We start from the raw sequence: 288358 nt of genomic DNA, 5'->3' as shown, positions 1-288358 counted from the left end.
TCGCTCTCTACAACTACCTGAAAGGAGGTTGTAGCAAGGTGGGTGTTGGTCTTTTCTCCGAAGTAACAAGCGATAGGACGAGAGGAAATGGCCTCAAGTTGCGGCAGGGGAGGTTTAGATTGGATGTAAGGAAAAATTTCTTTACTGAAAGAGTGGTGAAACATTGGAAGAGGCTGCCCAGGGAAGTGGTGGAGTCCCCATCCCTGGAGGTATTTAAAAGACGTGTAGATGAGGCGCTTAGGGACATGGTTTAGTGGGCCTGGTGGTGTTGGGTTGACGGTTGGACTCGATGATCTTAGAGGTCTTTTCCAACGTCAATGATTCTATGATTCTATGATTCTATGACTACAAAATAGATAATGCCCTTTAAATCTACACATTCATGCCTTTCCTGATGTGAACCTCTCTCATCCTCCTTTACAGCAGATTCCTGTTAAGCCCAAGAACTCAGTAACTTGAAAGAATGGAGAGCTTATGAAGAAAACAAGAAGTATTCTTTTTCTCCTCTTTCCTCTCTCTTCCTTCCTTGACAGAACTCACTGAATAGGAAAGTGAATTTAATTTTCTCTCCTTCCTTCCATAACATTACATGGTGCTGTACCATTATGGTATGTACAGCTATGTTTCCATTAACAGGAAACATTTCCAAGGCATAAAAATCTTGAACTACTTTTATTTTAGGGTATCCCTAAGCTCATCTACTCTAAGCATGTTATATAAGCATGCTATTGAAGTGCTTCAGATTCTATAATACATTTATTTCCTTAGCACCCTGTGTTTTAGGGTTACTATTTTCTCCCTTTTACACAGAGGGACTGTTGTAAATTCAAGTTCATGTAGCATAAGGAAATCTGGGGCAGAACAGATTTCTGTTCTCAAACCTTCTTTACAAGGTTATAGCAGACTCCAGTTGTAACAGAATTAGTAACTAACAAGCATTTATCATAAAGGTTGTATTAGAAAATCATAGCTTCAGGCTTCTAACTTCATTATGTAGTTTACATATTACTGACTGTTATTATCTAACACTTATTAAACACGTCTTCTAAACAGGACACCTGACAACCCATAAAAATCCCACTAATTTTATTCTCCTTATGCCCCCAGGAGAAAATATGAGTAATATAACAAATGCCACTCTTTAAAAAAACAGACAAACGAACAAACAAACCCCTATTCACCTAACCTACGCTACAAATGGTTCAGAAGAGAAGGACACATCCTTTGTTTTAACATGGACCTCCTGGTGATAAATGGGGTTCCAAAATACATCTAAGTGCAAGCTTCAGAATAGGAGTGTTTTTCATATCTCTGTAATTTGCTTTCTAGGTATTACTTGAGCACCTGAGTCCTCTTCTTTCTATACAGGATCTCCTAAGAAACCTGCCTATGAGTCTGTTGATTCCATCAATTAATCTAGGAGTCTTGTTTGAGGAAATCACACCAAGGCATTGACCATTTGTGTTATCCACTCTCTAAAACCATGTCCATCTTCTCATACGCATGCTTAATCCCTAGTATAACACTTTATATCCCCCCTACATGCTGCACTGCAGATGGGGCTTTTTTCTTTTTACTATAACACAAATTTATGGTCAGAGTGATGAATGTGACTAGTTTCACTGTGCTGCTATGTCAGATTGTACATCCCCAAATTCTCCACATTCATTTATAAAGGACTAAGATCCTGTTACTATAGTAACTGCGGTTTTACATGCCCTGACTGTTCTGTCTTTAAAAGCTTTGCTACAATGCTGCTGCAAGATTTTTTTTCTCTTTCTTTAATGCTATAAATCATGAGTTCCTCACCAAGCAGTCACATATAAACATCTTCAAACTTTTCTCTCATAAAAAACCCTACTCTTTAATCCTGTCTCTCCTGAAAGAGCTAAAACAGTAGGGAAGTGATTTGAATCAGTGATTTTAAATTGCTTGATTTAAAATTATGTTAGGTCTAAGCTTTATAAAAATAATTTGAAAAAAATTGCTACTGCAACTTTAGATTTTAATTTATAATGCACCAAATTATAATTTCTAACATAGCATAATTGATATCTTATTTAAATTTTATAAAACTGCCATAAGCAAGACCCATTGTATTAAAAAACAGGATCCAAATCCTTCACAACCTTAAGCTAGAATGAAACTACGCACGTCTGAAGATAAGAATTTCCATAAATCTTGCAGAGTACTAGGAACAAACTTCTTTTTATTAGTAACTTTTTGAAGTCTAAAATGGGTGCCACTTCAATTCCCACTTCAAAGAAATTCCTTTGGTATTAACATTTTTAAAATTGTTAACTTTGTTACATTTAAATATAAGTATGTTATACTATAGGTGAGTAGCAGGACTCTGCTGTATGGCAGGAGCTCACTAGTCATCAACATCAGACTCACAAGATATGAGCACAAATGACATTTGCCTGGGAATTCTCCAGGAATCCACTGGCTTCCTGATACCGCCATGCGGTATCGACACGTACTGTGCCATGGCCCTGCCTTTGTCTCTGATGATGCTGCTGCTCAGATGCTTCTTCCGTAGCGTAGGATTTTAACAAAAAATAAAGACTGCCTGTCTTGCAACAGCATGTATTTTAACATGAATAAACACAGGCGGTGCTTCTCAAATACAAAAAGATAAAATTACTAAAATCAAAAGAACCACCTCAGAAAAGAACTCCAAGTTCTCAGTCATTTGATTTTCATCTCCTTGCTCCTCCTCAACAGTTTCTTTCCCCACTAATCTGTCATTCAGTTTACTGACTAGTCAATCTGTATATCTGACAGTGGATAAACATTTCAAGCTCTGGATCCCTTCCTGTTATTTTTGCCTTTTCCATCAGTTGCTAGATTCTCTATGCTGATAAGACTTCCTTCCCATTTACTTTGTCAGCATACCGGAGAAACCGTGCAGTAGCGCAGTGTCTCATTGTCTGAACATGGAAACTCAGGAATGTGGCAACCTAAAATGAAAAACGAGCCCCCCATTTCTACATCACACTTCTGATTTGTGAGAAACAATCTAGCATGACTTAAAAGTTCCTGACATTAAGGGGAGAGCTGCTGAGGAAAGACAGTTTTTTTCCATTATCAACCACTGTACACAAATTCCTCTGATTAATGCCTGTACTCAGGTGCTTGTATCTGATGTGTAAATACAGGCCTGGTTTCATTCCAGGATGCCCTGCTCCCAGCTGTAGGGCATGTATCTATTTCATGATTTCTGCTGAGGTTACTGCCTGGCCTGCTTTAAAGAAATCCTCATTTCTCACAAATCTCAGATCACAGAATCATAGAATAGTTTGGGTTGGAAGGGACCTCTAAAGGTCATCTAGTCCAACACCCCTGCCGTGGGCAGGGACATCTTCAACTAGATCAGGTTGCTCAGAGCCCCCCCGTCCAACCTGACCTTGAAGGTTCCCAGGGATGGGGCATCCACCACCTCTCTGGGCAACCTGTGCCAGTGTTTCACCACCCTCAGCATAAAAAATGTCTTCCTTATATCTAGTCTCAATCTACCCCCCTTTAGTTCAAAGCCATTCCCCCTTGTCCTGTCACAACAGGCCCTGCTAAAAAGTTTGTCCCCATCTTTTTTATAAGCCCCCTTTAAGTACTGATAGGCTGCAATAAGGTCTCCCCAGAGCCTTCTCTTCTCTAGGCTGAACAGCCCCAACTCTCTCAGCCTTTCTTCATAGGAGAGGGGTTCCATCCCCCTGATCATTTTTGTGGCCCTCCTCTGGACCCGCTCCAACAAGTCTGTGTCTTTCTTATGCTGAGGGCTCCAGAGCTGGATGCAGTCCTCCAGGTGGAGTCTCACCAGAGCAGAGTAGAGGGGCAGAATCACCTCCCTCGACCTGCTGGCCACGCTTCTTGTGATGCAGCCCAGGATACGATTGGCCTTCTGGGCTGCGAGCGCACATTGCCGGCTCATGTCCAGCTTTTCATCCACCAGTACCCCCAAGTCCTACTCAGCAGGGCAGCTCTCAGTCCCTTCATCCCCCAGCCTGTATTGATACCGGGGGTTGCCCCAACCCAGGTGCAGGACCTTGCACTTGGCCTTGTTAAACCTCATGAGGTTCACACAGGCCTACTTCTCGAGGTTGTCTAGGTCCCTCTGGATGGCATCCCGTCCCTCTGGCGTGTCAACCGCACCACTCAGCTTGGTGTCATCTGCAAACTTGCTGAGGGTGCACTCGATCCCACTGTCTATGTCATTGATGAAGATATTAAACAGTACCGGTCCCAATACAGACCCCTGCGGGACGCCACTCGTCACCCATCTCCATCTGGACATTGAGCCATTGACCGCTACCCTCTGGATGTGACCATCTAACCAATTCCTCACCCACCGGACAGTCCACCCATCAAATCCATACCTCTCCAGTTTAGAGAGGAGGACGTTGTGGGGGACTGTGTCAAAGGCCTTACAGAGGTCCAGATAGATGACATCTGTAGCCCTTCCCATGTCCACTGATGTAGTCACTCCATCATAGAAGGCCACTAGGTTAGTCAGGCAGGACTTGCCCTTGGTGAAGCCATGCTGGCTGTCTCGAATCACCTCCCTGTCCTCCATGTGCCTTAGCATAGCTTCCAGGAGGATCTGTGCCATGATCTTCCCAGGCACAGAGGTGAGACTGATTGCCCTGTAGTTCCCCGGCTCTTCCTTTTTTCCCTTTTTAAAACTGGGGGTTATGTTTCCCCTTTTCCAGTCAGTGGGGACTTCAGCGGCCTGCCACAACTTCTCAAATATGATGGATAGTGGCTTAGCAACTTCATCTGCCAGTTCCTTCAGGACCCGTGGATGGATCTCATCGGGTCCCATGGACTTGTGCACCTTCAGGTGCCTTAGATGGTCTCAAACCTGATCTTCTCCCACAATGGGTGGCTTTTCATTCTCCCAGTCCCTGCCTTTGCCTTCTGTGGCTTGGGTGGTGAGGCTCGAGCACTTGCCAGTGAAGATCGAGGCAAAAAAGTCATTGAGTACCTTTGCCTTCTCCATGTCCCGGGTAACCAGGTCTCCTGTTTCGTTCTGGAGAGGACCCACTTTTTCCCCCATCTTCCTTTCATCCCCGACGTACCTATAGAATCTTTTCTTGTTGCCCTTGATGTCCCTGGCCGGATTTAATTCTATCAGGGCTTTAGCTTTCCCAACCTGATCCCTGGCTGCTCGGACAATTTCTCTGTATTCCTCCCAGGCTACCTGTCCTTGCTTCTGCCCTCTGTAGGCTTCCTTTTTGTGTTGGAGTTTGTCCAGGAGCTCCTTGTTCATCCATGCAGGCCTCCTGGCGTTTCTGCCTGACTTCCTCTTTGTTGGGATGCATCGCTCCTGAGCTTGGAGGAGGTGATCCTTGAATATCACCTAGCTTTCTTGGGCCCCTCTTTCCTCCAGGGCTTTGTCCCATGGCACTCTGCCAAGCAGATCCCTGAAGAGGCCAAAGTCTGCTCTCCTGAAGGCCAGGGTAGTGAGTTTGCTGTGCACCCTCCTCGGTGCCCTAAGGATCTTGAACTCCACCATTTTGTGGTCACTGCAGCCAAGGCTGCCCTTGAGCTTCACATTCCCCACCAGCCCCTCCAAGTTGGTGAGAACAAGGTCCAGCATAGCACCTCTCCTCGTTGGCTCCTCTACTGCTTGGAGAAGGAAGTTATCATCGACGCATTCCAGGAACCTCCCAGATTGCTTATGCCCTGCTGTGTTGTCCCTCCGACAGATATCAGGGTGGTTGAAGTCCCCCATGAGGATCCAAGGCTTGTGAGCGTGAGGCTGCTCCTATCTGTCTATAGGGGGCCTCATCCGCTCGGTCTTCCTGGTCAGGTGGCCTGTAGCAGATCCCCACCATAATGTCACCTGTCCCTGCCTTCCCTTTAATTCTGACCCATAAGCTCTTGGTCGGCTCCTCATCCATCCCCAGGCAGAGCTCCATGCCCTCCAGCTGGTCATCGACATAGAGGGCGACACCCCCTCCTCGTCTCCCCTGCCTGTCCTTCCTAAAGAGCCTGTATCCCTCCATCCCAACACTCCAATCATAGGAGCCATCCCACCACGTCTCCGTGATGCCAATAAGGTCGTAGCCCTGCAGATGTGCACACGTCTCTAACTCCTCTTGTTTACTCCCCATGCTACATGTGTTTGCGTAGAGGCATTTAAGTTGGGCCCCCGATGAAGCTGTCTTACTGGCTGGAGTTGCTTTGCGCTGCTCTTCAGGCGCTCTCCTGCTGACCTGTGTTCCTTCTCCAGGCTCTGGGCATCTATTGCTGGCCCTGGCATCAAACTGGTAGGAGTGGGATGGACTGAGGTTCCCCTCCCCCAGCATCTCTAGTTTAAAGCCCTCTTCACCGGCTTGGCAAGCCTATGACTGAAGATGCTCTTCCCCTCCTCTGACAGATGGACCCCGTCAGCCCCCAGTAGACCAGGTTTCTCAAAGCGAGTCCCATGGTCTAAGTAGCCGAACCCCTGGCTGTGGCACCAGTCCCGTAACCATTTGTTGGCTCGCCAGATTCGACTGGCGCTTTCAAACCCCTTCCCTTTGACCGGCAGGATTGATGAAAAAACTGCCTGCGCTCCTGAGTCCCTTACTGCTGCTCCCAGCTCTGCAGTCCTTCTTGGTAGTCCTCAGACTGCTCCTGGCTGTGTCACTGGTGTCCACGTGAAACAACAGCAGGGGATAATAGTCAGTGGACTGTACGAGGCTTGGTAGCCTCTCGGTGACATCCATGATGCGAGCCCCCGGTAAACAGCACACCTCTCTAGAGAGTGCGTCTAGTTGGCAAATGGGTGCCTCCGTACCTCTCAGAAGAGAGTCGCCTACTGCTATCACCCGTCACCTTTTCTTAGTTGCGCTGGTTGTTATACGGGGGGCAGATCAGGCTGCATTACTTAGCTCCAGCGCTTCTCCTGGTGTGATGGAACTTTCCTCTTCGGCCCACAGAGCAGTGAAGTGGTTCTGCAAGGGCACCTCAGGCTTCGGGGGAAGTCTCTTCCTCCTGCTGGTCCTTGCCTTTGCAACCATCCATCCAGATTGTGCTACTTGTTGAAGTATGAATTAATTTAGGGCCCCCCTCACCACATGCTGTTAAGCAGGGGTTTTGTCTGTTTGCCTGGAACATAGAATTGAGTGCCTGGAATGGCTACTCAAATATCCAGAAGTGACTAGTTGGTAGATTCTGCTTTCTCTCTGGAAGATGGAAGTTGGACATGTCTTCCATTAACGTGTGATTTTCCTCTCATCACAATGCAAAGGCCTCAAAAAATGCAGTGTGGTCAGTTGGATTTACTCAGCAGAGGCTTCTTCAAGATGCATCTTGTTATCTTTGGATGAAGCTGCACAGCCACCGTGCCCTCAGAATAGCTCAACTTGTCCCATTCCAAAGAGCACGGCCAGGCGCAACTTCTCCTTTCAGCACAGCTGCATTCGGTATCTCTCAGGGCTTCCCTGGAAAAATGCCGACTTTGTATCAGTGCGGTTTATAGGCTGCCTCCTAAGGCATTGCTCTACTATCAGTTAAAAACTCGATAAGTTTGAAATATTTTGTGACTGATAACTTGTATACTATTTCTTCACTCCTTTAATATTAATCCTTGGGTCTGTATCTTTGAATACTATCTCCAGGGTTCCTCAGTTGTGCATGCAGAATCCAGAAGAATAGTTGACCGGCAGTTTAAATTTCTGACCTTCTTTCATAACTGTAGTTTAGAATAATTATTATTTTTCAGGATCTCGGCATATAGCTGAAGTCCCTCAAAAAGCGTCAAATAAAGGTTACCCGTTCAATATTCCAGGAGCTGTTCCTACCACCATGAACTAATCACTGACCAACTGCGACATCTTTTTGATACTGCTGGGTGTTTTTGGATCAGAGATGACTTTTGTGCTGCCTGAAAATTCTTTTCCCACCACAAGGCAATTGATCCAGCTTGCAGGTGTTACAGAAGGTAAAATGAGGCCATTTATTTCCAGAAATATTCTGTCTTTATTTGTTCTGGTACGTAGTTTAATCATGTTTTTAGGATACTTTAGGACCCATGTCTCATTTTATTATGTCCTATAGAAATCCATCTCCTTTTCAAACATCCTCACACCTTGTTAAAATTTTAGAAAAGCCCAATAGGGATTCCTCTTCTTTCCTCTTGCTGAGATTATTCTGGAGTCATAGTGTGATCAAGTGCATTGTTTTACACTATCCTATTGCACAGAAATAGTTGATTCTTGTGTCTCTGTCAACTACTGTAAATTCTTGATGCAAATGCCTTGTGGTTTTTGGGTCTGTCTCTCCTCAGTTTCACAAAATAAACTGATTTACTCTCAAAGAGATCTAGGCCAGATGGCACTTTCTGCATGGCACTGGATTTGCAAACACAGGGTCTAATTTTGAAGTTATGCTTTAAAGCTTAACAGATGCTACAGCTGATGGGAGTTTTGCTAGCTTGCTTACACTGCTTAGCAATGACAGTGGATAAACACACAATAGCCTATAAATTCTATTCACGGCATCATCATTGCTGTGGCAACTTTTCTTGGCTGGAAGGCTATAACATCTTATTTCTGAGCCAGCTATCACTGTCTCCCAGTCAGGCAGCATAGCCACCTCCAAATATGCCCTCAGGATATCTGTGGACGAGAGAGACATTTTGTGTTTCTGGTCTGTCAGGGAAATTTCTGGGGACACAAGAGGAAGACATTTGAGTAGATGAAAGCCCTGGGTTTTTTTTTTATTTTTGCCTAATAATTTAAATAAATGAAAGATGTGAGAAAATACAAGCACTCCTGAAGGCTGAAACTCCCTCTGTTCACTATCCAAGTTGTGAGGGATAGTGCACTCTAATTTTGTTAATTCTACCTTCACTTTTCACATGAATTTTTTACAGAACTAATACAGAAGAGTTGTTTAGAGGTTAGGAGGACTACTTTGGTATTATGCTATCTGCTGTTTTTAATTATTTCAAATGTAAAAGAGACCTTCAGTCTAAAAAAAAGCTAAGTTGCAGATGGTGGCATAGGTAGATGTTAACAGCAGCACAATTAGCCCAACATACAGTCTTCATTTACTGTATCCATGTGCAGAATCCAGTAGTACATGGGTGTACATAATTTTCAGGTATCATAAACCTCATATAAAGCTCATATACCAGTGTTTACTGAAAATAAAACATTCACAAGTTGCAAGTGAAGAAAGAATTTTCTTTTGCCATATTTAGAAACACAAGCATGAAACTTGAGTGAAGGAAGGACAAGGTGAATGAGTTATGAACACCTCCCTTTCTTTCTCCTGTTCCCCCAGAAAATCTTAAATGTTGGAGCTCATTTTAAGAATAAAATTCATATTTTTCTTCTCATAATCCTTCCCACATGTCAGTTAAGTGCAGCTGAATACACACAGCTCTATCAGCTCAGTAACCTTTTATTTCAATGTAGGACAAAACTAACCAATGAAAAAAAAAAATGTTTGTTTGAATTAATGATTATTTATAAGATCTTTTTCATCCAAATTTCCACTCAGAGTGTCCAGTTGAGTGTCCAATTAACCAGGGATGAGAAAACCACATAACATAAAAGAAGAAGCTGCAGCAATCTTCACTAATTCTTCACAATGAATCCAGACCAAATCTCTTAAGAAGGTCAAAAATCTAGTTCCTTTTTTTTGATATCCATGCTGTACTTCTACTTTTTGTTTTCAGACATAATCATTTGCAAAAGCTAATTCTTCCAGCAGTAATCACAGAAAACAAGTATGAATAACAGTATATGTACAAGTTGTCCAGATAGGGCATTTGAACGATGACATAGACCTCTATGTGATTCATGTGTACAAAAATGTGAATGTCAAATTTCTACATATAAATTTCTTATCATTTTATATATAAATATATAATTAAATACAAACAAAGTACCATTTGTTTTGTGACTGGCTCTACAAAGAAGCTAGCATTTATATTTGGAAAGGCAAATAAAACCCTGGAATTGAAGGCAAAGCAGGTAGGTTTGACTTGACGATAGGAAAGTTTGAGGGAGGAAAAGATATTTTTATGTTTTCTTTAATGATGAGCTGTCTTGCAATTAGCATGTGCAAAATAAGGTGCATAAAAATTTATCTGATGCACACACATACTTCCAAAAATGTGATACTAGTAATTCACAAGGTTTTGGTTGATGGAAATTTTTAAGTTTTGAAGATTTACCTAATCAGTGCTTCTCTCTGGCTGTCTATGAAATTAGACTAGTGATTCGACAACATGAACTTTTCCTATAGCAGTTTAGGGTTTTCAGTATGTGTATTCTAGGACTCGCAATATAATTTTAACATCAGTTTGTCCGCTTTGTAGACTATTCTTCCAATACTTCATAAAAGGGCAGAAAGATCACTCTCCAGTACACACGTTTTTTGTACCCACTTTAATCATTCTGTGAAAGCTCCTGAGACTTGCTCTTGAATCTAGCTAAATGGAAAACCTCCACTTCAACAGCTCATTCAGAGAGATGAAATTCTGCCTACTACATGATTGAACACATTCCTGATCAAAAAGTAGCAATCACTGAATACATCAATGAACAACGACATTGGGGAGGGCATTGTTCTTCATTCTGTCCAATAGACCATGGCAAAACAACTCTTTCATATCAGAGATTGCTACTGAGTGAGTCAGTGTTAGAAAAGCATCTGGTCTTGTACTCTTTTTTTCCTACTTTTAAAAAATGATTGAAAAAAACAAGCTTTGGCAAGGTTCTGCCTTAGAAGTAGCAAATTAATTTTAAATCCCATTTCATTTTACATGGTGTGACGGCGTGCTCCCCCGCCCAATCTGACCTTTATCTCCTGTAACCCTGCTCAAGCAATAACTGCCAGGGGTGGTTGTAATGGATGCTGGTCGTGATAGCTGCATCCGGCTCAAAGTGGATTCGAGAGCCAGATAACAACACAAGAGCCAAGGGCCATTGTGAGCAATGTGCCCACCTAACCACAGTGATTGGTATGCAAATATGACTATGAGTCAATCATCTTACCCCTATAAATAGTGAGCAGCCCAAGAGCCCTTTGAGCTCTCCTGCACGAGCAGCAGGCTGCACGACAGGATCTCCCCTTGAGTAGGGACGCCTCTCAAGGTTATTCCTTGAGGCTGAGAGATTTCTTGCGGCAACAGATCCTCGGTAAGTGACTAATAGCATGCTAAACTTTGAAATCTTAGCTAAGTGATATAAAGGATTGATTGCGCATACATAATCCTTTAGACATAAACCATTGACCAAGTCTGGGACTAGGTTTGGATCCAGCTGCACCTCGGCTTTCTGAGAAGGAGATTAGAAAGCAAGGGGGTCCTTTCTGAACCTCATGGCTCAACAGGAGGGTCTCCCTGACAGTTTTGTCTGACCCTGTCCTCTATGCAGTAAATAATCAAGTGCACCTTGCCATCGAATCTTGTTAAACCATTGTCACATTTACCATTGAGCTTCATTAACTCACTGGTTTATATCAATGAAGTGTATTGTTGCTTCTCTCTTATGAGTGAAGTGCAGTCTCACTCCATCCGCGACACATGGCATTAATGTTCTTTAAATGTTGGGACTGATCATCCTGTAGCCATACCATTATGCCTCTCTTCAGGTGTGTCCACAGGAGAAGTTTGGCATGACATCTTAAATACTTTTACCAGGGAGAGGTCTTCTCTCACATGTATTTAGACTCATAGAATGAATAAACAAACAAACAAACAAATAATAAATAAATGTTTGGGTAGAGCTTTTAGAGACATTCTTAGGACTGTTCTTTGCTAAAAAAATTGCCATAGTTACATGTTTCAGGATCCAGGGGTTTGAAAAAGCCAAATTGTAACAGTTGGTAATTGCAGATGAAGGGGAATTAGCATCAAGCAACACACGATCCTTACCTTGATATGGTCCTAGCTTTGAGATATGGCAAATGCCAAGATGCTCAGGAGCTGGAATATGGGACATATGATGAGAGGCTGAGAGAATTGCGTTTGTTCAGTCTTAAAGAGAGAAGGCTTCAAGGGAACCCTATTGCTCTCTACAACTACTTAATGGCAGGGCACAGAGAAGATGGAGCCAGACTCTTCTCAGACATGCACAGAGATGCTTCTCAGAGTGGAAAGACAAGAGAAAATGATCACAAGATGGTACATGTGGGAAATTCTAACTCAATACAAGAACTTTTTTTTTTCTTAATATATGGGTTTTCAAAACTGGAACGGGTCACCCAGAGAGGTTAGTGAATCTCTACCCTTGGAGATACTCAAAATTTGACTAGACAAGGCACTGAGCAACCCTGCTCTAATTAGCCCTGCTTTGAGTGGGAGGTTGGATGAGGTGACCTCTGGATGTCTCTTCCTAGCTGGTGATTCTGTGTCTGGCTTTCAAATTTACTACATTTCACTCAAATTTGATGTCCCCTCAGTTTTACTGTTGAGCACTGTTCATGTCAGAAATAAAGACTGATGGTATTAAGGTTACGGACAGAGAATAATTTATACAAAAAGAATGAACACTCTGCATTTGTTAGTTCTGGATCTGCCTCATTTCAGGTAATTGATAGGCACTGCATCTTGCTCTGGAATCTTGGCATGGGTATGGGCGCACATTTGAAATTAGAAACTTATCTGACTAGCTCTATTCAGTAGCTTTCTGCTATAGTATTTCCCACTATGCAAGAGACTGGAATAATAATGTCTCTTTTCCATTTCTCAGATAGCATTTCCTGACACTAAGGGATCCTTAACAGAGTTACACCACTGTGTGTCTCTTGGCATTCTAGACAGAGAAGACAATAAGCCCTAAATTGCAAAAAGTTATCTGGAATACCTAAGCTTTCTGTAACCACAAGTTAGTACCTCAAAAGCATAGGGAAACATGATGTATAAGCATTACAATATTAGCAGCTTTCATATTTAGCATTGACTCAAAACATAATGAAAAGATTAAATCTGGCTACTGAAATCTACTACTTTTATTGTCATTTTCTAGTCTTCTAAATTGGAATTGGAGGCAGTTTAGCTCCAATGCAATAATATCAACTTATAAAAAAACATTAAAAAAAAATGTTTTCACTTTTCCTTCTGCAGCCTACTTTTTTTCTTGGCTGAATAACTTGCTACACATGAATTATGCAGCTCTCATTGGCATATGGAAGGAGGCAATAGCTACCAAAGGATTTAATACTTCTGGTGCTATGGGTAAAGTACAATTTTAAGTTTTTTTCCTTTCTTAAAGACTGAAAGAAGAAGAATGAGCAAGAGAAAAAAATAGCCACCATCTCAGTTTAGTTTAAAGCATGATCATTTAATTTTCTTAGATATAGTTCAAAAAAAATGGAAACTTAAAAAAAAAAAAACCACAAAAACTTTCTTTCCTCCAAGTAGCAGAGGGGAAGTAAAAAAAAAAATCATAAAAACATGAGAGGAAAAAATAATGAAGATGAGAAATGAAAATTGCATGAAAACAAAAATGCTTTGCAGCAGATTCTGGACCACATCTTCACCTACACAAATTACTGCCACTGCAGTGAAGTCAATGAAGCTACTCCAGTTGACTTTACCAAAGGATCCAGCTCTCTCTTTTCACTAGATTCTTTCCCCTCAGCTCACCTTAGGTCAAAGAATTGACAAGTGACATGGTCTACAGAAACCTCAGCTATATCAAAAAGTCAGGGTCTGACCCACCAGTGAATTAGCTTGTGTTTATTGCTTTTTCTGACATAACACTTTGAATAATAACTGAGAGTTACTTTTAATGAAAACGTTAACTGACTTATTAAATTAATATACGCACTGCTGATGCATATTTCCCAGGTTGTATATGACATCTATTAAATATATATGTGTAGATATTACCCCTACATTTTCTTATGAGACGATGTAATTGATCAAGTAGGAATATACTTAGTCATTTTCATGGCTTTTCTGGACATCTAATCCTCATAGGTGTAAATTAGAGTGGCAGATATACTGGAGGTTTTCCAAGTTTGTCTTCTAAATTATGAGCTGCTCAGCAAAAGCTATGCTGCTGACTGCTTTTGCACAGAATATATAGTGGGGGGAAAGACCCAAAAAGAACAGAAGCTTGAAACTAAGCATATGATATGTGAGTCCACCTTCCCTGCTACTGTCCTCTCTCTCTCTCTCACTCACTCACATACACACATACCTTTTTGTCTAAGTGACAGTCTAAGTTTCAGTGCCTTTATTTTCTTTTGTCTTACTTTCCACTAACCAAACCTCCAAAAATTATCTTAGGTGCACAGTGAAAATAACTTGGCACACCATCCTTCCTCTGCTGCTTCTCCTCATTCCTTCTTTTCCCTCTTCCCACATTCACATCTCTTTGTTAAGTCTCCCTCTTTCTCATGAGCAGAGTTATATATGTTTTATACAAGGATGCAATACTGCCCTGGAAAGTATGCATGCAACACTGAATATTTTTAAAGAAAGCTGTCAGAGTGAACCTTTTTGTTTAGCAGAATCCTATGTTCAGGTTGCATATCTCAACATGGAATAAAAATAAGAAACATAAAATTATTAGCCTATAAATATATGTATATAGTTTCAAAGTTTCCCACTGAAGTGTCCAATATTAAACTATTGTGATAACACTGCATTACAGCTATGACAATTTACTGCATATCTTTTACTGACATATTTGAACAGTTGCTTTCACTCCAGTGACCCTACTTTTATCACTAACTGCTTACTAGTGTGAACAAAGGATTCACAACTGAGTCATCAACGGTTTGGGCAGCCCATGCAGCTTCTTGTAAGCAAGAGCATGGAACCTCACACATATGCAGAGTGGCTTACTATGCTAGCAATGGAGTAATTTCCTTTACATTATGGAGAAAGACCCCACTGTCACTTAAATGAAACTTCTCTTTAATGCTAGTTAATTTTTTTTCCCCTCCCCATCAGTTTTCCTGCTGTGAGAATTAAGATGATTCATGGTGTAAAAGGAATGTAAATAATCACTGATCACCATTTGAACCTTTGGTATGAAGAAAAGAGTGAGAGAGACAGAAAAAGAAAAAAGACAATAAAAGCCAGAGCAAGTAAAACTTGTAAGGTTAGGATAAAAAGAGGCAAAATGGAAACAGCAGTAATCATAAAAATGGACTTATGAAAACCTGAGAACTAGTTTGTTATTCTGTCTCATTGCAGAAGAGTAAATAAAGCCTCCCACGAAAATTTAACAAAAAAGCAAGGGGACTTGACTTAGAGAAGGTCTACTGTAAGTGAAGGCCCTACTTCCACTGAGCTTTCAAACTTCATGTTAAATCTGTAAGTGCAACATTAGACTTAAAGGGAGAAGAGGCATAGAGGAAACAAAAGAGCAGATAAATTTGGTAATGCCTCCATCACTACCTCATAGTCCCTTTGTGAAAAGAGAAAGCTCCAGTTGCAGTAATGAAAGCCCTAAGTACAGAAAAAGAACCATTGCTTTTTAAAACTCTGAGCTGATGGGTTAAGCTGCCCCCTGACTCACACATCTATTTATATGCTATTTAAATATGTGTCCAGTAATTTTTCCTGATGCAGTATTGTTGCTTGCATTTGAGGCAGTCAATCAAAAATACAATAAAAAGTTTGATGAAAGGGCAACAAATAACCTTTCATGACAACATCTTGGTCATACATGATTTGTTTCCTGAAACTGAGGACCTAAATGGCAATTCTGTTCTTGACCTTGTATTCATTCCAGGTTGTATGTCTGTTGTTGTAATGAGCTACCTTGCTGTTTCTTATATTCTATGGCATGTCATTATCTTTTTCTGGATTTTTTTCTGTACTCACTTCATGATGCAGTAGGAGTCATTCCTTTAAATCAGACTGAAGTTGTCTGTTGCCAGTGACTTTGTAACTTATGAAAATGTATTCAAAATCCAGTACTTCCTGGCAATAACAGGAATGGGAATTGAGGGATTTTGAGAAATAGAAGTGGGATTTCTTCTGGAAACATACAGAATAGACAGGTCACCCGAAAATAGCACAGAAATGCAAGACACAAAAGCATTTCCCATATTTTGTACCTGAAAAGGGCTCTAATGAAAGCGTTCAAGAAAAATAAGCATATCCCAGGCTAATGATATGGTATGAAAACTTGCACAGCTCATTTCTTGAATTTCATTTAGACGCAAATATGCTATGTACATCTAGCTTTTGCACAGGGCACTAGAAGGCAGAAAGGTAGTACTCAGAAATAATTATGAGGCAATCAATTTACAAATCTGTACCCAGATACAGAAAATTTAGAGTTTTAACATTAGTCACTTATGTATGCTTGTGCTGAAGTGTAACCTCCCAGAGAGGTTACAAAACTTGTACAAAGGCATAGGATACAAAATAACATTTTTTAAAGGGTATCAAACAGAAATACCACTACTCAGAGATACAACTGCAAAATATGCCCCTGCAGTGAACAGAAAGTATGGATATAGGATATTTTAGTGGGGAAATAGCATCGTTATGTTGTTATGTACCAACATTATGACAAAAACTAAAGAAGATCATAAACTACCCTAATGTAGCCATGCAAAGAAGTAAACCGGAGTTAAATAAACATATACACACACTTCCATTTTCCCATTCACTCTACTTGAGCTTTCGGTTCAACTGCAGTACAAGGTCTGAACACTTAGCATTTCTGAAAACTTGCTAATATTTAAACAGGAAAAAGATAAAGAGGGGACAGGGTGTGAGCAAATGCTTGTCTCTGCCTTCCAGACATGCTAGTCAATGGTAATGAGCAAATGTAGGAGATTATTTGATTTTCTGGAGAGCAGGAAGATGACCTCTCCCTAGGAGCTAAAGTGGAATGGAGTTGCCACTCCTCTCCTGGACTGTCTCTTTAGTTGTGTGTGACTCAGGCAGGAGCATGCTCAGCTTAGAGAAGTAGATGGACAAAGACATAGTCCTTCCTTAGCAACAAAAGAATGATGTGAAAAAGAGCTTTAAAAATGCCAGCACATCTTGCCAATCACACGGATGGGAAATTGTTGATGAAACAATTTGCAAAATACCTTCTTTATGGTTGCAACTGGCTTTAACTGTCAGATTTTAAAATTGATGTTTAGGGAAGATCTGCTTGGAAAAGCTGAACCACAGAATTCAGTAGAAACCACACAGCCAAAGAGAAGCCCAGCTGGTTAGTATTCATGTATGCGGCTAAATTTCAACTTCTTCTCAGGTTCAGGAAGAGCTGCCAGACATATTGAGGGAATCTTGGCAATCGAACTGTTTAAGATATTATGTTTCTTTTTCTTTATGCCCATTCTTAAAATTACAGAAAAGCTTTTCCAATGTACACACTCCATGCTCCATACACCTATCGCGTACTCACAAGGCAGCATGAACACTACTGGTATTTATTTTTTTCTATTCTGGTTTAAGTTCCCAAGAATTACACATACCTAATGAAAAGCTTCAATAATGCTGTAATGTAGCACAACTGAGGCACGTTTGTATATATAAATCTCATACTATTCAATTCTATACTCTGTTTCATAGAACTAAATTAGTCATAGAGTACAGATGAAGTGCAAAATAACGTCATTCCACGCAGATGGGCATGTTCTACCCAAAGGCCTGTGCACTACATATAAGCAATATTGAACACACCAATACCTCTTCATGTTTGCAGGCCAAATTCAAGTTTGAAGTAATCAGAGTAAAATCAAGGCTGAAGTCAGGCTAATTTGCTTTTTTAAAAATCATTCTTTTTCGCAACTTTTCCAACATTTTGGTAAATATCACAGATGTAATAAGTATGCTTTGTTAGTTAGGTTTGATTGCTAAAGACCCTTGCATAAGTGAGCAAAAAAATTCTTCAAAATAAAGACTTGTGAGTTTGGGTGCTGAACACGTAACTACATCTCCTCTGGGCCATAGTCCGTACCAAAGAAATTACACGTAACTGCCTTGGGGACCCAAAACTGCTGACAACAGCTGCCCATGTTGCTGCCATAACTGGAGCTGATCCCTAGGAGGGATTGCAGCTAAAATTTACTGCCTGTGGCATGCTAGTAACTGCAGGAAGAATTCACTTAGTCAGTATTTGTTTAGGTGCAATTGCTGTACCTAAATTTCTTAATTAAGTTGGTGGTAGAGAAACATAGGACATTTATTTGCAAAAGGAAAATGCTGCAAAGGCCTCAGAAATAACAGTAAGCATGTCTACATTTTAATCATATGTGCTAGAATTTTTTTCTGGTGAAAACTAGCTTAAGTTTAATTAATTTATATCATCAGGAGATGTGGAACACAATTGCTGATTTTGCAGCTCCTGCATGTAACCCAATTTTGAAGAAATATCTAAAGCGGGGATTTCACCTGAATTACTGAGAGCAATTTGGCTTAGTTACTACTAAAATGTTACCATCACAGCTAGACTAGGTTGCTGGGTTTCCTTTTTATAGTGAAGCTTTTCAAATCATCATCTTAAATAGAGATTATAATGTCTCCAACTGTGTTAATTTAATGGTAAATTTAATCCTAAATATGCAGAGCAGTGCAGTTCTACAGGAAAAAAAAATCCCTAGCGACTTACCTCAGGTGTCTCTATTAAAACATTATTATTTATCACGTTAAAATTGCTAGAAAGTTCATCTAAATGGACACACAGCTAAACAAATAAAGGCATGAATGCATGCCTGTATTAATATACTACCCCAAACCCATACACATATTGTATGTTTTGGTGAATGCAAATAGATTCATGTATTGAGCAGTGTCAGTTTTTACCATATTACATATTTCAGGAACTAGCTTTTTGACATACTGTTATTTTATATGCTGTTCCTATTGTTGTAAGAAAAACATTCTGAATACAAATAAAGATAAAAACATGCAACCTCATTAGCCATCTGACCCATGAAATTGTAATGATCATTAGTCTTGTAAAGCTAAGTGAGTAAAATTTTTAATAATTTTGCATCCGTTTTTGTGAACTGACATACTGATACCTTATTAAACAAAACAAGCACATGAGCACAGGACCAAGATGTAAAATACCAGTATCTGTTTCTTCTTCATCATGTACACCTAGAAGCCAATCATCAGCTACTATTCTACAGAAAACAGTTTCCTGTTACTGGAATTAGGTTATAGCTGATAAACTTTAGAGAACATTTATGCACTGTTTATGTTTCTGGTAATAAAGTCTCATATTTTAATGGCTTACTAAAGCAGTAAAGTACGCTAAAAGAAAGTTAAGCATCATCAGAGCTTCCAATATATTGGAAAGTTTGACCCTTCCTCTAACAGAATCTACTTTCCTCTGTGAAAATAGTAACCTCTTTACATCCCCAAAGACCATATTTTATTCAGAAAATTGTTTTACTGGCTAAAAGTGAGCTGTGGTATTTCTCTAAAAAAATAAATTAATCATGTATATATTGTGTACACAGAATGACATTTGACAACAAACAGCAAGAAAGGACTATGAAAGCAAATAAAGGGAAGGGAAGGGAAGGGAAGGGAAGGGAAGGGGAGGGGAGGGGAGGGGAGGGGAGGGGAGGGGAGGGGAGGGGGGGAGGGGAGGGGAGGGGAGGGGAGGAGGAGGGGAGGGAGGGGAGGAGAGGGGAGGAGAGGGGAGGAGAGGGGAGGAGAGGAGAGGGGAGGAGAGGAGAGGAGAGGAGAGGAGAGGAGAGGAGAGGAGAGGAGAGGAGAGGAGAGGAGAGGAGAGGAGAGGAGAGGAGAGGAGAGGAGAGGAGAGGAATAATGGATACCTATTTCAGGAAGAAGTGCAAAACATAACAGTGGTTACAACTATTTTAAAATAAGGCCACATTGTCCTGTACTAGAGCGTCAATGGACAATCCTGGGCTGACATGACAAATGCAACCCTCCAGACAAATTAACCAGATCCTGGTCCATGTTTTCTCTAATGAATTTCCCCCAAAGGAAGCTGGAAATAACATTTCCTATAAACTCCAAAGATATGAATTGCAATCCTGGAGGCAATGCATATACTCACTCAGCAGAAAGAAGCACACTGAAGTAGGAAGAGCTATTGATCTTCTTATCAAGATTATGTGAAGAAAAATGCTCTAGATGCAGTGAGGACCTGAGATGAGGACAATAGGATATCGGCATCTGAGTGAGTGGAGGTTTTATTTGAGAGCAGACTCCAGTGTAAGGGGTAAGAGAATCATCTGAATGAGTCTGAATTCAAGATAGAAAGGCTGGGACGGAGGTTAGAATTGAAGAAGACGTGAGGTTAAAAATGAGATCCAAGGAATAGTAGGGACTGAGTCCAGGAAAAGTTTTGTGGAATCAGGAGAAAGCTGAAAGTATTGGAGTAGAAATGGAAGAGCTTTCACACATATATTTAGTACTGCTAACTTTGAGAACATACAAAAACCTAAAACTGTACAGACCATAAAATATTTAGATATATGTTGAGGTTTTTTTATTTACCTTTCTTGCCAGGGAGTTATTTCAGGTAGTACAAGCTCAGGGGTTCTCCACTTCAGTGTAGATTGAGTTGTAGATAATCCAACTGTATGTTTCTTTAGAACACGCTGCATTCAAATCCCACAGCAACAAATGCTTCTGAAAGACAGAAAGTTTTTTTTCTTGAAAATTCTGTACTTAGCATTTCTTCCTCAGAAAAATGCTAAATAATAATAATAGTAATAATTGAAAAATCATTTGTTAATAGGAAAAATACTTAAAATGCTTAAGTGCAAAACAAATACAAAATTCAAAATCACAACATTTCATAGCCCTAGCAGTTCCTTCCAAATTGAACATGGGGCTTAGAAACTGAGTCAGTCCCAAAACTACGTATGCACTACTGGTATTAGAGGTATATACTATATAGCATGGATTTCTAAAAAAGCAAACATTGCCATGAAAATTACATCATGCATTCCCAAAATCATTCTATAAGTTAGTGGATGAAAGAGTAGTTTAGAATGATATACAGTACAGCAGACTTTAGTAAATCAAAGTATGTGTCAAATAATCTCCCTTAAAAGAAATCATTCAGATTGATTTGTTCTTGAGCACAGACTGAAAACTAAGGGACTATAAACAAAGAGAGAATGATAAATGACAGAGTATCAGTATTTAGGTACCCAGACATTATTGGACTGGTTTTATTGCTGGACTTCTTTTACCACCTTTAGCCGAGATAGAAAACAGGATGAAAAAAATTATTAGGTATAAAGGAGTCAGTTTTTGTATTCTGCTTACCTGGAGAGCCCTGTAACACAAAAAATAACAAACAGCGCTTTTACAAAACATATAAAGAAATTAAAACTATTTGTGAATAGAGTTAAAAAATCAAAGGTAGTGTTTCTACAATGACATAATCTCCTTTGAAGAACTGAAGGTGTAAACAGAACTCATTCTGATTTTACTACAGCTTTCCCACAGTGAATTAGTAGAGTGGAGTAGTGGCTATGTAAGCTGTCGTTGCTTCACATAGACAAATTGAGCACATACAACTTCGGAGACCATAAAAGCTGTTTCACAGGGTGCTAGAGAGTAATGCTGTTATTTAGTCTGTCTTGAACCTGTTGTGTGTCCTTGGGCATTTATTTTCACTATGGCTTCGTTTCACTATGGAAAAATGGATAGAAGTATAACGTTTCTAAATGAATGAGTATCCAGGACTTTTATGTCTAACTGTCTCTAGCTGGGAGTGGATAATATGAATAAGGGACCCCCTCAGCAGTGCATTTTAATTAGGGGTGCTAGGGTAAACATAATTCAGGCAAAATGAAACACAGTTATGGCCACTAAAATGAAACTTGAAAAGTGCTGTACCTAGATTCATGTTCAGTTGTTGGCATGCTGGGAAAGAACCGTTAATCATACAGAAAGTACCTTGCTTAGCTATAAACTACACAAAGAGAAATACATGGGCCTATGGAATGCGTGATGCACTTTGATCCTGAGACAAACTCTGCTAAGTACCAATGAGATTTTCTTCATGCGGTGCTCCCCTACCACCGTTGTGGCAAAATCTCAAGGCTGTCATGGAAGGACGTATGTCCTAGAGTGTGACAACCTATTCTGCCTTTGTACTGGTTTATCTCTACAGGATAGTCTGACAGGAGCCCCCGATTGATTAGGAGGGGCTAAAGGCTGAGCTAAATCTGTCAATTAGGTGTGGCTAAAGGCTAACCTAAATCTGTCAAATGCAATCCCCTAAAGTGTTGTGGTGGTTTGGACTTCAAAGTAAAAAGCAAATGTGAACTATCAAGTCATCCTATGCTACAACATAGGCCTCATTTGTAAGATGTGCATTAATAACTGCAGTAATATAGTCCAGAACCTTATTTTTAATGAGAAGGCCAACTGTATGTATTCTGAGAGCTAACTGGAAATACATAACTTGGAATTTTTCCAATATCATTACCTTGAAAATTTCAATAAAATCTTCCAAATTTTTCCAGTGTGTATACTTCCTGTATTTGCATAGGCACCTGTGCTTGCAATGTGGAGACACTTACTTTTAGGATCTTGGGAATAGTAAGATACTGGAATCCTCACCAGTAACGCCAACGTAAGTGAAAGTATACCGCTTTTCACCAACTCGACATACGATTCTCTATGTTATCAAGTTGTGTAATAACAAAACTTTTTAGAAATAGTTTATCTGAGGATTTTTTTCTAATGAGCTATTGATAATTTTGATTTCTTTGTGTCCATCCATCCATAATTTTCAAATATTAATGTATTCAGTACTAAAATGTTGCATTTTAAGTGTGAAGTCAAACATCACAGACCATTTTTGTTGTATTTTAGATAAATCTTTTCATTCCAATTTGCAATTAACAAAGCCAGCAGCAGTTTAAAAATGCAAAATAAACATCACAATGGTTCATAGACTATGGTATACAAACAAAATTAATTATATTTCCAGTTGAAATAAATGAAGTGCTGTTAAACTGTTTTTTTCTTGAAAACTTTCATTTTTAAAATGCATCAGAAAGAATATCTTTTTTCCCCAGTCCCTGCAATGTTGCATTAAACATCTTGAAATACAAGCAACTTTTAAAAAGCCACCATTTTGCCTCAGCTGGGTATAATCAGTGAAATGCAAATTGATGTGTAAAAATTGCCTACAGTGCTTGATGTAAATTAAAATTACTCGTATAAATTCAATGTTCAAATTATCTGACAACTGTCGTTATATTAATTTTGCTGCTGAATATATTAAACAACTGCAAATTCATTTTCTCACTAACATCACAATTATTTAGATGCTGGTCAGGAAGAGCTACTAAATATACCAATAATCATTTAATATTTAAAGCCTGTTTAAAAGTAGGAGATTTATCTAAAGTGAATGACCTTCCTAGCATTGGTATTTCTCCCACAAATTTAAAAAAACCTTAAAGACAAAACCTTCTGTAAAGTAAATAAGTTGTATTTCTTTCCTAGAAAGCACCAACATTGGCCAAAAAAAGTCTTTGCTGTTCCTTACAGAAGAGCCAGAATATTTCCAAACTGCAAGTTAGGGTAGCCTCACAAAGACATACATGTACACACAGGTGCATGGGCAAGGCCATGTGGGCGAGGACTAGATACATAAAATGAGCCGCAGATCAGAGAGGAGGACAGTAACAGAATTAAAATTCAAGCCTCTGAACTCCTATACTAGTGCCAGGGCTTCTAGACTAACCATTTTTTCAAGATAGTTGCGAGGACTCTTGCAAATGAAATTAAAATCACTTCACCCTTTTTCTCCCTTTTTACTCCGAAACTTTCAAGAGGTACCAGAAGTGGGTAGAATGTGTCTCATGCTTTTGGTTTTGAGTGTTTACCCTGATTTAGCACTAGTTCAGCTATGCTGCTCAAAATAGACATCTGTGAAACATTTATTGTATTTGAAGGCTGTATTTTTTTAAAATACAGCTAAAAGGGCTAGCTATATTCCTAAGGTAATTTTGTCCCTACCTAGTACTAATTCCATGGATTTTCGTTTCTCTTAGTAGCCTGTGTGTCAGGGTGCAGGACAGGCAGGTGCTGCCCTGCACGGCAAGGAGAGCCAGGAGCCAAGGGTGACAGCAAGGCAGGCAGGGCTGTGCCCCCACCAAAGGGGACATGGAGACGCAGCCCCACAGCTCTTGAACAAGGTGAGCAGAGCAGGCCCAGGGACAGAATCAGGTTCAGCCATGCTCCAGTGGTGGCCAGGTAAGTCCATAGTGACGAGCTACAGAGCTGGAGAGGTGGTAAGTGGAGGAAGAGGCACTCTGACCAAGCAAGGGGACCCATCTTATTGCTACATGATATCGCCATCCCACCTTCTGTCCTGGCTGTTAAATTAGGCTTAATGTCAGGTTTCTAGCAAATATATCATGCTCCCAGACACTCAGATAAAAGCTAGAGGCAAGATACATTCTCCTTCATTTTCTTCTAGCCACAGTGCATTTGAGAAAGAACTGTCAGTAGAAACATGTTAATTTTTCACCAAAACTGTGTAAAAAAAAAAAATTTCAGTCAATTATAGAAAAATATTTCACAGATTTTTTCATGTAAATTTAATTTTCCTATTTTTCCTTATTTTAATTTTTTCCTAATTTTCTTGGAAACACAAGGACAAAATATTTTCAGAAGATTTTTCACTAGCCCTAACAGTGTTTACATGCATACAAATAAGTATAAGAAGGATCTTCATTACTTTGCAATTTTCAACCTTTAGTCTGGTTTAGGTTTTATTTAAACCAACTGTATAACTGCATTCCCTCTTTCTTTCTGTATCATTCTCTACTTTTCTCACATGCATATAGGGTCAGAGACAGAGAAAGGCTTTAGGTGCAGAAACAGCTTTGCAACCGAGATTACATATAATGTTGAATCATTTCACAGAAACATTCAGTTTGCCAGTTTCAATTATTATGTTCAACAAGTACCAAATTGCAAATGACTTTTTACGTTTAATATGTCAGTGCAACTTTAGGGTATAGTTCAAGCATTCACTGTACTGATTTCTCCAAACATTAACACCTTCCCTTATGTGTCTATTTCCAGCTAAATAAGAGAGAAAGCAATTGCTGGAGGTATTTCACATGTACAGTCTTGCATCTCCTTCACAGCCTGGCTGAGAAAAATCTTGCCTTTAATTAAAGAATTCATTCAGCTCACAAAAGATTTTAACACAAATTTTTCAGTCTTGACTGGTTTCAGAAGTTTTACTGAAGCTGCAGAAAATTACAAAGTCAAGTCACATACCTAATACACCACATTTTCCACCTTACTTCATTTTCATGCCACAACTTATTTACAACAAGACAACCCTGTTTAAAGTGGGAAAAAATATTTCTATATTCACTGTAGGAAGTGATAAGCAGAAAAATAGGTATTAAATTCTCTTTTTCTCAGGTTATATCACTGAATATCACCAAAGTACTTACCTTTCCAAACTGCAAGTCCTTTCCTTTGGACTTTTGTAAATGTTTCTAGGGGGATGTGATTATATTTGTCTCTACTCTCTTACCAATCTCTTCTGCCAGCTGAGTTCTTAAATGACAGGGGAAACAAAAAAATCTGTTTCTGTCCTTCCACCAGCAAATCACTTTCATCCCTTGTTATCTCAGAGTAACCAACTTCGAGGCATATTTGTTGTAACTTCCAGTATTGACTTTCTCCTCCCTCCGTTGTCACTCTTATCACACACACACAACAAATAATTTTAAAAGGTTGTAAGTACCAAGGACAATCTGTTTCCTAATTGTTGGGAGGGAAAAACAACTTTGTTATTCAAGCTTGTTCCCATAAACCTTGGCAGATTGGTTCTCAGTCTTTCAACTACCACTAAGGTTTTCAAGACCTCTGTAGCCTGTGGCTGCAAACTTCTGAATTCCCACAGGCCAAGCTCTCTGCTGGCACAATTCCCTTCATTTCTCTGGATTTAGCTTAGCAGTGAATTTGCCCTCTCTATGTCTACTACTGAAACTATTTGAAAAGGCTAGAGCATATGGATAAACCTGCCAGGATTTCATAACTGGACATAATCTGGGGAGACATGATGTTATATGATGAAAGATTCTGCACCTGAAACAGCAGAAGCATTGCTGGCCTGGTGAAAGTTGGTAGTGTCAAGTATTCAGAGTTTAATGGTTAAAGTTTGTTTCCTTACTTGGTATGATGGAAATGGCAGAGTGAAAGTTTGAACAAATATTTAGTTAATTTCCATTTTCCACAAAGAAGAGTTTACATTCCTGTCACATTTAAACTTAAGTAGGAATGTCTCTAATTTCAGTTTTTTGTCTGAAGCTTCTTTAAAAACACTGTGCTACTCTTTTCTATTTCTAGTCTTTAAAAATTTTTTCAGCCTAATTTAACAATGCAAGTGAAACAAAACAAGCAATTTGCTAGTCATTAGTTACTGTAAATCAACATGGACTTTCTGAAGACAGTGAAATGGTACCATTTAGGTAACACTGCTGACTTCCCCTTTACTTTTTTTTTTTTTTAACTTGAGATTTTTAGGAAATTCTATTATGATGTTGGAAAATGAATTTATATATATTTAATTTTCCCTTCTTTGACACCAGCCTTCCATTCTAATAGTGAAAATTGGAAAAAGATAATATACCTTCTAGTGTTTTGTTTGGTTTTTTGCCAATAGCACACAAGCTGTATTTATCTTCTAAATGTCAAGGTAGATTTCAAATGTGTTGTAATATATACTTACTTTTTTAGGAAGGAATGAATTGGTAATTATCTTTCCTAATTAAATGTGCCATAATTTCAGTTAGATTTTAAATGGGGCAGGATTCATATTTAAAAGGACCATTGCATAAATGCCTATTAGTTGCAGTTTAGTGAGTTAATGACCAACTCATATTTTTTCTGTCTCTTTCCAAATGATTCTCACAAACTTATTCAGTACAAGGGAGCAACTCGCTCTCTTCAGATTAGGATGAACCACTATAAAATGGAATTATTGAGCATTGTAAACAACAGTGCGTTTCTTGCTAGCCCCTGCCTGTAACTGAACAGTAAATAAAAAGCCTTAGAACACAAAAGCGGCAGAATCACATAGAACTTACCAGTTGCTACCCAAAAATAATTACACTGTTATCATGGTAGTGGTAAAGTGCTAGCCTTCATTGCTAATAATTCTCACGGGGCCCCTATCTTTACAGGGACCATTGCCTTTAAGTCATTAATGTATAATAGATTTGCAGTGGTGAGTAAACAGGATCAATCCTGTTCTGCCTCTTACCTTACCCTTTCCACTAAAGAGGCAAAACTGCCTGTGTTTAATCGCTTTCCTCTTCTAGTGGCAGAGAAAGCACTTTGCATCTGTTACTCACTGTGTGCCTTGGTTTACTTAATTTGCAAAGCATGATGTCTCACTGAAGAAAAGGAGAATTTGAATACATATCCAAAGTACTTTGCTAAACTGAATTGGACTTCAGCATATGTGTATTTACTTGCATTATATCTATAGTACTACATCCCTGTAAGGCATTCACTTCACAATATAACTTCACAAAGTCCACGTGCCAATTTTCACCCCTATGAATCACAAACACGTCTTATCTCACACAGATTGCACAGGAGGGATGTCACCCTTGTTCATATATGTAGATATGGACAGTGGCTTATCACTGAACTTGGAGTTGTCTCCAATAAAAAAATTATCTGCTAGCTGAGAAAGCTGGTAAGAAAGTGGGAGATAAAGCGTATCCCTAGTGTGGATAAGGTATTTCCATTATAGCAGTGTTTCTGAGAGGTGATAGACATTCTTTCTATACTTCTAATTTATTGCTATTATTATTTCTTATTCTTCACTGAATTTTAAAACTGTAACAAAAGGAAATTGAAAAGTTCATGACAGCAAAATCAAGCCCTAAGTGTATTCATCACACAAACAACTTTATCCCTTAGTATTTTATGCTCCAATTCAAACAACACATCTGTTCATAACTGCATGCATGACTCAGTAAGATTACTACAGGCTATAAATCTATGTCTATGAGTACTGGAAATATTGTAGGAAAAAAGGATAAAGCATTTGAAATGGGAAGACCTTTTAAATAGTATATATAAAATATGATTTCAGACTTTAAAATATATCTTAACATGTTTTTTTCTAATTCAAAGCCAAGGTATTTCCGTACCTAAGTCTGGTTGTATTGATGGTCTATCACACAATTACTATAGAGAAAAGAAACACTTTTTCAAAAACTTGGAATTTCAATCTCCAAGTAATCAGTATTTAGATAATCACCATAAATCCCAGCTTCTATGACGATATACGTCCAACCTCCCCTGGAGTAATTCTGGTCCTTTATTGTTCCCTACTAAAAAAATCACCTTTAACATATTCATCTCAGGTCTAGCATTTCAAAGTTTATTCTATCTCACCTTAAAGCTAATTTTTTTTTATTCCATAATACTGAAAAATTGATGAATTTATAGCTCTTCCATCAGTGCTTTATAAAATCCTCCCTCCCCATAAAACTACATACTCCTCCCAACATCCAGTGGCATCAATATGTGAATGGAAGCTGTCCCAACTTGTACACTTTCAGAAAAGATTGAGTAGACCAGAATACAACCAGTGGACAGCAGCTTGTACGCTGAGCAGCATGAATATCCTGAAGAAAGAGTGAGATGGGAACTCTCTCCCAGCAATTGAGCTTGAAGATTATGCCTATCACTGGAAAGGAAAAATACCAATGATTTTCAGCAAGGGCTCTGTCTTGATACAAGAACTCAATATTGTGAGGCTTCATTCATTTATCATTCTCTTCTTTATTGAAGATCTACTAAGTTTATATTAATGCACAAGGAGGAATTCACAGAGCTCATACACTCCTAAAAATTATGTCTATAAATGAAACATAACTATTTTATGTTAGGGCAGTGTTGTTAGTTAATATAGCATTGAGCACATCTGCCAGTGTCTCATAAAAAAAAAAAAAAGCCGTACTGTAAAAACATGATGTGAAATTTTTTTCACTTTTATAAACACGTTGGAGTGTATATTCTTCCACATTATACCTCTAATATCTCTTCCATCATAAAGAACTTCCTGGCTGAACTTGCTACCCATGAAGTTGCACAATATAAAGTTATTTGAGCAGAATGAAGAATGAGACGTTCTGCCCTTTGTTTTATATCTGTATGTTGCTTTCCAGCCATTTACAAGAGTGTTTAGATTGAGTAAGATCCCTTTCTCCTTATGCAACTCTCATGCTCACAGCTTCACTTACTGCAATGACATTCTTGTGTGTAATAGACTGTAAAGAACTCAAAACGTGTATCCACTACCATTTCCTGATGATGATTCCAGATCTAATCAATTTTAACTTGACATTACAATGAACCTGGGGGTATCCAAACACCTTTTTCCAATTTTACAGAACCAATTGAATTTGCTGAACCAAGCAGAGATACCTACCATCATCTAGCATTAGGCTGACTTACATTGCACATGCACATGAAGTAACAAATAAGAGGTCCCGACATTCCTGGGAGCAGGACTATTTCCTTGTTTACTTTTCCCAGTAGGTAGATAGGAAGTCAAGCCAATTGAAAATGGTCCCACTAAATCTAAACTAAAAAAGAAAAATTATTTTGGAAAAAAAAGTGGGAAAAGTTTTGGAAAAAAGAAAGGTCTTATAATTAAATTTCCAGAGCACATGTTAATGAATAAAAATAAAGACATTTGTAAAAGGATTTTTCATGGAGAACTGTTTTCTGAACAATTCTGTCAGGCCCTCTAGGGCAGCTCAAGGCTGACTTTCTCAAAGAGGAATTAGAACCCCATTACTTTTATTTTTTCTATACCTTATTCTGTTTCCTTGTGTGCTGGTTTTGGCTGGGATAGAGTTAATTTTCTTCTTAGTAGCTAGCGTGGGGCCATGCTTTGGATTTGTGCTGGAAACAGTGTTGATAATACAGGGATGTTTTAGTTACTGCTGAGCAGTGCTTACACAGAGTCAAGGCCTTTTCTGCCTCTCACACCACCCCACCAGCAAGTAGGCTGGGGGTGCACAAGAAGCTGGGAGGGGACACAGCTGGGACAGCTGACCCCAACTGACCAAAGGGATATTCCACATCATATGACGTCATGCTCAGCATATAAAGCTGGGGGAAGAAGTAAGGAAGGGGACGACATTCGGAGTGATGGCGTTTGTCTTCCCAAGTAACCGTTATGCGTGATGGAGCCCTGCTTTCTTGGCGACAGCTGAACACCTGCCTGCCAATGGGAAGTAGTGAATGAATTCCTTGTTTTGCTTTGCTTGCACACACGGCTTTTGCTTTACCTATTAAACTGTCTTTATCTCAACCCACGAGTTTTCTCTTTTACTCTTCCGATTCTCTCCCCCATCCCACTGTGGGGGAGTGAGCGAGCGGCTGTGTGGTGCTTAGTTGCTGGCTGGGGTTAAACCATGATACCTGGGAAGAGAATAGAATCACAGAAAATGAAAGCTAAAAATTAGCTTAAGAATCCTACAGAGATCAGAGATTTTTTTTTTAAGGAAGGTTAAGTCTAAAATTGAAAAATCTGCAGAAAACTTGAGAAGTTTAGCAGCCTAATAAAACACTTCCATTCAGGACTGAAGTTTTTATGTCCTTGAAAATGCTTTTGTAATGAGATAGATAGTTTTTCCATTTGAGTAACAGTATCTGCCCTTTCACTTATCTTTTTCAAGGATTTTTTTATTCCCAATCACTGTACTAATCAATAATTTTTCAATAATATACATGATTACTGCAGTACGTACAAGTGTTTTCTGCCTTCTAGTGTAGTAGAGAGCAAATGTAAGGAGATATTTGTTAACTCCTTTTGGATACTATTCCATGAAGAGTTTTGTTAACCCTTTTGAAATATTTTGTATGTTTTAATTTATAAAGCTCAAATATCTAAACATGCAAATGACATTTTTCTAATTTCTTACAGTATCAACAGAGGTACATCACTGAATTGCTGCATATATCAAGCAGTCATTAATGAATTACAAAAAAAATCAAATTACCTCTGTGCAACTTATTTATCATAATAAATCATTGCTTTTAAATAGATAAAAGGCATTTCAGAATTATATGAGAGAATAATTTCCATAATTAAGTTAATAATAATGTTTCTCAGGAGTTCAACTGCCTGATTCTATAATTTGAAGATCCCAGAACTCTTCATAAAAACACGCCTTAGCTTTATAACTCTCTGAGATCAGTAATGTTAGTCCTTTTATAGCAAAATGCTTAAACATTTGCATTCACAGGCTTAAGGTCAACTGTTTGCTTGATCTGATTTGGATCCAATACCTTCATTTTACCAACTGCAAGCAGGAACACAGGAAAGCTAAATAGTGTTTATAAAGTCAATCTGTGTCAAAGAAAGAAGCTGAATTCAACTCCTAATTCAAATCCTAACTCCAGGATTCCTTCTGGAAGTCCTTCACTTCCAGTTATTAAAAATGAAATAAAATTATTTAAGCTTTTTCCTCCTCTTAGACACTTTATGCATTGTTTTCCCCAGGTGCAGAACCTATAAAAGAATGCAATACAAGGTATTCCAAATATTTTCTCTAAAATGAGTGCTAAATCAATGCTAAAGTTGCCATATAATCTTGCACACCTTCAGTCTAAAAGTTTAGGCTGCAATAATGTCTCTAAGATGCCTGGAAATACAAATGGATGCTATCTAGAAGTCAATGAAGCTGCTGAACTGAAAGGGCAACCTTCAAGATTGGATCAATGTATCATGCAGTGTTATAAACATGATTGTTGTTGCCTTTCTGTCTGAGATAGATAGGCCTGTATTAATCAGAAACAGGAAAACAAACAAGCAAGTATTTAGTAGCACAGAATCTTTTTTGAGAAAAAAAAATATCCACTTTTGTTTAAACGCCTGTTTTTATGCAGCAGTAATAGAAGTGGAGACCAGGCTTACAAAAAGTGACTGATTCTACACATGCTTCCACACTCCCACAAACGTTTCAAAGGGGTTAACTGTCTTTTAAGAAATTAATATTATAGGAAACCCAAAGAAGGAGAGGCCGAGTTAGGAAAATAAAGCAATGTTTGGAGAATACATTCTGCTCTTAATGTGAACATTTTACATCTCTAGGGTGTTGTGCATCCTAGGCCACATACCATGAAACTAAATTAATACCTGTCAGAGTCAATGAGACCATTTCTTCCGACATCGATGAACTTTGGTTTAGGCTATGTTTTCAGTGCAGAATGTGACAATGGATAAAAATACAAGAGAGACTATTCAGACATCTAGTGTCTGTTCCCACTTTTATCAGCACTCTATTGTATGGCCTCAGGCAACTCCTACCCTCATTATGCTTTAGTTTCCTCAACATGTAAACATGTCTTCGACTGGGGAATGTAAGGCACAACAAAACCACAAATAAGTGTAGAGGCCGTGTGGTAACTTCCCTTTGAACTGGATTATTTGCAGATAACACTACCATATATAGTGACCAAAGGATGAGTATCTCAAATTTTCAATGCTGAAAAAGAACCAGCTTGCACATAAAATCCTTGTTATCCATTAGGCATCTCTTACAGACATGGTCAAGTTATTTGGTTGCTGAGTCTAACTTCCACTCCAATATCTCCCTCTCAGACTCTCAAAATACATTTGACTCTTGGCCATGCCATAAATAATCCACAAAACCACCTTTATAATATTGGTAATGCTGTTAATTAAATATTACTTTCTAAATCAACTAAACCAGTAGTAAAGATGCAACTAATGAAGCAGGACTCTTCATGATAGTATAAAACTGCTGTCCCTAAGTTCATATACATATGTAAACATTTTTCAACTTGTTACATAGAATATAAGCAAGTAAGAAAGCAAGATTTTACACATTCACATTTTAATGGTATTCTTAGTAAAACTTACAAAAACTCAACAACAAAAAGCCTGTTTTCATGATTATATATACTGTGAAAAATATCCAACCTTTGTTAATGGATATAGACAAATTTATCCTACGCAAGGAAGCTGTAATAGAGAGACAATAAAAAAACAACTGTGCAAATATTCCTGTCAGAAGCTGGGTAGACATTTGTGCAAACACATAATATACATCCCTTCTAGTTAGGCAGAAATGGTCCTCAAGTATTTGGAGATCATGAAAATTAAACGTAAACACCTGACAAAAAAAAACCCCAAACCTACACATTAGAGTTTACTGACTGAACAAGCAACATATTTTCTTGATCTTCTGCTTCTTAAGGTCTTGACCATTTGAGGAAAAAAGATTCCTTTGTTAAAATGACTGTTGTTTTGCTCAACATCTTGATACTTGGATCATTTTCAGTAGGCGAATCATGGATAAGCTGAAGGCTGATGATTCCTAGTTTGTGTTGAAATCGCCTGATACAAGATACAAAATTTGAACACAGCCTTTGAATTTAAAAAATATTTCCAAAGAAACCACGGAAAAAGGGACAGTTTAAAAAGAATGCATGCATATAAAACAGGTTTTAAAAGAATATAAATTTCAGAAACATTTTACTAAACCTAGCAGATGTTTTTCCTTCAGAAAATTGTATTTTAAATCTGGAAGCCATAAGCTGAATGCCAGTCTTTGTTTTTAAGACATAGGAAAAGGAAAATTTGATGCTCACAAATCCTATGCTAAATATAGTAACTGTGACCCATAGTAACACCAACTATTTTCTAGCTACAAGAAAGATATTGCTAAATCTCTGTGAAGATAGTCACATTCTGCTTCCCATAACATTTTCCATTATTTCAGTCTAATCCTGTTAGATAGGTATAACTGAGAGCAGAATTTTAACCATTAGTTTCAATTTAGTCAGATTTACCATAGGTAAAGAACTTTTTCCCTATTTATTGCCAAACCCATACACCAAGTAAGATTGTCTACTCTAGAGACAAAGCACTAATCACATAAAGATGTAATTAATCTTGTTTCTGGTGATTACCAATTTCCTTTATATATGCTTATACCTATATTTAAGATCCTTTCAATGTATCACTGAAGCACGTGAAATATTTTACTCATTCTCCTCTCCAGTGACAATTAACTGTACATAATTAATGCATAAAGCCCATTTTACTATCTTTTGTTCTTTGTAAAAATCTGATAAAGGCTGATAATCACATGTACTAGTTTCTGTATGAGCCCTCCAGCATCCCTTTTCCCTTCTGGGTTTTTTTTCTGTGTAGTACAATGTTTTAAAGATACACCAGTGCATGGGCAGCCTCAAAGAGGCACACACTTTTATTCAGATGTGCAACACAGGGAAAAGAACTCCTCAGACGCCTTCAGGGAGAATTACAGAAGTCCTGATTTTCAAAAGTGCTGGGCACTGGCCATTCCAGCTAGAGTCAGCTGAACTATGTATGCACTAGAAAACCATGCAAACACCTCATGCTTCCTGCTGTCACTACCTCCCATTATTATCATCTTTGCAAAAGGCACAGAAATGCAAAAAAATTTAGTCAATTACCAGAGTGAAAGTTTAAATGGATGCATTGACGTGTGCAAATGGACAACTTTTAAATTGTGATTGATCTCTCCTATATGTCTATGTGCCCTCACAGGACCAGCACTAATGCACTGTTAACAAGTGTTCCATCATCTGATTTTAAGCTCATTGAGAAACTGGATTAAAGATTCAGGTATGAGTCGTGACTCTGTACATCTTTCTGTGTAAATGTAACAAAATTGTTCAGGACTCAAACATTATAGGTGGCTAATTTCCTTCAATTATTTGTCTCATTATAAACATATAAGTTTTTATTGTTGTTCCAAGCTGATTTTCTGATACTTTTTCTTTACGAGTCTTTAAAAGTAGAAAGAACTCTTCATTTTAGGAAAGGGTCTGCTTGCATCCACAAAATGAATCAATGAGAATGAATCAATGAGAACTTTTGTATTATTATTATTATTATTATTATTATTATGCTATAAATAACAGCTAAAACCTTTGTGAATCACAATAGTTGAAAATAGCAGTAAGGTTTGAAACAAAATAACAGATGCTCTGTAAGAGCTCTGTTCTATTCAGCTGTTTTTCACATGTGTATATAGGCAGCACCATCCATATGTTTTGGCATTGAGTGGATAGACAGACAAACACACACAACAGGTTCTAGTAGAAAGTTTACTGTCAAAGAAATATTTCACAAACAATATTAAGATCTATACTAAAGATGTTCAAATTTATAATTACCAATATCAAAAAACACAACCAAACAAAAAACCTCACAACAACCAGCCACTTAATCAGTGACAGAAATCAGCTTTGTCACTTCAAGTATCAATTAAATCAAAAATATCTGTTAGCACTGAAAAAGGTCTTCTGCTGCAGAAACATACTTAGTGTTATCAGATTTAAGTGCGGAGATACATACTGAGCAAGGCAGATACAGAACACAAGCTCAAAACCTAGGGGTCATATTTTGACAGAGTAAGCTGAATAATTGCAAAAGATTTAGCTTTGCAGGCACTAAAAGGAACCTGTTCTCAGACCATTTCTTGGGGTTAGGACACACAGTCCTTCTTAATAAGAAGCTTTTGGTGGATTTGGTTTAGAAGAACGTCTCTTCTGTTTTTTTAATCTCTCCCTGTACATGTAAGCCCAGTTATACATAGCCCTTTGTGAGCAAGCCTCTTTTGCTGCAAGAAAAGCTCCGTTGTGGCTGCCAATTTACTCTTACCTTACCTACCCATTCAGCACAGCACAAGATGGCAGCTTCAAGCAGCCAGATCTCTCTCTCTTCTTCTGTCACCAAGAGAAAGCAGAACATCTCCTGCAGAAATGCACTGGCCTACAGCATTGCTCGGAGCCATCTAAGCAAATCATTCAGCCAGAGAAACAAAGCTCTTAAACATAGCAACAAACAACATTTCACAGAGAGAGGACACTGGCTGAGAACTACAATGTGAGCATTTGAGATAGTGCCAGCTTATGCAGCAGAGAAGAAAGACAAAAAATCATCCAACTACCCTAGGAAAATATGTGAGAATAAAGGATAGAGTGCAGAGAAGGTGCCCTAAATGGGATGAAACTGAGAGGCATAACTTGAATGAGAGAAAGCAACATGGTATAGTGGTTGGTTATTCATGCTAATATAAAGAGCACACAAAACATAAAGCAAACTGAGGCAAGAGGGTTTTCCTCAAAATACTACTTACTGTACTAGTGTTACCTATAAACTGACAACTAGCCTTGTATTAATGTTTCATTCTGATTAGATCAACTGTTTTCCTAAATAGAAGTATTGGCCTCTATAAGGCTCTGCTCATAGATACTCTTTTTTTTCAAACTTCTTTTGGTATGTATGTTTTCTGCTGAGCAATTCAATCTACATGCAAGATCCTGAATTTCTGTATTGTTCTAGCATCAGAAATACTATTTCAGAATGAATCCTTATATTATAAGGTCACAGTAGAGATAAGAATACACATCTGCTAATTTTGCACAGCCAATACCACAGGCAAAAAAATCTACTCAGACAGCAGATTAAAGCACCTACTTTGTTTTCATTGTCTCATAATATATTCCTTCTGTGCAGAAAGGAGCTCAGAAATTCTTCTTGATTCTGATCTGACATTTGAATCATATGTTTTTGCACGAATTAAATCTGCCTATGTATCAATGACTTCATCACATAGCCACATTACCCTTGTGTGATGATGACACATTTCTTATTCATGCTTTTTTTTTAATCTCAATCTGCTTTAATCATGGCCTCTCTGAACATATCATTAACATAAAATTAACAGACAGTGTTGATGCTACTTTCAAGAATATTTGAACTGGCCAAAGAAGCGTTATTTTGGTTCTTTGTTACTCATTACAATTATTACTCCATAACGACGTTCATTTAATTCACTTTCCCCTTTTATACTGCTTGTGTTAAAGACCTGTTCTAGTTGAGCAATACTTACAAACTACAATGCACAAGATTAGTTTAGCTGATGCTATTCTTTAGTATTCTACAGTCAAGCTGCTCACTTTCATCAAGCGTAGATTTCACTGTTGATATCAAAAAAAGTGATAACGGGTGGAGGGTGTGCTCGTTTTGGCTGGGATAGAGTTAATTTTCTTCTTAGTAGCTAGCATGGGGCCATGCTTTGGATTTGTGCTGGAAACAGTGTTGATAATACAGGGATGTTTTTGTTATTGCTGAGCAGCGCTTACACAGAGTCAAGGCCTTTTCTGCCTCTCACACCACCCCACCAACGAGTAGGCTGGGGGTACACAAGAAGTTGGGAGGGGACACAGCTGGGACAGCTGACCCCAACTGACCAAAGGGATATCCCATATCATAAGATGTCATGCTCAGCATATAGAGCTGAGGGAAGAAGGAAGGGGGGGGACAATTGGAGTGATGGCGTTTGTCTTCCCAAGTAACCGTTACGCGTGATGGAGCCCTGCTTTCCTGGCGACAGCTGAACACCTGCGGGCCGATGGGAAGTAGTGAATGAATTCCTTGTTTTGCTTTGCTTGTGTGTGCAGCTTTTGCTTTACTTATTAAACTGTCTTTGTCTCAACCCACAAGTCTTCTCACTTCTACTCTTCCATTCTCTCCCCCATCCCAGTGGCGGGGAGTGAGCAAGCAGCTGGGTGGTGCTTAGTTGCCGGCTGGAGTTAAACCATGACAGTCCTTTTTGGCACGCAGCATGGGGCTCGAAGGGTTCGAGATAAATACAGGTTTGATTGGAATGTGCTAGATTGAATTTATAGCTGTTATTGCTGTCTAGCTATTAACTGGCAGGCTCCTGTGCTCGTCATGGGGCTTGCTTTCCTTACTGTATATTAGAGTCTAGTGCTCATTAGTGGCTGCTTTCTGCTTTCACTGTTTGCTCTACTGCTTATCATCTTACTCTGCTGTGCCTGGGAACACTTTGATAACAGCAATGGCCATGCGCTTGGGCTGGCAGATGGCCAGGGCATCGCTACTGTTTCTGTGCTGCTGTACTGGACAGGCTGGAACTCCAGTGTGAACTCGAGTCGAAGGGACTGTGACCTGTAGATGAGTCCACGTGGGAGCAGGACACCCTGTAGCATCTGTGGCCATGAATAAGTCCACACCACAGCAAGTACATCTCGAAGCGTCTGTGGCCGTGGTTATGTCTGTGCCGCGGCAGGTATACCTCTGAAGGGATTGTAGCCCAAGATTAAGTCCACGCTGGAGAAGGTACACCTCAAAGCATCTGTGGCTGTGGATAAGTCCATGCTGCAGCAGGTACACCTTGAGGCATCAGTGGCTGTGCAAGAGGTCGTGCTGGAGTATCTTAAAGTGTGTGGCCATGGATAAGCCCACGACAGAGCAGGTACACTCCTGGAGGGACTGCAGCCATGGGTAAGGCCATGTTGGAGCAGGTTTACTTCTGAAGGGATTGTGGCTGTGGGTATGGCCACACTGGAACAGGTGCACCTCAAAGTGACTGTGGCTGTGGATAAGTCTATGCTGCAGCAGGTATACCCCTGGAGAGGCTGTGGCTCATAGATAAGGCTCCACTTGGAGCAGGTACATCCTTAAGGGACTGCAGTCTGTGGATAAGTCCAAGCCGGAGCAGGGGCAAGGGGAGGAGTTCATTGCAACATTAAACCTGATGGTCCAGTCCGAAGGGACCAGGGGTGGAGATTGTAATGGAAATACCTTTAAATTGTTGTAACTTGGGATTTGAGTCACATGTTATGGGAATTGCTATAGTAAGAACCCCTTGTTGCTAGCCAGGCTAGGAGCAAGGGGAGGAATTCATTGCAAAGTTAAACACTATCACCTGGTGCAAAAGGGACCAAGGGTGAAGATTGTAATGGAAATACCTTTAAATTGTTGTAACCCATGATTTGAGTTGCATGGTATAGGAATTACTATAGCAGGAACCACCTGAACCAATGGAGGACAAGCCTTACAAGAAGCAGTGCAAGTGCAGCAATGACCCAACCTGAGCTGGCTTTTGTGCCCAGTAACTCCACCCAACACACAACCTCTCCTGTCCTGAGTGACCACCATAACAGATAGAGCCCAAAGTCATGGACTAAATGAACTCAATGGAAATTCTGTGGACATTCTAAAGACATTTTACAGGTGTGGTCCATAGGCTAAGGGAATGATATCTGTGTATTATATCATATTGAAGGATGGGAAGGGGGATGGTGGTTAATGAGGTTGTATTGGATAGTGTGGTACCTGATCATGACATAAATGATATGGAATAAGGGGTGGAGAATGTGCTGGTTTTGACTGGGATAGAGTTAATTTTCTTCTTAGTAGCTAGTATGAGGCTAGGTTTTGGATTTGTGCTGGAAACAGTGTTGATAATACAGGGATGTTTTCATTATTGCTGAGCAGTGCTTACACAGAGTCAAGGCCTTTTCTGCTTCTCACACCACCCCACCAGCAAGTAGGCTGGGGGTGCACAAGAAGCTGGGAGGGGACACAGCCAGGACAGCTGACCCCAACTGACCAAAGGGATATTCCACATCATATGACGTCATGCTCAGCATATAAAGCTGGGGGAAGAAGTAAGGAAGGGGACGACATTCGGAGTGATGGCGTTTGTCTTCCCAAGTAACCGTTATGCGTGATGGAGCCCTGCTTTCCTAGCAACAGCTGAACACCTGCCTGCCCATGGGAAGTAGTGAATGAATTCCTTCTTTTGCTTTGCTTGCACACCCGGCTTTTGCTTTACTTATTAAACTGTCTTTATCTCAACCCGTGAGTTTTCTCACTTCTACTCTTCCGATTCTCTCCCCCATCCCACCAGGGGGAGGAGTGAGTGAGCAGCTGGGTGGTGCTTAGTTGCCAGCTGGGGTTAAACCACAACAGAGGGTTTGGAGACAATTAGAACCACCTCACTGAAAAGCTCTTTACTGGTCTGATAATGCTAGCGTTATGATATGTTGTTCTTGCAGCCTTTAAATAAAAAACCCCAAAAGAATATTAAAACCTTCCATCAAAATTGGATGGCTTCAGGCACACCTTAAAAATCAAAACTGATGGTGTTCTGATAAGGAATAACTTATATTTCACGTACGCATCCACTCTTGATAGCCAAAACAGAGAATCATGATTCTAATCTTATTTACATGCAAAAGAGCATTATCCATTCAAGAAAGGCTTTTGGTAAAATGAATCCAAACTACTGTATAGTTTCAAAGTATGTTGGTTTGGTTTATTGCCACCTATTCTGAATGTTCTATGCAACCTGAATAACTAACGTAGTTTGTGTGTGTGTATAAATATACACATATCAATACAAAATTAATAATGGAGTGCCTACATTTCAGTGACATGGTCTTGCTTTTCCTTCGTTATATGTTTCTTATACATACACACATGAAAGTAATTTCACACAAAAAATTTAATTACAAGACCATTTTTAAAAGCAGAATTTTATATCTTTCCTATGCTTACCTTTATCCCCCATTAGCAACATTTTGGATAGCATTACTCTTGCATTCATATCATCATGTGTCAGATCTCACCATGATCACATGGATGCACAGTTGTCTTGTCCCCTCATCTAGGTCATAGATTTATTTGTTCCATGCAGTGGTAGCCAGGTAGTTATGGTCGAGAAGTTCTGTTTCAAGGTATTTTCTGTTTGGGAAAAGAGACATATATTTCTTTCAATAGTGTAAAAAACACTCTAGCAGCACAGTCATTCATATCTCTGTCTCTCTCTCTTGTTTAGGAATTTCTACCCACTGGTGGTTTACAGATCCAAACCAGAAATATTTCTAAATCCAACACAACAAATAAACATTTCTGCAATGTCCAAGAGCTTATTTATTATACAGAGGAAATAAAATCTATGTTGCTTATAGAAAGGCTAACCTACAGAAATATAAGTTGTACTCTTAATGCTTCTAGTAAACATAAGCTGTTCTCTGAACCATCTTTTTTCATTGCATAAATAAATATTTCTCTGCCTTTCATTGTGAAGCAAGAGTAACTTAATTAAAATATGTGCAATGATGTCTTTTTATTATTACTAGAAGCAAATGAGAAAACTAGAAAAAGTTTATTTAAGTTTGCATAGTCTCCCTTTCCATCAGGCTTATTTTCTTCTCCCTGTGTCTAATACAGGCCAGCGAGGTTGCTGGCAAACTCTGAACATATACAAACATAACACAGTTATACACCTCTTCCAAATTTCTTGAGCCAGCAGCATTATAGAGAAAGTTGCAGGACTTTCTTACATCTCCCCAGCCCTCTGTATAACAATACAGAGAGAAGAAATATGAAAATGTATGCTTAAAAGGTACTACAAAGGATGAGCTTAACAAAACAAAGGAGAGTCTCTCAGGCAGCATAGGAAACCTGATGAGCTGAAGTTCTAACATTCCCAAGGACATCCACACCTGCTGCTCTTAGACACAAATTAACATGGACACTGAAATCAAAGCTAAATGGATTAAAAGAAAAAAAAATCCCAAATTTGCACAGCCAATGTTAAAGTGAAGGATTAAAGAGAAAAACTTAACTGCAATCTCAGTCTGTGCCTAGGAAAATCATTATTAATTATAAACCATGTCTCGTGACATCCCTAACCAACATAGCCTTGTTGGAACAAATCTGTATCCTAGATGAATTTCTAAGGTGAACAGAAACACTTTGGGCTGTATGTATCTTCTTCCCCTCCTTTAACAAAATACCCCAACTCACACTAGGTAATATCTTATTCAGCGCATAAAATTACCATCCTCAATGGATCTGCTTCACACTACATGAGACATACTAACAAGGCAGGAAGATACACACAAAAGCCCTTAAAACTCACAGGAGAAATTTCCAACTGATGTAAAATGTCACAGCTCCATTGACTTCAAATAGAGCTATGCCACTGTATCCTAGCTGAGAATGTGGCCTGCAAGCCTTTAGCTATCCAGCAGGCTAACTCATCATTCAGACAAAGCATTAATGTCATCCGTTAGGTTTGCTCTGAAGAGTATATGGAAATTTCAGCCTGTGAGCCAGTGGGAAATACATGTTTTTACAAGCATGAATTCATAGCAGAACTGCTGAAATGAAGTGCTGAGTTCGGAACAGGTCCCTCCATCAGAAATGATACCACTTGGAACATGCCACAAAAACAGCTCCTCCAGGGCTCCTCTCAGAAGAGGGACAGACCGAAGAAGTAAGAGGCAGTGTGAGAAATACACAGCAAAAAAATGAGCATTTTCAGAGAGACCTTTTTTCTCAAGAAGTATCAGACATAAAAAGGAAAATGGATTAACTGTCAAAACAGCACTGTAAACATAAAAGGGTAAGAGATACAGCCCTATGGAAAGGTAAGATGTTAGGAAAGTATGTGCTGGGGCTACGTAAACAGCACTTTTAAAAAATAGTTGTCAATAAAAAAAAAAATCACATTCAACGATAAAATGTTTCCGTCTAATATTGTTCTTAATAATGCCTGAAATTATCTAAGAGCAATTTCATGGAAGAACAAAAATCCATTTTCTCAGTTTATTTTATGCACTTTGCGGTACAACTTGCTCAGCTGTTCTCCATGTGTAGTCGGTTTGGCACCAGTCCCATGAAAATTAGGTTATTTAGCTAAAAGGACGCTAAGACATGATGAAGTCTACAAATGTATCAAGGCGTAGGTACCTTTAGAGAGAATATACGATAACTAAGAGGCAATGCTGGGCCATGAAATAAATTACTGTACACTGGCCATTACATTTAGAGTCAGAATTAGTGGTAGGTTTTTAATCATGAGAGGAGAAACATCATGGAACTGTCTTCCATTTGGAGTACCAGAAGGAAAGCCTTGCCTGCTTTAAAGATGGAATTATTTACATTTCTGAAAAGGAGAATATAATAAGGGGCCTACAACAGTATAAGATTTGATACTGTTTGATAGTTTTGTGTTTCAAGGGAAGGAATTTGATGATCCAAAACTGATTCCTACTGTATAGGAATCAGAAAAAAGGCTAGGAGCTAAAAGTCAAATAAAATAAGTCCTATAGACTCAATTTCATAGGTTCAAGAAGTCGAGGCTGTTACTTTGTCCATTTCATTCACCCCACTACTTGCATTTGCATGGTCAGATCCATGTCTTTACAAAGACCATGATGTTAGGAACTCTGAACATCCCACGGGAGCTGGAGCTGATCAAAACCTCAAATTTCCCTTTTTGTGGCTAAACACGACTTTACTAGAAGATTTGTTGTGCCCTGGAATGAAAGGGAAGGAACTTTAAAATACACACCTGCATAAAATGCGTAACTGTGTCAATTCTCTGTTTCCTAAATGAAACAAAACATGCAGTCCTTGATGACTGGGCATTCATCAGGCTGCCCAGAGCCCGCTGCTGTAGTTTCAAGAGCTGATGCTATCTGAGAACCAAAGTTCCCATCGGGATTCTTCCAAACACTTCCACGGTTTATGCGGAGGAGCTGGGAATAAAGTCAGAGTTCCCAGGGCTTTCAGGTTTCTAGCATTTCTGCATGATGAGGCTGCACAAATGCACAGTACCTGGCCCTTGCAGCCCAAATTGTAAAGCTGCTTCAGTATTGCAGCTCCAGGAAACCTAGCAGTTTGCCAGGTGAGTTTGTTAGAAAGCAGACAGGTTTCCAATAGATGCTTGCCTGGCAAATGCAATTCAGTTGGGAATATAGAAAACAGACAAAATGTTCCAATTTCAGCTATTCAGCATTTTTTGAAGAAACACTGCTCATTCCTGAATTCTTGACCATCTGTAGCATATTTCAGCTGAACAGTAAATTCCTTTAAGAATATTTGTAAATTCCAGGGTAAATACAAAACAAATATTAAACACAAAAAGACAACTAGAAGATTACATACCCGTGTCTGGAATATAGCCTAATACATGTAGCCTCATCTCTAACACCACCCACCATTTCTACAGTCATAGAATCCCTGGTTAGACATTTGTCTGCCTTGTAACTTATACAGGTTTGCTTAGCACTCTGCACTCTTAAGTAAAACTATTACTAATTAAGATAATTGAGTGATTTGAATTTAATGTGGAATTTGGTACTTCTCTGTAAGTATATTTGGTTTTGCTTGGCAATAAATTAGTCAAATATTTAAAATTAATAAATTCAGAATAATGTATATATCCCTAATTTCAAGTAAATTGCTTACAAATACAATTATTGCTTCAATTAAAGTACAGGAATTGAGTCTAATAAAAGATTTATGAATACTGATCTTTAACCTGTCCTGATCCTTTTGTCCAAAACTGTGATAACGTGCTTTTATCCTCAACCATAGGTCGGTTTGGTTTTTATCAATGACCAATATAACATGCCTCTAATGTAATATGGCAAAATCAAAAACTTCTGCAAAGTAAGATGCAGGGACTTACAACATCTCCAGCATCCTACTACAGTTTAAGGCCCAAATTCTGCAAGAATGCTTAAAGGGAATTCTCCAGGTGATTTGGTACATGAGATCAGAGAAGGTACTCATAACATCATTTCTGGGATTAAAATCTTGTGGCAGACACGTATGCCCACACAGATACACTTCCTGGCACCTGGCTGGCATCTGGTCTATTCAAGACCAAACGGTTCTTCCTAACAGCGCTAGCTTTTGCCTTCCAGTCATCCCAGATTTTTAACTGATGTTGCTTAAATCCATATAGATGCTTATTTTCAGAAAGATATTACCAAATCATTTATCTCAATCCTGTGTGTAATGGAATACATGATAGCATATTAATATATGCAATTCTATGCTAAAATTAATTATTTACACAATTAATTACTCAGGTAGCATAGTTTCTTCATTTTCTTCATTCAATTTATTTTCTAAATTAAGTTACTTTACTTAAATGAACAAGTTAGACATAAATAAAGCATATTTGATTTATACTTTCCATAGGAGCTGTCTTCATTTCTATTTTTAAAAATGGCAGAGAAGACTAAGTGAATCAAGTTAGGCACATCTCTGTCATAATTTTTCTAAGGCTCAAACTGGTGGGCAAATTAGCTACCTGTTTGAAACCTCAGGAGAGTATGACCACAAAATAAGGGACACAGGATGAAAGGAGTAAGGAGTCATGAAGGAAACCCTGAGACACGCAGAATGAGATGGAGATGCTGGTGAAGCCCACTGACTACTGCTCAGGACTCTGCTAGCGAAGTGCCACTTGACTAGCAACAAGTGTGTATTGGAATGCATTCAAGTAAAAAGCAACACACTGGCTTGTCATGGGCCCGTGAAGGCGTCTCTCCAAGCATCCACACTTGTGAGCTTGAGCGTCACTCCAGACTTTAACCAAAGTTTGCCTCCAGACAATCACAGCAGCAGAACATTAAACAAGGAAAAGACAGAAAGGCAGAAAGTCTCAACCAAAATCTAAATGAAAATGCCAGAAAGGGACAAAAGAGAATTCTGGGCAAAACATCCACCGAAAGTCAGTGCATATAGTACAGAGAAAATTGGCAGCCTTGGTTGTTGGAGTCCTCCATAGATTAATCTGTTCCCAGTCTCCATATTTGCCCCCACCAGATAGCTTTTAAATAATTGAATAAAACTAAAATTTACCCTGGAAGAAAATTCAATGTTCAACTTTTACAGCAGAGGCCTTTCCACAATCACACTACTGAGATATTTTAATTGTAGAGGAGCCAGATCAATAATATCAACATCAATCTCAACAGTTTCATTCACTACAAAGCAACAGGATAAGGCCAAGGGGAAGAGGTAGTATTTGTGTTACAAAATAAGCTAAGCAGGGACGTCCTCTGCAAACATTTAACCTAAGGAAGAGCAAAAATCTGGATTTGGGCTTTTCATTTTTCTTTTTCTCCCACTTGAAAACAGTAGAAGCATCACTTTTTGTGTCTGAAAAGTCTTAGCAATATTTGTCAATAGCAATTCTAAAGCTTGTATGTCTGGAAAGCTTTTTGGTAACACATTGTTTTTAACACCTAGATCAGTAATGATGAATTTCAATTCTAGTCAGAGACAGCGCAGCCTACAAGCAGATACTGAGTGGGAAACAGCCTCATTCATAAAACTCTATGAAAAGTCACCAGGTAAATAACCACCACCTTAGCCACAATTTTTAAGGGAGGTTAGGATTACCATGTCCAAGGCAAATGTGCTGGGCAGAATGAGAGCCAAACTGTTGATTTAACTGATTCCTTTCAGCCCAAATGATTAATGTCGCCTGTTTATTCTCACAGAAAGTATTAACTGTCTTTTTCAATGTGTTAGCTCTCAGCTCTCAGGAAATCTTTTGGCATTCTGTACTATAACTATTCTACATACCTTAGAAATAACAAGTTCAGTATTTTCACTCATGGTAATTTAAAAGCAATGCCTAGAAGAATACTGTTATTTCTTGTGCTTGCATGTCAAACAATAAAGGTATACGAACACTGAAATTCATCCTGGTCTTAAGAGTTTTTTACTGCAGTGCTATGGTGTAGGCTCCTCATTACAAAGTAAAAGACCATTTGCAAGCAAGCTTCAAGTCCAGAACAAGGCTTGGATTTCAAATGACAGCATATTTTGGTAGTGTTTTCATCAGAGAATGTCTTAAACTTTATATACAAACTTAAACATATGCCAAAAAGAACATATCACAAATATCTAATTTGTACAGTATTTTAGTTTTGGAGATTTGACAAATATTAATCACCCTTTTTTTCTCTCATTCTTTAGCCAAAGCAAGAGAACAGTCAAATGATATACGAATACAAATGTATAGACTTCTTTTCAATCCAAAGCAAGAACGGGAGACTGAATGGGTCATAAATAATTTTACCTATTCCATATTCCATGAAGTTAAATCTGAGTAGCTCAGAATGAGGTGGCTGCAGCTGCCTTTTATAAAACTGCAATATATTTGGTAATTTAGGTCAAAAAATCTTCAGGCACAGATTAAATCCAAACACAGGGACATATATCATTTAAGTTTGTCTTTAATCTTTCAGATTGCTTCCATGCTTCCCTATTATTGCAGTGAAAGAATTTGGAGCCTGTCTGTGTAATACCTGTGAAAGACCTTGAGAAAGCCACAATAATGGGAAATTTTATGGCTCAATATTAACTATAAATCAATGCACAGAAGAGAGAGACATTTACCAGTATTAAGAAGTGGGCACAAAAGCATGACTTAAGCAGGAACCAAATGAAGAGAATGAAAGTTATAATGGTGCTCCATAATCAACACAGCTGTGCAATAATTTGATTTTCATTATAATGATGCTACTTAGACATGCCCTGCATATTGAAGATTGAGCATAGCACATAATTATTGATTAGTTATAAACCATTTGTGTTTTATGTTTATTTCATCTGACAATAATTATCATACATTTGCACTAATTAATTCATCCTCTTTTATTACTGGACCTGAAAGGTAACTACCACGAAACAGCAGAAAGGGCATTGAGAAGAAAAGTAGGAGGCCCTGTAAAGCAATAGCATTATTTGCAATATAATACTACAATGATGCTCTTTGCATTTTTTATTTTTATAACATAAATAGGGTCAAATGATTTTCTAGCTAAAATTTACTTGAAATTGCTAGTAAATTGCCCTCTAAAGCATGCTGAAGTGAAATTCAGCAAATATGCTGATGAGATGGATATTGACCTATCATTCAGTGTTAATTTTTTTCATGAAGGTCTGCGAAATTATTGGTTATTTTGGAATACATTTTAGAAATTGTGCAGAAGATTGTCTGGCTTTGGGAGTAGAAGTTCTTACACTACACACCTCATGCAACAATGTATTGAAAACTTTATAAAATGAAGCTGTATAAGGTTTTGTGAACTGAAGTTTGTTCCCTAAATAGAAATAAGAAAGCTTGCATTTTTACTGATGGACGGCTTCATCAGCTTGTAATACAATTACTGTGCAGTATTGGTATAAAAACACTGCAACACCGCATGGTGCAGACAGCCCTAAGTCAGAGCCAAATGAGATAGAGCTAGGGAGGTAGACACACATCAGCATGGCATGGCTACTGAGCCTTATCAAGAGAGGCAATACACTAAATAGCAATACTAATATGGTTCTATTTGCAAAATCTGAGCTCATAACTAAGTGGCGCTGCTATATTGTGTAGAAGTACAAACTGGTCTATAGCTATACTGAAGATACTCATGATGCTGCATTGTACCTTGTGAATACACCTAAAAGGGATCAAATAAGGCAGTGATAAAAAGAATTAGAAGGTATATAGAAGTATTTGAACTTTTCCTCTTTGAATACATATATAATATGACGGAAAGACATATGCAAAGAGCAGCCTGCTCTTCCAGAAGCCCAGCTGCCCATTCCTTAGGAGGCATCCATAGATGATAGTGAAATTAGACATTGCTCTCTCTGTTGAAATCCACGTGGCGTAAACAAGCCAAGGGCAGGCAATGACCTGAAAGTTTCTGACTAAGTGTCATGCTGGAGGCTTGGTGAGTGTGATAAACAGCGTGCAGGGTGCAACCCAGAGCTCCTGCATGGGACAGCAATGGAGATGTGGCTAGCAGAGCCATGCACTTGCCGTTATTAATTACATGCACCATGCGTATTTAGTCTACATCTTGCTTCTCTGGTAGGGTTCAGATTGTTTTTGAAATGTGAAAGACTCTGTAAAAGTGTACAGTGCAGTTCCCGTACGTTACATTCATGTTACTGGCTGATGGTTGAAACAAACTCCAAAATTATGTTTATTTTGCCAAATACACACTTTGTATATTTTACTAATGAATTTAATGCCTTTTGAGAGACTATAGTAAAATTGTACCTATCTTGTTATGTGAGAGAGATGCATACTGAACTGGAAGACCCTGCTTTACTAAAGTGAGGGAAAGGCAATTTCAGACCACTGAGCCTGATGGCTTATGGGGGATCAGTAAGAACTTGTGGTGGTGAGAAAAAGTGGACAAATAAGTTTCACTTTATCAAACTCGTATGGTCCTAGCAAATATTTTCCTATTTTTATATCAACTTTATTCTCAGCAGATGTGTCAGGCAGATTGTGGTGTTCTTAAGCATAGGAAAGCAAACAAATTACAAGAATTTTGTATAAAACCTTAACACTCCAGAAACAGCAAGCAATTCTTTTCATGCTTAAATTTGATCTTTAGGGAGCAATAGGATAAATTCTCACAGAACAGCCTGATAACAACAAACAAAACCCTTGAATAAATGGAATTTTGAAGATAAGACTCACAGAAAATCCAGAAATCATACAGCAAAATGCTACTGAATAAATATCAAAACACTTCCTATAAACTCAGAGCAACATACTTCACAACAATTTGCACTTTTTTTGGCTTTGTTTTGTTTTTTGGCAGCTTCACCTATTTAAACATGTTCCAAAAATTGTTTTAAGTCCCAGAGTTTGGTTCAATAATTTTGTATTTAGGATATTCAAAGGTATATTTATGGTACCTCATTTATTGTGACTGATGATACACTAGTATTTTCTTAAGCACACACAAGGCAGTGATGAATAGATTGCTTAGGTAAAACAAGAAATGTGAGTTAATCATTTGTTTCAGCCCTCAAGTTGTGAATGATGCTGCACATCTTTTACATACATTCACCTCCCTTTCTGCCATTTTTCTCCTTGTCAAATTATCCCTGACAAAAAGCACCATCTAATACCTGAGACCTGTTCATGTTCCACTGATTTCTCATTCTCCTCCCCAGGCAGCTCCCTCTTCTCTTTCTTCTTACTTTCAGCTCCCCTGCTAATGATTCCTCCTGCAAATCTGCTGACATTCCTGTTTTATATCTAGGCACCAGGACACTGATCACCTCTTGAGAAACAGACAAAGCAGCTGTCCTGCACAAATTTCCCAGGTAAACAGGATACTAAGTCCAGGAAGCATTACATGCCTTTTATACAGGGTGATTTAGGAGTTCACTGGTATCAAAGACAGTAGCTGGCTTATCACCTGGACCTGATTTGGTACAGTCTTTATCTTCATGTGCAGTACAAGGTTTAGATAATGTATTAATGGCCCTGTAACTGAGAAGTCGTCCCAAAATGGAAGAGAGCTTCTTTCAATAGAGTTAGAAGCTCTGGTTTAGGAGAAAAAAAGAATCATTTGCTTTTGAAGTCTGCTTAACATATTGAAGAAATAAAGGTGCTGTTGTTTCCAGTGACTGTTTCTTTTCCATGGTACAAAAAGAGAAAATGGCTACATTCATTCTTTCATTCATTCATTGTTGATTTTCACACTGGGAACTACCGAAGCAACCCATGAAATGTCCTTCACTAAAAGAGGTATCCAGAGGTTGTACTTTCTAAGCTTTTTGTTTAAGTATGTAGATTTCCTTCTTGTTTGGTTTTATATCCTGTGGAACAGGCTTGTTTCACCCCATCATAAGAACATAAACAGACCATATAAGGCAGAATAACTGTGTTATCATCATAATATTTCCTATATTTGCAGATAGTCTAGTTTTGTAGCCAGACTAGATATCTGGTGTAATATTAAATCTTTTCTTTTATATATATATATATTTGTGCCAGAAAATACCAACATAATTCAGCAAAATGTCTGATAAAAGGGTTTTGCAAATTCTTCAGAATTTTCATCAGTCCCCCCGGAGCTGATATTTTCTGCCTGTCTTTTCACCACGCTGGAAAGAGCCAGCAGGTCACATCCCCTGCTACACAAATACAATCACCCTGCTGTAGAGGGTTAATGGCAATCAAAACATATTTTAGCATGACTGATAAATGCATTCGTCCTTCACGTGATTATAATCAGGAAGTTGATTATCAATAGCAGAAAGACCACTGGAGAATGCTTACCTGATATTAGCTGGGCAAAGTTAAAATATAGACTACCATTATTGATTATTTTTCATCAGACACCCTGACAATAGCTAAAAGATAATTAGATTTAAAGGTAATTCTTTTTTGCTTCAAAACTCTGCCCACATGAAATAGAACCGTGTTGTGCTAAATGCACATGTAAACATGCACTAGAAAACAACTACAGGTGTACAACATGACGAAGCAGCACAGTAATGGGAGACATCATATTATTGCCTTCATTTTTACATCTGAACACAGAAGTAGAAAAGAGATTAATTGATTCATGCATAATTAAACAAGAAGTTTCTGGCAATCCTTCCCTAAAAGGGAATCTAACTGAGCTGTAATTACAAGCCATTTCAGACACAACTGAAAGCTAACATGCATCACCCTCTAAATCAACTCTCGTAGTGCTGTCCTGCTCTGTAAAAAAACCAAACCGGACCTGGCTGCCTGGAGTGGCTGAATTACATCTTCTGTTGACCCTCCAGCAACCTTGATTTCTCTCGCTAGATTCCCTGACACAACAGTTTCACTGAAAGTGCTGTATATACAAATTTAATAAGTGAAATTTTTAAACTTGGTAATTTGTTTGTTTTATTTTTAACTTAAGGAAAATCAAATGGGAAGCTGTTGACATATTGCAAATTGGGTCACAATTTCTAAGCCATTATTAAATAATCAATAATAGTTAATGACTTGTTTGATAGTTAAATGTCAAGAGGAAAAGGCCAATGATTTTAGTGCTATAACAGATTGGTGTTAGCTATATTAGCAAATATTTTCGCTGTTGAAAACTATAATTACGAAGTAAACAATAACCTGGTTTTGAAAGAAAAATACCACAGCTGACCTATCTGAGGCAGGATGAGAGCAAGGGAAAGTGTCCAGTCTTACAAATTAAATTAAAATAACTGTGATATAATTCAGGTAAATTTTGCTGCTCTGCAGTAGAGAATTTCTCTCTATACCTACCAAATAAATGGAAAGCATAGTTACCCTAGTTTAAAAAAAAAAAACAAAAAAACCAAAAAACACAACTTTAAATTATCTTTTCATCTTCCTTCTCTTGTTTGATAATATACAACATATCACTGTTCTTAAATGGTGCAACTAACCTGGTACAAACTAACCCCTTCTGTAGAAAATCCTCTAGTAGAGGTTCAGTCACAAGGAATCTGCATTAAAAGTTTTTATGGAGGACATTTACCACCAGTATAATTTGGGACAGTATTTAGATACGCCAGAACCCTATGAACCCTGGGCTTTGCCACTATGTTCTGCGTGTCTCCACACCAAACAAAATATGTGCATATTAATGTGCACCGCAGAGATAACTAAGGCACTCTTAGCTTAACAATGTTTCCTCTCCTGTGTGCAAAGAAGGGCAAAATCAGTAATAAAAAATGTGTAAAGTTGTTCAGAATGCTTGTATAACAAAAGCTAACGTTATTCAACTTACAGAAACAAATGAACAGATCACACAAAGTATTGACAATGATTTATCAAACCTTACTAGGTTTCTGAGTTAGAGACTGATTCCGGTTCCAACCTCTTTTCACATATGCAGTTGATGGGAAATGTGATAATGCAGCACACACAGTGTCAGGATGAGGCCAGACATAACGCTGCCTTTCAACAGCTTCCTCACAACAGTCAACTTCTTTTGCTCCCCTTTTCCCCAGGTAACTACGTGCAGGATTCTTTATGCGTGTATCCTTAGAACTTGCCTGTAAATTGAAGTAATTCTGTAGGATACTGGGGAAAATGATGTCTTCCCCATCTCCTCACCCAGGGTCATCCAGTGGTTACTTTCCCTGGGGATTAAAAGTAGAAATGCTTTAGAGCAAACTAGTCACACCTTTGTCCTGAGACACAGGGAACTGCTGTCCAGCAACAACCCAGTCTGCCCTTTTGCCTTCAATAAGGTGAGTATGGATTTATTTTAATGCAACTGCAACCAGTCAGGCCCTTAGGTCCATTAGCAATTAAAAAACAATCATGCAGTGTGCACCCAGCATAAAATTATTTAAAAAGAGGGAACAAGAATGTTGGTATTTTACTACAGTTGCAAAGTCAAGCCTACTATAAATACCTCTGTCAAATAAATTGTTATTGGAAAAATACTATATTCAAAGAGGAATTGAATACCCGTTATCCTGCTTGTAAGCCTGAATTTTTAAAATGTAATTTCATGAAACCTCAAAACATTTTACAAAGTGAGGCTTTATGAAATTCAATTTGACTTATACCTGACTTTGATCAGTCAGCACACTTATGGTGATTGCCTCCATTGTCATGCTACCTTCCCATCTGACAGTCTTCTGGACTAAATGTAGTCTAAAACATCCAATCTCCAAAGCTAGCTTGCTATTACAGAATTAAATAGAATATTCATGTTTAATTGCACATAAATTTGATCATTTTACACTCCATAAGGGATTATGAAATAATCGCCTCTCTTTTCCTTGGCCTCAGGGGGGAAAAAAGAAAACCCACAAAGTTTGCAAATTCCATTTGCCACATGCAAAGAATATTCTAACAGATGTGGAGCACTCTTAGGCTTACAGTAACTGCAGGATGTATACAGTGGACTGCAGTATCTGGTTTCATAGACAAAAGAGAATTATCAGCAGCTTTGCCGCTGCCCTTTCTGGTGCAGTTCTGTGGTGAAAGGTCCACGGGTATATTGTAGGGGAAAATATAGCTACACACTAACATGCATATGTATTGTACACAACAAATAAGGAAGACCAGAACCTGGGCTTACTTGGTTAAAATTACGAAAAGTAGTTCTCCAGCTTTCTAACTGCAGGACAATGTTCTGGAAAATATTAAAGAAATGTCCAGTTTAGCACCTGGGAATTAGAAACAGGAGGCTTCAACTTCCTTTAAGACATCTGGTTTTAGCCATTTTAAATATAGGGTTCCAAAAAAGATGGAATTTTTTTAGTCTTATAAAACAGTTCTTTTCTTCTTTGTCAAGGTGGTTTTATGAAAATACAAGTGGTATTGTAATATCATTAGATGAAATATTTCAGCTTCATAGTTTAGAGAATTTGCTTTATCTAGACATAAATAAAAAGTGAGTCTTAAATATTTGTTTTGTGGCAGGATGAAAGGAGTTTGTTATCCTTTTAGAAAAGTATTATTCCAAAAGCAATTAGGTATTCCTTTAAGTAAATATTTAACCAAATTGAAGTTAAAAACAACCTTTTTATTTAATACTTCTTCTGTAGCATCTAAATGACCATTTAGCCGGTCATTTAAGATTAATGGACAAAAGCTTGATTTACCAACTTTTATTAACTGAAAAACACTTCTAATTCACATAATACATTACGTACTATGTGAAAGTGCAGTTATTGACTGTGCCATTGAAAGTTATATTATCCTGTTAAAAGTTAATGTTGTAATTGCAACTGGTTTTTTAAAACTAATATAGGCCAATGGTGTAATTAACTGTGTGCAATTCAAAGAAGCCCAAGAGAATTCTTAGAGCTCCAGGATTATGGGCATATGTTTGTCAACAAACTGGACTTGGAAGTATAGAATTAAGTAATCTGATATATCTGGGAGCAAAAATATTTATATGCAATAAGGTAGAGAAAGAGGACAGCTTTTTCTCATAGGTAGCTTGTAGGTAAGGTTGTCGTGGTTTAACCTCAGCCGGCAACTGAGCACCACACAGCCGCTTGCTCACTTTCCCCACCACGCCGGTGGGATGGGGGAGAGAATCGGAAGAGTAAAAGTAAGAAAACTCATGGGTTGAGATAAAGACAGTTTAATAATTGAAATAAAACAAAATAGCAATAATAATAACAATAGTAATAAAAGAATATACAAAGCAAGTGATGCACAATGCAATTGCTCACCACCTGCCGACCAATGCCCAGCCAGACCCCGAGCAGCGGCTCCCCTGGCCAGCTTTCCCCAGTTTATGTACTGAGCATGACATCATATGGCTGTGCCCCCTCCCAGCTTCTTGTGCACCTCCTCACTGGCAGAGTATGGGAAGCTGAAAAAATCCTTGGCTTAGTATAAACACTGCTTAGCAACAACTAAAACATCAGTGTGTTATCAACACTATTCTCATCCTAAATCCAAAACACAGCACTACACCAGCTATTAAGAAGAAAATTAACTCTATCCCAGCCAAAACCAGGATGAAGGTAAAGTAAAATCAGGAGTCTATACAGTACATCTTGAGGGAAAGATTATTTTGAAGATGCTACCACGAAAAAAGGAAAATGTTAAAAACTAATAAAACTCCATTTTACCATCAGTCTCCAGCTGCTTTGCCACAGCCTCATTTGGACCCAATATTTTCAGAGCTGACACTAGAGGCAGAAATGTTCTCTTTCTGCCTGGCAGTAGCAGAACCTCACCCAGCTTGTCAGAATAGAAAAAAAGGCAACGTTACTCTGGGTGGTCCCAAAGATGGTTGAGAAAGGGTAGTGTTCCCAAGCATGTCTTCACATAGATATTTCACCCAGTAGTTTCATTTCTGTTGCAAGACTACTCAAAATTAAATAGCAAAAATATTTCCAGCAAAAATTTATCTAGTCAGATATAATACACAAATACATCGTGAAAAGTCAGCATCAGCAGCAAGGATTTTGTCTCCTTTTGTAATTCTCCATTTACTCAAGCAACTGTGTAATGTATTCAGCCTAACTTCTGGTCACACGTGCAGTATCGTAATACTAAAATTGTCTAAATGAGGAAAAAAACTGTGCAATTTTAACTGAAGCTAGTTTGCTGGTGGTAAAATACGAAGGCAGGCAGACAAATGTCTTTTCCAGCACAAATTCAGCTACAGTCAAATGTCCTTTGCAGCTCAGATGGCTAACGTGAAAAATATGAACTATCAGGAGTTTACTTTATTCCAATTAATTTAGGTTACCATCTTTTTTGCCCCACAGCTCAGACCCAGCAGGACATTTTATTCCACAGACAAGCAGTGTAGACTTCCTTCCCTCTGCCCCTAGTTACTCAAGTGACCAGACTTTCAAGCGTCTGGGAAGGTGAATACTTTCTATCAGCCACAATTTAGATAACCTCCAGAATCTCATTTCATGATGGAGTACATATTTAAGACAACGGGATTACTGAAATGAATAAATACTCAGCAGTCTGAATAAGGTATCCAGAATCTGGACTGAATTTTATAACAGACTCACATTAAAAAAGGTTACCTTCAAAATTTACACCTGTGTGATGTTTATTTTTGCCTTTGTGTAAATATTTTTTAAAGCATGTGCTTCTGTGAGTGTTTTTACAATGCAAGAATTTCATATTTAATTTTATTTTACTTTACCTCCTTAGGGCCAGGCATGAATTTACCAGGGGTATAGAACAGCTAAGTGAGAATGCATTAAGCTGTTGTACAATTCTAAAACAGTAGCACAGCTCCCTTTTCCACATCCCTGGCACCAAGAATTACATTAGTTTTAACATCACTGACAATGGTTAAGTCTCTATTGCAGGAGGAACTCTTTAAATAACACTACACAAAAGAGATTTTAATTCAGAATCATTGAACTACTCCACTTATAGGGAGACAGTTGGCACCAATGAATTAAATGAGTATGTACAGAGTTGTAATAAGTGCAAGTGTAGCATAACATACCAGCACACTGCAGGACATCCTTGTGACTTGTCCTTGTCCTTGCACTGTAACAGCATATTCCTGAGTGGATTGCTTCTTGGAGACTCTGACAAGGAGGTCAACCAATCCCGCTTACTATTCTAAAACATGTCCTTACAAATACGTTTACACTGGCAGATTCAGCCTCACTGAATCCCATGCTTGAATCAAATGAAATCATTTCAAACGCAAGAAGCCATTATGAGGAGTATGCCTGCTTTCTGCTCAGTCTAGCCCCACATTACAGCAGACAGGCATTCAGTGAGTGTTTAATCAAGGAATGCTTATTAAACCGCAGGTTTGTGCTGTTTCTAGGGAAAACATAAAAATAGAAACATACTCCAGCTGTCAGTCAAGACAATTACTTTAATGCTGCAACTCTTAGTTTAAAAAAGTTAGCAGCAGCTGAGTTTAAATACGTATACTCTGTGCATATTCACTATACTTCCCTACCTTATTAACCTCTTGCATTACACCAAGTTCAGTCTAAACTTCTATACTCTGCAATTTAGCTACATTTTTCATTGTCATACACCTACAGTGTCTTCAGTAATACTGAAGTATCAGTCTTCTTGTCCATATAATACTTCACCCTACTGATTATTCTTGTTAACAGAGAAAGGTTGGGGTGGTTTGCTTGTTTTTTCTTTTTTTCTGAGCATTTCTTAACAGTAAGTGAACTCAGAGTTGGAGTGTCACCGGTCTTATGCAGCAGTATCAGGGAACAGGAATAGCTGAGCTCTACACTTCATTTTTTGACTTTGAAGGGAGGAGAGAGAATATTTGTCACTAGAATTAACAAGCACGAGGTAAAAGATTGGACTGAGGGAAAACTGGCATAGAAGCCAGGAGACAATAGGAGACAAGCCAATTGATGGCAATTAGCTTGCTTCCTTTTTTCTCCTTCCACCATAAACAGGATCAAGAAAATAGTCATGACTGAGCCATAACTTGTTCTGTGGTTTGCACCTGAGTAACTGTAATTATCTGCTGTCACACCTCCCCACCAGGCAGATTGCAAGACTGCAGATTAAGCCCCAGGGTGAGATGATCTGCACTTCAGTGGATACAGACTCACTGTACCTGAATATTCCATATGGCCAGCAGTGTGGAAGAACAACCACCAAATCACAGAAGTTTGACAAGCAAAGGAAAACAAAAGAAAAAAAAAATCCAATTTTTGAGTTAATTAGGCAGGGGGGAGTTTACACTATATGCTTAACACTAAATGACAGTTACCATATGCCAAAATTAATCTCCGAAGACAACAGTGATGGTCAACTGTTTTCCAATAAAATAACTTTTATTAGAAGAATTAATTTAATAGAAGAAATTTTGATGACATTTTTACTGAAAATTGTTCCTTTGATCCAGAATAGAATGTCTGGTCAAACAAGGAGAAATACTAAATGCAAAACAGGAGGATCAGTTGTAAAGGGAATCTTAATAGATGGAGAAGGCCTAGTGTCAGGACCATATTCAGTCCTGTTTAACCTCAGGACTAGAACTCCAGTTTCTTATAGCAGGTCAGTGGAGCCAACTGGAGAGAGAGATCCTCTGTGGCACAATGTTCAGCCAACTATGAAATGGCTCTGGCAGGATCAATGCTACCTACCTCACAGAATGAGTAACGTCCTGGTCCCAAGCATTCCCATCTTTATGTTTATGGAAAATTTGGAACGAAGTCAGGTTTACCCCCGTACAGATCAGGAAAAGTTTTTAAATCCCAGAAATGTTCACAGAACAGGAAAATCATTCAGCTCTATCCTTAGTAAGAAACATTTTTTATTTTATCACAAATGCTTATATAAAGCAAATGCAAAGATATATTCCAGTTCTAACATAGGTAAAAACTGTAGCTGGGGCCTAAAGTCTGACTTACAGTTCTTTTTGCATTGGATGAAAATATTTTAAATTATAATCTGGAATACTGATCAATGGTCAAACAAATATTCTGATAAAAAAAACTTGGATTGATCAAAACTAGCTTAAATAAATTGTAAGATATTCTAAGAGAACATGAAGTTAAACTCCACTGAAGAAAAAAAGCAAAATATAATTCACGTTGGGTAAATTTCTTGTTCACTCTCAGATTGGCATATCTAAAAATCACTCAAGACACCGCTTTGAAAACATCCATATATTCATCAAATAGCAGTGCCAAACAGAAAACAGAAGTATTGTAGGAGCACTATTATAGACATCTCTTCGAATACTTTGCTTACTTTATCTGAGCCTCAATACATCAAACACAAATGGGAAAATATCCTAATAAAGGACAAACGGGAGAAGCCACAATGCCAGCTGGCATAAAGAGGGTGCAAACTTCAGTTTCATTCCAGGCAACTGAGAAGAAATAACAGGGGGATACAACTTCTTAATATTTACATACATGCTCATAAATCCATATACTTTTACTCAAATCCACAAGTGCTGACTTATTGCACAATTCAGCATAAAGAATAAAGACATTTGAAATTATTCTTTGCTATATTGAAGATAACAAAATTGTCTTTCATTCAACATTTCACCCTATATTGAAAAACAAAACGCTATTTAGCCTTTTCACCTGTGCATCTGTACAAGAGCTAAAACCATGAAAGGACAAGAAGTACTAATTCATAAAACCCACCCTCTTTTTAAAATGAGATTTGCTGGTGACAGAAGAACTGAGATTAGAGGCAAGTCCTAAAATAAATATTCTTCTTTCTTCATCAGTTAAAGTATATTAGAGTGCAGATTAAAGTGATTTGCACTTCTGCACAAAATCAGATGTTCACCAGTTACTTTCTCTTCTGTTGCTGGAAAATCTGTTCCTCTGGTCTTGCCGTTCTGCTCTTTGCATGTAGAGACATCACTACATCCATATATTCTCATATCCATTAATTTCTTATCAAGTGTTCAGCATGTCCAGGTAGGTGCTGAAAATTAAACTGTCAGTTCACTATGTTTGAGCCAACTGACTAAAATTAAGGCTCAAACACATAAAAAGAATCAAAATTTCTTCAGCAGCAGAATTTCTGAATCCTGATTTTTCATGGTTTTCCTCTTTGCAGATTCTCTACTATCTAACCATATGCTTGAGCTCTTGCTTCTACCTTTCCTTCCTGAGGAAACTAGGGTAAAACCCCAAAGCTCATTGACAGAAATGCAGATTTGCAAAGGACCTTGAGATCATCCAGTAGGATATCTGCAGCTGGTACACATCTCTCATGTGAACATGGGAGCCATATACTTTCCCTGGACCTTGCACCGAAGGAAATTTCCCAGACATAGACAGTATCTCCATCTAGAGCACAACCGTTTTACTTTAGACATCATACTGTAATCCCTTCTTCAGAGAAAAGGTCTAAATTCTGTTCCAGCTTGCTACTGTCCCTCAGCACTGATGTGGAGTGCCCCCACCACGACTACAGAGATACAGCTTGGAAGAAAATGAGCAAAGCATATGTGAGGAGGAGGAGGAGGTATTAAGGAGCTAAGGAGGAAATAGGAATAAATGGAGAGAAAAAAAAAAAAAGAACCCTCAATACCAAGGGATCCGAACCAGAATAATTCCAAAATATCATAGAATCATAGAATAGTTTGTGTTGGAAGGGACCTCTAAAGGTCATCTAGTCCAACACCCCTGCCGTGGGCAGGGACATCTTCAACTAGATCAGGTTGCTCAGAGCCCCCCCGTCCAACCTGACCTTGAAGGTTCCCAGGGATGGGGCATCCACCACCTCTCTGGGCAACCTGTGCCAGTGTTTCACTACCCTCAGCATAAAAAATTTCTTCCTTATATCTAGTCTCAATCTACCCCCCTTTAGTTTAAAGCCATTCCCCCTTGTCCTGTCACAACAGGCCCTGCTAAAAAGTTTGTCCCCATCTTTTTTATAAGCCCCCTTTAAGTACTGATAGGCTGCAATAAGGTCTCCCTGAAGCCTTCTCTTCTCTAGGCTGAACAACCCCAACTCTCTCAGCCTTTCTTCATAGGAGAGGGGTTCCATCCCCCGATCATTTTTGTGGCCCTTCTCTGGACCTGCTCCAACAGGTCCGCGTCTTTCTTATGCTGAGGGCTCCAGAGCTGGACGCAGCACTCCAGGTGGGGTCTCACCAGAGCAGAGTAGAGGGGCAGAATCACCTCCCTCGACCTGCTGGCCACACTGCTTTTGATCCAGCCCAGGGTACGACTGGCCTTCTGGGCTGCGAGCGCACATTGCCGGCTCATGTCCAGCTTTTCACCCACCAGTACCCCCAGGTCCTTCTTGGCAGGGCTGCTCTCAATATGCAAAGGAATGAAACAATTTGCCCTCTCCTTTACGAAGGATTTCTCTCCCATGTTCCTATTTCTAAATTACAGTAATTCCAGGTCTGTATTTAAAAGCCAACTGCTATATAGAAGATAGATTTTTTTTTTTTCTCAGAATGGTAAATTGTTGCTTAATTGGACACCTAAAAAGCTTTTTTTTTCCTTTTCATTAAAAAGTAGTTGTGTTTACCAGAAACCTTAAAACAAAGGATGTCTAGCAGACTACTAGGATCAATATATTTCTTAAACATTGTTTTCTCATAAAAGCATTTTCATTTGCTCTTCTTTCTTTTCAGTACAGATAAGCTGCTTCTAAGCCATAGCAAGTGAATTGGGATTTACACATTTCACTCTATAATTTTAACTATCCAGGCTTGACTACTTGCTGCTCCGAGTCAACATACACTAAATAGGATTTTTTTTTTTTTAAATAAAATATACAGGATAATTGCTAGAGTTTACACAAGGCATTCATTTCTTTATTGAAACTGTAAGCAGGGTAAATAGCGCTGTACTTTCCAATGCTAAGATTTCAATTCATTTCCATTTAACCACTACAAGAAGAATATACTCTAAAGACTTTTGACTAGCCTAGAAATGTATCACTGTTACATTAAATCCATTGTGTCCATCACAGTGGTTCAATAACTAAGCCACTAGCTGTGGAACTTGATTCTAGGCCAAGCCAGTTTTTATCTAAAAGTAATGCAAAGTTTCTTACTGTTATGGTTGTGGGAGGAAAACCTGAATCTCGCTCAGATGACAACCCAATATAAGAGCAGATTAACGGATAACAGTTTGGGTTCCTTTTATTTCATGATGCTTGAGTGCTTGGATTGACCATGATGCACCCAGGAGGTTTAAGGTTCAAGAATGATGAAAGACCAATGCTGAAATAACAGAAGCTAGATTCAAAATATGGCTGGATCAACAAGATGAGATTCATTGGTAAGGAACATGTGTGCAAAATAGACAGAAAAAATAAACCTCCAAAAACATGAGAGGCAATTTTAGACTGTAAAGGAAGAGCACAGAATGAGAAACATAAAAGTACTGTTTTTCTCTACATTTTTCTAGTGTGAACGAATGCAATCTGAACTTAATTATATTCTGTGTATCTCATTAGCGCAAAGCAATTGGTAACCCAGAGAAGGCAGAGAACAGCAAAATTTATAGATATGCAACTTAGACTTAATTATAAAGGATAATTAAAAGAAGCAATATACACATACATATAGTATGGCAACATACTTACAAGGAGAACAGGGAAGTGAGAGAGGAAGAGGGTTGTTTACAAATATTTTAAAGCACCAGGAAAGAAGAGTAATTAGGAGCTATAAGGAATAAAGGAGAACACAGTTGTGATGGATATCATGAAACATGTTTGAACATCTCTCCAGCTTTTGAAAAGTTCCCCAATAGACTTAATTAATCCCTTCTAATCAAAAATACCCTGGATAAATGCTATGAAAATGTATACTGGTAAACAACCTGTGCTATCAAGAGTGACTGTACAGGACTGCTTCAGCTCTAACTCCTATAAGGACTGGAGCTCCTATTGGGTAGAAGTCACCTGAAAGGTACTGAATAAACCTATGTGTATGACTAGGCCAGTAGCAAGAGAGCCATATATACACTGGAAAAAAAAAATTGAAAAAAAAGCAATCACCCTTCATATGACAGGAACATATATTATGGGAAACAGATTATCTATTCCAAACAAATTCCACTATGTTCATATAAATCATTTCCACTAAATGAAAAATGGTCCTGAAGAAGCAAAGAGCAGTATCCCAACTTCTGTGTCAACCTACACTAAAGGGGACTTTCTGTCTTAATTTCAGATTGGACACATTTTTCCTCTTATGATCAATAGCAGCAGCAATTAGGTACCTTATATCAAAATATTACAGGGTTACAATTACAAAATATTAATGATCAGCTTCTAAAGAAAAAAAAAACCAAACGAAACCTCTGTTGATCTCAGTGAAGCCACCAGAATCCACACCAACTGAGAATCAGAATCCTGGTTGGTTTGTTTTGTGGTTGGTTTTTTTGGTTTTTTTTTTTTTTTTACTTTCTTCTTACTGTTACTGTGAGGTGAATTTTGCCACAATTTCTAGGGAAGAAGGAAAAATTATAGATTCTGGAAAGGGAAAAAAAAGCACCTTAGCTAACACTGCAAGTGAGCTAATTAGTGGATGTACTTTATTTCAGAATAAATCTGCCAACAATATTAACTTACAACACAAACATACTTCAAGCAGGCTTAAGAGTTAAAAGTAAGCAGCCACCTCTCTCATCTCTGAAGAATCACTCAAGTTCAAAAGATGCTAACATTTTTCTTTTTAATTAGTTGCCATTTTGATGTCAGCCTCTACATAGCATGAAAGAGAATAGGGCATTCATGGGTGGATATGACAAAATCCAAGACATCACCTTTCCTTCCAGATTTCCTAATCATCTTTGTTACTTTCAGAACAGTGGGTGAGATTCAAGAAAGTTACAAGCGCAAAAAATCCCCAGCCTCCCTCAGTACAAGACTTTTTTTCCTTTTTACAGCTGCAGTGAGGTTGTTCACTAAATAGCGATTCAGGCTCTAGGGAATAAGCACCACACTAAGTCTCATTTGGAAGGGAACACAAACTCCCTAAGGTATGCCCCATAGGCTCAGAGAAGAAACACAAGACTGCAAGCTGCCAGTGTTAATATTTGAGATTCTGTTGGGTTTTTTTCGCAGGAAATGAGGTAAGGCAAGGAGAAATAACACCTGTCTAAGGCAAGAACACACACACACACACTTAAGTGCTTTTTGAGAGGGAGGGAGGGAGAAAGAGAGAAAGAAAGGGGTTCTTTCCTTTTGACTTATTTAAGCTCTCCATGGGTTTGTATACTGTTCAGGCTTTTAAAAGAGAGACTAAGAAAAATAGCAATCAATAGTGTCAGCTAAAGGTGACAAACAGAGCACAAGGTGGCTACTGGAGGGATACACTGTAAGGACAGTGGCTGGGCAGTGATCAATTGCATTTGGAGATGAAGACAGACAGAGGAAGCAAAAAAAGGAATCGATCCAGTCTACTACATCTGCAGATATAGGCACCTGGAGCAGGTAGCATGTGACAGACAAGGGTTTAGTCTGTCAATAATTCATACTGCTTCACTGCATAACTTTTAGTAAGTCTGTCTTGAAAGCAACAGTATTGACATATGTTGTATGGTAGACTTCTACTAAAACCTGGCATTGCCAGTCAAGAACAATTCAAAGCACACTAGCCAGGATCCAGTCACCTTAATTATTTCTGCCGAATGAGTTTTAGGCCAAACTAAAAAGGCATTTGAAAAACTGGTTTTGACAGAAAAAATAATAGAGAAGCACTTCCAAAACTAGACAGAAAGAGGAAATCAAAAACAATCCTTCTCTTAAACGGATCATTCAATCCAGCTCTGCACTGTTGAAAATGCGATTGTTATATTTGGCCTGCATGCCTGATGTGATATACTAATGAATTCAGCTGATTATAAAGGCCTGGAATCTGAGTGGGAAGAATGATCTAAGACATCTGAAAGCAGAGGCTGCAACTGTGAGATGCTTCCTGGGCCAAGGGAAAAGAAGGATGCTATTCACATCCTGGATTGTACGCAGCAGCTAAGAGAAACACCCTGTATTACTGAAATGTCACTAGTGGGCTGGTAGTTAAAAGCAAATAGGGCTCAGCTCAATCCAGTTTTTCCAAACCCTAGACATTCAGCTATACCAAGTGTGAAAGTGAATATGAAAAATAAAATTTTAATACTTATTCTCAGCAGAACACAGTAATGTCACCCCTCCAAAAGTCTCCCATAGGTGAGTAAAAAGCATCACAAGAAAAAGTTTATTTTATTTATAAAGAGGCAATTCAGCTAATTCTTTTAATAAATGCTTTACTGTATTTACTCAAGTTCCTGGATTTATTTACTAACTTCAGTATAGGCATTCTTGGGAGAAGAGATTGGTCCCTCAAGCAAAAATGATGTGACAATCGTCAATTAATATTCCATTAATTTATTTCAAATCTTCTAAGTAACATCTAATTTAATTGGTACTTTAGGTATTCTGATAGTCAATGTTATGCAAGGTCAAGCCTTTGATTAATTGCATCTTCACCACTGAAGGTGGAGATAAAAACTGGTGGTGGCTACTGTGACAAAATCCATATAGGTAACTGCGGTGTCTTTAATGAATTATAGAACAAATAAAAGTAGTATTTACCAAAACTCAGGCACTTATTAAATCACTCACAAAGGTTCCAAATTATCCTTCCACACAAACACTCACATATTTAAAGACAACAGGTTGGTTCAAGGAGGCACACACATTTTAGCCCTGGTGACATCCTTTCCTGACTGTGTATTTTAAATAACGTCAGTCATTTCTGCAAGAAGCTGTCATTGCAGTGTGAATTGTCTTTCAAACCATATGACTGTTTTGTTCCTGGCTGCTGACAAAGGTTCTGGTAAATTTTGTGACCCTCAACTGAGAACACTACATGAGGTGCATCTAAACTTGGCTTCTCTAAGAAACTATTTCAAACTGTTGTATTGAAGAGTTTCTAAATCATCTATCCACTGCTACCGCTGCTTCTTCTCCTCCCTCTCTTCTTCTAAGTCTGAAACTGATGCATGGTTATTAATTTAGGACATGGGTATTAATTTAGAACATGCTTTGGTTCCCTGCATTTGCTTAGTCCGTATTACACAGCTTCTCCCAGATGAGCATGCTGTACACAATTCATTAATTTGGTACAGAAAAGTTCATACTATGCTGAGCCACAAGTCCCTCCTATTATAAAACAGGCCACTTCGCTGCTCTAGTGAAGTCTCTAGCAATCATTCACAGAGAAAGTAGAAATGATTCAGCATTCAGCAGAGCCTTAAATGTTTCAGAAATCTGTTTTCCAAAGCAATTGCTGGTACCCTGACAGCTATACTTAGGCTTTATACAATGCCTACAGATAAGTACATTTCCAACCTCATTAAAGTGCTATCAACAGAAGCCAAGCATTTAAAATGTTTTATGCATTGGCTGAACCATATTTTAGTTTAGAAAGAGCAGGTAAGATTTGTTTCATCACAAATGGGCTAGACATTAAAGTAAACAAATCAACAACATTATTCTACGCTGTAAGATCAAAGCAAATATCAATTGCTACATTCCACTGCTGCTTACCAATAATTAGTGAAATTAATTGAAACAGGTTGGTTTTCTCACTTTCCTTTTTAGTGATTATCCACCATTTCATTAGTTCCAAATGTAAAAACTTGTTTAAGCTGTGATGCCTGTCAAAACAAGAAATGGTAATAACAAGCCCTTGCCCTTAGATGAGCATGGTAGGTTTTCAGCTCCTCAAAAATAAAGGCAGCTGAAATAAAGTCTACTTGTGGTTGTTCATGAAGTATGGTACATAAATCTTAAAATGTCCCATGTCATAGCCAATCCATAATGAATTATACCTGCTTCATTAAGTTTCAGATGCACAGTTACTCTGATCATTTTTGGGTGTTCATCTGCAGTTTTCCTAAGGCCAACATCATTTGCTAATTATCTCCCTTCTCCAAATCATACCCATCTAAATCGTTAGTTCTTACCATTCATAAATTGAGTCTCTTGTCCAAAATCACTAGTCATTTAAAGGGGAAAAAAAAAAGGGGGGGGGAGGGGGGAGCGGGGGGAAGGAGAGACAATCAGTACTGAGTTATTTCACAGGACCAAAATGAGTGGGAGCTCCATGACTTAAAGTCTATGTAAGAACTGAACTGCATAAATTTCTAATGTGCTCATAAATGAAGACTAGGTAATTATTAAATTCTTATCAGCTGTAGTATTGTCTCCACTAATACGTTTCTGAACACATATTTTTAAAATATCTCTCTTACAAATACCTTCTCTGAACAGAACCAGGTTGTTCCTAAAGTAATTTAGTGTCTGCGTGTGCAAAAAGGAAAAAAATGGACAGTATTCTTACAAGTTTAAATAATTACCTCTGAATGCAAAAATTAGCCTGTCATGTACAGAATGAAATTGTTTAAAATGCATTTTTGCAAGTTGCACTCTGATATGGGAGACAGGCTTTTAAAGGATGGAATTTGTTCTAATGATCCACCTGTAAAGTATTTTTTAATTCAAAATTAGAGCTTTTATAGACAAGTAATGGAGTATTTCTTTTTGATAAGCCACTTCACAGAACAGGGATCAGAATGCAAATTACAGTTATTTGCTCGAAATGGTTTTCCATTAGAATGGCATTAATATGAAACATTTTCTTTTTCCATTTCATCAAGACATTTCACAGTATTTCTGCTACCTTTAAGACATGGTGTATTAATTAAACAAAATTATATATAATCTTGGGTGTATTATGTATGCTTCATTTACTTTTTGCAGTGTTCATTATCTTATTTTTCATGTTTGAACCTGTCAATTGATAACACAGCCACATCTCCTTTCAGAAGATCAGGTTTCAGATCAGGGAAACGAAGTCTAATTACAATAGTCATTTGTGAAAAATTGAGGGTTTTATTAAATAAAAGGATGACACAAGCCCTTGTGTTTAATAGTCAAAAATCTTGTAGGTAAAAGCTTTCTTTTTCTCTCTCCCTTCTTTTATGTAGTTTAGCCAGTAACACAAGTAACTGATAAATGTTTGGGGTTTTTTTGCTCTAGTGTGAACGAAGGGTGCTGGCACAAAAGTGCTGTAGTATAAATTATCTGAAGCACCAAGAACACAGGTAGAAATTATTGAATATGTATAAATAAGAAATAAACTTTTATCTGTGGCTTTTTCCCAATGACTATTCAAAGCTACTCACACATACTGGTTGTGGACAGCGGGACACCACTCCACCAAATGTAATCCAAAGAGCATGTACAATCATCAGAGCACATACTGCATCACCCTTTCTTAAGGCTTGAAAATTGCAATTTTACCAGCTTTTGTTTTAGCTGCAGCACCTGTGAAAATTACTTCAATCCCCATCCCACAAAATACATTCTTTCTTACTTCTTACTTGAACAACAATTTCTGCGGTTGTGCAATGAAAATAGATACGTAAAAGATCGGGGATAACCTTTTTCTCTGGCTTGTTTTCTATTAACCTCAAATCTTTCCCATATCTGTTTTCAAATACAGCTGCACAAACAATGGTACTAGCACAGCTCAGAAGGTCAAAACATGCATGCAGATATAAATTTTGCTTAAGCTGACACTCCTATAGAAAGATATACTCATTAAATGACACAGCCATGAGAAATTATTCACATTAAGGACCCGTTTATAGTCTTGATATTCCAGGCTACTAGAAAGGTCATTAGGTAACCTGTGTCAGAGAGGCTTTGAGCCTCTTCACTTTCTTCACACCAGGGCGTCAAGAAAGCATAAGAAGTGTTTTCCTTCCTTCTCTAATCTCTAACAGTTTCCAAGGATGTGAACCATCAGCAATCTATAAAAAAGAAAATCTCAAGAAACACCAAAGCACCCTCCAAGACCCACTTGGTGCCACCACAAAGGTTATACAAGTTTTTGTCTTCCACTATCAGCATACACATGGTTTACTACATAGGCATAAAAAGCTAGGGGAAAGTCAGAAACAGAAAATACAGAATCAATAATTGGTTTTGTTATTTATGAAAATATGAGAAGGGGGGAATTTTTTTGTCTTACTCCACCCTGTCAAGTGCAATCACTTCCGCAGTAATGTGCAGCGGTCTGTACTTGTAAACGCAGCACTTAACATAATAAAATGAAAAGATTCTTTTTACTAATTTAATCTAGAAATGTTAAAATTTTTATTCCCTTGTCTCAACCCTCTGGCTTTACAGAGAAGGCTAAGAACAGCCCAGTGGAAATTTCCAGCACACAGGCTGTGAATCACAGTCCTGGATGTCTATTATAGGACCCAGTGAAGTCTATAAATAAAGATTTTATAATACAGAACTCTTTAAAAAACACAATGCTGGAAAAGGAGAAGAGATATCCAGTGACATATACGTGGTAATTGCCTGCCAGAAAAAGTTGTGACAACTAACAATGAATACAAAGAAAAGGCAGCAGTAGCAATTGTTCCACTGGAAGAGGTGGACAAGCAATAACACTATAGTATGGAGATAATGTCAAATGAAGCAAGAGACTAGTGAAAACTTGTGCTCTCTATCAAAAATGCAGAAAAATGAAAGCAGCAAGTGTAATGAAGGAAAAGCAGAAAAGAAAAAATATTCAGGATGACAAGCAAAGAGCATGTTATTAATAATTAAAGTGGAAATTCCTGCATTAGTGGCCACTATGGACAATTAACTACTGGTTTATTATTTATTTTAATTACCTGACCAGAAGGCAGTCCACATTAAAAAAAAAAAAAATCATTATATGTAGTAACATTAGGTTTCAAGGGGATTAGCTCTTTTATAACGTGTGTTAACTAGCTTACAACAGCCATAATGTGCTTTTAAGTATGTTGGTTCTATGGTTGATGAGAAATTGGTCTCTCTTCATTAGCTGACTATTGATTTCCTATCAATCCAAACACTATACTGTTTCACCATTTCTCTTACATGTTTTCCATTATGTTTTAAGATAACTTCACACATACAGTATGCAAAAATGGCATTTTTTGTTGTTGTTGGTTTTTTTTTTCTTCAAATGTAGTGATTACTGTCTAAAAGGAAGTAGCCCAAGACCTTGTTCCAATAAATCTCCCCAAGTCAAATCCTCCAACTGGCTTATGTTTCTCAGGTCACTCATACCACTTTGACCTGCACATAAAAACATCACCAAATCAGAAAATGAAACAGTGCAAAGTAAAAGAATCCTGTCTGAGATTGCAAGTTCTGAGCTGAAACACTTTAGATCACTCTTGTCCCAAAACATTTTCTATATCTGTATTCGTTTCAGTGAAAGAAGTGGTCATGTGCTTCAGAGCAGAATGTGGCTCATAAATATTTAAACAAAAACAAATTAGTAAAATACAATCTTTACAGTATCTAATTCATCTCAGACAGCGGAGCAGGGATCAGTACAAATCCCTATAGGGGGCAACAAGTGAAAAAGCCCATCCCTCCACAATGAAGAGTTAGACTTGATCTCACTCAACATCTATTGCTGTCAGCTAGCCTCAGCAGCTCATCTAGGCTTAAATATCTTGATAGACTATCATCTACAGTATTGGGCTGGGGGTATGATTCATTCACACTATCACCACCTAAATAGGCTGACTGACAGAGGTCTCCAGTAGATGCAGTTAGACTCAGGAGAGTCATTTTATTTCAACAGCTTATTCCTCCTCAAATAACTTAGTTTAAAGCCCTCTGCTGTTCTAGTCCTTCAGTGGTGTGGTTCTGCTTGTGTGGTCACCCCACCAAAATTCCCCTGTGACAGCACTGAAAAGGATGGTCTAAAGGAAAGGAAAAATCCCATTACTTATGCTGCATTTAGGAAGAATCAGAAAAAGCAATGTCAGTCAGCAGTCTCACATAAACAAGTGCCATTCTAGATTTATAAATGAATCTCAAAATATTTTGGAACAAACAAGACAGAAGCACAGATGCAAAAACATACCCGGAAAGGATATACTGAAAAGCAGAAAGGTGATAGAAAACAACATAGTTTTGCATTAAGACAGAAAAACATGAAACTTCAGACAGGTACAGAGTTGCGAATTTTGAGAGAAGGAATGAGACAAATCAGTGCCATTTTATGTACCAGTCTTATGGTATTTCACAGAGATTCAGAACCTATTTATAGGCCAAAATCATTCAACTAGCTCAGAAAATGGTATTTTCCTGCACTAGACCAGCCCCATCACTGGGAGGATTAAGGAATAATACATCTGAAATACACGCAAGTGTTTCTTTCATTGGAACAGAACTGACATCATTAAAAAATGTCATAAAAACAAAGTCTATCAATGTCTGGTTAATGTCAAAACCAAACCTTTTTTAGAGTTTAGCCAAATAATTGTTTATTTATATAAAATAGGGCCATGCTAATAGGAGATACTGCATGAAAGAGCAGATCAGCAGATTTTCTTATGATATCTCACTTTTAGTCCAAAGATTTCCTGCTGCCAAAGAGGAAATCCACCTTCCCAATCCTCCCAGGTCTGAACTGCCTCCTTTTCCTTTCCAACATCTCTGGTACTTGCCTGGCTTCTCACTGAGCCCATTCAGCTAAAAAAAAATTTTTTTTTTTAATGTCTTTTTCTTGAAGCTTAGGAAGACTAGCAGGCTCTCCAAGGAGTCAGATGAGTATCAGAGCTCACATAACAGATTAGGTTCACAGAAGCAGGAGAGAAAAGAACTCCAGCCCTATCCTCAGTCATGGACTATCAGCCATCTCTTGAAACCACCTAAACTAAACTGCCCTGAGGAAAATGCAGTGTGCAGAGATTCAGATGGAAGTGTCTATTCTAAATTAGACAGAACCAGGATCTATACCCCAGGAAGGTGTTCCTCCTACTACAGTGAATTAGTCTGCCTTTGTATTATCATTCCTTCCTTCCTGAATTTAAGAAATGTCTCCAGTAAAACCTTTAGCGAAATAGTGCATTTCTGCGAAAAGATTTGATCCTACTATATCAACAAGTTTCACCTCTCAAACATAATATATATTCAGAAAGTCATGGCCAGTTGTCTATGGGATTTTTGTATCATACTGTGGAGTAATTTATGGGAAACACATGACAGCAATTAGCTGGAGAATATGTCATGCAGTACAACTGAAATAGTATTACTATAGAAAATAAATTTGACATTACTGTTAAAATCTGAAGTCCTGCTGGTACCTGGCAATTGCTCTTTACAGGGAGGGTGAATGGCTGATTACACAGGGTGGAATTTCACTATCTTTTAGATATAAATGTCCCATCATCATTGCACTCTTTTGCTCACTTTGAAATAATTATGGTACCGAAGAATGTTGGTTTAGTACATCATCCTTTTCCTGTTTTTCTGTCACTGCTTCTTACTAAGCTGCCTCTAATAGCAATAACTGTACCATACACTCCTCTAATTCTGCACTCCTCCAAGCAAACTCTCTCTTGTAATGATAGATAAGCAAAGAGGCTCCAATTATCCCTATTATAACAACCATGGAAAGATGCCCTTATAAGTTGGAAGGCAGCCTAAATTCAGGCCTGTGTAATTGTCTGGACTGATCTGCTTGCAAAAGATGAACATGAGGATTTTAATGAAGCCAGAAAACCAGACAGCATTTTGTTGAAGGTTCTTAGAGAGTGACTGACCATCTCATCTAGGCATTAAAAATACATCTCCTTCTAAGTCTTGTGACAATGCTCAATATGCTAAAAAGGGAATTAGGGTTTAAGCAGGCTGAGTTGGGTTTTTTTCTGGATTTAAAAAGAAAAAAAGGAACACTTCTTTCTTACTGTTTAAAAAGATTTGATTTATAAGCTGCTTCTAAGAAGTTTTCCACAAGAAACTACCCCATTCCATCCCTGAGATAATTATCAGCACGAACATATAATGTATGCTTTACTTCATAAATATATAAAAAGTATTAGTTACCCAGTAACATGTTCAAAATACTGCTGCTAGAATCTGACTATTACTGGTTTTGAACTGTTGGACGCAGACCTTAAGCTCAACAAATGGGAAATTATGCATTTAGATTCTCTAGTTTGTGTGGCTGACCCAAGCGTCCATCCATCAGGAAGGAATGATAGTACAAAGACAGACTAACTCTCTCCCAGATAATTCTACCTACCTCAAAATCAGACCTTAAATACAAACATGAGTGCAGTTCAAGTCAGAATCCAAAAACTATTAATAAGAAGAAAAAGTGGAAACATTAAAAAAAAAAAGGTGTTGAAACAATCAGCTTCCTTGCAGTGGAAAATAATCCTTGGGGAAATTTTGTATTCTGTTATCAGAAATACATGAAAATTTATAATTAAAAAACAAGTGATCAGCTCTATTGCCTAGTTCTATGTTCTATGTGACAGAATTATAGAATATAGTGATCACCTCAAAAAAAAAAATCTACATCAGAGTTTTTCAACTGGTTTGATGGATCACGTCTTTTTTTGGGGAAAAAAAGATGTACAGCTATACTGTATATCTCATGTTGTCTGGAGGCTGAGAAAGTGAGGTGAAAACAAATCGGTAGTTTGCATATCAGTCCATGCAATTTTATTGCTTTTATAATATCATACATTTTGTTATTATTGTCATGACACCAATCGGGCATTGACAACAGTCAAGAGCTTGATCCCTAGTATGTGGTGCCATTACCCATCTATCCACTGCACTTCTTTGCATGCATATTTCTCAACTTTTTGCAGTTCTACAGATCACCTTTTGAGGTTTTTACATCCATTCACAGCACTTTCAGTAACAACGACATAGTCTGCTTCCACAGGTGGTGCTCTGCTCCCCCTTCTTCAAGAAAGATGAGTTTTACCTGTGATATCCCCAGCAGACATATGCCTGCTCTGTTCTTAGAAACCTTCAAAGACAGAACAATCTACCCCTTAGAAATTCTAAACATTTCCTGTTGTACTACATTTCCCTTTATGTAATTTGAGTCTACTCCTTCTTGTCACAGACCTGCACACTGATATTTTACTTCAAATTTCTTTACTTTAAATTTGTTCAGTAAGATTTTTGTCTTTAAACACTCCTAGATTGTCCTCCCAGATTTACTGGCAAAATTCCCATTCTCTTCAGTAATGCAGTATCTGGATCCATGACAATAAAAAACACATTTTAATCCAACATTTCTTTTCTTCCTTGACAAGCTTTCCAACAGAATAACAGGTTTAGTAAGTTGTCTGAACCATACGATATTCATCCAAAACATCTAAAGGAACTCAAAGATGAAATGTTTGAACAATTGACAATAACCTTTTCATTAAAACTGCCTCTGAGTCACAGCAAATGTAATGTCAAATTTTGAGAAGGGGCTCAGACAGAGAATGGATCAGCCAGAAAGACTGGCAGCCTTACTGGGAAAAGGGGTAGGAAATAAATTACACAATATTTTGCCCATGGATATATGGACAAAGGTGATACACGGAAAGGAGTAAGTTATTGGCAAAATTTTGTCTCACAAATACATTGGAGTTACTTGAATGTATAGGTATAAAATTACTTGAATGAGTCTATAGGTATAAAAGGCAGATCAAGGTGATAGAGTCAGCCTGGATTTCTGAAAGACTTTAAAAGAAAGTAACACACATTATGAGAGTTAATCTTTCCAGGCAAATACCTTGTTAAGAAACCATAAGAGTATACTGTGGAAAAATTATGATGTTTGCCCTATTCTGACAGGAAGCCCTATATCTGAATTTTCAAAGGCTTCCTTACAGATCCATTGGATCTCCTAAAGCATTAAATTAAGTGAATATCTCCTCCTCCTTATTTCAGAAACCAATGAATTTTCATTCTTTAAATAAATTTAGTTCTACCAAAATCCTTAGGAAAACTGATTTTTAAAAGGTTCAGAGAAGGCAGCAGCCCTTTTTCCTTAAGAATGCTTGTTATTTAGAATTCACACCACGAGAGAGGAACTTACCATCAAACGTACTGATATAAATTAGTAGACATTACAAATACCATCCATACTAATCGCTGAGAAGCACAAGTCCCCAGTTTAAGTGAAATGCTTCAAGGATTAAAGGGAACCTTGCTTTCTGAATTCCAGATACAAACTCATTGCATTTTAATTTTCTTCTGAGCACAGTCTTGCATTTCAGGTTGGGCATCAAAATATAACTGCATGTAAGTTCAGTGTTTACTCAGTTGCCAAAATTTGAGCTTCCTTACATAAAAGACAGTAAAGAGTGAGGAGTTACTAATTTCATCACCTGCCTCATCTCACTGTAAGCACTTTAAAATTATTTTTATAGGTCATGAAAATTAGGACCTCTTGGGACTTTGAGACATCTTATTCGAAGTGCTATACAAACCTTAGAGCGATCAGGTTCCATATTAACTATTATAAAAGATGTATGCATGTGTACGAGCAGATAGGTAACCTGCAGTTCATTTGTAATGTGCAAATTGGCATCTTAAAACAGAATAGACTTTTTTAACTTAGCATCATTACAATTTTTTTTCATCTTATTTTTATCCTATGTTTCTTTCAGCTGAAAGCCCTGTAATAGCAATTCACCTAGTATTATGCATTTATATTAAAAAAATTCCATATAATGTGTAACAGCACATGATAAATACATACTGGAATATGCAAACCTTACAAAAAGATCACGTTTGGTTTTTTTAACTTGCCATTGGGCAAATTTACTTATCTTTGTGAATAATGTTTGATATATGTTCTATCTGAAAAAGAAGGTATTTCTAAACAGTAATTTACATTAGCAAGAATTTTTCTCCCTAAAGTCAGCTCATTTCGATCCTTTTCTAAGTGATCAGCAAACCTGGGAGGGAATAGAACTGACTACACAGGGAAGAATGTCAGCTCTGCTTCTTTCCCGATACTTTGAGGAAATAAAATACCTTATAAAAAAGTTAATTTCCAAGCTTGGTTGTTTTTTTTCTTTTTTCCTTTCAGTTGTCACAGAAATAGATTTTATATAAATTACTTACATAACAGTACTGATAATTTTGAAAAGGTTATATGGAAATTGTACTAACATCAAAAGTCACATCTGGCGAATTTTATGACAGCTTTTGCTATGTTGTTGGCTGATTCAAATGTCCTTGCAGAATACCAATCATATTCCTACATTTGTAGAATAAAACATGAATAAAATATGAAAGTTTGACATTAATAAATATTAATTTACAAGTCTTTCTTGAGTTCTATTCCATCTCTGGCAAGTTCTAAGTAAAATGTTAGTAGGCTCAATTCACAAAGCTCCATTGACCTCTAATGATCATGATGAAATTTGCTTTTCATAATGTTCTTTCATGGGCAGTCCATAACACTTTTATGTTGAATAAGGTTACATTTAGCATATGAACCACCTTTATGATAGCTACATATAATTTTAATATAAATTAACTTGGTAAGGAAAGAAAACATAAAAGATACAAGTACGGCTTCATAATGCGGTTTTAAAACAACAACTGGAAATTCAATTGGTGATAATTAAATTATTTCAATACGACTTCAATATATCTTGTTATTAAAACTAAGTGTGAGCAAAACGTGGTAATGAGAATTGTTCCTATTTTAAATGACGATTATACTCTGAAAACTAATAGACTGAAAATTATTCATCACATAACAGAAGTGCAGGCACTATATGAACAGTAAGAATCAAACAGGATGGACAAAAAGTTATGTATGAAAGATTAAATATCAATAGAATGTCTGACAGGGTGCAAAAAATACAAAGAAAATATTAGAAAAACAGAGTTAGCACTTTGCTGTATCTAGTGATTCCTGAAATAAATCAATGAATCTATACACACTCCTTTCTACATTATTGTTCCTATGCAATAACCAGACAGGATGTTGAAAAGGAATATCTCAGGTTATAAAAATGTAACCTTATGGAAATATTCAAAATCTGCTAACATTTTTTAAATATGACCGTGTTAAAGGAAACCATTTTATCTTTTAATTTTTTTTTCCCCATAAATGTCATTCACTTTAACAAAACAAAACAAGCTTTATTTAGAGTCAGGTATTATCATAACATTTGAAGCTATTGAAAAGGCAACATTTTTACACTTTTAGTTTCTTCCTTTCGGTACTTGTATTCCCAAACAAATTACAGAATTTTCAGGTTTTGTTCTGAATTAGAAAAAAAAAAAATTTTTAGAATGTTGCAATGTCCCATTAAATGTATATTCCATTTTTTCTGAAACTATTCCTAGAAACAGATAAAATAATGGACTGTACTGAATTTTGTCACTTAGGTCCATAAGTCAGGATCTCAGACCAGTGCTAGGAATCTCAAGGGAACTGCAATCCAATGAGCACTCCTGCAGGAGAAATGTTGAGCAACCTGTTTCAGAATTACCTAAGGTAGCAGATCTACCCTTCTAATTTCTACTGAAAAGAATGAAGTTTAAAAAAAAAAATGGAGGAAGATGAATTGGAAGAATCTGCTGATTGTGTAATAAAGAATAGATAAATAATTAATAAATTACATTGAAAATTCCTTGTGCTGTTATGTGCCTTGTAAAGTAACAGGTAGATTCCCAATTTAGCTAGAAATGGTTCAAGGCCACAAATATCCAAACTGGGGGACTGGCAATAGAAGTGAGATAAGTCATCCTCTTGCTATAGTTTCTGCTGAGCAATGATTAAATGATAGCCAATGATGTCAGCCTGCTCATCTTTTTTGGTTACCAACATACATATTCCATGTGATTTCGGACTTCTGACAAATTATGGTGAAGTTTGATTGTCAGAGGAAAAAACAAATGGTGACAAGATGAAAACCTGAATTTTACTAGTTCAAAATAGAAATTAAGATGTTAGCAAAAGAAAAAAAATTTTTTTTTTAAATGTAAAACTGAAGTGAAGCACTAAATCAACATGACCAATACAGAAATCTGTTCCTAATGGAATCTTTCATAGGAACAAAGACAGCTCTGGAAAAAGATTCACCTTAAAAAATAATTTTACTTATTAAAGCTAGCATTGGCTAGAGGCTAATTTTTTTCTCAGCTTTGCATGAAGGTCAATCTCAGACTGACAAATTAAACCCCAGGTAGCATAATAAAATTTCAAGATACCGGTCTTAAGAGGTCAGCTAGGGATAACATTAGTATGCTAACGAAATACAGTTTACAATAAGAAGGGAACAAAGATATCAAGATGTCAGAAAAGGATATTTAAGATTGTTAACTCTCTTTTTGACAAGAAACAGAAATTTCCACTGGAAAGTAAATAAATATTCATGAAAGGGTTTGAGCCATGAGATGAGTTTCTCTGATTATGACAAATTTCCCATCCACATTATGATGAGGCTGTCATCCTGAATATGAGAAAGGAGGGGAAGAAATATGGATAGAGGTTTACTATCTCTCCAAGACAAGAGAATATTCATAAGAGCCTTTCATACCTCTTGGTGTTTCTAAAGCAGCAGTAACTCACTTTCTGCTTGGTTGTCAATAATGAAAGAGAAGCCTCTTCCTTTCCTTCTCTATCAAAAAATGTTTTTAACAAAGAACAAGGGATATTTTTATTCATATTATGTATCCCCAAAAGGAATAAAATAAAGGTGTATAATTACATAGATTCAGGAGAGCGTTACAAACTCAACAGAATTTTTGCATTTACTTGTACTCCAATATTTTCAAAGTTTAAATACATCCAGTTTCTGAAAGAAAATCCAATATGGACATCCAATCTAAATTTCTTTCACAGCTCACATTTCCTCACAGGGGATAGTCTGAAATTTCCTATGAAAACAGGACACGGAATTTAGAATTTTTTTAGTAGCAATTGCCTTCTTTACCCTGTCACTAAAACCTAAGACTAATTCTCATTCACCCCTGGCTTTTTCTGTGCAACGAAAGCTGCAAAGAGCAATAGCCAGTGGAGTGGCCAGGGAACATTGTGCTATATTATCATCACTACTAGTGAGACACCAACTTTTCTGCATTGACTTTTGGGTACTAAATAGCCAACCTCTAAGAAACAGAAACAGTAAGTCCAGAAGCATTAACATTTAACAGCAGAATTAACACCTGACAGAAAGAAAAAACTAATTACTCTAGTCACTGTATAGGACTTCTTTCATGTTCCTTTCCACCTTATGGATACAAAAACTTCCCAACCGCTTAAGTCCACTGCAATTGTAAATCAAGCTAAACTTGCAATGGTTGCTTTATAAAGCAACTGCTCACATGCAATTTGCAATCAAACTTAGGCACAAAGAGCAAAAATTAGCAGGAAGGCAAGCTATGAGTGAAGAGTAAGTTCCATTTCACCTCTTTTTCTAACGTTTCTACACAGAACTTGTTACACCTTTCTCTACATCCTAATACATATTTGTCTCATTTACATTCAGACATGCTGTCAATTGGAAATACATTTAATTACATAAACAGATACCAAGTCTGTTTTTTGCTCCTATACTTTAGACATATTTGAATAATAAAGCGATCTCCAAATTTATCTTTCAGACACAGAAAGCTCAGAAGTTCCTAGAGGAAAAAGAAAACCTTTTTTATTTCAAATCACTAGGCTTGTATAAAAAAATTGTTTTATCCTAAAATTTCCAGCTTCTCTTACAACACGTTGTGTCAGTTCATATCTCACTGAATGAGGTAACACAGTAAAACTGATGTAAGCCAGCATGAATCATCACAAAACATACCAGTTAGAAAGCCATGCAAGAAACAGTTACTGTCATGGATAATAAACATATAAAAATGTAATATGCTATCGTACTCGCAATGATGCAGCCAGCAATGAGATGATACAAAGCATTTCAGCAAAGTACCACCTTCATCATTTACTTTCTAACAAGATTCACCAATCATTTCACAGTGAAAGTCATTTTACTCCAACATCTAGTAACTTCTGATGACTTTAAACCTATACAATATTTTCTCTTAAAATCAGTAATATTCCTATATCTAAGGCACAGTAAAAGTAAATTCAGTCATGTCCAACTTTAGCATTAAGCATACATCCACTTTAAAAGGACCATCTGCATGTCTGTTTTACAAAGAACTCCGACATGCAACAATTTTTCATTAACACTTACTTGCCTTTGCCGATCTCAGGCTGATTTATACTACAGGACATTACTATAAACAGACTGCTGGAAAGTCTTGAATTTGAGTCACCTGTGCAAAAGATTGCATCATTATCTGAGATGTTTTTCAAGACCTGATTGCAATGTCTGTATAGGCCACTCTTAGGTGAACTAATACGATCTATAATGGAATTCCCCAAAGAGAAAAATGGCACAGTATAGAGTGCAGACTAACTAAAATGCTTCTACCAAACAAGTACTGACCATGAGCCAGGTTCACATGCTCATTTTTTCCTTTAGTTTGTTACTCATGCAGGAAAGCCTCACTCATCTAGCCTTAAAAAAGCGGGTGGGGGTGGTGGTGGTGGTGGTGGTGTGGAACCCAACCCAAAAACAGCCAACACAAACAAAACCAGAAGTAGTCCTTGTAGGGCAGTCCTGAAATTTGAAATCTCACTGTGTAGCTCTGTAAAGACTGAAACCCTTAGATAATCAATTATAAAGATAACACTAATAGGAATTAGCCACCTCCACATCCTTTAAAAATCCTAGCCTGAATATATGTAACGAGACAGTCTCACAAAATATAGCACCTATAAACAAGCTACAGTTCAACCTAGTAAACGAAGACTGCACTAGCAGTCTTCAGTAGCAAGTAGCAACCTGTTTTAATGGACCATAAAGCAATCTTAAATGAAAGAAAATGAAAGAGCAGTTTAACATTTTTTTTGCAAAGCCTTATGACAATGACAATATTTACAGCCCACACACAGAAACACAGATGGGCAAAAATTAATCTGCCAAGATAACTTTCCGCAAACTTGTAGTGGACTTGCCTGAATGAAGGTTTTATTATGATATGATTAACAATGCTATTCAGAAGTACAGGGTCAAACAGTGGCATGGTGGTAAAGACATGGGTAAAATTACCTATTCAGTGTAAAGAAGTAGATCACTTTTTTTTTTTTTACACAAATATGAAACCTGTACTTCACTGCATGTTGTCTTCCAGCATCTATCTACTCTTTTCACTGAAGTGATGGACATATAAACTACATTAAAAAATTGTCTTGGATAGAAGAGTCTATATGCTATAAATACCATTGAGTTTCTGGTACTGCAATGGATTCTGTGTTAATTTCCACAATAGGATGAGGGGAAATCGGTATATCTTTTTGCTGCTTTTTAACAAACCAGTTTTTATGTTTCAAAGGTCAGTTATTTCCAGCAACTAAAATTAATTCTGAAATATCGCGATTTTCCCTCCTCATCAACACATTTACTTTTGTTGTGCCATATCAGATATTTCAAGTTTTCAGAAGTACAAATTCCTTCTGCCATTTGTTCCTGTTATGCGACTGAGACTCAATCTTACATCCATGTACAATTATGTTCATAAAAAGGTTATCCTAGCAAATTCCACTTAAAGTGTAAGATTACGAAAGCTGGATGCAAGCCATTTATGTGCGCTGTATAAGAACAGTTTCCTGTTTTCAGATATTATATTGCCCTTTTACCTTCCTCTATAACTGTCCGGCAATCTGTTTTATAAACTCTTTCTCAAATGAGGCTACACTTGTTAAAACACAAGGCAAAAATCTGTACCACATGGACTTCAGGCCATCCTCTTCATCCAGCCAAAAAAATCTATGATTACCAGAGACAACTTTTTCAGCTGTATAGTGTTCAAGGTCTGAATTCCTGGGGGGAAAAATAAACTGCAACAACATTTTTATTGCCTATCTCAAAGGATGCATTAATTAATTTTGTCTCAGTACAGTAATGTTCTTCATGGATGCTGTTATTGTTATGGTGACTGTTTTAGGATTGCTTTAATGTGAAAATGAAGGCAGCATGACTAGAAACTTCAGAGGCAGATTTCTTCTCTACAAGGGTCAGAGATAGCAAGTGAAATACAGGATTAAGTAAAGAGTGTTGTTACAGCCCAGAGATTTTCTTTTATTTCCCTTTCCCTCCTTCTTTCTTTTTCTTTCTTCTCATAATAATAATAATCTCTTGAACAAAACTGCCATAGTTGTTCAAGCGAAATTGTAGCACAAATTTCAACATATCAAACACCTTGGAAGGTTTTAGGATGTCAAAGTAACCTTGAAATATTTGATACTACTTTGTTTCCATCTTCCCTACTTGTCTTTTACTCAACACAGCGATTTGAGGCAGAAAAACTAGAAAAGGGAGAGGGAGGAAGATTTAACGTCAAATTTTGATCAACAAGAGACTGTCTCTACAGTGCAAATGAAGCAACAATACAAATACAAGCAATAGAGCAAGGGACAAAATCACTATGATCATAACTCTAAATAATGTGTCTAACATCTTTGCTAAATTTGAATTTCAGCATGAAACAATTCACATGGTTAAAGCATATACTTCAGTCCTTTGCTGGGTCAGGGAATTTATTTGTAAATTAGACCTTGTCTGTAAGAAGATCTACTACAATAGTTTCTAACATTTCTTGGTCCACAGACTGAGAATAATGTGTTTGAATAGCAACATCATGCTTAGATTTTTCTGGACAAGCAATAGGATGCTCAGTTTTAAATTGTGGTTTGTGTGGATGCAAATAATGTCATACAATCTGATAAGCAATATGTTGCTCACAGGTTGGGAAGCACCATCAATAGAATATAACAGATCCATATCCACTTCAAGTCACATCCTCTCCCTTTATATTTAAAAACATGCATATTTTACATATTTTTTCTTATTTAACAATTACATTTCTTAGCTCAAAAACCAATGGCTTATACTTTCAGGTAATTCAGTCTTTGCTGTCAGTGATCCAGTCAGGCACAAAGTTTAAATGCACTTAACTACTGCTTTGATAATAATTATCAGTATATAAAAATAATTATCAGTGTCTGTATATATATCAGTATATCAATAATTATCAGTACATACATCTATAGGTCAGTCAATTATCAGTATTATCAATACAGAGTATTATCATAAATGTATATTATTCTCTTTTCCATGCTCTTTTTCATACTTTTCCTGCTATATTCATGCAGTAATAGTTTCATTTCCTAATTCAGATTTTTGATTTATACTTGGCACCAAATGTTTACATTAAGATGAGAATTGGTTTCTTAAACATCTGGAAGATTACTGTCCTCCCACACATTTCTATTGGGGGGGGGGGGGAAGCTTGGAAAAATGTTCTTTCGGGCTTTCTGAATGTTGTTAGTATCATTGTATAATCATTCTCTCTCACATTCTTGTACAAAGAAGTGAGATCCCTATGGACAACCAAACATCAAATCGTAATGCATTATGTTGATCATGCTTAAAATATTACTTGCCTTAGGCTCTGTCAGTAAAATTAGCCTCTCTCAATGATTTCCTGACTTTTGATGCCATAAGGGTTTACACACGTTTTTACTAGGGGAAGCCAGACTCTTTACCCTTAGAGATTCTTACTCTAGAATGCCTGGGCAGAGATTCTGCATAAACACAAAGGTCACTCAAGATGAATTCAGGTGAAACTGAGTTTATACCAGTAAACAACAATCTGTAGTTTTTCTCATACCTTCTTTAAGATAATAGACACTGTCATGTGAAAATAAAACAAATACAAAGCTGCTCCAAAATGTACCAGGCAAGTTTGCAATACTCTAAGTAGGTATACCTACAAAAAAGTACTCCTAGCAAAGGTGCCTGGTAACCCTGAGACAAAAAATGAGACTACAAACTGCAAAAAAATGAGACTGCAAATTCATTCCCCGTAGGACATACAAATACAAGTATAAATACATTCCTTGGTTTAAATAGCTGTCAAGAAACACAGTTTTCATCTATTCTAAAATTTCACTGACCTATCTTTCCCCTCATATATTTAAAATCCATTTTTAGAGCTTTAGCATGCTTTCAGGCATTCAGTCATGCGTGTCATGATACCACCTGGAACATGAAGCATTACAGATTTCAGCAGTAGATTCTATACCATTCATGTACTTCTGTAATTAAAGCCAGTTAATTATTAAGCCCCTAGTTTGCATAATACTCAGACAATAAGAGCCAGAGCAGTCCAACAACCTGGGCAAACAAGTTGCTAGCAGAGATGAGACCAGAATAATACAAGAAGCATGTTCACACGTTTGTGCCAAGCCATGAACAGTATGAATAGGGGTCAGTTTCTGCCTCCTGCAAAAAGGACAGTGTTTGAACACCTTGAACTGATGACTTAGAACCACATGGCTGAAAGGCTCAGCTATGTGGTCAGATCCACCCAATCCTCTTTTTTTTTTTTTAAATCAAAGACTTTTTTCCAAACAAAGGATTTTTGGCGTTTTTTGTTTCTTCAAAACACAAAGAAAAAAATAATACAACAACTAAGGCTCTAACCCAGGATTTAGAAAGACCTAGATTAAAAGTGCTGCACTGTCTCAAATGCCCATCATGATCTTGGGCATTCAGTTCCTAAGGGCTTGTATACATTGAGTACTGTATTGCTTCTCTGCCTCACAGTGGGAGCATAACATTAGAACAGCCATACCAAAGCCCTCTATCCTGACTGTGTCCATAGCAGAAGCAGATGCTTAAGGAACATGTTTCACCGCTGTATTTTGCCAGTTTTCATCAGTCTGCTATATCAATTTATTTCATCTTCCTTACATCTTGTATGGTGAGAAATAGTAAATAATTGTTGTCTGTTCACTCTCTCCGGGCAACTCATAACATTGCATTATTTGCCCTCTGGTACTTTCTTTCTCCCCAAGCTGGAAATTCTGCAAATGTTGAATCTCTTCTAGCAGAGATGCTATTTCACATATTCCACTGCTTTATTGTCCTTCTCTCTACACTTTACAGTTCTCTACTATGTATTGTCAATATTGTCAACATTTTGAGCTGGTGGATTAGGCAGACACTCACAGATTTATACAATAACATGACAATTATTTTCTGTTTTCTTGTCTTCCAAATAATTTCTAACATTGTATTGGCCTTGTTGACTGTATTAGCAAAATACTCAAGTCACATCAGAAGAATTGATTTTTTATTAAATAGATCCTCCAATTTTCTATCAAATGCCACTGCTGGCAGAATGCATTACTATCCTTGTGTTTCATCCTGATGATCCCAATACGCTGAAAGACCTGGATGATTTCATTCAAAAAAGAAACCTATTTGTCTCTGTACATTAGTCATTCAGATATCCTCAGGATAATTATGGTATTAAAAGTCAGAAATGAAATTAGAAAAGTGAAGGACTGGTTTGAGAGTTAGCAGCACCCAGCAATGCCAAGTGCCAGTTCAGTCTGGAAATTAAAAACACTATGGTCAGCCGAAACAGAGAAAGTGGCATGGATAAGTAAAGGGGGCTCATAACTGACTCCTCTAAGGTGCAATCAGATATTGAATGACTGAATCTAGTCAAAGCCTCATAATTTGAAAAGATGTATGAAAATGGTATCTTTGGGAGCACAGGCACTCCTGACATCAGAGAGGTGTTATGATTCCTGTTTTGTTTTAATGGCCTCAAAAAGAAAAACATTGTCTGATACCATTTTATCACACCCTGGACTTTCCTGTTTATATACTTTTCATGCTTGATACGCCCGCCATTTCTGAGATCTGAAGATGTCACAACCTAAGGTAAGAAGGCAACAGGTAACTTTGCCATTATCACCAAAGCTTTGCATAGTTCTGGATCACAGATGTTCATGGTGCGTAACTAGTTATTCCACATGTGCTGGTGAACGCATTGATATTGCAGAAAGTATTAATAAAAATATGTACAATTTAGGACAAACACTCAAGAATTTTTACTCTTTGGTGTATCCCAAATTGGAAACAAAAGAATATAAAACCAATCATTCAGAAAGCATCCCCCAGAAGACTGAGATAGTGGGCTGTATAAACAGCATATTCCAGAGTAAAGAACCACGCTCTGACTCACTCTTCCTTCCAGCACCATGTGCTCACAACTGTCATGAGGAATGACAACGAACTAATGTCATGAACTTCACCTACAAATCAATAAGAAACTGGCACAATTCCTGGAAACACAGGCCTAAGTGGTATTTTCTGGAGAGAACACACTAAGCAGACAGCTGCTTCAATCTACAGTCACTGCAATTTCTAAATGGCTATCTGGTGTAGCCCACTGGCAGCATAAGCAGTAATCCACTCTGGAGGAGACCAAGGGGGAGGTCTAAACCACAAGCAGCTGACATCCTGCTAGAGACACTTGTCTGTAGCACCTCGTGGAACCTGTCAGAGAGCAAATCAAACCCTCACATTTCTACTTTTACTTGCAAGGGTTTCCCTGGTGATTACCTAAGAATGAAAACTAATGGCTAGTACATATACCTACGTACAGCATTACTTTCCAGCTTGGGGGGGGGGGGGGAATCTTTAATGCCTTATGTTGCACAAAAATTTCTCTTCTGTATAGGGATATAGGATTATTGTTCTCTTAAAAGGCTGGAAGAAGATGCTAAATTAATTTTCTCACTGATAAACAGTTATTTTTCCTGTAAGAAAACAAATCGGGTTATTTTTTAAGACAGAAAACTTCATTACAATGAAGATGTAAAAGATGACAAGTCCTTAGATCAAAAGTCAAATGGCAGCTGTTAAGCAAAGACAGCACGAATAAAGCAAGAAAACATGCAGGAGGAGATGTAGATGCTGCTTAGTTCATACATAGCTCATTGCTTGGGCCTCATTTGCAGGATTATTTTTCCTACAATACCCTAACCTTCTTTCCAATGACTCCACTTGAAAAGCTGCAGCAACGAGATCTCTGACAAGGTATCAGCTAGTATTTAGGATCAGATATCCAAGCATGACCAGTACAGCAATAGTTGCCAATTTCTCTGTAAGTACTAGTAACTCTAGTTTGTACTGGTTATGGCTACAAAGCACTTCTAGGAGCAGATAGAAGTCAAAAGCAATTAGTCTAAAGTCTGCATGGCAACATGCTGTGAATAATGTCCCAAACTGATGCCAAGCTCAAGCCCTAGAAACAGTTCAGCAGCACCAGCCCAACACACTACCTAAACTGAAGAAACTTGGCTCCCAACAGGGATCAAAAAGCTCCTATTTTCATCAAAATGGATCAAAACCTTCCATTTACTTTTCAGAAAACATACTTAATTCACATCACTGACAAGTTGAGTCTATTAGAAGGAGATACTTCCTTGAAAACAGAAATGTTTTTTTCCAGAAGCTCCCCCAAATGATCTTCTGCCTCTTCATTTCTGTATCACTGTCTATCTTCTTGTGGGAAAATGGAAGAGGAAAAATGGCAGAAGTTACAAATGAACACATGCACAGAAGATATTTATTGTGGAGGTATGATGCTCTATCATACAAGCTTGTGAGGAAAAAAAAATCAAATAGCTGAAAACCATTTTTGTAAAAACCTATAGAATGAAAAGTATTTCCACATTTTTCTTTAAGAATTCCTTTATTTATCTTTGTATTAGCTGCTGGAGAAACAGCTTGAAAAATGCAACAGTAGTCTCCACATACTAATGCCTGTCTGAACTAAAACAAAAGCTGACAAATGTGGGGGAGTAGCTTGAATATATTAAGATCATATTGACTACAATCAGAAGGGACTACAACCAGTGGGAAACTCAGTCAAGACTATCCACTATAGAAGTTCCTTTATAGCAAGACAAGATAACAGTGTAAGCATACAATTCAGCAGTCCAGATTTTACTACTAGGGACATGATTACTGGAAAATACCTTTGTGAAACTTGTGAACATGGATGGCAATGAATATTTGATAGAAACTTCTGCAGTAATTTGAATGTCTATATGTGACTATACATGCAACATATACATCAGTTCTTTTCTGTTACTTTTTTTGTTCAGTTTAGTCAGAGACAAATTAACCCATTTTTTAGAAGAAAATGAGAATGAAAAGTTAAAATAATATGGACATATAAAATTTACCTTCTTTGTTATGATCAAAAAAGTATCTGTTAAAAATATTGGTTGCTCAGAAGGATCTACTTCTTGAAAGTTAGCTACCTATCAGCCATTCCATCCAGAACTTTTTCTCTTAGATGATAGAAGAAAACACACGCTTTACTTGTAAAAGTTATTAAATTGAGATAATTAAATAAGCTAGATAGACATCTTGGAATATTATTGTCTTCTTGCATTAACGCAGAAGCATTTTGCCCAGATGAAAGGTAGAATGATGAAGTGACTCTCACGCGCTTGGTATTATGCTTTGCCTCTAACACCAGCATTAACCTCCTGCTAAGTGACAGCAGATGTCTAGCCCATAGAGGACAGAAATGCTGAAAACAAAAGAGGGTATATCCCCATGTAAGTATATTTCATTTTCACACTTAAATGAATTCTGAAAAAAAATGATTGCAGTAGCCCTTGGAGCAGTCCTCCTTTTTCAATAACTATGGTGTAAGACTTTTGTGCCACACAAATCAATCACATGCAGACATGAAGAGACAACTAGTCTAAAATGAGTATGTTTGGAACCTAAATTAATTTCAAAATATTTAACTACACAATGTTTGAGCACAGTGGTGCCACAGAATATTCTTGAACAAGAAAAGCAACTTACGCTTACCATGCTACAGTTTTAAACTGTAATTTCCAATATCAAGTACAGTATCAGTTTTAAAACTTAATTTAGGACATGTATAAGATCTTATTTGTAAATCACAAGAACACAGGTGCATTTAAAAGCTACAATCAACTGTGTAATGTCGAGTTTTTAAAAATCATATTTCACTGGAATTATTATTTACATTGTAATGATTTTCATTTTAGCTGGAGGATACTTCTCAGTTGCCCGGTGCTGCTCTGGCTCATTTAAAAGACCTGATCAACAATTTCTTTGAATAAAATTCAGACAGAATATTATGAAAGATCCATTTCCTTTGTAAGATACTATTGTTGTATTGCTTGCTCCTCTACAGCTACACTACTTTTGAAATAAAAATATATAGCAATAAATATTAGTGTCTATGCCTAGGTACAAAGGCAGCAAATGCCCAAGGAGGTTGAGGGCAAGCTTACAGCTGGGGTTACAGAGTGAGAGGGTTACATAGGCCTGTTCAAAATTGTGTCTAAATAAACAAAAATGTGATTGTTACATACTTTAAATATTTTTTTACATTTAGGATTGAAAGCAAATCTCTCTAAATACTAATAATATAATTATATTTTAGAGCATACAGTTGCCAGTTTCCCCCTGAAGTCATCAGGCAACCTACCGTCACATATCATAGAGAGACCATTTTTGTCATTATGAACACTTCGTTTATGTCATAAAGCTAATTTTAGTTGAATTAGCTTTCTAACTTTGCATTTCAGTATTACAATTACAGTAAACCCTAGTATGCTCTGTCTTTAGAAGTTAAAGCAGAGTACTTACTCAAAAGCAGAAAGAGCTATACAAAAGTTCATTAATTAAAAAAATATCTCACTGACTAAAAATAAACTCAACCCATTACCAAGGAGATTCTAACCCCTCGTCCGACTGTGAGTCTCCTAATACTATTTTCTTTTTTATTCACTTATCTGAAGAACCTTTGATACACAACAATGACCAAGCACAATCAGAACTAGTCCATTCATTGACACACTAATAAGTTATATAGTTGATCTAATTAAACATTTGCCAAAATAGCTAGCTGCTACAATGTTATTGCTTGGATACCATCATTTCATTCTATCCAGGCAGTTAATTTCTAAGACACTCGTATGCACAGAGTTGCCAGTTTTGCATGCTAGCCTCATTAACTCAGCTGCCTTGCTTCTCCAACCCTATCTGCTTATCCAGTTCTGGGAGAGTCATCCTATGCCTTGACACTGTTTTGTTCCCGTTTAGTTCCGTTGCATAGCTTCAAGTTTTCAAAAGACAAACTACAACTGAGGAAAGATGAATGTTTAAAGTAAGTTATACTGGAGATGAGTGTAGTCTGGTAGCCTTTTCAGGTGGATAAGCAGAACTGGAACATCATCAGCCACTACAGATAGCACTGAATCCCATTCAATTAAGAGGCAGATGATGTTCAAATCGCTCATTCCCCATTTTCCTTTCTGGAACAGGCAAATTATCATGTAGGTTTACAACTGAGACTGAGTTGAGTTTTGCACTAAGGGCAATGCTTCAGTCTTCTTTTTTTAGCATAAAAAATTCAGTGGTTTCCCATTCTCAAGGAGAAATCAAAAACTAACTTGTAAAATAATTAATGCATTTATTTTTAAAATATAGAAGTAGGCTACTCAAACTCACTACCTTTTCAAATCTTAATATTTGAATAATGCGTTTTTCAGGAAAGCCTGTATATAATTAGAACTCACTAACTCTCTTCCATATGGTATGTTTGGATTAATTGATATTTTCTCATGACCACTTGCTATAACAGAATTATCAGCAGCAGCAAAATTGAAGAAAACTTGTTTAGAAATGGCTACCAGCTTCTACTGTTCTCTACTAAAAGGACCTTGAAAACTTACTGCTTTAATCCCTTTTTACCTGTTTCTGTCTGCCCCTCCTCTTTGTATCCCAACCTTTGTCTTCTCCAAAGACAACTTGACTTCACTCCTATGAGCAGTAGGGAAGGGAAACCCAATTTTTAATTGAAGTTAATGTCATATAAGCCAGCTTAGAAACGTTAAGAAAATGAACCCTCTGGTTATCAAATGATTAGTGAGGGAAAAAATAAGATTGCTTGGGTGCCATAAAAACACCTACTTTAGTAAGTTCATGTTTATTTTAAAGGTACGCTTACCTTTAGATTTTCTGAACTTAGTGCTTTTTGTGGACAGTTGCAAGAGACTTGTGGTTTATGTTATTCTGAACTTTGCTCTTATGAAACAAACTATATTAAAATGTAGATAAAACTACCCTTAGGTAGAAAGGAGATTACTAATTATAGACATTTAAAAAATTCTGTTCTCCCTTTATATTTTTTCCTCAAAATATGATTTTGCAGCAAGAAAAAAAAAATAAAGAATAAGCAAGCACAGCACCTTTTCAGACCGGTATAAGGACCTTCTTTACTCAATGCATAAGTATCTGACAGTCTAAAGACAACTTTTGGATGGTTTTGCAAAGTCAAATGAAAACACCGATTCAACTGAAATATACCAAATTTACTCTCATTTCTTAACTTATTAAGAGTGAATAAAAAAAGAATAGGAAAGCTTTGTAAAAGCTGGAAAAGCTTTTACAGATTCAAAGAAGGAAAACACTGAGTTTTTCTAATGAAAAGGCTTATTTAATCTAATAGACAATATTCAGCATCATTGCAACAATCAGCATGTTCAGATACCACAATATCTAGCATCAGCAAAATTAATGACAAGAAAGTCACACTTTCTTTACCCCTGAGAATAAGACAGCTGCTGAAACACCTTACCAAGGCATGCGCTGGCATCTCCATTATTCAGACTTTATAAATCAAATCGGGGTTTCTTTCTGAAAAATATGTTCCAGTTTATCCCCCGGACCAGTTGAATGGAAAGTCTATGGCTTATGTTGCCTCATGGATTAGCTTAGATAACAATGACAGTCTTTACATGCCTTTAACACCAGAAGCAAAACATCTTATTGTTACTAATGGTAATAATGTGGTCAAAATTCAAGGACACGGAGGGAAATGTCTTACTTCTCAACTATGTTGCAGCTACACTAATATTTATGAAGTTACTACAACATGGGTGGAAACACTCTGCTGATAGGTTTTGAAATAGTTTTATATCAACATTGTACATGTACAAATCAATGAGAAAAAATACAGGTCCATGGATAGTCAGGAGTTTTTTCTGCATAGCTGATACTTAAAGCACAAGATGCAGTAAGACTGGAGTGCAGATCTCTATTAGATTTTGTTAGATTTTAAATCATACTTTGTAAGTTATTCAAAGCATGTTGTGACCCTGACATGTTTGAGAATACTTAGAAACATGGATGAGAATTGGAACTGACAAACCATGCAAAGAATCTAAGTGGACTGTCATTTTTATTTATAGTGTCAAAAAGGACCTCTTCTTATGTTACTGACATCATGATTAGGAAGCCTGCATATCACCACTTCTTTTGTGCATTTAACAAGTTGCACTGTATCACTGAATGAGCTAAAATTATTGTTCCATACGTCTTAGGATGGATGGAGTAATCCTAACAGGTAACAAGCCACTCCTCCAAGAGAGATACTAGTAACAGAAATTAATATAAAGAGATTATAACACCATCAAGTATTGCTGCTAATGACTTACAGAAATATATTACTTTAGTAGTGAACAACTATAAAAAAATAAATGCACATCTCATTAGATATAAGGTAATAATGCCTTTATGGTTCATATTCACCCAATACCCCAAACATAATTAGCAAGCGTTGGCCTTCTTTCCCATCATCTTCTAGTTCACAGACAAAAGGCTTTAGCCAGTAATGGATCCAAATGTTTTGCTTTAAATCTCAAAATAAGTCTTTGACAAAGTCAAGAATAGATCTTATATCTACTGAATCCCCTCACTGCAAAAGAAGCCTAAGATATTCTTTCATTCCTCCAACTAGGATACCGGGGCACTTTTAACAAGTCCCCAGTTCTTCATATTTGAGTAACAAACACATCATGTCACATCTTCAGGTAAATTAAACAAAGGAAATAAGGAGAGGAAATGCAATTAATGCAGCAGTCTTGGATCTGAGGTTTAGTGTGTTTTGTGTGTGCATTTGGAACAAGCTTCAGACCTTTATAAAGAAAAAAGTTTGGAAGATGATCCTAACCATGCAGAGGACAAATGGAGATTTTTGACATTTAGGGCACATAGAATTGTGGGAGAAAATGTTTGGCATTGCCAAGCTCTCACTGCTTTGATTCACCTGCCTTCCAAATCTCCACATCCTGTTTCTGCTGTTCTTGCATGACGTCCTACCCCAAACTCCTGCATTTTTCCAACCCCAGTTTCTGTCTCCTGTTGAGGAGACCTCCTCTCTCTGCCTACACAGTACTCGCCATAACATGCCTACCTGCCTCCCCAACTCACTTCGGGTGACTGCTAATTCTTTCACGTGCTCCTATCACCTCCAGCACACCAAGATGCTTCTGTCAGAGCATATCTAGGGACAGCACAGACTCGTGCCTGTGCCACACTGTCGGGAGAAGAGGTTTTGAGGCAATCTGGCTCTAACAGGAGCTCTTTCAACCCCCTTCTGACTAGTGGCACAGACAGCAATAGTGAGAAATTAGTTCTGCCTATGGCTGTCTGCCCTGAGGAGCTAAGCTGAGGCTAGTTTGTCACACCTGTGCACCCAGATGCAAGAATTTAAGTTCCTGGAGGGGAGGGAGGGGAGCTATTTCTGTAACATGCCATGGCAATCACTACTGACGCATGCAGCACACTGTCTAAGGAGGCAGGAAATCTACTAGGGGATGGTTATGCACATTTAATCCTGCCCTCTCTACACAACGTGTTACATTTTCCCTGCTGCAAAGTGAAGGTGGATCTGGAGGGCTTGGGGATGCAGGGGAGTTCCCCTGCCTGGCTTGGTGGGGTCTGACCCAGGACTCCTCCTGTCCCAGTCAGACACAGGTGGCTGATGCAGTTCCCATTTGTGGGTCTGGCCAGTGGCAGGGCTGAGCATGTACACTGCAGGCACAGATACACACATGCACACAATTTCAGTAGTGTGCCTACATACACACACAGAAGAGAGCACACTCATACAGAAAATAGTCAGGAATAGAGCTTAGTAAGAAGATAGGGTAAGCTGTGGTGACTGTGCAGTGCTCAGCCAGGCAAGGGTACTAGGCAGCAGCCTGCTTGCACTTAACCGGCCCTTTTTATCCCCGCTCCTCTCTATTTTTCCATGCTCATTCTTTCCCCATTCATTTTGATCTGCCCTTATCTCACCCCAGATGAACAACCCACTCCTACATTTTCCCATTGGTCCCAGTTTTGCTACACCCACGCCCACATTTGGTGTTTCTGATCCCATTATCTAGGTCATCTAAGCTTTCTACCGTATACTGACAGGGTTACCTAAGTTCTGTTGGTATTGCAAGATTTCACTCCCCCAAAGGTTCCCAATACTGTCCTCCAATTATCTGTAAAGTTCACTGTCTCTCACCTAAATCCCCATTAATCACCTGTGAAATCCAGCTAAGCTCACAGCACTGTCTGTACCCAAAGTTGGTATTTCTGATCCCATTACCAAGGTCATCTCAATCTTATATGGTATTACTGATATGGCTACCTAGGTACTGTTGGCTTTTCAAGATTCCCTTTCCCAAAAGGTCCCCCTTGCAATTATCTGTGAAGTTTGGTTATTTCTCGTGTAATTCCCCCTTAGTCATCTATGAAATCTGACCATTCCCCACTCTAGCACACACCTTCCCTCCACTCATTTCTGCTGTCACTCCTTCTCATACCTCTCCATGCCTTTAGTTTTCCCTTCCTCTAAAGCTGCCTATCCTTCCAATTGCTTATCCCAGTTATCATCCTTCTGATGTCTCTTCAATCCTGAAGATGGATACTCAGAGAAAAACTAGATGATTCATGAAATCTAAGCAGATCTGACTTTCCTTTGGATAGGGATGGAGCTATCAGAGTTTTTACATATATTTATCCTCCACCAAAGGATAAAGAAGTCTTTTCATTTGTATTGTTGGTTTTCCCCCCTTCAAGTCCAAGAAAAACAGCATCTTAATATAGTCTCCCTCCCTTTTCCTCCTTCAGGTTTTTGCCTCCGTTAACAGGAAAACAGTCATCCATAAGAACTCTCCTGCAGATGTCAGCTCCTACTTCTTGTAAAGAGAATTTTGGTATGAAAACAAGCAGAGAAAAGGGGATGATGAAGCAGGGCTCTTCAGCATCAGGAAGATGAAAAGTTTCCCTTCCCATTTACTAGTGGTGTAACAGCTGAGTTCCCATTAGTTTAACTTATGCACTCGGGATTCATTTCTTTGCTACCATTAATCACTTTACCTCTCCTGGAGAAAGCAGAAAGGCACGCAGGATTCTGCTTTTTGGGATCATGACAAGATTCCCCCAATGGAAGTGAGTGAATAAAGCATAATTTCATATCAAAATTGTCAAAGACTCCTTGATGTTGATATAAATAATTATACTTTGATGGTTTGGGATATTTGCATGTGGCTAATGCAGTCATACAGGGCTGAGCCAATTCCAGAAGGTGGTGTCAAATTAAAACCCTGTTGCCTATATCACCTACTGCTCTAATCTCCTCAGATCACACATCAGTTCAGTCAGTCCTGTTTCTCAGCTTTCCAATTTCCCGCAACACCAAAACACAATTGTGATCCATTTACACTGCAGAAACACCTGCCAGAGAAAAGATTCATTAGCAATTGATCTTACAGTAAGCAGAGATATACAACAGAGGTCTAGCAGGAGCACTGGAGATTTGCCATAAAATAAGGATTTTTGTAACAGTCCTTCAGCACTATGCTGCTGTGCTTGACATTGTTCTGAGCAGGAAGCATCACTGTCTCCTCTCTTTGAAATGGTATGTTGTGGTCCAATGCAGCCTAGAATCAAGAAGGGACCACCCTGGTCACCAATAATTCCTGGCATCCATGCAGTAAGTATCTAGATAAACAAGGCCAACATAGCAAATTCCTTCAACTTCTTTGCAGTAGATACAGCTCTGCAACTAGAGAAACAATAATTCAACACTAACAGAAAAGGTAGAGATTAAATCAATGGAGCAAGGAAGCAACTTTGAATTCCTAAAGAAGGAATTGGGGAAAATGGGCAAATAAATCACACCCTGTTGTCATTGTTATATTTAAGTTAACAGGAGTTGAAGGGGATTCAATTTTGTAGGCCAATACTTAGCAGAGAAATGTAATTTTGATAGCATTCAATTTTGGGCACATTAAGGACCCCCAAAAGCTGCTTTGCAGAGGATACGGAACATCTGACTTCTGATAATCACGGCTCCTACTTCCAAGTTAGGCATCTAAAATCACTTTCTCAAAATCACAGCATTCATTATTAAGGCACAGAATATTAGTGATCAATTCAGTATGTCAATTCAAATTCTAAAGAATATTCATTTATTCAAATGATTTCTTCAAAGTCAAAACTGACACTTAAGCACTTAGCATTTACATATACCCTTAAGCAATTGCTTTCTAATTATTTTAAGTGTAACCGTAAAACTAACGTTTAAGGGCCAGCCGAGAGTGAGGACTCACTATTGTAAACACTGTAAAAGATTAGTACATTACAGCAAAGAGCATGCAGCCTGAGCAGACAAAACAGATAAAATGTGGAGAAAAGAATATGAACACAAAGTAGAGTGATCAAGGATTTATCCTTATTTCTTTGGAAGAAAGAATAGGTTAGTAAGCTAGGAATAAGCAAAACAAAGAGAAGTGAAGAAAAAGAGGACCTTGATACTAAAGGCAATGAGAGAGAAAGTAAGAAGGGCAAATGTGGAGCAAAACCGGTATGAAAAGTAATCACAGACTGGGAAGGTGGGAGAGAAAGAAAGGATTGGATAACATGATCAGTTGTCACAGAACAGAGGACATGTAGACAGAGCCCAGGAAAGATACTGAAAGTCCAAAGGCTCCTGCTTTGCCTGCTTCCACATAATCCAATCCACTCACTTGATGCAAGAATATGCATAAGTGAGCAACTATCTAACCTCACAGGGAACACCTTTACCTGAGCTCAGAGGTGTCTGAATTTTCAAGTCAATATTTAAAACTGCACACTCCAAAACTAAATTTATCTCAACCCGACTCCTCCATAGTGCTCAGTTCAAGCCTTCGTTTTATAGCAGTGTCCAACTTTAATATTCTTTCAACATCTTAAAGGCTAGCAGGTTCTTCTAATTATTAATTTAATAATATAGTATTTGAAAAAGAAAAAATATGTAACTAAACAATGTAATTTAGTATTGTGTAAAGTATGCCTAGGTCACTAATTATTTATTTTAAAAGTCACCTCAAGATTGGCTTTTCTGTTCCTTTTCAAATTTCCCTACTGCCACCCATTTGTCACAAGCAAGTTTTTGTATGTTGGCTAACATGCTCTACACCTTGCTCTATTTTCATTGGTCTGCATGTCCGCATTACAACCAAATTTACCATATATGTTGTGTTTTACATATGTTGAATAATTTCTGCTCTCTTTATTACCCCTAAAACTGGGTTTACGCAGCTACCAAGGCTGCATTCCTTTGCTGACCAGTATCTGACCATGGGCTAGTTGTTTTTTAGCCATGGGGCCTCTGATATCCTCATATACCTGTACTTTCAAGGCTTCTGCCCATGCCTGTGCTCCTCTGCTCTGGTCTAGGGTCATAGATAGCTCACTCTCCACAGAATAACTAGTTGTTATTACTTTGCTATAGTTTAAAAAAATATTCATGACATTAAGTGTTATGCCATACAACTGTACAAAGCTAAGCAAAATCTAAAACGAGGTAGGTAATAGTCCTCTGGTCACTAGATAATAATCTAGCAGCAATTATACAATTGCTGTTGCAGCTGAACAAGCTAATAAAAAAAACCCTCCAGGCTGGCCAAGACAAGCCCAGACAAAGCCTGACAGATGTTGAAGTCCACACTGTTAGTTTAACACAACGCTGTGACCAGTTACAAGCAACAGCAACTCCACGTTTACTGGGCTACAAGGCTACGCCATAGATCATACAAACCCATCCATTGTAGTAAAGTGTCTTACACAGCTCTATTTTCCTTGGTAGCTGTGCAGATCTATAACAAGACATTGTTATGATATGATATGGTTTCATTCAATGATAACAGAACTTTGCTCTATTCGGTAAACTTGCTATCTTCAATTTCCTATCGCTTTACAGTTTAATATTAGGAGTTTAGGTAAGATTTCAGCTGTTATTTCTGCTCCATGTCCCAGGCTTACTCTAAAGGGCATCTGTATATCTGGTTTGGTTGCAGCTTTTTTCCGCTAATATACACCTTTTCCTTTCTTCTTATAAATCCATTAGGATACAAATTACATTTCCAGAAACCCAGCTAAACAATATCTGAAGCAGTCTCTCATCATTCAAGGACAAAAATGTTTTATACTTTCACAAATGGAAGATTGAACTCCAAATCTACATTTGATACAGAAATCTTGAGTAAATGTGTAAACAGTCAAGCATATGCTCTTTAACTTTAAGCAATTGAAGTGTTTGTCACCTCCAAATAGTTCAAATAGGAGTGAGACTAACAAAGAATAAGATTATCTGAAAATGGGAACTGAGCAAGCTTGTTTTGATTTTTCTGCCTGTGTAGTTTGTGATCCTATAAATTATGCTTGGGTCATAGCTGCAAGACTATCCTCACAGTTATAATGGTTAAAAATACTCGCCAGTGTGCTCTGGGAATTTAAGAGTTACTAAAATACAAAGAGGCCCACATCAAAATCATGAGAATTAACTTCCTAGGAACCACAAGTCTGTAGCATGACGAACAGGCATGGGAAAAAAGTAGGCAGGGATCCCATAAATTTGTTTTTCTCTAGGACTCTGGCTGTAACCTTGACCATTGTGTAGTATGTGTCATACCACTGCATTTCCTGCCAAAATCTCTTTGAAGATTTTAAGTTTCTCATGCTTCTTTCAGTGCCCTCAAAGCTGTTTTGTCATTTCCTTTTTTAAAGTTTTAACTCAGAGATTTCTCTGCAATTCTTTAACAGAGCAGTAAAATCATTGCATTTTTTCCCCTAAAAAAAAAAAGTCTTATGGGAAATATTTTATAGTGTTTTCCTTTTAAAAAATACTTATGGGCAAGTTTCTATAGTGACTTTCTAGATCTTGGAGTGAAGAGTCTGTATTGCAAGTAAGAGAATTTTGGAAGAAATACCATGTAACTGGTTTCCATTAACATAACTAGGAAGCTGAGCTGAAGTTTATACAATTTTATACTGTGGGAATTGATAAAAAGCAATTTCATTTTAAGAGATGAAGGTAGAGAGAGAAATCATGAGGTTCCATCATAAGAATTTTCCAGTTTTGTTGCAGTGGGTGCAGGCAAACCAGTCTTAAACAAAAGGTCAAAGTTGAGTATGAGAAGAAGGGGTGAGAAGAGCTCAGGAAAAAAAAACAAACCAAAACAAACCAAACCTGTTTCTTTTTCTTTCCCCTACGCCACATTTCTTTCAAATCAAAGGCCTTCTATGTAAGCCTCCCAAAAGCTGGTTTCTCAAAGTTACCCAAATTCCCTGCCTGATTTCTGTTGGAAGCTCAGACAAAACCAAGGCATTCCTAAGGAACTTTACAATTTCAAGGAAGCAGTGTTTTCCAACAGAAAGGCATTCTTTCCAAAAACTGTAAACACTTTAACTATCAATATCAGTGTTGGCTCAACCATTTTAGATTAACATTTCAGTCAACATTTCTGAATTTTGTTATATTAATTCATTTTCCTGCTATTCCCATAGCTTCAAGGATTTGAACTTAAAAACGAATTTCTGCTTATATTGAAAAGTGTTTCAGAATTCCATTTAAAAACTCCGAAGGAGAAGGCAAATAAAGAAACTTCCCTGCTAAACTTACTGCATATTTAAAATCTTGTGGGTTGTTGGGTTTTTATTCCTTAATGCTGGAAAATGGAAATGGCAAGTTATTATAAGGTCCGGCAGAGAAGCACCTGGCATATACACTGTAATAGTAAAGGTTTTATACACAACCCCTACAAATAAATAGAAAAATCTCTCCAACTCCAGTAAGCTTAGTGCCTATGCCCGATCTTATTAAGATGACAGTTTTGCCTTTTTTCCGCTCAGATTTTTTTATGTTCTTTCTTTAGGTTTCCTTAGGTTTTAGAGAACATTTGTCCACTCTTGTCTGAATACTAGGAGTTTTATTATGCCTTAAAGGAGTATAAATAAAGCTATTAAAAACCCATGCATTTTTCTATTCCTAAATCTCAAGGTGAAATTTATTTTCAAACTAGGTATGTCCTTCATTTTTCCTATGGTTTGCATATGCTAATGTCTATGCAGATCAAAAGTTTGACACATTCTAGTGCTTCAAGTTCATAATCACATGACAAAACATATTTCTATGTGACTGAAAAGTGGTGTGCTCAGTTTTCACTCCATATGAGAAGGGTATGGAAAAAGCCACCGCTCCAATATACTTCGCAGGAGGCAAGTGAAGGGAAGGCAAAATTTTGTTTTGATTGCTGAATAGAAACTGGATGAGAAAATAGCCTCTTTTTTTTTTCTCCAGAGACCACCTGAGAACTTCAGCTTATGAAAACAAACTGTTCAAATAAACTATTTTCCACTGCTCTGGAACGGTTGTGCTTCTTTGATAAGCAAGAAAGAATTGCTTAACTGCCACAGAAATTAGTGGTGTTAAATACAGGTGTATCCAATAAAGGTGTAACGAAGAACACTGTTATGCTGAATAAAAAGTGACCTCAGTTTACAAAGATAAAGCAACAAAAAACACCTTTGCCTGACAGAGCCGTGCTTAATCCTGCAGTCCTTAATGGTGCTAGCTGAACTTGCCCCACTGCAGAGTCTGTTAAGCAAGGCTGAGGAGAGAGATAAATTTAGACAGTGCTGGACCCTATACTCCTGACTTTTGCCACCTACGGCAGTGCTTGTCACTGCAAAGAGATTAAAAGCATATTCTCTAAACATAGGATGGGTTGGATGTTTTAGATTTTAATTTCAGCTTATATGTGGATCAGTAGAGCGTGTTGAGCTGGCTCCATCCCATCGCTGCGTTGCATCACACCACCTCTTTTGGGCAGGCAGTAGACAACCGTATCTTGTTGTTTGGTTATGGCAATCGCTATGAAACTGGCAACCCAGTCTGCAAATTTGTATTGCTTTTTCAGACTCATTATGTTATTTCCAGAAGCCCCGCACCTGCAAACCAACATACATATAATGTCTTCTGTCTTTTTTTGGAAACACCAAGTTATGATCTATTTAGTCCTAATCAATACATTACGTGAAGTTAATCAGTTTGTCTTATTACAGATTTAAAACCTTAAGAATTATCTTGTATTAGATTGATCAACAAATATGAAAAGTAGCATTACTTATACTAAATTATTGATAATGACTAAGTTCCAAGCCCCTTGTGAAATTATCTCTGTATTTTCCCCTGCTTCTGCCTTTTTCCTCCCTAGATTTCTTCTCTGTCCCCTTTCCTTAATTCCTGATGTTCTGCTTGTGCTCTATCATTTTACACCAAAAATTAATGCCCTTACAAGTTACCTGTCAGGAATACTCCTACATATTTTTTCAGACATTGAAAAACATAGATACAACAACTGTTCAAAGAGTGATTTTTATTTGCCATCATACCTATGTGAAGTAGAAGGTAATGAGTTTGAAAATCATTTGTTCTAATTCTCTTGGGGTGCAGGGAGAATAACCAAATTAAAAATGCCCTATAAAACTATTCATTCTTCTTTCTTCTAAACAGAATTTTTCTATGATCCTGCCTGCGAGCTGAATCTTTCAGAAGCCAACCAGCATCTCAACATGAATTCTTTTATGTAAAAGACTATGTATTAATGCAAAGCACACAATGTCTACACTGAGGAAAGACAGTGTTCAGATGAAGGTGAAGACTCGATATTTAAAGGCTGTTGAAGCTAGAAATGAGGAAACTATCCTTACAGTATAGAAATAGCTCACAAGTAAAGACAGAACTTCTGGGTATTTGCAAGTTCTGCAAAGGCTTCTAAAGTTGAGGTGTAACTGGGACGCAGACTGAACCTCAAAGTTGTGGACTTGGTGGTTTTTGTGTTTTGGTTGTGGGTTTTTTAGAGGGGGGGTTGTTTGGGGTTTTTTTTAAGGTACTCAGACTGCGGGGACAGGAAAGCTTCATCAGCCTTTAATTCCACAGAGGAATGCACACGAGATAAACAGCTGTCATTTTAAAAGGTGTTTTCTGCTGTCTGTATGCCCCTTCTTTAGCCTTCCCCTGAGAATACAGTACCAGAGAAAAAGCACTACAGTCCTGGATTGACAGCCCTAGGGATCAGGAGATTGAAGTCCCAAACAGCGAAAAACCTGTGCAGATAACAGCAAGGCACAGCCCCCTCTCCACTCCCCTTCTTCAGTTTGAGACCAGCCTGAGATTTCAGTTGTGAGCTGTTTCCAGCTATCAGGATAGCAAAATATTTATAAAGTTGATTTTGGGCGCTCATGTTAGGATACCATACAGAGTCTGACACTTCTTGAGAAAACTGAGTCACATCAAATCACTAGTGTCTGGCAGAAATTATATTTAAAACATATGTTGCTACCATAAAGTGCTGGGTTTATTTTAGGAAGAGATGAATCTGAAGCAGTCTGCATTGCACAAAGAACTACCAATATTGCCATATGCATGTACTAAAGATTTGGTTCTGAAAGCTGCCTTTTAATTCTGAAGGAAAAACTGCTTTCGATCTCCTAAATGAAGTACAATAGCACCAACTGCTGCTATCTCAACCGATGACTGCTAGATCCTACTACTATAAAAGCATGAACTACTTTCCAGCACAAAAGCTCATTTACCTCATGAATCAGCTGCAACCCATCTTTGGCCTTAGCTGCCAACGAAGCTCTTTCATCTCTATTCAGATGCAAACCTCCCCTGATCTGAGTAATAAGATAGAAACCATCCTGGGGAGGGGGGAGACCCAGCTAGAAAACATCTTCCTCGTTACAAAACAACAACAAAAACATCTCCCCCAGAAAAGTCAGCAGAGAAGTATTTTATTCTTGCAATTAGATATTATTAAAGAGCTCCTGTGTCACTTTTTAGCTTTGAAATGGCCCTTCCAGATGTTACATCTCCATCGCATATTTTTATGTCTGTCCTGCCTCCTTTGACTGGCTCAGTGATCAGGTGCAAGGCAGAGATGCACTGAATAACCAGAAGCAGGCTTCAGGGTCTAACAAAAGAACTACTGTTGGAGCGGAGAGATTTTAGCAGCTGCATTTATCAAATGTTCTGAAGAATTTGACTTGCACTCCTTTTCTAAAGTCTCTATTCTAACAGAATATTTGGGAAAGGAGGAAATTTTTACAGAGAAAAAAACCATTGCACTCTTCTGCTCTATTCTTATTCATAGAAATCTTCTTTCACACATGATGCAGTAGCATCAATAAAATACAGCAGATTGTGTGGGCATGCCCTCTAATAATTTGGAGGTAAAAATAATGGAGCAATTATGAGGTAACGTATGCACCTGTAAAGAACCCTGATGCTCAAAATTAATTGCTAATAATATTCAACATCAGTAAGAGGTTAAATGTTATTCATAATTTCTGGTTGCCTCTGAAGTATAGCACACATCAGGACCACATCACTTTATTATAAAGCCTTCACTCTGGTCAGAGATAATTGGCAGTTTTCTAAGTAAGATTATGTCCTCTAATCTGTGCTACAATTTTATTATTGCAGCTTGGTTGTTTATCTGCATTATGATAACTACAGAATTCCAGAGCACTAAAACTTTCTTGCCTGCTGCTTTTGAACAATTAGAGATATGTATCAAAATATCAGCTTCTGCAAAGCTCAGGGAGGAAATTTTTAAATATTATATACAAAGATATCAGACTGTTAATTAACGCAAATATACTGATGACATCTGTAAACACTGTTTGGAAAGCTAGCAAACCTGCTTTTCACCTTTAACACTTCTACTTTAAGAACTAAGCAAATCATATTAAGGTACCAGCTCTAACCCAAAAGCTAATGCCCAGAATCAAAACCAGTGTCCCAAGATAAAGGGCTCTTTAGCTGATAATGTGCTCTGGAAAGCCAGATAATGACCTCTTCATTTGCAATGTGTACATACCTTATGCCACTTTCCCACACAGGATTTCACTTCTTCATTTTAATCCATTGCATTTCCCTATAAAGAGAACAGACTGTCTTAATCAAATGAGCGAGCTTTGGAACCAGTTCAACATCTTTCAGGGGCAAGACATTTTCAGCAACTCTTATTTTTAACATGTATGAACCTGTTCTACTAAATTTCCTTCTAGCATTGTCCAAATAAACCTGTCTTATTATGTAAATGTTTCATATGTTCTGCTTTTTCTTTTTTGAGCTACTTTGATAGCAAATGACATTCTTGTGACAGGTACAGCAGATTGTATTTTCTGGTACAGTAAAGCAAATGTCTCCAAAATTTTTTCTGTACAGTAAAGCAAACCACTCTAAAAATCACTTCATTTTAAGGCTAGAAGAGACTATGATGATCACCCAGCTTCCCACAGAACAAATCAGAGAATTTCATCCTGTAATTCCTACATCTAACTCATCTCTCAAACTCATTATTCCATGTGCATCTTGAAGACTCTCAGTCTCTAATAAGCAACCATCTAGAGTTTTTCTTTTGACTTTGAGTAATAGTTTACATATCCATTTATACTACGGATCATTGAAAGCAAGAATCCTATGCCCTCATATTTATTGGACAGGGCATCTTGGTGTACTTAATACAAACAAGAGTTGAAGGACTGCTCTACCAAGCATCAAATCAGTCCTTGGTGCCTCAACAATAGCAGAAAGCCTCATGAAAGCCTTGAGTTTATCCTGAATAGTTCCTTTTATGTTAGGAATGGGGATGCTTCTCAGGAGGTTCATAACCTTGCCTGAGTTCAGATGGAACGTGCCACAAAGACAAGAGGAGGTTCCATTTGGCAGCCTTGTTGCAGGCTGGCAAAATCTGCTGTGCATTTGAAACAGGCTTGTGACATGGCCATAGTTTTGGATTTATCAGCTAGCAACACAGACAGTTGTCTGAAAGACCTATTTCTGTAAGAGAAAGCCTTCCTGACCTCCCCTGTATGAAGAACTGAGCATCAAAGACATACTCTGTGGAAAAGAACGCAAATTAATTTCTTGAGTAATGAGGAAGAGCAGGGGGACACCAAAGCACAAACCGCCCCCATGTTTTGTATGAAGATATTTAATCAGAAGGGATTAAATCGCTTCCAATACCTTGTTAGAGGTGATAGCTATGGGGAAAGATATCATTACAGAAAAGTGCAATAGCAAGGTAAGCAAGTAACTTACCAGTGGTTAAAATGGAGGCCCAACAAGTATAATCATATTGAGTTCCCTCACAAGACAGCCTTTGTGAAGGTATCTTTACTGTTAACCTTCTCAGGAACTGTAAAACAATAGGGTGAAAAAACAGATGCTTCCTGAAATTGATAGGCTGGTAGGTAAAAGAGCTCTATTAAATTTCACTTGGCATACAAGGGAGAAATTTGAGATCTCTAAACTTAATTAATCCAAAACATTCAGTACTCAGTTCCAGTAATGAGAAATGCTGAAAGCCTGGTTCACTTTGTGAGGCACATGCATCTCAGAGATCTTTTTACTGTTAGTGGAAAGCACCTTTATTGATGAGGACAAGTAACACTGAGAAAAAGATTGATTATGTGAGACAAACCACAGTGAGACCAGATCAGTTAAACTTCAAGACCTCTATGAGATTCGGGAGCAGAAAATAAGATCTCAGAATGTTCTCAAGATGCATAAAACTATCTGGATAATGGATTTTTGCCTTGTGTCTCACCCTAACCATCGAAGCTACCTTCTGTCTTGCATCAGTCAATATCTTCAGCTGGAGGGGAAGAAGGTACATACCCTAAATTAAACTAGGAAGGTAACAGGCAGAGACTACTGACTACCAGGCTTCAGATTTTAAAAAAATCTGATTAGCCTGTTACCCTATCAGAAGTCTCTCAGAATAACCTGAAACCTGAAAAAAATGTCCTCAGGATAGTAGAATCTCCCACTTATGAAAAAGCATAGACTGACTCAACTCATTCACCAGTGGTTAGAGGATCAAGGAGGTAAGCTGATAGGCAGATGGGTCTAATTCTTTGTGCATGAGTCTCGGAGCTCAGCTACTTTCTGACAGAGGGAAAAATTTCAGGCCAATTTGTTTGGATTTCACCTGAAAATCCCCAAACTCTGAAATGCCCTGCAAGCTGTTGATTGCTGCAATGAAGTTTCTCTGAATACAATTCCCATCCTAGGACAGATGCAGCCATGGAAACAGATTTGGATAAGGAATGGTGGTGAAAAGATGCCAGCTCTGGATGTGTCCCCACCACTGTGACAAGGAGCATCTAACACTGAACAGTAGCTAGTAAGGAACAAGGCACTTCAGACAGATCACTCTTTCAATGACTATCAAAATTGTACAATAACACGTCAAGGCTTACAACCGGTTGGGAGGTAGGGAGGACTTTGCAAACATGGGGAGCAGTGTGACACAAAAAAAAAGCTAAGAGACTGCATGGGGGTGAAAAGGTACTGGGGAATATTTGAAGCCAAGGATTTCAAAGGGCCTGCTGCTTCTTTGCTATCCCTTTTCAGTCAAATTGGCCAGGCAGCTACAGAAACACATTTACCCCATTCCCACTACAGTGAGCCACTAGAACAGCCGGGAGCTTGGTGAAGAGCCTTAGACTCTGGCAGTGTGGCCTCCTGGCCCTCTCACCAGCACGTTCAATACTATACTGAGCGCACAGGTCCACAATACATATATATGTATGAAGGTTTCCACTTCAACATGTCTCTGCAGTTTGTAGGTCTATTTTTAAGCAAAAAAAGTTATTTCACGTTGAGTTGATATACATGGATTGGGGGGGAGGGATTGCAAGACAAAATCATTTACCTCTTTGTTTCATCTAATGGTTCACCCCTCCAATCTTTCTTTTCACCTTAGTTCTCTAGATTCAACCTTGATTCACAACCAGCTTCATTCTCCCACCATGTGCCATTTTTTTCCCCGAGTATATTATTCATTAAAAAGCATTCAGCATTCATCTGGCCTTCAAGTTAAAAAGTTGAATTTACTTCGCTTCTGTGCCCAGTCTATAGGTCCTGCTGAAAGAGTTATTTTCCCTGGGAATATAAATACTTTAAGGTTTTTGAAGGACACTTACGTCTCCTACAACTACTGCCAGTAGCACACCAATTTGCAGTAATACCTGCATTTCTACCATTTCTGTGAGAAATTATCATTCTAGTCTATTAGCAAGTTGCTTATGAAGTGTTTCAGATGTAAGAGTTATGAAAATAAATGAGGGATAATTATATTGGAAGTCGCCTATCTAAATCATCTTGGCAACTCTGAAAATACATGAAATTTCTATAAAAAGCTTGTTAAAAAATGGGGTTTCATGGTATGGTTTTGATTTCCACATATAAAAATGTACCACACTGGTTTGAGGGAAGGTTACAGAAACGTTACTTTAGACAAGACTAAAACCACTGTGATTATCCTTAAAATGTTTGGATATCAATTGAAAAACACTAAGGTTGTCTCGATAATGGAGGGGAAAAGTCATAGCTAATGCTTGAAGAAAGGCAGCGACAGATTTTTCCACAAAAAACAATTACTATTATGGGTACAGGCTTATATTTAAAGTACATTATAAAAAGTAATTTTCTCAATCTGGATATGAAAAAAAATATGAAGCAACTCTTTTAAGTGCTTTTCTGCTTAAGCCAAGATAGGTGTGAATTAAGCAACGCTACTAATTGGCAGGGGAAACAATCAGCAAATAAACTTGATTGTTAATATTTACATAGGAAAATCATCCTGGCCATTATTAGAAGATTACTCAGAACAACATTTAAATAACACCATCTTCTGCTAATTATAAACTGACTGATTAAACTGAGGAGACAACTGAAACGCAGTAACAGGCCTGAAGGCCAAAACTTACCGCTTTCCTCTGTGTCCCAGCACCTCCTGCTCCCCCGGCCAGGTACCTCACCGACATGGCGATAGGAGAGGGGGGGGGGGGGGGAAATAACTTTGTTTTTTGTTAAAAGTGCCGGGGGGGCAGCAGGGTTGGCGGCCTGTGAGGGGGGACAAGCTGGGGCCGGGCTGCAGCTCCTGGGCAGGGCCTGAGGTGGTGGCTCCTGAGGCACCGCTCGCTGCCGCCCAGCAGGCCCCCGCGCAGGCAACGGTGCCCTCCCGGCCCTGAAAGGAGGCAGTCAGTCTGCTGCCACTATCAGCGTGTGAGGGAGTCGGTCTTGCTTTGGAGCAGTGGTTATCGTTCATTTTCCCTGGAAAGCACCAGTAAGTCTATTGTCATGGAAGCCCTCGATTCATTAAGGAACATCAGCATGTGACTGCTTCTATTTGAAGACAGATATATGAGTAACTGGGTCCTAACATTGAATGACATATTGCACATCTCTACCAGACACAAGAATGATCAGTGGCCTTGAAACACCATGAGATATTAAAGAGACAATTTAGGGGATTTGTGGGCTCACGGAAAAGTCCGGGTCTTTGGAGATCCCCAGGTCCAACCTCCTCTTAAAAGCAGGGCCATAGACTAGGTTATCCAGAACCCAATTAAGCCAAGTCTTGAGTACTTCCGGTGAGGAAATAAGTTTCTACCACTTCGTGGGCAAATGATTCCTATGCTGAATTGGCTCTAATGAAGATTTTTTTTTTTTCTTTTCTCCAAACAGATTTTCCCCTGAAGCAGCTTGTCCTGTCACTGTGCATCCTTCTGAAGAAAGAACTGCTGTCTCCTCTACAGCTACCTTTTAGGTACTGGAAAACACAGTCGATCTTCCCTGAGCCTTCAAAAAAAACCACGCTAATTTCTTTTCCAGTGATGAAATAAACAACACTGAAGTCTCATGAAGAGTTGGGTCAACACAGAAGAAACATACTACATAAACAAAAGAAAACAAACAAACAAACCCAAACAAATTGCATTCTTCTTAGAAAAAACTAACCTTGACAAAATATATCTGTGCACCTGAAAAGTGAAAAGAAAGTAATCTGTTTACATTGAACCATCAAAATACCACCTCTGTTTTTAAAATAATGTTTTATATAACAGAGAAGTCCCCACAAGGACTAGTTAGCAGGGCTTACATTAGCCACAAAGCAAGCCCCACTACTGCAGGATCAAACTCAAGATGAAGGCTACCAAATGGATACAAGTTTCAGGCTAAGGCTACAAGCCTTTCACTTACCCTGAAGGCTTAGAAGATCCTTCCACAGCAATTGAATTAGCAGTATCAAGAGCCTAAGTTTCATGGATTTTTTTCATGAAATGTATGTTGGTCATTCTTGACTATTTTATGCAGACTCTAGAATGAGCTTCAAAGGGTGCACCTACATTGGTGCTGGAGTTTGGATGAAGAACACGTTCCCACAGAAAACCTGAACGTTCCCCCCCTTAGTTTCCTTGCACTCTGTTGTTGCATGCTATGTAGACTTTCCATATCTAATTTAGTTAGATAAATTTGCTTTAATACTGGAAATACTTGATCTAGAATCATTAATTTTCTTTCTTCGTGCTCTTTGGCAAGCATAATAGTTAAAAAGACATCTGTGGAAAATCATAGGAAAATCGTATTAGCTCTGCATGACACAAATAATGATATTAGGGTTTGCACTTTATCCTGTAACTTTGGTAAATCAGGTTTATCATTCTGTTGAAAGATGCACATATTACTTCAAATAATTGGAGTTAAAAGGAGCATAACAGGAAGGTAGAAGTCAATAGCACAGAATTTCTTTGTAAAGTGCACAAGGCATGCCATTTAGAAGCGTAAGTCAACAGCAATCATTCATACTCTCCAGCAGAGAGCAGGCAGAATTTTTGCCTTCCAGGCATATATGGTATGATGTTTGGACTTGCTTTTTGGAAGGCAAAGAAGTTATCAAACACTGGTGTCATTGGGTAAAAGCAATGAATTTCTAGAATATTTAGATTCAAAGTAATCCATCTCAAAATCACTACTTTACAATATCATTTATATCAATCATGTTATGCATTGCTGACACAAAATGAATGTGGCCCTATGCAAGCAGCTGTTTTCTCAGATGCAGGTGTGGATTTACAGGTTCTTCCTAACTTTAAAACACTTAATAAATTTTTTTACATTGTGATCGATTTCCAATAGTAGAAAACCTGCTGTCTTTAGCAGTTAATAGCTACATATTCAGCTAATGTAAAAGCTATGTCAATTTACCTCATGACCTAAATTAGGGTTTTGCAGGGTCAGCTAGCTTACCCAGGGAGAAAGATGCAATAGTTAGCTGAGTCATCTGACTACTTCATTAAGATTGTCTCAGTTGCACATTCTAATAAAGGAAATAGCATGCTGAAAAAGTTGTATCATTTTTTAGCATGTAAATCTTAACCTGAAAGTTCCCATATAGACTTTTCCTGACATTTCAAATAGAGAAACTACGTATCACTTCCTCTAACCTCCAGAGCCTAAAACCACAGCAAAATAAACAAAAAGTTAAGCTAAGATAAATCATGATTGCCTGTAGCCACTGTAGAAATATGACTCCTTTGATGGTCCTGAGCTTCCTCACCTTATCATCATTTCATGACAGCAGAACCCCTGTTCCTCTGCCTTGTTGCTAAAAGCTTCAAGGTTATTGCTGGTTTTTAAGGAGTCTCTTAGTCTGCAGACAATGCCATATACTGCATTGCTAAGTGTGGTATGGAAGATTAAGAGCTGCATTAAAGAAAACCAGACATTTATCTCTGTATTCAGGTATAAACTTTATCTCATGTTTTACTACTATAAAAAATATATTTGACATGGATATGATATGGTCAATGACTGTTTACAAGGCTAGCAATATAGTACTGGTCAGCTGAATTATTTTTACAGAAATAAAAAGTGGGCAGGTACTGCAATACGGTAGAAAGACGGGAGATTGAGAAGACAACTGGAAGTAAATGCTGCGAAAGAACCAATGGACGGGATGTGAGAGAGCTTTGCTACAGGTTGAGATAATGTGGGAATGACAACTTATTATGCATTTGTATTGCTGCGCTCCAAAAATCCCTTTATTAAGCAATGACCACAATCCACTTATTGTTCCATTTTTCTATTATGTATCTCTTCCCAGATACACTACCACCTGCAATGGACATTATTTCCTGTTGCAAGAGATACTGTATACTTAAGGAGCTAAAAATTAGAAAATATTTACACCCACCCCCTCCCTTGATGTGGCTGGTAACACATCCGAAGGCATTAATCCCAGAAATAACAGTATAAATCATGATTCCAGAATGTAAGAAGAGAAACATTAAAAAATGTGTTGCACGATATGATGCACAAAGAATTGTTGGGCTAGCGATGGCAAATTTACTACCATTTTGACTTGCAGACTGTGTGCAAGATAAGAATGTTTTGAAGATACCTGCGTAACATTTCAGGGCCACCTCGTATTAAATGGATAAATCCCTGATGTATTCAATGCATTTAGCAGATTTTTGGCAGATTTTGTTCTGCTAAAGTTCTCAAAGGCTATTACTTGCTTTTGGAAATGGCTAGAGAACACAGCCTTCTTCAGCCTGTATCAGTGTAAAAATAGGCCTCCCGAGAGGCAAATTATTAAATACAGAGTTCTCCTTACCCATAATTTCTTATGTAGCTTAGTTACCATATTGATTATTGTCTCATGTTGTATGGCCAAATGTCAAATTTGTTCTGAAAAAAATTTCAACGTATGGAGAGCACTGCACTTTAATTTTGATACATTACAAAAGTAATGATGTAAAAAATGGCAACATGCATCATGAGGGATGCACATTTCTTCTCAGTGGAATAATAATGTGAATGTACATGCATATAAACACAAAATTAACTGTAATTTTGTACTTACTTTTGTACTTACAAGATCATCCAGCTGCCTTGATATTTGAGGGAAAGAAAAGGCTAGATGAACAGACCAACAGGTACTGACCAAAGCCAGAAAAATCAAGATTAAACATGAAAATTAATCAAATTCAAGAGAGATTTTATATCGAGTGAATTTGTAGATCATTCAATTTGATAAAGCTAAACCAACATTTTTGGGAAGGTAATTTAGAACAAAAAAAATCTGTTCTACACAGACTTCACAACGAATCATTGTAAACATATTTCAATTTAGTAATCTCACTTTAGGTAGCTTTTTTGTTTGGGTTTTTTGTTGGTTTTTTTTTCATCTTTAATCCCATTATTCCCTTTTTAGCAACTTTTCAGCAACCAGACTAATTGCTTCCATCGTGCATAAAACAGAGGCTCTTTCATACAAGTTTTATTACACAATAAAAAGATCTCCTGTCCCCAGTGGAGCCTGCAATCTAAGTTTCACACAAGATGCAACAAGTGAATTTAAACAAAGTTAGGTCAATGAATGGCTGAAAATACATACCATACGAAGTGGCTATACATGACATTCTGAAGTAATTAAATTAATCTTCCACTCTAACACCTGTGTTATTTGCAGGATCTTCAGCAGTGATATTTGTCATAAGGACAAGTGGAGCACTGCTAAATAATTTTATTCCCTTCATTTGGGTTGTATCTTTTTAAAACCCGCAGACACACCTTCAGTAGCATGTTAGGATCAAGAAAATCACAACAGCCGTTCTCAAGAATACCTGAATGAAGGACGCCTGGTAGACAACCAAAACAAGCTCCACAATAGGGGATTTGAATATGTAAAAGTCCACCTCCTTCCTCACTGCAGTAATTGTGAGGAGGAACACTTGCATCGAGGAAGGGGCCAGCCGAGACGTCCCACTACATACAAAGAGGCAGCTGGTGAGGTACTATTCAGTTACACTATCTTTTTCTGTGGCCATCTGAACTTTCTAAGGGTACGCTGCAAAATTTATCGATAACTTATAGCCCTAGAAAACAAGCAAATCCACGCTTTCTGCTCTTGGGGTTAGTATTAGTTGCTGTGGTCACCTCACAATTCTTACAAAATTCTAAATAGCTCTGACTATTGCAAGTGTTGAATAGCATCTGAAAAACAAATATCAATTTTTTATTTTCTTCATTGCTCATAATTTTGTTACATTAGATCTGTCTCTCACACAATCAGTAACAAAGAAAACTACTGTGGTGCTCCTGAAATCATTTGCCAGCTGCCGAACAAAGGCTGTCAGGTAATTAAGTGTTTAGATTTCATTCGGTCTCAGGTTAAGATTGACTCAACTCGGTAGAGCTCAGGATAATCATTCACCATTCTGCTCCTAATACTTATCTGCAGTAACAGGGAGAAATCTACAGTTAAAGTCCCTTGGAGAATAACTAGAGACGTAATAATAATTAAGGAAATAATAAGTAGTATGCCTTCAATATTTTTATGTTCAAAACCTCAAATCTTCATTACTACAGGTCAAAACTAGAAAGAAGCATGATGAAGCATTGAGTAGGTCATACTTGCATATTTTTTTAATTTTTTTTTTTTTTTTAAAGTTCATAACCAACTCTTTGATACGTAATAGGGAGGAGCTTGTGCTTCTTGTGCTTTCACTGCCCTGTTTGTGCACTGATGAAGATGGGGCAGAGGAATAATTCAGGGATGTGCGCTGAGCTGAGGTCCTCAGAAAACTTGCAGGTTTGGGAACAGTCCCAGCTTGGGAGACACAAGCAGAAAGAATGAGTCAGGGAAGATCATGAGGGGCTTGGATGGGTCTCCTGGATAGGATTTCAAGAGGGCAGGAACAAGTGAAAAATTAGAAGCAGTTTCTTTAAGGTATTTTTTACATACTATTTCACTAACAAAAATCCATTCAGTATTATGGAACTACAGGGTTGATTCTTGATTGATAGGAACAAGAGAAACATGCTTTTTTTTGTTTCTTCTTTCACGGCTAAGTTGACTATTGCATTTAGAAAGACATCTCACCTTTGAAAGTCCTCAAGATATTTTTGCTAAGAATTTTCAAAAGTTGGACTTCAGCTGATACTAAACTATTAAGTCTGTAAAAACATCAATAATATAGTCCAGGTCTTAAATAATAGGTCAAGTGACAAGACGTATCCAAAAATTTAAGATTTATCCAAACAGTCATTAAACACAAGTTTATGACAGTTACGTGAGAGTTTAAAGGTTTAAAGTCATGAGAAGTTTGTCTTCTCCTTTCATTCAATAGTGGCTGTCCCCATCAGATTCTTGTAAGATTTCATTTTAACTTGAACCTTCAAACTTCACTGTTAAAATTTGGGCCCACTGACACAGTTAGGCCAGAATTTATGATCTACAAACTCATTTAACCAAACCTCCAAGCAACTGCAGCTAAAGATTTACCTCTGACAGTTTTCAGTGATACATGCAGGAACCTTGTGAAGCAAGTAACCAGTTTTTCTGAATTTGAAATAAAACAAACTAGAGCAAAAGAATTTACAGATGCAAATAAAAGCCATAAACCAAGATATTTTTCTTACAGATTTTATGTACCACCTCATATCTTTCAGTTTTACATGTGAACTAGTCTCTGCAACAAAGTTTCAAACATTTGAGATTGTTCTTTGCATTTTTTTTTTTTTTTAAAGAAAAATTAACACAGTAAATCAGTCTGGATGCATGGCCTGTCACTGTATACTACCTACCAATGAATTTTGCTTCAGTAAATCTCATTATTCTCAAACTTGCCCTCTATGATAGCATCACCACTAAGAATGATCTACAGACAAGTCAATGACAGCTGAACAACAGACTTGATGTTACCCACTGGATCATAGTTCCATTAAGAAACCCTCTTTATCTTTGTCAAATGCATGAGCCTCACTTAAACAACTTCATACTTAAAGTGATCTGTTTTCAATCACTGCCTCAGAATTGTCATATTGTGTTAATAGTCTTAGGGTAAAACGAAACCAAAGGTGGTAAACAACACAATTGCTATTGGAAGTACGTAACTGTTCCGAAAACGAAAGCAAAACTGCCATCTCTTCAAAGAAATCAGTTAAGTAACAAATGAGCAACTCAGAATATGACATTCAGAGATTCCAGTTTGTGGCACATTTTTCCACAAATTAGTTGAACTGTAACCTACTTGGCCAACAGTTTCTTCAGGCAGGGATTTTAATTTTTCATGAACACATTGCTCTAATAAAGTACTTGGCATTAGTTATGGCTTTTGAATTAAAATGCATTCATGACATTAAATTTTAAAATCATTAAGCCATTAATTTTGACCAGCTTTTTTTTTTTTCTGTATAGTGTTTGCAAGAATTAGCAACTAAGTGCATATTTCACCAGCAAAGGAACAAAGGCTGTACTAATAAAACTTACTTTTGCAGGTCCCTGCAGAGAATGGTAATATTTCATACATTGACTGCATATCAAATGAAAGCCAAAACCAAATTTGCCGTTCTGATAAAGGCTTATCTGTCAAATATCACATAATAGTTCAACTTATGACCAAGGGCAACTTAACACACAATCTGCTATCTACATTTTCTTCTGTATTCAGAAATAAGAAGGTTTACAGCATTGCAGAACAGTTCTATGAAATGTCTAGCTCAGGTGCTGCCTTTAGTACCTATTTGTGAAACTATCTTGCTATAGAAATTACAGGTAATAACTAAATAGCTGAGCCTGCTCAACTGAGGATGCTGATCTGCAATTTCTTCAGGTATGCAAGTCCCTGCGGTTGCCCTACTTTACCTCACAAAAATTCCCCCTTTGTCTGCTTTGTTCAGGGTAGCATTCAGAAAGCTTAAATAGTATAAATCATAGGTATTTTAGTTTTTAATATAAAATCATTACTTCAGATACACCCACTGGCCCCTACAACCTTGCTACTAAAAGAAATAATCACCTGCTGATAGTACGGGAGCCCAATAGCAGACTTCAAACCAGTTTTCATTGTTTTATCTTGTTTCATCTCGTTCATCTTGTACTTATGAAACAGTGTAGAGTTACGACACTTAAGATGTTTAATAGAAACAGCCAATTTGATATTTGATTCCCATGCTAGTATCATTCTACTGTTCAATAAACTACAGTCAGTGAACTAGCTCAGTTTTAGTTATACATTTTAATTGAGTACAATTTACACACTTTATACACCTCTAAGTAGTGCGTCAAATTTGCTCAACAATAAGAATGCAGCTCACTAAAACAGATGTCTGATCCTCCAGCTTCCCCAGCTCTTAGTATCGGTTTTCTTTATTACTCTACATTAACTTGTAGATAAATTAAGCATAACATAAGTGTCTAAAATTCCAGCTGTGTTGCAAAATGCTGCTGCAAGGCTAAATTTTTAAGTCCAAGTAGTTTCATAATCTATGTGCAGTTATTTATGAAGGCAGCAGGAATGCTGTTCTGACAACCTAATTAAACTTCCAATAATGTCAGCAGGAATCTGATTGCAAAATGGCTCATTTTATAAACATCACTACTTTTATGACTGACAAAAATGTGCACGATCAGGTGCCAACTCCTTCACAAATACATATTTTACAACTTGTGTTGTAAATTGCTTGCAAGTACAAAATTCTAAGATGTTAAAGGTCTATGCTTAATCCATAAAAAATGGCACAGTTCATACAAAGATTTCATGGATTTTGCTCTTCTGCCAGTTTCAGATTCATGTAACTTCACTAGTTTCGGGCGACTTACTCCCAATATATACATAAATTTACATCTCAGTCAAGCCATCCCCTGTATGCAATATTGGACCTGGGATTACACATGCATTTAAAACACAAGTGAAATACAGGACAGAAAAAAGATAATTGGACCTCGCCTATTTTAAGACCACTACATAGTCTGTGTATCGCAGTGCACATGAAGCACACATTTCTTCAGAATTTGCTTTATAAGTTTGCTGCCCATTACAGAAGTCTCTTTAAAACTGCATGGGCCATGAAGTACTGATTAAGTCTGAAAAAAATGACATTTCTAATTGGAAACGTTTGAGAGTTACAAAAACCATACATGATATCCCTCTATTTAAAGCAGTAACGAACCCTAAAATTGAACCACTTCCTCATGGTAGCGATTGCTGTGTTGATAGCCATTACAGCTTTACTAATTATAGTACAGGTTAAAACAAAGTATTGAATGTCTTAGCTCACTCATGTATGACATGGATACATTTATATAAGCTTAAGTATTGGGAAAAAACAGTCATTTGGTACTGACCAACTGCCCATACAAATAGGAGAACTTCTAGTAGTTCTGTATTGCCTGCTCTTCTCAGTCACTTTGCAGAATCAATTCAAAAATCCAGTCTCAACTTCTTCTAATCTTGGAGTCACTGGGGTTTTTTGTTTGGTGGTTTGGGGTTTTTTTACATTTCCATTAAGATCATTTAAAAATAGTAGTCTCGATATAGCAGGGATGGAAACATTTAATTAAAAGTCAGACCTCACAGTCCTCATAAATTTAAGACATAGTTTTAAAAACCTCTTAAGGAGATGTGCCTTCTAGTTTTATTAAAAATGAAGGTAACATCAAATAAAAAGCAGAACTAAAGAAGAATAGGTAGAACATTTTACTTTCATCAAACTTTAAATGTAAAGTATATTAAAAAAACATGGTTTGGAATTTCAAGAACAGGAATATAAACATGTATCTTCTATCCCAGAAAAAAATTCATGCAGGTGTTACAGTATTTGATCATTCTCTACATCCACTGGTATGCAACATCAACTTAATGTTATTAAATAGATACAGAGATACCATAAATCCATACAAATACCAGGGTCTTCTGGCCTCAGTTATACTCGTACTGTAGATCAAGCAAATCTGTTCTTTGGTAACTGGAGTAGACTCATTTTCCATTCCAATGCAGGACTGTTAGGAGGCCATATTAGCCACTCATTTCAGAAAATTACAACTCCTGTAGACACAGTCTGGGCTACTTTTGTCACAAGAAAATAATATTAGAGGTGGTATTAGAGGCGTAAATGCAAAGAAGTTAAAATTATTCATTCCTTGTGGTGGCTGTTTCAGGAAAAAAAAAAATCCAAACTCTTTCTTTCTCTATTCATTATTTAATCTAGGTAACATTTAGACTCATATGTAAAGGTACTTTGATAGATGGGAATGTACACATGCACACTTTCAGTTTAAATAGAAAGACCTGTGTGAAGAATGGCAATTTAAAGTTAACATGACTTGAAGGTATTCCTATAATAAAGTTTAAAGATTTAGTAAACCGGGACATTACAAATCCAAAAAAGTGTTTCTAGATTTTTCATCTTCCCTTTTTCAACAAAGACTGACAGAATATACATATACAGGTTGACATTTTGATTTATCCAAAACAATTTCCACTTTGCTCAGCTTGCAAGTCTATTGACTAAAATGTAATATCATTCACAACAAAATATTTTCAGTAAGTGAATCAATAAGCAAAGAAAACCAAAACTAAGCTCAGAAGCTAAGTGGTTTAGAAAGCCTGGTAACATCTATGTGTGCATAAGTGTGTCTATAATTTTTTTTTATACATTATATATATAGACACATGCACACATATATATACACACACACGTGCGCACATGCGCACACGCACACACACACATTTGTAACCTGCAGTGAAGATCAATCTATTTTCTAATAAGGAACAAAACACATTATTTAAAAATGTAGCTAATTTAACAAAACAGAGAAGAAACTGCTGCTATCAAAATATACAATTTGGATTGCAGACTAGAAGGCTAACAACATTAAAAAAATAGTTTTAAGCAAAACCCCTTTGCTTCTGAATAACAACAGGTATCAACCTGCTATAGCATGAAGCATCCAAACAAGATTTTATAAAAAGTTTAAACTGTGACTCTTCTTCATTTGTAAAGTTCTTGACGTATCATATAGTGCGAGCTCTGGTCTCCAAACTGGAGCCCCTTTCATTTTTCTCAATCCATACTTCAGGAAATAAATGGCAGCTGAAGGATTCAGAATCTCAAGTGAGATTTGTGCTTTACCATATACCTGAAAAAAAAACAGAAAACAACGTTACTACTCTTTTGGTATTTATAGAAATTTTACTCTCAGGAATAATATGCACAAGCTTTGTTAAAACAAAATTCTTAGAGAATTAGCAAGCTGCCAAAGAGATGCAATTTCTTATATGCCATACAGCTCTGTATTATGCACAATATTTGTCCCACTAAAAAACAGTCAGCTAAAACCTTTGCTTCAAAGAAAATTCACGTTTATCCAAGGCATCACACGACTTCTAACATGGGAAGACTGTTGTTAAAGATAACTCTAGTTCATTCTGGGAATTCAGAAATATAGTTTAGCTGAGACTTTTAAATAAGAAGCTATAGAAAGTTTGATGCTTGGAATTATTTTGACAACTCCCATAGGATTTTTCTTTTTGAAGTTCACTCAATCATTCAAGCAGTTTGCTGTGCAATCAACATGAAAAGATTAAACATTCATGAAATGCATGGGCTTCTCCCTTCCCTCAATATTTCTTCAACTGCTTCATGATAAGAAAGTTTCTTCTCTACAACATGAAAAAGGTATTGCAATGAACTTCCCATTCAGAGAGGGTTCTGAACCACAGAGAAGCAGAGTCAGAAGCAATGCTGCTCTTCACAGAGCTGCTGGTGCTTCTCCATCCCTCACGTCTCACAAAAGGCAGGGCTAAGTACTTGGAAGGCCCCTAAAATACAGAAGAATCACTAGTCCAAAACTCATTATGTGCCGTATCTTTTTTTGACTTCCCTCCTCTTCTACCCAGTGCTGTGGACTCAAGGACATCAGGATAAGATAATGCTTTGTGGCTCTTTTTCTTAAGGTAGTTTCTCACCTTTTCTAGATTGTCATCTAGTGAGGTGGAGAGAGAAAGGACGAGAGCTTGTAAGCTCAGAACTGCAGTCCAAGGGCAGGGCTGGGGTAACAAAGGAAAACTCTACACTACCTAGCTTGTTCTCCATTCCTTTCCTTCTGCCTAAAGGGAAGTGGGAAATCATGGTATTAATTGATGATTAATGGTAACTACCCTTCCTTTAAATCCATGCATATTACACTTTGGAGATTATTATTTATAGTTTATAATAAAATATAGTGGTATATCTTTAACTGTATCATCAGGGAAAGTCTAAACAAGCAGTATTGTCAAGCTAAAACATTGTTCAGATGTCTAAGTTGTTGCCATAACTTTTCATTCCCACCAAACATCATAAAAGCATGAGCATAAAGGGTTTTCAAGAGGAAAACGTACCTGTCCAAAGTTTCCCAGAAGCGTAGAAATACTGGCCTGTCCAAGTGTCTTTTGTGGTAGCTTAGTTCTAACACTGTTACATCCCATTTCTGTACATTTGGATCCAGACGTACTTCATCGTATTTGAGATGAAAAGCTTTAACTACAGGAAACAGGAAAACAGTTAGTGTACAAACACTGTGTTTAGTTATTAGTCAAAGAGAATTCCCATCCCTCTTTTTTCAGAATAGAGCCTGAGAACAAAATTAATAAGCCCATCTCTCAAGAAAGTAAACTAGTTAATAAAGGGCACTGAGCTAAATATAGTGGTCGGTGGCCACTATCAGGCTCTCATGCTATTACAGGTCTAAGTGAAAAGGTAGCCCCTATTTTTAGATGCATAGATTCCAGGAGAACAGCAGAAACTCATTGCCAATTCAAGCACATTTTGTCTGGGAAACAAAGATGTTCTTTCTGAAAATCTTTGAACTGTCTAAGAATTAAAAAAAAAAAAAAGCATTTCTGAGACCATTGAGAAGGAAGCCTGGCTATTTCCTGAAAGTCTGTGTAGAAGACTGATAGCAGAATGCCAGTGTAACTCCCAAAAGCTACATGAAGCATTCTGAGAAATTTAGTAACTGCCAATTTCCCCTGATCTAGTACTCAGTTAAAAATGGTAAAATATTAACAGTTATTTTGCTCTTGGGAAGTATTGTCACATGTGAATTATGTAAAGCCTAAGCATTAACACAGTGAGTATTAAAATCTTCTTGAGATTCTTCTTGATTTCCTTAGCCAAATCATAGTTTTGACATAATCCAGCGCAAAGTATTTAAGTCTTGTACAATTCCTATCTGGTAACCAATTTGATGCATTTTCTATTCTGGATATTATTGGAGAAGTAAAGCAGAAGCATTTGACCAGGCTTGTGGAAACTAGTTATTTTTAATGCCATGGTCATATCTTTTCCGGTACCACCCTCTTCATTTTTTCTTCCACAAAATCCACCTACAAATTTAGCCAAATGGCTAAAATAAATAAATAAATAAATAAATAAATAAATAAATAAAATCAGTCCCCTTTTCCAGATACAGGTCAATCTATAAAATTATATATCTAGAAGCTTTCTAGAAGATTAGTATCTCAAATTAGCATTTTTTCAATTAACAAACTAAAGAAGTGATCATCTGGCTTGTACCATTGCCAGATAAATTTCCAAGCTTTGTGAATGAAAACTAAGAATACATATACATTATCTTTGCCATACAATGTTGCATGTTTTAAAATAACTCCAGACAAAGCAGATAAAGATATACTGGGGCTATGCATTTACAGAAAACTTAATCAACGCCTGACAGAACCTCTGCATTAAGGTTAAACGATATTGAGCAGAAGACAATCCACTTCTGAATCTGAAACAAATCAGTATTAAAGCGCACTAATGTGCTCTAGCAGCAAGACCTTTAAAATGGTATTCAAAATTAAATATCTGTTCATTAAAGTGACATCATTCAAAATTTCATCTGAAACATTCACTTGCAGATGCAAAAATAAGCTTGTTTGCTATGTGAACATTAAACACTCAGACCACGTGTAAAGAAAACTAAGGAGAACAATTTTAAAGACTCAACTAACAAAATGCTACGTGACAGAGCAATTGAACAAATAAAACCAGTTTAACAGGCTCTGGTACAATACAGATTTTACTGAGGAATTCTTTATGGTAAGCTACCTGCTTGTTTTCCAAAATGACAGTAATAAGCTTTGAGTATTTGTTAATCACTGCAGACCCAGTGACTTACATGAAGAAACGCAAACTGCAGATAGAATAATGAACTGTTGCAGATCCCAGAAACCACGTTTATGAAGACTATTGAAAACTATAAATACGGGCAAAGCAATAGCTTCAGGAAAAGGAAAACACATACAACCAGATTGACGTTGCCTGTGCTCTCTCCATTTACACTGTTTTTATTTTGAGGAGTGAGTAAAGTCATTAGGAAAAGCCCCAGAGATACTCTTATCAGGAAAATATTTTAAAAATACCTCGCTTTGAAACAACGGAATGTATTCTATAATTAAAAAAGGTCCATTTCAATGTACCTTTATGAGTCAAGTAAGAAGAGATATCCTTCTTTCACTTGAAACATGTAAGAATTTGTACACCTTCAGACTGAACTACACAGGCTATGATTTTGATCTTTTGGCATAGCGAAGACTTCAAAAATGTCAAAGCATGTCACAACTCCTATGGCCCTCTACACATTTATATATACATAATGTCAAAATTAATAGGAACTAGCATGCAACTACTAGCTAGACCTTATACAGTTACCAGCATTTTTCTTGGGTTTGCTTTTCACAGTTTCTGTTTTCTCTACATCTTCATTTTGAAGCGTTATTTTCTTCTTTCATTAGTCTCTCTTGTTAAACTCTTTCCTGTGGTGTATTTTTACTTTTACGTTGACTTTCAGGCTCTTTCACTCTCTCCCTGTTCATTCTCAAACCCCCCCCTTATGCAACTCATTCTATTTTCTTGTTCACAAATACCATCCCTAGCCTTCCATCCGACTGTTTTGGTTTTTTTGCTCCTTACCAAACTCGCATTCTCTTTCCAGCTTCTACTGCACATACCAAATATGTGCACACATAAAACCTGATCAAACTTGTTTCCTCATCACACTGACTGGAAGATGACAGACTGTGTCTTGCTTTTGTGTGTATGTGTTGGTTTGTTTTTTTTTTTAAATCTGTAGCTCAGAAACCACTGGACACTACAAAAAGGTCTGTTTTCTAAGGCAGCTTCACAATGAAGCGACAGAGAACAGAATCTGACAGTTTCTTTAGATATTATCACACACCTTAGAAGAGTGAACCGTGCGAGAAAAGTGCAGTGTGTCTCAAAGCATACTGGGCATAATTGTGATAACTCAAAAAACCTGTCCAGTAGTAACAGCAGTAACATCTAGCTTACAACTTAAAAGTATCTCATTAAACTTTCAAGTTTTTGTCAGACACCAGATCATATTTGTAAAGCTTTCTTAGCAAAATACTAGGTGATTAATCCTCTGTTCAAAGTAGTAATGACATCGGAAAACAGCCTGTAAACCTGTTATCTATGAAGTGTTATAATACACATTGTCTTTTCACATTTTTTTTTTTTAGAAGCTTGGCAAGTAAGTTTATACACCAGTTATTTCTGAACCTCTTGTAAAGACAACAACTCTGAGAAAATTTCTGTGAGCTTCCACAAGGTCAGAACAAAAGAATTGCAGAGGGCACATTAATACTTGCCATCTGTGCAAAAGCCTAAGCGCCTGTCTTCTCAACCATCCCAGTCCAACAGCACTTTGGCAGTACTTGGCAGTACTTTGCCATAAGCATAAAAACCCCACAAAAAACGCCAAACAGAATAACAAACCTCCAAACACTTAAAAACAAAACAACAAACCCCCTTACTTTTTGCAAAGATATCAACAGGTGATCCATCAGGCAAGAGCCAAGGCCAGCCTTTGAACTGCCAAGCAGGACCCTGTACAAACACTGCCACCACACGATCCCTATGAACAAAGAAAGAGATGGAGATGTTGATGGCCTTGAACATTTAAAATTACATGTTTGCTTAAACAGGCAATATACCTTAGCATAGTTTCTTATTTTAGTAAGAGCAGTATAGCACATTTAACAACCACACCTCCAGCACGACTGCTTTTTCTCTGTTAAGCAAAAAAAAAAAAAATTCCATGTGATTTTTCTGGACTTTTAGCTCCATCCCTTTGCAGAATGCAGCGCAGTTTCTCATGTTACATTTACAAGAAGTCAAACAGTGTTTATTTCTGGTCATTATTACTTTGCTTTTAAAAAGTGCTCCAACATTTTAGAGATAATCTTCTATGAATAACACTGTAAACTGAGATGTATCAATTTAAAAGCCTTTATTCTGAATACTGTTAACTTCTATTCTAAAAAATTATTAGAAGAGACATCTGCTAAATTTCTGCCTCCGGTTGCAAAGTGCATCACATATTGTAAGGGTATGTAACCATTACCTGTGGTCTAAGTAAATAAATTTATGATTAAGATGAAGCTTTTACACTAATAAAATTTTAAAAAAACCTTTGAGAATAAATGTCCTCCCACATATGGTCTATCTTTTTCTTGAACATTTACATCATCCAACCATGGTTTCTACCTACAATAACAAATAATTACCTCCTTAATCCCCAAATTTAATTCATCATAAAGTCTATTCTTTTCCATTTGGGATTTGGTAATCAAGGTGGAGTTTTGGGTTTTTTTGTTTTTTAAAAGACAGACTAAAGCTTTGCCATTTAAAATGATGTTTTGTAATGGCTAACAGGAAAAAAAAAAACCAACAGCGGCAACATGTTAATTTCTAGATACTAATATCTGATTCTCCCTTGGATAAAAACAAGCTAAAAAACCCACGCCACTTCATCTCTTTGGTCAGAAGCACTTTAGGAACCATTTTAGATGGTTCTTAAAGGTTTGATCATTAAGTATTTTAAGTGCTATTTGATATTTAGAATTTCAAAACCACGGATTTCTGATTAGTTCAAGTTCTCAATACAGAGAACAATTAATTTAGGAACAGGACCTTTTCAAAGTATTCCTCTCCATTAAAATCCACTTTGGAAGTTACAAAACCATCAAAAATGTCACTGCGCACATCTAAAATCCTCACATTTGTGAGGAAGTAGTAAAAATGTTGCCTAATACATTACACCAAATAACAAAAAGATGCTTCTTCAGAATTTTCCTGCTCAAAGAGAAATATGTTTTTTCATAGCATTGAAGAATGGGCTACAGAAAAAAAAAAAACAATCTGCAGCTTTTTCTTAAAAGCTATCTATGATTCCCTTTCCCCAACTGGGGCTCTCCCTTCAGAAGTAGGTTTCCATCATTGAATCCAATTCAATGAATCCGATTTGCTACTGAAACCACAGTTCAGTTACTGTCTGATGTGGGTTTTTTATTTCTTAAACTATTAAAAAAAGTTAGAATGTCAGATGCTGAAGGCCTGCAAACGTATCTTTCTAATAGACCTCATTCAGAAAGCAGACGAGAAAGGAGGATTTTCTCTCCGATCATGTTTCAGTGACTCGCACGCTACAGCATCATGAACTGGAAAACTCATATGAATATTCCTATTTGAATTTCTGGAACATTTCAGACAAACCTAATAAAAACAGTTGTGCTGCTCGTACTGTTAAAATGTGGAGTGTTGGATTTCTTAAGAAGCTTCTTTTAAGCAGTTTAGTGTCATATTATTTTCACCTGAAGAAAAGACTCCTATACAGGTAACAATCAAATCCATTCTTTTATCTGTATCTTAACTTTGTATGCAATTTTATTGGTCCCCTCCAAATTCTGCATTCTCCTGGTAAAGAAATTTTATAAAGGGGAAATCTATTTTACCAGTCTTGTGGCATAAGTTTCAGAGGTTGGTCTACTACTCGATAAGGTACAGTGACGCTGACTGTAGTTCCCCCAGGCTGCATCTGGTCCTTCCTTCTCTGTATTAGAGTTTCATTTTCTCGTTGACAGCCTTGTTTCTTCTTTTCATCTGATGGTACAAACCTTGGGGAATAAAGAAACATTCAGTAGACAAAAGCAATTTATTTGATGTAATCAGCAGGAAAAGTAACAACTTTATCAGAACTTTGCATTATTGGCAACAGTCACTGAAACCATCTCATTTTCACTATGCCAAGCCTCAATCACTACTCATTCAGAACAGCAAAAAATGTAAGAATAATATTTCATAAGCCCTTATGGTAAAAACAGTCGTACTAAAAGGTTCTCTGCCCCTCAAAACTACAGCCTGACCTGTTCTTATACATTTGTGGCACTCCTTGCTGACCTTACCCAATACACTTGCAGATGAGGAGCCAGATCACAAGCTGCTAAATGGCTATAACGCATTCTTTTTCGTGATCACGAGTAACATGGGAAAGTCTTGGGCACTAAGAAACAATTGCTTCCTGGATCAAATTGTAGAGTGCTTGCTTTTGGAGCCATCAGAATTATGTTTTCTCAAGAAAGCTGGGATTTTTGGTCAAAAAGGTTTTTGAGTGAGGTTTTATTTTTTTGGATGATTGTGATTTTACATTATCAACGATTCATCTGGTTACTATGATGTATGATACTACAATACTGGATTTTTTTTTCCCCTAAATAGCTTCTCTGATAGATTAAGTGCTTGGAAATTAAGGATAATGTGATCCTCATACCTTATGTAATCTCCCTATGACAAAAATAAATGCTTAGGATTTGACCCTCCCACAAATGAATTACAGATCTTTTATTTTTCAGCCCCCCACCTTAAAAAAAAAAGGCAATTCCATTTCAAGAGTCTCTGCTTTATGGTGATAATAAAATAAAATACACAGAACAGTTCTCAGAATTGGTATCATAAATGTGAGAGTAGTGTAAGCCTTTCTACTGATGAATCTCAGTGGATTTTGTCAAAAGGAAAGATAACAAAATCATGCATTTTATAGAACTAAAACTATGTCACAGAAAGGTAAGCTGATGTGACCAGTATCACCTACCAGGCCAGCAAAAGAGCAGAGCTCATAATATTTTAGTCAGAACCACCCAGCTGTACTAACACTTTGCAACATTTCATTTCCAAAACTTCTGATAAAAAGAAACATTATGTTTCACTTAACTGCAAAAGTTATCAGGAGTATTGGTGCTACATTTTAAAAACACAGTACTCTACATAATTGGTAAGATTTCTCTTCATTATAGTATAGATGGTGCTTTTAAAAAGTTTACTACATTTTTTGGGTAAGTTGTTTGCAGCATTTCTATTTGTTCTCTTCAACCTATTTCCATTTGAATACTAAAAAACAATTTGAATGTGCTTAAACAGGCAGACTGCACTTCCTACTCATGGAAAAATAGAAAAAAGGAATGAAAAATGAAACATGAGGAAAAGTTCATTATTCAGTCAACTTGAAAACAGTAGTTTTTGTTAACATCTTATATCCAATGGGAAAATGGCATTTCGGGGAAAAATATATCATGTTTTAAGGCAGTACATGGAAATTGTCGATAAACCTTCAAGAAAGACTATTTTACTTTCCTAACATAAATAAACAGATGAAGCCCCCTTATACTCTTCACGATTTAACAGTGTTTCAGAAACAGAAAGGTCACAACCGATTTCTGAAGTGTGCCTCCAAATGCATACAACTGCACTGGAAAATTAAAAAAATCCTGCAAATGAGTATGAATTGTGCATTAAAGTTGACTAGTATTGCAAGTACAGAAAAAGCACTACAGATGTTAAATGATAAACTAGAAATTAAGTTATGCTTATCTGTCTAGTACATGTAAAACAACACCATTCTGAAGAAATACAGACAAAAAAAGCTATACAGGATACACTGGGAAAAAGTACACTTAGGCCACCTACAACATTATAAAAAAAACATTAAGAGAGTCATTTCACCAATAACTGAAGTAATTAGAAAACAGTTAATATTTACATATATTTTATTTACCACACCCAACTAACATACAGTTGCGTGCAACGCACAGAAGCGCTCAACACAGTTCTACTTTGGAAAAAGCTACCAAATGTGACATCAGAATTAAATATTTCTCGTCAAGTTGCTAATTTAAAAACTGAAAAGTGAGGTGCAACTTTAATCATGAGCATACCTAACAGCCTGTCCTGCCAACATGTTGCAGGCTTTGCTTTGCCAATACTAACTGATAGGAAACTGTATTTTATAACTTAAAATGAGGATTTGCTTGGTCTTCTTGAGCCTCTCCTCACCCATCAGAACTAAGGAATCTGGGCTAGAAAGATGGAAATAAAATGCTTTTAAAAAAAATAATTTTAAAAATTACAACACCCCCCCAACACCTTTTACCCAAGTGGCAAGGTCTATATGAAAAGCCGGGATCACCTAAAATGGTGGACAGCATGAGAAGAATTTTGTTCTTTATTACGTTCCACGCACTGAATGAGAACAAACTCGTACAGAATATGTAAATAAAAAACAAACAGCCATACATACATTACAGTGATAATGAAATATTCATATGAACAGCAATCTAAAAGGTCACATTTTTAATTTGTAAATGTGAGGAAGCAAACACATTTTAAATGGAAACAGGAAACCTAGCTGCCCCTGCCAAATTAGACAAACATGAACACTAAGCAGCAATATTGCTAAAGAGTCTAACAATTTCACCACTATATTTGAGACCCCTCAAATTTGGTTGAAACAGGCATTCTCAATTCTACTTCCAGCTTTAAATGTTTCTGTGTTTAAGAATTCATTTGAACATCAGTTAATTGACAGTTTCTCTTCATTTCACAGTCAGCTAGAAACTGTGTTACAGCCATTAAGGCACTATTCAGTTGTGCCTCAGTCATGTATCTTCTAGACAATAGCTTCAGTTCTATTTACTGTAAAAACCTGTATGTTTTTGAATGCATTTCTCCAGGACAGAACATAAAATATCTTGTTATCTGAATTTTCTGAAGAAAAAAATATCAATGAGCAGATTCACATGGAACAGTAGAGAAGATGACTGTCATAAAGAAAGCATTGAAGGAAATGTTTACATATATGTACGCACACAGAGTACAGGAATAAATGACAGCTTACAGAAAGTTTATGAGATACATGCTTGCATTTCCAGGAACCATTGATTCAGTAACTATAATAAAAGCCATGTGCTCAAGAATTGAGAATCAATAGAAATTACCATATGATTATAAATATAATCACAGCTTACTCCATCACTACCTGGACACAAAAAGACAAGCTTAGAAATCTGAGTATTAAAAGAAAACAGCAAAACCCCCATCTTCTCTTGGGAATTACTTGCCACAATACTATAGCTGGTGGCTTAACTACATATTTGTACTTGACACCTTTTTAATCATCCAACACACTAGAAATGTCTTTTGAAACCTGACTCTGCAGGAACTTACATTTTTTTGTTGCTTCTCCAGATTACTATTCCCTAGTAAAAAAAAAAAAAAAAAAAAATCCCGTATCTACTTAGAATCCATTTTTATACCCCTACTAGGAAATTAATAGCACTCAGTTTTCGTGCTGTTAATTGCCAAAATCATTAGAATCATAGAATCATAGAATCATTAAGGTTGGGAAAGACGTCTAAGATCATTGAGTCCAACCGTCAACCCAACACCACCATGCCCACTAAACCATGTCCCTAAGTGCCTCATCTACATGTCTTTTAAATACTTCCAGGGATGGTGACTCAACCACTTCCCTGGGCAGCCTGTTCCAATGTTTAACCACTCTTTCAGTAAAGAAATTTTTCCGCATGTCCAATCTAAACCTCCCCTGGCGCAACTTGAGGCCATTATTCACATAAAAACTGGTGCGCACTCTCACTTTACAAAGACAGCAGGTCCCTTTCCTAAGGTAACAGGCAAGCAACTGAACAAAATCAAATTATGGGAGGTAATTGGTAAGATACTAGCCACTGAACTGCCAGAGCCGCTCATGCCTAGGCTCTAAACTCACATCAGTTGCTAGTATTAACTTTAAAACACTTTCATTGAGGTCAGGTCAGCACTTCTGGGCCCCCAACTCAGGCATACTGAAAAATGCATGAACAGAGAATAAGGCAACTCCAATGCTGGACAGTAACCGAGACCATTGTAATATACGTTTGATCGTGTTTAGAACTGGAGATGGAGACTTATTTTTACAACCCCCTCAATATTTTTGTTAGATTACAGTTTCAAAAGCTTCATACACCTATTTTTGCAAGAGAACAAAGCTTTTTTTGTAATATATCATCCCTAAATCTTTCAGATAGTTTGCTCAAATCAAAGCTGGATAAACCTCAGTGAGTTGTCTGGCCACATATGGTGAAACATATCATGAGTAAAAGCATCATCATAATAAAAATACATAATCATCATCTAATCATTTACATCTGCCTGATATAACTCCTGCCTCACTTTTGTTCCATGTAAAGCAGAAGCATTGCCTCTGAAAAGCCTAACTTCAGATATTCTCAACTACTTAGTCTGGAAAGCCAGATTTTACAGAATAATTACGATATGCAATGTTGCATTCAGATAGTGAGTAAGAATACAGTGTATTATATGAAATATTTTTTAAGAAGCTTCACAATAACCATAAAGTATTGCAGTTCTGATTTTAAATGAAATTATATCTTTTTAATATTTTAGAAACTCTTCCATTTTTATCTTGTACTCCGCTTGTTAGAAAAATAACCTTTCAAAAAAGGTTATCAAGAATATTTGCATATTATACAGCATGTGCATTGTATATATTACAATTTATATATAGAAATGTCCCCCTACAAAATCTAAGTTGCAACAAATATATCCAACAGATAAATCAGATACCTTAAAAAAGGAAGTCTTAAACGAGTAACATGCTTCCTGTTTATTGTTATATATATTTCATTCTACTCATATCTTTCCTACTTTCCATATTGTCTACTTCAAAAGAGAGCATAACATTAGTGATTAATTAAACATGCTAAGCATCATACAAACGTCAGCCAAAATTGGCAAGGAAAAAAAACCCCAACATACTACAGAGCTATGAAAAGGGTTACCAAAAATGTTGGTGTAATTAGTAAGTTTCTTCCAGTCCTTGACAATTGAATTTAATGCCTACCATAGTACTGGATGAAGACTGTCCTGTTTATTTTATAACAAACAACCTAAAATATCTGCCAATGACAGTGCAATTACTTTTTCTCATATCCAAAACTACAATGCATTGCAGTCTAGTTACTTATGAAGAAAATCCAGCATCCTAGACAAAAACAATCCTAAAAGACAGGGATTCCCAGCTATGACTAAGTTTTAGTTTTTAAGTGGTTTGATCTCCAATTATAATTTCGCCTTTGTTCCTTATTTTGTTTTAAGAAACATTTAAATGGCAGGAATCCCCAAAGTTGGTTTTATTTATGAAACCCAAATACTCATTCTTTATTATCACACACTCCACAGAACTGTGCTGCCTCAGGGATCAGGCATGGAAGAAAAAGTTGCCCTGTAAACAGCCCATGTCACATGTGTATCACAGCTTCCATACTCTAACAATCCTGGGGGCCTCATTCTCCCACGGTTCTCCTACATTTCTTAGCAGTCTCCCCTGCAATGGCTCTTACTCTTCCAGCTCCAAAAATTACTTCTCCTTGTGTTATATCATTGATCTCCTCTGACGGCTAATACAAGCAGGTCAATTACCTCTAGAAAGTCAAGAAATTCAAATCTATCTGCATCTTCCTCAGCAGGGGTAAGGGAGGGAATATTAATTTGGGTGTGTCTTTTCTACCTGGACAATATTTCTTTATTCCAAAACTTGTGGCAATGACAGGTGTCTTCCAAATCTCTGCTCTTCTGCCAAATTTAGCTGAAAGCAGGGAATGAGTTAAAGGCGGCGGTGGTTTAGAGGCAGAAATTAGGTAAGTCTTCTTTCCTTGGAAAACCATCACATATCTATCAATTACGCTCTACATCAAGGCTAGTTCTACACTCTGCATACCTGAACACTAAAAACAAACCCTGCAGCCATTCCTAAACAAACTACTTCAATAAGTTTGAATGCCAAAAAATACAGGCCAGGTGGCGTATTTTCTAGAAGAGTGCTAGGACTGTCATGGCTAAATTAATATTTTGCTCTTCTGAATTCTGCTATTGCACTTCTGATTCATTAACATACCTTGCTGCTTCACTTTGTCTTTCATACCTGTTAACTACGTCCTCCTTTGACCCCTTAAACTTCATTTCATTTTTCACTGGATCATGTTCTTTGCACTCTAATGATCAGCCTCCTCTTGGGGCATGTCTTGTGAAGTTAACTGTAGCTCTACCCCAGTGGAGCTGAAAACAGTGCAAGCCTCCTAGCACAGATAGACTTAGACATGACATATAGGTGCTTTATTCCATTATAGCTACTTCCATATCAGAAAGTCACAAATTATATAAGATGTAAAATCCAGGGCTTGTACTTGTGAAATTTTTTCTTAAACATAAAAACCCATATAAACAAGCAACATCCTCTGTCAACACAATTATATCAGTCCAGTAACTGCTTGCACATTAAACTACAATGTTAAAAGCCAGCCTTCTCTCCAATTAAATATTTCAGAAGAGGCACCAAGAGTCCAGTATGCTTACTGGATCTTTGATGATATGTGGCAGTAATCTAAAAACTAAAGCTGGAGATCAGAAGGCACCTGGTATCTCACAGCACAGTTTTAAAAAATTCTAGGGTAACTCCAGTAACATCTGTAGCACCACAATAAGGGCAGCCTATTTTTGAAGAAAAGCAGTGTATAGTCTAATAAAGGAAACGCAAAGTGCTGAAGGTGGAAGAAAGAAGAGGTCTCCATTTTTTGAACATTACACTGCTACAGATTGTCCGCAATGGTTTTCCCTGTGAAAATGACTGCCCGTTTCAGAAAAATGAACTGGTATTAACAGATAGGCAACTCTAAATACCATAATCTGTTGGACAAGCAGAAAGATGTGGGGTTTGGGGAGGGGGTGGGGTGGGGTGTTGTGTTTTTTTTTAAATTAACTATAATAGTGAATTTTACCTTACCAGAAAGTAATTTGCAGTATTGATTGCATTCAGCCATAATGAATTAAATCTTAGAATCAGATGCGTAATGCCATAAACAAATTTTAGCAACTCATTAATATTTCCCTGAATGAATTTGCATCAATACTTAATGACAATGCTTTATTCTTATTTTTGTTGTATGTAAACTTTAAAAAACTTCTTTATTTACACAACCAGCTGACCTGCTCAGCTGATACAGCCGTTTATCTAAAACAGAGGCCACCCTCCGGTCCCCTTCTCCTTTACAATAACCGTGGTCATTTCCTGAAATCTTTTCTGAGCTCCGTAAGCACATTGCACTTGCTCATCTTCTCTAAGCCTTCTTCCATTGTAAGGGCTCGTTGATCGGTGGCACATGTGTGCATATATGTTACGTAAAAGAAAACCACTATAGTCATTAGAAATGGTACTGTAAGACTTTCTTCTCAATCTGCCCATTTGGCCCACAGGTCACAACTGGAAAAAACTCTGAAAATAAAGTTTTTGCTTTTTCAAGAGGCATTAATTTCTTTTACACTCTGGTCTTTAAAACTAGCTTGTCACGAGACAGTAAATACTCCCTCTTGCTTAATTACTAGTTTGGTACTAGTATACCTTTATATCTGAAAACAGTTTTTTATACAATATGTTCTAATCAGCTACTTACTTCAGATCTTGCAGAAGGTCCTTTGCATTAAGCATCGTTATTAAAGAGGTCGTAGCTGCTGGAATAATGATTATGGGAGTTCGAGATCCTGTAGAGATAATAAAGTTACATTTGCCTGGTTTTTTCTTTCGTTGTGGTTTTTGTTGGGTCCCCCCCCCCTTTTTTTATTAAAGGAACTGTACATAAAAACAAAACTCTTGCTTAACAGATCAAAATAATGGAAAAGTATTCAAAGAAAATTGTAGTAAATCTTTCCTAAACCGAAGGTTTTCATTCACCAAAAAAAAAAGCATACCCCTGTATCAGGAGTCTCTAAATATGGTAGGACCCATATTTAGCAAAACAGAATGCTGTCTGCAGTCCACTGCTTGTTTATATTGTTGCTTGTGGTTCCAGCAAAAGGTAGAGTGAAAAGGCTCGTGTAACTACAGTTGACTCACCTTTTTTCTGGTTTGGAGGTGGTCTTGCTTGAGAAACTGAGAAAAAACAGAAAATATGGCAGAATGACTAATAAATAAATACAAATGTCATTGTAAGGCAACAAGTTGCAGGAGTGAACAGAGAAGAGTCACATTATAGCCATTAGATCATTTTCACAGATGCAATACACAGTTGAAGAACGGATTTATAATTTGGGTCTCAGTATTTAGAAGACAAACAGCTTTTGAGCGTCTGAAAGGGATGTTAGGACAGTTGAGTCAATCTCTCCTAATTTTACTGAAACGAGTCATCCCTCTACATCCTCCTCAAAAGGTTGGGGCACTATAGCATTGACAAAAATTGCCAGCAATCTTGAAAAAAGCTGCTTGTAGATCTTAAGTTCAATAGTGCTGAACCAACAGGAAGACTGTTTCACAACAAACTAATCTTTACAGACCCTCACCTTTTCATTAGTAGTTATTATTGTACTCGATACCTCTAAGATTTAGCTATCCTTAACACAAATAGAACTTTCAACAGTCAAAATCTAAATTTCAGGCTTACTCAAGTTAATTTCGGATTGCAGTTTGACTTACATGAGCTCTTTGGGTGCCAGAAACAATGAAACTTGACAGATATGGTAGCAGTCAAGCAAAAAAAACACGACAAAAAACCCCAAAACAAGAAACCAACAAAAAAAACCCCAAACCACCAAACAAAAAAACCACACAAACAATACTGGCCAGATAGAAACCAAAGAACTCCTGCCCCCCCCCAATGTTTCCACTTCAGTCTTCCAAGTTATGACCTCCTCAATATGGGAGATACATCAGTCCAAAGATGGAAAAGCATATACGTTTCTTCACTTTGGTGCTATTACTGAAAAACCTGGCTTCCTCCAAATAAACATTTTATAGTTCAGTTTTCATGAGTCCTAACTTAAAGAACGAACTGTTGTGCTTGATAATTATCATTATATGTGTTTATCCTAATTCACAAAAAATCAAAAAATGGTGAGTAGTAGAAAGATTGATGCAGACTAACTCAAGTCTCAACTGCTACTATGCATGACAAATTTCATTAATTGACTTCCAATTTCATAGTACCAACTTGCTCATGTTTATTTACAACCAACTGTTTCAGAAACTGCCTAGAACAGTATAAATATTCACAACACATAGTTGCCATTGTTGAAATATTGAGACCATATCCTTAATTATCTTTTCCTGACATTGTCAAATGCACAGATATAATTGGCGACACTATATTGAACTACATGAACTTTACCCACTCAATGATTTTTTTTTTTTTTTTAAATCTAGGTATCTCCTTAATGTAAAAAAGTTCCTGAAATATATGGGCAGCATCAGCTGACCTAAAAAAAAAAAAAAAAAAAAAAAAAAAGGGGGGGTGGGGGAAGCATCTGTAAGAAATTTGATAGCTGTACCAAGACAGGCTAGTAGAAAAGCAGGTTCTGCGGAAAGGTGCAGAAAAAAAATCTTAAATTAAAAGCATAACTCAGATATTTTTTCAAATCAGTATTGTACAACGGTTTTGCCCAATTCAACTAACACTTCTTATGTGCAAAGCAGCATCCTCCTGGAAATTGCACGTTTTAAATACTTTGACTGCTAAGAACAGAACTGATTTTTTAAAAGTTCCAAACCCTACGATATCCTAAAACAGCCAGAAAGATAAATCTTTTTTTTTTTTTAATACTTTCTTCTGACTATACCTCTCTTCTTTATTCTCTCTTCAACTTACAATATAGAGGCAAGATAATGGATTAGACTGGCCTTAGAGAAGGGCAATATCAGTATAACCTGTATAATGTACAAAAAATACACTTCTGCCAGTTAATGCCCATGAAGTCACAGCTAGCAGTAGGGACCTGTGACAACTCAGTCAGATTTCTGCTCTTGCCACTTCTACCCTTTTCATACTGCTGTCTGTCAACTCCATTTGCATTATTATGCTTAACTGGGCTAGTGAGATAAGTATGACAGCCAGCATGACCTTTCTAGTACCAAAATAACCAAACAGAAGAATCTGTGCACGACGGCATTTAGGTATGCTGAGAATATTCAATATTAGAATAGATTTTTGAGGAAGAATCATTTTTACGATATTAAGTCTTAGCATTAAATTCTACTAATAAATCTCAAGGAATTAGCAAGGCACGCATTGAAAGCGTTTAGTAGTCTCAACAAGTAAGTACACAGTAATTCTAGAAAAAGTATATTCATTTTAAAAGGTGGCTTTGTTTCCAAAAAACCCCAAAACATTCCCTTTCCAATACCTTCATAACAACAACAATAACCATCATCTTGTTCTTAAATAAACACCTTTCACTCGAGACTTTCTTCCACCAAACCAGAAATTCTCATAGTATGTAAACTAGGTGCAGATATGCACATAGCTGTTTGGAAACACTGATCCTCTCATATACTGTCTGTACGCTTACACTCTCTTAAAAACTCTTTCTAAGGGTTTCTCATTAAACCAAAACAAAGTACTTATATCATTCTATCTTTGAATCTCAATTTGAGATTCAATCTGACATACAAAATGGACTTGGTAGCTAAAGTCTACTAACTGGGAATTAAAAAGCCAGTTGAGGATTCTGGCCCCATTACAAATACCTTACGTGCTAAGAAGTGTGAAGAAGTAATATCACATTCTGAGAAAGACTTATTTCTGATATATTAATAATAGAAGTAATAATATATCTCTTTTTGAGATTAGCTTTTCTATTTAGGTTGTTTCTTCTTGGAGTATTAACCAGCTCCTATTATATATTTGAGCTGGCATTTGTGAAGTACCAAGCTGACAACCAAGAAGTTCGTCACTTTTTAATTTCACTAGCACATCCTTTCAATGGACTAACTGGGCAACACACTGAAGAGAATGAACCCAAGCCCCACGGTGCGACATTAACCAAAAAGTTATGAGTTATTTCCAATACATATGCAGTTAAAGGCCACAAATAAATGATCCCCACTTCATTCTTCATGTAACTAAAGTTTTAAATAATACTTCTTTGAAACTCAAACTTATTTGGAACAGAAGCACAAATGATAGTAGGCCACCTTACCTGGTCGTGGTACAGGCTGTGCTGCTGGAGTTTGCGTTTTTCGAGCAGAAGCACCTTCCTTTTAAAAGACAGAAGAGGTAACATTAACAGCTCACCTTCTTGTTGGGTACATGGGTTTTTTAAATGAACACAGAGCTACAGAGGGTATCATGAAAATGAGGGCAATACATTTCCATTAAAGAGAAGAAAGAAAATAGTGAAAATATTCAAAACTCTTTACAGATTCTGTTTTAGACTTGGGGAGGACAGATAACCTCATAAGCTTTTACAGGTTTACATTTTAACCATCAAATGCCAATCAGAAACTTCTTTTCTATATTCAAAGAAACCTTTTCTATTTATAGTATTGTTTCATTTTACCTATGATCACTTCACCAAGGGTTAGTAATGTAAATGTAAGCAATTGGCTATAGAAATTTCAAAACAAGACCTTCTTATGCTCTGGATGGAAAACTAGGACCAAGAAATTGCAATGCATTCCTGCCTTGAAGAGTTTTAGTGCTCAGAAATAGCACACTCATGATAATTAGTTCTGCTCATGCCTTATCCAATTACCTTAATGTAACAAACAAAAGACCTGCACTACTCTCTATTCTTGTTAACTCTGCAGACTCAACACACCAAGTAAGAGAACAGTGAGGTCTGGTTCCAAAGCAACATTAAATTCCTGCAAGAACAAATTCTGTTCTCAGTTACTTCTGTGAAACCTCACTGAACAAAAAATATATTACTAACAATATTACTAACACTGTAAAAAAAATGCTACATATTCCAGCCACTTCAATTTGCAAGGCTGACAGAAAACCTTTTAACATGAAACCATGAATTTTATCTGAAAGTTACTTAAACGCTATGTGAAGCATATCCTTCAACTGTGAGACACTCAGAAAGGTCAGAGATCCCATCCTGGGAAAACCTGTTGGAAAGGACTCCAATATGGCATTATCACATTTGTATGTCCACGCATAAATAACAATACATTCTGTAATTCAAAATAAAAAAAGCTAATGAGCAGGGGACTACACACAAGCAACCTCAAGTTCCATAATTTAAATAACACTTAAAGAAACTGCTTTTAAGTTTCCACCATGAAAGTTAATACTCTGTTTTTATCTCAAGAACTGTGAAGTACAAATAGAAGAGAAGATCACTGAACAAGCCCTTAGAAAACACAAATTTACTCAAAATATCTCTTCCCTGAGCTTTAGTCAAAGCCAGCCATGATTAGTTACAATAGGATGGAGCTGACATTTGGTACAGTGCACAGCTTTTGTAACTTTTACAGTCAGCAACCTCCTATTAATCTTCAGTATAAGGATTTAACCCCCCACTGCAAGAAACGGATTAAACTCAAATTTTGCTGTACTCTTTTCTGCTTATTAAAATACCAACATCTATGTAGGGCACTTGAGTCAGTAACTGTTATTTTAAGACTTACTTTTTTAGTATCTGAGAAGAGGTATTTTTACCAATGTCCTTTCATAATAATTACTCAGCAAATGGTAAAAATCAAAATACCACACTAAAGGAAGAGCAGCAGGAAAGGCTGACTACCTTTGAGAGAAGCCTTGCGACTGAGAAACAGTAGTTATTTGAAACATCACCACCTTTCTTTTCGCCAAGAAAGTGGAAATAAAACATTTTGCATCTGTTTCTACAGAAAAATATCATTTTCTGTGTGAAAAGACTGTTCCTGTGGTGCACTAATTACACATGTTGAAGAAATACCAAGAATTCTCCCATAACATTTCCTTAAATTCAAAGCACTTTATGAAATGGAAAAAAACCCCAACCCATCAAGCTAAAGAAACGTCACTTCCTGCAATGCTAAGTTTCAAGATTCTAAATCCAATTCAGTTTCCTTGGATGCTTAACTATTACTGTCTGCAGTCCCACACATCCATTCCTCTTTTGTCCCCTACAGAATCAGTAATGCAACTTTTCAGCCTCCCCTTCCACTTACTCAGTGCCTCGCCTATCATAAACAGGCCCTGCAGGACCTACGGCAGCTGCAGCAAAGGGAGGGAACCAGGAGCTGCTTCAGAGATTCTGGCGTTTTTCTGCAGCCTTGGAAAGAATTATAACCAAATTATAATCAAAGCTTTACTTTGGTTTCCATATGACTTGTGCTTGTGATTTCTCTCTTCACCAAAATGCCCATAAGGCACCAGAATACACATAGAATCAAGCCTAACAACATAACTGGCAAATATTCTGTTTGTGAGTTTTTCATACTTTCCTCGGAATTATCTTCTCTAAAGTGATTAATGGGAAACTTAGTGCAGAAGCCTAAAACAAAAAGGCAGGCTTTGAGAACATCGCAACTGCAGCAAACAAACAAAAAACCCCAAGCCCAAAACAACAACAAAAAAAGCACATTAAAAAAAATAACAATCACATGACTATCTGATTAATAGTAGGAAATAAATTCATTTAAATGAGTAGATACAAAAGACAGCTATCACTTCCATGCCTACGACCTTTCTATTTGTGAGAACAATTTCTGCAAATATCAATAGATGATGGCGGTCACAGCTAATTCACTGCCTTAGACTGATAATTTCATGGATGAACCGCAGCTCACAACTCCCGATATTCTGGCATCTTAGCACAGAAGCTCAGTTGTCACCTACTGAAGGCATAACAACCCTCCTTTGTAACTGATTTACATCTCTTCTCTCTTTATGATTATCAGTGACTTAATCACCACCTTCTATTATGTAAAAACTGCAGACAATGTAGCAGAAGCAGCTCTGATCAATATTTCAACCCCACATTTCTTAAATGGTTTGTAAGGAGAAAAGTATACTATTAAGATGAGGAAGAAACAAAAGTACAGAGCAGTGATGGTTGACAAGATATACTAAGTGGAGAAGAAAAACTGCTTTCAATAAGGAAGTCATTAGCAGAATAATTTTGCTAACATTTCACACTGTCCTGAAAACAAAAGACACTGAGTTTAGATACAAAATTAATGCTTTTCAAAAGCATTCAGATAGAGGTGTAAGTTTTTCCTATGACAACCCATTAATTTATGACACAAGCTCCGTTTACAAGGCAGGTATAACCACAGAGAACTACATGCTAGGATTTCTCCCAGAGGAAAAGAAAATTAAGTTGATGGAGTAAACGTCATTGTTGGTTCATTCAACCACACGAGGTAAGTGCTGCTGGTAATTTATGGCCTGTTAGCTACTCAGAGGCAACTTCTCGTTTGCATGCTCTAACTCCTTGTAAAGACAGTAGCTTATTTCCCAGTGAGCACACAGCAAGATAGTTCAAATATTCTAATGTGAAGTTTTTAATGTAAAAGTTACTCTTAAGTAACTAGCACACTGCAAATTCAAAATCCAGTTAGGGGAGCTTTTGTTTGTGCAGCTGTACCCTAAGCATCAGAAGCAGCAGAAATCACTGTTTAGCTATCTAAAGAACATTCATTTCCTCAAAGTTTCTGAACACTTAACAGTTTTGCTCGAAGATGACATACCCAATTCTTATGCATGAGCCATTTGAGACTGTTAAGGAGTATATTATGAATATTCGTAAGTTGAAACTAATGTAGTAACAAAACCATGTAATTTGAAAAATACAAATCTTCTTTCGGATGACCACTTAACATCGTATTTTAATCAAAAACATATTACTTGGTTTGTGATAATTTACCATAGAAGGTTATGTATAGTTTACTTATGATTTACATTAAATATATGAGTATTTAACCATTCAGAAGCAACAACCTGACATAGAATGAAATCAGGAAAACAGATACCAAAAGCTTCATACTTTCCTGGATTTCACTGCATCATTTACAGATACACAACTGTATATACTTTTCAGTGGAATTCATTCCATTTCAGTACTAATGTTTCCTATCATATTAGACATTTACAAAATGTCTGCTCAATAACTGTTTTTATTTTAGTGTATGCCTTCTGCTATTTAGCATTGTCCTACCTAAAAACCTAAAATATTGGGTTCACAAACCAATGCATGAATAGAAAACAGGTTAGTACATGTGAAAAAAATCCAGCTTCCCACTTTGTGACGGTGTGCTCCCCCGCCCAACCTGACCTTTATCTCCTGTAACCCTGCTCAAGCAATAACTGCCAGGGGTGGTTGTAATGGATGCTGGTCGTGATAGCTGCATCCGGCTCAAAGTACATTCGGGAGCCAGATAACAACACAACAGCCCTTGGTTATTGCAAGAAATACGCCCACCTAACCACAGTTATCAGTATGTAAATATGACTATGAGTCAACCATCTTACCCCTATAAATAGTGAGCAGCCCAAGAGCCCTTTGAGCTCTCCTGCAGGGCAGCGGGCTGCACGACAGGATCTCCCCTTGAGTAGGGACACCTCTCAAGGTTACTCCTCGAGGCTGAGAGATTCCTTGTGGCAAGAGATCCTCGGTAAGTGACTAATAGCATGCTAAACTTTGAAATCTTAGCTAAGTGATATAAAGGATTGATTGCGCATATATAATCCTTTAGACATAAACCGTTGACCAAGACTGGGACTAGGATTGGATCCAGCCACACCTAAACTCCTCTCTGAGAAGTTTAGAAAGCAAGGGGGTCCTTTCTGAACCTCATGACTCAACGGGAGGGTCTCCCTGACAGTAATGTCTGACCCTGTCCTCTATGCAGTAAATAATGAAAGTGTACCTTCCCATCGAATCTTGTTCACTGTCGCATTTACCATTGAACTTTGTTAATTCACACTTTAACTCACTCTTTTCTATCAATATTGTTGCTTCTCTCTCACGAGTGAAGTGTAGTCTCACTCCATCCGCGACACACTTAGAGTCAAACAAGGAAAAAAACCCCGCACCCTGAAGGACAACTGACTTCTTCTATTATTGTACGCCCTGGTAGTTAACCTTTTAGTGTGTTCTTTTCTTCCCTCATTCCTTCATACAATTTCTATGTTTGTCTTAAAAATTCAGACACTGCTATGTGCTCTGATAAGTTTTGTGAAGCTTTACGTCTATTGCTTCAAGTCCCCTAAATTTGTACATTTTGTATACAGCTTACTTCACATCTTTCCTTTCACATATGCATTCATTTTCCCTTCCCTGCTTCTACATTATACAAGCAAGTTGCAATATATTATGAAGATGCAAATTGTTTTGGACAGATTCTTATCACATTTGTCTGGCCTCCCATATATTACATCCTCAATCCATTTTAATGTAAAAAGTTCAACAACTTTTAAAAGATCTATTTCTTGCAAATCTGAGATATTCCATCTACACAAACATCAAAAATTATCTAACAAAGTAAGCTACTGTCAATCTATAGCTGTATTTAGTTACCCAACAGTGGGTGTTGTTTTGTTTTTTCTATATTTTAGATACCTAGTACTTTTCTTAAGTCTAAATGAGCATTAACATCCACACATAAGTTACTCTCACTCATTTCTCAGTTGGATCAGAAACTGCCTGAACATAACTCATGCTACATTTTAGGAAATGAACTCTCATGTTTTAAGCAATAAAACATGTTATATTGGTAGAATTTTTTCATGGAGGCACGTTTCACAGATACCCAAGTTAGTTGACTCTCTTGAAGCACAAAAAAGCTATTAAAAGTTTCTTATTGTGGTTTCGCAAGGTACAAATAATGGAAGGAAAAACCTCAAACTCTTAACTATTTCATTGCACATTCACTATCCCAACTGGTTTCTATGTAGAGATCGATACAGTCTGTAATATTTTGACCTTTAAAAAATGTTAGAAGGAACGGATAGAATTGACAATTTGATGCCATCTTGTGGCTTTTTTAATTTAGCAAATTTAATTTCTGTCTTGTTCCTTTATAACATTTAAATTAGTACAAGATCTTTGCCCAAAAATCTAAAATTTATTAGGTAACTTGCGTGCTCCTGCACAGAAGTTGTACAAGTAAAAATTAACATTTGATTCTGCAAGAAGTATTAGCAACTGCTTGCATATGAAACATAAAGCAGCTTTCAGCTTCACCATCCATGATGGAAGACAATTCAACCAAAGACTGTTCTGTTCATAAAGATGAACGTAGTAAAACCGAAACACTCGGATCTCAAATGAGAAAGAAAATAAATACATGTGGATGGTAAGCTTGTAAAATTATCTTTAAGAACAGACTTCAATTTATCTATTAAATTTAGGGCAGAAGGGACTGTAAGAACACATTTTAATTACCAGCAACTATACTATCATTGCCCGAGTGATTTAAAGTATTGAACCTTTGAAAGTTCTAGTAAAGCCAGTCTAAAGAACTATGGCAAAATCTAAAACAACTGTATAGTTGAAAAACATTATTTTTCTAGAAATTAAATCTTGTATACATCAATGTATGACAAACAGCCAAAACAATGGGATGACTTCAAAAACAGGTATCTGACATCTGGTCCAGATGCTCTACTTTAAGCTAGATAGAAACATCTATCTATTTCATATAAATAGCTTGGATTCTGAAATGAAAGGGCTTTGTTCTAAAAATTTAAAGCCCTTAAAAGCCTTGGGGGGAAATCTTCCAAAGAACCAAGCAAAAACAATCCAACTGAGTTGCTCTGCCTCTGCAGTCTTCCTAATAATTCTCTGACTTCTGTTCATATCAAGAAAATTTTAATAATATTTTAAGTTTAACTAGTGTTCCACATCATCATTTTATTTACACACGAAGTGGTATAGCTTATTTGCATACTTCTATGCACACAAATCTGCATATGCAGTCCCCTAAGACAGGTATTTAAATAATAAATTGCAAGCTTTTAACTGCCTTCCTAATTTTAAACTATGCTGTAAAAAAATAGTATTTGATAACAGGATCTTAACTATTGTGCAAATACTGCTAATATCACAGTCATTTTAACTTCCATTGCTTGCAATATTAATAAAAAGGTCATTTCTACTGTTTACATTGTTTCAGCTTCCTTATAGTCTAGAAAAGAGAGTGGGAGTTTAAGCAGAATTAAAGATATTTTTATAGAATGAATTTAAAAAGGGGAGAAGTTTACCATTATTTATCAAAGGCTTCTGATACCAACTGCCTAAGGAAAATAACACCATAGCTTTACTACTTCCTACTTCGACAACTAAAAAACTGATGTGACAAAAGGGGTTAGTAAGTTATATAAATCATGTTTGTTTCAAAATACAAAACTGCTTATACTGAAGATCATGTCTTATCAAGCATAGTTTGAAGAAAAATACCAATGGAAGATTGCCAATCCTGAAATCCAGTTGCAAGAAAGAAAACTTGATGCCCATCTTCTTACAAAGATAAGGCAAATTTCATTATAGTTTTCAAAATACCGTTAAAGCTAGTACATACAACAAATTTCACAAGTGTAAGGAAATCAGATGTAGACAGTCTCTTCTGAATGAGTACTGCATTACAATGATGGAGGAGAGGGAGAAAGGAGAAGCAAGGGAGGGTGGCAGAAATAAAACTATGCTTTTGTCATCAAGGGGCTTAACTGAAATTTAGAAATACTAAGACTTGTTGTTCCGCAGCATTCAAATTAAACTTTTTTTACAACTCTGGTCCTTTATTAATCCATTATAGAATCAAAACTGACAAGATTCTGAAACATTGACAGTATAAAACAAAGAACAGGACTGATGTTTTTTTCCAGTAGCAGGTTAGGCCTGGAGATCAGTGTCATTGAAAGACATGAAAAATACTCACTGCAATTTCTTGTTTATTACAACCAGGTCAAAAGAAGTTTGGTTTAAACACAGAAAAGCATGACTGAATTAACTGGACTGCTTACAGATAGCTTAGGCAAAATTCTGGTTCTGCAAAGAAAACAGTTCTAAGCAACACAAATCACAACTGAATCTAAATGAATACTGTAGTGACTAGTGATCAACTAGGGACAAAACCATACAAGTATGCTAAAATAATATTAATAAAAATTATTAGAGATGCTTTTGGATAGAGTTAATGAAAGCAACAATTACTGAGATGCCTTAAAACTTAAGCATTACCTCCGAAGCTAAGCTTTCAAAACATTCCTGAACAGTCTTCAATGAAGTGTGCTAGAGCTCCTCCCACCTTTATCCTTGCACAAAATATCAGTAAAATTAAGATCTTCATCTTGAATTTAAATCAGTCATGTAATGTCAAACTGTTGCTATTGAAATAGCAGTTCTGAGCTGAAGAGGAATGCTGGTGACAAAGTCAGACTAAACATGTAGGCACTTCCACTTTCCTGGGGATGAACTGTTTTCATCAAAAAACAACTCTTAATCCTGAGAACTTGAGAGGTTTTGTTTTTTGTTTTTCTAAAAAATAAAGGCCTGCCTATAATATACCTACCTATGTTTATTTAAATGACTCATTCCCTTGAAATATGCGAAAAGACAAAAGTAGGTATCACTAAAACATTATTTTGCTTAGAATTCTTTCCCTTTGGGTTAATTATCTGAGCCAGCCTCATGCATATTACTTGGCAATCGGCAAGATTTTTGACAAACGCAGTCTGAGAACAAAAGGATCGTTTCTTCTTTCTCAAAAGTCAGGTGCAAAGGTTTATACACTACTGGTTTTCTGTATACTATAATCAGAACATGCCACATTGATTCAATAGAACTGGAATTTGCATAATTGTGAATTTACAATTTGCTAATGTTTCAGTCTCCAACTTTCAACTTCACGCATTCATGAATCTCTAGTTCCAATACTACCTGTAACCGCAAATATTAGTCACTCACATGAAGTGGTTTTTCACCAGAAACATCACAGAATATGGGGCTCAAACAATTCATTTGCATAAAAGCTCTGCTGACATTCAAACTCTAAACATACGTAGATACGTAAAATAACACTGTTATTTTTGTATTCAGATCCTGCTTTGGAAATGGTATTCAAAGCAACAGTCATATGTAGATTAAAGAAAATGTTGCTCGGTACAGAGCAACCGGAAGATCCCACTTACACCTGCATTCAGTGAGCAATAAATTTGCAGAGGAAAAGGCTTAAAAGACCTCAAAAAGGTTCCTTTGCAACTTCTAGAATGACTCATGAAATGCTTTGTGCGAGAAGAATATTTTCAAAAGCTCTGCAGGTGCCTAAAAGAATACAGATGGATCCTTAACTTCTGCGTGAAAATTTTTGCAAAAAACCCAAACTGAACCAAGACCCAAGCAATTGATTAACTTTATGTGATGCTGTTCAACATCTCAATGCAACAGAAACTGATGAAGCTCTTTCCAGACTCCCCTTGGTTATACTGAAACCCCTGAAGAACAGGGGATGCTGTAATATTAGAATTCTAACACATAGGAAGCTATTAAAGACCTTAGATTTTTTTGTGATTTCTTGTTCAACAAATTATCCAGCACCACTTTTTCCCAGTTGTACTTCATCCTGATGTGATCTTCTCCTTTCTATTCACTGAAAAGAAGTTTTAATATTATTCTTCCGTACCTCACCGGCTTTAGCAATCCCAGCACTATGTTTATATATTACATTATGTTACAAGAAAACATAATTATTATGGGTGGTCATGGCCAGAGAGACAAAAGCAATTTTCCAAGTAATCACCTTGGAAGACTTAAAGTATCAGGAGAAAATCCTGAAATCCTGAATCCTGTATTCCTTGAGGAGCCAATGCACAAAGTTGAACAGTGGAGTGATAAACTCTTCGTTGTTTGTGTTGCCTAGAAAAGTAACTGCTGAGTTCAAAACCAGCATGAGCTTTTTCAGGATCAAAAGCTTTAGCTGCAGCTATAATAAATGGTAATAAACAAGCCAAGAGATAAGAGGGCTTGAGTGATGACAAGCCTCCAGCATAACATCTATTAATGCTCTCATATCAACAAACTGTCCATTGAGACAGAGTAGATTCACTGTCTTGGGTGCTGGCGATAAAAATATTGACAAAATATTGAGACACAGGAGATATCTGTACAACAGCAGACAAGCAAGTTAGGAACAGAACAGTAATTTACAGCATGAAATTTCTGAGTTTAGTCCAGCATGAAAGTCTTATGATTTCTGGACTTGTATATGCTGCAGTTATCCACACACTTCCCTCAAACTGGGAAGACTGGACATTTTAATCTGCTTACAAGATAACTAGAATACTATCTCTAAACATTTGTCTGGCTCCAGCTGCATAAGTGGACAGGTTTGTTTTCTATTGTCATAATTAAAAAAAAAACCTGTATCCAAGGATGAAAATTAACCAAAGGAACACCATATTCACAAAAAGCCCCAGATTTTGCCTTGCTCTTACTCTACAGATCTTACTGCTTTAACTCATTTAAAAACAGACTAAAGGGAAGAAAATACGTTGTGTACCATGATGATGGGAAGTGAATTAAATCAGGCAGGATGCAAGCAGAGTTTTTTGGTGGATGGTGGTGGGAGGCCAATGGGTGAACAGACTTTTTTGTTTGCTTTTTAACACTGTGGCTAAACACCCTTGATCATTATGGCAGCAAAAGGTATCACCTCTCCATGGCAAGAACACAAATTCAGTCATTTCCCCCTTTCTTAAATACCTAATGTAAGCCTTACATTTCCAGTTTTTAGAATCAGAAAAGCCTCAGTGAAATGTTTGCCAAACACTATACAAAAACACAGCATTATTCAAGGTTAAAATGCATGGGAACAGCAACAAAAACTTCAGATAAAGGTTTTTGCAATAAAAGCACCTCTAGCTGGGGGGATAGGAAGGCACGTACTCGCGCTACTGCTAGCCAAGATTCTGTTCCCCATCTCCTTTCCTCATACGCGACAACGTAATAGTCTTTGTCAACAGGTTGATAATGTGTTCAGAGGAACTGATCCACACTCAGTTTTTAATCACAAGAAGCTGGGAAATCTCACATATAACAATCTGCCCCCAAACACAAAGTTATTTGTCACCTTGTGAATAAACTTTTATTTCACTAAAAATACTAAATCCGAGAGAAACCAACTATTTTGAACAGACACAGAATACCTTACATTTTCAATGTACAGGCTTGCTATATGGTGCCATATGAAAAAGCACTATTTTGAAAACTATTATGACTGGAGCTGACATTTGATTGCAATGTTTCTTTCTGCCTGGTGATTTCTCACACTTGTATCAAATAAAACAAAAGATTTCAGTAGGTTTAACTTCAAAGAAAACACATCTATTACTGGATCAAAATGTTTACATTCAGATTTCAACAAAATAAACAGATTCTTGGAAACATTTTCCCACGTTTTCACTCGGGGCATAGGGGCAATTTTGGATTCAAAGAATATACATACAAACTTCAAGAACCAAACCTATGAAGTTCATAAGCAGTGTATTAATAGTACCTCAATCTTAATGTTGAACTTCAGGAATTACATAGCCTCTAGCTTCCCATGCTTTATATATTTAACACAGTAAAACATCATGGAAAAAAACGTGTGCTCTTCAGTATCCTCAAATGGCTGCTCCCACCACTAGTAAAAATCATTAACATATTTTTCTCAGTACGATATTCTGAAGTCTGAACATTTCCAAAGTTTACAATAATAGCATCCCACTTATACCAGTCACAGGAGCTCTGACAAACTGTCTTCTAGACTACCTAGATGTTTTCTTTGGACTGCATTATGTAAAAGTTTCACACACACCGTCATCATTAAACACAGAATAAAAATGGTTTTGGTACTGTTATATGACATTTATGGTCCTGTTCTCCAATTGTCTCTCCCCCCAGCTTTCCCAGTGAGATCCATTGCACTACGTACTTTTCATTGTAGAACCCTCATCCCAGAATTCTGTTTTAATTAAAATACTATTTTATTTACAATTATGAAGGAGCACTCAAATTAGAGCAAAACATTTTTTTATCCCCCTCCCCCCCCCAAATTTGTACTCGGTGCAACTGGGTAACTCCAAAAGGCCTGAAGTTTCCCTCCCTAGGTACAGATGTAAACAGACTAAAAAGTTAAAATATTTTGCAGGGATCACTACTACACAGCACTAAATCACACTACTATACATGTCAGCAGAAAGAGCCAGGAACCCGCCTGAACCCAAAATTCTTCATTTCCTAGATTAAGCCTTTATACTTAGCCAACAGATTCTACGATTAAAAAAACCTAGTAATCCCCCAAACACTACAACAAATTAAAACCTTCTGTTTTGTACCCAAAGAGCGAATAGACAATGTACTGTTCAACTTTCAGTTGTCTTCATTTAAGTGTGTTCTAAAAGTCTGGCTTTTTGACAAAAGTTATACAGCCTTTTGATAGGGCTGTTTTACTTCAAAAAGAAATTACCTATGTGAATCAAGCAACAGAATCACAATCTTAATCATCATATAACAAAGTCACCTGGGACACAAAACTATTTTAGTCACCCATCATAGATTCGTATGTCGAAAACAAACAATAGAAGACTAGATACCATATTTTCATCACAGCAACAATGCTTTCTACTTGTGTGCTCCTTGACAAATATTTAGGCTGAAAGAATTGCCTTCAAAATGTTTTGCGCCAGCATGCACGCAACAAAATTTGTGTATTATTGCTACAACATCACATACCAAATAGATTGTGCAAACTGCTATTGGTATTTGCATCCCGAATAAACCTATCATTCATACCACCCTACTATAGAATATAAAAGCCAATGATGTTATATGCCTATATCAAAAACTAACTGTTACGGCAATAAATCATGCATTAAGTTAAAATACAGGAAGGATTCTGGCTTCATCATACAAGAGGAATTTTTCCATTTGGCCTTCTGCCTCTACTTTCAGCTTCCTTTGGCATTATATCTAAATTCCCCATTATTCTTCTCTCTTTAGTAGAGAAGATTAAATTAAGCCCTTCTCAAAGCACTAAGAAGACGACAGCATTCAACTCTTATTTTTTCATTCTATACACAATCCATACACTAGATAGACTATCTCCAAGCTTCTATCTATGCATTATGAGATCTGGTTTATAATACGACTGTTCTTTGAAATGGCTAGGGCACAGCTGTATTTTTGGTAGTGCAGAAATGCTGTCCTCTTAAATGAAGGTCAACTGACAAGGTCTCATTCATACAGTCTGGGGTCATTCTCTTCAAAGATGAAGACAGGGTAAGGGCTGTACAAAAACTCTACAAATTTTAGGATCTTCCTATTATGTTATGACTTTTATACAGTCTTCATCCATCACTGCAGAAAAAAAAAACACCTGACTAAATGAGCAGACTCAAAAGCATATTTTAAAACAGGTTTTAAAAGTTTTCAAATGGCTGCCCCTCTCACTCACTCTATACACACCCGCCCCTGCGTGTACGTATACACACATACATACACATACAAATTCATCTTTAAGAATTTCCCACTGTGAATAAATGTCTAAGATGACAGACTATGCCAGTCAGCACAGACACAGGTGAGGTTCACTGCAACTATTACTTCTGCTACTCACATGTTAGCAAATATCAGTCATCCATAACATGATCCTGTGGATTTCACAGTTTATCTGAAGGAAATCTGCCTTAAGCAGCAAGACCTCTTCAGCTCCCCTTCAGCCCTCACATCTGTCCCGTTACTTCAAATAGTTGTTTCGCCTTTGAAAAGTCTACTGTCAGTGATAAAAAATAAACAAGATTTTTTTTTCTACAGCAATCTGTTGCAAAGCAAGATCCCCTCACTGGAAAACTGAGCACTTAGGTGGCAGGAAATAAAAATGAATAAGCCACTAAGAGCAGACAATGTTTTGGAAGAGAGTTAGGCTTTCAGTGCCAAGATCTCAATCAGAAAAAAAAACCCAAAGTGTAACAAGAATCCTCTGTTATGACACCCTGGAACTTTCTGTACGTGCTTAGGAGGGCTTCACCAGTCACAAACAGATTCAATTTCATAGAGACTCATCCAATAACTTCCTTGTCTTAATCTGGTGGTGCTCTACTTTTATGAGAAAAACACCAAAACAAAATAGCAGTGTCACCTTTTGAGGAAGGGCAGCATAGTAATTTTACGTGTAGCTCAAAAGGCTGGTAATAAGTACAAAACCTCACACATTTCTATTTATTCCTGTTCTTCTAAAAAGACATTTTGAAAAAGTACGAAAAACCAACTATTCCAGAGCTTATGCCAGACTACATATTTCTTCCTTATTTCTCAGCTTCTACACTGTCATACTCTTGCATAAATGAATATATGCCTATTTTGAAGGAAGAGCAAAAACCCTCATCTTCTCAAACAGACATCTTTGTCACTGACTAGTGCCTAGTTTGAAGAAAAACATCTGAAAATTAGATAAAAATAATGACAAGGCACTACCAGTATGAAAGCCGTTCTATAAAACCCCAAACTTATTATTGCCATCAGATCTCACTCAACTGGGATCAGATATTCTAGGTAGCACATTTTCCATTCGAGATGGACAGAGGTGCCTTAGATTTAGCGATTTCATTAGCTCAGGGCAGCTTCATAGAAACACAGCTAGTTTACTTCCCAGGCCAGCAAGGCTTCAGAAACAGCACCGCCACACAGCATGGAGCTACTATTTATAAATCTTGCAAGCATCTCATGTATGCTGCAGCACTGTTTCAAGAACAAGGAAGCAATTCTACACAGAGTCATCAGAGCTTATTAGCTCCAGCCACAGGGGACCTGAACCGACTCCACCAGACCATTCAGAGTAGGCTGATGCATCTATTCCCTAATGGTCGACATTCCACAAGGCTTATTAGATTGTGTGCATTATCATGTGAATACACAGATCCAATTTTAATCTGGCATTGGTCCCAACCAACCTGCTAGTGAGAGAAGTACAGAGATTCAAGAGACCTGCTCTAACTTTCCCCGCTGCATCCAGCATTTCCCACATTACTGACATATCTCCTTGCCTATTCCCTTCCCCAGCGCACCTCAGATAAGTGAAAGTTAATTACACATAACAAAAAACCCTCTTCTTGTCATTAGGCAAACCCAGCATAAAAGTAGAGATACTGGTGCATAGTTCCAGACAGTGCTGTGTAAGAGTCAACTGTAAAAAAAAAAAAAAAAAAAAAAAAAAAAGAGGGAGAAAGGAAAACAGAAAAAGAAAGAAAAAAAAGAAAATAGCAAAAAATGAAAGATTTTTTCCACAGCAAAAATCTTCTCCATATGAGGTGACCTAGATTCTAAAAAAAAAAAAAAAAAAAAAATTCCCTTTTTGTATTGTATCCAGGCCTCATTAAATTAAGAAGGAATTTTTATTCTATTTTATTACTTTGCTTGCTTACCTAGAAATGCAATAGAAGTAGAAAATGACTGTTGACTTTTTTCCACTATTACGCTTCTTACTGACATTAATAGAATTACAGGGCTTTTTATATTTGGCAAAATAAGTAACTCCAAGGAAAACAGTAAAATGGTGGTCCAAAGGTGGGGGAGGGGGGAGAAAAAGAAAAAAGAAAGGTCAGGTTTGGTCTCCGAAAAGTTTTTTCTTTTCTTCTGCAATGTAAATCATAATACTTGCACATAAATAAAGCACAAACGTGCATTAACCAAAAATTACAGAAAAAGCATTTGTAGAAGTCTGAATGCTTAGTTATGCAAATCCTTGAGGAGAAGACTTAAAAGAATCTGCAATGTGCAACTCATCATCCAAGATCATGAGATTTGTGGCAGTTTTAAGAGGATGACAGTTTTTTGTGTGTTTTTAAGAGGTCGGGTTGTTTGGTTTTTTTAGGTGACAGATGCTCCTTATAAATTTACTCTACTTTAGTAAAACGGATCAGTGCTAGAAAGCGTTGCAGATACTGATTAAGAGTTACAAGAATATATATCTCTATATTACAGAAAAATATAATATTTAATTTTAGGCCAAATTTTATAAATTCAGCATTATTACATTAAATATATCCAGTATTTTTTTCTGTTAAACACATGCATTAATGATTCTTAATATTATGTCTTGAGATGGACAAGATGCAAGAGAGCTGTCTCTGATTTCTTCTTCTGTTAGAAGCCACTAAATTACAGAAACTAAAAAACCTGGAATTTAAGTTTGAAATGTAGTTTGGGATAGCAGAAAAGAATAAAAATTTTCTAGTTCTGAACCAATATTCTCTGTCAATTAACATAATACAAACCGAGCTCTAAGGATTTCCTCTAAATCACGTATTTGAGGACTAGGAGTCCTGGTGACTCTGACTCTGCATTAGTAATTTATGTGAAAAAAATCCTCAGGCTCACGAAATTAATCTAGACTCTTACACTGATTACAGAAGGAATTATGAACACAGTTATTCAGACAAAAAGCATGATTTACACAGCATAGTTTCCTCTTCCTTGGAAGTCACTAAAGGGATGATATCATTTAAGTTTAATGTGAATTTCAAAAGTGGAAAGTCTGCAGGACAAACTAGCAACTAGGGGTATGCAAAGTCATTTTGCATGGTAACTTGATTTCTTTGTTCATCAGAAGCATATACAAATGAACATTTACTTCCAAAGGATTTTTGCCACCAAACAGAATTAACTTCAAAATAACCAGAAATCAGTTAAGCACACTACATGATAAAACTCAGCACATATTAAAATCAGCTTTTCATTAATACACACTGACTGGAAACTACTTCAAGTTGAGGGAATCATTAACATGGAACAACATTAGGAAAAAACATACATGAAACTGGCTGGCCAAGCTGAATTAGTTCTGTCAAACTAGGTGGTATGCAAGGTGTTTGGAATAATTTTAGTTCTCCCAACATGCCAAAGAAAGGGCGGCAGGGAATTGCTCTTAAAAGGGGACTTACTCTCCATTTTATGATCCAGGTTTTCTGTTGGATATGAACAAATACTGTTTAAATTTATTACAGGGATAGAACCTCTTGGATCACTGGAGAAAGGATTTTTTCCACGGATTTTGTTGTTTTTCCTAGTTTAAGCATCTGCGCTTGAAGAAAAGGCTTCAGGCATTTAAGACACTTGCTAAAGTTTTGTTATTTCTGCTGTAAACCCTGCATGTCCCACAGAATTAGCTGTAAATGAGGATACCTACAGGATGGAGCTGTAGGAATTAACGTGCTACAGCTACTGAAGAAATGTGACAATGGAAAGAGTCAATACAAGTCTCAACCCCAAGACACATGAAATTCTGACAGCTCTGAAATTCCAGCTCTTCAATTTCACATTATTTACCATTAACTAAACATCTGTGTCACCAGTTTCAACTTCAAAACCAGGAATTTTTGAGGCTGACAAAATGCCTCCATATTCACGTACAAACCATATAAAAAGGGAAAAAAATTTAGTGAGCAGATGCACAGTTGGAGCTGCTAATCTCTTAATCAGTCTCACAAAAAAAAAAAAAATTTTCTATGTAGCTTATCCAGCAGTCCAAAGAAAAGTGCTGGGCAGGAGGTCTGCATCCTGGTGATGAACCTGATGGGCCATGACTCTTCAAATCATTGGGAGAGAAGTGCCGGATGCCTCACGAGCCTGAAGATAGCCTAAGGGAAAAGGGTCTTTCTGTGCCTGTTGCAGGAAGGAGTCAGGCAGAGAGAAAGGGCTGGACAGGTGGCAACAGCTGGAACAATGCATTTTTCTCCTTAGGCAAAAGAGCTGGTGGCCTATTAACTGCCATAGGATGCCATCTTCCCGCTTTAAGAGATTTGATACGTAGCATCAGTTCTTCCCCAAAGTCTCACTTTCTGTAAGAATTTAAGTTTTCATTTCAAATTCTCATGCTGGGGGTGTGAGGGTGGGTATTAGGGGTAAGTCATAAGGTAAGGGGAAAAACAGAAGTCTATTTTCCACAGTTCTTTAAACTGCCTGCGAACGTTTCGTACTACTGCTGGTTGGCCTTCTCTCCCCTGCTGTGCTGATTCAAAGCTTCATAAAGTCCCTGCTCTTCTCAGAATGCAAAAGGAACACTTGTGACAGGTAGAAAATATTACTGCTGGCACTGGATTGTCAGTTCATCAGGGGAGAACCGCGCAACCAAAAATACTGCACAATACAAATGAAATTATGTTGTCCATCCCCTGGGAAAAAAACCCTGCATTTAGCACTTGAGATCAGCAATAATTGGATGCGAAGCCTGGGGGAAGACATGAAAAATTGGAATACAGAAAAGAAAGAAGATGTGATAAAGCAAACAACACATTACTGAGGAAAGAAACGTGTCTGGACAGTAGTCCAATATGCAAAATTTGCATAACACACACAACCAGAACAGAAATAAAGTAGACCGAAACCGTTTTGTATTTTGGCTTTTCAAGTGAATCTTGAAGCACTCCAAACTTGTGTTCCTCACAGGAAGCTGTGATAGGAGAATGGACTGAATTCCAGTTGGATACCTAGAACATCAGTTTACTTAATAAAAAAATACAAGCTTTAGAATTATGAAACATCCCCTTGAAATGTTTCCTAAGGCAGACGGAGTAAGAAGCACCCTCCTGACTTGAAAAGATCACTCGGTCTTTTCTCTCCCTCACAACTTTGCAAAGTTAGAGGATGTGCTTGTATTCCATATTGAATGATATAACAATTATCAACTATTCCTTAGCAAACAAAAATATGCATGTTTCAGAATAACTGGAAGCCTTTTCTAGTTCTATCACCATTTCAGATTGATCTGTATTGCTGCATTTCTGTTTTAAATTTAAAGACATTCAAAGATTAATTAAATCACTAAGTTTATGGCTTGGGTGTGATGAATGGCAAAATCTTGACCATTTATTAAAAAAATGCAGCAAGCCTAAGCTGGGTTTCACAACTAACTAAGCAATGGTGAAAATCTGCTAAGGAAAATAAGGCAGGCAATACTGACACTTGTGGTCATTTCTAGATTGCTATTTTTTATTCAGTTACAAACATGCTTGTGATAGTTAAGAAACATGTTGGGATCACAAAGTAGCCAAGCAAATTACAAGTATTCTACAACGCTGTCCTCTCCGCTCTAAATGACTTATTGGAGAAGTATTCTTTTTGAAGCAAAGAGAAGAATGGCCACTGGCCATATACATAATAATTCGTAACACAGAAAATTAAAACTAAGCATTTATGACATTCTGTATTAACACATTTCCAGAAGGAAAAAATAAAATTCAAAAGCAAAAATAACCAACCTTGAAAATTTTGCCATTAATCATTTTGAACTGTCATTTGAAAGGTTTTCAACACATTACAGCTGAAATAATACTATATTTTATTATGATAAAATGGAATAAACTTTGCAAAGTATTCCTGGGGTATCCAGAAAGCACAGTCCATATGGGAACATTCAGTTGACGTCAGCTATGATGTACATCTTAGTTTAACTTTCATGGGACTCATGGCCACCAGGCAGAAAGTTACCATGCAGCACACACCTGACTATCGCAACCACTCAAAATTGATTTGAGAGACTTAAGACAGAACTTTATTTAATGGCTCAACCTTAGGGTCTGATTTCTTCTAAAACCAGTTAGACAAGATTCTGCTGATACCCTTTAAAAATGACATGTAGGAAGTTTTTTTAAGTTTTTTGAAGAAAATATTCCAAACCTACACACCTTTGTCTTGCACAAGTACATTTTGCATAATTCACAGTTGTCACGTGCACTGTTATCCTAAGTAGACATCTTTTCTGACTCCTTGCATCTGCTTCTAGCTTTGCAGAACTCACTGCAGTCAAGCTTTCACTGGTCACGGTAACTCTAAAGTGTTCCTTACACACACGCTGCACATCACATCAGAGTAACTCCTTCTTAGTCTTAACAGATGCCAGCATTTCAAACACTAACATTGCAGCTTCTAATTTAAGATGTAACCATAGTAACATTACAGAACATACTACTCCTTGGATCAAGAACAAGCAGTCCACTGACCCTTCATGGTGAGATTTAGCTGAAATAAAGCACATTCCAACCTCCAGCCCAGCAAGATTACTCAAACATTCAGGTCATATTTCCAATACAAAGCAAGCTCCGCCCTCCTGAAATACCCAGAAACATACAGTATCATATAAAAGTAGTAAAGAAGAAAGTGCTATAAAAGAAAAGGAATTTCTTCCTGAAACTTTGACTCTAAATTTACATTAGTCACACCCAGATAGAAAGTAGTAGAAAAATCAAAGCTTTTCCTTACTTTTCTGTAAGATGAGACCTGCTCATTCTTTAAAAGCAAAGAATGAGTGAACAATAGAAACTGTTCATTAAGATTTAAGAATTCAGTATTCAGTTTGTTCACATGGCAAGATGACAAATTTTACGCATACCAACAGGCAACAGCTCTGCCTGAACTTTACAAGCTATGCACAATGATATGGTCATATAATTAAAAGCCAAAGCTGATGTCTGTTCCCTTCTAAATTTACTTTAAAACAGATTCTATTTAGAAAAAATGGCCCTTGGGATTTTTTTACCTTTAATATTTACTAATGAGCATTTACAGAAAAATAAAAACAGCTCTGCCTACCCCAATATGTAAACATACTACATAGAACTCACAAACCTTCAAAGATACACTTCAGGTATAGTGAAGCAGTAGTAAATAAATTTAGTGGAAACACTATGGATTTTAATAACCATTCTGTTGAGATTTAGACTTGCTTCCTGAATACAATGTTATGTGTCTTATCCGAAAATTCAAAAATCAGAGGCAGATTTACATGCTGGTATTTGAAAAAACATTACTTGCTTCTATGTAAATCAATATGAGTAAATTAACTACATGAATATCTCACTTGATTTCCTACTCGTAGCTCAGAATGCAGCAAATTGACAATACTCCTAGCCAAACTCTGTCACATATTTGTATACATACAGCAAGAGATTATATATAGTTGTCTATATTTTATAGGGTAAGGATAAGAAAGCTTTGTGTGTTTAAGTGGAAAATTCAGTACTGAGCACACATGCAACCTTTCAAAGCACTGATTCTCAATTATTCATAAACATCCCAGAACATTAAGTAGTGCTGAACACAGGTGTCTCCTCTCTCGCTCCACCACCCTGCTGACCCCCCTCCATTTTTTAAATACAAAATTTTTAGACTGGAGGAGAGACAAGTATTTACTGATATGCACGTTATATTTATAATTAATATTTAGGGAATATGCTCATGCTCCTAAAATGTCCTCAAATAGGATCATAGGATTTGTGGAAATTGTCATTAGGATAGCAAATGCATACATTAAAAACAAGACTAAGTTAATGCAGAAAGTTGGTGTACGTAGGTGATTTAGCTAGGAGGATATAAATCTGACTATGTTTCTAGTAAATTATCAGAATATGCATCTAGAATGGCAAAACACACTGACTGCCTGGGGAAGCCTTATTTGCCAGTAAAACCCCCAATCCTGCTAATCAGAGATACCATATGATAGAGAAATTGTATTTTCTTTATCCTTTGGCTAAAAAAACTAAAACACAACAGTCTAAAGAGCTGGTCATTAACTTTTCAAAATAGAGTGGACACACACAGTGACTAATAAATACCTGGGTAAGTATGCTGGTAGCTTTCTATTTCCTGAGCTATCTATTGGGATATGTTATTTATAACAGAGAGTAAATATAATAAGATGCTTCAGCATAGAAGAGTCAGTCATTAAAAGGAGAGAAATGAGAGGACCACAAGTTTCATTAGGACCAGAAAGACAAATTCTATAATATGTCTGTAACAGACAAAAGACATTTTAGATCCATCAATAATTGAAATCAAGTGCCCCCGATTCTGCAACACCAGACTTTGACCTTTACCAAGGAAGAAAGCCATTAACCGCAGAAAGGCAGCTTAACAGCGTGTGCTTATACATTAGCATCGTCCAGCTTAATTGACTAACCTAAGATTACAAAAAGCAGCTTTTATAGAGTAAGCATGTGTAAAGGAAGTATGAGCAAAGAAATACATTTTTTCTTTGGCATGAAGGCACAAAAGATTTATACTCGAAGAGAGCCAGATGGGTTAAATCAAGCTTCAGTATTTAAATGTTTTTAATTCCTTTGCACTGCAGAACAGCTTTTGGAATACGGGAATAGAACGTCTAGCATTAAAAATCCCCTAGAGAATCATAAGTTACAGTGTCAAGGAAAAGTGAAAACAATTTGGAAAAAACCCTCAATCATTCATTTAATAATCATACAATTTTTATAGTACTCACCTATCATTGTGCTTAAACTGAGTACATATCATTTATCAAATAGCAGCAAGAGCCTGTAAAGCTTTCTGGCTGCCTTTGGATTTAGTTAAAATGAATGCAAACAATCACGTGGGATTCAGCCAAGCAATGACGTTAAATTCTGCTCTGTCAGAAGACAGCATCTGTCAAAACCCACATTTAAACTGCTGCCTGCCTGTGCAGCAGCTGACGAACTACGGAATGGATTTTATAGACCAGAATCCTCGGTTAAAGCAGCTCAAAACCATTTCTATTACTGCCTAGCAACAATGAAGGAAGGAGTAGAGGGAAATCCTATTACTGAAGGCAACTGAACCACTATGCGCTAGCACTCCCTGCTAACATTACCATTAGAAATATGGATACTGAGGAGAAGAAAACACAGCACTGCATTGTCCGACAAGGGAAACACCAGATGTAAAAGCTCCAATACATCGGCCGTGAACGCCAGACAGCCCCGATCAGAACAGAAACGAGAACTACTGTCCTTTTGTTTGAAGGATGAACAAAAAGCCCCAAGACAAGGACAACACTTATGAGCAAGGAAGGTAACACAGCAACGAGCAGACAGATGGACAGATTGGATACTGTGAAAAGCAATCGCAGGAAGCAGACTGTTGGGGGATGTGCGCATGTTCGATAGCATCTTTTTTGCTGAAGTGATGGCGTGCCAAAACTATTTTCTGTGGGTATAATCCTCGCACCATAAATGGCCTGACCAAGGAAGGTATGTCAAATCCTTGTGTGTGATATTCATTTGATTGTCTGTTACCTTTTCAGCCATTACAGATAATGATTGTTCCTAATTTGCAGAGCCCTGAGATAACATGTCTCTGAACAGGGAGAAAGAATTCTAGCAGGTTTTCCTCTCCCACAGCACAATGTCACTACCTTACACTTACTAAATGCATTGCTTTCAGTCTGCACAAGGTTGGTGTGGCTAGAGAGGAGGGATTAAAGGGATAATGTTGCTACTGTAATGATTGCTTTTAGCTGAGAAATTGAAAACTCAAACCCCTCCAATACAGAAAAAACAGTTAGAAATCCTCTCAAACTAGGTCAGAATTAATCCTTATCTGAAGTAATCTTAAAGCACTGGTAAAATGGCCATGATGTGACACACTGAGAGCACTGAACCATCAAAACAGACCACGCAGTCCAATTACATTATCTTAAGAGTACCTTCAGACCTTTCTTACACTTGCTTTTTCCCCCCTAAACACAAGCAAAATGTTCTCAGGCTAATATCAGCCAAACATAAACTGGGAGCGTGCAAAAGATTGGACACGATTTAAACCATCAGCAGTGCAATCAGGCACCACATTTTACAAGTAACATCAGGCTCCCCTGACATCCTAAAAGGAAACCTTCAAACACTATACACACAAAATGGTGAGCATATAACTTATCTCATGCCATCATTACAATTTCTGTTTAATATGAAAACTGTTTAACTTTGATTGTAAAATGACATTCCATCTAATTGCCATTCATTTCTATTTATTGTTGAAATTTAGATACTTCATCACTAATAGCAAACAAACAAGATGAATGTTTGCAATACAAATTTAAGACCTAAATTTATAGCAATTTAATACACCACAGAAAGAAAGTGCTTATCTGCAGAATCTACCGATAAGCTATAATAAATCATTAAATGTCAATATAAATGTGCTTTCTTTGCCCAAGGCAATCCTAACATGCAAGAAAACAACTGCAACTGAAAAGAGTTCACATACCTAAGGATGCAGCATACAACAGTCACTGGTTTCAGATCACTTTTAAGACATTTAGAAGGTAAAGTCACTTTCCAGAACTTTTAAAACAAAAAATTCTACCCTCAGGGAATACTCCTGGAGAAGCATGCCTAGCTAGCGGTGCAACTTTCGTATCTGACATTTAAAAACCTGCACATCAAACCTCATCCTGAGTACTGTTTTGTGCAAAAGATTAATGCAGTTTGTAAGTGAACTCAGGCATGTTATGAGAGGCCTAATATGCTACTGCTGCTGCTGTTCATCAGAATACCGGCTCAGGCTGCCTTTTGAACTCTTCCCTCTAATTAAAAGAGTTTGCCCACACAGCTAATCAAAATATGAAAATCCAGGACGTGTGAATGGGAATTCGAATGCTTCCATCTGCAAAGCTGTAATTATAGAGCAGAACTGAAAGTGCAAGGAACCGAAACACCAGCAGAGCACAGATCACAAATAAAAATTCAAGAGGCATTCACAGTTTATATATTTGGCATTTGATAATGCATCAGTGACTGCACAGTCAAGTGCCAAAAATGAAGTACAGCTATTATAAATCATATCTTCAAAATGCATAACTACATGCAACAAGACACTTTCGGAGGACAAGGTGATTGTATAGAGACCTTTTGCTATACTTAGGCTTTTTTACCTACTGCCAATGGTTGGTGCCTGTTTATAAGCCTTCTGTGAAATGAAATTTTAAATATTTGGGCAAAAGCAGTAACGCTCTAACCCTAATTAAAAAGTGAGAGAAAAATATTTCATGATGCTATTTAATGGTGGTTTTAATATATATTGATAGCTGCTTACATTATTTTTAAACAATGCATCCTAGCATGTAGTATATTTTAAAGGAGCAATTGCTATTGCTGTATTTCAAACACTTAATACCCACTGTATATTTTGAAATGTTTTACACCTGAATTGCAAAGAAAATGAGACACAAAGTTACTGGATTTTTTCAGTCAATAGTTTTATGAAGCTGAGAAATAGATGTGGGTCCTACCCCTATCCATACAATGCCTTTTTAAAGGGCAAACAGAGATTGAAGATTTTCTAGGAAACTCCCATCTTGAAAAAATCAAGGAAATACATGAGAAATTACTTTCTTTAAATTTCTTATGATTCTAGTTCCGTCCCCCATTAATGTGCACAATGTGAACATGCAGCCTGGGGGGGAATGTTTCAGCCATTACAACTGCCTTTTCTGGGACACTTTCTCAGTGCATCATGAAAAGACAGCACCTGAAAACAGTTTTCAGATTATGCAAATATTTACATAACTTAAGATTCTCACTTTCACCTATTGCCATAAGAAAGCAGGTGCACAACAAAACACTACCTCAATTAAAAATTAAACACAGATTAGTAGTGCAGAGCAGATTTGCTGAAGTATTTGCATCTAATGACTGCGGTTTTCAAAGTGGAACAATTCAGTGTGACAAAATTAAACCAAATTCTAGCTGCTACTCCACATTCGTGAAATTCTGGTTTTGACTTTCTTCCTAAACTGCATACGCATGCAATGGAACGATAATTAATCATGTATTCCCACTGTTGCCCTCCAAACTGGTATCAAACAATTAACTTCCCCGAGATCTAGGGTACCCTTTGAAGTGACATTTATGTTTGCTTATGCAGAGATATTCTTCCCAAATAGCTGAGCGTTCATTTAAAACTCACTGCACACTGCAGAGGAACTAAAAGTTATTAGTTTTGCGGGCAGGCTTTTATTTTCTAAGCATGCAAAAGCAGGTGCAAGTGGTCAGATAAGCATAAGTCTTCTACATTTGGGGCTTATTTTCTTTTACATACGGATGTCTGAGTTAAAGCAGCATAAAAAGAGTAGTGTGGAGTTTCAGGTTAATTCTCAAGCTGCATACTTTAGACACACATGTTTAACAGCTGTAGACCAGAAAATAATTTTTAGAAAGATAGCTCAGTTTCCGGTAAGTGGCATCAGTCCAAAGCGGGGCGGGGGGGGGGGGGGGGGAAGGAATCAGAAATACTGTCAGTGAGCTTGAGAACAAAATTCATGAACGCTGTGTAACAGCACAACGACAGGGAAGAGCTTAATAGATCACTAGGCAAATATTTTGCTATTTCAGAAAGAGAATGGAGGAGCAGCGTCCTCCTTTTCGAGGAGGATACGTTTACTTTTAGATACGTTTACTTTGTCACAAACCACAGCTAAAATCCCCGCTTACTTGCTCCTCCTAGCGGAGGTTAGCAAGAGAGACAATTCCGACTCCGTGCAATGCTACTTCCCCCTTGCTTCCAAATACTGTGAATGAGGCATCTTCTGCATACACGTTATTTTGTTTACATATAAACTGACATACAGTAATTAAAATAAAGCTCAGTTATACGTCTCTCCCTACCCTTTTGAAATACAAATTTTCCCTTACACGAACCAAGCGCAGATTGAATGTTGTCACACACATACAATTTAATGATACATTATTCAACTGCCATCTCAAATTACTTCCTTACAATGTAAAAATCCTGTAATTTCCCATATAACGTCACTTAGTTTTTAAATGCAGAAATTAATCCAAATATTGGTTTTAGAAGATAACAAAGAAATTAATAAATTACACATTTCTATTAGAAATAGCATTTTCTATGGACTCTTGTTCAACTGTCATCCTTTTTCCTATACAAAACCCTAGGGCCCAGAAATAAATTAGAGCAAATTGAAAATCAAACGAATTGCTACTGTGCAGTGAAAGGTTCATTTACGAAATGATGTGATCAGCTTTTAATATGCAGCATCACGAAGCTGCCATATTGACTCTGCTCTTGAATATGAAAAAAATTTAAGAGAAAATGAAGCACAGACTACTTTGGCATTTCTTCCTACAGTTACAGCTGCTGGTAACAATACTTGAAATTTCTGTATGATACCAGAAGTATAGCAGTTACATATAAATTTATAGAGGAAAAAAATAAGAAATCATGTTCATCAGATAGTTTGCCAGAAACTTAGTGCTGTGCAATTTTATTCTGAGTTAATATGAACATTTACCTAAGATCTCTGCCTACCAAAAATCAACAGCTTAATTTTACATCAATGAGCCTGGCACAACAGCCAAGTGTTCCATTCAATATTTTCCTTCATTGTGGAGTAGAAGGTTAAAGGTACCTTGCAAGGTGACCGAAAATGTTATCCTGCGTTACCATCTGAGGGCTGTGCAGTGAGGTTACCGGACCCTGAAAATTAATTTTGACAGGTGCATCTTCTCATTGACTTTCTGAACACAGTCGGGGCTGGTGGAAACATGCCAAGCACTGTACTGTGACTAACACAACTCTGCCATAATCAACCTTGTGCCGTCTGTCCCACCACCAATACATGACCATTTTACAAAAAAGGTTTTTAAACTGTGAGCCGTACTAGCCTCTGCATGTCAAATCAATTTTAATTAATGCCAATAAACCTTCCATCTGGTATCAAGGCCTTTTCATTCAGTCCTTCTCAAACACTGCAGAAGGATTTCACAGTCAGTATACATGAAGCTGTTTACATCTACTTCACACTTTTTCTGCTAACATGACCAATTTTTTTTTTTTTCTTACCATCTTTGGTACCCAGGATGTTTGTCAAAACTTTTACCATGAAAAAAGCATTTTTAAAAGCTAACAAATAAAGTCAACTTTAATCATAAAACAAGGTTGGCTTTTAGCATAAAAATCAAACCTTGTTTATATTAACATGGGCTGTTTTTTAAAAAAAATTGAACTCAATTTTATGTTTATATCTACTTTCTCATTGTAACCTTTTATATTATGAGCATGTAAAATTAAAGACTTATGATTTTCTTTGTTTAAATCTTTGCAGAGTGAGCCATTTGCAGACAATTACTCGACATGAACAAAAGAAAATGAATACCAAAGAATAGCAGTGGATTCAAAAACAATCGGAAAAGCATTTTGCTTGGCCATTGTCTCCTATCCCACCATTGGATTCTTACGACATGCTTCAGTGGAGAAGACGACACTGCTGCTTTGCAAAGATGACCTGGAATACCAAAAGGTCTCTGTTTCGCACCCATCTTATTGGCCTGATGTCTCTCGTATTTCTTTTTGCTATGTTTCTGTTCTTTAATCATCACGACTGGCTGCCAGGCAGGGCTGGATTCAAAGAAAATCCCATGGCTTACACTATACGAGGATTTAGATCTACAAAAAGCGAGACAAACCACAGCTCTCTAAGGAACGTGTGGAAAGATGCCGTACCTCAGACGCTCAGGCCTCAAACAGTCACCAACTCCAACAACACGGATCTGTCACTGCAAGGAGTAACTGGTTTGGAGAATACGCTCAGTGCCAATGGAAGTATTTACAACGAAAAAGGTACTCGGCATCCAACTTCGTATCATTTCAAATACATCATCAACGAGCCTGAGAAATGCCAAGAGAAGACGCCTTTTCTAATATTGCTCATCGCTGCAGAGCCAGGCCAGGTGGAAGCTAGACAAGCTATTCGACAAACTTGGGGTAACGAAAGCCTGACACCTGGCATCCAAATTGTTCGTATTTTTTTGCTGGGGTTAAGCATCAAGATAAATGGATACCTCCAGCGTACCATACTAGAGGAAAGCAGACAGTACCACGACATCATTCAACAAGAATACTTAGACACCTACTATAATTTAACCATTAAAACTCTGATGGGAATGAACTGGGTTGCATCTTACTGTCCACATGTTCCATACGTTATGAAAACTGACAGTGATATGTTTGTCAATACTGAATATTTAATACACAAGCTTCTGAAGCCAGAACTTCCTCCAAGGCACAAGTATTTCACAGGTTATTTAATGAGAGGTTATGCACCTAATAGGAACAAGGATAGTAAGTGGTATATGCCACCTGATTTGTATCCAAGTGAACGTTATCCTGTATTCTGCTCTGGAACTGGTTATGTTTTTTCTGGAGATTTAGCAGAAAAAATCTTTAAAGTCTCCTTAAGCATCAGACGTTTACATTTAGAGGATGTGTACGTGGGGATCTGTCTTGCCAAGCTGCGAATTGACCCTATGCCTCCACCCAATGAGTTTGTCTTCAATCACTGGCGAGTTTCTTACTCCAGCTGTAAATATAGCCACCTAATTACCTCCCATCAGTTCCAACCTAGTGAACTGATCAAATACTGGAACCACTTACAACAAAATAAGCACAATGCCTGCACCAATGCAGCAAAAGAAAAAGCAGGCAGGTATCGCCATCGTAAGCTGCACTAGAAGGACAACGCTCCCTCTGTCAAATGTACTCCATGTGCAATTTGTAAATACCGCTGAACGCATGTACAGTGAAAATGGATGAGCTTAATGGGACAGCCTTTAGTTGATCCCCATCACATAGTGGAGTCTGAAAATTATTTTTTTAAGTTTAAAAAAGTCTAGTTCTTGATAACACTAATATTATGAAACTATAACCAAAAGGTTTTCCCAGCAAATTTGAGGAAAAAAGAAGACAGTATGTAAGGATTTTTGTGTTAATGTGCAATAATAAGCATGCACACTTTGGTGGTACAATCGCTGATTTATGTGCCAATAAAATATAATTGAGCATATTTTCCACACTAAGATTTTATTTTAAAAAATGCGTTCATAGCTCTAGTTCTCGTCAATGTAATGATTTGTTATCTAGAATATCTATAAAATGAAAAAAGAAAAACTAAGGAAATGCACAACAGGCAGATCAGTTTTACCTTCAAATACCACATTAAAATTATTATACGCTTCTTTAATGTACAATACATTTAGCAACATCACATTTACAATTTAGTAAGACGCTACCAATGAACTCTAACACACTAAGAAAGTACTCCCTTAAAGTAGGTCCAGTTTTGGGAAAGTTGATTATTTTGGTTAGGAAGGAGGGATAAATGAAATCAAAGCTCAGAAAACTGCCGCTTTGTACATCACCTTCGGAAATGCAAGCGGTGTTCTAGATTCAATTGTAGATTCAACTAGATTCTCCTCAAAGACTTGACTAAAAGTTACTTAATTCTCTAGAAGTCATAGGGTGAGCTCCTAAAATCTGGTGCCAAGTAACATTCATCTTGGCATCTTCATGCAAATTCATTGAATCTGCTATTAATTTCCTTACATAACTTCAAGGCAGCTAAGAGGCTGATCAGAAATGCAAAATGGAACTTCAGATCTTTCACTGTAGTTTCAAAAATGTCTCATTTGGTGGAAAGAGAGAGAAAAGCAACCAAGTCTTTGATGATTTTGCTCTTTCCAGCCTACCAAAAACAAAGGGTCAGTCTAGTGAAAAATAGGTCTGCTAGAGAAAATTAAGCCACACACCTTACCTTACAGGTGGGGAAGACTAGGTCACAATAAGATTGAGAGTTCCAAATAGCAATATGGGCAAGAACAAAATCTAAGCAATTTTAAAAATTAAAGCCACGACACGTACCACTGCGAATAAATTGTAAGAAGTAGGTTAAATCTATTTACAGGTTTCCAGTTTTCTAACAAACAGAACTTTTAAAGCTTATTTTCCAACAGAGTTACAGCAGAGTTGTATCAGATTCAGGTTATTACTGTTTGTCACAATGCCAGGGTAAACAATACCCACCTCTGATATAGCAGCAAATGATGGAACTGTGATTAGTTTTCTGTTTGACTGGGACTTTTTAATTGGATAAAATACAAATATTTGATGTACTTGTATTATTTAATAAAATTGATTATATTTATGGTCTTCAGACTTCACTTTTTATGGGAAAGCTGCTCAGGAAGAAATAAATTTCTAGCTTTAGCATTACTTGACTTTTCTAGTGTTCCCTAGTTCTTAACACCTAGTTTTCATACCATGCACAGAGATCACAGCAGGTTTTTTTCTTTGTAACGAAAAGACAAATCATATTACTGAGCACTCTCAGGAGCCCTAAGGCTGTCTGTATGCAGGAACTTACACACACGAACAGACTGTATTGCAGTGGACTAGCCCTCTGAAGAAATGCTAGGAGCTCCTATTGAAGATGGGTATGGGAATTTGCTCATCACCATTTTTTTGGTGATCCTCCACTAAATTTTGTCATCTGCTGTATTTGAGGTATCATAATTATACATTTGTGCATTTCCAAGATACCTCAAACTGTAGAAATGTCCGTTTCTGGGGAAAGTAAGTGTGTGTAAAAATAGTAACTCTCTGCAGAAGAGATTTCTCCAACTAGATTGAAAGTGCATCCACTTAGTTTATGTGATGACTATTGGCATTCATGTGACACAGAGATACAAGCTGCTTTAGAAAACATCTTTGGGAGTGTTCTTTCAACACCCATTTGTAGTTTTCTTCACACTCAATCTGCCTGCTTCCTTCCACCTAACGCAGGCCAGTTAATATCCCAGCTGAAAGCCACCTGGCTTAAGTTAACTATATGCAAGCTTTACACAATGCTGCAAGTTTTAGACAACCAGAGTGAGTGTTGAAAGCCAGCTACTACTCAAGGGTATTCGGTTCTGGAAGATGTACAATCCCATAAGTGGCCTCTCCCTGAGTAATGCTGGCCAAGAACACAGTCCATCCTCTTGAAGACAACTTCAACACTGTTCCCTGCCTTCGGCACTTTCAAGCTAGACTGTAATGTACTTTACTTGGATTTTACCAACTCTGGCTAGTTCAAAATGCTGTTACTGACTTCTGGGTATAGTCCAAGAGGTTAATAAGTAAATCTTAAATAGTTTGGCACTTGAATCATAAAGTTTGGCAGCCAAACAACCTCTCGGGTACTCCACTTTGGAGCTCATGCATGATGCTGATCTGCCCGAGCTTGGCAGAACTACGGTACAATGCCTACAAGTTCAATATATCAAACTTCTTGCTAGTTAAAATACTAGTGAGGAGTGTAAGATGTTAAATAAAAGCCATTTTTAATGTCCTTTTAAGGGTCCAACAATTTTTTAAAATTTGTATTAATGTTTGGGTATAAGTTGAAACTACTCTATAAATATATTTGAATCATTATCAAGACAGCCAAAGGCTACTGAAATCGTTTGTATCCAAGTACTGTTTTCTTGCATAGTCTGTTACAAAGCTTTCAGAAGCAGGAGGGACAGCTTGTATGATGAAACATGCAATTATGGAATGAAAGCTCTACATTCCATTCTCTGAATCTTTTTACTGTTTTCTAGCTTGTGTTTAAGCTATTTGCTCACTCTACTAGAATATAAAAACAGGTCATGTTAAAAATAGTGCAATAATTATTTATATCATTAAAATCTTTGACAAGTTCTCTCACTTCCTTTCCCCACAAAGCAAGACAAAAAAATGCATTTTCATTAGCAATAGGATACAAGCATATATCTAAAAGTCTAACATGTCTGCAACACAGTAAAAAAAAGAAAAAAGGATAGAACTAGTTTACTCATTGAGGTATAGAAGTTTATATAATATTGCTTTAAATGTTTTTACTTCTCTGTGTGTCTGCTTCAGGTTGAAAACAAATACAAAAAGTCATAATGACTCAAAACTTATTATAGGAAAAAAATGCAATGTCATCAGTACCATCATTATGGCAGAGAAAAACCTTAGAAAAGTGAAGCATAGTAACAAAAATCAGAAATTGGAATTCCATAATTTTTCCCTATTTATTTAATTTTCAACTAAATAAAGATTTACACTGATACTAGATGACCCAAAATGAAGTCCCACAAAAAACTGTTACTCACCAGCAACAGAACTGTTCCTTTCACATCTCCAATTAAATCAGTGATGTGGGTCATTTGCAGATCACACATCAATAGATTTGAGCACGGGAAATGCACATCTACAGGTTTTGGTGTAATACAACTGATCCTATCCCCAGCCATTGACAGATTTTTGATGGGTAAAGTTCATGATCTGTTCTAGTCTAAAAAAAATTACAGGTGAAGGTACTTCCAAGCCTCAGTGGTTGGTCTGAGGGAAAATTCAGTGTCCATTAAGATCTTCCCTTAAATGTTATAGATTATTTTTATGTTCTATAAATTTAAAATTATATGATGGCAGTGATCTAGAAGAGATGAGACAGTCTGGCTTTCAGGTTAACCTTACTACAATAGTAATTTAAAGTTTGCTTTTCTTTGCAATGCAGTAATATAAAATGTGTCAGTCCATATTTACAAAACATTTTCAGAATATATTAACATGTTAAGACATGCATTAGCTGTCTCAAAATCCATGCTAAATCAGGCACTGGAGGGGAGGGAAGCATCTAGAAGCCATTACTTTAGACTGCCCCCATCCCTATTAATTTTCCTGATATGTTAACACAATCCCCAATCATACTTCAATCTAAAATACCTACATAATCCCACAGTGCAAGAAAATCTTATCTTTTGAATGAATACTCATTGCAATGTGTGAAAACTTCCTAGGAGAAGATGAAAGGGAAAGGGAAGATGCTGATATAGAAGCTACTACTTCTTATATTTGTGCTATTAGCAAGAACAGGCTTGTAACTGATTTGCAAAAGCATCAGTAGTTGTTTACATATTTTCCCAATTTTAAAACCCATTTCTCAATCCTGAATTTATGCTGTCAAATAACACAAATAATATTGGACAATTGCTTAATTACACTATGATAACTGCACCTATCAAATTTTAAGAGCATTATCATCCTTTTCATTTCAGATTGTTCTTCCAAAACAGCATGCGATTCGGGTGGCACACAGTCTCACCCTTGCTGACCACAACAATTTCAGATAGCAGATCATACCTAACAGACATGGCATTTCCTGTATTACTACAGATTACGCCTCTAGCCCATCCAGTCCTGCCTCCCCTCTCCAGCTCTGCTTCGCAAGACCTGGCCACTCTGCGAGGGGAGCACAGGGGGACGGAGGGAGGCAGGGAAGCTGCACCGCCAGCTATGCAATGCTGCACTGTGAAAATGTAGGTCAGAAAGGAGAGAACGTTGTCTTTGCTTTGTACCCACGGCAAGAGTGAAGTCTAAGGCTTTCCAGGGCAGGAGGCTGGGGGAGGGCTGTGGAGAACAACTTCTTGCAGCAGGTCAGTTAAAAAAGCTCTTGAATGTCAGAAAACAGAAGAGTGAAACTAAAAACGCAGCAGCTGATCAACACCACACAGGTTAAAAAATACAGGGCAGGCTCAGTGATAAAGGAAAGCATTAAAAATGAGGCCAAATTAGAGAGCAGGATCTGAATTTCTACTGATAAAGTGTTTGCACTTCCCCTCTTCTGGAGAAAATAAAAATCTATTAGGTAAATCCATCTCACATTAGGTAAATCCAACTCACAAAATTTTTAGTTTGTGATTGCAGTGCGTGCTTTTTATTATGGCCTGAACCAAAGTAATTACAAGACATGACACAATGGCATGAGTAGCAGGTCAGTAACTCCACAGAAAGTATTTTACATATAGGACTGCTGGCGCACAGTCAAACCAAAAGCAAAGAAAACTAGGATTTACATTTCATTTTAAAAGAAAGAGTTAATTCCAGTCTTCATTTGTCCCTGGTTAACTCAAAAGAAATCTAGCCTGGTACAATATGGTACCTTCCTTTCACAGTTAAATGACTGCAAAGGAATTTAGTTGAACATGGGATATGGATGAAAACTACCACATTGCCATTCTGATATTACCATGGCAACAGTTACAAGAGCTCTCAAGCATTTAAATATGACAGTTTTCATGATAACACTAACTGGATGATAGTAATGATGCATTTTGGTTCATGAGCTAATTGCTATATAACTCAAACCACAGGGTACGAACCATTCCCTTCGCTTTTCTCAAGACGATGCTTGTGGTCAAAATGTTCTGACCGAGACAGTAACCTTGAATTACTAGTCTCAGAAAAGTCCCTCCAGCACAGGGAGTAGTCATGGCTTAAAGCTTTATGTACTCTCAAAGGTTTCTATTTGAATGCTTAAGTTGCGCACAGTTGGTGTGTAGGGTGGAGAACTCAAGACTGCTAAAATCTTTGACGGGATTTTTCCTCAAAGGGCTTTCATTTGCCTGGGAAGGCCTGAGAGAAGAATATGCTTTCTAAAGACTGAATTGAATTGCTGCTGCTATCTTCCAGGTATCATTTGCCCGAGAGAAGAGAAGGAGGAGGAGGAAACCGGTGGTTTTCTACAATCTTTATCAGTTTGTAACCAATATACACTCTTTAAAATAAGAAAACACTGCAATCTGCTTTACCTCACTGGAGGCCAAAGCGTATTGAAGAATATACAAGTACGCCTCTGAGGACAAGTGCATCAGAACAAGCGCATCAGAACAAGCGCATCTATTTCCTTTTAGCCCATTTAGCTTTATCTAATATTAATTGACATTTCAACTGTTTAATATGAACATTTGGTGAACCACTCACTCTGATCTCCCAGATGCTCAGTGTGGGCATAATGGAGAAGTCTCTTTTTCTTTACCTCATTAGAAAGTGAAGTGTATGAAATCCGTTTCTCATCCTAACATTTTAAGGATACCAGCTTTGATATTGTCTTGCAATTAATTCAACTGAAAAAGATGAAGAAACTGAGAACAGTGTGAAATCCTTAAAGGTTTAAAATTTCCCAAGATCACAAAAATCAGACTAGAGGAAATAGCCATGCTTGCAAGGATGTAAGAGATTAATCTTTTCGACATAAAAAAGTCCTCAAAAAATTAAGTATTCCCAGTTCTTTCCCTGTTAACACTTTTTAAAGTTTTGTATTAAATTAAAAACATCCATGCCGTCATAAACACACCAAATCCCTCCACTCTTGAAAAACCACAACCCCACCACATCTTTTCTTGTGGAAAAGCCAAGTGTTCCCACGTCTCAGTAAGCTCAAAGTTTAAGACAAGAAAAAACAACTGCCACAAGAAATCCTTTGTTCATAAAATACCAAACAAGTCACCAAGGAAACCAAAAACCTTGCTCACAGCCTTTACTAAATATTTAACATATCCTGCATTTAAACAAGCTGAGGTCTAAGAAATATTTTGAGAATAAGAGAGAGTGTCTAGGTTTCATTCAAGATTTCTATGTCGCTGTCATCACTTCCAAAAGAAGCGTGAATTTCGTATAAAAAAAAAAATCTACGTCATAATTTACGCCTATTGTGCCATAACATATAGGTTGATGCAAGATGATAAACCAAAAATGAAACACTAGAAAACACCATCTGTGACTCAGTCAAAAATTTAGTACTGCCACTTAAAGCAAATGCCGGTCTTTTTATAGGCATTCCTCCAAAGTCCACCTAGGCATTGATTTTTGTAGACATAAAAATTCAAGTCAATTATCCAGCCTTCTGAATCAAGAGAATAACCAATTTCCCATTGTATCATCTTTGAAAAATTTAAAGTATTGTATTTTATTGATTGTTTTTTAATGTAGAAAAGGGTAACATTTTTATGTCCCAATAATTTAAAGAAACAAGATTACAATTCAGAGGTACTCTTAACATTACTTAAGACTTTAAAATAAAAGTAAATATCATATACATACCCGAGGGGACAACTAACACATCTGTTCCTCAAAAAGCAAATTACAAAGCTTATGCTGTAAGCACACTGAGGCATACCAAAGGGAAAAAAAAACCCAAACCCAACATGCCCACAGAAACCACATTGTTCCTATATAAGTGGATCTTCAACAGAAAAGTATTTTCAATAATGCCTCTATTAATGTCATGAGAAAATTCTGTCTTTCAAATCTGAAATGATTTTTAAAAGTTGATGCAGCAGATTACTTCTATCATTTCACCAAATTTGAGACGGTTTATCTATTTTGGAAGTTAACCACATTACCATTTTGAGAATTCAGGAAAAAGATAAGCTTTTTTAAGTTAAAAAAAAAAAAATTAGAGGAAGAATGATAGATAATAACAATTCTTTTACTTTACAAAAATTATAATTTATTCAGATTTAAAAGCCATAGTTACTACTTTTTACTATCCAGCTGTGAATTATCCCTTTTTTAAAAGTAGGCAAGTTTTCTTGCTACATCCAGCAAAGGTATGATTTTTTTTTTTCCCCCTAATCAAAATTCAGTTGAGAAATGGATGCTGCAAACAACTTAAGATATCCAACTTTCGTTAAAGTTAATAAAGGAATGACAGCCTTCTCCCAATAATTTGGGGGCTTTAAGCCTGAGTAAAATATAATGCTGCCATATTCATTAAAAAAATGCACTGTCTGGGTCCTTCAACAATTTTTTTTCTCCTCCGCCATTTCCTCATTTTCTACTAGTGGAAGTTAAACAGTTTGAGTGATTTATTGTCCAAATTTCATGCTAGCAGAGCGGAATAGAGAAACTAGAATAAAGTACACAATTACATTTCTTCCCTACCCCTCCTCCTATTCATCAAAAAACTTTACACGCACGAACGCTTTCTCTAACATCTGCACACATTCCATAAATCGAGTCTTTTTGAGAAACGCTCATTTTGTTGCATGTTGCATGTAAAACTCCTTATGACAACCAGTCAAATATTAATATTTTACCTCTTCCATGTCTGTGAGAGATAAACATCTATGAATCTTGTATTAAAAATTTTTCATTGTAAAAGATTTTACATGGAATAAAGGATTTTTGTCCCCCCCCATTTCTTACCACAATATTCTCTTGGACTTGGGAGTATTAGCACCTGAAGTACTAATATAATACTTGGATTCATAATACCTTGATTTACTCATAGAACAGATGAATCCTAGAATGTTCATGACAAAACTGATCATCATGAGCATTAAGTGCCTTTTTTTTTTTGCTCACCACCTGTGTACAATTGAAGTACAGAAAGCAGTACACACTATCATATTCTAGCTAGGATATAGCAAAGTACTTTTACATCGGTTTAAAGTGCTGAGAAGAAAGTATTCACTAGTACAGTCATTTCAGCATATACAACTATGATCCAGTTTAAAGTTAAGATAAACTGCAGAGTTGGATGGTGCTCACGCTCTGAAAGCATGGACTGATTGAACCATGCCAGAAGGTTGAGTAGCTGGCCTTCACACTGTTTATCATACCCAGATGTATAATGCAAGGTGCTGGATAATTTCCATTTTTTTCTGTGACACTTAAAAGACTCTTGGGCAAAAAACAGCTTTACATATTTGCTGAACATATTTTACACTGGCTTTGTCACTTACTTGAAGTGAAAAATGATCACAATGACACGCGTTGCCATAGAAAAAAAGACTGCCTCCCACCACGGCCAACTAAAAAATTTGGCATTTCATTGGTTTCAGTGGCCAATACAGACACAAGAATCCATGTTTCTAGTTTGTTCCTGGCTTTTGGGGAGTCAACAAAAATGGAATTCATTTTATAACGGTCAATAAAGCTTTCTTTTCTTGCTGTCCTGCTTCCCTTTGACAACTACCTCTTCACAGCTAAACTTTTTCTCAAGTTATCAAAAAGATATGTGGTGACCCACTAGAAGTGAATCTCTGCAAGATGCAATATGAAAAACTAAGCATTTTTCTAAACAAACCCTATAACAACCTCCCTCCCCACCCAAACACCTCAAGAACATGCTTGTTATTAAAACATTCTCTCTCAGAGAAATTTCTAACTGGTCTTGTTTTAAACAAGTGAACATTAACTCCCTAAACATTGCTTTTTTTAAGACCCCATTCAGAAGAGATGACACAAACCTGTCTGGTTCTGAGAAATACCGAACTAGAGTTTCTGAGTTTTCTATACAACATTTTCAAAAGCTTACTAATAAGCTTAAGTCCTTTAGATGTCATCACAGAATTGGTCATATATTGCACACCAACTCTTTGCTTAACTGTGGCATCAGATGATACTAGACCAAATCAAATTGACTTGTTTCAATGGTTTGCCAATGCACCAATACAGATTTTAAAAAATCCAATATGTATAAATAAATGTTGATTAGGACCTGTTATTACCAATACTCCCTCCCCTAAACAGTTGATAAAATTTATCCAACAATTCACAGAAATGTTACCTGAATTTCCCCATTTACTGAAAAATGTAAGGATAGAACATAGAAATACACCTATACAGATTCAACTATGGGGATGTTTTAATCTGAGACCATACCACCCTCCATGTATGCAGTATGGGAGTAGAAATTATCAATAAATTTACTGTACTGCTGCTAACTATATTAAATGAAAAATATAAAAAACCAGTAGAAAGACTTTGTAATTACTGTCCATTATTCTAAACTTTTAAAATTGAGACACTTCAGTGTGTTATGTAGTACATCTCCTTCTATTAAACAGAGAGATAAAAGATGCAAAACCAAGGAAAGCCACACTTATACGTAGGCAGGACAAGCACCAAAGAAATTGTAAGAGAAAACATTCTGCCCTAAGCAGCTTATGTAAGTAAATAAGAGGACAAATTTTAAGTGTAGGCTTCAATTGATCAGTTTAAGTACTAGAAATGAGTGTTTTTCCTTGTGTAATGACAACTGAAGTGTGAAAGGAGTGACTCTGCCCTAAAATAAACAGTCACTCTATTAAACATCCACAGCAATTTAATTTCCTATTCCCTTCTCACCTTATAGACCCCAAACATGCTACGTAAAACTGAAAGCAAAACCAACTACCCTTGGGTTTGCCAACCAAAATAAAATCAGAAGTTAAAAGGACCTCTGCAATTTTTTTTTTTTTTAATATGCACAGAACAACTGCATTATGAAAATTTTAAAAGATACTGAATTGACATGAAATCCAGAAGATCTTGAACTGTGCATACTGGAAAATGCTCAGTCTTTACAGGCTAGTTAAAAAATACCATCGTAGTTCTATATAATCTAGCCATTACTACCTGGACTGAAGAGCAAGTGTTTAATTTTATTTGTGGCTCTGATTCACATCAAATCTGTAATCCTATGTGAGCTAGTAGTGAATATGCACACAGTACTAAGAAATGGGACCTCAGCAACAAGAGAAGCAGGAAATGCATATGACAGTCCGGGGAAACTGCTCCCAAACTTAGTGGGCTAACCAATGATCTAAAGGTTTATAAAGATTCAAATAAAGGTGAGAAGTTAAAGCATATTAATTTAAATGCATTAAATTCCCACATGAATTTTCTAATGCAGGAATAAATTGGCCTTCTCTCACTGTAAACCAAGGAAATTAAACTACAGCTAACTAAAATAATTTTATTCCTAAAAACATCACCAGCCAATGGCAATTTAATGCATTATAACTTATGAATATTAATGTTGTACACTTTGGTAATTTGCTTTAATTTGCTTGAGTGCCTTGATCTAGATATAGCCTTAAGGAATACTTGTATATTGCCATATTAGATTGCATCATCCTTTGTACTGAGGAGAAAAGGTTACTTCTGAATGGCAGAACTATGAAGCACTTGCTTTAACAGGAAAATGGAGACGATTGTCGAAAACTCTTAACTTCCTACTGACTCCTAGCCACGCTCAGGTGGCAACAGCTTCACCCTGGAAAGACCTGAGGTGTTTAATTACAAATGAAAAATAACTTAAGAGTTTAACCCTTTAAAACAAATCCTGTATTGGGGAGCTCCGCAGCTACAAGAAGGCTGGGAGGAAGTTCCAGAAGATCCTTGAGTCCCTGAAGGGCAGTGACTGAGACTCAGAGGCTACCAGGAAGAAAAAAGGTCGTGTTTCAGACACAGGGGAGGCTTTTCCCCCCCCAGAAGCTACACATAGCTATTGTTCTTTGATTAACGTTTGCACGAGTGCAAAGGCACTTCCAGAAGTCTATTTATTTGTCACAAAATCCCTAAACAAGATGGGAATCCAGGAAGATCTGATGCTGAAAAAGGCAGATAACAAACTATTAAATAGCTCCCGGGTCAGCAGCAGGCTGGAGGCTACGACAGCTGGAAGACAGGCTACAGTGGTCAAGAATCAGTTTATATCAAAGACAGAACGCCTCTGAACGCTGCTAGAAAGCACACAGGGTCCCCCATGAGTCTCTCCTACGGCAGCTTGGTAATAAGGAGTAAGCATTACTTCAGCCAGGGCTTTATCAATGGAAAAGAAAAATATTAAAGTAGTCATCAAAAGAACTGAAAACTAACTGAACCCAGATTTAGATAAGCATATACCTTTCTATGTAGAAAAGTTCTAAGTTTAAAATATTTTACAGTGAAAAACAAAGAATTAAAAAGCAAAATACAATTCACAGTAATACCTAAGTTTACACTGAAGTCTAACAAATTCACTACAGGTCAGCATTAGAGTGAACGAACTATTAATAAATGAAACCAGAATACATCTTTTTCCTCCACCAAGATAACGTCACAAAGCACAAGAAGTTTAAAAATTACTGAAAGCCCTCCCTCCCCACCAACCCCCCCCCCCCAATCTATTACAGAAAGGCATAAATGCCTTTCTGCAATTTAACTAGAAGCAGAACATTTTCCCCCCCATCATCTTCAGACTTGCCAAAGAACCTTATTCTACTTCCTTCACCCTTGAGAAAAGAAAACATCTGCCCACCCCATCAGCTTTTAATCTTCTTACGGACAGAATTAATTTAGCTTCCTTCTGGAGAATGTGGTAGGAGACAAAACTGGCCAAGCCTACTTGAGCCAAAGTAAGTCTTGGGAAGAAAGGGAAGAAAGGGAAGAAAGGGAAGAAAGGGAAGAAAGGGAAGAAAGGGAAGAAAGGGAAGAAAGGGAAGAAAGGGAAGAAAGGGAAGAAAGGGAAGAAAGGGAAGAAAGGGAAGAAAGGGAAGAAAGGGAAGAAAGGGAAGAAAGGGAAGAAAGGGAAGAAAGGGAAGAAAGGGAAGAAAGGGAAGAAAGGGAAGAAAGGGAAGAAAGGGAAGAAAGGGAAGAAAGGGAAGAAAGGGAAGAAAGGGAAGAAAGGGAAGAAAGGGAAGAAAGGGAAGAAAGGATCATAACATATTTCTCAAAGCTGTGAACATTCTTTAGTTATGCCACATTTATGAAGTATCAATATATCTCTATGCATTTTAATATAGTTTAAATATGGCTTCACTAAAGAAACATCACTTTACTGAACATAAGGCAGAAACTCCTTGAAGTTTGCCAAATATTAAATGTCAGGTTTATCAATCATTTTCATTCCACTTATGAGAGGCATCAGAAAAAGTTACGTTATTTCCTTAAAGGTATGATTCTTATTCATAACTGAGAACTTTCACAAATATTAGTATACTAGTAACTACTGTTTAAATTTAATACATTCTTGATCTTAACCTGGAGGATGTTGAGTACTTATTACCTTTTATATTCTTTTCCTCTCAGCTCCATATAAAGGAGTGATAAAATAATACTTGAAAATATTTTCTGTGTATTGTAAATTTCCATCTATAAAATGTTTCCTGCATAAGAATTATTGTTACAGTACTCATTGTTTAGAAGGTTCTAATACCTACGTTCATATTTGAAGGAATTACAATTCACACTGTTTGATAACACAAGCCAACTACAGGCAGCTTTCCAAAGAAGAAAAGAAAAGGACATTAAGAGTCTTTCTGAGAACTGCCAGGGGAAGGAATATAAGAAACATATTGAATATGTGGTTTTGTCGTATGGCACAATAACATGTGTATGAAAGTTACCCTTATTAAATATTTAGTACATCCAAATAAAGGTGAGCAAACTGCCTGATTAGGCTATTCTTTCATTAGTCTGAATGGCAACTGTAACAAACAAGTAAATATAATTTTCAAAAGATTTCAGGTATGAACAAGGAAGTTGATTTACATGTTCAAATTTCACATATGAAATTTGAGCCAACTATAAAACTGCCCTTTAAAACTAGATGTAACATTACAACAGGCAGTCCAGAGTCCCTTTAGATTTTCATTTCTAAGATAGCATTATGATCCATTTAGTATTCTAATATGTATTTTACTACTTTAATCTGCATTTCACCTGCTGTTCATGTCCAGATATTTTTGGAAGCTTTTTCATGACATTATTTTCCAGACCTAATTATACATGTGAAACCTACTATAAAATCGGTGGTTTGTTACAGCATATGATGTCACCCTAAAACAGAATGGATTTTATAGACTAATATGAGGTAGCTGTACATATTGTGTATATTATATTGTATATATTATTAGCTACAAAATATTTGGCTTAAGGCCTTATAAAGCCCTCTCCATCCACAAGTCTTTTGTTTTACTTAGTAACCACAATAAAACACACAATTAATCAAATTATCTTTTTTAATGACAACTGGATTCCATTTTAATTTCAGTAACATTGCAATGTTTGCCTGATTTACATCAACTGCTCCAAAGATAACTAATAAGTAGGACTGATGAATACTGCTGCATGATGCACCCTCAAGTCTCCTTATCGCAAAGTAAAAGGAGAGGGTTTTCCCCCGCCCTCAGGAAACAGATCTGTTAGCAGCCTACTTTAGTAACATTCCCTCCCTTCTTCCGCAGTGTTTTGAACCTACTTTCCAATTTCAATAAAACCTGTAGAAAAGTTATTGCCTTTGTCAATTTTTATGAAATTTGCTGGCCAGGGAAATGAAACCCTCAAATTATTGCTCCCAAGGAGGGAAAGGCAGGAAGTGCTTTTTCTCTATCTCCTCAAAATGGCAGCACCAAGCCACCCAAAAGCAAACATCTCTAACTCATCAACAGCCCTTTCTTCCAGGTCAAGGTAGGGTATGAGGAGATACCCACTTTACTTAGGTGGAGGAGAGACTTAGGTGATTATAGAGAAAAAATACATTACTTTTATTCCCTATGAAGAAACCTAGAATTTAAAAAAAAAAATATTATAAAAGTACTACAAATTTACAGCAGCTAGACTGACAGTTAACTACAAGCAATCTTATTACATCACTACATCACTTTGCTTAGTCACACAAAATTTTGCTTCACACTTTAACTGAATTTTAAAAGCATATCTGTTGCTTATGCACAAAACCCACTCATATACCTTTATGGAGGGAAAGCGTCGCTGGCTTTTAACCTCAAAGAGCCAAAAAAGCTTATTTAATTATTTAATTCCAATAATACATCCTAAGTCTCCTAAAGCAGCAAACCAACTGAAGAGTTCAACTTCCTAAAACTTAGTCTGCCAAATGCGATGGTAATGCAAGGTGAAATAAAAACATGCTTTGTTAATATTCACGTTGTATGAAGTCTAACCAAAAGTTTTATACCCTAGCTACTCAAAATATGTATTTGTAAAAAAACAGTTGTTCTCAAAGTTATTTATCAATTTCTTTCAATTTACCAACTGCTTTAGATAAATTTGACATTTTAAGTACATTGGACAAACCATCATTTGAAATAGTAAGTACTGAAGATTAATATGTTCATATAGTAGCAAACAAAAATCTGAGCATCGCTTTTACACTTCAAAAGAAAATCAGAATGTTGTATTTCAAAGAAATTCACATTCACACTATGCATTTATTGACTCATAAAGATTAGAAACCAGATGGGTTTTTTTTACCCTATCAGTACCTTCAGTGTTAAGCCTCAAGTCCTGTACATGTGAGGTTCCTGTGACTTAGAAAACCCCAAAACCAAAAGCCTCCAGAAAACCCCACAATCCTTTTGGGAATAAAAGGGGGCAAAATAGAAAGTGGTGAATGAAAATTAAAACAGACAATACATCTTTCAATGCTTGCCTACACGCACTTTCACACATACGCAGGTCTCCCCTTAACTCACTTAGCTTAGCTGAGCAGTGTCTTTAAGAAAGTTTTAGATGAATAAAGAGCAAAGAACCACCCTTCCAGCAGCAGTGATGCAAGTAGTTTCCGCAATAGCATATTGCTCAGTGAAAACATAAATATAACTCCAGATGGCAGCTCAGCAGATCGCAATCACAGGTATATTCTGGAAGGCATGATCAGTATGGCCTAATGGCTAGTTGAGTGAGCCATAACTAATGCAGAGTTCATTATATAGTCTTTACAGTTGTTTACCTAATGAGAAAGCCTATGCTGAAACAAAGTGTATCCAGGACCACCAGTAGCAAACCCAAGTAAACCAGGACTTTGCCTATAGATTGTCCTAGCAAAGATAAAACAAACACATTTAAACATCCAGAAAGCGAGGATGCAGATTTAACAGCAACAGCATGCAGCTGCATAAAAGACACAGGCAGATTAACACCGGGATTTAGATGGAACAATAAAAATCACCAACTTATTCGAGACCAAAATATAGTCAGCCTAAATCAATTACCTTCATAAATGGTGCAAGAAGGAATTGCCTTAAAGGCTTAAAAATATCACCTATTTTGCCATTCTAACTGGACCTCCTCATTAGCGATGTTGCACTACGTTGAAATAGTGTTGAATGACATCACTTATAATCCATCCCCCAAAAGACTAAGAATCAGTGGTCTTATCTTAGCATTTCATTAACGTTTGCCTCCCAAGATCTGTCTCAATTCTGAGCTCTGCAGGTTTGATGTGCTTAGAAAATACTATCTTTGCCTTACATACTCTGATGCAAGAACTAAAGAACACCTGCCTATAACACACGCTTGTAATAACTGTACACCTGTGAAGAAAGTCTGCCACACTGAGATACCCTCTGGTTGGATTCAAACACTAACAGCCACATACTGAGAGAGAGTTCAATATAAGGAAAAACCAACCCAAACCAAACCCACAACTGCAAGAAGAAGGAAAGGAAGTGGACCTTTAAAATAGCAATTCCAGAACAAAGTCCACAAATTGAAACAACAGTCCTTAACAATGTTCAAAGAGGGCCTTGACAATAAGGACAAAGTACAGAACTTGTAAAAATAAAAAAAAAAACCTCATAAAGGAGAATTTGCTCTGGCTAAACTAAGTAGTAGTAAGTAGCATGAGTGAGATGTACATGAGACTGGGCTTTGAGGCATGTTCCTATGGATGTTGCTAGGGCAACAGTCAAGCTATCCTACTTTCCAAGCTCAGAAAAAGGTATGACTATGATGCTAAGTTACATATAAGCAAGTACTCCAAGCAGAAAACTTGTTTCCACAAATAATGAATTGTATCTTAATCCATTAAGAGCAAATAACCAAGTAGTAAAGTGTCACATGGCCTAATGACAATGGTATAATCTCAACAACCGAACAGAGAAGGAAATCTTGACTCAGTCATCTCAGATTAGTTACATAAATGACTCAGCTGATCATTAAATCTTTGAATTGTAACTTTGATTTATTTACTGTATCATCAATTGCAAAGCGTGTTAGAAACCTTCAAAACTTCATTAAAACTTATTCAAAGACAATGGGATGGCTACCCATGTGATTATTTTGGCAAATGTGGATAAACTTGCAGGGAGAAGAAGGGATGTTAAAGTGAACTACCTTCTGGTCCCCCATCTGTCACATGCTCATTTCTACTGGGTCTGTAAGACCTTTATACTGGCTTCAATAGTTGTGAATAAATTACAACACTACATTATAGCTTAGTTGTTCTTTCCTCATTAGAAGAAATTTGACGACGAACTGTCAGTTGAAGATGCAGCTATTACATATTCAGTAGATGTTTGGAGATAATTTGTAGAGGGAAATACACTGTCAACATTGTTTCACATATAAGCTGTGTAAAGCACATGATGTTTGACTTAGGACAAAGTATAAAAAACAAGTTCAGCTGGTATCATTGAGCAATGCCCTATAAAACTTTCATTAATAGGTATTACACACAAATCTTAAGACCTGAGAAACACAAATGAATCTAAGCACCTATATAGGATTCAAGCAGAAAGTGGACATCCAATTCAAAGAACACAAATGAAGTTTCCTAGATGTTTTTATTTGGGGTTCATGTTTCCAAACAAGAGTGACTCCTGAACCATTTGTAAAGGATCTAAGTCCTAGTGCACAGCGTACACGGCAGATGAGTTTTCTCAAGGGACACCCATAGGACTAGCAAATAAATTCATATCATTCAGCTTTAGGTCAAGACAGGTCTAGCAAGTCATTTTAAAACTCATACCAAGAATTTTTAAGGCTCCCAAGCTTTTGTATGTAAAGCTCCCTGGATGTCTAAAGCTCTACTTCAATGTATACTCAGAAATACTTCAGATTCTCATACTTGGCACTCCTCCATTTAAACCGCTCAAGGACCTGACAGGCATGCCACAAGCACACTTAGCACGCTGACACAATCGAGTTTTACACTGAACAGTGACTTCAGACACGTTCATTCAGTAACAAAGCTAGATGGCTCTAGGTCTTGCTCCCTCTTTTGTTCAGTAGCATACTGGGCAACATAGCAATGCCTAACTTCCAGATGTGTGACTGGTTATACAACATCCACTTCTTTTCTTGAACTTGCAGTTCTTGCAAAATAAAATAAAACCTATTATAAGGAACAAAACAGGCAGTTCTATTGTATAATGCAGTACAATGGCAAGATATCTTGGCACAGATGTACGTGATTTACAGTCACTGAGAAAACGAGTGCAGCATTGTTCAACCTAACACGTTTTCTTGAAAGCAGCATTTGTATGTGATTTTCCTTGGTCTCTATCGGCTTGACTATTTACACTAAAACTCTTTAAAGGAGAGTTTGAAACACAACTGAGGCAATGAAATGCCAACCACTGAAACTGTTGTGTGGACCTTAAATATAAAATACAGTAATAGTTCTTAGAAAACTTTGTTGCATTTCACCCACTCTCATTAGAGTAATATAGACACACAAGGCTTTCTAGTCTGTTGCCCCAGAGCAGTGTAAGGTTGCTGGCAGACTATTCTGGGGAAACATCCAATTCTCCAGATCAAGGATTTTTTGAGTTAGCCCTTAACCCTCATGGACCAAGAACCTCATGGTTATGTCTGAATTACAGTTACAGATAAATATACTTAACATGAAAAAAATTTACAAATCCAATGAAAACAGAAGTCTCTACCACCAGCATCATCTATGGAACACTTCTAATAGACAATTATTACAGTTTTCTTCATCTCCTCGATGGTTTAAAACCGAACGGTATGCACACAGAGAGTTCACAGAACCCTGCTCGGCCCACGGAGGGGAGCGGGGTGTGGGCAGGCTGGTATTACACTCGCGTCGAGAATAATGACCAGCTTATGCACAGACCGCGTGAAAATTACGCTCCACTTCAGAGCCCGTTTCAAACACTTTGAAAGAGTCTGTTGTTTTGTTGACTCCTCCCTCAATACCACTGCTCTCAAATATTTTAATGAGATTAGGATGTGACACAGAAATCTGGTGACGTGGATAAGTAGTTATATCTCTCCTATGTCATTTAAGATGTATTAAGTTTTTATTTGTTTTTTTAAAGTAAGTGCTATTTATCTGTATATTGAGAGACAACGCCCAATTTCACCATATGCTTCTGAAAAGTCATTTCAGGTTTTGGCATTGAATCACAATCTTAATTCCTCATAATAAATTAAAAAAAGATGTCATAGATTTACTTACTTACACAGAAGTACATCAATTATCTGAAGTCTTTTATATAAAAAACATGTGCATACACCACGTCAATTGCTTCTGCCCCAACACGCTTCCTCTCCGATGGCCCAGTCTTTAAGGTGCCAGAAACTTAGCATTTACCTTCATTTTACTACACACTAATCCTCTGAAAATACACCAGAGGTTAAAGAACCTCTCAGTTAAAATAATAAAACCACTGAGACTGTAACATACTCAAAAGATTTTGGGGGCAATAACAGCAACGTCCTTTGATTAGTTAGTGCTCAAAACCCAATGCTGACCACAAACTGATGAAAAACGCTGCTGACCTTAGAGGTGCTGAACCAGTCTTCCAATTCTTCTGAAACTGAGCCTGCTTGTACTGTGGCTTACATAGGGACCCCGTTCTTTTATTAGTTGTTTTCTGTCAGGACTGTGGAATGTATTTGTTTTGACTGAAATGTAATGTATTTTCTTTAATTACTGATAGTCTCATATGTTTACTCAGGGTAATTTTACAACTGAGAGATTGTTGTAAAGCCTGACAGTTTACACTGGAAAGATGGATATTACTTTTGTTAATTTGTAGGAAAAACATTATCGCTGAACTCAGAAGCACTGAAAGCTTACATAGATTTTCTTACTAGAGAGAAAACTTACATGTTTGAATACACTGCAGAAATTTCCATTTGAGTTTGCTACAAGCGAAGTGCCTCAACTGAAACCCTCACTAACTATACTGATTCTTCAAGCATAGCCCCAAACTACGTGCTAAGCGTATCATCTCAATACCTAAAAGAGCTGTTGTGTCCACCTGTTTACTGAACAGTAAGAGAAAGAAATGCCAACAGTAGTTCTGGCTGCTTATGAGTGCCGATGATCAATGACAGATTCCATTACTAGCAGCAAAAACAAAAAACAAAGGAAGCTTCTGAGCTTCAGCAGCAGTGAATACTAAAAGAAACCAGAAGTTAAAAACAGAAGAGCTTTCTAGCAATTAGGAAAGGCAACAAAGTAATTTCTACAAGGGCCTACTGCAATACTACGCAGATCTTTCTTGCTTGCACCCAAGTTTATAACCACACTGAATCACAGCTCACGACCAGTCAGGACGCTCAGAACTCAGAGGAAATCATTCCACAGAACTCCACAGGCTATCACTCTATTCCTTTCTTTCATATTGAAGTAATGAAAACTTAAGAAAAAACACAAAGATGAGTAAAACCAGCATCACTGTGGCTATTATTGTCATGGAGAAACAAGTATTATTTGCATGCGCACACAGTCAATACAAAGCATGCCCCCAGCTTGGAAGAGGATACGCTGTAGTACCAATCTATAAAAGCCAGCTTTATCAGACAGTCATGAAACAAGCAACTTCTTCCATATCCTGACATAGGTGTAGATAGCTAGTTTCTTCTAATCTTGACATCTCAAACTATAGTAACAGTTAAATACTTCACATATTCTAGTTATAGAAACCAGTAGTCCAAAATTGAATTTCATTATATATAAAAGGTCAGACCCCCATTCTAGGCTTCCACTAGATGACACTGGCTTAGACTCCAAGTTAAATTTCTCTTTTAGAAAAGCAGAAGGCTAATGCCCTGAACATGTCAAATTTACACAAGTAAGAAAGAACACGTTGAGAATATCAGCTTAAGATTCTCTCTCAGCATTCCCTCACACCCTGCGTGGTACAAAAATACTAACATACTTATCTTCCATAGTTCTTATTTGATCCATCTCAAACAGTAAACTTTCCTACTTAAAAGACAGAAGTTGCCCTGCTATACAGGGGATTATGCTTTGAAGTGAAGCCTGCAGATAGACCTGTAGGTTTCTAAAAGTCATGCTGCATAATTCGCAACATGAACTGCTGGGTAAATCGATAGCCAGAGCTACCACCACTAGGCTTACTTGTTTCCAAAACATCATCAATCCAGGCAAATAGAAGGTGCCACAGGTACTAAAAAAAAGGCTGAGGAATTTGTCATGTTATAAACAACTGCAGGTCCAGAATAATGAAATCATGCCTTCACAATAAAAATTCATTAAACCAGTCAGTTCTTCCTAAGAGAAAGTAAGTGTGCCAATTAAGCAAAAACCCTGTTACAGGGAAGAACTGCCAGCAGCACAAGTTATTTTAGCTGACATTACTTCAGAAAAAGCCCACCATTCACCATCTGTTCTGGCACAAATTTTGAATACTAAGAAAGTTTCCAACATCACTGATGAAAAGAAAGCAGTCAAGATGCAGAAGTTTTTGTTTTGCTGTTAAAAAGAACAAGCATCTAGTACAACTCACATTTCAGCAAGAACAAACACAAAACAAGTTTTGCACATTTCATAAAAATCATTACAGAGAATTACAATAGGGCAGAGTGCAAGTGGAAGACATGTAGGGAATATAACACATAACAAATAAAAGCTGCTCACAAATTTTACATGAAAAGCCAGGTGGGCAACTCCAGACAGTGGGTCACAGTTTACACTCCAGGTAATAAGCATACATCTACCAAGTTTTTTCCAATTGCTAACAACATCAAAACTTTTGGAAGCTAATGGCTCCATCAACCTTTTAAAGAGAAGACTAACCATCAAAACAAACTGTTTCGTTCAGACAAAAATAAAGGACAGTGTGTGACACGGAAGCCAAAGGAATCAATATAACACAGAGAGAACAAAAGTCGGGGTAGATGATATTACCGATAATGTTAAACACTCAAATGAACCACCACACTAGGATAAACAATCTCTTCCAACATGCAACTCATAACCAAAGTGGAAACTAGAGCAAAAATAAGAAGATACAAAAAAGTGATAAAGAACGAAGATAAAGTAAAATAAATAATTCATCCATCTCAAGGCAATATTTATAACTTCAGAAGCAGTAAGAATTTCTTAATGCCTTTCTACAAACCATTGGTGAGATCTCACTTAGAAGACTCCATGAAATTTTACCTCTTCGTGCTCAAAAAAAAGATGAATTCTAACTGGAATAGCTAGAGAAAGAAAACTCACATGGGAACCGAAAGCTTATTTCACAGTAAGACTTGTTTAGTCCAGCAAAACAAGAAGTTGTAAGAGAGTATGACTGCTCTCTATAAATACATTAATGGAAACAAACACCATAGAAGAAACAGAGGAGCTACCTAAGTCAAGGAGAACAATGGCATAAAAATGAACCTTTCAAATTTCACCATTAACCTGGAAATCAGAGGTCTGAAGCTTGAAGACAGCCTCTAACACAGAGCTACGTAACACTTAAATTCCTTTGAAGTATTGATGAGTTCACAAAAGGGATTATACCAATACTATGAGGATAGCAGATGACATCATGTAGGTGGAATGCAATTCCAATGCTATCCTCCATACTCCTATGATTTAGCCAATGAGTATAATGTCCTTTTTCCATTAAACCTCTAGGGGAAGAAATTACTTTCCCATTTCCTCCCTAGTTTTGTCTAGCATAAAAAACAAGAACAAACCACAAAAAAAACTGAGTAAAAGCATAATATGCAATTTGCTAACTGGTAGGAGATTAAGTATTCTATACAAAACAACAGTCTGAAGATTATGGGTTAGAACTATGTGGTCCATCACTGTGACAAAGTTTAGACAAAAACAGATGAACATTTCTGCACCACATAATTAACAGATTTATTTCTCTCTCATCTGAAACACAAAGTCAGTATTGCACTGCAATTTATGAATGAGCTAAACATTTAGGGCACCTTTTTAATAGTCTGGAAAATAAGGCTCCAAAAATCCCTTACAAGTTCTTTCTTAGAAAAACGCTAAACGACAGATGGAGTTTTAATATTTCTCATGACACCAGATGATGCTTTATGTGCAGTCATGCAATACCTCTTAAATAGTTATTTAAAAGAATTCTAGTTTACCGTAAAAAAAGATTTACTAGTAATTTAAGATCAGTTATATTTTCTTTCTTAATGGAAGAAACCAGCAAGGACAGTTTAATAACTCTACCTCAAAACTCTAGGTAGTATGCTGAATACGTGAGCTAGGATTCCTAGAATAAAAAACCTTAATTATTTTCTAATGAACTTAAAAAAAATTATCATTTTTAGAGTTACTGTGCATCCCTTCACTTTTACAGTTTTTATACTGACAAGCTTAAAACATTTCAACATTTCTGCTTTACTATAATCTTGCTTTTTTTTTTTCCTTCTTTCTTTCTTTTTCCACCCCACAGGACAATTTAAACAGAACCTATTTACTAAGTTATTTACTAAGTCATTTCAAGTCATCACCACTTGAAACAGATACACTATACCATAGAAACCTAGGTTTGGTATAACAACACTGATCCCTCATAAAGCAGCCCTAAATTCGTGCAAGGTTCAAGAACAAATCTTTGGACATAATGGGTTATTTTCTTCCTTCACCCAATCAATTTCTGAATTAATCTAGAAACAACACTGTATAGAACTAAGTAGATTCCTTCCTTAAAATACTCCCTTCCATATTTTTTTTTCAAGTATTTTAAGTACAGAGGAGGTTGAGAATGAAAGACTTGGGCAAGAACTTTTATCAAACAAGAAAAAACTCTAAATGTTTTTAAGAGATTTACATTCAAGATACTATTTTATGTTCAAATTAGGAGTGCAAACTAGAAGTAGCGCATGGATTTAGGAGAGTGTTTAGTGCTGTCTATTCATCAGATTCATATAGGTATGCAGATGGCAAAAACCTTAATGAGGGCTCTACATTAGTTTTGTAGCATCTGTCCTGCTTACTAGCAGATCAAAACAGCATTTGTTTGAGAGCATTCAAAAAGCAGACAAATATTGGCCAAAAAAAAAAGAAGAAATCTGTTTGAGGGTGTCTCTTTCTTATCTGTATGTAGCAATTCCCACTGACAGCATTGTAAAGTCATACAAAGAAGTCCATCTCACTAGGCTAGAAAGCTTCAACAGTAATGCAGAGGTCAACTTCTTCCACCACTAAACAAATTTATTATTAAACGCAGAGCAGGAAACAGAGTTTTATCACTTACAATTATGAAAGATGTGCTTCATAGACATACATAAGGCTAGCAAAAATCTGGGTATCTTATAGTCGAACACAAAAAGGCTGCACCTCCACAAGAAGAACCTGCCAGCGAAGCCTTCCCAGCACACCTTTTTACTGCAGACAAATCCCTTCAGCAAAGATCTCTAAAATGTGCAGACCAAATCAAAACATGTTTTATCTTTTCACAGAGAAGAACTTTCATCAATTCTGCTAGTCAACCAAAGTGACCTTCCAGAGCCTAGGCCAGGCTGACAAGATAGATAGATATCTAAGTACACAATCACTTCTATAAAACATATTTAAGAAAAGACTTTTAGCTTACCGTTACAGACTTCAGAGTCATTCCATGATAGGTGCCCATGGTATCAATTTTAAAGCCTTCCGTTTCTGCAAAGGAAAAAAGCGTCTTGTAAATCATTATGAACATAGGGACGTCATGTCTAAATGGACAACGCTGGAAATACCTTTGGAATTATTTTTGCAAAGAACGCATCTTGCTGTTGGTAGTGGTTTAGGGTCTGTTCACAATACAAAACCTGGTTAGCAATTAGGAAATCTGTGTTTTCTTTAGACAGAGGTCCATTTGGTATTTCTGCTTTCTGTAACCAGAGAAAGCTTTTCCTGCTGCACAGAATCATTCAAACCACTCCAGAGAGAGGATATAAATTTAAATCTTTGTGAGAATATGTTACAACATGCATGCAGTCTCAGAAATTCTCTTCACTACAAAATGGAGAAGTACCTCATATTCCCAGAATGCATTATAATGCAACATATTCAACTTGTAGCTGTATTAATGGAAAAACATACATAGTAAGAAACCGGTTTATATGCTGACTATAAAACCGTGGCCACTTAACATGATAAATTCACTTCTGGAGTGCAGAAGAGCAACAATGTCATTCTCATATGATGCAGAGGATAGAATCTGCATAAATTCACACTACTAGACTAAAGGTGATAAAAGGGTTGTTTTGGGGTTTTTAAGTAGTTTTAATCAGACTGAATTTATGCTGAGTAAGTGCCAGAAGCCTGCAAGTGCTCAGTGACTAAACCTGCTGCCACAAGCCAGTTTGCTTTTGAGTACTCCTTCTCTGTCCTCCTATTTTCAGCGCTCTAAGATCAAAGTCAGATCCTGAATATTGCCACCAGCACTTGCAAGAAAGCCTTCTTCCTTTTGTAAATTCCCTAGCCTCATGCATCTACTGTCAACTGACATTATCAACCAACCACCCAATTAATTCATACTTTAAAATGGCATGATAATCTCCAATCAAACCATGATAAGCAAGCGTTTGTCTACGCCTAAGCAACTTTTGGGCTATTTCAACTAGACTTGGGTAAAGGTAACTGATACTGTGCAGAAACAGCTATTGGGAATTAGAAGATTATTGCCATTTATTACATCACCTTCACACAATGCATCAGCACAAAAACATAACAGACCAAAAATAATGCAGAATCAAAGTAACGTGCATACCTGAATCTGCAAAAAGTCCAAGAAAAACATTAGATTTTCAAGACTGTTAGAGCTTCTAGCTCTTATCATGAGAAAATTAACTTAAATTGAAACCCAGACAACCTTGAAAACAATGCAGATGCTCTGGGAAGCATCTATGGTTGCTCATTCTTTCTTCCTTAGATGAGAAAGATTATCAGCCACTTGTAGGAAATGAGGCAGAAAAGTTTCCCAGATTTAATAACTCTCCAGTGCCTAGAAAAAGATACCCAAGAATTGAAAACTGATCATAGTCCTCTCACCACAGAGATAGGTATCTACTTTCTGAACACTGTTTTTGGTTTTACCTTCCCCCCCTCGATTATGCTACAAGACCTACCACCAACTACCAAGTGGAGAGGCCTGGTGTTACGGACCATGTTTTGTTTTATACAAAGTCACCTCAGCTCCAGCACTTCTTCATCTTGGCTTCACAAGCCCACCCCTCCCCTTCTGCTGGATTTAACATTTCTGAACTACACAGAATTGATTCTGAGAAAGCAAAATGCAGGTACAGACACGACATGAATGCAGTCTTCTCTACGAAAAAAAAAAAAAAAGGAAAGAGAAGCCTAGCTTCCCTTTATAAACTGATATTGCCCTATGACCCTTCCCCCCAACCCCAAGATGTAATTATGTATTGAGTCTTAGCTCAGGGCTCATACAGCTGAACTTGAGCTAAAGATAGTGAAGCTGCATCCGATCAACACTTCCATGGAAAGCAGTTTTCTCTTTGACTATATAGGTCACTGTTTCTGGGCAAGAAGCATATTAATATTTCAGGTGGTGCCTGGAGCCTTGCAGAATACTTGGTAGAGCTCCCTTAACTTAAAGATATGCTTTTGCTGACCTGGTGTGACATAAATCAGACGTGTATAATCTAGGCTGACAGTTGTTTGTGAATTTCAGGTAACCAACAGAGGAACCTTTCCAGACTGACCTATTATGGGTTCCTCTCACCTGTGACATGGAGAATTTCCAACTATTTCGACCAGATGTTCTTCCCAAACTCCAAAAAATACAGACACCCCTTAACAAGACCAGCAAAGTAGCACCCTATTGTGCCTGGCCTGCCATGGTTCCTTTCCTCTCAGCACAAATCCTGGTTCTATAATTAGTTCTACACGTTTGTTCCCTGTTTCAGTTCTTTCTTTCCACTGGACTCTTTCTACTTTGTCCCTAATAAAACTTTGCATTCCTTCTTAATGAATTAAAAAACCCTAACCCAAGTCTCCATCAGCATTGCAAAGGGAATAGGGGCCCACAGAGCCAGCAGCACAGTTCAAAAGTAAATCAAAGGGGAGAGAGGCATCTGGCAGGGAACAATCTTCTGCTCAGCCGCCACTGGTTTCACCTTTTGCAAAAATCTCCCCAAGTCCCTGATAAAATGTGTCCTGGTTCATTTAATGAGCCACAAGAGCCACTAAACAGAGGCTCTGGCTCTCACCAGCTTCCTGCGCCCAGCCTTGTGCTGACCCTTCCTCCTAGCAGGAGGAGCAAACAACTAGGATCCTGAAGAGCCACCTGTTGCCTCAAGCATTAGTGGGCACTCTTGCCTGCTGAACGTTTCCAGCAGCTACACAGGCCTTCCAATGCTATTTAACAGCTACTCAGGTAATAAATAAAACAGTTCTGATAATCTGTAAATAATGGCATAGTACTTTTCCTTATTTATGTAAATCTAAGAGATGCTAAATGGTCAAAGGAGAATGTAGGTACCCACTTACATTCTTGCAAACAGTTACTGCAGCCACTATGAGGTCTACTGCCGACTCCAGGGTCTGCTACCTGCAGGTAGGGTGGGATGAATAGAAGCAGCCACCTCCCAAACTGCCCACCAGCTCTCAAATTTCCTACCTCAAACTCCCAAGCAACTGGTGAATGAGAATTAAGCATTGCCAGCTTCCAGATAACCACAGCAGCCCTCCTTTAACTGGTAACAGCACGGACGCTCTTTTCTCATAATATACCTTTTTTGACCTGATCCTCTCACATTCACCATGTGATATTCTACCAGTCAGCCACTCACTTTTCTTACAGAAATAAACACTGCTACAAGCAAGAGCCCTGCCACTTGCACTTTTGTGCCTTTTTATAAGGTCTCAACAATTTGTACGCTCGGCCACATACAGTAGTACCTTCAGCCCCACTCACTGTATACAGCCTATGCAAAGCAGAAAACAAATGCTTCTGAGTCAGGGACTCCACAGTTCCAGCTGCATTCCCACTTCAAAAATTGCCGAGGGTGTTAGCCAGGTTAATACAGCTGGTTGTAAAAGACAATCAAGGACCAGGCTAGAAAGCAGAGAGGCCCTTCTTCCAGAGCATTCTTCAAGAGCAGTGGCTGACCATGATACAGCTGCTCAAAAGGAGACCTGGGATACAAGACGAGCCACAGTAACGAGCAGCTTGGAGCAACCAGGAGCACCAGGGTACGTGCCCCCAGCATACATCAGCATATATGCTGTACCATATCCTCTAAGAGCACAAAAGCAGCATGTTTCTCCCCTCCCTTCCAAACCAGCTCGAACCTGTGCTGCTGAGTCATGCACCAGCACAGAGATGGAATATTAATGCCTGGCCAAGAATTAGTTTGCAACTCCAGTTTCAAAATCACAGCTTCACTGATGGGTAATAATAGAGAAAGCAGATAAAATTATAAGCTAACTACTAAGAAAAAGGTATTTAAGAAGAAAAGAGCCCTTTAAATAAAAGTATCACGATGGCAAGACTTTGAAACCTGCTTTTTTAAACTTGGAATTAGATGCAGAACAACTGCTAAAAAAACCCCTACTTGAGAATCTTCAATACATTGGGATTTTTCAATAAAATTACAACAAAGTTATCATACACATTTTCTTTAGGCAAAAAGCAATCCATATTAAATACTTTAAACACAGGTCTAACACTAAGGAGTAAAGAATGCAAACAAAGCCCAACATTAATGTATTGTGACAAACTGTGTTGCAACTTTTTGTGTTTGCCAAGTATAACCACTTTTATAAACATATAAGCCTTGTTAAAAACACCGACATCAACAAATGCCTTAAAAACTACATCTTTAGAGACTAAACACAATAACTAGTACTGAATAATCAATACTAATGCTTCAAAAAGATAAACTATCATCAGTTAACATTAAGACTATCTTTTCTCCTCCAGCCATTGCATGTATTATGATCACAATTTCACAGTTCAATGACCTAAAGACTGCCAAAAGAATCATACACTTTTCCAGTGTGGTTCATCACTCATTACCTTTCTAGCATCACCGTGCATCAATCTGAGTACCTCCTCTCATTTAAAAGAATTAGACCTGGAAATGAAAATATGCACACTAATGCATCAGCTTATTGGACTGATTATAGTCTACATCACCATTTGGGCGTATGTACCATTTCGTTGCATACAAGTATTAATGCTCAAAGTGCCTTCCATTTGCTTAAAGCCCACTGCTCTATGTCAATCTAGGCCACTCCACATTTTGATTCTGCACCTGCTGCAGCTTTAGCCATCCAATCCAGGTGCAAACTTGAGCACTGATACATTACCAAAAAGAATAATAGCTTTAAAAAGACTCAAATTAACCTGAATTTCTGGAAGGAAGTCTAGGCAAACAGAAACAGAACAAAGGAGCATTTCTCTGAAATACTGAAGAACTCAGGTTAAAGACTGTTTGATTCGTGGATGAATAAGATTGAATAACCACTTCTTTTTTCAGCTGTATACTCTTCAAACCCCAGATAGCAACAGCTCTGCAGACTGCCTGGAAATGATTCACTACCCCACTTCACACCCATGGCAATTAAATCACTGACACCAAATTTCATTCTACATAAGAGTTTACTGAACACTCCTTTTCAGTACTATACCCTAACAAGTAAAAGTTAAAAGTTTCACGCCTAAATTTCCAAGCTACACTAATTAGTTTACAAAATTCTCTGCACAGTTCATCTATAACAGTTCAGTAATAATGTTACAAGCAATTAACACCAAGTTCTTAAAAGTTTCTCACAGTACTAATAAAAAAAAAAAAAATCACCGTTATGAATCCATGTGTGTTTTCCAGCACTGAAGTAAAGGTACAGTACTTAAAGTTATCCATCTACTTGGTCACACCAAGCCAGAAAATAGAGACAGACCGCAGTCTTTTTCCAAATGTAAGTCTCTTGCACATATTCTCTGCTAGGAAAAAAGCAGAAACCTATAACCTTAAAAATGAATGCAATAAATAAAAGTCTAAGAGTCAAGTTTCAGAACTCTGGATCTCCTGCTACCAGTTCTCCTATTCTCCCTGTGTAAACAGAAATCACACAATTTAAAAGAAAATACTTATAATGAGAAATACTTTATAAAGAAACTTTCTTAACAATGTATAGGAGAGAGAAAAAAAAAATTATTGTCCAGTGTCACCTCAAGTTTAAAAACTTCATAGTCCTCTGTTGCCTAGGCTTAACACTTACGACTGATTGAAAGCCAGGCATACCTCTGAAAAACTGCAGCTATATTTGAAAATCCAACACAATTACAAGAATAATTCAAACATAAAATGACAGTAACAGGAAGTCAACAGTAAGCTTTTCTGAAGGAAACACTTGTATGTGGTAAACAATATTCTTTTCACTATTACGGACTGAAATCGCTTGGCTGTACAGCAAGACCTTCTCCAATTTACACCAAACAGGACTAAAAGTTGTTGGTTTTGTTTTGTTTTTAAATAACAATTGGCTTCTGCTGTGTTGAAACCTTGACAACAACAACAGCAGGCAAACAAGAACAACACTCCTGGAACATACCTTAAAGACCTAACACTCGGAGCAGCACAGAGAAACTTTACTTTGCCATCTATACTGAGAGATGCACTCAATGGATCAAGAAAACATTAAATCTTCAAGATTATCATCCCAGCACTACTTCACACTCTGAAATTACCGAAGAAACAAGCATGTGAAAAGGAGGATCTCAGGTAAAGCCACCCAAAAAACTGGGGTAAAAAAACAAGGTATAGCATCCAAAACAGTTTAATAGCTAGAGTGTCCTATAGAACAATCACATCAGCTCAAAGTTTCAGTATACCACTAGCTGAGCTGCAAACCATATACATTAGTAAATATGTATTTAAATATCAAACATTGAGGCACACAGGAGAGGACATGAGATACCTTCCTAAGCATCAAATGACATTTAGGCACAGGATTTTTTAAATACTGAAAAGGATTTAAAAATTATGTTGCTCAAGAAGGTATGACAGACTGTAGTTTGAATGAGATGGTCTGTGGCATGAATGAAATATCACTAGGAAAGATGCATATTAATAAATGACATTAATAAAGCATAAAAATAAGCTAAAGGGAATAATATGAAGGAATAAAACTACAAAGGGAAAAGTAGAGAAAGTTTAGCACAGAATGGAGCTCTATGTTGTTGAAGAGAGGATACCATCACTGACTGCCAGCCTGAAAGAAACAAAACCAACAGGAAGGGAAAAGTGGTCAAGAAAAGCAATTGCAGGGCATTCACCTCCTCACCTCAAAACCATTTGAACAGTTCAGCATCATGGGTGCACTCCAAACATGTTCTTCCACTGTGGAAATATCTAGGACGTATGAGTCCTACCGCAAGAGACATTCTAATACATTTCCTATGGCATGTGTCACAGAACTTTAAGAATGTCAAAGGAAAGATTTCTCTCTCCTGCCTAACCAAAGCTGCAGTGACAAGACACCCATTTGAGAGAATGGTGCATTCTCTCAACTGACTGACTCAGGGCTGCATAAGCAGTTCCACTGACTGCAGGTGTAACTGATTAGTTGCTCTTCAAGAATAGTACCTTACAATTACCACCACCCCACCCCCCCCTCACATTTACTATTGAAGCAATCTAAACCATTCTAGCAGCAAAGCCTGTCCCATCTGGCATGAAGGTTTTAAGGAAGCCAACCAGAGAGGCATCCCGATACACCACATCAGAAATAATGATCCATCACAAGAAGCAGAGAAATTTGGCTGCAACTCAGCAGTTTACTTAATGCATCTTGTGTTAGAATTCCTAAATTTACTCTCTTAGCTCTATGAGCTTTGAATTGTTTACACTAAGAACAAGACTGTTAATGGAAAAATTCTGTATTAAGCCACACAAATATTCAAAGAAAAAACAGTTCACCTCTTTGCCTAAACTTTAAACTTCATGAATACCATAGTATTGTATGAAACTGCAGATAGACAATAAGCCGCAATCATGATGCAACTAGGAGAGGAGTACTGTGAATCCTTCCTATAGTTTCAGTACCTCTGAGGAAAGAGCAAATAGGTGAGACACAAAGACAAAAGCTTAGAGACGTTGCCTCTCTTGGCTTTGTTTCAATCTTTAGCCAAAATCACTACTACGCACATTGTTAAACGCATCATACAATTCTCCCTTCCACAATCTCTAGCCAACGACACGCACAGTCATATAGGGTAAGACATGGAAACCCTTCACTTATACAAATCCATAGGGTTCAACTTTATCTCAGGTGTTATCCATCATTACTAATAAACATGCATACAATGGTATAAAGACTGCAAGTTATTATACCTAGAACTTAAATCCTTCTTTTCCTTCAGACTTCTTTCCCAAAATCCCCAATACTTCAAGCTTTCCATAAACGTGTAAAAGAGTCCACAATGAATCATATGCATTGGTACATTTGAACTGTTACACTTGTCCATTAATTTCTTTCTCGACCTTTTATTTCATACTGCCCAGTACAGATATTTACTGTTTTTAACTCTCAATAGGAAATGGTAGTAAAGGAAAACTACTTGGCAAATACGCAAGTCTTGAAGATTTAAAACATTATCAGAAGCAAACTGAAGAAGGACTAGTAAAAATATTCATGGAAGGGTTGGTTTGGTTTTTTTGTTCCTTTCTTTCCCAAATTCCCTTGGCTCTTATTATTACAATGAATTCTTGACGGATGCTATTTGTAGATTATTTTTCAATGCTGAAAAAGCTAGAAAATATCCTGCTTCAGCTTTTTTCTCCTACCCCTCATGCAATTGTCAATGAGTATATAGTATATATAACTATATAATATACTACTAAGTATATTGAGGCCAACAGGGAATAGACTTCAAGAGGATATAATAGAATATCTGACTAAATTTCCTACAGAAAGTTTCACACACACAAAAAGCCCCATAAACCTAAAGATGTATTCACATATAAGTGCATCTTTACAAAACTTTTTTTTTTTTTTTAATATAACTTCAGAGATGGCTACAGTCAGATTCTGAAATTCTTGTACATTATCCAGTATGAGGTGCATGGAAAACATAACCTTCACAAGTTTCTTATGGCATGAAATTCTCCTTGGTGTTATATTTTATGCTTTTCTTTCTCCAGTTACAATCAAAACTGAATATCCAAGTAGTACTGTAATATACGCTTGCTTTTTATTTATATAGCAAAACAATCATGTCATTTCAATAAAAAATTGAACACAATCAGCCACAGTACAGCACTTCCAAAATCTGAGAATTCACATACACAGCATACGAATGTTATTCATTCTCTGAACAAAAAATGGTGCTAACTTGGACAAAGCCAAATAATCTAAAAGATGCAAGTTGAACTGCTCATCTACAGTTTAAAATGGCATTTAGCAGCATGTAAGTTCTTGCAGCCAGAAAAGAAAGCCCTTAAAAGCATGCATAGGAAGTTTCATTAAAGAAGAGAATGATTTTGTTTGAGAGCTAGAAGAGGCAACTCAGAAGTGTAACAAAATTTGCCTTGCCCTCTGCAAGAAACACAAAAACATCCAACCACAACACACACAAGATTTGCAAAATAAAAATACAGCAAGACACGAACATAAAATAACTAGAACTGGTACTAAAACAGAAGATAAAAAAAAGCAAGGGGGACAGAAGAAAAATTTTGAGTTAGGCAAATCATCACTCAAGTTCAACCTTCCACCCTGTTTTAAAATAAGTGAGAATTCTTAATATTGTAGATTATTTCCATCTCTTCAGAAGGGAGCTAATATTTTGCACTACTGTTACCAGTGTGTTTCGTAATTTAAAGAGACATAACAAGCTAATAATATTTACTTGTAATTGCTGGAAGCAACCTGTAAAGTAATTGTAACTGAGGACAGGCAATCTATTTCATTTTATGCCCCTGACAGTCATATTTGCAGTTCTGCTTTTTTATTAATTGCATATGACCTTCCCCAAACAAATAATTAATTTTTTTTTCCCCAAGAAGTTCTGGTTTTAAGCTTTCAGTTTGCTTCCTAAGAGGTAGAAATAATTTCTAGTAAGTAATATTTTTAGACTTTATTACTTGGAAAAGCCATCTTTAGGCATAGTTACAGCTTTTTTTTTGGTCTTTCTTAGGTTTGAAAAGTAATGGCACAAAGTCCCCTAACCCGAGCTTTATAACTCGTTGGTTTCATTTCCCAATTTTTTTTTTCTTTTAAAAGAAGCGTTACAATCAACTTACCCTCTTTGCCTTTGAATCTTTCCTGATCGTATCTGTTGTAGGCAGCTGGAATAGGTTGCTTATTTCGTAAAGTGGGATCCTAAAACAGGTTAAATAAGATTTGTAAAACATACTACAAGATATTTGATGTTTTTTGAACTTCATAAACTATTACATGGAACTGCTCAAGAGTATAAAATTAGTTCACTTTTGTAGGAGTTTCAATGCATTTGAAAATTTCTGGTATGTTTCCCTTCAACATCCACTTACAATCTTACAGAAACTGAGTTTAGAAGTATATACTGAAAGCAATGACAACAACCTGAGGCAAAACTAAAGTAGCAGTAACAAACTACATTAGCTAAAATCTCTAAGTTTTATGAAATCACTGCGTTTTTGTAATATCTCAAGAATTAGCAGGGGAAAAAAACCTGCCAACTGACAACTCATGATTAATCCTTCAGCCACACACGCAAAATGTTCCTTGCCAGCCTGATTAAGTTAAAATTCTGCTAAATTTACAGAACAAAAACAAATTTGGAGGGAAAAAAGGCATTCTGGGAAAAAAGTTTTTAAAAAGCACCAATCTAGAGGTACACTAAATACCAATTCAATCTTTTTTGTGGATGGCTTAGTTATGAATTCACAACTATTCTGAATGGGACATTTGAATAGTCCCATGAACAATTTACAAAATTCAACACAAAGCAAATATTTAAATGTTGGAATTCATCTTGCTATTTAAATTTAGTTCTTTGTTAAATGCAGTAGCAGCAAAAACAAACCCAAGGACGATTAAATAGCTTTTATAGCAGACTGCCACTGAGTTCTAGAATATATCAGGTTTAATAGAACTCAATAGTAAACACCACAATACAAAACAAATCCTGTCCAATACCTAGATAGACTTAAGCAATAAAGCTCTTAGTCTGTCGTCCTGATTTATTACAGGCAAAAGAAAGCTGGTTCAAGCTGTTCCCACTCATGAGTCATGTTCCAGATTCTTAAACATTTGCTACCCTATCTGTCAGAAAAACAGCAAACCATTTTGTTTGAAATGGCAGTAGTCTCATCTAATACATTTTTTGCAAATAGATGCAGGATGTCGCTAGTGTTTGATAGATGCAGAAGCTGGCACTAGCAGTTTAATCTCTAAGTAACAAGAACATATTGAACAAATTAATATATTCAATTCTTTAAATACCAATAAATGTAATTTAAGTCAAAGAATATCTGTGAAGCTATGCTTGAAAGTTGTGCATTCATTGGAACTAAACCGAAACAAATTTCGTATTTAATAATAAGATACTCTACTCTCACTTTTGGTGTCACAGCCTTCATATTCATCCAAGTGCTGCTCTTACCGTTGGTGCAGTATTTGGTGCAGGTCTTTGCTCAGGTGCTCGACCTTCTTCTCTGGCTTTTACTGATTGAAGAATCGCAAAAATATTCTTGGCAAAGTTCTGAAAAACATATCAGATATCCATGAACCTTGCTGACTATCTGCATTTCACATAATAACAACAGAGGTAGAAGACACCATTTGGTGAAATTGCGCTTCACAGAAAAACAAAACCAGTGCACCAATTTTTTAAATAAATGTTTTCTGATTATTTTTCTATGACAGGACCCAAACATAAACAGAGTTCTAAGGCATCATTGCTACCCCGTATTCTTTACGGCCCAAACTTGCTAAATCTAACTGGCTTCATTACACCACAAGGTAAATGAAACTCTTCACAAAGCGCTTGTATTCTCCTTATCCCCTCTTGCCTACCATGCCCTTATAGTCCCTTTGGAACTCTTCGTGCTGTAGCAAGACGGAAAAACTTTTACTCAAGATTTCCAGGACAAGTCTCATCTCTGAGGCCCAGGTATGTATCTGCTAATGAGAGCCTGTCTGCTCGCTTTTGGCCTCCTGACAGGATCTCTCGGGCACAGACCCGCTGTCTGCCTCACCCTGTGCTACAAGAAGCTTTCCTCCACCCAAGCATGCTCAGCTGCTCTTAGGGAAGAGTCCATATGAACCCTCAGGAGGCTTTCCCTGATCCTGCATGGAGCAGCTAAGGTGAGGCAGACAGGCAGACACCTCCTGCGCTTTCCAGCAAGGCTCTTGAGCAGAACAGAACATGCTTCAAATGGTTGTTAATGGTTCACAGGCACAACTCTGTCACATTGTGGTGCAGTTCCTTTACTATTTATCTTGAATTACGACTTCACTCCATTTGGATCCAAGTAATTTAAGCAGTAGAGCCTTTCATTTTAAACTGGAGGAAGCAAGTACAGAAATCACATTCACAAATCCTTGATTGAAGAGTGATCCAGAATAATTCTAATAACTTCATGCAGTGTTCTGTCAGATAACCAAGTCATTGAGGCACAACTGAACAAATTGTATCGATCAAAGTTTTTAAAACACATTCCTCCTGGTAATACTAGTAGGACTGCTTTATTCTAAACAAAAATATAAACACTAATTAAACTTTTGAAAGGCATATGCTTATTACATTACCACTCAATAGGCATTTTAAGCTATAGAGATATGTGTACACAACGTCTGTCATTACTGACAATTTTCAGTAATGGTTCATCAGTAAAAGAAACCTTTTATCAATTAAGGAAAATGGCTTTTTTACTGGTTCAGAATAATATAAAGTATTCACAGAATGCTTAGATTCTTCCAGAGTATTGTATACTAACACTGAAGTGGTGTTAATTAACACCACTGGCAGTACAAAACAAATGCATGAATTACAAAACAAAGACTTCTGGGGTAAATTTTGTAGAAATCACTTAGAGAGAGCTGTAATGCAAAGCTTCTCTAAGCTTGTTCACTTGACCTCAGTCAGCATGTTGTCAACCTGCTCCAAGCCAGAGGGACAGGAACTGGAAGACCACCAGAAACCACTTATAAAGGCAAAGCCATTCCTTGAACAAACCCAGTTCTTTTCACAAAGACTGAAAGAACTCACACTAAACTGTATGTGATGTTCTTTTCAGTCAGAAAAATCCTGAAAAAAAAACCCAAACAACTTTAAGGAGCTGTGAGCCGTGCACTACCAATTATATGAGGATACTCAAAGTCAGCTCTGTCCTTCAGAAAATAAATCTAAATCTCACACTTTTACTGGAAATTCAGAGATTTCTCCCAAACTGTGGACTGGGCAGCATATCAATCACAATTCTTGTCATTGCTGTGCTTTATCACATACTGTCTGTTGGAAATGACGAGACAATTTCAGTCTTCTGAAATTCAGGAGGAGGAACTAATTAAGTAACAAGAGGAGGAATTTTGTAAGAGTGATTGTCCATGTAGAAGCCAAATCTTCCTTCAGTCACAAGGAAGCTACGACCAGCTTTCACATCCGTATTTCATTCATAAAACCTACAGTTAACATCCTCTTAAAGTGAGCTTAAATTTCAAATTATGAATTTTTCAAAGGCATTTTAGCATCTCAGGTTCTAACAGCCTAAATTGCACGTCCTGGACCAAATTTTAAATTCTTTCAGGTAAAAAAAAAAAAAAAAAAAAACCCACACCACAGGATTTTCTCCTGTCTGCTGAAGTCACTAATAAGCACGGAATTACAAAGTGTTCTTGCTGATTTCTTTTTTCCACAGCATGAAAATGCAGGTCCCCCAAGGCCACAACTAATATGTGTTTGGAAGGGGAAAACACAGCAGTGTTTTAACAAGCACTCAAACTAATATCATCATCTTGCTGTTCATTGGCTTGGTCGGGGATGTGGGATTACATTACTGTGACAGAAAAATGATCGAGCAGGAAGTCCACTACAGGTACCAACTGATTTGCAAAGCCCTTAGGAGTTGCAAGTCCGCTAAGTTTTCATTGTTGATCCTTTCAGAGATCAGAATATGAAACTCCCCTAGCTTCTGCCCTAGATTTAGTTAAACTTAATACTAAATGCAGTATTTTTATTACCAAAAACTTCTGATCTGGGGGACAGAGCAGAAAAAAAGAAAAAAAAAAAAAGAAAATACGTTTCTCTGTAGTAAGTCTTAAAAAAAATCTGAACATGCTTTAAAAACGATGCTGAAGAAAATCCTCAGTATGTAAAAGGACAATTCCATCGATTCTTGTTTTTAGCTGCCTAGAGCACTGCTACTCCCATGAAAGCTCTCGTTGTTGATTTCAACCATGTCTACACCTAGTAATAATTCATCACATTGGGGGGGGGAGGGAGGGCGAGAGTAGGGAAGAGGCAAAATGTTTCAGCAACTACCAAATCAAGCTTTTGATATTGTCTTAAATATAGCCCTATCGTAATAGATATTTCCACCCATCCTCACTCATGTCTCTAAAAAGAAGAGTCATGCACTAGATGTAAACTGGAAGAGAAAAAAATGGTAGCCAACAGATGCTCTACCCCTTGCCAACATAGTGACTAACATACACCAAGTCAAGTTACTAACACTGGTGTTAATTTAACACCAGGCTGTTTGAGGAGAAATACCGGAGCAAGTAAGATCAGCCTGCCCTGCTGGGGAAGACTTAATGAAGTTACATCACTAACAAAAATCCTTTGTAACAAAAATACTTCCATTTAAATATATCACAATTTATTCTGAAAAATTGCAATCTTCATTCTGCAACCTATATTTAATTTCTTTAACTAGCCATAACCCCAACGCTCATTAACAAAGACTTCTAGTCACAATAGCAGTTTTATGAGGCTAGCAAAAAAAAAAATTAAAAAAAAAAAAAATCTTTTTTCTAATAATTATCATCAAGGAGAAATACTGATTTCAAGTTCATAGAAAACAATTCTTGAAGCAAAAAAATTACAGAAAATATACTTCACCTCAATAATCTGAACAAAAATAAAAGATTAACTCTAACATATAAAACTAGAAGCTTATACACTGTTACACAGCATGGATGGCTTATAAGGCTTCAAAACTTTCCTATAGCTGAGTTGTAACCAATGTTTAATCAGATTTTACTGATTTAATCAGATTCTGGTATTTCACTGCAGAGAGAGAAGAGCCTAAGAACAACCCTCTAAACTCAGATAAACTCTTATTTGAGCTGACAATAAGGATTTCTTGTTGGACGTGCATCCCAGGATGATCAACAGCTGCAGAATGCTATAAACATTGTCCAAACTTATAGTAGGGCTGGAGAAAGAAGAATCAAGCCCCTACCACACTTCTTCACACGTTTGCTTGATATGCTTAGACATGCTGCTAAAGTCCTTTGCAGCCACTGACAGACTGAAAGACATGATGCAGTACCAGAATACAATATTCCCATCACACATTTTCAGCAATTCCTATGTACTGCATGACATGAAATATGTAAACAGTATTCAGGTGGTCTTGCAAAAGTACAACAGAAATTAAAAAATTGTTCATATAGAACATGAACTGATGAACTGTATATTTAAAAGAAAATATTTTGCACATTTAAATTTAAAGCACATTTAATTCTGGAGTCCTTCATTTAAGGCATCACTCTTCTATGCCTAAGAATCTGTATCTTCAACGCATAAACTGCTCACCAACATTGAAGCTGATCTTCTCTCCTCCTTGCTCTTCTAATTTAAAGATAATCCTAAAGCACTGCATTTCATATTGTGTGCTAGGTTGCCCTCAGAATCAAAGGTTGGACATATGCAAGATTGATATTCAGGGATAGTTGCGAGCAACTGCAAGCATGCAAATACATGGGTAGAATGGCTATGTGAACTATTGGTATTTTCTGCACTGTGCTTATTCAGACCATAAAAATTTCCATCATTTCTGACCCAACATCTTTCCTCTCCTTACATAAGAACGTTTCAGATAAAGGCCACAACTAGAAAACATGACCTTGAATTACACAGTTGTGATGAAGTAAATCCTCCTTTTTGAATTACATACACATGCACCTCTCCCATTTTCCTTATTTGCTTTCATTTGAGTAACACGTAAAATGCACAAGACACTCAACTGCACTGACAGGCATGTTTGCAGAGAGCTCACGGTACCTCTCAAACTATTCTCCCTACACTTTTGACCTGTACATAACCATACTACAGTAAGTCATACAACAGTATAAGTGATACAAAAAGCATACTACCACACAGACAATTTTAAAAAGAACCACCTAAACGAATAGGTCGTCTTAGTTATGCTTTCAGGACAATAGTAGTTTAAGAAATTCGCAATAAAGTACTGTGATTTATATAGCTAACCAACTGAAGCAGAGTTCATGACTTAATTTTTTTAAGCTGTCAGATTAGGGAACCTACAAAAAATAATTAATAAAACTGAACTTGTTACTAACTGCTGAGGAAAAAAATAAAACTCAGACATTCCCTATCACAAAAAGTTACTCTGGGAATCAAATAACGTTTCTTTATGTTCCAGTCAAAAAGTTCATTTCAGTATTACTATAGTCTACAGCACTGGATTGAAAACATAGCTATTAGCCCTGTATATTTGTGGACTATGTTTTCAGTAAAAAGTTCCACTCCTCACTTGGTCCGTATTATCTTCACTAAATGTTTATAGCAAGAGTATTATATGAAAGACAATTGAAACATTTAATTTGAAATAGCACAAAGGCTAATCCAGAAGTATGAAAGAGCAGCAACACTATAATATCCTGAAGACACAGCACAGCATAAAACCTGCTCAAAAATCCCCCTCATACATAATCCAAGTTTATTTCTCCTATGAATGCAGCATATGGAAATATGGGGGTTTTTTAATAGTTATAGTAGTGGTGCATACGAATGGTGAAGTTACTTTAGAGCTGACCTAAATTTTCTCTCAGGAAACATAATGCTTTATTCTACAGATTTTTCTGACAACTTCGAGGTTCCTATTTACAAAACAAGATTCATTATCGCTCAATATAAATACAATTTTTATAATCTGGCCCATCTTTCCTTTAAGTGCTGTATTCAGAATGTCTGCACTAGTGCCTAGCAGCAATGTAATGGTCTTCCCAGTTTTACTAAGTAAGCTAATTTAGGATAAAGTGGAGTTTGGGAACTTAAGCTATACCATCCCATTACACTTGTGCACAGCCATTCGAAAACCATACGCTTGTTCCATTTGAAAGCACTAATGAGGATATTAGTTGCTATTAACCTGGCACACCTTCGCCTTTTCAATTTTGCTATTAAATTCACCACTATTGTGAATTTCAGGAACATAGAACAATTCTGCCACCTAGAGCCCATACATAAAGTTGCTTTTACAATCAAATAATTTCTTTTAAAATATCTAAAATTTTACTCTCAGACCTTTTAGCTGTCAAAAGTTATTAAAATACTGTATTAGTCTTGCTATAAAATTATTTTAATTTAAATATTTTCCAGTTACAAGATCATATAAAAGAATTTACTGAAATTGTGATTAGAACTGTAGTATTAAACCCCTCACAGGTGACTTCACTAGTAAGAATGCTCAAAAGGTATCAGAACAAAAATATGAGAACTGAAAGTAAGTGCAAAAGCGATTTCTCACAGCATTTACTTCAAATATATTAGTTACTACTAAAAGGATCAACACTACGAATAAAAGACATTAATTTAAAAAATAAAGTATGCAAAGTGGTAATATTTTCCAGGTAATAACACAAAACTAAAGATACTGACCACCATAAAGATGAGATTCATTTGGGGAAAATGAGAATTCCTGCGATTTAATACTTACGTACAGGAATACAGAAAACCACAAAGGAATAACGTTCTGAAATAGTTCAGAGTAAGACACTGTACTAGACAAATCTGCAATTTTGGGTTACATCCAAGGTAAATGCCACATACCCAGAAAGCGCTAATCCCTCTAGCTAGGTCAGCTATAAACTCCAATCGTCTTACTCAGTTCTGGACTTCTCATCGCCATGCCCACAAACATACCCAGAAACTGGGGGTGGGGATGTGAGGAAATAAAATCAAGATTATGAAAATTAATACATACAACTCACAGTCATGCTCTATAAAATGAAGTTAGAGCTGAGTCCATTCCCTTCTGTATTAATGTGCTTTTTTATGGATACACAATACACTGGCCATCATCAACCTTTTTTCCAAAGAAAAGTATAGCTAACTAGTACATTACAACAGGACTGCAATAACTAAAGATATCAAATCTAAAAAATGATGAAGGTTTAAAAAAAAAAAAAGTTGTTTATTTAAACAAATTGCTTGTAATACAAAGTAAGATTCCTGTGCTTTCAAAACAAAGCTTAAGAAAAATGTGCTGGATAGCCTAGTCTAAGTCTTTCACATAAGAACAGAGAATATAAAAAATACCAGGATTAAAGGCAGAAAAAACATTTTATTTAATTCAGGATTACTTCCTACTTTATTAGAAGGAGAAGAGGACAATTTTTATATATAAAAAAGCCATAATTCAGAATATTCTCTTAATTTTTTGGTAAATATTAAGCAGGGAAAAGATTAATTACCCAGATTATGAGAGAATCAAATTGGTCAGTCTGCAGAAGTGAAGCAACAGCAAGTAATAAATGAGATCTTTGCTTCAACATTTTAACCTAGACCTAGCAAGTAATATGCACATAAAGCAACAGTCTTATATTGACAAAAAGATAAAATGTCGTGATTCAAAGGTTACGAAACTAGAGGGACCAAGTTTCACATAACCCTGATCCCATACCAAGTTTTAACACTCTAAAAAGTTTTTCCGTTATTAACAGATACCTGCGTAAGGAGCCCGTATCTGATCATTCTTTGAATTTATACGCAGCTAATTCCATTAGAAGAATGTTTACCTCAAATTCAGATTTCTCATGTCCAACTGACATGGTTCTACTTCAGTGCTTTTCCCTGGAACGTATCCAGGCTCACAGTATTAAGACGCCATACAGGTCACTCTACATTCCTAGTGCCTTGCAACGTCTTCAAAAGACTTATACAAGGCTCAAGGAAGACAGTAAAGAAGGGATTTACAGATCTGTTAAAAGAGGCCAAGAAATCCACAAAACCAGCAGCTGGACAAGTCCCATGCAGTTGCTGCACATGGATATATAAATATGTGTCTGTATATGGACTCACATACATGAAGCGTGTATGGCAATTGTTCCAGCTTCTTAGTCGAGGCGATTTAGAAAGGTTATGTGGTATAACCTTTAAGCCTTCCCATATATTCGATAGGATGGATTATGTTATTTCTCCTGTATGTAGGGTTAGTGTTCACTCAAGAAAAGGTAATTCTAATATATTCACAACTGTAAGAAAATATGCCTGAAGAGTGCTACCCAAAATTTAAAGTTTTAAAAATAATCTCTAGCATATCCCTACAAAGAAAAGGATGAAAGGTTTTTTTTAAAAAACATCAGAAATGCTCAGAGCTCACTATTCCTATAAGAATAGTGTTCTCACTGGTTCATTTCAAAAAGTTAGAAATTCACAAGGCATTCACTAGTGCATTTCCAAGATTCCAGTTTTAAGATTTCTCTACACACAAGTAGAGCATGTTCAACGCGGCCCACCCAGTTACCATGCTGCTTATCTAAGAAATATTTCTGAGCAATCTGGGAGATTTAAAAAAAAAAAAAAAAAAAAAAAAGTCAAATACATCAGAAGTCACCAACAAAAACACGCCCTCCAAATACACCTGTGAAAGCTGAAACTCCTGCTTAGGCTACTTCACTTTGTTCCTACAGGAAGAATTCAAGAGCCATGAACATATTTACAGTAGAGATGGAATGAGGAAGTTTTTCCTTCAGAAAAGATTGCTGAAGCCTGCTACAGGAAATTATAAAAATCAAAGGATTATTCAGGAAGGAAAGACAGAGGAAGGACATGAAAGGAAGGAATCAATTTCAGTTTAAACACAGTTTTTTCTAGGTGTTCAATGGTTTGTTTTACAAAACAGCCAGATATTTATCTGAAAACATGTACACAACAGAACTGAAACCTCTGCAAAACAGTAATTCAAAACTTAACACTCCAAACACTTATGATGGTAAATATTCTATGTATGGGTTCAAAACTTTAGCTACCGGAGAAGATATCCAGTTCTATATACAAAGGTTCTCTCAATAAATAAGTGACAAAAGTAATTTTTTGCTAGTATTTTCTCCTAAAATTTGCAGTTTTGAAAGTGTCAATATTAATTCTGAGATATCTTCACCAGACAGTATTTCGGTTCAAACTAATTTAACATATATAAAAATCTGACAGACTTAACCTGCTCTCCAAAAACAGGTTCCATAGTCAATGGCATGACTACATTATCAAGAACTCATTCATACCCTTCTAACATGATGTAAGTAAGCACACAAAATTATGTCTGCTTTGTACAAAAAAGGCCACCAAAAAATAAATGGTGAGACACTTACAGCAGCAAGACACCTTGTCTGAATATCAATCTACAGATTAAATAATTTACACTTTTTCTTCTTTAAACTTCTCTCCCGCAGCATATCCAGCTGTACCAGGTCTGAAGATACCAATTCCCTTACCCTGATTTTTGTGTGTGTTTGTGAAGATTGAGGACAAACAGAAGACATTAATTTCTTAAAGCCCCCAACAATTGTGGCTGTTAAAAGAATGGTAAAGGAATTCGGAAGTAGCTCTAGCATCAAGTACTTCTACTGCTTTTGAAATCTGACTAAATTTTCAGTTGGTTAGACTGTCAGTTGACTCACCAAAACAGCAATGTTATGTTGCATGCCTTTAGTAAAACCTGAAATTAAATTGGTTTAAATAATATATCCTCTCAAATAGTTCTAAAATTAAGCTACTGTGAGAGGGAAAAAACCTCAGACTAAACAGATGCAATTTGGCTCTGAAAAGTGATTACATAAAAATGTCACATTATTCATAAAATCTAGAAGACTACACTACAGACTTGGGGAAGGCCAAGAGATGTTTAAAACAGACAGTGCAGGATGACTCATCCACTAGCAATTAAATCAAACACTGTATTTCCAAAAGAAGGCAGAACTGCATAATAATCAGCCAGAAAACTATGGAAAAATACCTCCACAAAAAGTTATAAGCAAAACATAAACATAAGCAAGCAGATAAATGCAAATTCTAGAAATCTTAAAAACAAAAGATGACAGGTGAACTGAAGTTTCTGATTTTACAAACAATAGCAACCTCACAAAATCAGTAAAAAGACAGCCAGGGATCAACGCAACATCTGATTAGAAGAGGGTAACAGAGGGGGTCGTACAGATAAAGGACCTGTGTGAGGCATTATAGAAAGCTTAGAGTAAAATAAACTATGAATGACAACCAATGAATGATAACCTGTCCCAAATCATTAGAGCATTAGGGCTATATTGCCAATATGAATGGGACAGCAGAGAGATTTCCAAAGAAGAAAACAGTAATTACGAGAGATTGCAGTTACTTTGTAGGTTGGATACGTGTCAAGAAGGGAAATGATGCAGCGATTAATTCTTTAGCTATTATAAGCAATTGCTTCTTGGAGCAACTGGCCAAAGTAGTCACAAAAGGAAAAGCGTCTCTTGATTTAGTCCACAGTACCTACCTTAGGGAGGTAGCTGCTGAAGATTATTCTACAACAGGAATATCAACGCACTCAAATTCAACATTCTTGTAAACAAAAAAAAAACAACCAACCAAAAACCTACAGCCAGGAAAAAATCCACCACTGTTTAGTTTCAGCAAGGGGAGCTACATAATAATGAAGATGCTATCAAAAGCTAATTAAAAGCAGCATCTAAAAGGGCAGAATGCAAGCATCATGAAAACTTTTAAAGATATTAAAAAAGAACACTACCTCACTGAAGACTTTAAAAAAAAATCTGGAACAGTTCTATAAAGCAAAAAAAGGCTATCTGAAATAAAAAGCAAACTTCAGAACCAGAAAATGTGTCCAAAAGGAGAAACAGTAAATACTCCATAAATACAGTTAAGATTATTGCCATCTACATAAAATTTTAAGCATCTTGCTGAAGGAATCAATATTTTTTTCAAACACATCAAAAACAGAGGAAAGCTGCCAGAAAGCTGATAAGGATGATAGATTGTTTTTGCTGTGGCCTGATCTTCCTAGTGTTTTCCTTTTGCATCTTAAGCTATCTCTGCATCTTTGTTTACTACAGGGAACACTGGGAAAGTTCACACACAGGAGTTTTTCTCCATGGAGAAGGGAGCTTGAGGAGCTGCCTCAGACTGAAGCAATTTTTGGAAAGAAACAATAAAATTGACATTTTGGGGTGCTCACACTTTTGTTACCATTCACTCAGGAGTTCTAAAGGAATTAAGTTATTAAAAAGTCAGACACTGTATGGTATGCAAACTACTGTTGAAGTCAATTTTGTTTTTTAAACATTCTAGGAGAATTCAAGAGACTGCGGATAAATCTATACCAAGCAGACAGTGAAAATTTACAATAAAAAGAATTATCAGGCACGTTAGCAATTCAAGTATCGTACGGAAAAGGCAAAACAGCATTTGCAGAGGGGTATCATGCTTCCCTGATCAAAATTCTTTAAATGAACAGGCAAGTAGATAAGGAATGCCTGAGAGAACATATCTGAGTTTCCTAACAGCTTTTGAGAAGGTCTTCACAAAAGTTCTTTAAAAAACAAACAAACAAAAAACCCCCTCCCAACCAACCTGCAAACAATCAAAAAACCCTGAGCTCTTCTGGGATAAATCACAGCCCTGGATAACAAGTGATGTTTCCCCATCTACTTACTCTCACTGTTACTTGTACAAAAATATAAACATTAACATTCGATGATTTCTGTCCATGCTATCAAAAATGCTCCTGCAATCCTGCGCAAACAGAAATAAAGACTTGCTATTATGCTTGTTATATTCGTCAGGCTAGTCAAAGTAACTGCATGCTGGAGTCCATGAACAAACTTGATCACTTATTTCTTGCCTTTCTCCCCATGTTAGGTTTTGCTTAAAATCACTACCTCATCTCACTATTATTACAAGGATACTACAATAAAACATTCAACTCTTTCCCTAGTATCTTTACAAGTTTCCCTTGGAAGACATGTAAAGATATGAATGCCATGAATGATTCGCTAAAGGAGGAAAAGCTACCCAGATGCCTTCAGTACAAACATTTCCGATGAGAACAACATTAAAGGCTTTTACCAATTTATCAACCGTTCAGCAGTGAGATTGCTACAAATCTCGTAGACTTAAAAGAAGGAACGCTCATCTGCAGGTAGCATGCAGGTATGTGCCACGTACCTAGTAATTACCCCATAATTCATGAATGAAATTATTCTGCCACTAATGCCATGAGACCAGGTTGTGAAAATAAGCGCTATGTGAAATACTGTTAAAAATAAGACAATGAAAACTAGGACCTCATTTACCTCTAAATATTATTTTCCTGTGACAGTACTTAAAGAAGAAGTGAAGGCAAAGGATGCAATTTGACAATAACCTCAGGAAAACAGACATTTGCAATCTTTTAGAAATTGACCTACTGCTTCCTTGAGAAATTCAGTGCCAAGTATCACTGCAATAAAGAAAGCCTAACTGTCCAAAGAGAGCAAGCTGTCAGCTGCGCTTGCAACCATGTTCTGGATGGCACATAACCAAGCGCAGCTGAAGACATGGATTAAAGGAGCATGAAGGGACAAAAATATGAAGAAAAGCCTCCTCATGGCAACACTTCCTGGTTTTGTTCATTTTGGCATTTTCTCTCCTTACTTTGGTGTTTTCCACAGTTTAGCAGCCTTTGGACATTCAATGTACACGTGTTGCTACTTCTATCAGCTACTCTCCAGTTTTGCCCGTTTCAAACCCACAGGTACTTTCATACAGCCCTCCAAATCGTAGGGCTCAAGCCAGCTTTAAGAAGAATTAAGTGATTACTTGGTATCTTTTAAATAGCTGAAGCAAGTATTTTGATTACATTTTAGGCTTACTGTAATAAGGTAAGAATGAACTCTTCTGTCACTGTGCCAACAGCCCTCCAAAGCCTACCTTCGCCTAGAACACTAAGCATAATTCCCCCAATCATCTGTAGTTAACAAGCTAGAGATACAGAAAACAGAAAATGCAGTTTATCATTTGGATCATAAAAATAGCTTGGTATCTAGAGCATTACCTTGCCTGTGCTTTGTAAGATTGTAGTTCTTGTCCTCCATACTCTCTCCCTGCTGACAATATCTCTGGTTACATCCACTTCAGCATCAACAAAACTTCTCTGTTTAAGAGCAGTTATGTCATCATCCAGATCAGTTTTGATAGTGGATCTTTTCTTTGCCATGATTTTTGCTTTGATAGCAGCAATTTTTTCCACTGACATGGCTTCAGACAAGGACCTAAATGAGCAAAAAATAACAGAAGAGACTGAATAATTGCACAAACAATTCTTCTGAAAGAATTTGTGAATGAGTAACTTTATCCTGCTTAAAGTTTATGGCTATGCTATAAATCATAAAATGGTCACCTTACATATACTTGAAGATTACATGAGCTTGGCATTGCTGTTTTGGACATGAGAATCAAACTTCTGACAAAAGACTCCATCCCAGTATTTAGCACAAAAACCATGAAAAAGTCCCAACTATAGCAAGCAGGAGTAAAGATTGCAGATGTAAAGCACCAGGACTAACACTTCCATTTATGACGTCATCTGAATTTCAGCTCCCCATTATTTTTAGTGGATTACAATTTTGTGTCCAGTCAATCAATCCCTGGCTGCTCTGAGGCTTTCAAAGCATTAATCTAAATTTCAGCTGAGGTGCTGTTACGTGGACTTGGCCACTTGGAAGATGTCTTACCTTTTCAGAGTATATAGGCCAAACAAACAAAAGATGGTAGTAACTTTGTCCACATTTATCTGTGTTTGAGGTAGATCAGTTTAGTTGGAGAGTGCAACATCTTCATCTGTTTGCTTTTAATTGTAAACTTTAATTGCTTTTAATTTGGTTGCCAAACAGTGAGCCCTATTGTTTTGCAGGTGAGTTGAAGGAAAAAAAAAAGGACCGAATTGCACAATCTTAACTGCACACACCCAATTCAATTTTATGTGATTTTTTTTTTTTTTGAGATTACATTGAAAAATTAATACAACAAGTCCTGGTTGTGAAGTATTCTCCTTTTACAATTAAGTTATTGGAAAGGGAACTTTCTTGTGTTGCTGTTAAACAAAGTAACAACAGTGACAAGCAGAGAGTTCAAATTCACTGCCTGTAAATGTTATTTGTACTTTTAAAAGGGCAGTCTTTTACATTCAGCATTAAAAATTCTGTAAATACAGAATACAAAGTAATTATGAATAAATATTCAGTAATGCTCATGGCAACATTGTCTCATAACTCCAAAACAGAAGTTGTGATACACTCAAGCTATTATCCAAATAATTAGTTTATACAAAACGTGTGTACTTTTTGATTTTTTGATCCTTAGACTTTCTGATTTTAAGTCACGTATGACAATCAGATTTCTTTTTTTTCTGTAGTTTTCTTTTAAGTATACTGATATGAGAGCAAGAGAAAGAAGATATTCAAAAGATGTATTATTCATGTGGTTAGGTGTAATTATGGATTCTATAAATGCCTCACTTGGCTATATTAATTGTTGCAAGGCTAACTGATAAATTTAATCCCAGTAAAGGGCAGACAAGCATTCACAGTATTGTTTATGCTCAAGAAATAAATTTCTCAAGAATGCAGTTGGTCTAGCAAGTAAAACTACTTATTTGCAAAACCCAATGCAGACAAAGCAGTATGTTAATTCATACATACTCATACACCTTAACTGTAGGAAGCATAACTCCCACTTTACATTATGAGACCTGACACACTAAAGAAATTAAGCAGCTACCTTTATTTTAAGACTTCTGAACTCAGGTATTTGAAACTGAACTACTAGAGTCTGGTATCCTACTAAGCCCAAGATCTCAGCATCAACAAGGTCTTGCAATAATTTCATTTCTGCCTGGCTTTGGGAAGTTACGGTGTAACACTCAAAACCATCTGTCATTCTCTGTAAATTCTGGATGGATACAACAGAAAAGAAAAGGTGATGGGCAAGTTTTTAAGCACTTGAATACTGATTACTACTTATGGCAATGACAGTGCATTATCCTCTGGCAGTCTACTGCCTCTTCAGAGGCAAGAAGCTCACCTTTGTAGGGAGTCAAACAGAGGTTGTGTTACCCTTTGATCTGTTCTCACAATGTTTTCCTCCTTTTGCATGCAAGACATTCCTCAATACAGGATATTTTTCTTTGAAATACAGACAGATAATCAGCTTCCCCTTGCAGTTCTGCTCATTGTATTTGACTGCCTAGATAAACACCATGGCAGAAGAAAGCAGAAATGGCAGACTTGGCGAGAGGAAGAGACAACCGTCTGCTCAATTCTCCAGACAAACCAAATCTCATGCCATGACATCTGAACTTCCACTCAAGAACAGGAGTCTGATCAGGCATGAAGTTCTGTCTCCTCAAGCATTACTGATGGTAGTACCTAAGGGAGGGAGACTTCCACTGAGAGCTGTTGGACAGAAGTAAAACTAGGTGTCTTGAATAGCACAAGAATTTTTATCAGTCCTTTAATTAAGCATTATCCATAAGAAAAAGAAGTATTCCTACCTGATCTGCTCCGTTTGCACGATACCTTCTTTATGTCCTTCCAACCGAGCTGCCAACCGCTCCTTGTCAAGGCGCACACACTCTTCATCCTAGCAGTAATAGTAATGTTTAATTGTAATGTTTAAATTTTTGTGCATTTTCTTTAATAAATACAACTAGAATTAAAGCTATTCAGATTTTTTTTTTGTTTTACATTTGCAAGGACAATCTTTACTTCTAAGTATTTTTGAACTGTGCATTAGTGTTAACTGTACAGCTATTGGAAATTTCCTCAGGAACCACAATATATAATTAGAATAATGAAAAGTAAACTACTATTCCCTTGTAAAGAGCCTTGCTCAGACAACAATTCAGAACAATAGAAAAATCAGAGAACTTAAAGCTGGCAAACAATGCACACATTTGGATAGGACAATACATATACACACATACATATTTAAGGTAAATTCATCGGACACTCAAATTTGCCAAGATACTTTTCTTTAAAAATGTCACTGATAAGAACTGCTCAGAACTGTTATATCTTGACACAGAACTTGTATAAATTGCATTCCTAGTAAATATAAAAACAAGTCAAGAGTAAGGAAGCCTCTAGTTACTCAAGCGAGGTTCGAGACAGATGTGTAATTTGAGAAAGCAGTAGAGATGTAATTTTATGCCAACTTTTCAGCTTCTTAATGCTGGTACCACTTGTGTTCAATCTGTCTTTTTTCCCCACAAAACTTAAATCAGCATCAAGCCTGTCCTATTGCTAAAAGGCTGTTTGGAAAGGCTGAAGCACAGCAAAACCAGTTGTGCCCACGTATCAAGAGAGACATGAAATCTCTACACCGAGACAATCCCTGAATAACTTAAAACAGACTTTACAGACTCTGAGCTGCCGGAACAGCAACAAAACAAACAAACAGAAGATGGCCATAAGCTCATTAGGCTCATATGCAGAATTCTTGATTCTCCAAATCATGACGGTGAAGATCTACAGTTTCAAAACATACTGGCATCACAACCACATAAGGTAATGTAGAACAAAAATCTACAGATCACCAATAGGTCATCTCACAGCAATCATCTGCTCATGTGCCATTAAGAACGCATAAAGTTTTTATGATTCTTATGCAGTTATAGCTAAGCACAACCAATGTTCAAATCCAGTTCTGGAATACAGGATTTTGTGTATTTTGATAACTTCTTCTAAGAAGAAATTGAAAGCCTCAGTACTCTGAAAATATATACAGCCAGATTTATAATAACTCACAGAGGAGACAACTGGATGAACATAGTTTAAGAAAAAAATAAAAATCAAGAAAACCAGTAAGTCAATTTTTAAAACCAGGCAGAGTTATGTAATACAATGTATGTAATGAATAGAAGCAATGTGTCTAGTTAAGAGGTACTTGTGAAAATACACTGTTAAATTAATTACCTAAGACACAGCTTCAGAAAACAGTAATCACAGGGACAGTTTCATATACTGCTATAAATAGGCTAAAATAGCAGGTAAACAAGTAAGTACCCATTGATAGAGATAAAACTGGCATTTAAGTTATAATGCCAACTCATGGATGGCAAATAACCGTAATCAATCATTAAACAGCACTTTTATTCCAATCCCATAGCTCTTAGCAGACAGGTTATAATGCAACAGGTACTTAGAGATATGTGGTCAAGCTTTCCCCTTTCATACTACAACATACATCTAGCAACTAAAATTCCAAGTTTAAATCAGAGGCTTAAATTCTAACTCCTTCCAGTTCATGCTCACACTAACAGAAGTACTGTGTGCACCCAGAGGATAGGTAGCCCAACTGAATTGCTACAGAAACAGATAAATACTGTAATTTACCACCACTCCCAATTTGTATTGATGACAGTTACTGTCATTACCTCTATTCTTGGTTTCTTTGCTTCTGCTAATATTTCATCTGCTGCTCTTTTAACTACAAGAGAAAGAGGACATTAAAAATGCAAGATTGTAGTAGACTTTCATAAAATAAAACCTGAGTTATTTTTTAGTTAAACTGTACCTTGAGTGGACCGTTGAAGACCAATTTCAAGTGGAGCACTTCTGTCTATACTTGAGGAGGTTGCTGTAATCAAACACAACATTTCATTTAAGTGCAAAAGATTTGCAAAAGTATTTAAGTATAAAAGGAAGAAGGACAACAGATAAATTACAACAACGGAAATTCTAACTAGATATTAGGTAGCAAGGTGGTCAAACACTGGAACTGGAGATATTCAGAATCTGACTGAATATGAAGTTAGATCAGGTTGCTCAGGGTCATTTGGCCTTTCTTTGAAAAGGGGGTTGAACCAGATTACCTCCTGTGGTCCCTTCCAACATAAATTAGTCAGTGATTTTATGTTCTGTATATACCACATAAAAGAAAACAGAGGCACAAAGATAAGTGCTTTACAACCTGGAATCAAGATCTACTAGTTTGTCTAGTTTTCGGAATAAAGACAACCTGCTGTTCCCTTTAAAATATATATTAAAAATGGTTTACTGCTCATATTACAGAAATAATCTCATATTCCAGTATACTTAAAATTCTAAGACCACCTACAAAACAGAGCAACTCACAAAAAGTAAGCCATATTTATCTTTCTCTCATCAATAAAACCTCTTTTCTCTGACTATTGCTAACAAAAATTTTAAGACGATGGAATACCAGGCAAATCTGTCAGACTGACAAAGCAGTGATTTGATATATTCGATATTTACTATACTGAAGATTTTATCCCACACACTTACTGTATCAAGATCAATGCACTACTGAAAGTTTCCCACAATCTAGAGAAGGAAAAAATATAAACGCTAGGCATTCTAACACATAACTATTACTCAAAGGATGTTAATAATAACAAAAAAGTAGCTCACTCCTAAACAGGCATGTAGGAATGCAGCTCCTATCTAAGCACCATAAAAATAATTAAGTTCAGAACAAAATTAAAAAATAAAAGAAATCCTAACTTTGTTTGAGAAGTTTGAACACATTCAGTTAAGCTGCAAACCGAACATCGTTAACCATCTTTCCCCTCCTACCCCTCACTTGTCCCATAAATACCAAGCAGTAAAGTGCACTATGTGTCTAAGTTAAAAGAAAGCATCACTCACATGTTTCCCCATTTAGGTATGCAAGCAAGTCTTTCCTATCAGGTCTTCTTACCACAGGAATGTTTTCAGTCTGAAAATACAGCAGGACTTGACATTAAACTGTTATTCCCTCGGAAAGTCTCTTGCTGAAGATTTTTCACTTTTCTTGAAAACTACTCATTCATACAAAGACAGGAACACGTGTCCTGCCTCCCAAGAAAGCATAACTATCAAGCTTAAAAATACAATTACTTCCTAGAGGATGTTCAACTACACAAAATTAAACACGTTGTCTGCTATAAAACTGAAAGGGAGGATAGCCTTTTTCCTCCTTCAAACTTGCAAGTAAGATTAAGAACTAGTTTTTAACACACACACTTCTCTGCCAGGAGTCAATATTGGTACACAGAAATAGAGTATTTCAATTTTGTTGTTCCACGCAGGTACAACAGACAGCACTGCTGTATCAGGTAACCATGTGGCACAGGGGAAGATGAAGCATGGGCTCATAGAAAGCAATCAAATCGAAATCAAAAGTACCTTCTCTTTCAGAGTTCCCCTATCTTTATTTGTAGAGCTTATCCAATAATTTCTTTTATTAGATTGCATACTTCTGAGTCCACTCCAAAGCTATTCTGCTGTACTTTTCTCTGTTTTGCAGATCCTTGCAATCTCACGCACTAAAGGATTATCTAGATTGGGATGGCACAACAGAGAACAGATGGACAAAAGTACTTTTGAAATAGTTAGTGCTGGAGACAACTGTGACCGTAGAATATCAGAAGAAATGCTGCCATTACTGTTAAAATTCGGGTGACAGACTCGTTGTAAATGCAACCTGGTGGTTTGAAGGGATAATCTGTTCGGAAGTGAATTGTCTAGAAAAATACTCCACCTTGACAGGGACTGTCATTTGACCCCTACTTAGAGGTGTTCTTTTTTAAACACACACACACTTTGTTGCATATCTTTTTCCCTTTCCCCAGCCAAATTCATACACTTAAATGCTACTATTGTTCCCTGAAAATAACGATGCACATATTACTTATCACAAATGAGACAAAATAAAATTTTATATGGTCTACTTACTGCAGCACGGCGGACATAAACAGGATGTGAAAGGTGCACATTATTGAGCAGGAACAAGATAGAATCCAAAGTGTAGTATTCTCTGGGTTGGCCCTCCTTCCCTGTCCTGTAAAATCATGAAACAAAGATTTTAACAGTTAACCTCTCCATCTCTGTCTCATGCACACACTTTTTTAGCAAAGTTCTCTTTTCTTTCCAGATGACATTTCAAAAAGCAAGTGGTAATATTGTTATCAGGCAGTTGCCAAACTAATGAACTATCAATCGTGTTAACAAATACAAGTGAGGGGTATATGTTCTTGCAGCCTCTTTACTGAACAAATTATAAAAACTGTCCAAAATAATCCAAAATAAGAGCTGGATCAGTTGTAAAATATACAAGAAGCAAGACTTGGGAAACCGTAAGAACACATTCTCCCACACCTCAAACACATTTATTCTGATTATCAAAGGAATCGTCTACCTTATTTGGGACAGAATTTTCACCACTAGAGAAAGCACAGTGAAGAATTCGGGATACACAAATTCTGTGAAATCTAGAGAGCAAAAGATTCAAAATGGTGCTGAAAGGTCAAAGTAAGGAGTCACTAGAAATTAATTGCACACAAAACTAGCAAAACCAAGACGGGCCACAAAATCACAATGAACTCCCATACTGAAGCACCAAGTTTAATCTCAGCTTCAAAACAGCTTGTTTGAAAGGGATGCCTTTTAAGTCTAAAAAGGAATCTGTTCTGTGTAACAATTTGAAAAAAACAATCCCCCAAAACAAAGCCAAACAAAAACCGTAGTTTCATCTTGGCTCTATGTGCATCGAACATAATTCCCTCCTCACATGCATGTTCACCCCTTTATACTGTTACTAGAAGATTTTGTAGGGGAAGCAATGCCTGTCCCAGTTTCAAAACAAAACCTGCTCCCTAAATACTTCAACTGCTCTGAGAAATGGACTTTTCCGTCAGTTTCACAGCCCTCAGCGGGACCAGCGATTCCACTGCCCAGACCTGGGACCTGCCAGTCCCCAGCTCCAAGCAGGACAGGGCTCCTCCACACTGCCCAGCCCCCGTCACCAACCAGCCAAACCACTCAGCTCACCTCAAAGCCCGAGGAGGATGACCCACCAGAAAACCAGGCCAAAACTGTAAAATTTAAGACGGGCACAGAATTTTGATCAAACCAGAGATTTCAGGAAGAAATACTTTCATTAAAACCATAAGAAGGAGTTTTCCCTCCAAGTATAGAGGCTTTACTCATGGCTCACCATCAGCATCAAAACACTCACTGAAGCGCCAACTTCACTGGGGGAAGGGAGAGGAAATAAAAAATACTCAACTATAGCTTTCTTAAACCAGAAGGAGTACACAATCATCTACTAAATGCAACAGAAGTATAAGTTTGTTTTCTCCATACTGTGGATATAAAGCCACTACTCCTTTTCTTGCAATTATTTTTCTGAAATTATCTAGATGGAAAGTGGCCAGTAACTTGTTCAGAACTCATTACTAGCAGTAAGGTTGAAAACATTACTTTCATAATGATGCCTGAGAAAACCAATATATCTTTATTTATACAGAGAAAAGTGATTCAAAACACCTGGAAAACGGTAGAATAAAGGATCTTTCTATCACTGTTTCTTCCTTCCAAAAACTTAGTCTGCATGGGTTGGAGGTGTGCATGTACGTTTTGTTGCTGAAGAGGAAAGGGAAGAGACAGTATCTTTCAACTGCTAAGAAGCCAAAAGTTGGCTTCACAATTACAGCCAACAGAACTGTTTCACTGCTATCTTTGATAAGGTGGTATCTAAACATATTCAGAGCACTGGTAGAAACAAAAGCTTCCTCCACATAGATTTGGCCCTGAAGTGAAGTCTGTGTCACATGATACAGTTGTCACTTCATTTTAAAACAAACATTTTAGATTATCTCACTTTAGAATAACTCATTATTTCTTTGAAGTATGTAATATCCACTGAACATTATATAAAAAGTCCAACTGGTCATCTATTCAAGTTTTTATTTACACTATTTAGCAATAAATGGCATAATTTAGAAAACAAGTACTGAACAGTTACCTATTAATTTGAAAATACAGTATTACAAAGCAACATGCATTGCCAAAGCTGAGCAGGGCACAGCTGGTACTTCATCACTTAAACCACAGACACAAGAAATCCTCATGCCCATTATGGTTGTAAGAGGATGTTTTATTAGGAGGACAAGATATTGCACATTAAAGGGAAAGTGTCAGATGGACAAGGAGTTGCACTTGTATCCTCAAAGAGGACAGGTCCTACTCCCCACCTGTATGGACCAGTATCTCAGCTATCAGGAGTCAGTGTTCTTCTACTCAAGAGAGAAGATATAGAGGGTACACGCCACGGAGCACCCTATGGTTTTACCTGTGTGGCCCTGGAGAGGACATGAGGAAGTGGGGTGGAAAACCTACCTCGACCCTAGAGGCACAGGTATGTGAGTTGCAAGGAAAAACAATCACAAAAGACGGTTCTTCCAGGATAATTGCTGCTCCAGTTTCCAGTGGGCAGTTCCCCAGAGTAGAAGAGCTGATCCTACTTCTGATCTTAATGAAGGGACTTCTGATTTGTATTTACCAGAAGCGAGTAAAGAATACTATGACCAGGACTAGAGAGGCCTTGCCTCCAGCCAGGTGGAGGAAAGGGACAATTGATGGATGTGATCAACAAAATAACAGCCGTGTCTCCACCAACGAGCAAAAAGGAAACACAAGCTTTCTTAGGCATTGTGGGTTTTTGGAGAATGCATATTCCAAATTACAGTCTGATCGTAAGCCCTCTCTATCAAGTGACCTGGAAGAACGATTTCAAATGGGGCCCTGAGCAACGAGAAGCCTTTGAACAAATTAAACAGGAGATAGTGCACGCAGTAGCCCTTGGGCCAGTCCAGGCAGGACAAGATGTAAAAAATGTGCTCTACACCACAGCTGGGGAGAATGGTCTTACCTGGAGCCTCTGGCAGAAAGCACCAGGGGAGACTCGAGGTTGACCCCTAGGGTTTTAGAGTTGGGGATACAGAGGATCCGAGGCCTGCTATACTCCAGCTGAAAAAGAGATATTGGCAGCATATGAAGGGGTTCGAGCTGCTTCGGAAATGGTTGGTACTAAAGCACAGCTCCTCCTGGCACCCCGACTGCCGGTGCTAGGCTGGATGTTCAAAGGGAGGGTCCCCTGTACACATCAGGCAACTGATGCTACGTGGAGTAAGTGGGTGGCACTGATCACACAACAGGCTTGAATAGGAAACCCCAGATGCCCAGGAATCCTGGAAGTGATCATGGACTGGCCAGAAGGTAAAGATTTCAGAATATCGTCAGAGGAGGAGGTGACGCGTGCTGAAGAGGCCCCGCTGTATAATAAACTGCCAGAAAATGAGAAGCAATATGCCCTGTCCACTGATGGGTCCTGTCGTCTTGTAGGAAAGCATCGGAGCTGGAAGGCTGCTTTATGGAGTCCCATGTGACAAGTCACAGAAACTGCTGAAGGAGAAGGCGAATCGAGCCAATTTGCAGAAGTAAAGGCCATCCAGCTGGCTTTAGACATTGCTGACCGAGAAAAGCAGCCAGTGCTCTGTCTCTACACTGACTCATGGATGGTGGCAAATGCCCTGTGGGGGTGGTTGCAGCAATGGAAGCAGAGCAACTGGCAGCACAGAGGCAAACCCATCTGGGCTGCCGCATTGTGGCAAGAATTGCTGCCTGGGTAGAGAACCTGGATGTAAAAGTCCATCACCTAGATGCTCACGTACCCAAGAGTCGGGCCACTGAAGAACATCAAAACAACCAGCAGGTGGATCAGGCTGCTAAGATTGAAGTGGCTCAGGTAGATCTGGACTGACAACATAAGGGTGAATTACTTATAGCTCAGTGGGCCCATGACACCTCAGGTCATCAAGGAAGAGATGCAACATACAGATGGGCTCGTGATCGAGGGGTGGACTTGACCATGGATGCTATTGCACAGGTTGTCCATGAATGTGAAACATGCGCTGCAATCAAGCAAGCCAAGCGGTTAAAGCCTCTCTGATATGGAGGACGATGGCTGAAATATAAATATGGGGAGGCCTGGCAGATCGATTATATCACACTCCCACAAACCCACCAAGGCAAGTGCCATGTGCTCACCATGGTGGAAGCAACCACCGGATGGCTGGAAACATATCCCGTGCCCCATGCCACCACCGAGAACACTATCCTGGGCCTTGAAAAACAGGTCTTACAGCGACATGGCACCCCAGAAAGAACTGAATCAGACAACAGGACTCCTTTCTGAAACAACCTCATAGACACCTGGGCCAAAGAGCACGGCATTGAGTGGGTGTATCACATCCCCTATCATGCACCAGCCTCTGGGAAAATCAAACGATACAATGGACCGTTAAAGACTACACTGAGAGCAATGGGTGGCAGGACATTCAAACATTGGGACACACATTTAGCAAAGGCCACCTGGTTAGTCAACACTAGGGGATCTGCCAATCGAGCTGGCCCTGCCCAGTCAAAACTTTTACGTACTGTAGATGGGAATAAAGTCCCTGTAGTGCACATAAAAAATATGCTGGGGAAGACAGTCTGGGTTATTCCTGCCTCGGGCAGAGGCAAACCCATCCATGGGATTGCTTTTGCTCAGGGACCTGGGTGCACTTGGTGGATAATGTGGGAGGATGGGGAAGTCCGATGTGTACACCTCAAGGGGATTTGATTTTGGGTGAGAATAGCTAATGATTTGAATGGTATGATGTTAATTGCTACATAATACTGTATGTCATTACTACTATAGCTATATGCCATATCAATGGTATTACAATAAGAATCACCTAGATTAATGAAGAATGAACTTTGATGAAACTGAGCAAAGCAGAGCAGTGACGGAAGCAGGACTTCAGCATGCAACGATCCAACACCACACACCATCTCTCCTGCCCTGAAGGACTGTTATGACAGATGGAGCCCAAAGTCATGGACTAAATGAACTCGCCGAACATTTTATAGGGATGGCCCACAGACCAAGGGAATGGTATCTGTGTGTATATATATTAAAAGACAGGAAAAGTGGTGGTGATTAATTGGAATGTATTGGAAAGAGTGGGACCTGGGCATGATGTAGATGGTATAGAATAAGGGGTGGATACTGTCCTCGTTTCAGCTAGGATAATTTTCTTCCTAGTAGCTGGCATAGTGCTGTGTTTTGGATTTAGCATGAGAATAATGTGATAACACACTGATGTTTTAGTTGTTGCTAAGCAGTGTTTATACTAAGTCAAGGACTTTTCAGCTTCCCATACTCTGCCAGTGAGGAATATCCCTTTGGCCAGTTCGGGTCAGCTGTCCGGGAGGGAGCATAGCCAGGACAGCTGACCTGAACTGGCCAAAGGGATATTCCATGCCATATGACATTATGCTCAGTATTAAAGCTGGAGGGAGTTGGACAGGGGGCAGTGATCGCTGCTCGGGGACTTGCTGGGCATCAGTTGGCAGGTGATCACTCGTGTTTCCTGAGTTTTGTTCCTCTCTCTCCCTCTTTTGTTGTTTTTCTTCTCATTACAATTTATTATTATTTTATTTCAATTATTAAACTGTTCTTATCTCAACCCATGAGTTTTCTGACTTTTGCTCTTCCGATTCTCTCCCCCAACCCACTGGGGGAGGACCAGGGGGGTGAGCGAGCGGCTGTGTGGTGCTTGGTTGCTGACTGGGGTTAAACCATGACAGCAAGGAGAAAATCTAAGTCTAAACTGACATTTCAGCATCAGTTTGTGTTCCTTTCAGATTTTCCAGACAGAAAGAACCTGCTCAATAAACAGAGAACTAAAAGCAAGCTGATCTGAAGGCAGCTTACTTCACTCAATTTACAAACATCCAAATTAGCAAAAGAAATTGTCTTATTTTCCATATTTAGTAATGGCATCAATTACTTAAGAAAAAAAATTTAAATCTTAAGATTCAGACCTCAAAAAGTCCAGTCCTTATATTTTTGCTTTAATGGTTATTAAGAGTTGTATCTCTTAATAAAATAAAACTCCAGCTTAAAAACTGGAGAAAATGTTTACATAGTGCAAGAGAGAAAGTTTCACCTGCTTGTTTTTAACACCAGAAATTTATTTCCAGCTCATCCATTCACCCTCAACCTGTGGGCACCAGGAGTTTATTCATTTTTAACCGTTTTATTTCCTCTTTCATGTTTCAAAGCATGGATTTTTATAGAGATACTAAAAGCCTGTGTGTCATCCACAAAAGAAAGCAGTAATCTTTAAAAATACAAGACTAGGCATGTCGGGTATCACACAAAGTACAATACCCAAGACTGGCTGCTCACTGTTTAAAAACTTCTCAGCTGTGCACACAAGCCCCTCTGCTGGGTAAACAAAGCAAGTAAGTATCTCTGTTAGATTGATTCCTTCCTTCGGTTTTGAAACAGATTCTGTAATCACTCTTCAGGGGACACAGATCAGCCATTAGATCAAAACACACGAAGCACCTAATCTTAGACCATCTAGGCTTCTTCATGTGCCAGCAGGGGTATTCATATAATTATTATCTGGAAACTAACCTGGATTAAAATGAATTTCTGCCTTCCCCCACCCCCCTCCGGGTTACTTTTAACCTGGCTTAGTTCCTCAGACCAATTCACTGTTTGGCTGACACTTGTGCTAGCACACAGAGAAGGCAGTGCAGGGCGGCACTGCTGACTTCTGCCAGCTTAGCTGCTCAAGGAGCCACAGTGTTAAATGTCTAGTGGGACTACTTCTAATTCTAGCAGGGACAGAATGCCACCACTGCTGTTTGGACTTGCATTACTCTCCAGACTGGCAGCAGAGATGCAATTACAGCAGCCGTGCTATGGACCCTAAAACAGAAATCACGATTTGCTTCATGAAAGACTAAGCCACTAACAACTGCTCACTGGAAGCATAGTTTGGATCCTGTCGAGTGACCTGAATATAAAAGGTTTTGAATCTTAAAAGTTTTTGAAAGTGTTCCTCATAAGTCCCTGCGTAAGTCTGGCAATTGCATAAATTAACAGGTCCTAAACTGCGGTGCCAAAGCTATTGAGCATGGCTTGCAGAACTGGTCTCATTTTTACTGTATCTTCAATTTAAAGATTAGACATATATAGTTCCATGGTGATTCACAAGAAGTGTTGTGAACTGATAGCAGTCTGATCCTACCAAAAGTTCAGAAGCCACTGGTCTGAACCAAGATTTACTAACTTACTTCAAACAAACAAACTAACAAAAACCCTCCAAATTCTACAACACATCTAGCACAAGAGATGAGGACGCAAATAGCTATTATGAGGTTACTGCTGCTGTTCTGCTCAGAGTATCCTCTGTTCACCTGCAGTTCCTTCTTGACCATGAAGATAAAGCTGCCTTAATGTACATAATAAAGTTTTTCTCTCCAGCTGCTGCCTTTTTGTCTTTTGTTAACAATTTCTGGGCCTAATTCAAGCTCTCCTGAACAGTAGTAGAGTCGGCTGGCATATCAGTTTCTCTGTTCCCTACAGACGAGCAATGAAACTTGTCTGTCTAGTTAACCGTTATTGTTACTGCTTGGAAAAAGCAACTTGTAGCAAGGAAACCACCACAATTGTCAACACAGTTGCTCAGCAAAAACAGAACTAAGACTTTTCAAGAATTTTAAAACTTAACTGCTTATGCAAATATTTTTCTTCCTCTTCAGTCTAGCTACCAATATCCCCCACTCAGCCAGGAAGAGCACATAAATCCCAAATGAGTTTCTGAAAGTTTGAAATAGGTAATGAAATAGCACATTTCTAGTTTTAAATAGAGTGTAAAGTAAAATCAGTTAAAAAAAAAATCTGTCTACAAGTTAACATAAACAAATAGGTTTCCTTCCCTTCTCTCTCAAACTAGAAGTCAGGATTTTGGATCAATACTTATGTTCATATCATAATTATGAAAACTAAAAAAAAAAAAAAAAATCCCTGGTCATAGACTGAACTACAAGGGGTGTTTTGAGAAATCTGCAGGTTCTTCTGTTTTTCCATCAAGCTTTGCAGGATAAGGTACTCTCTTTGATCAGTACCTGAAACATTCGCTATCTGATACGTAACAATAAGCATTATTGTCTCTTGGGTTTAAAAGAGGGTCATTGAAGTCCTTCCAGTTAGGACATTAAAAGCAAGCAGCTGCTAAATTCAGAGAAAAGGAGAATGAAGAACTCCCTTGCATTCTAAGCAATACATACCGTACTAGAAAATTCAACAGGTACAAAACCTCATTTTCCAGAGGTTTTCTAAAAATAAGCATTTTACCTAATATAATCATTTAAGCAACGGAAACACTATCTCTACGTGTTTACTACGATGAGAACAGCTAGGAAACAGCCTGCATTAGGGCCAGCCCGGGAAGAGGCCTCAGCTAGGAGCAGGCTGAGGAGGAGCAAAGCGCCTGCATAGTTCAACAGGGCTCGCAGATAACTACAGAGGGAGCGTCGGTTTGGACCTCACTGACTTTCCTACAGCAGGACGAAGCTCCAGGATAAAAGAAGTAGCCCAGATAAACTAATACGGCAAAAATGTAACGCCTGTTTTTCACACAAAACCCCGAAAAACTTGGAGAAGCTGCCTCCTGCCATCTCACCGCGTGAGCCTGCAAGACCCGGCCCCGCTGTGACCCTCCAGCCCCCCCCGGGTAGCACGGGCAGGCCGAGACCGAGGAAAGGCCTCGCCCCGGCCCCGCTGCTCTTCTGGCCCAGGGCCGGGGCGCCGGCCGGCCGCTCACCGGGCGGGGTCCTGGGAACCTTCCCGAAGGGACCGGTGAGACCTCCCTGCCCGACCGGGCTGCTGGCAGCGCAGGGGAGGGAGGCATCGCCCACCCCGCCGCGAAGGGTGCCGGCCGCACGCCGCAGGGAGGGCCGCTCGGACGCCCCCTCCACCGAGACACCGCGCCGGGCGGGCGGCACCTCGCCGCGCCCAGGCAGACAGGAGGCGCACGGCCCCGGTGCGCTCTCGAGGGGCCCTGCCGGGAGACGGCAGCCAGGCCGCCCGCCGCCGCCCGCCCCGCTCCCTACAACGCAGCGGGAGGCGGAGGGCGGCGGGTCCCCCCCTCCCCGTTCCCCGGGCCCTCCCCTGCAACTTCGGGGCAACTTCTCCCTCCGCCCCCCGCCCGTCCCTTCTCCGGGCGAGCGGCCGCCCGCCGCCCGCCCCGGCCCCGCCGCTCACCCCCAGATGACATAGTTGGTCTTGACGTTCTTGGGCCAGGAGAACTCGCCGAAGATCACCTCGTCGCCCTTCACCACGATCTCCTTCTTCTGCGTGTTGTACTGCCGCAGCACGCTCAGCACGTCCGCCATCTTCGCTCCGGAGCCGCCGGCCGCCGCCGCTCCGCTCCGGCCCGGCCCCTCTGCCAGCCGCGCGAGGACCCCGCCGCCAGTTGCCAGGCCCCGGGCTGCCCGCCACGAACGCCTGAGCGGCGGCGGCGCCATGGCCTCCAGGGGGCGACGCCGAACCCGTTGCCATGGAGCGACGCGGCCCCGCCCTCAGGACGGCACCCGCCTGGGCGGGGTGGGGCTCCGCCCCCGCCGCTGCGGAGGCACCTCCCCCGGCCGGTCGGGGAAGCCGGGGCGAGCGCCCGCCGCCCGCACGGCGGTTCGGCCATGACTTCAGGCGGTGAGGCTGGGGCGTCGGCGGCGGAGAGGGGGTCACGGACGCCGCCGGCAGAGGCGCTCCCAGAGCCGCTGCCAACCGGCCGTTCCGCGCGCGGCTTCCGCCGGGCGGCGGGACCGTAACGGTCGCGGCGCCGCCCTCAGCCCGGCCCGGCGCCGCCGCGCTGTGCGTCGGCACGCCGCGTCCCGGCGGCCGTGTGCGGCTGCGGAAGCGCCGTCACCGCCGGAGCGCCTGCAGGAGGGACGGCGCCCCGGTTGAGGAGCTTTTCACGGCCGGTAGCCGGAGCGCCGGCGTTGGGCGGCGCCGCTGCCGTCAGTGTCATCAGCGCACAGCAGAGGACAATCAGCGGTGTCGGGCTGATGGGCGCGGAAAGCAGCACACCCTTTTGACATTGAAACCGTTAGGGTGTCGGCGGCAGCTTGTTAGCCGCAAAACCCTGTGCCGCGGTCTCCCCGCCCGGCTCTTCACAGCAGCGGCCCGGACGGTGGTGCCTGGGACAGCACCGTAATAGAAACGCCTCGAGAAAACACCATAAAAGCTCTCAAAAGCTGTGCATTCACCTCACACGGCAGGTTAGAAAGAAAAGCTTCTGGAACCTGGATATGAAGGGGGGGGGGATAAAAGAGGAAAATCTCTGCTTTATCAATCGCAAAAATGCAATTTAATTCTGACAAGAATAAGCTGTCAACAGGTCATAGCAAAAAAGTAATTAGGAAAATATTTACTGCCTCTGCATCTGAAGAAGAAAAAAATAGTACCAACACCGAGCAAATATCACTTTACCCTGCAGAGCTCGGGATTCCACAGAGCTCCTCTGACACCATCTGCTCACCGGAGCAATGCAACAGCTGCAGCTGGCGGAGGCCTCCCTCCGCCAGGCGTGGGTTTGCTCTCTCAGGGTTCCAGGTTCGTTTCTTCTGCTCAGGCATACAAAAACTGGAAGTAGTACCTCACAGCTGAACCCGACAGGCTGGTATCCCCCGGGGAATACCAGCTCTGGGATTTTAGGCCTGGAAGAAAGCCCTCGTGATGGCCTATTCTAATCTTCGATGCTCAGAATTTTCTTAACGCTTTTCAACATTGGCAGAAAACATTATCCCATTTTAAATCTGCAACAGGCAAAATTACATCATTTTTATTCCTGTAAGTAGCACGTACCAAGACTGACAAAACAGACTAAAAGCCAACAGCGTATATGACTTCCTGTTCCAAGATGTTGGCGATATCACCGTTGGCGATATCACCATTTGCACAGCGTGCTGAATATCGCAAGTATATTTATAAGATTTCACATATGGTATCAAAATAGTCCAATACACAAATATACCAAACCACCTAGTAACATGCTGAATTATACCAGTTACTTCCAATATTTATTTTTCAACTGGTATAGAGTAACATTTATGTACTTAGGAGACAAAACCATCAGGAGTAAACAGAATATAATTTTTCAGTCTGGATTTGGAATGATTACTGGAGCTACAGCTCATGAAAAATTGGAATGAAACTCAAAATGCTTCTGGTGGGCCAAGTCCCGTTTCTACGTCTCATCCGAAAACCCCACTGCATCACCTAAACCGGCGTTACCTCTGAAGAAACACATCCCATACATCTGCCAGACTACAAACAATACTTCCTTCAGCAAGATACAAAGTCATTATGTTACAACGACACACAAAAAAGCCATTCATTCCAGTTACGCTGCAGCCTGTTGCTCAGTAAGCAGCGAGTGATGCAGTACATAATCAGCTGCAACACACGGCTGCAAAGAAATTTATTTTCATGTTTCAAGAAAACGTTGTAGCTCTGGTTTACTTTTTCGTTCGAGGATGCCTTCATTAGGAGTTTTAAATGGGAGTTTACAAAATGGTTCCCACAGTTTGCTTTGGGGGTCATAGTGAGATTATCAATCATTATTTTTATCACTAAATCAGGTTTTGATAAGAAATGTCGGCAAAGCTATTTTCACACGGCATTAGATACCTTTATCACAGGAGATTAGGCTAGAACATTACCTGAAATGAGAAAGCATGTTACCATTTAGTAAAAAGAAAGTATATCACATAGGTACAATGTTTCAATTGCATCTTATCACTAGTTTAACAGAGCTGTAGTCCAGCAGGTTACACCGACGTTTTACGTGAAATAAAAATTAAGTTGCAACAGAAGTTTGACAATTTTACATCATAGGTAAGCTCATTAAGATAGATAACATTAAGAAAAATTGTTCAAGTCTTATAATGCAGGAGCAAGCTATACCGTGTCTGAATACACAGCATTCATTTTTATATATAAGTGAGCAAAACCAAAACGGTACACATCAGTTGATTTCCTTGCACTATTTTTTAAAACATAGGCCTGAGTACTGAACAGTGATCCAGAGCACAACTCGGCAAAACTTATCCTCCCAACAAAGAGAAGGGCAGAGAAGTTTCTGCAGTACTGAAATTCTTGTGTAGATCCCAGCGGGGAGACTCAGAGGATATGCAATAGGTACGCTCGGCCAAGGACGTCCGTATCTGACCAGTGATCCAGGCTCCACAGCAAGGTATGTGGGGGTGAAGCAGGCGAATATTGCCAAACAGCTCTTACTAGGTAGCCCGAGGAAAGAAAAAACCCAACACCACCACGTAAAGTAAAACCTCCAGATTCGTTAATACTTCAGGAAGAGAAAATGAATTTTCCAGGAGTCCCTAAAAACATTCCACGTATTACAGGATTAGTGAAACACACCGCAAGCATAACTTCTCAGATACCAGGACGAGTTCATTATCCTTCAGCACCTTATTTGTTGTCTGGGAACGCTTCTGTTTCACGGGTAAGTCTCTGACTATTTGAATAACTGCGACGCAGGAAAGAAACGTAAAGAAAACCAGGCAACAGAAATACTGACAGAGAAGATTTAATATTAGTTTTACATTTGACAAAGCCGAAACCTTAGCACCTGGGAGTCAGCCACAAGAGGCAGGAGACGACCACAACCACTACCACCCCCTCCCGCACCCGAAGTCTCTCCGGGGCCTCCAGGAAAGCCACCCCGCCTCTATCCCCTCTCCTAACCGCCATCCCGCTGACAGGAGCGCTTCGGAGCGTCTTTACTACCCCTACATCGCAATTCCAGAAAGGCTTTTCCCTCAGAAAAATAATCTGTCGCCCTGTATCCTAACTGGTAACACCGCCCCGCCGCGGATGCCAGGCGCCCCTGCCCCCCGCAGGGTGGGTGCCGCTCGCCCCGTACCACCGCCTCCGGGAGCTGCCCCCGCCGCCGCACCGCCCTCTTCCCCGCTCTGGAGGCGCTCCTTTCCCCCCGGCAGCCCGCCCCGTGCCGCCTTCACCTCCGACGCCGCCGTTAGCAGGGCCCCCACCTGAGGGACCCGCCGCCCCCTGGCGGGGCGGTGCTGCCCGGCACACGGCGCCTCAGGACACCGGCAGCGCGGGGGGCAGCCCCAGGCTCCGCCGGGAGGCGGTGTGGGGGCCTGCGAGCGGGGACGGACCGCCGTGAGGACTGCGGAGAAGCGCAGCCGCTTCCTCTTGGCGGCCATGGCCCTGCAGAGGGCGCTGCGCCGGGCGGCGGCGGAGCTGCAGCGCGGGTGGGTCGGTCGGTGCGGGGCCGCGGCGGCGCCCCTCAGCGCGGGGCGGGGGCGGGAGCTCGAGCTCTCCGCCGGCGCCGGGACCTTGGGCCTGGGTCGAGGCCGAGGGGGCGGGGCCTGCTTTCTGCCTTCGTGCCCTTTGAACGCACGTCCTCGGAGGGGCGGCCCTCCGGGGAGCGGAGCGGCAGGTGCCGGGGCTGGGGCCCGGCTGGCATCGGGACGTGCAGGCCTCGGAGCAGCACGCCTGCGGGACCCGCTCCTTTAATGAAAACGAGCGTGGTGCCTTCTGTTGGAGTCGGGTTGTGGCGTTTAATACAGCCCGGTGTCAGATTAGACACTTGTATCTGTATTATCATTGGGGAAAAGTATTTCTTTCGTAAAGGCAGCCGTTTTGGTTATTATTCTAGTCTGCAACATCCATCTCTCTTCATCTTCCTGCAGGCATGTAAGAACTAGTATGACTGTAGGTATAGCGGCTGAAGTAAGCTTACGTGTAATGGAGAAATTGCATTAAATATTTAAACAAAACAGTATGAAGCTAACCTTTAATTTGTGAACTATAAAATGTGTCATTTGTTTGAAAGCTCAAATATCTAATTTCTTTTTAGTTTTAGAATGGGGAATAGTCTGCCTACTTCTGTAGGATTGTCTAATGATGCTGCTGTGAATCAAATACAGGTAACATTATTTATTGAATTCTTACTTATTTTCAACATTTCTAAAATCCATAATTACTTAAAAGCTCTTCTGATTTACACAAAGAAATTCTGTAAATAGTTCTGCATGTTGAACCTGATTCCTATGTTTAGTAAGTAATACTGGCAGCATTGTTTACCCACAGCCCTGGAAACTGATCTTCCTAGGCTGCGTCCGTTTTACATTTTTTCAGACCTTTACTCAAATTCAGTACTATCATTTCTGGGGATTAAACTTTGTAAAACGACTGATATCAAGTAAAGTAAATATTTAAAGAGTAAGTTGGTTTTTAAAGTAAGTTTACTGATACCAAGTGACAGCCTGAAATCACCTTGAATTTACAGTAAAGTAATAGGGGTATTTCTTTCTCCCACTCGGAACCGTTTTTGTCACTCTGCTTGCCACCGGCACATCCTGTTTGCCTTACAAGCAGGGAAAGCTGTACTAAATAATTCAAGGAGAGGCAGCTTATTTGGCAGACTGGAGGAGGTCTGTGACTGCAGAGCAAAAGAGGGTTCAGGGTTGGCACCATTGCATGGCAGTCACACCACATGCTCCATAATCATTCTGCTCAGTTTTGGAGTCAAGTGCAGGTCATACACAGCTTCATAGGTGCTAGCTGTGCTTCTGGTAGAGATCGTTAATGCCAACTCTCTTCTATTTCTCTGCTCCCACAAGAAGATCATAGCGTTCCTGAAAGTTAGATACCGCTAAGTTTTAACTGATTCCAGGCATTCTACTCAAAGAATAGAGCTTTTTACTGAAAAGCTTAAGTGGAGCAGGAGAAGTCACTTTATCTCCCATGTAGTTCTGCAAACTGCTGAAGTTGCGCCTCACTGCCTACTGCACTTGTGCACAGATGTTCTTTGGGATCTGGCCAAGTGCAACTGCACTTTTTCAGGTCGAGAGTCTGACTTTCTTGGAAGTCAGGTAGGAAGCAATTTTTTTTCTGATGTGAAAGTATGGGTTGTATCCCTAAAGGAGGTGCTAGGCCACCACAGAGGTCTTCAAAACAAATGTAGGGTGGATATGTTTTGCACCCACCATACAGGTGATACCTTCTTGACAGATGCCTTGATAGAAGTCACTGTTCTGCTCCTTGTTTTTAAAAAAAAGTAGTTCATTCTTCGCCTTAAGATTCTTCTGCCTCTAGACTAGAAGTAGGGAAGATTTAGAAGCTAAACTAGCTTTTCACTTTACCTTAAACAACTGAAAATAAACTACAGTGTTTTTGGAAGATTCTTCAGAATTAGCCAGCCATCGCTGTAGCATGGCTGGGAACTCCTCAGTTGTCCCTGTTAAAAATAGCTCAGAAAGCCTTTACAGAGAGTAATTTTACTGTATTTGTTACCATAATAGCAGATTTTTAACTTCTGTATTTGTTTTCATGACTGTTCGATACTGTTAAAATACACTGACTTAAAAACAAAGCACGCTGACTTGAACATTCTTTTGAACATATAGGAGATTATTTCAGGCAACTGTGTGGTGATTTTCTCTAAAACAACATGCTTCTACTGCAAAATGGCAAAAAAACTTTTTGAGGGTATGAATGTAAATTATACAGCTGTAGAACTGGACGTGAATACAAATGGAAGTCGGTTCCAAGACATTCTTGAACAGATGACTGGTGGCAGAACAGTAAGTATATTTTCTTACATGTAACAAGTAAAGTAAGAACATAGACTACACACGTTCCTCATGGGTTATGACCATACCAAATTCTTCATTTTTTTTGAGATAAATAAACTTGGGATACAAGCTCCTAAATTATAAGACAAAGTACTGCAGAAGGGTTCTGTACTGTCTTTTCCTCTTGAGACCCTCTGGCTATCCCTCTGAGGTGATCTCTTCCATACTGCCACTTAGATAATTGAAGTATCAAAGTCAGTTTTCATCTGTGTAGGTATATTTAATCCATTGTGTTTAACACTTATCTTGTAATTTCTTAATTTTATATAGTCTCACTTGACTCAATTATTTTAATTTATTACAACCTCCCATACAGTGACTTTATCCCACTTTTGAGGGGCACATGAACAGCTTCCCATTTCTGTAAATATTATGGAAACATATGAACCGTACAGCAATATTGTATATGCATAAGTGAGAACATAACTATTGTGTGTATACTACAGTCCACGTGGGCTTGCTTAGTTTTTTATCTTTTTTCCAAGAAGTAACTAACGCAATTTTCATTTTCTTGATAGGTCCCAAGAGTGTTTGTCAATGGGACTTTTCTTGGAGGTGCGACAGATACTCAAAGGCTTCATGAGGAAGGCAAACTGCTTCCATTAGTTCATCAATGTCAGCTGAAAAGAAAATCCTGAACAGCCATCTAGCTTAGTTTAGTCTTCCTTTGTATAAACACAGTTTCAGACAAGTTAGAAGATCGCAAAGATACACTGCATCAGCTGGACTCAACAACTTCAAGCCATGGATTTCTGAATTGTAGATCATTCTCTGACATGGAGTTTATGGACTTGGCAAATTACTTGGTGACCTTGCCTCAGCTCTACCACAACCAAAACGGTGATTAAAAACATTATGTAACTCTTGGGGCTCTAAGTGTGAGATAGTGATGTCATTTTATTGCTATTACATTCTGATACTATGCTTTGGAGAAGTATAGACTGTACAAGAAGAATCCTGTGGGGTTTTTTGCTGCAAAGCTTGCTAGCTTTGTTCCGACAGTTAAAATAAATGGTCAGTTTAATTTAATGGTTCCTTTAAATTTAATTCTTCTCTGAATGTCAAGCTGTAATCATGAAGAAAGTATGAAGCAAAACAAGTTTGTAGTGATATTGCTGTATGCATGTCTGCCTCTCTTACATGTCAGTGTCTGATCACCTAGCTACCAAATTGTATGGGAATAAAGATTCTTGCAGCTTTAGAGGGTAGGTAATTGCTTTCATCTTTACTCTACACTATGAAGTATCAGTCTATACAGTGTCACATTCAGGAATATCCTTCTAGGGGAGCCAGACAGCTCCCTGTCACTAAACTGTGCAGCTACAAACTACGTTATGATCAATCCAACACTATTATGAAACTTAAGACCAAGTAAAATGGGTCTAATATGCATAGAGTTTATTTAGTACTTAAATTCTACAGTCAGAATGCAGTTTACTAGCAATTTTAACTTGCAGTTAAATGTCTAAAAGAAATGTCTAAAATTCAATAGTTTCAGTACAATGTACATCCAAAGCCAGACCAGGCAATGCCAAGACTCTTGGTTATTTCAAGAAAGTTCATATGTGAGTAGAAAATTATATCCCATTCTTGAGCAAAAGGGACCATCACACTACTAAAGATGCACAGTTTAGAATAAAAACATTAGTCAATCAATTTTTACTCACTTCTTGTGAATAAGACTCCTGTTATTTCTGTTGCTTTCAGCACTGCATGCACCTAAACTACTTTTTTCCCCTCAAGGGAAAAAAGTGTCACATTAATCTTCGACTCCAGATAACTAGAACTGTAAGAGTATCATGTAAATTTGACAGCTTCATTTTAGTGATGCGGGTTTGAAATAAGTTTAAACTGCATCATTGTAGAAAGTCTTTAGTATACAGTTGCCTGCACTGTGCATCTTTAACATGTAATGAGCTATTTAAACACACTGACCTTGTTATATTTTTATCATTGCTGTTTACTGTATTTTGCTAGTTTCATCACTGCCTTATTAAAATTTTGTTTACAAGGACACACTCAAAGTAAACACACACAAATGTGCATCTCTCCCTAAATTTATACTTAATAAAGCAATTTATTTTGCACATACAGTGGTAACCAAGTATTTTTCTCTGTGTTGAATTCTTCGGCCAGTTGTGTTTTCTCAGAAGTTTAACAATAATTTTGCACCTGAAAGCTGGTAAATCCATCATGTAAAAATAATAGTATGCAAAGGATTTTTTCAAAGACCTTTTCATTTTGTTCCCTGTGAAAAAAAAAAAAAGTCCCAAAACAGTAGTCTAAAATAACCCTTTGAGTTTTAAGTTTCAGAATGCCCAGGGCATTGTCACTTAAGGCAATATTCTATTCCAACTGAGAAAACATGCTGTATGCCTGCAGATCCAAGTGAGTGCCCATTTATTAAAGAAGGTGTGTCTTAAGGCACTCAAAGGGTTAATTATGTTTCTTTTTACCCATATTAAGGCTCCCCATCCAAATAGTTTCTCATTAATTTTGTATCATTTCATAGAAAGTAGCAGCAAGATAGTGCCTTCATTACTGGATGGCACAAAGCCATGTTATGTTTAAGTTATTTAAACATGATATGGCAGTTAAAAGTGTGGTTCTACTCTAGAAAAAAAAGGGACTCAAAAATAGTCATTAAAAATTTCCATATTTTTTGCCTAGCATTGTCTCCGGACAAAGCTGTTTATCTTACAATAATGCTTGCCCTGGGATCTGAATGTTAAAAATTATCCACTGAAAGATTCTGTACTTACACTTAAGACATATCTGCTCATCCAGCTTAAATACCACGCTCCTAAGAAGCGTGAGAAGCTGGAAACAAACATCAAGTTACTTAACTAAGCAGACAGAGCTGTGAATGTGCCCATCTGTTGCTTCTTTATACAGAATTATTTTTAAAGAGTAGAACTGCACTTTTATAGGAGAATGGAATAGAAAAGACCTTTTATTTGTAACTAGTTGTGCTTAACTCTAAGAAGCTGGTAACATTGGGAAAACAGCTATTTATATTCATTATTTGTTAATGAAGCATTTGTAAAAGTTCTCAACATACCACATACATATATGCAAATATATATATATTTAAACTTAAATTCAGAATGCAGAAATACCTAAAGAAACCAAGCTTTACAGTATCAAAATTATAAATCCAAATGTAAGCACACATATTTAAAGACACCATACTTTCTGCTGAAATTAGCTGATCTTAAATCTTAGCTCAGAGCAGCACATACATAATACACTGTCCTAGTGTTTTACCTTTCCCCCCGTAACTCTTACTCAGCAATGTTGTACACTAGACTGTATCACAGTAAGAGGAAATCTCTACCATTCCAGCAATAAAGTCATTAAAACAGCTTGCTTACAGCATATTTGTCCACTGTGAACCACTGCAAATAGCAAAATAAACCTATAAACTGATGAAATGCTTAAAAAAAAAAAAAGATTAAAAGCACAAGCAAGACAAATGATTCTTTGCTTAGGTTTACTTCTACATCCTATTCTTTGAAGATTTTCTCTAATCAATACTGCAAAGAAGCTGCCCATTTATCCAGAATATTCATTTAAATGTTTCCCTAACTCTGCATATAACAGCAGCTTGGTAATATTTAACAGAATGGAAGGCTCCAACCTGCAGAACTAATTCTAGAAAAAGCTTTAAATTTGAAAAGCCAATTTTAAGCAGTTACTTTATAAAAATAAAGCCATTCACAGGCAGATGTTGGATTTTTGTAAAGTATACTTTTGTCACTGATCTTTACACAAAGTTTTACCAAAAATCTGATAGATACAGCAAATTAAATGCTTTATAAGAGATTTATATAATCAAAGGAAGGAAAAAATTGATCCAGTTTTTTAAAATTAAGATAAATACTATGACATCAGTTCTGGTGTAAGTTATTTAGCTAAGCTAGCACGCTCAATGACAGCAAAAAGGCAGAAGAACAGGGGCAAAAAAAGGAATGGATGAGAGCTTCTATGGGAAAAGAGATTCAAGTATAGGCCTGAGGTGACAAGGAGATGGGAAAGGAGGAAAAAGCCAACATTAACACAGAGAAGGAAGGGCAAAGCAAAAAGGTAAGATGAGAAACAAAATAAATGGAGCCAATGGAACCAATACTAATGCTTCTGGTACGGTGGCTATGAGTTATGGCTGTGATTAAGCAGCACAGCATTTTGCAATGGAAAAAATACTTTCCTAGTGTTTTTACAGACAGAACCATTATTAAAATACATTTCCAAAATTGCTGGTGTATTTTTTATGCCAAGAATATCTACTTCGTTCAATAGCCTTTTAAAGCCATACCCATTTATGGGCCCCAATTAAACAACAATGAAAAAGAACAACACAACCTCCCTAATGACTCATGTTTAACAAACAGGTTTAACAGTAGTTTTAAGCAGCAAGATATTTTAGGGTCAGTTATTAGTGGCCCTCACATAGTGGGCACTTAGACTGGCCCTGCTGACTTCAGATCTATACCTGCTTTTAGATTTCTCTTTTTTAAACACATAGGATTGTAGGTAAAGACCCCGTATTTTGCCTGTAATCTAATTCTACAAGCATCCCAAACTCTCCTCCTCCTTGCTACAGGTCTAAAATTCCCGACATGAAATTCTATTTCTTGGCAAAATTAGTACCGTGTTTATTCAATTTATTACACAATGCTGATGTATGCATTGCATGATTTTTAAGAAATCGAGTGCCTTCTGCCCTCTCCACATTCTTGATTGTATCCCTTCCATGAAGAAACCTGACCTCTGATGTTCATTCGCTACAGCCCTTCATTACAGAAGAATGTTTTACCTCTGCTGTGCTCCCAACCATTACATCCTTTTCTTCTTTCTTAAAGCTAAAGTGCCTGAACGTTATAGTCTTAGACGTAATAGTCTAATACTTAAGAATTGTTAAGGGGGTCACAGTGAAGTGGCAGTCAAACTGAAAGCCTATTAATTCTGTTAGATATTGGGAAACCTGCATTCACCCGGTCTACAGTTGCACTCTGCATTTAGACTTTTTTTTTTTAATTAATGTTTTGAATAAAATTAACTATCTTTAAACTTGTCCCTGTTCAATTTTTACTGGTAAACTGCAGTGCACAATTACAGCCCCATTTTTGTTTTGTTAGTCAGTGTTCCTCCAATACAAACAACACTATTAACTTGAAAGAGTCAGTCTCCTCTTTGGTGAAAGGGTTTGGTGAAAGTTATTTATTGTATACTGAACTAATGCTTAATAACTTTGTCTTAGCTCGCTCATTTATTTTTTTTAAAACATTACAGTAATTATTGCCTCTTTACATGTCCAGATATCATTTTGGAAATTATCAGTTCAGTATCTAAAGACTAAAATCAGGACAAATTTATGTTATGGCAAATGAGTCATGCTGTCCCCTAAAACTCAGTATATGGGCAGATAAAAAAGATCCAGTCTATGGAAAAGGAATATGCAGCATCATTCTTCTATGCCTCTTACTGCAAGATCATAACAAAACCAGACCGAAAACGGTAGAAACAAAGGTCAACACACTATAAAGTTTCAGCTGTCAGCATTTACTTCAGTTTCCCCTCTCTGAAAATCTTAAAGGAGGAGCAGATGACAACATGATCTCACTGGTGCTAGTTTTACATCGGATAACCAAACCACTTAGAATATTCTAACAAGATTTTTTAGTACAGAGATATGGTAAATATTGGGAGCATATTACGTACTCCAGCAGGGATGACTATCTTTAACACAGTGCATAGCTATCCAGTGTCAATAGATACAGGGAGCTACATTTTCTCTAAGTTCTACTGAAAAGTTCATCTTCACTTACACTCTAATTCAAGGAATTGTATTTTAAACTGGACTGCTTTCAAAGATGCAACACTACTATAACCGTTCAATCTGTTAGTAACTAGTCTAATCTTTTACTTGCAGTAAATTTATGCAATTAACTGCACAAAGTTACTTGAAATACCTGTTTAAGTTTTCATTTTATATTTAGTCCAAAATATTGCCTATTACTTCACAAATACTACTCCAAATAAGAAAAAGTACTTGCAAAAGATACTTAGCTATCAGTTATTTTCAACATCTCTAGCTTAGAAGGAAACACCTAATCAGATGTTTGACTACTGTGTAATTTAAAACACATTACTACCAAAAACAACCCCAAAACATCAGTGCATTTACTTGAAATAATTATTAACATGTATTGAGCAAATGAGTTTACTCCCCATATTCATGGTGTTTATTTAGAAAGGAGACTAAAAGTGGTAAGAGATTTTTCATAAGAAATGGCTAATTTTCTTTTTCAAACTCAAAGTGCTATGTCTCAGCTTTTGTAGGAACACTTGTTTTTTCTAGATGTCACCTGACAAGCTGGTGGCAGTCCTGTATTCTTCAAGCATTCTATCAGAGCTGTATCGTAAGAGCAGTGATAATTCAGAAGTAACTACATTCATGTCCACTGAAAGGTAACATTCCCACCATCAGTTCTTTAAGCCATGGTTTTAATGTCAGAAAAGGCTTCCCTCGCTGTTCTGATTTATTAAGGTAGAGTATAAGTATGTTAGCAGAATTCCTTCAGTAACATGTAACCTCACATTTTAGCACCAAAAGAGATATCCATCCTACAGAAAGCAAACTTTGAATTTATAATCAAGATGTACGAGGCATAATGAAAAGTGTTACAAGTATCAAAAGTATAATATGAACTTGAATTTTACGTTTAAAAGCTTGGGGTTTAGGCAGAAAAATATGGTCTTACATGTCATTTACCACAACTGGGTTGTTTTTATAAATCATAATTATTTTCAAATTAACATCAAATTCACTGTTTAAAACAGCCAGAATTAGCATAAAAGAGGTTGACATACAAAAGTCTTAGGGGAAGTTGTAAAAGCATCACTAAAAAACCTTTCTCATCTTCTAAGATTGTGGAAATCTTTTAACTTCCCCCCTATACACACATACATAAAACCAACCACACAGAATTAAATACATATACACATGAATTGCTATCAATTCCTGTTCCAAAGTGATGAAATTCACTAGCTTTCTCCTTATTTACTCACACTCTTACAATCAGACAAAAAAAAAAAAAAGAAATCCAGTTTCTATCTCTTCCTAAACAAGATTTTGAGAACATGAAGGAGGCAACTGTACAGTTCATAAATTTTTTTAAGAATTGGTCACTATAAACTGGAGGTAGTTTTGAAAAATGTTAGCTTGAATTAATTTACGAAATCAGAAGTAACGTTAATCTACAAAAAGATTTTTAAAAGATGAAATGCTCTCCTGTTAGGAAGATTGTTTCTGTATCATTGAATACATTCTTTTGAAGAAAATGTAGCTTTTTGTTTCCGGTTGTTAGCACTCAGCTTTCAAAAGCAGGCCAAGACACATGCACTTGTTGATCTTCCTCACTGAAAGTGTGCTGATGCTTCCTGAAGTTGTAACATGGACTGAATGTGGCTTCCCAGCCATTTCCAAGGTCTTTTTCTACTAGAAACAGTTTTTAGAACCTCCTGTAAAGCGTATTAATTCTAAAATAGTGCTTCTGAAACTGCATTGTACAGAAACTGCCCCTCAATTTATCTAAAGAGAATTACACTTTACTCCTGAAAACCCAAATGATAATCTAGGTAGAAAAAAGATTAGCGTGAGCTCTTCCACTTTCAGTTTTATCAGTATAAAATTTCACTGGGTAGCTTTTATACTGCATCACAGTCACATGGTCTCATACGTGCCAGAAAATACTTCTTTTGTAGATTTGAAGCGTAACAATGGAAACTGCTGAACCTCAGTAATTTGTTTAAAATAGAAAGATTAAAAAAAAGCCCAAAGAAAAATCCCTCTCAACGAAGTTGCTGTTAAACTGACATTATTAAAAATACCAACCCCACTTTTCTTCCTGCCCCATCCTAAGAGTAATTCATCAATTTATTCTTGCAAACAAGCATTCCACAGCAACGGGGGGGGGGGGGGAAATTAAAAATCTCTCAGTATTTATAATCTATTATAAATGAAATTAAATTATTTATTGTGTAACCCTGTAGCTACTTTTAGCAAACTTCCCACTGTTATTTCAAATTGTGTGCAACAGGAAAAAAGAGAAAAGAGATTTCTCATCTGCTTTTCTTGTTTTCCCTTCACAAAAAGGTAACATTCTGATATGTATATAATGTGCCATATTCTAATAAAGTATATTTGGCTGGGAGTTCCCAGGGTGAAGTCTGTTGCCAGCAATGGACCCACTGGGAAGAGCAGATGCCTAGAAAATTAAATCAAATCCAAAGTGAAGTTTCGAATAACATCCAAAGCTCCTGTATCAAAGCCACATATATCCAACATGCCTCTGTCGTCTGGATCTGCGATTGTAAAACCATTTGAGGTCATTCCACAAACAATCAATTTAGCAGGAATACCCATTTTCTAGAGGAAGGACAAAAAAAAAAATCAGAACACGCATATACAGTAACTTAAACATGGCAGAGGGCCAAATCTTGCTATGTTGCTTGCATAAACCACTGTCTGAACAGGCATACTGATAGAAACTAGATATGCCATAACCAGAATTGCAGACTGCCTGTTAACATTGTACTTAACCTGCAGTAGATATATTTAAATAAATGGAAATAATTACAATGAGGTACATTAGCACAACTTTCCTGCAATACTAAGATTTATGGATTATTTCAAATGCAAACATTGCATTTGCTATTCTACAGTTCATTCTGAGAGAAAACTTTCAATAATAATTACCAAATCATCTAATAGGAGTCAAAGAGTGTGGTTTTGTCTAAGGCAAGGATTTCCAATGTTGGCTGAACAAATACAACAACTGTGGCCTGGACAATTCTGCTAAATTAGCTGAATTTGCAGGTTAGTAACCTGTAAGGTAAAGCAAAGCAAGTGGCATGAAGGCCAGAGTACAGGAACTCTTTGTTTAAGGAACAAATTTAGGAATGGGAGCTAATCTCAACTAAGAAAACTAAAACACAGTGGGCAAGTTAAAGATTTTTGGTATTAATTTCAACTGGGTGGACACGATATGAAGATTAATGTCCATACATACATGCTTGCCAAAGAGTATTTTTTGTAGTTTAAAAAATAGTTCCTTTAAAGCATAAAAGATTTCTTGCTGATTAAGTAAGAGTTTCTAATAGCAATGTGCTTGGAGAAGGTATTTTTCTTAGTTCTATTTTGAAATTATGAAGCTGCACAGCTTAGAGTAGCCCCCTTAAAATACAATGAGCTTTCTTCACGAGATACTATCACCTATTGACACCTTCCCTACAGGCTTATCTTCATTACTTCATTTAAACTTTGTGGTATCTAATGCAGACATCAAAGTTAAATTTAATTCTATGAGCCAAATTTCATTCTGTAAGAACTATAAAAAACTTAATAAATTATATATAGAATGCAGAAATGCACATATTCCCTGAATACCAAACAAATTTTCATTGATATTGCAGTACATGGAGCAGGGTAGGATAATTACAAATCCTTTTAGCAATTCAGTGGTTTTAAATAGGCGCAACTAGTGCAATATGTGCACTAATTCTGCCTAACTGCAGAATATATCAGTTTTTAACAATATATAATTATTTACTGGAAAAAGCCACAACTAGTTCAGTCTCTAAAACATTTTTAGAACTGGTATTTACTTTGTACTGTATTCATCAATTATAAACAGTCAGAGGCATATTTACCTCCCTGTACTCTCTAAGAGCTGTTGCAGGATGAGTATTTCCAGCAAAGGTCTCGTTATCGGTAAATACAATGAAGACATCAGCAGCTGTCTGAGTTTTTTGAGCCCATATCATTGGAAGGGAACAATCAGTGGTACCCATTGGAATCTTAAAAGGAAAAAAAAAATACGTGGAACACATTAATACAGAAATTAGTAAAACACAGAAAAACTACTTCTTATGTAAGCTTCATGTTTTATCACACACAGAGGCTTCTTTGTTAATGTCCTGGTTTTGGCTGGGATAGAGTTAATTTTCTTCCTAGTAGCTGGTACAGTGCTGTGGTTTAGATTTAGCATGAGAATAATGTGATAACACACTGATGTTTTAGTTGTTGCTAAGCAGTGTTTATACTAAGTCAAGGACTTTTCAGCTTCCCATACACTGCCAGAGAGGAGGTGCACAAGAAGCTGGGAGGGGGCACAGCCAGGACAGCTGACCCAAACTGGCCAAAGGGATATTCCATACCATGTGACATCATGCTCAGTATATAAGCTGGGGGAAGGCTGGCCGGGGTGGGGGGGGGAGTGCTGCTCAGGGACTGGCTGGGCATCGGTCGGCAGGTGGTGAGCAGTTGCATCACCTCTTGTTGTTGGGGATTTTTTTGTTTGTTTTGCTTTGTTTTTTCCTTCCTTTGTTCCTCTCTCTCTCTCATTGTTTTACTTTCCATTACAATTTATTATTATTGTTGCTATTATTATTTCAATTAATAAACTGTTCTTATCTCAACACGTGAGTTTTCTTACTTTTGCTCTTCTGATTCTCTCCCCATCCCACCAGGGCAGGGGAGGGTGAGCGAGCGGCTGTGTGGTGCTCGGTTGCCGACTGGGGTTAAACCACGACAGTTAAACAACAGTTCACTTACTCATTTAATTTCAGTTTTGTCCAGGGTTTTTTAATTTGATTTTTTAAATATTGTTTTCAAACTAACTCATTGTGACCTAACACTGCCATTCTAAATTGCAATGTTTAATATCCACCAGTTGAAATAATGACATTTGCTGGACTTCAAATAAAAGGGAGAAAAAAAAAATCCAGTGTTCTACTATACAGATACAGACTAAATACAGTCCTAGAATTGATTACAAAGAAAATACAATGTAACTGCTGAGACTTCTACACTCTGACATTAGCAACAGCTATTTCCTAATTTTGGGGGGTTTTTTTGGGTTTTGTTTGGTTTTTTGTTGGGTGGTTGTTTTTTTTTTTTTTTTACATACTTCATACATTTTCACTAATACTTGAGGTAATGTCATATCAGCTGTCACTGGGCAAGGGACCATTTCATGTGAAAAGGCAACAATATGGGAATCCTTCTCAGTACGTGCTACAACCTGAGAAAAAGGAAGACAAAAAATAATTTGGTTATATTATACAGAATTTTTAATGTCTGAATCAAGGCATTTCCTACCAAACACACAACATGACATATCCTTCTGTATTTAAGTCACCATGACTCCCCATATGCACTAACACTTCACTCTACACTTTAAATATTCTGTAATATTACTGCAAATAATCATTGCAAAAATCAGAGCCAAAGAATTGCTCTAATTACTGTAACTAAAGATACTTCCATATTTCTTCTCTCCCCTAACTTATGTTAGTGACATAAAACACTAAACATTTTTAAACAACAACAAAAGTTTGACTCCTCCATAATATAAATAGACAAGAAGCTTCAGAATATCAAATTGAGGAAACTGATTGTAATACAAATGTACACAAGAATTATCCCAAAATTTCTTAATCCAGTCTGTATTATTCTACGAATGCTTCTGAAAAAAACTAAAAATGTATTTTCAGCTAAGGTAAGTGAAAAAGCAGCCTTGACCACTTTGATTTATACTGGAAACCAACTTCTTCAAATTGACCTTTCTGAATTTGGTTGCCAGTAGCTTTAAGCATCTGGTCTACCACTGAAGCACAAAGTCACATCTTCTGTACCCAAAAAATACTGCAAGTACGTTTCTTTCCGATTTCTAACCAGCTTTAGAGCACCTTTGTATCAAAAGAGCAGCTCAAGCTGCAAATAGTTATAAAGAAAAGAAGTTTAATTGCTCACCATACACATTGCTGCTGCAACTGTGCTAGCATTGAGCACGCTGCCCAAAACTTTTTGTGTCATTGATGCACTGACATCAACTGCAAGTAAGAAGCGTTTTCCTGTTGGTTCAACTGTCTAAAAGGTAAAAAGAAAACAAAGAAAATAGGTACACATAATTAATATGTTAATTTCTTCTTCCTTCTTCTGCTTTCAACCCTAGAAGTGGGGCTTTTTTTTATTCTTTCTGTTGAACAATAATGTTGCCAAAAGCTGAATATACGATGAAGTTTTGATTCTTTGTTTAATAAAATCCCAATTCCTAAGGTTTTTGTTATAAAGTTTCAAAATTGTCATCCACCTAACAAACTTTTCTTGATCATTTTATAAGCTTTCAGGAAACAGAGAGTTCTTAAAAAGCTTAACAACTGAAGAACTATATTACCTTGAAAGTTTTGTAAAACGAGGCATCTAAAGCTTCTAAAATGTCTTCATCAGGACGCCACCAAAGCTTCCCTCTGCTTCCATGTCCAGCTTTATAGGTTTCTAATGCAACCAAAATGTGGAACGGATGTATTCTACCCTACAGGCAAAAGAAATCAACAGTAAGTTTTTGAAAATCTGAACTCCTTAAAAAAAAAAGTAACAAACTAAAACTAAGACTAAGATCCTACTACAAAAATCTCTGTTTTAGTATATTGTTACTTTAAATTTCTTAAAATTTGAAGAGTTCATGCAGTCTTTACACAGCTGTTGTATGAACTGATACTTGTCAGTTACTGGTAATGGATCTCACTCCCTTTCTAGAATCCTCCAGTGAATTCCAAATGTTGTCTTATGCCATCACCAGAATTTTGGTGAAATTTCACAGCTCTATCTATGATTGTTTAGTGCTATTTTCTATCACAGGCTTACAGTAAGAGAAAGTCCCTGTCCTGCTGAGGGGAAACGAGTTGAGATAGGAAAGGAACATACTTAAAACTAGTTTTGTATCAGATACAGTAAAACTGGACAAAGAAACTATTTTCAGAATACAGCCTTCATTTTCCTCTTACTGTAAGACGACAGTCCAAACATTTTCTTCTTTTTTTGCTTTCCCTACATAAACCAAATCAGTGGCTGCCGCATGCTAAGTATTCTAAACCATATCTTTGCTTTACTGATTTATCAATATCTTGTTATCTTTTTCCTCAAGGGGAGTTTCAGTCATTAATCACTACCAGCAGCAAACCTTAGCAAATCTGAATGCCTGTCCAGTGTCTTTCTTCCATCAAGGTTTTGTGCCACCATCTTTGCTCTCCCTTCTCCAGTGCCTCAGTAACTATGTATGATTAAAGAAGAAAACAGAAAGGGAAGAGCAGTGGGATGGGAAAAAAAAGACCTACTGTTGTTCTTCTCAATGCAGCTATGGTCTTGAAGAAGTTAGATGTCCTAATTATAATCTCCCCAACTCACAAAACTATTAGAAAAAGCCACTTGTCTTCTCTATCTCCCATTACATTCCTGAAAATTTTGTTCTTCCTTTGGGGAACCCTCTTTTCCCCCTCATTTTCTTACCTCTGATGGATAGTAAAGCAATCTGAAAGGAGAAAGTCTCCTTGTTCAGTCTTCTTTTTCCTCTCAGCTGCTATGCTAATTTCTTAATTCACTTCCTAGGATCCTACACAAGTGACTTCCACTCAATTTCTAAGCTTGTATTGCTGATTCTAAATTACAAGACTCAGAAGCAATGGATGAACCCAACAGGCAAAGCTTGCCACAACCCTCATTTAAGAAAATATCCTAGCTGTCAGTATACTTAATTTGTAGAAAAGTTTCAGAAATAGAGGGGGGGGGGAGGAATCAAATGAGAAATTATAAATACAAGTTTTAAAATAAAGGTGCAGGTATTCCACTGCAGCTTTTTTAAAAGAAAAAACTACACATTTCCTCCAAAGAACATCGCTTTTATTTTGTAAAGAGGTTGCCTGAAGAAATACAGTTTAGGAAGAGATTAAAAACCACAAAGGTGGCACTGATTATGAAAAAGTTCTTACCTTTTTTAGCAGTTTCTCATTTCTCAGTCTTTCACATACTATCGCCACTTCTGAACCTCGTGGTTCAAGCACCGAATTTGCTGTCAGTTTTCCTAAATTTCTCAACAATACAGAAATGGACATCTCCTTCAGCAATGCCTTCCAAACCTATGATCAAAGAAAGAGAAGGGAAAAAAAAAGATGAGATCCCCAAGCCACAAGAACTGACATCTGTACATTAAATAAGCGTATTTTAAAATAAACATACAAGTTATATGAAGATCTTCATTGTTCTAAATTAGCTACTTGGGTAAATAACTTGAAAAACAGCATAAGGGCTATTTTTTATGGAAATCTAGACTTAAGACTCTGAAAAGTGTTACTCTAAAGAGAATACAAAGCTAATGAAGTTTACCTACCTCTTTAGATTTCAGATGGTTTGTCAGGAGATGCTCTCTAACTAGACCATATTCCTCTATTAAATGAGTAACTTCCAATTCATCTTTTGTGCGTTTTACTTTCTCCACAGCCTCCAGATACTTTAAGAGTTTTTCAGTCTCAGCAGAAATTGCTTTGTCTTTATAAGCCTCTTGGACATCTTTCCACCCTTTGGTAATATATTTAGTGACTACAGCAATTCCTATTGAAAAGAAAAGTATTTTCCAAGCAGGATTACCGTCTTTATACTGGCATTTATCATTCTAGCAAGCAAATGAGTTAGCAAGTTTCATTCTCAGACCTGCCAACCAGCTATAAAAAAGGTCAGCCACAGACAACTTAGAGCAGTAGTTTTAATTACTGTAGTATTCTCCCTTAGAAGTAAGGAGCCTAACATATTTGAAACCAACAGATCTTCCCAAATAACGAAAAAGGTTTAATTCATCATTTGTAAGCAAATAGGATCAAATTGAGGGAATCGTATTATTTTGTCTTCTCCTGACATAAGGAAGAAAAAGAAGGAACAAACTCTGTTTACCTTGAAGATAAACAGGTCAACTTCTGATATGACCACTCACGTTTTTAAGGTGCGATTTACAGGATACCATCACTAAGAAATCAGTCTACAATGGTACTTGGGTTTCCAAAATAGTTCCACAGTAAATATAAAAGGTTTAAAACACAGTATGTTCAGGTAAATAAAAATTTATTACCTTCACTGGCAGGTTTTAGGTGGGACAACCTCAGAAGATCTTTATGAGACCAGCCACTTCTTTGTTTATATTTTGTAACTGCTAAAGCAACAGCCATGCCATTCTTTCCATTGTACCAATCTGCAACAGCTTTCCTCAGTGCACGGCCCCACATGCCACATTTCATGCCCTCCTTCAGATCTTTTTTAAATTGGATGAAAGTAAAGAGATGTGTTGGTATGCAACACACCTCAGGAACAGCTTTGAACGCCGCTTGTTTCGTTTTTGCATCAGAACACTGTGAGCAAATTGCAAGAGCAAAAAGCAGGGGCTCCTGTTTTGCTGCTCTGCCTTCTTGACTAAATGTCTTTATTTCTTGAACAACTTCACAACCTCTACCCTCTTCAATCAGTCTTGTTAAAGCTTCTGCATTTTCAAAGCCCAGCTTCTGCTCCTTGATATAATAAGTACCAGCTTCTGAACCAAAACACAAGAAACGTTGCAGTCGATTCATATCAGTGACATGCCACACATAACCACTTTCAGAGTTCGGCACCTGCTTTTCATTTAGGAGTTGCACTTGGTTTTCCTCGTCCTCCATCGTTTACACTTCCAAGAGGTCTGTTGTAACAATAACAAAGTTTATTAAGAACTATTGTGAAAACCTCATGACTCTACTCTTTTATCAATTCTTAGCAAAGTAAATGTATCATATCTACACACTTGTAATTTTTCCTTCATAAATTTAATAAGAGTATACTCTAGATGTGCAGTAATACATATCAGTTAGGGGAAAAGAAACAAAAAAATCCCTGAGTTAAAACGGTGACAAATTTATTACCTTAAAAGCAACTTAGAAACTACTTAACCCCGGTAATGGCACACAGAAAACACAGCTAGTATTATGCCCTTTTGCCACCAATATATTACACCACTTTCTTAGGTAGATTTTTGAATTGCATACTAAATTGCTCAAAACTCAGATCTTGCCCTACTCTATTTTGCTGAAGAATTGGTAATACTGACCAACTGAAGAAACATGATGCTAAAATAAAGAACTAAAATACTGAAAAACTGTTTAGTCAGAAGACTTTGGGAGAGTTTAAATATGGTGGGTTTCAGTGAGGCTTAGACAACAGCTTTTTAACAACTGACAGTAGCTCAAGAAAAAAAACTATCTTTATTACAGGCTCAAATAGTCTGCTGTTTCAAATGAGATCCAAGAAAACACACAGACATAACAAATTCTGTACTGCTTTACATTTGAGGTTAAGAAGCAAAAAACAGCACAAAAATTCACAATCTTTCAGGTCTTTATACACTCTTGAGTTGCAAGAGAGTTCAGCTGTAATATTTGTAGGCAACAACACTGCTCCTACTTGGAGAACATCTAGCATGGTAAAACTCAAGCCATAACACTTGAAATGAAATAAATGCAGGTGAAATGAAATCAGCAGGGTAAGAGGAAGAAAATTTATCACCATCACTATCTCCAAAACATTAATATGACAACAATAAATTCAGTTTTCTCAGTTCTCACCAAACAATAAAAACACCAAATAACACCAAGAGGTCCTATTTAAAAAAAAAAAAGCACCAATAATCCACTCCATCAAACTGCATATGGATCTTAAAATACACACACACTGAAGTCTGAGCACACACAAATGACATTTCAAAGAAATCCACTTAACTATTTCTAAGTATTGCAGATATCTTCTTTTGACGTGCTTGTTTGGATACTGAAGATAAAAGCCATTTTGCTTCATTTACCAGGATAAGCTAGCACAAATAAATGTCACTAATGTAGACAAAAGATTTTTTTCCCCCAGTTTAGGCAAGTAACACACTGATTTACAAACAACTTCCCTACTTTCTTTTTGACGTGGAATCTTCCTTTTTCTGCAAGTGACTAGAAATGTTCCCTTCCTCCATTCTTGCCTATCTGCAGTGATGTGCTGTCTGCATCCAGAATTAAATAATAAATAATAATCAGCACTCCCATTATATTCTATATGCTGCTAAAATCATAAAAATAGAAGCCATATGCTGATACCTGGTTTAAAAATGCAGGTTTCAGTTAAAAACTAGCCAAGAAATATCTTTCATTGTACTATTCAGAGCACCAGTGCTCAGCCATTTTTCTTAGTGCTTAAATATTCTAACCATATTTCCTGCCAAACCAATTTAAATACACATCATGGTTGAGCCGACTTTTTCACTGACATCTGAAGCATGCAAATACACTGAAAATAACAAGCGTGATATTCACAATGCATGAATACTTTATCAGTACATTTTAATGCCTAAATACATTTTATTTCAATACATTTCAATTAGCTAGTTTCATTAAACAGTAGGTAATGTTTCGTAAGAAACATACAAAACTCAAACAAAAAATCCTGAAATCACAGTCAGCATCCATTAGTTTATTTATCAGAAAAAAATAGTACGTAGAAAGATACTGAAAAACACCATTATCTTGAAGCAAAAATAAGAATGGGAAGCATAAAGGATCATGCATGAGTAACGAGATCTCTATATACATGAAACCTTGAGAATAATTTCTTGTTGCATCTTTCATACCCCTGCTATAATAAATATTACCACATTAAAACGAGACTAATAGGAAAACTCTTTTCAGTCACCTATGGATTACCAAGACTTAAACTGAACTGGAAGGACCATGCCATTGGTTAAACAAAATATTTATGATCTCACTTTGCTGATTATATTAAGAAATACCAGCAGTACTTTGATTATTTTAAAGTTTTTTCCTACATTTTTCCATTTGCACAGGTTCCATCTGATATGTCCATTTTATTTTAATTCTCACTTGGAGAGTCCCACTTGTCCTCACGCTCTTAGTTTTATAGTCACTAATACAAATTAGCTACCATTGTCATCACCACCCTGAGAACAGGAACAAAACCTAAATGAAATAATTATAACATTTCTAAAATTATAATAATATTTATCTAGTTTGAAATCTAGATTTATTTATAAAATACTGTAACACAAGATCAGTATTTCCATCAAAGGTACCATCCTGAAAGGCAAACAGTTCACTACTTCATTGTTACATGTGAATATGCAGTGTGATGTTAACCGTATTGTATTAAAGAAGTTTAGAGCCGACCATCAGAGAAAAAGAAAAAAATTCTCCTGCTGCACTTCTCTATTACACCGTATAACAAACCTAACTTAGGCACGTTAAGAATGGATAATTTTTATGTTTACTTTTGTATGGACTAGGCTTTTGTATGGACTCACAGCACTGAAAAGAGGTATGTGCTAGCATTCGTAGGCTTCTGACACAAACATCCATATTTCAAAAGATAGTTGCAAATGTACATACACTTCTAGTTTTTCTGAAGCTACTTCTAGTTTTTCTGAAGCTTAGCTCTTTAATTTGCCTTCTTAGGAATATACTACGAGCTACAAAAACAGATGCTGTTACGATTTCCACCTTTTGTAAAGCTTCATTTTCACTCAGCCCTCAAAGTCATCTTCTCAGATGGAAGATAGTATTTCACAACAGAATGAATTACCTGCAGTACTTATCCCATTAAAAATGCCTACAACAAGTCTTCTGAAACCGTTAAAGTTATTAATGCCTTCTGATAAGCAATCTAGGATACAAAACAGACTTATCTCAAATGGCTTATTGCTGCCTCAGGGATTTAAAAAGAGCTTCAAACCAACATAATCTTTTGGATCCTAATATGAATTGTAAATTCTTCAAAATAAATTTGTATTTTAAAAATTACCCTTGAAATCTGCAATAGCTGATGCAAACCAGTAATTTCACTACTGAACAGCCACACTCGAAGTATCAAATTTAAACTTCACCAGGATCTACTGGAGAAGCCCTTACTCAGTGTTGAACTATTTAAATCATGTTTGCCATTTCTACTCCTGACTTGTATTTCAGCCTCACGAGTTCCCAACGCTATTTCCTCCCTCTAACCAGTCCCTCTCCTCTGCCCAGACCTCAAGCTTATTTTCTCCTTTAACACCTGTACAACAGACAACTTTCACCCTCGCAGATGGATAAATGCAAATATGTACTTAACGTATGCTCTACCATAACCCTACTCTTCATCTGCTCAGCTGCAGCAGTGAACTTGAATTTCAAACACTCATGGATGATTTATCAATGACATTCTGGCTCCATAAGCATTTCCAGTTTCTGAGCTACTTGAATGCAAACAGCAATGTGAAAAGCCTTAAAAGTCACAGACTAGATACTTTACAATGAAAATCGCTGAACTAAAATTCATGGTTGCTCACCATTATTAATGGAAGAGAAAAAACACTAAGGGAATTTTTTTTATATTCCAAACACCATGTAAATTAATCTATGAGTAAAATATGGCTTTGACTGGTCTGAAACAGCCTATACAGCACTTACAACTTGATTGGCAAGTCAGTATCTTTATGTTGCTGTACCATAACATGATTGAGTTTTGAAAGTTAACCTCTGTTATTTTCTATGACTTTTACAATTCACCCCTAGTTTTCCTAAGAAATAAAACGTCTTACAGGACAAGTTTCAGGTACATATGAAAAAAAAATACAAAAAGCACAAAGCTTTAATAGAACTACAGGTTCTAACTGAAGTTCTTAAATTTAACTGCTATGTTAACAATGATGAATCAAACTTTGTAGTGAAAACATATGGAATTAAACTTTGACCAAGTCAGATCTTTTACGAAAAAATTGCATTGACATTTTAAAGACAACACTTCAACTTGTCTTCAAAAACTTCAAAACCATATACACTCCATTCTGTAAGAAACTGCATTCTCCCACTCTGCTCTCAAAATGTTGCATAAGCATTAAACTGAAGATTATAAAGAACATCTTCTAGTTTATTGAGCAGAGAGACTATAACCATCACACTGAGCTACGGTTGTAACAAAATACACCAGCACTACAGCAGAGCTCTGACAACAACATAAGTCCTCATACTTCAGAAAATAAGCATCTCTACGTAAACAGCAATGCTAGGAGAACGTTTCCCAAATCACAAATGGCATGATCACCAGTATTATGACAGTACAGGAGATACCAGACTATATGAACCACGTACTTGCTCAAAAAATTCTACTATTGAATTTGCTAAAAAGTCTATTTGCTTAAAAAAATGTGTTGACTGGAGGAAAAAGGTAGCTTAGCTGACATAGAACAAAATTACGAGGAAAAAGCATGTAAAGTCGATACGCGAAAACCTGTGCGTTTAGCTGTCAGCTTCTATAAAGACGATAAACACAAGTAACGGCGAAGCAGACGAGTAACTCCAAACGACACGCCCTTTAATCCCCTCACGGGGTTTCCAACGCCCAGGAGCCAAGCAGGAGGTGGCAATTGACAGAGATGGCCTCTCCGGACTCCTTCAACATCCATGCCAACCCTGCCGGAGAGGCCGCCCGCTCCCCGCCGGGGCTGATACAAGACGGGGAGCCGACACCCCCGCCGCGCCGCGGGCTACCCGGCCCGGGCCAGCCCGCTCCCCCGCCCTCAGTGCTCCCCCAGGAGGCGCGACTTGCCTGCGAGGCCGCGGTCTGGGAGGGGCCGCGGGGCAGGGCCTGCCCGGGCCAGCGCGGCCTCCGACGCCGAGCAGTGGCGCAGCCCCGGGGAGCTGCGGCGGCTGCCGGGCCGCCGGGCGATGAGGAGTGGGGGGGGAGGCCCGGGACGGCGGGCGGTAGCAGAGCCGGCTCCGGGCGCGGGGGTCAGGCAGGGCGGGTCCCGCTCCGGCCGCCAGAGGCTCGGCGTCTCCCACAGCCCAGCCCCGCCCCGCCGGCTCCCTGACAGCATCCCCGGGACCCGGATGGGGCCGCGCCCACCGCTCCCCGCGGCCGCATCCCAGTGCCCGGATGGAGCCGCGCCGCCGAGCCGGAACCGCTTCCTGCCACAGCGCAGAGGGTGTCCTCCACCCGCCGCCCCTCCGCCGCCACAGGAGAGGAGCCTCAGGGTGGAGGCGCGGCCCCTCCGCGGCCGGGGCGGTGCCACCGCCGGCAGCGGGAGGCTGCCCCGGATCCAGTCCCCGCCGTCGCTTCCGGCTCCCGCCCCGCCTCACCATAGAGATGACAGGCGCGGCGGGGGCCGCGGGGCTTGCCGGGAAGGGATCGGCGTGCCTCGGCCTCGCAGCTTGACCGGCCGGCGGCGGCGCCGAGCCTGAGGGAGCGCGCGGGCCGCCGCCATGTCGGGAGGGAGCAGTGCCGGCGAGTGGTGCCTCATGGAGAGCGACCCGGGCGTCTTCACGGAGCTCATCAAGGGCTTCGGTGAGGGAGAATTGGGAGCGGGGCCGGGCGCTGGGGTCGCGCCGCTGGACAAGCTCTGAGGCCGCGGCCCCGCCGGTGGCTGCGGCTGTTCCCGCGCTGGTGCAAGACCGGCCCGCCCGCCGCGTCCGGTGGGGCTCTGCCCGGTTCCCTGGCGAAGGGCGCGGGGCCCCGGTGGGCTGAGCCGGGCCGCGGCGCGGCTGCGGTCCGGCCGGGTGGGAAAGGGGACGGTGTACGGCGGCGGGGAAGCTCGGGCCGAGGTCCGACGCGCCCCGCCAGCCCGCGCCGGCGGAGTGAGCGCTGCCGCAGGGGTACGGGAGTGTCGTGAAACGTGCTCCTGTGGAAGTTGGCGGTGTGGCGGTAAACGGACGCGAGTGGGAATGAACGTGTATCTTGCGACCTCTGCGCGGCTATCCCGGCCTTGGGCCGTGCTCGCAGCGCCTAGCGCTTCCCGCTTTGCAGCGCTGTGCTTCCCCGGCAGCCTGCACACATATTCACACCGCGGGCAGCGGCCAGCCTCTCGGCTGAGGGGAGCTGTGAGGGCCCCGAGCCCCAGCCGCGGCATCGGGCTGCCCCGCCGCGGCCCAGGTGTTACCGGTTTCAGGGCGGTGGGTGCCCAGTCGCAGGGCGGGCTGTGCAACGGAGCCCCTCCTATCACCCAGGGCACGCGTACGCTTCTGCCGGAGAGCTTGATAAGCACGTGCCGCGTAGGGGAGAACACCAGCATTTGCAAAGGGCTAGATACGTGCTCGGGTGGTGTGCCAGCTGACTCAGTTACAGAGCCTCCAGGAGGGAGGACGTTATGTGAAAGGGCTGTGACCAAGCTGAGCTGTGGTGCTTGGCAGTAGGCTGGGTAGCCTGCAAGGGGCTACTTTGGCTTTTACAATATTAAATCTTACATTGAATTGCATTTAATATCTTTGGCAATACCGTGATTATATGGTTAAAACCACAGATAAGTCTACACAGGATTTGGGCCAAAGAAGCAAAATGATTTTATGCTAGGGTACATTGATTTATAATTTCTGTCACGTCTTTTTCTCACAAGTGAAGTCCAGGCATGCTTCTCCTTTTGTGTTTCTATTTAACTAATAGATTTATCTTCCACATACTAAGTATTTTAACTTTTTGGGCTCTGTCTTATGCAAATGTATTGCTTGAGTGTATTGTTTACAGTATTTTCAGTCTACTACCATGGGTCTTTCTCTGGAGATAGATGTTTTAAGTTCTGCTTTGGACTAGCTGACAACGTCTTTAAAAACAATATTATTTTCAGTTGAGCAAAGGACATGAGGTGACCAAAGATATGTTAATCTCCTCTGCTTCTTTTTTAAATGCAGCTGTGTTATAAAGACAACATCACCATACACAGGAGAAATTCCTGAAATAATTTCTCTTGACCTGTCTTGTTTGGTTGGTTTGTTTTTTTAATGAAGATGAGTTAAAGCCTGTAAATAGACTTTTCCGTAACCCGGACATACAAGTTTTTAATGTTACCATAGTTCTTTCATCTGTCTATCTTTACTGGCTGCATCCCTTTTAATGGGGTAGTTGAAGAAACCTGTATCTTCCCTTGTTTCAGGTTGTAGAGGAGCACAAGTTGAAGAAATATGGAGTTTGGAACCAGAGAACTTTGAAAAATTGAAGTAAGGCACTTTTCTAATCTGCATGTTTTTTATTCACATTTGTCTGAAGTCGCTGAAAGAATGTGTACTAAACTCAGCTGGTTTTTGGTGGCTGTTTTTTGGGTTTGGGGTTTGTTTTTTATCTTCAGTTTCTGAGGAAGTTCATTAGGATTTTTATTTAATTGAATACCTGGCAATTAAATTACTTTTTATTAATGCCTTGGTACTTAATCTGGCTTTTCTGGTTTTGGAAAGAGATGCTAATAGCAGCTAGAATGTGAAAACAGATTTCTAATGATTTTGTCATTGGCTTGTGTTATATCCTTTGACAAATTCTTTGACAAACTTCTGTTCCTTGCTTTATCTCCCTTCTTCCTCACGTAACATGATATTGCATCTGTTGCCTTAAACAAATTAATTTACTGTACTTGCGTACTTTTGCAGCTCGTTTTTCGTGCAGAACCACTTCGATATGTATGTGGAGGCAGTCTTGTTATAACTGACAATGACTGATACCATATGGAACAGTTCTGCTCTCATTAGGCAATATTAATTCTTTTACTGTTTTGTCTGTGACGCATTAAGTGTTACCTGTGTTCACATATAAGATTTTAAGAGGAAAACGTCATCTAACCCAGACCGTACTCTATTCCTGTGTGAATATCCTACGCTTGTGTAATTAATCTTTCAGAAGATGTAGCAATTAGTACAGAAGATGTAGTTTTAGAATTTTTTATCTGACTGAAGATATTTGACAAGTGACACCTGAATGGCAGAAATGTTACTTGAAAAGTGGCTTATTTGCACTATGTACTTAATATGATACTTCATCAGAAACATTACCTGTTTTGTTCATCAAGTAATAGCTTTGCTTTCTTCTACTGTCAGATGTATATCTTTCTAGTCTTGAATGATGACCAGCTTCCTTCCTTCCCACACACACGTACAATATTTTAACTTAAACACTAAGAGTTAAAGAATATAATAACACATAGTATTTTTCAAATTCCCTCAGTGGACCCACTGTTTAAAAAAAACATCTCAGACTTCTGGTCAGAGCTTAGGAAAAGTTTCTTATGCAGTGCAGTAGTATGTTTACCTTTTGTATATAAACCTTTTGTGGCATCTTTGTGACAATGACCTTAAATTCAGGTTGATATGATGAATAAGTTTTTGATTTAATGTAGCTGTAGATTTTGTAAGAATTATTTCCTTTACTAATAATATGGGAATACTAAATACAGTGCAATATGCAGTAAAAGCTGTTTACTATGTAAGACATGCAGTCTGAAAAGCAAGACACAATTTTAGTAGAAGAGAAAACTGGATTTCTCTTACTTCTGAGAGAGATAACTCAAAGCATGAAGTTTCACAAGAGCTCCTCTTTGAATATTTCATTTATGCCTAAAAGGACTACCAAAACTTTAGTTCCCGTTCTTGTATGTGTTGTGGTTTAACCTCAGCCGGCAACCAAACACCACACAGCTGCTCGCTCACTCCCCCCCAGTGGGATGGAGGAGAGAATCAGAAGGGCAAAAGTGAGAAAACTCGTGGGTTGAGATAAAGACAGTTTAATAGGTAAAGCAAAAGCCGCGCACACAAGCAAAGCAAAACAAGGAATTCATTCACTACTTCCCATCGGCAGGCAGGTGTTCAGCCATCTCCGGGAAAGCAGGGCTCCATCACGCGTAACAGTTACTTGGGAAGACAAATGCCATCACTCCAAACGTCCCCCCCTCCCTTCTTCTTCCCCCAGCTTTTTATATGCTGAGCATGACGTCACATGGTATGGAATATCCCTTTGGCCAGTTTGGGTCAGCTGTCCTGGCTGTGCCCCCTCCCAGCTTCTTGTGCACCTCCAGTCTTCTCAGTCGGTGGAGCATGGGAAGCTGAAAAGTCCTTGACTAGTGTAAGCACTACCTAGCAACAACTAAAACATTGGTGGGTTATCAACTTTGTTCTCATCCTAAATCCAAAACACAGCACTGTACCAGCTACTAGGAAGGAAATTAACTCTATCCCTGCCGAAACCAGGACAATATGATTGACAAACGTTTTGATAACTTTTTATCACTAACAAATTCAGATGAGTATTGTGCAACTGGAAGAGTTACAGTAACTCGGAAAACTAGTCCTGACTTGCAAAAATTACTGACTAAATGCTAATTCAGGTTGGGATTGTTTAGCATATACGGAAAGAAGCCTGAAGTATGTTCTGCCTAATTAAAAGACCACATCTGAAAATTTCAGTGCAAGTTCCCTATGTTTAGAAAGAAATAATTAACAGAATTATTGTACTAGCATACAGTTAAAGTATAGTAGAGATTTCTGGCTTTGATATTTTTCATCAGTACAGGTGATGTTTTTTCTTATCAATTTTATTTTTTAGGCCAGTACATGGGCTGATTTTCCTCTTCAAGTGGCAGCCTGGAGAGGAACCAGCAGGTTCTGTTGTTCAAGATTCCAGACTGGATACAATATTTTTTGCTAAACAGGTACAGCAAGTTCAGTATTTTTCTTAGATATGTCATGAAACATAGCTTTTAATACTGAAAAATAAACTATCTTTTTGTTAATATGTACACAAAAATTAACATTTTACAAGGTGAAATAACTTTAACAAATTCTGTGAGAGTAGGAACTATGTATTAAAAGATGATTAACAAAGCAAATCATGTTGTTCTGTCAAGTCAGACAAAAATATCATCAGGTATGGAAGAGTAAAGCTCTTATTTATTTGTCAACCCTCGCCTATAAGAGTAAGTAACTTTTCTGTGCATTAAAGAATTACTTGGTAAATGTTCTCAGCAGAACGAGTAAATTATTTTTCTGAAACCACTTTCAACAAATTCTAGGAAGAAATGTTTGTTTTGGTCCAGTTTTTATTTCTTGTGTTTCTCAAATGCTCTGCAGCCAGGGCAGTATAACTCTAGGATAATACTTTCCTTTAAGAGTCTGCAGACCATTTTGGCATGAAAGTTTTAAGTATTTAAATCAGAAAGGTGAGTTTAAATTAGAAATTACAGGAAAAATTGTTTTTGCTAATGTAATCCATTGTGTTTCATTAAATACTGAGTAGTACTGAAATTTTTTGTTAGCTTTGACAGGCTGCTGTGTGTATTGTTTGCAAGCATGAAAAGCAAGAGAAAGTAATCGGAATGAAAGTAGGGAGTATTTAATAAATGTTTTTAGCTCTTTTTCAAGACCTGCTTCTCAAACAGTGATAAACGTAACAGTCCAAACAAAAAGTGTAACCCTACATGTGTTAATTACAAAGCATTCATATCGAAGGGCAAATTATTAGGCTTTCTATGAAAACTGACACACAGACTGGTTGTCCCCCTCCCGCCAAAGCAGAAGTGTTTGGTATGTAAATTTCAGGATATAAAGAAGTCTCCACACACTTCTAGCTAAAAGTATAGAAATACGGAAAACAACGGAAACATTAGGCGTATCTATAGCTCCTCTGGCTACTTTGTACATGTGCTTCTGTTGTGCAGATAATCATCTTTAATCTCTTTCTTTTATAATCGCCTTGCTGTTCATGTTATTGTGGATGACTTTATGGTCATTTTTAATACTGTTTTCTTCATTCTTTCCCTGCTGCAGCTCTTGAGTTCTGCCAAGCAGTGTCCACCATTCTTACGATACAATGATCAGCAGTAGTTTGCCAAATGTCTTTATAGGTTGATAGGTCTGATAGACACTGGTTTAGGTTGTGATTTCTACCTAATCAAACATACTGTTAGTGATCAATAGGCTGTGGCTACAGAATAGCCTTGATGCAAAGAACCTCAGGGAAAGTCCCTGATACAACTCTCAAAGGGTAGTTACGTGGCAGGAGGAAATTTCTCTGGTATGAATCTAGAGAGGTTTTTTTAAGATGAAGGCAGATTTACCCTCATTCAAGGGATTTCATCTTTGTTTCCTGTAAGTAGATGAGGTTCTCCCAGAATTGCTATTCTTGTGGACGCTGAAAAGTTTCAAAGCATTTGTCTGCTTGCTCCGCTTCTTTTGCTTTTTTTTTTTCCCCTCTCTGCTTCCCTTTTTGAAGCCTGTTACTGTATTTAAAAGCAAGTAGCTAAGAGGAGCTTTGTTGAGTTTTAAGTTGGGATTGCAGAATGTACAGCAGAAAATTTGGATAATGTTAGACTTGCTATCAAAAGCAGAAATTTAAAGGCTAACAATGAAGACTCTTCTTTATTTTGTAGCTTTCTTTGAAGCATTCATCTTTTACTGTTTTCTGAAGCCTGAAACCTCTTTGTGGAGGTGTAGGAACTTTCTAATCTTCCCCCTCCTTCACCTGCTGCCTTTAGGGAGGGTATGCCGGAGTGACTCTAAGAATTCATTAATTTCAGCATGGAAAGTAATTTCTAGAAGTGTTCACTATTTTAAAATAGTAGTACCTAGTTATGCCACTTGATGGCATGGAATATATGTTTCAAAAGTAACTTGCAAAGAGTTTAAAATTAGAGTATCTTTTTCATGTTTTGGTATTGTCTGTTAGTCAAGTGCAGTGGCTTACCAAAATCAAAACATTTTTTGTAGACATATATATGCTTGTGTTTCACGTCAGTTCAGTTTTGCCTGGACTGAGGTATTGTGACTAAACAACTAGTGAAATAGTCACAAAGAAATTAAAAGTCAACAGATAAATGAAAGAAACTGGTTTTGATATTTTGGGGGGATTTGTAATACTAGTTTAGCTCTGGTGACTTTTCACGTTGGAGGAAGTTAGCCTTAGAGATCTAACGACAAGCTATGTTTTGAGGACTGATAATGTTTTCTCAAGCAAGTGGCTGATCTGATGATTTGCTGATGATGAGAGCAGGATGTCTTGGTCGTCCCAACCTGTCTCCTTTTGACTTCATGGTTCTGTTCCTCTCTTGCAATGGCTCAGCTTCTCATTGAACTTCCATGAGCCAGTGCAGCTCATCAGCCAGCAGTTTTCTGTAGATTCTCTGTGCATATTTTCTGGGCTGGTCTCCTGCCACATTATGAGATGTATTTGTTCAGTGAGTCTGTACAGGCCAAAGCTGGTGAAAGGTAAGTGAGAGAGAACAGGAGCTTCTTTATAGTAGTGCTGAGGTTATTGCATTTCTTGAAGCCGCAGTCTGTGAATCCTTCTGAGTCACCCAGGAGCACAAGGGACAACAAGTGTTAATATTAAATATTTCTATTGTAAAACAACAACTCCTCCCAGCTATCGTGCAACTGGGCTCATGTGCCTTTTTATTTTCTCTATGCAGGTTTTAAGTCCAATTTTACAGTGGCCTTGAGGATGGGGTTTTGTTATCTTTCAAGAATCTTTTTCAGATGTCAAGACTTTTTTTTTTTTCTTAATTACAAAAGTGATGAGTAAAATAACTATATGTTCATTTCTAGGCTCGAGCCCCAGAACAAATAGATTTGTTTTCTGGGTTAGCAAAATTTTTATCACATTTAAGATTATTGGTCCGTTGATCTGTATCTTCAAAACTGACATGACACTGGAGCCCTAAAAAATCTCAAGAAGTCTTTGGCTCTCTTTCCTTTCCCGTACATTTTCTTCTTTTAAATGTTACCATCGGAAGAGATCTAGAGAAGTTTTAAAGGGTCATTCTGAATCCTGTATGAGCAAGACTAAGTAACTGTTAATATGTAGCAACAATTTAGTATGGGAAAGAAATGATGCTATTACAGCGTGGCTCCATTTCTGTTCAATTTTAATTAAATGTTCCATCTTAAAAATTGTTTCATTTGGGGGGGGGAGGGGGAAGTAGTTAGATGTAAAAGGCTACAGCTCTCAAACTGTGTCAAGCAAAACATCTTTAAAATTGCATTAGGAAACGCAGTTTTGATAAGAAGCTTGTGCGTGCTCATATTTTACTCATATCCACTTTCATAGCGATGTAGTTGAATTCCAAATGACAACTAGATCTTGTTCAAAGTTAAATCACGAGTATGCTGGGGGAGTTGAATTTTAAAGTCTGTCTAATATGCATGCATATTAAAGGATTTTTTTTTAACGGTCACTTTTATGTGCATTCATGTTAAATTTGGCCTCCCTGTTATGCCTAGGTATGATTTGGTCCTCTATTTGAGGCCACAGAACTCTGGATGATCTTACATACCCTTTGAGCTAGGATACCTAGGCACAATGAGGTGAGTTAAGGATACAATTTCAGCCTTAACTCTGAATTTCCTGATTTCTGTGTTGCTTAAGTAGGCCCTTGCTGCTATTTTTATATACAGTGGCTACACGATTGTACCACTCAATGTGTTCAGCTGTCTTCAGCACTGTTTTGAATAGCTGTATTCTGTGCTGATCACTGCAGAAGTGGAAGCGTCTCTTGACAAGAAAGAATGCCATTGTTTCAGACTTGTGTACTAAAATTTTTTAGTTTAATAACCTCTTCAGGTTTTATTACTGAAGTATTGGTATCATGCCTTTGTTTTGTGCCATGTATTTATTTTATGCTGCATTGTGATGATAAACATTACAATTGTGATAATAAAACATTAACTTCATTAATTTGGAATAAAATCTATATACCTTCAGAAGGAGGATCTTCTAAATGATACTGTTAATAACAAAACATTGGTCTTTAGTTATCTTTGTGCCACTAATGGAAGCACATTATATGTATTTTTTTAACATTTTCAATACTTCACTTGATTTCAAACTCAAAATGTTTGACATTTTCAGGTTTGGTAACATTAAGAATGATCAGATATCCGTGTTAAAGCCAGACTTGGGATAACAGATAACTTCCAAGAAGTAAAACAAACTTGCAACACATCTAATCAAAATCAGAAAGAGATTTTCAGTAATTGAATATAACTACAGAAAGATTATATCTCTATTCCAAAGGAATAAAAATAAATAAATAAAATTAGATAGGGTTTTTAAACAAGAATAAATTTCAGAACTTTGTCCTAATGCTGAATTTTCCACATTGAGCTTTGTAAAGCCAACTGCTTTGTAACATCAGGATGCTTAGTAACTGAACCCCAGAGATTTGCTGGTTATACTACCAATTGCAGCACAGGGTTGTCCACAGCTTTTTTAAAAACAAAATAGGTAATCCATCAGGTAGAGGATGTGAGTCAAGAACTTAAAGTGCCTTAAGCTGATCCAGAAACTCGGATTGGATTGTTAGGGAAAGGTGCATGCTTATGAAGTTACGCATCTTAATTGAAGAGTGTGCCAGAGTGGCCTATTCAAGTGGTTCCTTTGTTTGTTTTAAGCTAAGCTCCACTTGGTGATACGGCAATCTTCTCAGGTTTTTTTGAGATCATCTCACTAATGTGCATATATATCTGTATATATTTTATTATTATTTTCTTTCAAATGTTATTAAATACACCTTGTAGCTTTGCTAGCAAAATCTTTCAAATATGGGTATCTGCTTTAAGTTGGAGTCCTGAATATTGATCAATCAAATATCTCACTAGGACTTCCTGGACAAAAATACACAGGCAAATGTTGGGATTTCTGGACAAATGCAGAAAATCCTCTTAAGTTTCCTCAAGTCAAAATAAAAATCTTTCTGGGACAACCTGCATATATTGTCATGCTATGTAAATGCAGAAAATGTTTTCTGCCAGCACTGAGACACCTTAAGTAAGAAATACATTGGAAATTAGGGTAGATGTGTATCCTGACCAATTTCTCGAAGGACTCGCTAGCTTGTGTGTATAGCAGTGCTGGACTGGCTGTGTGCATTGATAGGATGCTGTGCCTGTGTGACAAATAAACGTTGCACTCATCTACGTTTGTTACTGCAATCACCTCCTCTTCACTCTGTGCTCTTTACTCTGCCCATGAACTACCACTAACTAGGTACCTCCTTCTTCCATTTTGGTAGTTCTCTCATGTCATCTAGATCCAGCAACACACTGTCCTTTTATGTGTATCACCTGCACTTGCTTCTATTCCTCAGCTACAAGACTAGTCTTGCTGCCTTTTCCTTACCTCCTGCCTCTCACTTGCTGAAGAAAATTTGTAGTTCTGTAATGTATTTCCATTTCAACAGTGGGGGGCCACTGGTCTAAGATCTGAATCTGTTGCATATTGTTTTCTAGCAGTAAGACGAGATTGTTTAGCTTGGTCCTTATATACTTAACAGACTCCTCTCATACTGTAGTTGGAATACAGAAATATATTTATGCTGAAAGGCAAATATGCGATGAGACCGCTAATTCCCTGCTGAGTTTAATGTTTCCTCCTATTTTTGCTGTTGTTTAAAGCTCCTGTATCCAGCTGGTCCAACACAGTTTCTGTGTTGATCTTGCCTGTAGGCACAAAATCTCACTTAATGTCCCCTCCCTTTTTTGAAGCCATTATTGGGTTAGCGGTCTGCCAGAGCAACTGAATATTCCGTCTTGATTTTTTTTCAGTAAAAATAGTTACCACTTAGTGCTGTCTCTTCCTATAATGTCCTGTATTAGTTACCATTTAACAAGTGCAGTTTGCTGTAGTGACCCTCCCTTCATTGTAATAGCACTGTTCTAATAGTTCTTCGCCACAGGTGTCTCTACCTTCTTTCTCCTTTCTCTATCAGCTTAATTATGTTTGTAACCGCTGCTTCAGGTTAGCCCCCTCTAATCCGTTTAGCATCTTCTTGCTTTCATCCTAGTACTACTTTTACAACTGTCTCTAGTCATATATTCTCTAGTCATATCTCAGAGAATCTTTAGTTCTTGGTTCCTTCTGTTACAGTATTAATTCTTTCAAATTATGTCATTCTAGTATGTGGCTTTTAATTTTTCTGCTGCTGTTCATTATTTCACTGCCCTTGATGGATTTTCCTTCTATGTCCTTTATTTTGTAATTGTGTGAACCCTACCCTTTAGCTTGTGTACCTGCAGTTTGTTTAATGAGTTTCAGTTGCTGCAATCTGTTCTGCGTGTGTAGTTGACTCCCTTGATTACCATTTAAGTCAACTAGATTGTATTTTTCTTAAATTAAGAAGTGCTTTATTATTTCTTTATCATCTGCACTATACAGACATAATCTGAACGGACAACACCCTGAAGTTTAGAAAATGAATATATGATGTGGCTTATAGTATTAACATAGTAGGTTTTCCTTTGTTAGGGACTAGCTTTGATTGTAAAACAGGTTGGTTGTTTTTTCTCTTTTTTTCTTTCTTTCTCCTTTCTTGTTGGAAGTGGTTTCGCATTCACGGCCCTGAACTAATTTTCATTTTTTTTAATACAAAATCAACATCCTCTTTCCCAGTCCGAAGGTTGAAGTAGCATTTTCAATTGCAAAATAGTCTCATAGACTGAAGATACATTATTTTTCCCAGCCTATAGCTGAGAAAAAACTGCTAATATGAAGTCTTTCTTGTATTATGTTGATTACTGTGCTTTTAATTAAATCTTAGATTATATTTAATAATCCTTGTAGTCTCTCTCTTTCAATAACGTAGTTTGGGTATTACTAAGCAACATTAAAGACATGGCTGTAGTATCAAGGGGTTTGTTCATATTTTCTAAAAACGGAATATTTAATGCTTAAGTCTAAGGAACAGTGTCACACAAACTAGTAACTTAAATGCTAGGTTGAAAAGGATAGGTATATTGTAAATTAAGAAACAACTGAAAAATCTAGAATTTCATATGGCTTACTATTCAGCAAACGGTCTTTTAAAAAATCTTTACAACTTGGAACACCTTTAAATTTTTTTAGTTTATCCCTAGGATATTTGAAATTTTCTGTCCAACACAACCTTTTTATAAAAATTCTAGGTTCCATAATGTGCTTTATTGCCCCAAATTAATATCTTTTTGAGCTCCTACTCCTGGTAGGAATTCTGATTATTTGAAGGACATTCTTTTTGGGAAAGTTGACTTTTTTTTAAGACCATAGATACAATAACATAATTTGGGCAGCTTGCTTTGAATAGTACTGTATTTGTTTTTCCACTGAGATCAGAGGGTTCCTGTATTTCTTCTATGTCCTTTATTAATCACTTTAGGGAGGTGGTAAGGCAGTAGAATGACAGAGTTTCTAAGTAGAGGTGTGAAATATCAGTTTTATCAATGAATTGTATATGACAGCCATCCAGCGCTCATTTTATTAGTCTCCTACAGCAAAGGCTTTTCTGTGGCTACTCACACTAGATTTGCTGCCTGTTTTAGAGTGAAGCTCTAATGTGAATCAGCATAGAAAGTGTGTTTGTAATGAAAAATGTTGCCCAGCTTAAATTAAATTTTTATCACCAGTACTGAACAAATTCTCAACACTTTTTTTCTAGGTAATTAATAATGCTTGTGCTACTCAAGCCATAGTAAGTGTGCTATTAAATTGTGCTCATCAAGATATCCATCTAGGAGAGACGTTGTCAGAATTTAAAGAATTTTCACAAAGTTTTGATGCTGCGGTAAGTGCCTACTATTTTCTGTATTTTAAGTATTATGGTGTTATGTCTACGTTGGCTTACGATTTAATTTTGTTACTTACTTTCAGATGAAAGGTTTGGCACTAAGCAACTCAGAAGTTATTCGGCAGGTTCACAACAGTTTTGCCAGGTAACACATGTTTTAAATCTAGGCAAAATTCAAGCAAATTCTTTTTCATCTCAGATTTTTTAAAATTTTCTTTGCAGACAACAGATGTTTGAATTTGATGCAAAGTCTTCAGCAAAAGAGGAAGATGCATTTCACTTTGTAAGCTATGTTCCTGTTAATGGACGGCTATATGAACTAGATGGCTTAAGGGAAGGACCAATTGATTTAGGTAATATTTTATATTTTTTCTGAACATCCTTCATTTTAACAACAGCTTATTGCAACAAATTGGTTGTATGTTATAGGATCAAACCAAGATATTTATTAAAATAAAGCATATCTTTAAAGTTTTCTTAATGCGCTATTCAGGCTCGTACTTCTTTGCAGTCATTGATACTGTTTTATTTTTGTTGGTCTGAAAATGCAGTTTTCTTCCTGCTTCCTCCACGTTTCTGATTATCTCTCCTTTCATTCAGTAATCAAATGAACAGGCCATGCAATCCAGCGGGCTTCCAATACCTTAATAGTTTTGTTGCCAGAGAGAAGTTTATATAACCCACTTCTTGTGGATGTTTACTCTCCTTACCTGAGGAAATATGTTGTTGTTCTGAGCTGTCTCTAACAAAACCTGGTAAAACTATGTAATCTCTTTGCTTTCCTTACTGATAGCATGCAATTCGTTTTGTTAATATTTTTCCCCATGTTTTCCTTTTTGTGGTATTGTCACCCAAGACAATTCCCATGTCATGTTTTCAAAGCTGCTTCTTTTTTTTTTTTCCGGGTTGATTATAATCTGTCCATTTATTTTATTGTTTGTTTCTTCTGTGGGAGCATGTATACAGCTGACTCCATACACTTTTTATACATTATGTGGCTGGTGTTTACACACTGCCCTCTTGCTTCTTAGGTAGCAAATATTTCCCAATACCTTAAAAAAGAATAGCTACTTTTAGCATAGTTCTACGCTCTGTTAAGACTTGTTCCTGTTTTGTCTTGTAATTTTTCTTAACTTGCGGTATGTGTGCCGTCTTGTGTCTTGAAAAGCTCTACAGTGGCTATCATGTGTCTGCACTTTCTTTTGAGTCTGATATAATCTCAGTATGTTCCACACTCCCTTTCCAGAGTGTTTTCCCAATTTTCTTGACAGTTGTATTTATTTTTAAGCTGAGTAATGGCTTGCTGCTAAATCTCATCTTTAGTCTGGCTAGAGAGTCTATACAGTCTGCAGACCTACCAGTAGCATAACTTCTATGGTCACAAGATCATGTGTCTTTTCATTTGCTTTAAGGTCTTGAAATTGTTAACGAGGCATTATCAACTTAAGAAATCACCTTTAGTTATTCTCTCATTTATCTTAAAATCAAGTTATCTATCATAAATCCTTTTATATTTTTTTCTGTGTCTGACTGTTTAACATTGTATTGCATCTACATAGTATTAACTCTATTTTGTCTAAATGGAGCAGCTGTAACTATCCATACTTATTTCTTTTGCTGTCTACTTTTATGTTGTCATACCAACTGATTTCTTTTGTGTCATAAAAATCTTACATAACATACTTCCCCCCCCCCCTTGTTTCTTGTTATCAACAAAATAAATGTTAGATGCTTATGCCCTTAAAATTTAGGTTTGCTCCATTGCTTTGGCCAGTACATTATGTAAATATTGGTATTAAAAAATGTGTCTTCCACCTCCTAAAAAAATCACCTGAGTAATAGGAGATTGCAGTTGCCAAGGAAAAACTTGTTACATACTCTGAAGTTGCTGCATAAGCCTGAATTATACAAGTCTTGAATTTGCAATAAATTTTGCAAAGAAGATTAATTTTTTCTCTGTGTGCTTTTTCTAGGTGCATGCAATCAAGATGACTGGATAAGTGCTGTACGGCCTGTCATAGAGAAACGTATACAAAAGTAAATGGTTATGATGCTTTTAAAATACAGCACCTTATATATGTTTAAAAAATCGTTATTCTTAATTTCGTTCAATTAAAGGCTTTCAACTGAATTTCTAAGGAATGACGCTTATGCATCATTTTTATGTGCATATCACTGTGACTTCAGAACCTGTTGCCCAACATGAGCCAAATGTGACGATAGATAAGTCTCAAATACACTGTGTTCCTGTATGATTAATCAAAGTAGGTACCTGTGTAGTGCAGAGAGATCCTGCTAGTACTCTAAAAAAGGAAGAGCAAGATGATTAACTCTGTTAGACAGCTGTGGGTCTTTGTGAGAGAAAACTGAGTGCCATTACCATGGATAAAGTTTGTGTGTGCGCTTATAATTAAAAATACCAGATAATAACTATATCCATACAGCTGGTATTTACAGAGGACAAGTTTTCCTTAGGTATGTGGCTTGTTTTAGAAATTTAAACTAGAAAAACATACTGCAGAAGTTTTCTTAGCTGTGACCCCAAGCTGCAGCCCCAAACGTGTTAGAAATAAAGTTGATTTTATGCCATTTTTAGAAAATAATTTTCAAAGTCTTTTACTTGAAGACTTTTTTTTTTATAAACAAAACATTACCAAGTCGCATTTGGAGAATCTAAACTCTGAAAGGCCTGCTACTCCAGTTGTTGAATGTACTTTTCACATTGTATGAAGAAGTCTCCAACGTTTTCTAACAAGTAACAGTAATGAGAAAGTAAAAACTATTGCATGCAGCAGTCTTGTGCAAGTTTTGTTGTCAACTATATCATGTTTTGTTTTCTTTTTTGGACAGTTTCAATATTTATTTTTTGTGACCACAGATGGGTACAGTAATATCTCGGGAGAGGAGGTTATTAGGAGTTACATATTGGATAGTGCTCATCTGAGGTCTGATTTTATTTTGTGGCGAGATTGGATCTGTAGCACAACTTAATTTAATAGATTCATTTAGATTTTTTTCCACAAAATGCGTTCCCTTATAATGAAATTGTGGAGGAGGTTTTTGAGTTGTCATGTTAATCATTAATTTTTGAAAGTGTTTTTTGTTTTGTTTGGGTTTTTTCATCCTCATTTAGATACAGTGAAGGTGAGATAAGGTTTAACTTGATGGCTATTGTATCTGACAGGAAGATGATATATGAGCAGAGGATTGCAGAATTACAGCAGCAACTTGCAGAGGTAGGCCATGGTATTTAAGTTACTGGACTAGTTCTCTGAGAATAGTTCTGTCTCTTCGCTTTATTATTCATCTCCTTGCTCCAAATGGAGTATCACTAAAAAAAGCGGGGAAGGATTGCTATTACATATCTGTCCAGCACAGTGCAGTGCTGTGTGGATGCACTGATTCAGCTCTGGTTAGTTCTGAGTGAGCTAATTTGAGCACTCGGTACAGTATCACCATGTCATTGTGGTGCTCTGTCTTGACTAATGTGCTGTGGTAGTGAAACTATTCTTTTCCTAGTACTGAGCTAATCTGCTTATAACTAACTGTGGAAATTCCTTGAATGTTCCTGTAACTGTGAGCAAAACTGAATCTTTCTGTGATATAAATACTCTTAAGACAAGACTTATTTTAATTTAAAAAAAAAAATAAAAATAAAAAAAATGCAGTAACATCATCCATTTAACTTTTTCTGTTTTGTGGAAGGAGGAGCCTATGGATACAGATCAAAGTAGTAATATGTTAAGTTCTATACAATCAGAAGTTGCAAAATACCAGATGTTAATTGAAGAAGAGAACCAAAAATTAAAAAGATATAAGGTAAGTAGCCTTTGCTTTTCTGATTAAACTCTTGGGAAAGTTGTAAGAAAAAGCCAGTTTTTATATCTATGGGAGGCTGTTGCAGTTAATCTAAAGGAATTGGATGGGTACTAAAAACAGTGTTATGTAAATCATGTTGCATTCCTGAATTTACAGGTTAATTATCAGTTTGCTTCCTTTTAGCATAAGGCTTACAAGTGAGTTTGTAATGGTCTTTGTAGCTCCCTTTGTTTTGCCACTTCTTTGTATCTTTCTCACTTTAAAATACTTTTTAAGCACAGGGAGTTCTACAACTCCTACCAAGAAATTGCTCTACGTGTTCCAGAAGGCCGATCAGCCTTTTCTTGCTGGAGTTGCTAATTACACTACTATATGTAACAGTAGCCTCTTACTAAGTTAGGGTTTTTTGTTTGTTTTTACTAGGACGACTTCGATGTGTTAGTAGTAACTCTTTTTTTCTACAGAGCGTTCATATAAGCTCTTCCAGCTCTCATTGTCAGTAATGAAGAATGTTCATGCATCAGTTGATAATGAAGGTTAATTGGGAGATTCTGTGAACTTCGTGTATAGATTCATTCTGTGTTTACATATACATCTTCTAATCTGACATATAGGTACATGCATAGCTTTTAGTGAAGGAAGCTCTCCTAGGGTACTTGAATTGTTCTTTTGTTATAGTTCACCTGCTGCCTTTTCCTCTGCAGGAAGAAGTGAAGACACAATTGGCATGTTCTGCATTTTCCTAAATAAGTACTTTATGCGTGTGCACGGAAAGCATATCATTCTTTGACATGATGTGGTATTAATGAAAATGAGATATGGGAAAGTTTCTCTGAGATCATCACTTGCAACTTTTTTTGATAATTCCCTAATACTTTTAAAGGAATCTTTTGAGGGGTGGGAAAAGGCTGGGTAACCAAATTTTTGTTTTCCTTTTTTTAATCCCTTAACCTATTTGGGGGGGGGTGGTGTATAGAAAGCGGCTAGATTAAAAATAAGTTTTAAAATAAAAGTTGTATATATCAAAGGATAAAGAAATGAAAGAAATGTTTTCACTAGATTTCTTTCTTTTTTAGTGGAAAAAACACAAAATGTTTTCACTAGTTTCTAGAAGGTACAGACCAAGACTTCAATAATTCTAATGATAATTTCAGATATATTTCTACAGTACATTTGTTAAGTTGTAAAGTGTCATTGTTATCTGCCTCTAAAGCAGTGTCACTGCATTCTGTTCCGCAGCATCAGGATGCAATTCAAGAAACTATTAAAAAAAAAAAAAAAAAAAAACAACAAAACCACCCCAAACAAAAAACAAAGCATGTGTTTTACCAAGCATGAGAGTAAGCAAACAAATGAAATTGGGGGGCAAAAAACCTTGAAGTTCCTAATTGTATGTGGAAATATTTTGGAAACTGCTTAAAAGTCCACTTTTTTTTTTTTTATGTTGGGGTATCTACTTGGGGTCTATGGACATCATTCCTCTCAGTTGACAAACCAAACAATCTCCTACCTTTCTGAAGGACTGAACCACTGTAGAAGCTGCAAAGTGTTTAGTATAACAAAAATAGTTATGTTTTTGCATTACAGAAATGCTTAAGTCTTCAGCCTAGGCTGAGGCCACAACTACACAAGGGACTGTAAAAATACATAGGTCAAACTGCAATTTAAGTTGAGGAAAAAAAAATGACCAGATGACAGTACTTGTCAGTGTTACAGCAGTGGCTAAACCATATAACCTACTTAATCATTGAGGGTATTTTGGCTAGTATGACAAAAGACCGTAAAGAGAATTTGTGCCTTTCATCCAGCATATACTTTCTCACCATTTGCTTAGAATTTTATTGGTTTGACTTTATTTTTAGCTGGCTGAAATTTAAGAAAGAACTCCAGCTCTTGGTGGGGGGGACAACGATGGGGATGGGAAAAATCCCTGTTTACCCATATAATAATTCTGTTAATGCTTTTAATTTATTTTTAGATCGAAAATATTAGAAGAAAACATAACTACCTGCCTTTTATCATGGAATTATTAAAGACTCTAGCAGAGCACCAACAGTTAATACCATTAGTAGAAAAAGTGAGTATTTCCTAGCTGACTTTTAAGAAACAGTATATTACTATAATTCTTCATACCCTCTACTTAAAATTAAAAAATGCATTCAAATATCTTGGAAGCATAAATGGCATGGGTTGGCTTATTTAAACTGCTACATTCAGATATATTGCTAGTTTACCTGATAGTCCCTTGCAGTTCTCAAGAGGCACCATTCCAATGGAGACTGGAGATTGTAGAACTAACCAACTTTGCACTATTATACAAAGGCAAACTGTATCTCGCCTTTGATAACCTAAACAAATTTTTCTAATGGTTATATAGGAAGAGGCATCTAAAGGATCACATTACAGGCCATAAGATGCTACAAAACAAGAGACACGTGATTTGGGCTTTTCTACATGGGAAATTAAAAGTCCTATTAAAATTGTGATGTGTAGCTCCAGTTAGTGTGTGGTAGAGTTCCCCATACTATCTTGATATCCCTTTTTGAACTGAAGATTATTTAAATGTATACATAAACAATGTGTATGTACCAGATTGATCCCTTTTGCCAACCTGGACTCTTAATGCTCAGTTTTGTTGATTTATCTAGCTGTCAACACTAGATGGCAACCTTTGCACAGAGGTTCTGGTAATTCAGGTAGCTTGAAATTTGTTCTCTTCATTTTCTCTGTTCTTATACTGATTTACTGGCTCATTGTTTTCCCCTTTTTTAAGGTGTCTAGCTATTAACATTGATTTGCTGTAAAGGTTTGTATTAAGGCTTGTTTATTAAAGTGTGTCTGTCACTTTGGCAAGGTTATTAAACTGTATGGCTAGTCAAGTACTTGAATTGTAATAAGATCAGTGCTGGCTTGCATATCTACTCATGTGCCATAGACAGTGTCCCTAATTTTGAACTCACACTGAAAAAGGATCTCTATATTATTATAATGAAAAAAGAGCTAAATATTATTTAATGAGTACATTCTTTAGCTGAATTTACTTAGGAGAGTATGTTTGCAGGCCAGTAGTTTGTAAGACAGTAACTTTGGGATTTGGTTTTTAATCTTTTCCTTCTTTGGGTAACTTTTAAGGTACCCGTGAGTTTTAATCCAGTTTCATGTTAATAAGAGTTATTTATAACACCATCAAGCTTCTTTTACAAGTAAATTTCCAGTGGACCTGAGTGGCTGGTGATAACAGATCTTCATTCGAAATCACTGAATTAGATCCAGTTCTGTTCAATAATAAGTGGTAACAAGCAGCAGTCTGATTCAGAATGAACAGACGTTTTGACAGAAAGATGGCTAGTATTGCATCTGAATTGTCCCCTCTTTTTTTCACTAAATTCATAAGGAAGAAAATGCTAGTTCCCTGTCAGTTTGAACTATCTATCAATTGATACAAGTTATATGAGAATCTGTTTGCAGATATCTTGGTAGGAAGTCTAGTGGGTTTTTTTTTCCACTCTGCTCTTTTGAAAGATCTAAAAAACTAAGATCTTGGTTGCTTCAGACTTTTAATTTGTGATAATCGGTATATCTGAATGCAGTGTTTTCTTGTGACATAAAATGTTTTCATTAGGAAGAGTTATTCCTATGTTAAATGAAACGAATATGGAGGTATGAAAAATGAAGGTTAAATTATGTTTTAAAAATAGTGCTTTTTTTCACCTCTTCTTTTCCCCTATGGAATTTACCTAATCTTATAGTTTCTTTCTTATATATTTAAACCTATACGTATTCTTAAAAGGCTTTATATATGAACCTAGTGAAACAGTAGTAGGATACTTCTGAAGGGTCTAAATTTACATTTAAAATGTCTCTTTCTACAGCATATCTTGTTGGATGTTCAAAAATGTAATGAGTAATCATTCAAAGGTTCAAGAAGATCTTAGTCTTATCAGAGCTTAACATCATCTCCCTTTTTTTTTTCTAGGCGAAAGAAAAACAGAATGCCAAGAAAGTTCAGGAGGCCAAGTGAAGATGACTTTGCAAAATACATACAATTATGTGCTTCTGAAACTATTTTCATGACAACAAATAAACTTTTCATAAACTTTACATTTTGTCCAGCGCACGTTTGACAATTGTAACAGTTTGTCTTGTACTGTATGCACGGGTCTAATTTTCTTCCTTCCCCTGCATCTTGTGCATGTAGTACTGCTAAGTAATGTTTAGGTTCTCTTGGTCAAATTCAGTATTTAACAGTCTGTCTGATTTCCAAAAGCTTGGGAAGTGGACCTAAAAATGTGCAAGGCAAATGTACCCATTTTGTCCCACTTGAATATATGATAATGATACAAATGCCAGAGTTTAAGTATAAGCATGAGCTTTCTTTGCTCATCCCTACTAACAATGATAATACTATCCAATTGTTCAGTGATATACCCCGTGTCTTTCTTTTTATGAAGTATGTGTCTAATTTTTTTACAAAATTGAAAAGTATGAATTTAGCTGTAGAAACATTTGCACAGACCAATGTATAATCTCAAAAGATCTGCGTTGCTTTAGTAGAAAAGATAATAAATATTCCCATTTTTATTTTGGCAAACTTTCTTCTGTGGTATTTTATTATTGGATAAGATGATTAGGATATGTATTGGAGGTCATCAGCCTTGTGACTTTGATTATATGCGTTCTAAACTTGGGTTAGAAAGAAGGCACATTATTGTTTTGGGGAGTTAATATTCTTGGATATAAGGTAGTACTGTTCTAGAGTATGTTAAATTTAAGTCTTTAAAACAATGCTTTTCAATTGACCTTGGGAGGTAATTAATATAAGAAAAAACACGTATGGAAGATTCTTGTTGATAACAACATTGTAATGGAAGATGCTTGAACTGTCTTCCATGGACCAAAGGGAATATCTGGGGAATGGAGCTCACGTCGTGTCCTACCTTCTTAGTGCTGCTCGTGTGTGAACTATGAATAGGCAAATTGGTTTGGTAAGGGTAGTAACAGGCCATTGTAACAACACATAATATTTGAATTAACTGAAACACTGTTAGTGTATAGCATGTATATAAATTCATTTAGAAAACTTCCAGTTTTTTCCTAAAAGACTCAGGCAAGAAATAGAAAGAAAAACAAGCAAAAGAACTTGGATTGTTTGGAAGACATTTAAAACCAGTAAAGGAAGTTTGGTTTGCTTACTTTGCCTGTAGGCAGGCATACTTCATTGAACTGTGAGGTCCTTTGGTCTTGTAGGCTTATGTGATGAGAATATACTATATTTAGAGAATTTTTTGAAACCCTGATATGAAACAAATTCTGTTATCTGTTGGTGCTTCGTATATATTGCATATATATTGACAAGATAAAATTTTGGCCAAAGAAGTAAAACACGTACTGTGCTCTCCTACTGCTGAAAGGATCCACTTGCGTCATTGCTGTGGCTGGAAGGGTAAGATCTGTTTCGGAAAAGAACATGAGAATCCCTGTCTGTGTTTGTACAGAATTGATCAAGTTGATGAGAACATAAACTGTATGTGAGAGTTCCCTCCTTTAGTAATTCACTGCAGCAGTATTGTTTAGGGGAAGGGAAAGACTCTCTAAGAGCCATTTCTGACCTTAAAATTATACTCTAAACTCCATTTCAACTTGTGGAAAAGATATGTCTGTCTCTTTAAGTGGTAGCCTGATGATTCCTGCTGCATCCTGACATTCTTGGAGAATTTTGATACTTTCCACAATAAAATTTTGCTATTCCGTAATAGGTGTCAACTTAAATTCTACTGAAGTCATTCCATTCTCTTTATTTGCATGCTTGGGCATGTTCAAGAGGAAAAGGAATTTTGCTAAAGCAGCAAATTATTTTTGCAGTTGTCAACAAATTTTAATAGTAATTTTTTTAGAAATTAGAATAACTTACATTGCAAGTAAACTTTCTGGATTTTTGGAATGAAAAAGAGAGGATGGATGTAAAGATCAAATTTTAAGAAAATTTGTTAGTCCAATGCGTGAGTGAAAAATAGTTTGGTGTTTTTTTAAAGAGTATTTAATGCAGAAGTAGAATAACTCAAAACTAGCATACTTTGTTATATTGTAGAATCTTTTTTTTTTTTTCCTGATCAAAACCCGTATGCTAATTTTTCACCACTCCAAGTTTGTAAAACCATTTTTCATAATGTGTATCATGGTTTTAAAGGCAATTATTTCTAGGACAGCGTCACATGAATGTAAAGCTGTATATGATGTTGATGAATTACCAAATTAAAGGTGCCAAAAAAATCAAAATAGAGATTTGGGCCTTAATCCATCCTACAGTTTTAAGATACTGTATTTTGCTGTATATAGAACGGTGAAAGGTTTGTGTTCTGATTTTTCAAGGGCTACTGCTTTCTGCTGGTATAAACATATGGTGTGTTGTAGCTGTCAACTGAAATTTGGGTATAATGAGAATGAGCAGTAAGTTCAGTTTCTGTGAAGAATTCTGCCATACAGCTGCTGTTTCCTGTTGCCCAAAAGAGGTCAGCGTGTCTCCCATTTGCTAAAAGTTTGTTAACATAAAATCCCAATGTAAAACTTCAGTGTGCTCTCACAGCGTTTTTCTCTGGCTGCCAGTCTTAACATAGTACATAAAAATTTAAGAATCCTGCTGTAGCCTGGTTTCATCCTTCACAAGGCAACATTTTATATTTTGTACATGAATTATTTTAAAATATAAATTTGGTATACAGATACAAATTTAAAATACAAGTTTGAATGTTCAACAGTGTTTTGATTTACGAATGTCATAAGCATGTCAAAGACACATGAAAATGCAGTAGTCTGTTTTTTGGCTAAGTGAGAAGAAAGAAGACATTCCACTAGACTCATTAAGTGTTTGCTTCAGAGAAAAATATTTTTTTTCCCCAATGTATTACTCCAAATAAAATTTATTTCGGTCACAGAAAAGGCAGAGAGAATGAACTTGAGCAGAGCAAAGTATTCGAGGAAAGATTGGATCCAGATGGTTGTGGTACTGGTGACGCAGCCTTTTGCTCTGTGGAAGGAGACAGGGAGATGTTGAAAAATAAAACTTGGCAGGCATATACAAGGCCAGTGGTTTTGTATCCTTAGAATAGGTGTTTATACTTGTTTACATCTGTTCATGAAAATGACCTGTTATTGGCGGTTCTTCCATTTGAGTTGCAACATCTAAAACTTCTGCAGAAATAATTCTTTACTGTCTGTTTCATTTAGTAGTGCAAATGAGCTTATCTGGGTTTTCTTTAAAGTTTGTGACACCGCTTTTAATAAATGGGTATTGCAGGGAAAATGGTTAAGTTATCTGTACATATGCCTATCAGCTTCTTAAATGTCAGATCGAATAGCAGATTTATTTATTCTCATGATGCTGTAGAGGTAGAAAATGGAGGATATGAAGTCTATGGGTACTTTTGTACAATTTATCTGAATGTAATCAATAAAAACAGCGTCACTCCAGAAAGTGAAAGCTTAATGACTTTCATCTCTTAGAGATGAAAGGGAAATATGACTTAAGCCGAGTGTTATAATAGAGAAATTTTTATTTATCCATGAAAAGATAGAGGAAAATTATCCCCCCCCCCCCCCCCCCCCCCCCCCCGCCCCCCGGCCCCTGACACACATAAATACAAAGAGAGAACTGGGGGTGGGGGGGTGGGGGGGGAGGGAATCACTTGGAGATGGAAAATGTGTTATATTGTATTTACTTATTTGTACAAAATTCTCCTTTTGAATGTCTTTCCTGGAATGTTTTCTGAAATTGACTAACTTGGAAAATTTCAACAAATCTTTAATGATATTTGGAGTTTGTCAGTTTCACTGACAAATTCAGATTTTTAAGCTACATTTTAAGATAATGTTCATAAATCCTCTCTGTGCTTCCTCAAAACTGTTCCTGTAGGAAGCTATCCTTCTTTCCCTCCCACAACTTACGCTGCGTGCATGTTACCTTACTACCTTGCAGGGTACCATTGAAGGTCATTGATTAGTTAACAGTGGATTTATCCTTGAGTTTCCAGGATTAAAGTGCTAGAAGCCCTTGTCTTTGCAAGACTTTTGGTCCTAGTGACTTAGTTAAATCTGCAGTGTTAGTATACTCTTAAGAGTGAATGAGCAACGATAAAATAAGTTTTTAATTTATTTTAGTTGCAATAGCGGTGTACGTTCCAAAGATCTGACCTTCGGGCAGTGAGGTTATGAAAGCTACATAAATGGAGACTAAAAGTAGAAAAATACTAAGGAAAGGGTGACTAGATAGTGTGTATTTATTTCAACCGTATGGGACTGAGCTAAGTAATTTTTTATCCCTAAGATTTGTAAGAGTATTTTTCTCTTAATATCTTCTGTTGGCTTTGGCAGTCTTGTCATAGCACTACATAAAACAGGTGATTATCAGCAAGTGAAGGAGCTGTTTTAAATGATCTTACCTTGTAAGAAGTTTTGTACAACTGACAATGTGATGATAAATTCAAGTCAGTGTTTTACCTGCAGCCAGTAATGAACTCTTTAAGCGTAGTTGCATTTGTCATTGTTAAGGAAAGTTGTAAAAGTGTGTTACCTTGCATTTGTTACAGGCCAAGGAAAATATACATGAAAAACTATGTTAGCTCACGTTATTCATAATAGACTATGAACCTGAGCTTTTAAGAGCATTTACCATGGTTTGTGTAGTGCATCCAGAGAAACTGCAGACCTGTATTCATTTCTAGATGACTGGCTGAGAAGAAGCAGTTCTCAGCAGCACTGGTTGTGAACTTTGGGATATTCTCTCTTGTTCCCTGACCAAGTAATAGAATTACCACAAAAACTTCAAAATATCAAATCACCTATTGCTTTCAGGTTATACTCACTCGCCAGAAAACAAAAATCCTGTCTTTTTAGCCAGTGATAGAGGACTATTGGTGTGATGAATAACAATATTTACCTGTCCAAGACAGGGCATGTGTTAGTGTGCGTGTCATGTTTGTCAGACTTCAGGTGTGATCTTACAGCCTGGGCTGAGCTCTTTAGGTCCTTTATCCCAACATTGTATCAGTAAATCAAAGTTTCATGTTAACTCTTAAGTGGTTTCTGTGATTAGACCTGGTGAATGTAAAGAAATGAAATAATTCTTACACATCCCTTAAACTAGTCCTGTGATGGCTGAAATCTTTTCAGTTGATCATCCTGCAGCTTTCTTAAGTCATCTTACTACTGGATTTGAAGGGAAGCAATTCTACATTCTAGGCATTTCCAAAGCCTTGTATGGTACCTACCTAACCAGGTAGGTACTAAACCTTTCACGCTTCATCTTAAACTCAGTCATGTTGTATATTTCTATTGGTAAGTAAGTGGCTGATCAACCTCTTCGTAAGTTAAAGCCTGTTTTAATATGGCAGTGGTAGCATCCAACCTTATCGGATTTGTAAGGCAGCTATACAGAACCTTCTGGCTTCTGATGAACATCAAACACAGAATTTTTTAGTTGTCTTCAGAATTGGAAGTACTTCAATCCTGTCTTGAGAAAGCTGAAACTCTTCATTCTGTTACTCAGTGAAAATAGTGCTTGCTTAATCAGCCTGAAGAGCTTGAAGGCAAGGAGATCTCTGGAAGAATTAGAGTTGATGCTGAAACATATACTGTCAGACTGTTTTTGAATCTTGTATATGAAGAAGTCCCTTCAAAATTAGTGGGTGTAAGTAGGATGGCTAAGCCGCATCAAGCTGACAATGAAGTTACTCCTAGAGTAAAATAAATGTGCCCAACAAAGAATACTTGTTGGAACCTTGATCCAATTCTTTATTTGTTTTCAACCTCAAAAGCATAATAGGAAAGTTCAGTGAAGAAGCGTCAAGTTTATAGCCTGTATTCACTAAATACCTTTGTGAAAGAACACTGGTGCTCCCACAAAAGCATTTTAACATGATTTACTACTCTAAGAAGCTGGATCCAGTGTAAATCCTTACAGAGTGCTCAGAAAAGTTTGAATAATTATAGCAACAAAAGTTTTATCAAAAGTGGAAATATGTTACAGAAACTAGTTTTTGTAGAGGAGGAGCAAAAAAGTTATTTATGTTAAAAAAAAAAAAAAAAAGTCAGTCAAAATTAGATTGTTAAAGATGTATGGGCTTGATCACTTTGTGCCTTGCTAGTGAAACTTCTTTCTCTTAAAGTTCATGCATTTCTGAGATGGGAACTATGCAGGATTATAAAATACAGATTTTCTCTGAGGTCCCTGAGCGTTCTCGTGAAATAAAATATAGAGAAATGCATGCTTAGGGAATCAGCTATGGAGGAAATAGTTATGTTTATATGTTATAGTTCTCTTTTTTTATTTTTGGTGAACACCTGATAGGGATATTTAAATCGGTCATCTGTATGCAGTGGCATCTTTTTTTTTTTTTTTCATTTAATGTATTTTTATCCCTTAAGATCAAAAATAGCAACATAGCTCATAGTAAGCTCTGCTAGCATTCTCAGTCTTTTGTGTTCAAGAAATCTCTTATTTAGTGAAAGTGGTGACAATGCAGAGTTGTTCCCACAGAGTTACAATTACAAGGCTAAGTGAAATCGAGGTAGGTTTCTCTGTTATGTGTAATAGCCACAAATGTTGCAAAAAAACAGTTTAGCCATGGAGCCTTTTTGTCTGATCTGGATGATCTCACTTCCCTCTATTAATAAGATCTAATAGAGTTTGTTATATTGAAGGCACTTTGCAAGTCTAGTTAAATGTTTTGCCATGATAAGCAAGTATTTTCCATATTTTGTACAGTTTATTTATGCTTTAGTTACATCAATTGGAGATTATGTTAATATTTGACTTCTTTTTTTAACTATACACATTGCTAATTGCTAGGGTTACGTCTCTGACAATAACTAAGCAATCATCTGCAACTTTATCAGTATCTGATATTTACAGTTCAGTGAATGAAAAATAAAGTGTGCTTTTAAGCAAATATTTTTATTAATTTCTGCTAATGTTATTGATGGCAGTCTGGTACCAAGATAATTGCTGTATCCCAATTTAAACAAGAAAACATGAAATAACTGTAAGACATTTCTCATAAAAATAATTTCTGACTTGAACATCCAGCAGCACCTCTCATTTGAAACACTTTCTGCAAATGTGCGCACAAGTGTGTGTGTGAATTACCATTTCTTCACAGCAAATGCTGAAAAATGTTTTTTATAGTAACAAGTCAGATTTCCTTGTCCTTAATGGGCAATATTGTACTACGTAAGACCAAACAGTTTGTGGGTCAATGTTCCCTGTCAAGTCTATTAAGATATTATTAAGCTATTGTGCTTTTACAGTTGATGGAAAAGCAAAGAGTAAGTCTTGAAGAAATAAAATGTGTGCATAATTCTGCTGATAGTATTTAAAGTAACCTTCTGAACAGTCTGGACACATTTGACTTGACTCATTGTAGTTACTATGTGGTGTACTTCAAAAAATAAAACAGCATCATGGCTTACGAATTTTGTTTCTCAATAGAAAAATTGTTTTCCGAGAGTGGAAGAGAATATTATGAGCTTTTTCTTGTACCACGTCTTTCTCATTCCACTTTTTATTTTTCTAGTAATGCTTTAGTCATTTCTCAATCACTTAGAAATCTACAGAGCATTTCAGGAATTTTTGCACTCAGTATTTACTTCGAAGTCTAAATATGGTAGTGCTAAGAGGTGATCTAAGCATGACTACAGATTCCTAGATTACTGTTGAAAATGTAGTTTGGTTTTAAGGGGAAAAAGAAGAGACTTAAAAGTGAAGCTTCTTCAACTGCTTTAATTTATTTTTCCCCTGTTCCATCTTTTAAGTTGTCACTCTGACCTTCAGCTCCGTATCCCCACTTGCATAATATGAGAGCAGGGATTTGCTGTCTAAAGTGATGAAGCGTCATCAGGTTTGTGTTTTTAGGAACTGTATATGTCTGTGAGTGATATTTATGTTATCAGAAAGGCTTAACTAGCCAAACACGCTGTGACTTTAATCCTGAAAAAGCTCTAGTGATGGAGGGAAAAGAGAAATGTGGGTTGTTATCACAGCGCTGGGGATGACGAAAGCATATATGTTCATATATCTCATCTTTTAACTTGAAGCTGCTATGTGGGAAGAAGTGGTATCTTTATAGTGACTCCTGCCTTCCTCCAAACTATTGTTTTCTCTGTTCAGAGAATATTTATACTGTTGAAAGTTACCAGCATAAGATGATGTATCAGTTTTCCCTTTGACTTTTTTTTCCCCTCATGTAAACTCATTTCCGACTCTCTGGTAAAAAGTAAAAGGAGAGTGAGGGATGTGCTGAGTTTTCTGTATCTGTCTCACTGCCTTACCTGCTTGATTACATGAAGGAAAAAAATCATTAGAATTAAATGTTGATACATGGAAGTGAGACAGACATTACTGTCCTACTCGACAGGAACTGGTAGAGACTATCACTTAACATTGTCTACATACTAGTGAGAAAACTTCTTCTTGCCTGCCTGACAGATGATAAAGAAAGAGCTTGTCTTAGGGGAGTTTTCACGCTATGCTGAGAAATGGAGATATAAGGACAGTAGGATTATGCTGTCCCAAATACCCGAGACTCATTATCCAGAACTCATCTGTATGTCTCTGTACAGTATTACATGTGCGATGGAAAAAACACTGGGGGAAAGGAGGTCTGTGCAGCTTCTTCTCTGATGCGTCATCCAGTTTAGTAAGCCTATAAAAGCAAACAAACCTAACAACTGAATGCACTGACTTCATTTGTTCACTTGTCCAGGTTCTTCTCTGTGTATTCACAAGTCAGAAGAAAGACTGGTTTTGCCGATGTGGCCTTACTGACCAAGGGTTAGTTCTCTGTAGTGCTATTCTTCAGATGACAGGTAGTGGTTACCTAAAGATGTTGAGACGCTTGAAAATTTTCATTACACTCTAAAGAAGAGATCTCTCCCACTACCTGTGCACCTTGAAGGGTCAAGTATTTATTGTTAAGATCTTGAAACTATCTGTGCGCTTACAATCCATACTTTGTAAGAACTCATTTTACAATAACTACAGGACTGACCTTGGTCCCCTTTAAGACAATTTGGATTCTGTTCAGTGATTAAGGCTTCTTGAAGTTCAACAGTCATATCTTGAAGCATGAAGTTGCTTATTAGTTCTAAGAGAAAATAAATGAGAATATGTGTGCATGCAGTGATGAGTATGGGAACTTAGATGCCCCCATATGAAAACAGAGAAATTCCTGTTTCTGAAAAGTTGAATTATTCTTACTGAAACTGTCTCTCCTTTGTGGAAACAGCTGGTACACCAAACGCCGGTACGGCAGACTTCCAGCACATCCTTAGGCTGTGGAGTAGTCTTGCTAGATCTCATAATCTCCAGCTTCATAGCTTGGTATCTTGGCCAAAGAATCTTGAGAAATGTCTCTCACTCTCTATGCCTCAGAGTTTGCCTTGGAAAAAAGGAAGAAACATCAAAAAGTTGTATAGCATTTCTTGGCTCTGGCAAAGGAGAGTGAGGGAGATTTGGAATAAGGTGGTAAAACCAAATTGGGAATAATAATAGGAAAGCCTAAGAAAGAATAGTTATATAAATCATTAGTTGTTTCTTTTTTGTTTTGTTTTCTTTTCCCAGAAGAAGAGGAAAAAGTTGGGTGAAAGGTACTTACTTCAGTGATCATGAGATGATGAGCAATTATGTAACAATCTAAGTGTAAAGTTATAGAATCATAGAATAGTTTGTGTTGGAAGGGACCTCTAAAGGTCATCTAGTCCAACACCCCTGCTGTGGGCAGGGACATCTTCAACTAGATCAGGTTGCTCAGAGCCCCGTCCAGCCTGACCTTGAAGGTTTCCAGGGATGGGGCATCCACCACCTCTCTGGGCAACCTGTGCCAGTGTTTCACCACCCTCAGCATAAAAAATTTCTTCCTTATATCTAGTCTCAATCTACCCCCCTTTAGTTTAAAGCCATTCCCCCTTGTCCTGTCACAACAGGCCCTGCTAAAAAGTTTGTCCCCATCTTTTTTATAAGCCCCCTTTAAGTACTGATAGGCTGCAATAAGGTCTCCCTGAAGCCTTCTCTTCTCTAGGCTGAACAGCCCCAACTCTCTCAGCCTTTCTTCATAGGAGAGGGGTTCCATCCCCTGATCATTTTCGTGGCCCTCCTCTGGACCCGCTCCAACAGGTCTGTGTCTTTCCCATGCTGAGGGCTCCAGAGCTGGATGCAGTACTCCAGGTGAGGTCTCACCAGAGCAGAGTAGAGGGGCAGAATCACCTCCCTCGACCTGCTGGCCACGCTTCTTGTGATGCAGCCCAGGATACGATTGGCCTTCTGGGCTGCGAGCACACATTGCTGGCTCATGTCCAGCTTTTCATCCACCAGTACCCCCAAGTCCTTCTCAGCAGGGCTGCTCTCAATCCCTTCATCCCCCAGCCTGTATTGATACTGGGGGTTGCCCCAACCCACGTGCAGGACCTTGCACTTGGCCTTGTTCAACCTCATGAGGTTCACACAGGCCCACTTCTTGAGCTTGTCCAGGTCCTTCTGGATGGCATCCCGTCCCTCTGGCGTGTCAACCGCACCACTCAGCTTGGTGTCATCTGCAAACTTCCTGAGGGTGCACTCGATCCCACTGTCTGTGTCACTGATGAAGATATTAAACAGTACCGGTCCCAATACGGACCCCTGCGGGACGCCACTCGTCACCCATCTCCATCTGGACATTGAGCCATTGACCGCTACCCTCTGGATGTGACCATCTAACCAATTCCTCACCCACCGGACAGTCCACCCATCAAATCCATACCTCTCCAGTTTAGAGAGGAGGATGTTGTGGGGGACTGTGTCAAAGGCCTTACAGAGGTCCAGATAGACGACATCTGTAGCCCTTCCCATGTCCACTGATGTAGTCACTCCATCATAGAAGGCCACTAGGTTGGTCAGGCAGGACTTGCCCTTGGTGAAGCCATGCTGGCTGTCTCAAATCACCTCCCTGTCCTCCATGTGCCTTAGCATAGCTTCCAGGAGGATCTGTGCCATGATCTTCCCAGGCACAGAGGTGAGACTGACTGGCCTGTAGTTCCCCGGGTCTTCCTTTTTTCCCTTTTTAAAACTGGGGGTTATGTTTCCCCTTTTCCAGTCAGTGGGAACTTCAGCGGCCTGCCACAACTTCTCAAATATGATGGATAGTGGCTTAGCAACTTCATCTGCCAGTTCCTTCAGGACCCGTGGATGGATCTCATCGGGTCCCATGGACTTGTGCACCTTCAGGTGCCTTAGATGGTCTCAAACCTGATCTTCTCCCACAGTGGGTGGCTTTTCATTCTCCCAGTCCCCGCCTTTGCCTTCTGCAGCTTGGGTGGTGAGGCTCGAGTACTTGCCAGTGAAGACTGAGGCAAAAAAGTCATTGAGTACCTTTGCCTTCTCCGTGTCCCGGGTAACCAGGTCTCCCGTTTTGTTCTGGAGAGGGCCCACTTTTTCCCTCATCTTCCTTTCATCCCCGACGTACCTATAGAATCTTTTCTTGTTGCCCTTGATGTCCCTGGCCAGATTTAATTCTATCAGGGCTTTAGCTTTCCCAACCTGATCCCTGGCTGCTCGGACAATTTCTCTGTATTCCTCCCAGGCTACCTGTCCTTGATTCTGCCCTCTGTAGGCTTCCTTTTTGTGTTGGAGTTTGTCCAGGAGCTCCTTGTTCATCCATGCAGGCCTCCTGGCGTTTCTGCCTGACTTCCTCTTTGTTGGGATGCATCGCTCCTGAGCTTGGAGGAGGTGATCCTTGAATATCACCTAGCT

The 288358-nt window shown here is 37.6% G+C and overlaps 5 protein-coding genes and 1 pseudogene across 10 annotated transcripts; 3 read left to right on the top strand and 3 right to left on the bottom strand.

Annotated features, from left to right (window-relative positions):
- Positions 1–116547: 116547 nt before the first annotated feature.
- Positions 116548–229283, bottom strand: CDC73 (cell division cycle 73). Its single transcript, XM_076339872.1, has 17 exons — positions 229116–229283; positions 219899–220004; positions 218831–218900; positions 217737–217799; positions 217597–217649; positions 215713–215801; positions 213217–213433; positions 200541–200639; positions 199198–199276; positions 189534–189598; positions 136024–136081; positions 132950–132985; positions 132510–132597; positions 124665–124826; positions 122685–122785; positions 119247–119388; positions 116548–118003 (listed from the first exon to the last, which is right to left on the bottom strand). Exons 1-17 carry the CDS (start codon positions 229244–229246, stop codon positions 117967–117969), a joined length of 1596 nt encoding a protein of 531 aa, XP_076195987.1. The 5' UTR covers positions 229247–229283; the 3' UTR covers positions 116548–117966.
- B3GALT2 (beta-1,3-galactosyltransferase 2) lies at positions 158261–166567 on the top strand. The gene is made up of 2 exons (XM_076339871.1): positions 158261–158813; positions 163685–166567. Exon 2 carries the CDS (start codon positions 163821–163823, stop codon positions 165087–165089), a length of 1269 nt encoding a protein of 422 aa, XP_076195986.1. The 5' UTR covers positions 158261–158813; positions 163685–163820; the 3' UTR covers positions 165090–166567.
- Positions 219408–219775, bottom strand: LOC143160276 (ubiquitin-conjugating enzyme E2 D2 pseudogene; annotated as a pseudogene).
- A 2850-nt stretch (positions 229284–232133) lies between the features above and the next one.
- On the top strand, positions 232134–237629 carry GLRX2 (glutaredoxin 2). 4 transcript variants are annotated; one of them, XM_076339869.1, is made up of 4 exons: positions 232134–232377; positions 233758–233827; positions 235310–235486; positions 236056–237629. In XM_076339869.1, exons 2-4 carry the CDS (start codon positions 233765–233767, stop codon positions 236173–236175), a joined length of 360 nt encoding a protein of 119 aa, XP_076195984.1. In that variant the 5' UTR covers positions 232134–232377; positions 233758–233764; the 3' UTR covers positions 236176–237629. The 4 variants fall into 4 exon arrangements, with proteins under 4 accessions (XP_076195984.1, XP_076195981.1, XP_076195983.1 ...); XM_076339866.1 differs by lacking the exon at positions 232134–232377 and adding an exon at positions 233033–233149; XM_076339868.1 differs by lacking the exon at positions 232134–232377 and adding an exon at positions 233314–233590.
- Positions 237630–243531: 5902 nt separating this feature from the next.
- RO60 (Ro60, Y RNA binding protein) lies at positions 243532–256121 on the bottom strand. 3 transcript variants are annotated; one of them, XM_076339865.1, is made up of 10 exons: positions 256032–256121; positions 250501–251100; positions 249769–249989; positions 249371–249517; positions 247780–247917; positions 247356–247472; positions 246511–246624; positions 245252–245398; positions 243890–243968; positions 243532–243807 (listed from the first exon to the last, which is right to left on the bottom strand). In XM_076339865.1, exons 2-10 carry the CDS (start codon positions 251078–251080, stop codon positions 243686–243688), a joined length of 1665 nt encoding a protein of 554 aa, XP_076195980.1. In that variant the 5' UTR covers positions 251081–251100; positions 256032–256121; the 3' UTR covers positions 243532–243685. The 3 variants fall into 3 exon arrangements, with proteins under 3 accessions (XP_076195980.1, XP_076195978.1, XP_076195979.1); XM_076339863.1 differs by having other exon boundaries at positions 243738–243968; XM_076339864.1 differs by lacking the exons at positions 243532–243807; positions 243890–243968 and having other exon boundaries at positions 245299–245398; positions 246518–246624.
- Positions 256122–256599: 478 nt separating this feature from the next.
- UCHL5 (ubiquitin C-terminal hydrolase L5) lies at positions 256600–277174 on the top strand. The gene is made up of 11 exons (XM_076339862.1): positions 256600–256766; positions 258346–258409; positions 260778–260883; positions 268636–268761; positions 268848–268909; positions 268987–269117; positions 270738–270801; positions 271898–272000; positions 272470–272583; positions 274562–274660; positions 276560–277174. Exons 1-11 carry the CDS (start codon positions 256685–256687, stop codon positions 276602–276604), a joined length of 996 nt encoding a protein of 331 aa, XP_076195977.1. The 5' UTR covers positions 256600–256684; the 3' UTR covers positions 276605–277174.
- Positions 277175–288358: the final 11184 nt, after the last annotated feature.

Source organism: Aptenodytes patagonicus, chromosome 5 (assembly GCF_965638725.1).
Source record: "Aptenodytes patagonicus chromosome 5, bAptPat1.pri.cur, whole genome shotgun sequence".
Taxonomy (NCBI): domain Eukaryota; kingdom Metazoa; phylum Chordata; class Aves; order Sphenisciformes; family Spheniscidae; genus Aptenodytes; species Aptenodytes patagonicus.
Note: the sequence above shows the minus strand (reverse complement) of the source record. Positions and strands in the feature narration are given on the sequence as shown.

Excerpts from the sequence above, each read along its gene's own strand:
- B3GALT2 (XM_076339871.1), top strand. The coding sequence starts at position 163,821 with ATGCTTCAGTGGAGAAGACGACACTGCTGCTTTGCAAAGATGACCTGG.
- CDC73 (XM_076339872.1), bottom strand. The coding sequence starts at position 229,246 with ATGGCGGACGTGCTGAGCGTGCTGCGGCAGTACAACACGCAGAAGAAG. Across the intron at positions 217,800-218,830 it reads ATACCTAAATGGGGAAACAT|CAACCTCCTCAAGTATAGAC; the intron begins GTGAGTGATGCT and ends GTTTGATTACAG. Across the intron at positions 213,434-215,712 it reads GTGCAAACGGAGCAGATCAG|GTCCTTGTCTGAAGCCATGT; the intron begins GTAGGAATACTT and ends TTGCTCATTTAG.
- GLRX2 (XM_076339866.1), top strand. The coding sequence starts at position 233,100 with ATGGCCCTGCAGAGGGCGCTGCGCCGGGCGGCGGCGGAGCTGCAGCGC. Across the intron at positions 233,150-233,757 it reads GCGGCGGAGCTGCAGCGCGG|TTTTAGAATGGGGAATAGTC; the intron begins GTGGGTCGGTCG and ends ATTTCTTTTTAG. Across the intron at positions 233,828-235,309 it reads CTGCTGTGAATCAAATACAG|GAGATTATTTCAGGCAACTG; the intron begins GTAACATTATTT and ends TTGAACATATAG.
- RO60 (XM_076339865.1), bottom strand. The coding sequence starts at position 251,080 with ATGGAGGACGAGGAAAACCAAGTGCAACTCCTAAATGAAAAGCAGGTG. Across the intron at positions 249,518-249,768 it reads ACCATCTGAAATCTAAAGAG|GTTTGGAAGGCATTGCTGAA; the intron begins GTAGGTAAACTT and ends CTTTGATCATAG. Across the intron at positions 243,969-245,251 it reads CTCTTAGAGAGTACAGGGAG|AAAATGGGTATTCCTGCTAA; the intron begins GTAAATATGCCT and ends TCCTTCCTCTAG.
- UCHL5 (XM_076339862.1), top strand. The coding sequence starts at position 256,685 with ATGTCGGGAGGGAGCAGTGCCGGCGAGTGGTGCCTCATGGAGAGCGAC. Across the intron at positions 269,118-270,737 it reads GGAAGGACCAATTGATTTAG|GTGCATGCAATCAAGATGAC; the intron begins GTAATATTTTAT and ends TGCTTTTTCTAG. Across the intron at positions 272,584-274,561 it reads AAAAATTAAAAAGATATAAG|ATCGAAAATATTAGAAGAAA; the intron begins GTAAGTAGCCTT and ends ATTTATTTTTAG.